The sequence below is a fragment of the Salvelinus alpinus genome, chromosome 19, assembly GCF_045679555.1.
Source record: "Salvelinus alpinus chromosome 19, SLU_Salpinus.1, whole genome shotgun sequence".
In the NCBI taxonomy this organism is placed as follows: Eukaryota; Metazoa; Chordata; class Actinopteri; order Salmoniformes; family Salmonidae; genus Salvelinus; species Salvelinus alpinus.
In genome coordinates, this window is record NC_092104.1 from 44,533,855 (window position 1) to 44,822,212 (window position 288,358).

The 288,358-nt window shown below is 43.1% G+C and overlaps 6 protein-coding genes across 15 annotated transcripts; 4 read left to right on the forward strand and 2 right to left on the reverse strand.

Moving 5' to 3' along the window:
* Nucleotides 1–15,444: 15,444 nt before the first annotated feature.
* LOC139545730 (sodium-dependent serotonin transporter-like) lies at nt 15,445–32,894 on the forward strand. Its single transcript, XM_071353808.1, has 13 exons — nt 15,445–15,705; nt 18,959–19,093; nt 19,426–19,645; nt 20,026–20,164; nt 20,478–20,612; nt 25,459–25,562; nt 27,682–27,809; nt 28,004–28,116; nt 28,265–28,396; nt 28,640–28,739; nt 28,994–29,094; nt 30,427–30,594; nt 30,785–32,894. The coding sequence occupies exons 1-13, from the start codon at nt 15,483–15,485 to the stop codon at nt 30,866–30,868; spliced, it is 1,782 nt and encodes a 593-aa protein (XP_071209909.1). The 5' UTR covers nt 15,445–15,482; the 3' UTR covers nt 30,869–32,894.
* Nucleotides 32,895–49,259: 16,365 nt separating this feature from the next.
* LOC139545699 (ankyrin repeat domain-containing protein 13A-like) lies at nt 49,260–63,090 on the reverse strand. 4 transcript variants are annotated; one of them, XM_071353740.1, is made up of 15 exons: nt 62,531–63,090; nt 60,892–61,027; nt 58,427–58,551; nt 58,281–58,326; nt 58,046–58,189; nt 57,716–57,905; nt 57,530–57,596; nt 57,236–57,317; nt 56,882–56,943; nt 56,604–56,734; nt 56,008–56,165; nt 55,495–55,665; nt 55,093–55,262; nt 54,730–54,803; nt 49,260–54,622 (listed from the first exon to the last, which is right to left on the reverse strand). In XM_071353740.1, the coding sequence occupies exons 1-15, from the start codon at nt 62,627–62,629 to the stop codon at nt 54,418–54,420; spliced, it is 1,860 nt and encodes a 619-aa protein (XP_071209841.1). In that variant the 5' UTR covers nt 62,630–63,090; the 3' UTR covers nt 49,260–54,417. The 4 variants fall into 4 exon arrangements, with proteins under 4 accessions (XP_071209841.1, XP_071209843.1, XP_071209839.1 ...); XM_071353742.1 differs by having other exon boundaries at nt 54,739–54,803; nt 62,531–63,021; XM_071353738.1 differs by lacking the exon at nt 62,531–63,090 and adding an exon at nt 61,306–62,478.
* Nucleotides 63,091–64,562: 1,472 nt separating this feature from the next.
* Nucleotides 64,563–103,737, forward strand: LOC139545700 (ARF GTPase-activating protein GIT2-like). Of its 6 annotated transcripts, XM_071353748.1 has the most exons (21): nt 64,563–65,277; nt 88,855–88,988; nt 89,126–89,232; nt 89,633–89,738; nt 89,843–89,929; nt 90,269–90,399; nt 90,562–90,656; nt 91,050–91,095; nt 92,743–92,794; nt 92,926–92,998; nt 93,243–93,340; nt 93,528–93,639; nt 93,757–93,887; nt 94,024–94,173; nt 96,172–96,444; nt 97,897–97,983; nt 100,235–100,317; nt 100,449–100,634; nt 101,045–101,170; nt 102,064–102,127; nt 102,276–103,737. In XM_071353748.1, the coding sequence occupies exons 1-21, from the start codon at nt 65,226–65,228 to the stop codon at nt 102,486–102,488; spliced, it is 2,406 nt and encodes an 801-aa protein (XP_071209849.1). In that variant the 5' UTR covers nt 64,563–65,225; the 3' UTR covers nt 102,489–103,737. The 6 variants fall into 6 exon arrangements, with proteins under 6 accessions (XP_071209849.1, XP_071209846.1, XP_071209845.1 ...); XM_071353745.1 differs by lacking the exons at nt 96,172–96,444; nt 101,045–101,170 and having other exon boundaries at nt 64,568–65,277; nt 92,746–92,794; XM_071353744.1 differs by lacking the exons at nt 96,172–96,444; nt 101,045–101,170 and having other exon boundaries at nt 64,569–65,277; nt 100,452–100,634.
* Nucleotides 103,738–111,135: 7,398 nt separating this feature from the next.
* On the forward strand, nt 111,136–122,620 carry LOC139545702 (glycolipid transfer protein). Its single transcript, XM_071353750.1, has 5 exons — nt 111,136–111,375; nt 119,977–120,035; nt 120,127–120,260; nt 120,648–120,798; nt 121,105–122,620. The coding sequence occupies exons 1-5, from the start codon at nt 111,273–111,275 to the stop codon at nt 121,285–121,287; spliced, it is 630 nt and encodes a 209-aa protein (XP_071209851.1). The 5' UTR covers nt 111,136–111,272; the 3' UTR covers nt 121,288–122,620.
* A 2,836-nt stretch (nt 122,621–125,456) lies between these two features.
* On the forward strand, nt 125,457–151,308 carry LOC139545703 (transient receptor potential cation channel subfamily V member 4-like). Of its 2 annotated transcripts, none has more exons than XM_071353752.1 (16): nt 125,457–125,875; nt 131,293–131,753; nt 133,636–133,820; nt 135,989–136,141; nt 137,466–137,606; nt 146,219–146,517; nt 146,707–146,886; nt 147,154–147,312; nt 147,477–147,569; nt 147,890–147,963; nt 148,485–148,650; nt 148,750–148,816; nt 148,924–149,234; nt 149,529–149,656; nt 149,757–149,887; nt 150,026–151,308. In XM_071353752.1, the coding sequence occupies exons 2-16, from the start codon at nt 131,335–131,337 to the stop codon at nt 150,142–150,144; spliced, it is 2,625 nt and encodes an 874-aa protein (XP_071209853.1). In that variant the 5' UTR covers nt 125,457–125,875; nt 131,293–131,334; the 3' UTR covers nt 150,145–151,308. The 2 variants fall into 2 exon arrangements, with proteins under 2 accessions (XP_071209853.1, XP_071209852.1); XM_071353751.1 differs by lacking the exon at nt 125,457–125,875 and adding an exon at nt 129,621–129,728.
* A 17,642-nt stretch (nt 151,309–168,950) lies between these two features.
* Nucleotides 168,951–255,396, reverse strand: LOC139545704 (protein FAM222A-like). The gene is made up of 3 exons (XM_071353753.1): nt 254,474–255,396; nt 205,410–205,564; nt 168,951–171,527 (listed from the first exon to the last, which is right to left on the reverse strand). The coding sequence occupies exons 2-3, from the start codon at nt 205,513–205,515 to the stop codon at nt 170,038–170,040; spliced, it is 1,596 nt and encodes a 531-aa protein (XP_071209854.1). The 5' UTR covers nt 205,516–205,564; nt 254,474–255,396; the 3' UTR covers nt 168,951–170,037.
* Nucleotides 255,397–288,358: the final 32,962 nt, after the last annotated feature.

The window sequence follows — 288,358 nt, forward strand, 5'->3', positions numbered from 1 at the left end:
GATAAATCTATATTGCTTTTTATAGACATTGATCTGGGCTCACTGGAAAATAATCCACCATGTTCCTGGGGCCCTATACAAAGCAATACAAATCATAAGAACCATTTTGTGTATTCTAGGCTTGAATAACGCTGTGATTGTCAGGAATCGTTTCAAAAAGCTGTGGACAAATATAGTGGTGTGAATAGAATCTTGGAGAGCCAACAAACCTCAAGTCTAGTCTGTCTAGTGGGGATATCCAAGTCCACATATATCCCATATGCCTTCAGTTTGCAGAGTGGGGGCACAATATCCTTTAAAATTGTTTAGAATGAATGAAATATGTCACAGGGATAGTATTGGTTCATTGGTGAACCAAAGTGATGTCGCTTGATGTGTTTGTATAATAAGGAGTTTCCACTTCTATTTGTTTTAGACACACGGTCAGTAGCCTCTCCTTGTATTATTACTCCATCTTGTGGTGAAATGTTGAACCGTAATTCTGAGGGTGGTAGATGGTGGTAGAGTACTTGGCTAGTATAGTACTTGGCTAGTAGAGGGCTAAGTAGTCTAACTTATCTAGCACCCCTGATGGAGAAATGGATTACTCCAGAGAACACTGCTACTCCAGCTGCTCTCTCTTCATCTGACTACGTGTTCTCTCATAGTCTGAGAGCATCTGGTCGTCACGGTGATTGCACAGGGCTACTGTTTCTGGAGATTTTCTCTTGTCTCCATCACTCACCTGTCCATCTCCTCATTTGAATTATTCCATGCTGTCACTGTCACTTGTTCACTCAAGCTTAACATTGTTGTCGTCTATCGCCTTCTTAATCCTCCTCCCCCTCCTTCATCCTTCTCTGCGCACAACTTTGTTAACCACTTTGAAAAAAAGGTTGATGACATCCGCTCCTCATTTACTCAGCCTATTGAGTCCACTGGTCCCACTCACACAGAACTACCCTACGCCTTGACCTCTTTCTCCCGTCTCTCTCCAGATTAAATCCTGTGACTGGTGATGTCCGGCCGCCCGACAACCTGCACCATCTAACCCATCTCCTCCTCCCTTCTCCAGACCATTTCTGGAGACCTTCTCCCATTTCTCACTTCCCTCATTAACTCATCCCTGACCACTGGCTGCGTCCCCTCTGACTTCAAGATGGCCAGCTGCTCTGCTCCTCAAGAACCCATCACTCGACTCTGACGTCAAAGACTACACACCGGTGTCCCTTCTTTCTTTTCTTTCCAAAACACTTGAGCGTGCGGTCTCTAACCAACTCTCTTGTTATCTCTCTCAGAGCGATCTTTGTGACCCTAACCAGTCTGGCTTCAAGATGAGTCATTCAACCGAGACTGCTCTCCTTTTTTTTCTACACCAAGTCACTTCGCTCCATCATATCCTCACATGGTCTCTCCTAAGATTGCTATGCGCATGACACTCAACCTCTTTTCTCATCCCCCCTTCTGACACCCAGGTGGCAACACGGATCTCTGTGTGTCTGGCAGACATCCCAGCTTGGATGAAGCTCAACCTCGACTAGAAGGAGCTGCTATTCCTCAACTCCATAATGTCCCCTTCCCAGAGTGCAAAGAGCCTTGGCGTGACCCTGGACAACCACCTGTTCTCTGAAAACATCAAAGCAGTGACTTGCTCCTGCAGGTTCATGCTCTACAACAGTGGTTCCTAAACTTTTTATAGTCCCTTACCCCTTCAAACATTCAAACTCCAACTGCATACCCCCTCTAGCACCAGGGTTAGCGCACTCTCAAATATTGTTCTTTGCCATCATTGTAAGCCTGCCGCACACACACTATACGATACATTTATTAAACATAAGAATAAGGGAGTTTTCGTCACAACCCGGCTCGTGGGAAGTGACAAAGAGCTCTTATAGGACCAGGGCACAAATAATAATAATCAATCATTTTGCTCTTTATTTAGGCATCTTACATTTAAAACCTTATTTGTTCATTGAAAATGGTGAATAACTCACCACAGGTTAATGAGAAGGGTGTGCTTGAAAGGATGCACATAACTCTGCATGTTGGGTTGTATTGGAAAGATTCTCAGTCTTAAATCATTTTCCACACACAGTCTGTGCCTGTATTTAGTTTTCATGCTAGTGAGGGCCGAGAATCCACTCTCACATAGGTACGTGGTTGCAAAGGGAATCAGTGTCTTAACAGCGTGATTTGCCAAGGCAGGAAACCAGAAATCTGGCAGTAGCTTCTGATTTAAATAGATTTTCACAGAAGCGCTTGTTGCAGTTTTGATGAGGCTCTCTTGTTCAGATATCGGTAAGTAGACTGGAGGCAGGGCATGAAAGGGATAATGAATCCAGTTGTTTGTGTCATCCGTTTCCGGAAAGTTAATTGCACACCCATCTCACTCAGGTGCTTCACTTTATCACATTTGACATTGTCCGAAAGCTTGAGTTCATTTGCACACAAAAAAATTATACAATGATAGAAAGACCTGTATGTTGTCCTTGTTAATAATGCAGACAGAGAAGAGCTCCAACTTCTTAATCATAGCCTCAATTTTGTCCCGCACATTGAATATAGCTGCGGAGAGTCCCTGTAAGCCTAGATTCAGATCATTCAGGTGAGAAAAAACATCACCCAGATAGGCCAGTCGTGTGAGAAACCCGTCATCATGCAAGTGGTCAGACAAGTGAAAATGATGGCCTCTAAAGAAAATGTTATGCTCATCTCTCAATAAAAAAAAAATTGTCAATAGTTTGCCCCTTGATAACCAGAGCACTTCTGTATGTTGTAAAAGTGTTACATGGTCGCTGCCCATATCATTGTGCAATAATATGTCGAAGATAAATACACAACGCAGAGTATGAAAGGTCAAGAGGAAGAGAGTCAATAGAGTGCTAACGATCAATGTAAATAGTGTTTTTTCTGTAATAGGGGATTAATGCAGAGACATGGGAGGAATTTTTCTATATGTTGAGTGTGAAATAATATACCTGTTATTTGGCCATTGGCCTAGTTTTATTACAAGGAATTCTATTTGGTCAACCACAGGCTAGGGCTGGGTTATAAAACTACATGCTGTTCCTTTGTTCTGTGGAGAGAACCACAGGAGAGAGTCTCAGGAAAGAATCACCGGAGAGCATCACTGAGGACAGGGGAGAATGACCATCTACTTCCAAGCATGATTTGTCCTATTTGAATAAACCTATTTTCCTCCCGCTGATTTGTTTTGGGGTCTGTGTTATTAAAGAATAACATCAACTGCTAACATTTTGTGCCGTGACCCGAATTAATTGGTCTCAACAACAACAAGAAAAACCTATCAACTGTGTGTTGATCCAGAGGAAAGAGAGAAGGCTGCCCGCAACCCACTTTTGGGAGTCAATTCTTAATCTCCTGATTGATGGTATAATTGCTGGGTGAGTCTAGACCAATATCATTTTAAATAAACCAAATCAGGTTAAAATAAGTGCATGCAATGAGTGATACGTATCTGTGATGTATAGGGGTTCGAGTCCTCTATATAAGAATTGAGTCCTTTTGTTAAATCCAGTGATGTATAAACAGAGAGTCCTCTGTTTTGTTTGTTCTCTATAATAGGGGTTCAAGCCCTCTATTAAAAAGGTTAAAGTCCTTTCTTTTTCTTTATTTCTTTTTGTGAAACCTTCTTGTTGCATAGAAGTGAGTTGCTAGTTGAGTAGCAATTTTTACACGTGTTGTTAATGTAAGCCTTCAACAAGCGTTTTGAAGTGAACACAAGTTTTCTGGGTAGCCAGGCCCTACAGAAACAATTTGTGTTCTAGAAGAGGTTAGTCCTCATAAAAGAGGATATATTTTGGGGTTAAATAAATATCTAAACATAGATATATATTATAGAACTTTTGAAGTTAATATAATGCCATTGTTAAGTGAGAAAATCACTCTGGAAAAGGGCGGAACAGCTCCTCCGGATGTGAACATGAAAAATATTTTAAATTCACTGTCTAGTGATATGAAGAACCATTTCAAAGTAGAGAAGTGTAGGCAAGATAAATAAATATTCCATCATTGTTGACAAAGATGGAATATGGAATCTGTCTGATATACAAAAAGCTTGGGGAAAATACAGAGAATGTCTAATTCCTTGACAAAGACACGATGGTCTTTAACTGTATTATCCGAAGTAAGAAAAAGGGATGAGAAATTCTTTCTGGAGAATCATGATAGGACATTGCAGAGAGATAAAAAAAGTTTGAAAGCTCTTGGTGGACAAATCAAAACCTTGAAAGAAGAGATTCAACAATTACAGGCAAGGGTCGTAAAACCAGAATTGGCTCCAACATGTGGAGGACCCTTTGTTTCTTCAATCCACCCTCAGGCTGAGTTGCGTAAGGATGATTGGGTTTCAAGCATCTGGTCAGCACTGCCTGGCTTTGAGTCAACAGATACTGACAGCGGTGATGAACGATGTCTTAGGCCAACCAAAACACTGGCTGTAAAAGGTGGTAAAGACAGTGTGACAGTAATCTCACATAAATCAGCATCTCCAAAACAGTTGGATGAACGGTCGAAAACTTTGAAACATCCCTGAGAAGTGGGTATAAAGACGCGGGACCATTTGAAGCGTTACAAGAAAATCTACAATCTACATCCTTATGATGGGTTACAGCTACTTTGTTTTGAACAACCGTGAACATGGTGTACTTGAAGAAAAGGTTTATAGAGCTGTGGATTGTGAAGAGCAAGATGTGGCCGATGGATGGAGAGCCACACATGTTTTCCTTAAGGGTCTGACCAAAGAAACCACCAATTGGGGAGAGATCACCAAATGTGTTCAAAAACCGAAAGAACCGTTTGTTGAATTTGAAGAAAGGTTTAGAGCAGACGTGGTTAGACACAGTGAGTTACCCGGCATGGAAGATGAAGATACACTCAAGTCCTCCAAAAATGGGGCAATTACTCATCAGCTGATACAATCCATGCATGATGATTTGCGAAAAACTTTTGTTTCCACAATGAATGACTGGGAGAGACAAAACGACGGCGACATCATCGACAGATTGTCCCGGCTGGACAGAGACATCAATCAACATAATAAACCGGCTGTTATCAGAGTTGTGCAGGTTCCCGAGTGAAACCAACATCATTATTCGTTCAGCAGAAGAGGAACCTGGTGTATGTCATTATTGCGGGATTTCTGGTCACTGGCAACAAGAATGTCGTGGGAAAAAACATGATTTTATGAGAAGTGGCCAGAAGTAGCAGGGTCCGCCTAAGGGAAAATGGAATCATGACAACAGCCCCAATGACACAATGCTGATGTAGAATTTAAGAAGCTCTCTCCGGCTCAGCAGCAGAGTTTGATGGATGCTGTGGAGGGAAACTGTCGTGGAAATTCAGTACTGAGAGAGACTTGGTCATTTCTTCAAACAATCATCTTTATTTAATATCGTTTAATTATTGCAATAATGAGACCGTCAGCCCACCGGTCTTGACTGACTGTTAGGCTGAGAGTCTGAATGATGCATCAAGAAGGGATGGCATGGCCAGATGCATTGACTACGGTATTATGTAGTATACGGGCAACACATAACAAAAACACAGGGTTGAGTCCGTTTGAGGTCGTCACAGGTTGACCCATGTCACTACCAGGTACGTTAGATTTGAGAAAAGCAGACGTTCACTTTATGAGTGACACAATGCTTAACTATTGCATACCACTCTCTAATGCGGTAGGGGAAGAAGACAGACAAGTAAAGAGGCGTGGGGAGTAACTCCCAAGGAGGAATATGACGTAGTACCAGGACAGTGGGTGATGGTAAATAAAAGATGTAACAGACACATTAGGGTCAAAATGGGAACGTTCTTATCAAGTTTTGCTCATAACGAGGTCAGCAGTAAAAGTCCAGGAAAATTCACGATGGATACATGTCACTCATTGCAAGGTTGTCCATTTTGATGACAAAGTGGCGCCTGGAGAATAAAGAACTGATTGATTAGCAATCGGGGGCCAATCTCAGGTGAAGAAGCATAGTAAGATGATCAGAACCTGATAAGCTTCTATGTTGTATACCGCAGTCGTCATATTAGGGATATCTAGGTGAAATGTCCAACTTTTTCCTGAAAATCAGGACATTCTTACTTAGGAAAATCTATGTGAAATATCAATTTCTCTTGAAACCAGGGCATGTTACTTTCATTTTTTTGTTTCCTTCATTACAGGTTATGAGAATCTACAGTCTGAAGCTGAAACAATATCCTTCGATTCAAGGACTGTACCTGAAACGATACAAGATCACCGGTGAAGATCATTCCTCACTACCGGCAGGCTGTCGGAACATTTCTAACGGTTATCTATGTGGGACTGATACCAGTGTGGAAGAGCTGATCACTTTTAAAGGACTTGGTGAATGATTACCTTGCCAATAGGACGATTGAAAATTATTGTCTCGTAGATAATATTTTTTTCCCTCCTAATACAGGATGTGGTAGGAATCGTAAGGGACATCATCATTACCCCTGTTAATACTTATTTTCTTTAACTTTGTTTGAAATCTATTTCTTATTGCAACAGCAAGTAGAATATGCCATTTGTGTTTTACAGAAATGCAAGGTGTTTTATTGTGAATGATTTTATGCTTACTGCTAGTGTTTTTTATAATGTCAATTTCTTCATGTTTTTTCATGTTTTCTGAAGTATATTAATCTTTTAAATGGTCTAGGGGAGAATGTAAGAATACGTCGAAGATAAATACACAATGCAGAGTACTAGAGGTCAAGAGGATGAGAGTTAACAGAGTACTAACGATCAATGGAAATAGTGGGTTTTTTTGTAATAGGGGATTAATGCAGAGACATGGGAGGAATTGGTCTATATATTGATTGTGAAATAGTATACTTGTTATTTGACCATTGGCCTGGTTTTATTGCAAGGAATTATAACTGGTCAACCACAGGCTAGGGCTGGGTTATAAAACTACATGCTGTTCCTTTGTTCTGTGGAGAGAACCACAGGAGAGAGTCTCAGGAAAGAATCACCGGAGAGCATCACTGATGAAATGGGAGAATGACCATCTACTTCCAAGCATGATTTGTCCTATTTGAATAAACCTATTTTCCTCCCCCTGGTTTGCTTTGGGTTCTGTGTTATTAAAGAATAACATCAACAACTGCTAATAATTGCATAATGCAGAAAATACACGAGAGTTCAGGGGCCTTGCTTTAACAAAGTTAACCATTTTCACTGTAGTGTCCAAAACGTCTTTCAAGCTGTCAGGCATTCCCTTGGCAGCAAGAGCCTCTCGGTGGATGCTGCAGTGTACCCAAGTAGCGTCGGGAGAAACTTCTTGCACGCGCAACTTCTTACCACTCCACTATAGTCTTCATGTCATGGCTTTTGCACAATCAGTACAGATACCAACACATCTTGACCACCAAAGTCCATTTGATGTCACAAAGCTGTCCAGTACTTAAAAAATATCCTCTCCTGTTGTCCTGGTTTCCAGTGGCTTGCAGAAGAGGATGTCTTCCTTAATTGAACCCCATAAACGTAACGGACATACACCAGGAGCAGTGCCAGGCCCGCCACGTCTGTTGACTCATCCAGCTGTAACGCATAGAATTCACTGGCTTGTATGCGAAGCAGTAATTGTTTCAAAACATCTCCTGCCATGTCACTGCTGCGTCATGAAACGGTGTTGTTTGATGAAGGCAATTGTCTGGATAGTCTTTTGGGCCTTTTCCCCCAGCATTGTCCCAGCCATATCCATGGCAGCAGGAATAATTAAGTCCTCCACAATAGTATGGGGCTTGCCTGTCCTAGCCACTCGGTAGCTCACCATATAAGATGCTCCTAGCCCCTTATTATTAATGGTATCTGTTGCTTTTATACATGTCTTACTACTCGAAAATCGTCTTAATTCTCGCTCAAAAAACTCTGGTGCCTTATTTAATCAAATTGGCATGTTTTGTTTCTAAATGTCTGCGCAAGAATGAAGGAATCATCAAGTTGTGAGAGTACTTTTGCACATTTAACACACTGTGCCTGAGGAAAGGTACTACCCCCAATATAAGTGAACCCCAAATCAATGTAATTCCCATCATATTTGCGCCTCTTCGATGGTCCAACGTCCCTGTCTGTTGTTCGGTGCTTTCCCGGGTAAGGGGGCAGTAGCTCTTCGGCTGCATCAGATTCACAACTGTCGGTGTCCATGCTAGCTGGGCTAACAATAAATGTAGAATTACTGATGCTAGCATTGGATGTGCTCGTGGAAGCAGAACAACTTGTGTCGTCAACAGGTGCAGGTGTAGTACTGCTGGTAGTAGCAGTACTACCAGTAGAGCTGGTATATGTCTCTATGCCTTACTTTTTCTAACCATTAATTAATTTTCGAGCAAACGGAATGAGAAGCAGCTACGTTTGGCTACATACGGCCCATTAGTGGAATTCCTGCGAGAGAGTAACGGTTAATGTGATTGGATGTTAATTATTTGACTAGGCTACCTATATTTGACATTGTGTTGTTATTTTAACACTGTCACGCCCTGACCTTAGAGAGCCGTTTTATTTCTCTATTTGGTTAGGGCAGGGTGTGATGTGGGGTGGGCATTCTATGTTGTGTGTTTCTATGTTTTGGCCGGGTATAGTTCTCAATCAGGGACAGCTGTCTATCGTTGTCTCTGATTGGGAATCATACTTAGGCAGCCTGTTTTGCCACATTAGGTTGTGGGATGTTGTTTTTTGTTACCTCTGTGAAGCCTACGGAACATGACGTTCGTTATTCTTTTGTTATTTTGTTTGGTGTTCTGAGTGAATAAAGAATCATGAACACGTACCACGCTGCACCTTGGTCCACTTCTTCCGACGAGCGTTACAAACACTAGATGGTTTAATTTAATTTTTGGCAGTGAAACGAGGATACTCAGGCGAGAAAAAAAAACTCACCCAAATGTATAGCTCCGTTGGAAAATCTAAATGGGCTGTTTGAAAATGTGAAGAAAAAAAAGAAAAAAATTCAATAGCTTTTTTAAAATGTGAAACACATTTTTATTTGGCGTACCCCTGACGGCATTACGCGTAGCCCAGTTTGGGAATACCTGCTCTACAACATAAGTAGAGTACAACCTTGCCTCACACAGGAAGCGGTCTTCAAAGGTCCTCATCCATGCACCTGTCATCTCCCATCTGGACTACTGCAAATTTCTTTTGGCTCCCCGCTTGTGGCATCAAACCCCTGCATCATGTCCTGAATGTCGCAGGGCGACTGGTGTTCAACCTTCCCAAGTTCTCCCATGTCACCCTGATCATCAGCACACTCCACTGGCTTCCAGTCGAACGTTTGCATCCACTACAAGACCATGGTGCTTGCCTAGGGAGCAGCAAGGCGAACTGCCCCTCCCTATCGTCAGGCTATGCTCAAACCATACACCCCAACCCGAGCACTCCATTCTGCCGCCTCTGGTCTCTTGGCCATTCTACCCACACTGGAGGTCAGCTCCCGCTCAGCCCAGTCAAAGTTCTTCTCGGTCCTGGCCCCCCAATCTTGGAACCAGCTTCCCCCTGATGCTAGGACAGCGGAGTCCCTGCCCATCTTTAGAAAACATCTGAAAGCCTACCTCTCAGTCAAAAGAAATTGATAATTGCCCTTGTCTTTTCCTATTAGAACTAACTTGCTGATAACTTCTTTATTGAGCAAAAAACGTACTAACTACGACTGTGATATGTGGTTGTCTCACCTAGCCATCTTAAGATGAATGTTGTAACCGTAAATCACTCTGGATAAAAGCGTCTGTTAAATGACTATGTAAATGTAATGTAAAACTAACACATTGAAATGAAAAACAATCATTTCACGTTCTGATGAAGGCTGACACCATGCCGAAACGTGTTGACGTTTGTTTGTGATATTTTGCTGCAGATAAGCCTACAGTATAAGGATTGATTCCTAAAACATGATTCATTCTGCATTTACTTAAGATCAACTGCTTTTGTAGGCTACAGCATTGTCTGTACACAAAGGGCAATGTGTTTTTTTCTAAAACAAAATTGGAAACTTTTGATTGGTGAAATCCTGACACTTGCAAGGTTTACATTGTCCATTAGATGGTGATAGTTTCATTAGAAATTATTTCTGCCAAAGGGAACTTTTTTCTAGACCAAAATACTGTAGATGCAAATCCTGAGTGCATGTACTGTAATTAGTGCAAAAGTCATTCTAAAGTAATCACAATTGTTTCCTTCTGCATCATTTTAGGTGCCACCAACATTTTACAGCATTTTCTTCCATTTGGTGGCCTCATATATCATTTACTGACATCATGGTAAGTGAAACTCTATGTTTGGGCTTGTCTAACGATGAGGACAGGTAGTACAGTAGATGTGTTGGGTGTGGACTTGACCAAACCCTTGTTGGTGCAGCCCATTGGAGTGTGAGCAGCTTGGGTTCCCTCTGGCCCCTGGCTGAAGTTGCGGGGCCCAGGGGGGCCAACCTGTCAGCTAGATCAGGTGGTGAAAGGGCAGACAGGTAATCCTGGATGACAGAGGAGGAAGTGGACATTGCTTAGCAGGGCTAGACAACGGCCTCCTACTCCTACACTGTGGGCCCGAACCATCATTTTCTCTCATTGCCCTTCCTTACTCTCTGATGCCAGTCAAAATACCAACGAGCAGACACATGCTTTACAACATGACATGTAGACATGTTCACATACTCGTTTTGAAGAGGGTCATAAAGTGGTCAGCTGAAATAAACCAGAGGAAAAGTGATACAGTCTGAGATTTTGTAACCCTCGTCTCTGGTGAGCATGACACTCTATGCCATCTCCTATGGATGTCGTTATTAGATAACTAGGAAACTGAGAGTGTGAAATAGCAATACTCCTACATTCTCATTTCACAAATCGAATAGTCATTGAAGGGCTCTTGTCCAAGTAGCTACGCTGGAAGTGCCATTTAATACCTCTTCCTAGCCTGTAATATTATTATTATTATAATTCCTCTTCTCAGCCTCGTGCCATTTAATACCCCCACTGAAATGCTATCAGAAATCCTAAAAACATGAATTATTCTGCATTTACTTAAGATCAGCTGCTTTTGTAGGCTACAGCATTGTCTTTGCACTATGGGAAATGTGTTTTTTTCTAAAAACAATTAGCTATTTTTACATAATTTGGAACATTTTGATTAGTGAAATCCTGAGACGTTTTATTTACCTTTTTAAGAAATAACTGTTGTCCATTAGATGGTGATAGTGTCATTAGAAATGATTTCTTCAGGTGCCAAAGTGAGCTTTTTTTCTAGACCAAAATGGAAGCAGATCCTGAGTGCATGTACTGTAATTAATGCAAAAGTAATTCTAAAGTAATCACAATTGTTTCCTTCTGCATCATTTTAGGTGCCACCAACATTTTACAGCAGTTTCTTCCGTTTGGTGGCCTTATATATCATTTACTGACATCATGGTAAGTGAAACTCTATGTTTGGGCTTGTCTAACGATGAGGACAGGTAGTACAGTAGATGTGTTGGGTGTGGACTTGAACAAACCCTTGTTGGTGCAGCCCATTGGAGTGTGAGCAGCTTGGGTTCCCTCTGGCCCCTGGCTGAAGTTGCGGGGCCCAAGGGGGCCAACCTGTCAGCTAGATCAGGTGGTGAAAGGGCAGACAGGTAATGCAGGATGACAGAGTAGGAAGTGGACATTGCTTAGCAAGGCCAGACACCGGCCTCTTATTCCTATGCTATGGACCTTGACCAACATTCTCTCTCATTACCATTCTGCCTTCTGAGGATGTTTGATTCCCCCCGCGCTCCCACTGAAGCTTGGGGTTTTTACTCTCTTGATGTCTGTCAAAATACCAACGAGCAGACACATGCTTTACAACATGACATGTAGACATGTTCACATACTCGTTTTGAAGAGGGTCATAAAGTGGTCAGCTGAAATAAACCCGAGGAAAAGTGATACTGTCTGAGATTTTGTAACCCATCTGTAACCCATCTGCCATCTCCTATGGATGACGTTATTAGATAAATAGGAAACTGAGAGTGTGAAATAGCAATACTCCTACATTCTCATTTCACAAATCGAATTGTCATTGAAGGCCTTCTGTCAAAGTAGATACGGTGGCGGTGCCATTTAATACCTCTTTATAGCCTAGTAATATTATTTTTATTATAATATCTTTTCTCAGTGCCATTTAATACCCCGTCCCCCCCCCCCGTCCCCCCCGTCCCTCCCGTCCCCCGTCCCCCATCCCCCCCCATCTACTGGTGCTGTTGACTACAGCACCAGTAGATGGCTGGAAATCTCCACTCAGAGTGATAACAAGACACAGGTTATTCTTCTGGGTCAGAATGGATGTGTTCACAGGAGAATGTTTCCCAAAACAATCTGCGCTTCAGGTGCAGAGGAGAACAAAATGAGGATGGAGACACAACAGAAGAACAAGACCAGTAAAAACACGTGCAAAACAATGATGAGAAAAAAAACAACAACGGTGCATATCCATATCGCTCGGACTGGGGGCGCGGAGATGTCAGTGACAGCTCCCCTGAGATATGAGTGCAAGGCCGCCATCTTGCACACGTCCATGTGTGATCAGAGTCGACAGTCTCTAATGGACACCAGGGCATGTGCAGGGAGGCCCTGTCAGTCCGATGTTCTTTTGCCCTTTTGTGCCAACGCAGATTGACAGGCTTGTATGTAGAAGATTGCCAGTGCCATATAGTGAGGGATTTGTGGCTGTGGTGGTTCGGGCCTTCAGGGCCCCCCAGTCTTTGCCTGAGCAGACATGGCGTTTCCCCCTGACTGGCTGTTCACCCTATCCTCAGTCTCCTGTCACAGCTTTAGCAGTGGGTTGATGTTTGCAATATAAGGTTTGAGCTATAGGAGCTGTTGAAAAGGTCCTCATCATGAGATTCACTATATATACATTTGTATGTGGACACCCTTCCAAATTAGTGGATTCGGCTATTTCAGCCACACCGTTGTTGCTGACAGGTGTATAAAATTGAGCACACCGCCATGCAATCTCCATAGACAAACATTGGCAGTAGAATGGCCTTACTGAAGAGCCCAGTGGCTTTCAACATGGCACCATCATAGGATTCCATCTTTCCAACAAATCAGTTTGTCAAATTTCTGCCCTGCTAGAGCTGCTCCGGTCAACTGTAAGTGCTGTTATTGTGAAGTGGAAACATCTAGGAGCAACAATGGCTCACAGAAGGCCACACAAGCCACACAAGCTTGTGTAGGCCACACAAGCTCACAGAACGGAACCGCCGAGTGCTGAAGCGTCGAGTGCTGTAAAGCTTGCCGCCATTGCACTCTGGAGAAGTGGAAACGCGTTCTCTGGAGTGATGAATCACGCTTCCCCATCTGGCAGTCCGATGAACGAATCTGGGTTTAACAGATGCCAGGAGAACGCTACCTGCCCCAATGCATAGTGCCAACTGTAAAGTTTGGTGGAGGAGGAATAGTGGTTTATGGCTGTTTTTCATGGTTAGGGCTGGGCCCCTTAGTTCCAGTGAAGGAAAAGCTTACGCTTCAATCACACCGACAGCGTTATTGCATTTTGGTACACTAGAATTACAATCATTTCCGATGAAATGCTGCATTTGCCTTGAAGTAGTGTGTTCAGTGTGGTGCATATGTTGGATTTATCGAACGTATGCGTCAAACTGTATGCGTAGATGGCTTGACAGAAATGGTAGCAGAAGGTGAATGTTGAACTTTTGTTGCATACATCCAGATGATGCTGCATACTATTTTGCGCAATGACGCTGTCGGTGTGTTCGAAGCGTTAATGCTACAGCATACAAAGACATTCTAGACGATTCTATGCTTCCAGCTTTGAGGCAACAGTTTGGGGAAGGCCCTTTCCTGTTTCAGCATGACCATGCCCCCATGCACAAAGTGAGGTCCATACAGAAATGGTTTGTTGAGATCGGTGTGGAAAAACTTGACTGGCCTGCACAGAGCCCTGACCTCAACCCCATCGAACACCTTTGGGATGAATTGTAACGCCGACTGCGAGCCGGGCCTAATCGCCCAACATCAGTACCCAGTTTTTTGGCTGAATTGAAGCAAGTCTCCGCAGCAATGTTCCAACATCTAGTGGAAAGACTTCCCAGAAGAGTGGATGCTGTTATAGCAGCAAATGGGGGACCAACTCTTTTGACACTCACAGTAGGCCTACTGCAAATATCATGTAGCCTTGGGATTATTATTGTATATTCCCCCCTAAAAACGATTTACTAACATTTTCAATTAAATTATTTGTCTTAACAGTATAAAACAAGAGTATAGAATCAGTAGTATGACTCTGCACATTAGAGGAGGAAACTTTAGACAGGCCAGGCAGCAGCAACTACCATTTGGCTTTAAGTGACAAGTTCATGATGGTGTTGAATGTTGCTCGTCCAATCACATTGTCATATCCATTTTCCAAACTAACTTCATTTGGTGCACTCTCCACTCATTGACCTGCAAGATTATGACAGTCTGTGTATTTGGTTATGACTCTGTAGGACTTTTGAAACGGCCAGTGCTAAAAGTGGTGGATTCAATTACAAGGTCATTTAATTAGGTTTCCCTAACGAGTCCAGTTAAGCCACAGAGCTTCTGGTCTGTGCTGTTGTCTCCTCACCAAAAGCATTACCCTGGACTCAGGGAGCCAAGACGCCTCGGGACTTTGTGTACTTAAAGAGTTCAAAATGGTCAAGGTTCACGTGTATTTCATTCACGCGAACACATACGCGCACACACACATACACCAACACACACACACCTTTCTTTAGCCGTCTTTTACCAATCTTTTGACATGGGACTTTGCATTGTCAGGTGTGGATTCAACGCCGACAAGAGCTTTTAAAAGTTGCGTCATACTGTCAAGATTGGGACTTGTAGGCATGATTCTGCATGCTACCATGGTGCCATAAAGTCAAGACCTCTAAAGATGTGGTGGATTATAGCATTTGCATACAGTGAATTTGAGTAGCTTAATTCCTCCTCTCCTCCATTGCAAGTTACCATTTAGATCCACAGACTTCTTTAATACTAAATACTCAAATGAATTCAAACATTTATTCTGACAAGATACATCAAGACACATATAGTAAGTAGCCTAATAATGATATTGGGCTTTAGGGAACCTAAACAATACATAAATTCAACCAAGCCGCTTATCAAATAGTAGACCAAGTAGTATATCTCTTGAAAAGTGTTGTTAAATAATAGTTTCTAAAATGTGCGTTAATAGAGGCCAGGGTTTCTACAATTGTAGCCAAATTTAGGGAACCAAAAACTCGTCGAGGTTGGAGTGGAGCTCATTTTGTTGATATTAATGTGTGCAGAGGGAGTTCTACTCCCATGAGCCTAGTGATTGGCAACTCTATCAAGTAGCAATGTGCAGTCCCTCCTACACCTCCCACTCTGACCTGTCATCGCCCATAATATGAGAATCTTCTGTGCCTCTGAAGCTTGTCAGTTTTTTCAAACTTACCTGCTCAGACGGCAGACTGGCTTTTGATAGTCCGCCAACCATGACCCGCCAAGACACAGCGACCCCAACGGGAAGCCTGAGCGCACAGGGCCCCTCAAACACCGGTTACAACAACAACCCAGTGCCGGTACCTGTGATCACACAGACGAACTCAAGAGACAAATGGAGCAAAAAGATGGATTTTCTTTTATCAGTCATTGGCTTCGCGGTAGACTTAGGAAACGTGTGGAGATTTCCATACATTTGTTACCAAAATGGAGGCGGTAAGAGTATTTGCTTTCTGTTTTAGTTGGCTAATCTATGACCTTACTTACATTCATGTGGTCTTATCTTTCTTAATATTAGATATGGCTGAATATCATTTTTTTATATTATTCTTTAGATAACATATGTTTGGAATGAAGGATTTGATAACGATAGTGGCTCTCATGCGCGCACTTGGGAAGGCTATACCTCCTGCTGTCCATGGTGCTGAAATTAGCTTCACATGCTCGAGAGCCTACAACCCACTCCAATTAACTCACTGAAACACACTGAAGTAAAACATTATAGTTAAGCATAAAAGTAAATAAAGTATTGTACTATGTATAGCATAGGTTTTCCTGTTTATAACCTAGACTATTAGGAAAGTTCATCCGCCAAGATGAGTTCGAAAAGACAGCGTTCTATAATGGACTTGTTTAAAATGTCCCAAAAGACGTCGGACGCGGTACTGAATGAGGCTACAAAGCATAGGCCTGCCTCTAATCTGATCAGTATTATGGGAAATGGAAAGTGGAAAATGTCTAGCCTATCGCGATTATAGGCTATAAACGAATTAAAAAGTCTCTCAATATTGTATTTGGTTGCATGAAAAAAAAAATTGTATTACATCTGTAATTACCGTTGTGTTTGCACCTCGCGTGTAGAAGGCTACCGTTTGCGGTTTGACTAGAGGGAATATTTCACTTGTTGCAGTCATTTTATGCACCTTACAGTGGCACAACTGCTTCTCTAAAAGCAGTTGTGTAGAGTACGTAAATAAAAATACTTTAAAGTACTACTTAAGTCGTTTTTTGAGTATCTGTACTCTACTTTACTATTGATATTTTTGACTACTTTTACCTTTACTTCACTACATTCCTAAAGAAAAGAATATACTTTTCCTCCATATATTTTCCCTGACACCCAAAAGTAGTCATTACATTTTGAGTGCTTAGCAGGACAGGAAAATGGTCCAATTCACACACTTATCAAAAGAACATCCCTGGTCATCCCTACTGCCTCTGATCTGGCGGACTCACTAAACACACATGCATCCTTTGTAAATTATGTCTGAATGTCGCAGTGTGCCCCTGGCTATCAGTACATTTAAAAAAAACAAGAAAATGGTGCCTTTTGGTTTGCTTAATAAAAGGAATATGAAATTATTTATACATTCACTTTTACTTTTGATACTCAAGTATATTTGAGCAAGTACATGTACTTTTGATACTTAAGTATATTTAAAACCAAATACTTTCAGACTTTACACAAGTAGTATTTTACTGGGTGGCTTTCACTTTTACTTGAGTCATTTTCTATTAAGGTATCTTTACTTTTACTCAAATATGACAATTGGGTACTTTTTCCACCACTGTCTAAAAGTAGGCAAGACCATGTATCCATTTGCATGTACCTTCTGTTCTGAAAAAAATATTTGTTTTAAGTTATAAAATGTGTAGGGATATACAGAAAACCCTACACTCTAAAGGGTTCCAAAATGGTTATTTGGCTATCGCCACAGGCGAACCCTTTTTGGTTTCAGGTGGAACCCTTTTTTACCCTCCGTGTAGAACCCTCTGTGGAAAGGGTTCTACCTGGAACCAAAAATGGTTCTTGAAAGGGCTCTCCTATAGGGACAGCCGAAGAACCCTTTTAGGATCTAGATAGCATATGATTTTCTAAGAGTGTACCAATCATTTGGCAGATGATCTGATTAAAAAGCAAAGACTTTTCGAATCTTTGGATGATATGAATGTAATTAATTACAATAAACCTTCGCCAAAACATTGAATACATAAATACACATACATTTGTGCAAAAAGTAGTCATAGTGTATTTAAAGGGACAATCTGCAGTTGCTACATCCATTTTTGGACTTATAAATTAATGTTATGTACCCATTAATTCTTGAAGAATAACTTATAAATGCCCCATGATCGCTTAGTTCAACGGTTGTACCCCATCATAACCCAAAATATAAGCATGTGTTACTCCAATGTTTGTAAACAAAGTACATGTAAAGAAGCACTATTTATCCTCAAAACATGGTTAAAACTATAATTTTGATATCATGAATGGTCAGTCCTTGCATCCATAGCTGTGTATATACATTTTAGAGTGGTTAGATTTCTCCATCCCTATCCCTCAGCTTTTTGCCAAAAGAGAGGCGGGGACTGCACTTTGTTATCGTTTCAACTGCTGATTGCTTCGTTAAAGATAAACACTTAACTTAAAGCATCCAGGTATAATGTTTTATAACCTGTTGAAAACCCCCTTAAAACGATGTCCGCGTCCCCATAAAAATCTGTCAGTTTAAGCGAGAAATATCCGCCGATGTCACACTTCCGCATCTGCAGTGAAAGGTGGCAGATCAGACCATGAGACATGCCGAAAATCAGTCTTCTCACAAAATCGTCTGTAGCGTCCGAACGGTTAGGCCAAACGGTTTAACCTCTCTATGGAAAGATGAGACTCTCACGAGCGCGATGGTGTTCTCCTTTTATGTTTGATCTAGGACGCCCACAGGCCTCGCAAGACTCGTCTGAAGGTCCCCGGTACCAGTTGAAACAATTAGTTGAAGTATATATGGAGACTGTTTCGAGCCAAAAATAAGGGGTTTAATTACATGTAAAAAAAAAATAAAAAAATAAAAAATGGGAATAATTATGTTTCCAGATCTTTCTTCTATCTCTCAGATATAGGACAGCCACTTCAGAACAAACTTCCTTTTGATGTTTTTGTGGGGACTATCTGTTGTTCCATGAAGTGAATCTGTTATTCAATGCGTTTGTATGGGTTAATAGCAGTAAGGCCAAATAAAAAATGTCACCCCCCCAGCTTATTATGAGTTGATAATACTGTATGAGCCTTTTAATGTGTTATAGAAAGGCTTATAAATAATATGTTCTGTCTCTCTATGCATAGCATTTCAACTGTCTTAAACTGGCTGCTATTTAGTCCAGATCATTATGAAATGGTTACAATACATTATAAACGGGTCATACATAACTTACAAGTCTTGCATGCATTATTACTGCATGTCTTACAATGCATTACAACTTCATCATAATGCATGAAATGGATTCTATACGTAACGTGTTACCAGATTTCCTTACATATTAAACTACTACATCTCACATCTTGCACGTCTGACACTTGTGCTGTGACAGTAGCCTGGGGACGAGGTTAGGCCTGCATCTTCATCAACACAATGTGATGTCCATATAGTTATGAGTCAGACATGTGATTTTCCCTCTTTACATCTCTGGACAGGGGCTTTCCTCATCCCCTACATTGTCATGGCCATCTTTGGAGGGGTGCCACTATTTTACATGGAACTGGCCCTGGGACAGTTCCATAGAACTGGCGCCATATCCATATGGAAACACATATGCCCCATCTTCAAAGGTAAGACTAGCATAATTTACAAAACAACCCACCTCACATCTCACTGACCCCACACCAGTGCACGTCTTTACATTACTTGCATACTACACATCTTCTTCTCACGTTCACGTGGCACTTGCTGTTGACAAGTTTATCGATAAGAACAAGGTAACTATGGAATCATTTGGAAAGTGGGTCAATTGAAAGGTAAAGTACTGTACAGTCCTCAGTATATGAAACGTACACTATAGGCCTATAACTACATAGTAATTGGTCATTTCAAAATGGCATCATGTTGCATAGAGGCACGTGTCTCTAATCTCTGATCTCACTGATCCATCTGATGGTTTCAGGCATTGGGTATGCGATCTGTGTCATCGCGCTCTACGTCTCCTTCTACTACAACACCATCATCGCCTGGGCACTTTTCTACTTCTACTCGTCCTTTGCCAGCGTCCTGCCCTGGACCAACTGTGACAACGCCTGGAACACTGAAAACTGCACCAACTACTTCCTGAAAGACAACGTGACCTGGAACAACTACTCCAGGTCACCTGCTGAGGAATTTTACACGTAAGTCCATGTAAGTGGCGGACAGCACAGGGAATACCTTACCGTGACCTTGAATAGCCCCGTCAATTGTTTGACATCATTGGAATCGTTTCATCGCATTCAAATGTTTCAAAATACATTTTCATTGTATTCTCATTTAAACGTTTCAATTAAACACTTGCTCACAAGTGCTGAAACATGCTGTGATTATGTAAAGCTGATAGACAACAAGAAATGGTGCTCTATCAAAACAAAAAGAGTTCAATGGCTGGCTTCATATATAGCCCTAAAAATGGATCTATATCGAGCCACAAGGTACCATTAGTTTTAGCAATGTAGGTAAGCCTACAGGTAAAGGTAAGTAAATGCAAACACAGTACTAATGTATTTTTCCTATACAGGAGGAATGTTCTGGAGATCCACAAGTCCGATGGGCTGCGTAACGTGGGGGGTGTTCGCTGGCAGCTGATGCTCTGCCTTTTTCTCATCTTCACTATCGTTTACTTCAGTCTCTGGAAGGGAGTGAAGACATCAGGGAAGGTAGCATGTCTAAGCCACTCTTCCAGGAAACCGCATCAGTGTGTGGGGATAATTCCCGGATCATTGTTGTACATTGTAGCAAAACGTCTGTGATTAGTACCGTTCCGGGTCATCCGATCCCAAGGCTAATGTACTAGCCACGGAGAAATATTTCAGTGGGTGGTGTTCACAATGGGCTTATCAAGTACCAGGGTCATTACAATGCAATGTCCAGTGTGATTTACTTGTCTATAATCTCCATTTATCTTCCCTTCTCATCTGTCCCCCATCTCTCTCTCGCTCTCTCTCTGCTGCTTTGCCCGTCCCGTGCCAGGTAGTGTGGGTGACGGCCACCTTGCCCTATGTGGTGCTCTTCATCCTGTTGATCCGTGGTGCCACCCTACCAGGTGCATGGAAGGGAGTGGTCTTCTACCTACAGCCAAAATGGGAGAAACTCTTTGAGACCAGTGTGAGTTATAGAGAAGAAACAGAGTACACTTGTCCATTATCATATCAATTCCATATGATCATCTGTTTGGAGCGGGAAACACTCCAATAGGGTGAGGAGTTTCCCAGTGTTGTCTGATCATTTTGGTACCGTTTCAAATGACAATTTGTTTATTACAGTGAGCGGGCTAAATTTGCTATAGGATGTTATAATGTTGTAATTTGGATGTACAGATGCAGTAATTGTTTTGCGTGTGTCACAGCACAGCACAGCATTTTGCACTCTCCTGTGTCAAAATCGGTGAAAGGCAGTGCACAGCAGTGATCAAACACAGTCAATCCTATACAAAATAATGTAATGTCCCTAGTGAGGAAGAGGATGTGGCATTTGTTATTTCAATTTGACCTTTCGCTAAGCCCCTCCCCATAATATTGCGCAACTAATCGCAGTGCTTCAATGGATAACAACTGTTGTAGAGTCCGACACCTCGGACAAGCTCACAATTAAATGGCATGAAAGCCAGTGAGAGATATGGAAAAAACTGAGTTTTCTTTAAAAAAATGAATGTTTAAATGGCTAAATAATTTAACAGTGCACCAGAAGTACTTGCTACTGTGATTCCTGAAATGCAGAGCCTGTTGATGGAGTATTTCTTAGAATGCGAAATTATACTTTTGTTACATTGTTTTCTTGCTCAGCTGGTTAGCTAACTCTGTCTCATTGACCACCAAACGTTGCAAACGCTAGCTAGCCACTTAATATAACTTGTTTTCTGGGAGGTTACTGTATACGGACACGCCGCTGAGTGTGGAGACGAATGGATTCGGTTCAGTCAGTCATCCTGATGAACCCTTCCCAGCTAGTTTATGCTGGCTAGCTGGCAACAACAGCAGTATGGCGCTAGTTAAAACTTGTAAAAGAAAGTTGTGTTTATTTCTAGAAATAACTTGTAGTATTGGTCACCATCTCCAATTTGTTCCATCCCACTTCATTTTATTTAGAGTAGGACAGCAGCCTACGAGAGAAATAACTTGTAAAAATGGTAGTAACCATTTGGATGTCACAATGATACAGTCTACACTGCTCAATGGGGAGAGTTTGTGCTGCAAGCAGGCAACACAACAACACGGGACATAGTGTCAGTCGCTCCCGCTTGCTGCAGTAAAGCGAGGGTAGCTGTTAGATCAGGGGTGGGCAATTCCAGTCATCGAGGGCCGGATTGATGTCACAGTTTTGCCCCATCCAAGCTAACACACCTGACTCCAATAATCACCTCATCATGATCTTCAGTTTAGAATGCAATTTGATTAATCAGCTGTGTTTGCTAGGGATGGAGAAAAAGTGTGACACCAATCAGGCCCTCGAGGACTGGAGTTGCCCACCCCTGTGCTAGATAGTGTAGCCTGTATCAGGCCAGTGTGACAGCTAAATCACATTTATTGTAGTGATTTTCACCGAAAATGTACAACTACGGCATTAACATCTAATGTTACATTTTTGTGCAAAATAAAAAAAAATACTATTACTCCGATAAAAATGGAATGATTCTGAACACTTCCAAGTCCCAACTTTGGCAGAGAAGTTTCAAATTCTCTGAAGTTTCTAGCCTCAAGCATAAACTAGCTAGCTGGTAAGGGCTCAACAGGACGACTGACTGAACTGAATCCGTTTGTCTCCACTCGACTCTCGCTGCGTGACTAACGTCATCAATTTGGGCACCAGGCGTGTCTCTCCCTTGTTTTCTCAGAATGTATGTTAACTAGGTAAGTTAGCAATGTTATGAATACATATTTTGCCGACATCCGGGTATGATTTGAGATCACTAAAGTGGTTATAGTTTTGACTGCATGCTGACTGAATTCATGCCTAGCCACACTATAAACATAATTTTACCAGGTTTCTGTGAAGACAGTCCACCACAACATACCTAAGAGTTTACTGATTAGCAAGGGGTATTATGTGTTTAATTTAATTGGGTATTAGAAACACAGATCATTGTGAAGGGATTGCACCAGTGGTTGAATGGGGAATTGGGCTTCCTGAGAAAATGTTGTCCGAGATTGAATAATGCATCTGGTGTTCTGGTTATGGGGAGGTATTTTTCTGGTGGCTATAAAGCTGTTCAAACAACCTGACCATGACATCAAAAAAGATGTCAGCCTGATGTCATTGCAACCAGTATATTGAGAACAGTCTCTACCATAACCTCTACCATAACATAGAAGGTGTTAAAAGATGCCTGAGCGGAGTCCCCACATCTGTTTTCAGGCTTAAAAGGAAGTTAGGTTGAAAATACTGAATCCCTGAAAACTGTAAACATACACTTTCTGCCAACCTGTGGAAAGTTCCTCTACCATAATGTCCTTTAACTTTGCTTTCTTGCATTCTACTCTCTGATGGTACAGTGCTGTATTGTTGGCTCAGTATAAGTGAGCGCTTTGGTTCAAGGGAATATGGATGAGATGAGATGCATAAATAAGCCACGTGATAATGAGATGCGTAGTTGGTTTAGATTTTTTCCATTAACAAAGCCCCCCCCACCCATTCTCTCTCACACACACATACACTCTCTCTCTTTCGTCCTCCTCTCCCTTTTCAAGTGCATGCTTCTCTTCAGATCTCTCTCAGTACAGCTGTGAAATAGGATTTGTATGAGGCCATCATTTAGCAGAAATGTCATTTGACACAACAGGTCACAGTAATCCATTGGAAAATATGACAATTTTGGCTATTCAATGAACACCCTACATTTTGTGCTTATGCTGCAAGGATAATGCATTATGATGTGCAATGCATTGCAAAATTTGACATCAGCATGAATGACCCCTTTATAATGTCTTATTATCCTGACAAAATAGCCAAATGTGTGTAGACATTATAAAGGCACATGGAAATAACTAGAAAAGTAAATTTCCCAAAGAAAATGTGTGTGCTTGCTAGCTTGTCTTGAAATATGTATGATTGATAGGACAGGATAGTCTGAATATATAAACGTTGGTTTGGTGTCTTTTCAACGGTTCAAGAGTTACTACTACTGCTGGTGGGTTATTTTATGCCAATGTTGGCTAATTTATATTGTTATAATTTATAACGTTTGAAAATGTTAAAGTTGTTTTAATGTTTGCAGTTGAAATGATTTAAGAACAGGAGCATGTATAGTGTCTACCACAGTGTTCTTATGGTTGTCATTGAATCCCTTAAGTGGTATGCTAATGTGTGCTAATTCAAATGATTATGATGTATACATGTTTAAGAGAATTTTAAGTCAGGAGAGCCTGAATGTTAAAGTTGGTGCTGTAGCTTTATTGGCCAAGGAGCAGGACCATTTTGAATGGCAAGGTACCTCTGTATTCCAATGGTTGTCGTTTAAACTCATGTTCATTTATGCACATTTTAAATGGTTATAGTTCAAAAAGTATAAATAGTATCACAAACCTGTATGCAAGCAATGTATGTTGAGTCAGTCTGCACATTTCAGCATTGGTTTGGAATTGATAGCTTAAACGGTTCAAGAGAAGTACCACAGACAAATGTTCCCCATGTAATTCTATGGCCCTTTTATTACCATTGAAATGCATTGGGTGCTCAATTAAATATTGTTGTAGTACAAAAAGTATAGATACTATCAATTTTTTTTAAAGTCAACTAAGTTGGAGCAATCTGTACATTTGAAAGTTGCTTCGCTTTGAGAGTTTATACCAGTGGTTCCAAACCAGGGGTACAAGGACTTGGTCTATCCACAGGGGGTACTTGATAAGACTGACGAGACCATAGGCCTACTGGTAAAATACACATGAGGGGGTACTTCAGGGGTACTCCGGGCAGAGCAAAATTCAGTTGGTGGTACAGTAACCAAACATTTTTGGGAACCACTTGTTTATACGGTTACAGAGTTGCGGTGCTCTAATATGCACATTTAAGTAAATGTAAACTGATTAAAGGATGGAAAATGAAAGAATGCTTGAATCTATGAAATGTTTCCGTCATGCTGGAGTTGGTTTGGAGTTTCTAGATTGAATCGTTAGAAAGCAGTGGCACTGTAAAAATCTGCCATTGACGCTAATGTAAACATTGCCCACTTGAAATTGTTTTAGTTAAAAAAGTATAAATAGTATAGAAAATCTGATTGCAAACAATCTAAGTAGGGTCAGTCTGAACATCTCAACGTTGGTTTGGTGTTGATAGCTTAAACGATGAAATAAAGGGATGTCAGATTTTTTCTTGATTTTTTTTCTTCAAGTCTACGGCCATTGACTTGCATTGAGTTTTATGCAAATATGGTTGCAGTACAAAAACTGTAAATAGTATCAAAAATATTTTCTCAAGCAACCTGAAGATGGTCTGTCTGCACATTCTAAAGTTGGTTTAGTGTTAATAGCTTATGTGGTTTAAGTGCTAGAGTGAGTGGGAAAAAAGTTATGAGTATGTAAGAAATCTAGAGTGGTCTTGCCTTCAGCAAGCACACTAACTAGTAATACATTATTACATGTGCAAACTTTAATTTCAAATGTTACCTGTCACTTATTATATACATTTGTATTAAACAAGAAACACTGTGCACAGATATGATATGATTTGGATGCTTGGAGGGAATCAGCTGTCCAACAGGGATATTTGAACATGAGAAATGAATTAGCATTACATCTAAAGCTCCACAATAGCAGAAGATTGTGAGAGATAGACAGACACACTGGCTGGCTGACAGACAGGAACAGTTAGGCTTCAGTAGCTTGACACAGGTCTTTACACTGTTGAGATATACAGGGATGCTATACAAGTCAAATGACTGAATCTGACATTCTGAGATTGTAGCTAAATCCCTCAGGTTCGGTCATTTGTGTGTAATTCATATCCATGTGTTTTGTAGGTGTGGGTAGATGCTGCGGCTCAGATCTTCTTCTCCTTGGGGCCAGGCTTTGGGGTGCTCCTTGCCCTCTCCAGCTACAACCCGTTCACCAACAACTGTTATCGGTAAGAGCTGATACTAAAACTCCCTTAAATAATAATAAATATACACTGAGTGTACAAAACTTGACATACACTTTCCATGACATAGACTGACCAGGTGAATCCAGGTGAAAGCTATAATCCCTTATTGATGTCACCTGTTAAATCCCCTTCGATCATTGTACTGGAAGGTGACGAGACATGTTAAAGAAGGATTTTTATGCCTTGAGACAATTGAGACATGGATTGTGCATGTGTGCCATTCAATGGGTGAATGGGCAAGACAAAATATTTAAGTGACTTTAAACGGGGTATGGTAGTAGGTGCCGGTTTGAGTGTGAAGAACTGCAACACTGCTGGGTTTTTCGCGCTCAACAGTTTCCCGTGTGTATCAAGAATGGTCCACCACTCAAAGGACATCCAGACAATTTGACACAACTGTGGGAAGCATTGGAGTCAACGTGAGCCAGCATCCCTATGGAACGCTTTCGACACCTTGTAGAGTCCATGCCCCGGCAAATGTGTTCAGAGGGCAAAAGGGGGTGCAACTCAATATTAGGAAGGTGTTCCTAATGTTCTGTACACTCAGTGTATCTGCCTGTATTCACCTATGCCATTTAGTAGATGCTTGTATCCTAAGCTTGCATCCAAATGTATGTGCATACATTTTCATATGGGTCGCCCCAGCGTGAATCAAACCCACAAACCCGCCACCCACTACCAACATAGCCACACACCTCTGAGAGCATATGAAACGGTCAACCACATCAATCACTTCCAAACAAGTAAAAAGGTCAAACTAGAATGACTCAGAGGAGATAAGTGTATCCAGGGTGGAAGAGGAGACTGCTCCTCCTGAATGTCCCATACACCAGTGATGTAGGAGTATAGAGTGTGGCTGGATCCCTACGGTAGCGTTTCCAATCGCTCTCATAAAAGGCCGTCATGCATTGATATCCAGTGACAAAAACATGCGCCTCGGGCAGCCTATAACTATAGCCCTCACTTTTATTCGCATCAGCCCTGTGTCGTCGAGGAGGAGGAAACACCGGCCAATCAAGGAGGATTTATTTATGATGTGTTGAATAGATGAGCTCAAACGGATGTCCCACAGCAACTCTTTAAGACAATGTAATTACAATTATGAGAAGGGAGTGGTGAATCCAGCGTAGTGGGAGATGAAAGGATCACGGGGCTCTCCTGAAGAAATTGAATTGTATGCTCCCTGTGAGACGGCTGTCACGTGCGTGGTTAATGTGATTAGTACAGTAACAGTGGCGCACGTGAGGAAACAGTGGCACTGCTGCTTCTCGGAGAACTTGATGAATCACACAGAATCTGAATGGACTTACTCTTGCTGACAGGGTTATCCTAATGAAACAAAAGTGAATGCCCATTCCCATATATGGGCATTCCCATATATGGTCAAGAAGATGTCTTACAGCCTCCCGGGTGGCGCAGTGGTCTAGAGCACTGCACCGCAGTGCTATGCTGCGCCACCAGAGTCTGGGTTCGCGCCCAGGCTCTGTCGCAGCCGGCCGCGACCGGGAGGTCCGTGGGGCGACGCACAATTGGCTTAGCGTCGTCCGGGTTAGGGAGGGTTTGGCCGGTAGGGATATCCTTGTCTCATCGCGCTCCAGCGACTCCTGTGGCGGGCCGGGCGCAGTGCGTGCTAACCGAGGGGGCGGGTGCACGGTGTTTCCTCCGACACATTGGTGCGGCTGGCTTCCGGGTTGGAGGCGCGCTGTGTTAAGAAGCAGTGCGGCTAGGTTGGGTTGTGCTTCGGAGGACGCATGACTTTCGACCTTCGTCTCTCCCGAGCCCGTACGGGAGTTGTAGCGATGAGACAAGATAGTAATTACTAGCGATTGGATACCACGAAAAATTGGGGAGAAAAGGGGATAAAATTTAAAAAAAAAAAAAAAAAAAAAAGAAAAAAAAAAAAGAAGATGTCTTACAAAGGAAATCCGGTCAAGAACATGTCTTACAAAGGAAATCCATTTAGGGGACAGTTGCTCCATTTACAACATCCCAATGTAACCACTGTTCCCAACCAAACCAGAGAAAGATATATACAAATTAATTACAATACTTGAGATGATCAGACAGGCACCATGTTTGTCTCTATGTTGTGATGCCGTAGTGACGCCATAGTGACCAGCCTGGTGAACTGCCTGACCAGCTTCATGTCTGGTTTTGTGATCTTCACTGTGCTGGGGTACATGGCAGAGAAGAGAAATGTGAATGTGGAGGATGTAGCCCGAGACAAAGGTCAGTGGCCAAAACTCTTCTAGATAAATGTTTTTTCCCCGAATACCTGTTTTAAGTGTATTTGTCTGTTTTATTAAGTAACTGACTGTACATGTTCAACAGGAATGTATTTTTATATCTAGTGCAACAGTAGGAAATTGTAGCCTTTAGATTGTTATCAATATGGGATTTACCCCCGAACACCTCATCCCCAGGTCCAAGCCTACTCTTCATCACCTATCCAGAGGCCATAGCCAACATGACAGGGTCAACATTCTTCGCCATCATCTTCTTCGTGATGATGATCACTCTTGGGCTCGACAGCACGGTATGACAGACCTTGGGTTGAAGTGTCTCATCAGAAGAAGGAGACTTGCCTGTAACTTGATGTATCAGATTATCTCTGAACTAAGTGATGTCCTTAGGTCATGTGTAATCACACTCATTGACGTGGCCCTCTCTCGTCTCTGTCTCAGTTTGGAGGACTGGAGGCTATCATTACTGCTGTGATGGACGAATACCCTGGTTACCTGGCGAACAGACGGGAGCTGTTTGTACTGGGCTTGGTTGTTGTGTGCTTTTTGGGCTCCCTCAGCACCCTTACCAATGTAGGTAACATGTAAATAAGAACGTAGCACTTTGAAGACAAACTTTGCAACAGTTAAAAAAAGGGCACATGAGGGATCTGGAAGCTCCTGATGCAACAGTAGTCGTTATAAGATGGCACAGGATTAATCAAATAATTACGTTTGAATAGAAACAAACGCTAAATTAACAATCTATATTAGTTTGATCAACTTGTCCAGAAGGAACCTTTCACCACATAAGTGACAGGCGTGTGTTTCTCTCAGGGCGGGGCCTATGTGGTGAAACTGCTGGAGGAATTTGGGGTGGGTTCCTCCATCATTGTTGTTGGTTTTCTTGAGGCCATCGCCGTTTCCTGGTTCTATGGTAAGAATGGTGATTTAATGGTGATGTTACATCTCACGCTTCCTATACTCCCAGTAGTCTTGCATGAGACAGAAATCATCATTTATTTTTTATTGTAGTTGTAAAAGCGGAATTAATGCATTATGCATCCTACTGACTCCTGAATTATATTGACAAAAATACTTTTTTTCAGGTTTCACATGACAAGAAACTGTTTTAATAGTTCTTATCATAGTGTTGTTGAATGCTCTCTTTTCAATTTGTATTGCTTCCAGGTATCACGAGATTCAGCAATGACATTAAATCCATGTTAGGCTATTCTCCTGGATTATTCTGGAAGGTGTGCTGGGTGGCCATCAGTCCTGCATTTCTAGCGGTAAGCAGACCCGGAGGGGAAACCAACCAATAAGATTTGAAATGGCGGAATATATTGTCGAATCCACCTAACAGGAAGCTTTGTTATCATACCCTCATTCTAGACAATTAAAACTGATTTAACAGTGTTCGTCATCCACTAGTTCACAAATCTGACGCACATCAGGTGACTCAATCTGATTGCCCTACAGCTCCCTGTCACAGAGTTTCTGTACCGTATACGCTAGGAGTCAGGAAGCAGGTGCAGAAGGTGAGTTTAGTAATGAGAATAAGCAGATGAACAAAACAGGAGAACCGTACTGAACGCGAACAGAACCAATACTGCCTGAAGACTGGGGCTACTGAGGGCTAAACAAAGGGTACGTAACCAAGGTAATGATGACGTCCAGGTGTGCATAACGATGGGGAGCAGGTGCGCGTAATGATAGTTGCCACAGTTTTTTGTAAACCTCTCGTATATCGCAAACTTCAAATCCTCCTCATGGCCCTTTCTGGTAACCTGCCCTGTCCGGATCAATGGACATGGCAAGTTAAATGACATGGGTGGATGGTCAGTGTAGGATCAGATGTGCTAATATTTCATTTGGACTTTGCTAGAGATTGTATGGTAATATTTTGCTTAAAGCCTGCAGGTATAACGCTTTGTCCCTTGTAATAAGCATGTATCATCCTTTATAGTGGCTTAATATACAGTTTGTAAAATGCCATTGTCTCTAAGTTTCAACATTTCAACTAACTCAAAATGGCTGTTATTTAATCAGGCTCATTATGATATGATTATAAGACATTATAAGAGGGTCATGAATGTTCATGACAAGTATTACAATGTATTATAATAACACCATAATGCATTATACGTGCAGACTTTAAGTAAAGTGTTGCCAACCATATTCTTCAGCATGGAACCCTCCTCCACCTTCAATTCTTCAGTCTGGAAGTAAAGGACACCCAGCTCACACTCAGCCTTAATGTCTCATATTTTTTTCTCCTGTTCATATTCTACAATCCTAAATGTCAACTTTATTCGCCTGCATAACGTAATATCCCTGCCTCCACTTTGCATACATCTCCTTTAATCTCTCTTAGCCTTCCGCTGCTGAAAGAGCTGTCATTTTCTTCTTTATTATTCACCCTTTTTTGTTTCTGCTCTCATCTCCCTCGTTGGTCTGTGATAATCTCGTAAAATAAAGATATACATTTTTATGTATTGAAATGGCTTTTCTGCTTTTTTGGGGGGAGGCACACAGGCATCTAATGCCATTGTCACATATGTGAATTCTAATTGAGAAAAATATGAGCATGACTTTTGAGACTTGTCTCTCTCCTTTCACAGTATATAATAGTGAGCTCCCTGCTTAAGCCACCGCCCCTCCAACTCTTTGACTACAAGTACCCAGACTGGAGCATCACGGTGGGCTATGTCATCGGGGCCTCCTCCTTTATGTGGATCCCTATCTATATGGTCTACAAGCTGGTGTGGACCCCTGGATCACTGAAACAGGTCTGATGGACTCATGTACTGTGTTGACTATTGACAAGAAATGGATGTGTAGTGTGTGGTCTGTGTGACTTATTGTCCTAAAAATAAGCACCTAGTTAATATATTTAAATATGTGATGAGTGTATGGCAAATGGTTTAATTAATCATACACACTTGTTGTTATCTGGTCTCTACCTGTTGTTGTTCCCAGCGCCTAGCCGTATGTCTGAGACCTGAGAGGACCATTATGCCAGAGATCCACACAGACTCCCTCAACATGAGTCCTGTTCCATAGAAGCGCCTACGTTGCCAAGAACCCAGCCAGGCACATCATGTTCTACCAATAGGCTCCTGAATGAGAACCAACTCAGCAGATACAGATCGATCTCATGGAGTGTTCAACAAGTCTTTTTTTTTTGTAGCTCAGTAAGTACAATAAACACAAATTGTCTGCAAGGGGGGACTTAATGTAAAGAGAAAACATTTCATATGAATTAATATTCAGTGTGAACGCGTCCTTCAAATACTGTCAGTATACAGTTTATTTTGGACAGAAAAATGTAGGTCTGATCACAAGACAGACTTCTACAGCTATTAAGATAAGGCAGTCACTTCTCACCAATTACTTGTTTATTTATTTAACCTGGCAAGTCAGTTAAGAACAAATACTGATTTACAATGATGGCCTACCAGGGAACAGTGGGTTAACTGCCTTGTTCAGGGGCAGAACAACCGATGTTTACCTTGTCAGCTCGGGGATTTGATCACAACCTAACCACTAGGCTACCTGCCATCCATACTTCTTTCTGCTACATTATTAACAGTCAAAAAACATGACCCAGTCACATTAAATTACCCTTGCATGTTTTCTTTTTAATGATGTACCCTTTTAAGCAACCACAGTGAGAATCAGCTTTGGAAATTGTCTCATTAAAATCCCTAAACATTACATGCAGTGGAGATTTTTTAAGAAAAGTATCTTGTGTGTTGAAGATAAGATCAATAACCAGAAAAACCTTTATTAATAACTGGGTTTCATACAAAGTATAGCAGATAATGTCATTTGTTCTGTGTGATAAGTAAAAAGTTACACTGTGTGGCTGACGAATGGTTGATGTCTTAAAGGTTTTTTGAACAGATTTTAACCGACCATAGTTCCTCACCAACATGCAAGTTAAAAGGATTACCTCAAAGAATGCAGTTAGCGGATGAGACCAAATACGCTGCTAAAAGTCTTTCCTTTTAGGTTATGCTTTATTTCATAGTCCGCTATTTACCTGTAATTTTCTTGGAAATGAAGGTAAAATGGTAATGACATAATTATTGTTACGTAATTGGTATCCTGGGTGTTTACCAATTGTTTTGAACCAGTTGGTACCAATTATTTAGATATACACTAGATGTCTAATTGTGGGCGCTGTGTCGGAGCCACTGTGCCTCCATCTTGGCACTCCACCACCGTTGAGAAAAAAAATATTCTAAATGCATTTCTTAATGTCTACATTCGTTTTTGCAACATTTATTCTATTACCCACCTTAATGCAATCTTTTAAATTATATTATGTGAGCTAAACATAACGTTTAAAAAATTCATACATTTCCCGGAAAGTATCATTTTTAGTTACTGTCCCCACTACAACAAAAAATACATAAATACATGTAATTTTGTCAGTTAAACATTGAATTGAAATACTGTAGAATTCCATTCATTCCTATGGAGGATTGCTCCTACTGGGGAGTGCCAATATGGCTGACTGGTGGCTTCAAAGCCGCTTAATGGCCAATACATAGCGTCAGCAATCCAGGGTTTATATACATTATTGGTTGGTACCCATTTTTAGCAGTTTCTGGTATATTCCCAGTTACATTGGGACTACAAAATAAATTGTTAACTTATTTTCTCCTAAGTGTTTGTTGTTGGGATAAACAACTTCCGGGTGTATTCTGCCTTAAATCTGCCTAAATATTGTAGATACGTCAAAGCATTATAGACTCTGTATTGATATTATGCCTCTCCAGACAAACAAAAAAAAGGTTTTATTTTCTCTATGTGATAAGACTGTTTGAACTGTTAGTCAATCCCAAATCAAAGCCTATCAGGGATTGTAACACGTTTCCATTTACTCTCAACCTTTGTTTCATTTATCTCCAGAGAATAATGTGACGAGTCGTTTTAATTATGCTATATAATATTTGGAATGTTTTGTGATTTCAGTCTTACCTTTCTAAATAAAAAAGGAAGCAGGTCCCTGTATTTGTAGGATGTGACGGCAACTTTCTCGTATACATGTAATGAGAAGTTTAAAAAGATACTAAATATATAAACGTGTATTACATCCTCATGTTTTTGTCCTTCTTGAGCCAACTATTCATTTTTAGAACAACAAAACCATCTTAACGTGCCACATTTCAACAAACCACATTTGCCACCGATTCGATTGCTTGCTGCTGTTCAACTTGACTGAAACAGTAAATGTAAATAAATGCGCAGAGCCGAACGTGTGCCCGAAGTAGGGATGTCCATTACCGATAGCTGTCCCTCTCATGTCATTGTGGTAGCTGTCGCTGTAGACCTCAATGAGAGATTCTAATTAACAGCCTGATTTGCAATATCCAGAAACGATCAAAATGCAAGGTAATAGAACCGCTTCAAATGGTTTTAATGAAATGTTTTATTAAACAGAACCCCCCCAGAACCCATAGTCCCCCGCACACAACCCTGCTAAGCAAGGCTTGATCACGTCAAGGACCTCTGGTATGAGAAGCAGAGAAAATCAATGGGATTAGACAATTGCTCATTTGGGTATTTCTACAGAGGGAAGCTGAGTGACACACATCAAAGCTCCTTTGTGTGGACCGTTGCGGTAGAGTTGTCTCTCAAACAGACCTGCAGAGGAGACACATGAAAGGAGCGCTGGCTCAATGGCTGCTCTTTTATTACCATCAGAAATGAACAGCTCGGCAAACTTCACTGTGCGATGAAGAAACACCAGAGAAACATAAGGGCAACACTGTAACCAGAGGATCTACACAGCGTGACACAATGTCAGACTAAAATCGGACACACAAGGAGTATACTTTGTCTCTTGTCATTTTAAGATCAGGGAAATCACTCTTGAGATCTGAACGAGCAACCAGCCTCTCTAACCTCTAGGCTACCCAATATGTAATCTGTTCAAGTTCCATTTCAAGGCTGTCAATCAATATGAAGCGCATGTACAGAGTAGATGGACCATCTGGTTTTTAGGGAAGAAGAGAGATACAATGTTAACCTGAGATCTAAGTTCATGTTCCAAATATAGAAAAATAACAACATTAAAAACAAAAACAGAGTGATTGCTTGCAAATGGATAATCTAGTCCAGAGCCTGAGTGCCTGCCTTCTCATCATCGGTCAAACCACGAAAGCAACAGTGAACAACACAGAGAGAGAGAGAGAGAGAGAGAGAGAGAGAGAGAGAGAGAGAGAGAGAGAGAGAGAGAGAGAGAGAGAGAGAGAGAGAGAGAGAGAGAGAGAGAGAGCGAGAGAGCGAGAGCAAGCGAGCATAATGTATAATTGCCACAATCACCCAGGTCCTTGCAAAATATAACATCAACTCAGCAACTCGTTTGTCTCTGAACAATATCTTAACCCTGCCACAAAATCACGCAGCATGGCTGCACTGGTGGAGAAGTCTAGTTCCAGAGTGCTTCTTTACTGTTTCCGAGGTTCCTTGTTGCAGTGATGATTTATGGGGCCAGGAAGCCTCCAATTTCATTTCCAGCCCTATGTGGTAGAGACACTCTCCAGAACACATTACGCTTCTGGGGCTCGTCATTAAGAGCAGAAAAGAGTGTTTGTAATGGTACATCTGCTTTACTTGTTGCAACAGATGAAGTGGTAAAATCCAAATAAATCAGTCATTCGCATTATTATGTTAGAGTCTGTAACCCCAAGCATCTTGACCTTTATGACATCACCCCATTGGTTCGTTGACATTAATCAATGTAGGGAATGTAATGATGGGAGCCCACACTTACATGATCTATAATTACTGAATTGTTTTCTTTCTTTAACGGATATTTAGTAGGCTATAGAATTCATAATATAAGAGAAAAGAGACCAACATACTCAAAGAGAAACACAGAATAGGCTAGTCTTGCAAAGTTATCCAGTATAGTACAAATAACTGGCATTTTCTTTACGGCTATTCTATCCGATATGATAACCCTACTGTACACAATTTCCTATTCAGTATCTAATGTAAAATCACAATGAAGCAAAAAATATCTTAACCGCAAGTCACACTCTAGGCCTAATTAAATAAGAATCTGAGTAGAATTACTCGACTAGAGGATACTGAGTGATAGATAGGCTACGCAACTGGAATACTGTGTTTTGAAGCCACCGTGCCTCCATTTTGGCAATCCCCCACAATTGTATAAAATAAGTTTGAAGGTATAGAAATGCATTTCTTAATGTCTACACTTGTTTTTGCAACACTTATTCTAGTACAGACACCTTAATGCATACCTTTACTATGTGAGCTAAACATAAAAAATGTAATAATAATAATAAGAATATAAAAACATTTTTCAAAGTTCTGTCGCTGTCCCCACTACAACAAAAAATACTTAAATACATGTCATTTGGGGTGTAGATTTCAGCATGCGTACGGGTGCACACAGTGTCAGAATGAGCCGAGCACTCGCTCATGTCTGGATCTTGGAATCAGCACACCGCTGAGCCATAGAGTACTGGTTGACTTAACCTAACTACAGTAATGGATGTTACCGTTTCCTCAGGAACCCACAAAGATGAAGTATACAATTGTAATCACTGAATTCTCCTTTGTGTTTGAAAAGAAAGAAGCGAAACAAATGATTTTGTATTCGAATTTTGCATTGTTTAAAGTTGAGAGATATCATTCACGCAAAGTAATGAGACTGGGTGTGTTAGTAGCTATGCCTCCGGTATAATATGGTAAGTTGGCCTCATGTATACAGTAGGCCCTCGAACAAATACATAAAACGGAGTTAACTGTATACAACTTTCTTTACATTATATTTATTTATTCAGAGTATGTATGAATGAAGGTGTTTCTTAAACTGGCAGCATGATATTTTTATTTTAACTAGGCAAGTCAGTTTAGAACAAATTCTTATTTACAATGATGGCCTACCCTGGCCAAACCCTAACCCGGAAGACGCTGGGCCAATTGTGCGCCGCCCTATGGGTCTCCCAATCACGGCCAGTTGTGATACAGCCTGGAATCTGTAATGTCTGTAGTGACGCCTCTAGCACTGAGATGCAGTGCCTTAGACTGCTGCGCCACTTGGGAACCCAAATATAAATGCATTATTACATTGACTGAACTGTGGGCCTACTGAAACCATTATCAATTGTGTTGGTATCTATCAAATACAAATAACACACTATATTTATTGCGTTTGGACATGGTCATTTATTACATTTCTCATTTGTTGAGTTGAAGTGTCTGATATTGCACCATATTTCAAAAGTCTATTTTCTCTGTTATCACAACATACTGTATCTCAAATCCTATAGTTAACTTGAAATTGCCATATCCTGCACGTTTTGTTCCTACATGATTCCTGCAGGAATGTACTTGGTCCTGCAGGAATTGCCATATCCTGCAGGAATATCAAAATCCTGCAGGGTTCGGTCCTGCAGGATTCCTACATGAATTGTCATGTTTGTGCAAGATTTTCAACATTTATGCAGGACAAGTCATACTCTTGCAGGAGCATCAGGGACTTTTCCTGCAGGATTTTGTCAATCCTACAGGATCCGTGCAGGACACCTGAACAATTCCTTCACAAATGGTTGAATTCCTGCAGGATTCCTGTAGGACTTTTTTTTCAGGGCATATGTGGTCCTACAGAATCAACATTTGTGTAAAGTTTTTATGCGGGTTACTGTTGCCCAGGGCTACTCAAGTACTATTTGAGAAGGTCCGGTCACACAAATTCCCTGGTGGTGACGATTGTCATGGCAGTTTGTGTATATAACCCATTGCATCACTGGTGAAGCAGTGCAGCGACGTCATGCTAAGGTACCTCCTGTCCGACTGGATCCAGGGGAATCAACAACCAAGGGATTCAACAATCAAAAATCCATACGCATAGCTTGCTGTATCTGTCTGACATGCTGACCACACCGCCCGCGTTGCGTGAGTGAGCGTTGCGAAAGCCATTTACACATACATGTCATTCAATCAATTTATCCAAACTGCTCACGTGAGTCAACAACCGTATTCAGGCGCTAAAATAGAATTTGGTCAGATTTCAACCTGTGTGTCCTGATCGCGTCTGGTGTGGATGGACAAAATCAACATGCGCACGAGGACGCACACGCATGCCCGGTCTAGTCAGCATGTGATGTGATAAACGGGAATATAAAACATCAGGGACAGGGTCCATCATTTGTATAAACCTTTTATTCATTTGAATTTTTTTGTTTTGTTTAGCCTAATAAAGTTCATACCACTGGATTGTTTGTCTCGGTTAGACCATATTATTTGATATGATTTGATGTATTTTTTTATGTGACGTAATATTCCTGCTGCTGTTAAATGATTGTTCACGTTATTTATCTTTATTTCATAACATTGTTGTATTTATTTGAAGATATTTGCTTAGTTGCCCTGAGATACTGGATGATTAGTTGTGCCTTCAGAAAGTATTTATACCCCTTGACTTATTCCACATTTGTTGTTACAGCCTGAATTCAAAATGGATTTGATTTCCCCCCCGCACCCATCTACACACAATACCCCATGATTACAAAGTGAAAACATGTTTTTAGACATTTTTGCCAATTTAGTGGAAAATAAAGAAAGAAAACTCATTTATATAACTATTCACCTCCCTGCAGGCTGACGGCTCTCGACGCTCATGGCAGGCTGACGGCTCTCGACGCTCATGGCAGGCTGACGGCTCTCGACGCTCATGGCAGGCTGACGGCTCTCGACGCTCATGGCAGGCTGACGGCTCTCGACGCTCATGGCTCTCTGACGGCTCTGGCTGCTCATGGCTCTCTGACGGCTCTAGCTGCTCATGGCTCTCTGACGGCTCTGGCTGCTCATGGCTCTCTGACGGCTCTGGCTGCTCATGGCTCTCTGACGGCTCTGGCTGCTCATGGCTCTCTGACGGCTCTGGCAGATCCTGTCTGGTTGGCGGCTCTGGCAGATCCTGTCTGGTTGGCGGCTCTGGCAGATCCTGTCTGGTTGGCGGCTCTGGCAGATCCTGTCTGGTTGGCGGCTCTGGCAGATCCTGTCTGGTTGGCGGCTCTGGCAGATCCTGTCTGGTTGGCGGCTCTGGCAGATCCTGTCTAGTTGGCGGCTCTGGCAGATCCTGTCTGGCGGGCGGCTCTAGCGGCTCCTGTCTGGCTGACGGCTCTAGCGGCTCCTGTCTGGCGGATGGCTCTGTAGGCTCATGGCAGACGGGCGGCTTTGCAGGCTCATGGCAGACGGGCGGCTTTGCAGGCTCCTGGCAGACGGATGGCTCAGATGGCGCTGGGGAGACGGATGGCTCAGATGGCGCTGGGGAGACGGATGGCTCAGATGGCGCTGGGGAGACGGATGGCTCAGATGGCGCTGGGGAGACGGATGGCTCAGATGGCGCTGGGGAGACGGATGGCTCAGATGGCGCTGGGGAGACGGATGGCTCAGATGGCGCTGGTGAGACGGATGGCTCTGGCCGGATACGGCGCACTGTAGACCTGGTGCGTGGTGCCGGAACTGGAGGCACCGTGCTAATGATAAGCACCTTCCTACTAGTGCGGGGAGCAGGGACAGGGCACACTGGACTCTCAAAGCCCACTCTATACCTGGTGCGAGGTACCGGCACTGGTGACACCGGGCTGAGGGCAAGCACATCAGGATTAGTAGGGGGAGAAGAAACAGTGTGTACAGGGCTCTGGAGACGCACTGGTAGCTTAGTGCGTGGGGCCGGAACTGGAGGCACCGGGCTAGATACACGCACTACAGGGAGAGTGCGTGGAGGAGGAACAGGGCTCAGGATACGCACTGGTAGCCTAGTGCGTAGTGTAGACACTGTAGGTACTAGGCTGGGGCGGGGAGGTGGTGCCGGAAATACCGGACCGTGGAGGCGTACTGGCACTCTTGAGCATTGAGCTTGCCCAACCTTACCTGGTTGAATACTCCCGGTTGCCCGACCAGTGCGGGGAGGTGGAATAACCCGCACCGGGCTATGTAGGCGAACCGGGGAAACCCTGCGTAAGGCAGGTGCCATGTATGCCGGCCCGAGGAGACGCACTGGAGACCAGACGCGTTGAGCCGGCCTCATGACACCTGGCTCAATACTCAATCTAGCCCTACCAGTGCGGGGAGGTGGAATAACCCGCACTGGGCTATGCACTCGTACAGGAGACACCGTGCGCTCTACTGCGTAACACGGCGCCTGCCCGTACTCCCGCTCTCCACGGTAAGCCTGGGAAGTGGGCGCAGGTCTCCTACCTGCCCTTGGCCCACTATCTCCTAGCCCCCCCCCAAGAAATTTTTGGGAATTACTCACGGGCTTTTTTGGCTTCCGTGCCAGACGCGTTCCCTCATAGCTCCGGTTCCTCTCCTCGGTAGCCTCTGCTCTCCTCAGTGCCTCCACCTGTTCCCATGGCTTTTCGGGCTTCCAGCCACGTCTCCTTGCTGCCTCCTCAAACCACCGCTCCTGGGCTTTAGCTGCCTCCCTCTCTTCCTGGGAACGGCGATTTTCTCCTGCCTTAGCCCAGGGACCTTCTCCATTCATTATCTGCTCCCATGTCCAGAAATCCTTGTTTTTCTCCTGTCCCTTACTCCGTTTATTTTTCCCTTGCCGCTTGGTCTTAGCGTGGTGGGTGATTCTGTAACGGGTGACGCTCTCCTCATCCTCGGAAGAGGTGAGGAGAGAAGGATCTTCAGACCAAAACGCAGGCTCAGGGAAATAAGCCATCTTTATTATAAATTACGATGGCACACGAAACGAAACAAAACACTTTCCAAACTACAAAATAAGAAAACGACGTTGACGCAACCTGAACATAAACTTACATAACTAAACATAAACTTACGTACAGGAAAACAGACGACATCGAAACGAAACAAACAAACGCTACAGTCCCATGTGGTACGAACAGACATACGGACACAGGAGACAATCACCCACAAACAAACAGTGAGAATGCCCTACCTAAATATGACTCTTGATTAGAGAAAAACGCAAACCACCTGCCTCTAATCAAGAGCCATACCAGGCAAACCAAAACCAACATAGAAACAGAAAACATAGAATGCCCACCCAACCTCACGTCCTGACCAACTAACACACAAAAACTAACAGAAATAGGTCAGGAACGTGACAGTCAATGCTTTGTAGAACCACCTTGGTGGCGATTACAGCTGGGAGTCATCTTGGGTATGTCTGTATCAGCTTTGCACATCTGGATTAGTGATTTTCTTCCATTCTTCCTTGCTGATTTTCTGTTAAACTCTGTTAAATTAGATGGGGAGCGGCATTGAACAGCAATCAAGAAGCCTTTCCACAGATTTCCAATAAGATTCAAGTCTGAGTTTTGCCTGGGCTACTCAAGGACTTTCACATTGTTATTCTGAAGCCATTCCAGCATTGCTTTAGCGGTATGCTTAGAGTCATTGTCCTGTTGGAATGTAAATCTACACCCCAGTCTGTCGTTTTGTATTCTGAAGCAGGTTCTCATCAAGGATTTGCCTGTATTTGGCTTCATTCATTGTTCCCTCTATCCTTACCAATCTCCCAGTCCCTGCCTCTGAAAACATCCCCATAGCATGATGCTGCCAGCACCATGCTTCACGGTAGGGATGGTGTTAGACGGGTGATGAGCTGTGCCTGTTTTTTTCCAGATATAGCACCTTGCATTCAGGCCAGACTTACATTTTTGACTCATCGGACCCCAGAATCTTTTGCCTTTTGGTCTCAGTCTTTCACATGCCTTTTTGCAAACTCCAGGCGTGATGTCAGGTGCCTTTTTCTCAAGAGTGGCTTTTGTCTGGCCACTCTCCCATAAAGCCAAGATTGTTGAATTACTGTAGAGAGCAATTGGGTTCTTGGTCACCTCCCGGACTATGACGACTCAGATGCAGACACAGGAGGCGGATTGTACAGTTCTCATAATATTTATGAGGGGACAGGCCAGGGCAGGTCGAGGGCAAGCAGATAGCCAGACCCCCTCTCTCTCACAGGAGAGGGGGGTGCTGGGCCAGTTGTATGACATCTCACGCCAATCGTACATTTTATGCAGCAAAGAACCCTCTCCTGCTCTTCAGTACCAACCAAAGGAACGCCTTTGTCCTCCAGGTAACTTTTGCCACCAAAACTATAACGTCCAAAAAGTGAATATTGGAACAATATTTCTAAGATAGGAATGTTAAGAATGGTTAGTGGGGATCTAAAGAATAATCATGTCATATTGCTTTTCATTGTGTGGTGTTATTAAAAAACGTAACCCCATCCATTATGATGTTAATACAATATGCATAATGATGAGCCTATTTTTGTTAAGATAGGAATGTGATTTTAGTTTTCTAACGAGGTCATAGTTTTCATGTCCCTTGCACATTAACTAAGCCACACCCGAATGAGGTCAGAAGAGCGTGTCAGTGTGATGGAACCGCTCTTTTCAACCAGAGTGCTTAAAAGGACTCGTTAAGAATGAACATGTAGACCAAAAGACGTGAGACTGTGGTCCACACGTTGAAATGGTTCGAAACTTTGAACTGAGAACAGCAGACGTGAAGCCGTGGCCACACGTTGAAATGGTTGGAAACTCTGAAACTCAACACGGGGTGAAGAAAAACTCACTAGACCAAAACATTGAGTTTGCAGCTGTGCATGTAAAGGGATCTAGAACTTTGACTAAAGACACAAGGTGGGAAGGAAGAAAATCCCATCTCAGACAATCACAGAGTATCTGATCTATTTGAACACTCCACTACAAGACCAAAACTAAGAAGAAGGACATTGTGACCTCTGGTGGACAACCAGAGCCTTACACCCATCGAGCCATTCCCCATTGAAGGATCGATTGGTTTCAGCAGTGAGACGACAGATAAAGACATCTACACGTAAATACATTGCATTTCTTACCAAAACGGGCAGCGGCTCGTGTGCAAAGTATATGGTTACTGTGAGCGTAGTTACCAAATGTACGAAAAATGTCCCTTTCTCCCTATCTTTCTATTTTCCCCACCCCCTTTACCATCTTTGTGTAATAAGCCGTCATATCTTGTCAGTCCTCTAGGGACTTTTGTCTCATGTACAGTTGAAGTCGGAAGTTTACATACACCTTAGCCAAATACATTTCAACTCAGTTTATCACAATTCCTGACATTTTATCCAAGTAAAAATTCCCTGTCTTAGGTCAGTTAGGATCACCACTTTATTTTAAGAATGTGAAATGTCAGAATAATAGTAGAGAGAGTGATTTATTTCAGCTTTTATTTCTTTCATCACATTCCCAGTGGGTCAGAAGTTTACATACACTCAATTAGTATTTAGTAGCATTGCCATTAAATTGTTTAAATTGAGTCAAACGTTTCGAGAAGCCTTCCACAATCTTCCCACAATAAGTTGGGTGAATTTTGGCCCATTCCTCCTGATAGAGCTGGTGTAACTGAGTCAGGTTTGTAGGCCTCCTTGCTCGCACACGCTTTTTCAGTTCTGCCCACAAATGTTCTATGGGATTGATGCTTCTACTGTGAAGGATGAGGGAATTAAGGCTGATTGAGTCAGGTGTCTGGCAGAGTGCCACGAGGCACGCCCCCATGAGAGGTAGCTGCGTTCCATCGCATTTCTACAGACAAAGGAATTCTCCGGTTGAAATATTATTGAAGATTTATGTTAAAAACATCCTAAAGATTGATTCTATACATCGTTTTACATGTTTCTACGAACTGTAATGGATTTTTTTTACTTTTCGTCTGGCCTGCGCATCATCAATTTGGATTTTGGAACTAATCGCGCAAACAAAAAGGAGGTATTTGGACATAAATTATGGACGTTATCGAACAAAACAAACATTTATTGTGGAACTGGGATTCCTGGGAGTGCATTCTGATGAAGATCATCAAAGGTAAGTGAATATTTATAATGCTATTTCTGACTTCTGTTGACTCCACAACATGGCGGATATCTGTATGGCTTGTTTTGGTCTCTGAGCGCTGTACTCAGATTATAGCATGGTGTGCTTTTTCCGTAAAGTTATTTTGAAATCTGACATAGCGGTTGCATTAAGGAGAAGTTTATCTAAAGTTCCATGTATAATACTTGTATCTTTAATCAATGTTTATTATGAGTATTTCTGTAAATTGATGTGGCCCTCTGCAAAATCACCGGATGTTTTGGAGGCAAAACATTACTGAACATAACGCGCCAATGTAAACTAACTTTATCGAACAAAACATACATGTATTGTGTAACATGAAGTCCCATGAGTGTCATCTGATGAAGATCATCAAAGGTTAGTGATTAATTTGATCTCTATTTCTGCTTTTTGTGACTCCTCTCTTTGGCTGGAAAAAATGGCTGTGTTTTTCTGTGACTAGGTACTGACCTAACATAATCAGATGGTCGTCGTAAAGCCTTTTTGAAATCGGACACTGTGGTGGGATTAACAACAAATTTATCTTCAAAATGGTGTAAAATACTTGTATGTTTTAGGAATTTTAATTATGAGATTTCTGTTTGAATTTGGCGCCCTGCACTTTCACTGGCTGTTGTCAAGTCGATCCCGTTAACGGGATCTCAGCCATAAGAAGTTTTAAAAGGGAAAACAAACATAAGTAATTATTTATTTAGGTTTTTATTTTGACAAAATTCATTAAGTGAATGAAATACTGTGTGTGGGTGTTGAGTGACATGAACATTAGCTTCCTTTACTTAAAGACTCCCATTTCTCAAGGCATGCTGTATGCAAATGACCCAAATTATTGGGTAACACTTTATATACACTGAACAAAAATATAAAATCAACATGCAATAATTTTAAAGATTTGACTGAGTTACAGTTCAAATAAGGAAATCAGTCAATTGAAATATATTCATTAGGCTCTAATCTATGGATTTCACATGACTGGGAATACAGATATGCATCTGTTAGTCACAGATACCTTAAAAAAAAGGTAGGGGCATGGATCAGAAAACCAGTCAGTATCTGGTATGACCACCATTTGCCTCATGCAGCGCGACACACCTTCATCAGGCTGTTGATTGTGGCCCGTGGAATGTTGTACCACTCCTCTTCAATGGCTGTGCAAAGTTGCTGGATATTGGCGGTAACTGGAACATGCTGTCGTACACTTCAATCCAGAGCATCCCAAACATGCTCAATGGGTGACATGTCTGGTGAGTATGCAGCCCATGGAAGAACTGGGACAATTTCAACTTCCAGGAATTGTGTACAGATCCTTGCGACATCGGGCCGTGCATTATCATGCTGAAACATGAGGTGATAATGGCGGATGAATGGCACAACAATGGGCCTCAGGATCTCGTCACGGTATCTTAGTGCATTCCAATTGCCATCAATAAAATGCAATTGTTCGTTGTCCGTACCTTATGCCTGCTCATACCATAACACCACCACCGCCATGTGGCACTCTGTTCACAACGTTGAGATCAGTGAACCGCTCGCACTGTCACGCCTGCTCCCGCTCTTCCCCCCCCGGGACTCGAGGGCGCCAGGCTCCCCAGCATTGCACACTCCTACCACCAGGTGTGCGTAATGCACTCCTGCCTTCCCCCCGTCACGCGCATCAGCGATTATTGGACTCACCTGGACTCAATCACCTGTTTATTACCTCCCCTATATTTGTCAGTTCCCCAGCTCGGTTCCCCGCTGCTGCATTGATTATCATTTGTCATTGTATATCCGTGGGTTCCTAATTAAATATCAACTCTCCGTACCTGCTTCTTGTCTCCGGCGTCAGTTGTTTCACGCCCACACAACACCATACACGCTGTTTGCCATCTGCCCAGTACAGTTGAAACTGGGATTCATCTGTGAAGAGCACATTTCTCCAGCGTGCCAGTGGCCATCGAAGGTAAGCATTTGCCCACTGAAGTCAGTTACAATGCAGAACTGCAGTCAGGTCAAGACTCTGGTGAGGACGACGAGCACGCAAATGATCTTCCCTGAGACGGTTTCTAACAGTTTGTGCAGAAATTCTTTGGTTGTTCAAACCCACAATTTCATCAGCTGTCCGGGTGGCTGGTCTCACACGATCCTGCAGGTGAAGAAGCCAGATGTGGAGGTCCTGGGCTGGCATGGTTATAAGTGGCCTGCCGTTGTGAGGCCTGTTGGACGTACTGCCAAATTATTTTAAACAACGTTGGAGGCGGCTTATGGTAGAAAAATTTACATTCCATTCTCTGGCAACAGCTCTGGTGGACATTCCTACAGTCAGCATGCCTGTTTCATGCTACATCAAAACTTTAGACATCTGTGACATCGTGTTGTGTGACAGAACTGCACATTTTAGAGCTGAAGGTGCACCTGTGTAATGATCATGCTGTTTAATCAGCTTCTTGATATGCCGCACCTATCAGGTGGATGGATTATCTTGGCAAATGAGAAATGCTCACTAACAGGGATGTAAACAAATTTGTGCACAAAATGTGAGAGAAATAAGCTTTTTGTGCATATGGAACATTTCTGGGATCTTTTATTTCCGGTCATGAAACATGGGACCAACACTTTACATGCTGCGTTCCTCATTTTGTTCAGTATAATATAACTCATGAATAATCCATTCTAAATGGTTTACATATTTTATATGCTTATTAACTGCGTATACATGTTTAAAAATGTTAACAGATTATTAATGTTACTTATTCATAGTTTATAGTCTATTCATGTTTATTCATTAAAGTTATTATAAAGAGTTAGGCATTTTTGAGTCCAAAGCGAGTTACTTAAAAATAAAAAATAAAAACAGAATTCAGGTTTGAGACATGGACTGAAGCATCTGTGTAAATGTGAATGAGAGGGCAACAGACAAACAGTAATTTTTGGGGGCATGCCACTCAACAAAGCCTCTTTTCACATGTGCACCACTCATCAATGAGCATCAGATTTACATTCGTTCTTACATTCATTAAAAAACAGGTTAAGGTGGTTGAGTGAACTCATCCCCTTAATCCAAAGTCATGGAAACAGAGTGCTCTGTTGGATCTGGTCCCTTCTATCATGTTAAAGTGGTGGAAAACGGGACCCAGGCCCATATTCATAAAGCTTAGAGTAGAGTAGGAGTTCTGATCATGTCCCAAGCAATTTGGACATGTGCCGAGAGCCCGAGGGAGGGATCAACACATGCCCCCATTGTTGGCTCTCTATTCAAACCACCAGATGGGGATTGAGTCAAATACTAACCTTCCCAGGGCTATATATTTAGAAATCTAAAAGTTGTCTGAACTTTATTCCTCTACATTAGGTCATCTTTATAATTGTATTTAGCATATTTACTATATTCTGGATTAAACCTTTTTAATCCCAGAGTCTGAGTCTCTATAGCGCCAATATAGATGAACTCACTAATGTGGTGTGCAGTTACATCTCCTTCTGTGAAAATACAGCAATCCTAGCAAAATGTTTACTATTTATCCCTTGAAGGGCTTATTGTGTAAAATAAATATTGCTTTCTATGAGGGCTATGTGACTGCTAAAAGGGAATCTAGACTGAAATATGAGAAGATTGAGGATGAACTCAGTAGCAACAATCTGAGGGCTGCCTGGAATGGAATGAGAACTGTGGTTGGGCTACAAGACAAGGGAAACAAGATGATACAGGTTGATGGTTTTAACTCAAAGGACTCTGGCTGATAAAACCATTTAGCTTACCTCAGATTTGACAATCAGACCTTTAGTGGAGGAATTACTGAGATGCGTATGAGGACAATTGCTACTCCCAAAATGGAATTTAGCATCCAGTGTCACAAGCCTATTCAGACAGACCAAAGTTAAAAAGAGCGCAGGACCAGACAACATTGATGGACAGGTACCTACGTCATGTGCCGAACAATTCAGTGGAATTTTTCATCACATTTTCACTCGAGCTGCAGAAGGTGCCTAAACTCTGGAAGCATGTTACTGTTGTTCCTGTGGAAAAAAGCAAATTCCCCAAGTTGCTAAATGACTTTAGTGGCACTGACGTCCTCGGTGATGAAATCATTTTGAGAAGTTAATCAAGAAGGATGTACTGCGTCAGGTTGAGTATACCCTGGACCCCCTGCAGTTTGCATACAGGGCCAAGCGAGGGATGGAGGACCCCACTCTAACCCTACTCAACTTCCTCTACAAGCACCTGGAGGGCCAAACTTCCTCTACAAGCACCTGGAGGGCCAAAAAAAACACACAAGGCTTCTGTTCATGGACTTCTCGTCTCCCTTCAATACTATCCAGCCTCACATACTAGCAGAGAAGCTCCTCTCCCACATCAAGCTGGATGTGAGCATTGTGGGCTGGATAGTAGACTTCCTTACCGACCAGTCCCAACAAGTGTGAGTAAAAGGCGTCATGTCAAAGCAGCTCTGCTCCTCCACCGGTTGGTAAGGTTGTGTCTTCTCTCCTCTCCTGTACATACTTTACACTAATGACTGTCGTAGCGAATATGAAAAGAGGCACATCAAGTTTGCTGATGACTGCCATCGTCGGTCTACTACAGGATGGAGAGTCTGAGCATGGGCCTGTGGTAGATGACTTTGTGTCATGGTGTGAGAACGGCTTCCTCCAACTCAATGTCTACCAAACTAAAGATATTGACTTTATAAGGCTGTCACTGAACCCCACACCCACTGTGGTCATGGGACATGACATTGAGCTGGTCAGTACCTGGGAACAGTGCTGGACAACAAGTTGACGTTTGAGGAGAACACATACCATCTGAGAAAGATGAACTCTTTTAATGTCAGCAAGACAATGATGACACTGTTTTACAGGAGTTTTATTGAATCCGTATTGATGTTCTCAAAGGGGGCCTGGTTTGGCAATCTTAATGTTTGCAACAGAAATAGGTTGTACAGGGTGGTTAAGGTGGCCAGCAAGGTCATCAGAAGGCAACAAGCACAGCTCAGTGACGTTCAGAAAGCAAGTGGTGAAGAGAACTAACAGTATCAGACTGTCCTGGTCACCCCCTCCTTGACCATTTTGCGCTTCTCCCCTCAGGTCATCAAAGACTTCCCAAACTCAATAGCAACATATACAATAACTCTTTTATCCCGCAGGCCATTAACTTTCTGAATCTGCACATGAAATGTCTATCTATTGCTGCACTTCTGCACAATTACTCCTTTTTATCCATCTCATTGTTTCATGTTGTGTTTATATCGGTTGTACGGTTGTCACTGTTTTGAATGTTTTTTAGTGTTGAACCCCGACTGCACAACAAATTTCCCAATTGGGAGAAAAAAGATAATTTGGAATAGTAGAGAAGCATATTAGAGATGGGCCATCTGGTGGCTTGAGAGTTAAAGAATTAATGCATGTGAAAAAGAACCCCAAACACCAAGCTGTGACAGAGCATTAAGGTATCTTACAAAATGGGACCGCTTCTCATTGTTAGACAAGTTAGCACGCACACCTTTATCAGGTAACAGTTGGCTAGAAAATACACTTAAATGGATCATTGAAAAAAAAGGGACTTCTCATAGCTGCCAAAAAGGTAAACAAGGTAAATAGTGCAATTATCCACAGTACTTTTTCACCATTTTGAAGCTACATCAGTGTGTAATCACCTTCTTAGTGTTCAAATGCCTATATATTTTGTTGTTGCCTGTTTTTCCCTTTTTAAGTGTTACAGGAGACATCGAAGTGAGACTGGTTGCATGGTGCTTAAAACATATGACACCATGATGTAGCTGTCGCTTTCAAAGAGATTCACAATTGGTACTCACTCACATGCTGTCAAGATTAGAAAAGGTCAATAATACACAAGGTGACAGCATTACTACAAGCATCTAAAATGAAAATCTACCTCAAACCAGATCCCTCGACTAAAATGTCAAATTGTAATAAAATCAATTTAGAATAGAAATAGTTGAAGACACCAAAACCATTTCCCTGTTGCTCATTTTGTGTCTAATTTCGTTTTTTAAATGTGAAATTTGGAAAGATGACAGGTATCTGATTATGAATAATCGCTCAGTTCATGGAGAGGGCTAATAGAATTTTCGATTCCATTTTCAGAGTTGATTCCTCTTACACAATATGGTGCCCGTGTATAACCACCATAATATTTTTTATAGCATCCAATTGGATTACGGTAAACAGTTCAGATGCTCTAATTGGTCAGTGTGGTACGCACAGAGCAGATGTCAGGATTTGAATGAAGGCGGTGACTATATTTAGCCAAACAAAACATACCACCCATTCGTAGATCTATGTGATAATCTAACCATATATACCAAGGATTATTGATGAAACAATACAAAGGGCATTGCTGTGACCAATTAATCCAGTCCTGTAAAACGGTGAAATCTGAAAATTTACAGCAATTCAGGGGTCATTCACCAGTCAATGATCAGGGCAGATTTGTGTCTGAAAAACGATTGTGTTTTTATGATCAGAAAAAGGAATGGGTTTGCGCCATCTGCTGTTATTCTTAGCAAGAGGCAGGCTAGGAAACAGCTACTTGTAAAAGAATAAGCCATAGTTCACCCAAATTGAAATAAAGTGCATTTATTTAAGAAAGAAAACAATTTGAAACCAACATCAGTTAACAAATGCTTTCTTGAATTCTGTTTAAAAAAATAAGCCTACCTGCTAGCAAATAAAGCAGTACGAAGACTGTTCCCCAGAAATCTAATCAAAGTGAACTCTGGTACTTTAGAGAATGTTCTGCTGTTTGGCAACTTGATCATTAGCCGTTTTGAGCTCAAGCCCCCAGAAAACATACAAAAAGACGCATCAGTAACATGCCCACAGTGCTGTTGGTTATCAGTGTAATTAACTACATTGGTTAATTCATTTTATGTCCAGCAACACCACTGGACGGGAAACATTTTTTTAAGCCCCTTGATCACAGCTTTAAAGATGAGACATTTCAAATGTTCTCTGCTGTCTTTAGTAGGTCTGGCCTAAGTAGCAGTAGAACACTGACCCTCCCAACCAAATCATGTCTGTGGCCCAAGCCCAAATGGAATCAAGACCCTACTATGCACTTGTGGAGATATACAGTATATCACAAAAGTGAGTACACCCCTCACATTTTTGTAAATATTTTAGTATATCTTTTCATGTGACAACACTGAAGAAATTACACTTTGCTACAATGTAAAGTAGTGAGTGTACAGCTTGTATAACAGTGTAAATTTGCTGTCCCCTCAAAATAACTCAACACACAGCCATTAATGTCTAAACCGCTGGCAACAAAAGTGAGTATACCCCTAAGTGAAAATGTCCAAATTGGGCCCAATTAGCCATTTTTCCTCCCCGGTGTCATGTGACTCGTTAGTGTTACAAGGTCTCAGGTGTGAATGGGGAGCAGGTGTGTTAAATTTGGTGTCATCGCTCTCACACTCCCTCATACTGACTGGTCACTGGAAGTTCAACATGGCACCTCATGGCAAAGAACTCTGAGGATCTGAAAAAAAGAATTTTTGCTCTACATAAAGATGACCTGGGCTATAAGAAGATTGCCAAGACCCTGAAACTGAGCTGCAGCACGGTGGCCAAGACCATACAGCGGTTTAACTGGACAGGTTCCACTCAGAACAGGCCTCGTCATGGTCGACCAAAGAAGTTGAGTGCACGTGCTCAGCGTCATATCCAGAGGTTGTCTTTGGGAAATAGACGTATGAGTGCTGCCAGCATTGCTGCAGAGGTTGAAGGGGTGGGGGGGTCAGCCTGTCAGTGCTCAGACCATACGCTGTACACTGCATCAAATTGGTCTGCATGGCTGTCGTCCCAGAAGGAAGCCTCTTCTAAAGATGATGCACAAGAAAGCCCGCAAACAGTTTGCTGAAGACAAGCAGACTAAGGACATGGATTACTAGAACCATGTCCTGTGGTCTGATGAGACCAAGATAAACTTATTTGGTTCAGATGGTGTCAAGCGTGTGTGGCGGTAACCAGGTGAGGAGTATAAAGACAAGTGTGTCTTGCCTACAGTCAAGCATGGTGGTGGGAGTTTCATGGTCTGGGGCTGCATGAGTGCTGCCGGCACTGGGGAGCTACAGTTCATTGAGGGAACCATGAATGCCAACATGTACTGTGACATACTGAAGCAGAGCATGATCCCCTCCCTTCGGAGACTGGGCCGCAGGGCAGTATTCCAACATGATAACGACCCCAAACACACCTCCAAGACGACCACTGCCTTGCTAAAGCTGAGGGTAAAGGTGATGGACTGGCCAAGCATGTCTCCAGACCTAAATCCTATTGAGCATCTGTGGGGCATTCTCAAACGGAAGGTGGAGGAGTGCAAGGTCTCTAACATCCACCAGCTCCGGGATGTCGTCATGGAGGAGTGGAAGAGGACTCCAGTGGCAACCTGTGAAGCTCTGGTGAACTCCATGCCCAAGAGGGTTAAGGCAGTGCTGGAAAATGATGGTGGCCACACAAAATATTGACACTTTGGGCCAAATTTGGACATTTTCACTTAGGGGTGTACTCACTTTTGTTGCCAGCGGTTTAGACATTAATTGCTGTGTGTTGAGTTATTTTGAGGGGACAGCAAATTTCCACTGTTATACAAGCTGTACACTCACTACTTTACATTGTAGCAAAGTGTAATTTCTTCAGTGTTGTCACATGAAAGGTATACTCAAATATTTACAAAAATGTGAGGGGTGTACTCACTTTTGTGATATACTGTAATTGGCAATATGACTTTTTTTTTTTATTCCCCTAGCCCATCAGAGGGCAAGTTAAATGTATTACCATATCGCGTACACCTATCAAATCTTCAGGTCTGCACAAGAGCATACAGTGCCTTTGGAAATTATTCAGACCCCTTGACTTTTCCACATTTTATTACGTTACAGCCTTATTCTAAAATGGATAACATACAAAAAAAATCCTCAGCAATCTACACACAATACTCTATAATGACAAAGCAAACAGGTTTTTAGAAATGAGAAATAGCTTATTTACATAAGTATTCAGACCCTTTGGTATGAGACTCAAAATTGAGCTCAGGTGCATCCTGTTTCCATTGATCATCCTTGAGATGTTTCTACAACTTGATTGGAGTCCACCTGTGTTAAATTAAATTGATTGGACATTATTTGGAAAGTCACACACGTCTATATAAGGTCCCACAGTTGACAGTGTATGTCAGAGCAAAAACCAAACCATGAGGTCGAAGAATTTGTCCGCAGAGCGAGACAGGATTGTGCCGAGGCACAGATCTGGGAAGGGAACCAAAAAATGTCTACAGCATTGAAGGTCACCAAGAACACAGTGACCTCCATCATTCTTAAATGGAAGAATTTTGGAACCACCAAGACTCTCCCTAGAGCAGGCCGCCCGGGCCAAGGTGAGCAATCGGGGGAGAAGGGCCTTGGTCAGGGAGGCAACCAAGAACTCGATGGTCACTGACAGAGCTCTAGAGTTCCTCTGTGGAGATGGGAGAACCATCTATGCAGCACTCCACCAATCAGGCCGTTATGGTAGAGTGACCAGACGGAAGCCACTCCTCAGTCAAAGGCACATGACAGTCTGCTTGCAGTTTGCTAAATGGCACCTAAAGACTCTCAGACCATGAGCAACAAGATTCTCTGGTCTGATGAAACCAAGATTGAACTCTTTGGCCTGAATGCCAAGCGTCACGTCTGGAGGAAATGTGGCACCATACCTACGGTGAAGCATTGTGGTGGCAGCATCATGCTGTGGGGATGTTTTTCAGCAGCAGGGACTGGGAGACTAGTCAGGATCGAGGGAAGATGAACGAAACAAAGCACAGAGAAATCCTTGATGAAAACCTGCTCCAGAGCGCTCAGTACTTCAGACTGGGGCGAAGGTTCACCTTCCAACAGGACAACGACCCTAAGCACACAGCCAAGACAACACAGGAGAAGCTTCGGGGCTAGTCTGAATGTCCTTGAGTGGCCCAGCCAGAACCCGATCAAACATCTCTGGAGAGACCTGAAAATAGCTGTGCAACAATTCTCCTCATCCAACCTGACAAATCTTGAGAGGATCTGCAGAGAAGAATGGGAGAAACTTCCCAAATACAGGTGTGCCAAGCTTGTAGCGTCATACCCAAAAAGACACGAGGCTGTAATCGCTGCCAAAGGTGCTTCAACAAAGTACCGAGTAAAGGGTTCGAATACTTTATTTATAAATAACTGTTTTTGCTTTGTCATTATGTGTTATTGTGTGTAGATTGATGAGTGAAAAAAAACTATTTAATCAATTTTAGAATAAGGCTGTAACTAAAAATGTAGAAAAAGTCAAGGGGTATGAATACTTTCCGAAGGCACTGTAGGTAAGATCCATTTGGGATTGGGAACGTTAGAGGGAATCGCTTCCTTCAGTACAAAATGATGATGCTACATGGAGCAGATCTCACACGTCACTCAGTTCACAGGTCTCTGTAGTTTCAAGATAAAAATTAAAAAAAGACAGCCCTAACAGGAGAACTTAGAACCCTGCTGAGTTTGAAGTCTAATGGACAGATTCTTTGACATTTAAGAAAGGAAAACGTGTTATACAATGGATAGCCTACGATAATCAATGTTTCGACCTTGTTTGTTTGCGAGCACCACTGAACCGTGTGTATGCTCCTTTGTCATCCACAGGTAGGCACAGAGGCTTCTGCTATTGCTTTGTTGAGGTTCTGATGCTTGATGGTGCCCATGGCCAACAAGATCAAACCCTCTTACATAACAAGCCCTTAGCCCAATTGAATAAAACCTGGTTTCTGGGGCAAGTCAAAACCTGTTTGAATGATCATGTAGTTCACTTTCATTTTAACATTGCGTCAATGACAACACAAATCCAAAACATGAATTCTTGCAGCACGAGAAGAAAAAGGGTTGGAAGCACCAGCAAGTCATATTGTTTGAAAAAAATCCATATTGATAACCAGAAAACCATGTTCGATGTGTCTACAATAAACTAACATACTGCACTTTCACTAGTTTCAGAGGAACTGTAGAACAATGGAACCCTGAGATATTCAATTTTTCCAAATGGCTGTGTGACTGGAATGCCATTTCCAGGGTCATCTTAATAAAAAAATAACACATGTTTTAAACTTTTTGCAACAGGAAACTGAAAATGTGCAGGTAGCCCCTCCCGGTTTCATTCTGCTCCCTTCCAGTTGGTGCCTAATGAACATGACCCAGGGCTCTAAAACAACAACCTTCCAGAGCCACAACTAAAGCAGCTACCGGTCCCAAGTTTAACCTGCTCTTCACAACACCCAACAAACACAATCACTTGTTGGAACCCTTACACTCCAATGGAAATCCTTCCCAAAATAATATCAAAGAATACCTGGATACCTCTTCGGGAGAGCGGAGTGGCTTTGGCTCTGTTTTAAAAGGACGGGAGGAATCAAGGATTTGACAGCTTCTACACTTTTAAGACAGAGCCTAAGTGTTATACAGAAATACAAATCTAGCAATACATCTGTTAAATTATTATTTTTTAAACAAAAATAGGTATTAAAGTATTAAATACAGATGGTTGTGTTTGACATATGTTACATGGATGTTTTTCCGGTGTCATGGCAGATTGTAGTGAAGGAGGAGAGTGGGGTGGGGCTGGATTGGGGGTGTGGTGGTGGCCGCTTCTTGATCAATGAAAAGTTAATGCAGTTATGGCAAGGCATGGCCTTAATTATTATTATTTTTCCCTCCTATTTTCCTTTTTTTACTTCTCTGTGAGCGAGAGTTGCAATATCCTCTCCAGCTCCTCCTCTTCCTCCTTCCTCCTCCTCTCCTCCTCGGCCTGGGCCCGGGCCGACAGCTCCATGGCCATGCGGAGGTCAGTGTCGGGGCTGGAGGCCGAGGTGCCCGAGCTCGCCTGACTCGACGTGGTGTCTCCCAAGTCCACCAGCACCCCCTCTGGGATGCTTCTGGAACAACAGAGGGATATGGATATAGTCTGAATATACTTGTATGCGCTAACTGGAAGTCACTTTGGACAAAAGTGAAAAGTGTAGATAATGATATGCATGAATACTTGGTGTACCCGTCACTCTGGCTACTGAGTATGGGGTCTGTGAGGTCACCATTGGCATCCTCCCAGGTCACTTCCTAGAGGACAAAACAAAAAGGTGGAGTTAGCGAGGTGAAACTCCCGGCACGTCGCAAATAAAACTTGCATAAATGTAACGGACAGAGTTCCCGATTCCTTATGTCAGACAATAATATATTTTCCACGCAATACATTCTATCTGGAAGTTTTACAACATTGCAGCTTCCTGAACAGACCGCCCACCGGTCGAACAGATGAACACTAAGGCGGATGGCCGTGAGCGCAAGAGGACCAGATAGGGAGTGAAACAGATGAGTAGGAGGGGTGTGTGTGTGTGGCATCTAGGACCTGTCCCAGGGCTCCACCACCGGACTCCAGCAGACTCTGGTGGATGGCATACTGCAGTAGCTCCTCGTCATGATTTGACACCGGCGTGTGGCGGCTGCCACCCCCTCCTCGGTGGCGGTAGTGTGAGGGCACTTCAAACACCGACGGGCACACCTGGAATAGAGGGGGAACTGGGTGGAGGGAACAGTCATACAGAATGATGTTACTAGTGGTGGCTGTTAATATTGACATTTCGACCAAAAGTGATACGGATAGAAACATTAGTATTGGTTGTTCATCTGTTAGATGCAACTGAAGAAATACATTTGAGAAATGACTAAATGTGCGATTTGTTTTGTTCAGACCCCATGGGGACGAATGCCGGAGTCACCCTGGTCAGCGGCATGGGTGTGCTTTTCCTACCTGCAGCTTCGCTGCAGCCGCCCTCCTCCCTCACCTCCTCCACCTCCTCCGCCTCCTCCTCCTCCTCGGGTGTGGCAGCGGAGGGGGGTGTCTCCAAGGGTTCGCCCGTGCTGCATTTGTTGACACTGCCAAATGAAATGCGGGCGTTGAGCACATGGAATAGGGGAATCTCTGTGTGAGAGGAAACAAAGACGGGTCACTCCACAGATCCCATTATCTATAAGCAAACGTCTCTATGGTGGGCTTTTCATTGTGATACCTTGTATGTGTATGTGCAGTTTTTCCCTCAATCAGGCCCTGTATGTATGAAGCGTCTCAGAGTAGGAGTGCTGATTTGGGGTCCATTTTGCCTTTTAGTTCACAAGGAATAAGGTTATATGGACAGGACTGATCCTTGATCAGCAGACCTCCTCTGAGACGCTTGATACAGTTGTGCTTGAATGAGCTGATTGGCACTAGCATTTTGTGTAAACATTCTCATTTCGTCACGCTGTTCCAGAGGCGTGATTGTACCTATTTTTACAGGGAACCCTGGAGGGAACTTGAGGGTGACAAAATCCCGCAGCCGGGCGAAGTGGGTGCTGGTCCGGGCCATGAGATTGATGATGGGGGTGACCTGCTCCACCAGGGAGAGGGGGTGTTCCTCGCTCATCCACAATGTACCCTTGAACCTGAACACATCAGGGTGGTATTCATTATTGTACACCGTAGCAAAACATTTTGCAACGGAAAATGAAAATAAGAATTTCGTATTGGACAAGTTACGGTAGTCCCTCCTGTTTCAGTCCCGTTTTCTTCTGTTTGGTGCCTAATGAATACGAACCAGAAAACACTCTCATCGTGTTTGAGGGATCAGTTTGAGGAAGCGCAGAATCGCTAATCTTGATCCCATCATGAGTAGTCATTTGTAGATATGGCGATTTGTAGATTATGCACACTGCAAAGTAGTCCCATCTCAATACAACCACCCTTATGCTAAAACCTCAACACCAACACCTTCATATGAACTGAGAGGGAACCTGTTATAAAAACAATCAAGACTTCTGATGACATGAATACTGATCAGAAAGTCTCGCTCTCTCTTGGGTTTTGCAGCATAATTTTCTTACTTCTGGGTTCGGATGGTAAGTTCAATGGGCCGGCCAATGTCTCGGTCTTCAAGGTCAAACGCAGGGTCAAAGTACTCCTCCGGTGTGATGGCGGTGGGGTTGTTGGCTGTCGCGTACTCCAGCGTGAGGTCCTATCCACAATATGACCAGAGTAGAGCATTCTTATTGAAGCCATTATAAACCAAATAGGCAAGTAAGATTCTGTCTATGTAGGTATTACAGAAATTTGATGGGATAATCCCGCAATAACCTCAAATTCAGGTCTGCTGATCTCTTACCCCTTGAGCACTTATCTGCTGCTCCACTGTGCCCAGAAGAGCCTCCAGAACATTCCTCTCACCTAGAAGCCAAAAAAAGAGACAATCCACACAAAGTGTTATTGTGTCTGACAGAGCGCTGGTCTCCAACAAGTCCCCTTCTAAACCGAGACAGGTCTCTCTGGGTTATTATAGCTGTGCAAGAGTCTCCCAGCGTTACACTGCAACTGAAACTCTGCTTATTAAACATTGAGATATGGACCATGTCTCTTAGGTCAGAAGTAGTGCACTACGTAGGGAACAGGGTGCCATTTCAGATACAGACTAACTGGTATGTCCCTCTACCACCTCCTCGAGGGATCAAAGAGTGTATACTTTTTATTCTAGCCTTCTCCTCATCGGTGAGATGCTCTGTCCTCGTCCGGATCACCACGCTTACATTGTTCACAGTGAAAACCTGCAATGAAAAGAAAAACAACTCGTGCAGTATACCGCATACTATTCTTCCGTTTACTGGTACTAAAAGAAAACAACAATTTTTTTAAAAGCTGGCAATCTACTGTAGATCTTGTCAAATTAAAGAAAGGGACTTGCGTAAGGTCAGCAAACATAGACAAGCGACAAAATAATTAAATATCAACACAAGAATGCTTTAATAAATGCACAAACCTTAGCCTCGAAACCATTGACAACTTCCGTTTTATCACTCCTCCAACCCCAAAACCCAGATTTATTTCTGTGAAAAACAATTTAATGTCATGTTACTATAAATCCCTATACAAGTTTACACATCCTTCAACAGACACATTATACTACACAATAGAGAAACAAGATAAAGTACGGTTTGGGTCTTGCCTCTCAAAAGCAATGTCCCTGGTGTCCAGAAAGGTATTGACAACGGGCGTGGTCAGCCGCTTGGCCACTTCCTGTTCTGCAGGTTGCATGGAGTCCAGCGTTACGTCTTCTATCTCCCTGGAGATGTCAAAGCGTTCCGTGTCCACCACCTGTTCATCATGGTTCACCTCCATCAACTCTGTGCAGGCATCTGCCAATGGGCACAAACACACACTATGAAACATAAGCCAACAGAGCAAAAGACGAGATCAAAGATGAGACGGCCTGCTAAAACAGAGGTCAGGAGGACACAGCTGTGTGTAAGCCTCACTCAGGGAAAAAGGGACTCACCATCTCCCCTGAAAATGTAGCTCCGACGACCTCTGATCCAGGTCATGTTCTCGAAGCCTAGCAGAGTGGCGTCCACACGCAGGCTGGCCCCACTCTTCCAGATCCGACACACGTCACTGGGACAAACCCGGGAAACGAGAGGGACTGGGAAAGGATGGGAAAGCAATGTAAACTACAACGTTGCAAACATCCACACATGGCCAATTGTAAAGGGGGATTTTCAAGTAGAACTTACTCCAACTTGTGAACTCCCATTTCATTTCCATGTAGAAATCTGGGGACTGGGGGGGGATTGAAAAGAGGCTTGAGTTTGCAGTTCTTAGTTTTTTGTGATGAGTGAAAAACATTTCAGAGAGGGGAGCAAACAGAGAGAGAGAACACCTCACGGATCTTGCTCAGAAGCTCAGGCACTCCTCCCAGAGCTGTAGAGGCTTTGAGGTAGTCTCGCCGCTGGAGCACTAGCTGCACCATCTCTGGGTCGCCGGTGCTGACTGCCTCCTGCAGCACTACACACAAACACATGCTTACAACAAGATATTTTTAACATATAACATCTTCTGTGATAACAATTCTTACTTTTGTATACATTTGTTATGGCCAGCATCAACTAGTAAGCTGTGTGTGTAGTAACAAGAGGTATTGTGTGAAGCAGTAGAAAGAAATAGTGTCCCACTCCGACTGGAAAAGACACCTATTGATTCAAGCGTACATATTGTGTGAAATTGTTACGGAAACCCCCAAGGTCAATTTGTGGAAGTGACTTTGATCACACAATTTAACAACCAACAAATAGACCTATACCAAGGCGCGTCCGATGAAGCCATAGCCATATAAATAGTTTGCCAAAGTAATGGTATTAACCTGTCTAGCCCCGGGGTTCCGCTAGCGGAACTCCTCCCACATTCCACTGAAAAGGCAGAGCGCGAAATTCAAAAAATATTTTTGAGAAATATTTAACTTTCACACATTAACAAGTCCAATACAGCAAATGAAAGATAAACATCTTGTGAATCCAGTCAACGTGTCCGATTTTTAAAATGTTTTACAGCGAAAACACCACGTATATTTATGTTAGCTCACCACCAAATAGAAAAAAGCACAGACATTTCTTTCACAGCACAGGTAGCTTGCACAAAACCAACCAAAATAACCAAGAAACAACTTCATCAGATGACAGTCTTATAACATGTTATACAATAAATCTATGTTTTGTTTGAAAAATGTGCATATTTGAGGTATAAATCATAGTTTTACATTGCAGCTACCATCACAGCTACCATCACAAATAGCACCGAAGCAGCCAGAGTAATTATAGAGACCAACGTGAAATACCTAAATACTCATCATAAAACATTTATGAAAAATACATGGTGTACAGCAAATGAAAGACAAACATCTTGTGAATCCAGCCAATATTTCAGATTTTAAGTGTTTTACAGCGAAAACACAATATAGCATTATATTAGCTTACTACAATAGCCAACCACACAACAGCATTGATTCAAGGCAACAGTAGCGATAGCGACAAAACCAGCAAAATATATTAATTATTTCACTAACCTTCATAAACTTCATCAGATGACAGTCCTATAACATCATATTACACAATACATATATGGTTTGTTTGAAAATGTGCATATTTAGAGCTGAAATCCGTGGTTATACATTGTGAAAACGTAGCAACTATTTTCCAGAATCTCCGGATATATTTCTGACACTCACCTATTCTGACCAAATAACTAATCATAAACTTTACTAAAAAATACATGTTGTACAGGAAATGATAGATACACTAGTTCTTAATGCAATCGCCGTGTTAGAATTCTAAAAATAACTTTAGTATGACATACAGCTTACGTTATAGCGAGAGAGCGCCCAAAATCTGGGCGGAAACTAATAGTAAACATTTGACAGAAATATGAAATAACATCATAAATGGGTCCTACTTTTGTTGAGCTTCCATCAGAATCTTGCACAAGGGGTCCTTTGTCCAGAACAATCGTTGTTTGGTTTTAGAATGTCCTTTTTCCCTCTCGAATTAGCAACCAAAACTTGCCAAGTGGCGCGAAGCTGTCCATCGTCACCAAACGCAGAGAACGGAACACGCCAAAACTCCCGAAAAAAATTCAATAATCTGATAAAACTATATTGAAAAAACATACTTTACGATGATATTATCACATTTATCAAATAAAATCAAAGCCGGAGATATTAGCCGTCTATAAGGAAAGCTTTTCAGAAGCCAACGCTGATGTCCTTCCCGCGTCTTCCTGAACAAAGGAAATTGGGGTCCTGTCATTCCAAGACCTCTCTTTTGACCATAGATATAGCTAGACTCCCCATTTCACCTCTCACTGCCTATTGACATCTAGTGGAAGGCGTATGAAGTGCATGTATAGTCATACATTTCAAGCAAATTGATAGGGAGGCCCTGGAACAGAGCCTCGATTTCAGATTTTTCACTTTCTGACAGGAAGTTTGCTGCAAAATGAGTTCTGTTTTACTCACAGATATAATTCAAACGGTTTTAGAAACTTGAGTGTTTTCTATCCAATAGTAATAATAATATGCATATTGTACGAGCAGGAATAGAGTACGAGGCCGTTTAAATTGGGCACGATTTCCCCCCAAAGTGAAAATAGCGCCCTCTATCCTCAACAGGTTTTAATAAACATTTACATTTGGATATACGTTATATTTTATTCATTACATAAATAAAAAAGACAATATCAACACGTAAATGTTTATTATAAATATCATGAATTTGGCATACTATTTATATGGCTAATGAAGGCAAAGCACAGAGGTCTGAATTGCAGTATGTCATGGAGGATAGCCGGCCTAACCTGTCCAATTCTTGGCATTCTCTTTGGTAACTTCAGCGCCATGTCTCAGAAGCACTCTCACCGACTCCAGGTGGCCCAGCGACACAGCCAGGTGGAGCGGTGTCCTTCCCCTGGGATCCACAGCCTCGACGTCGTTCTGAGAGAAATAAACAAACAAGCATTGCAATGCCTTCAAAAACAAATAGCCTAGCTACCTAAAGAGAATCTCTCGAGATCGACATCATACACACTGGAAGTTATAGCTACACTGAGGAGATTCAATCATCTGGCCCAGGTTACCCAGGTGGGAGGAGTTTGCACCGGGTGAAAAGTGATTGAATTAGATTTCCCCATGGATATTCAGTCTGAAAGAAATCTGCTTACAAACGAGTATCTACAAGCCAGAATGTTGAATAAAATTATATTTACACTTACTTTACCGGTTGTACATGCTGTTGGTCCTTTTGAAGTTAGGAGGTGGAGATAGGGTATACACAGGAAAGTGTTGTTTACCCAACTTTTTGCAGCACCGGTAGGTTCTGCCGCTTTTATTTTCAATCTCCTGACGCATTGCACAATATGTAAACAATAGCCAAATGTAACCAAACGTATCATCCGAAGCACGTTTCCTCAATCTGGAAGTGTTAGTAAAATTTGCCAGCTGATTGTGCGGGACAACATGCACCCTGTGGTTCGGTTTGGCTCGGCCATATTGTGCAAGTGTTTGTGCGAATTGTGTCAGTATTGAAAATAAAAACCGGAAATACAAATCAATATACAGACCAGCATACTGAAGGTCTGATTAATAACACTTCCCTGTGGATATTTTGTATCCGATTACCTCAGACATAGTGGCAAAATCGGAAGACAACAGGTGAAGTAAGTTGAAATGGAGTTTGTTCAACATTCTGACTTGTAATGAGACTGTTCCGGAATGCTGAGCCTACATGTTAGAGACGAGAGTGTATTTCACTCTCCTATTCTAAAAGAGGCTAAATGCTGCATTGACCGAGCAGCTCAGATTACTGTTCATTTGTGAGGGCGCTCCTCCCTCACCACTTTTGCACTCCACGGGCCATAGACCGGTTCACCGCGGCTCAGGTTAAAAGAACTCCCTCATTTCCTGTTAATAACAAATACTCAACTGACCACAAAAACATTTAGAATGGCGTAAAGCAACCATATCTTTGGGTTATGATTTGCTGATAATTATCCACTCCACATCAATTCTCAGCTAGGTTATTATAGTAGGAAAATACAGTTTCTACGCTCTTAAGGCGTTTATATTCTTCAAGAATCAGTGGCCAGTCTGTGCCAGATGTCGAACAAAGTAGCCAGGTAGTAACGTAAACAAGGCGGCTAGCTATGCTGAATGAAATGTGTACTGTAGTTAATATGATCAATAATGTAACATGGCATTCCATGAACGGTTAAACTGGCAGAGCATACATAGCCTAGGAATTACGCCAATCAAAGTATATGGTTACCCATGTCAGGCCAAGTAGCTAACGTTAGCTATCAAGGTAGCCAAGTTAGTAACGTGCTAGCTAGCTTCAGACATTTTGAAGCAGATAAATCTGTAGTTACGGTAGTTAGCTAAAGGCGGCAAAACAGAAAAGTACCTATAGCCAGCTCATTGTCCATATTTTGACATAGCTACCTTTGTTGAGTCGTTTTCCAATTTCCTGTAATCATTTTCCCAGACTAAGGAATGTAGTGGAAACTTCACCCTGAAATCTTCGTTGCCCGCGGATAACATCTTCCCCTACTAGTTTAAACTTCTCAATTTATCTAGCTTATATTTACAGCCATGGACAGCCTAAAAGCTAAACCTTAAAGTTGAATAAATGTTAATCAATGCACCTCATCTCATATTCCAATAGGATCCATGTCAAATTGTGCTAGCCATAGATAGCCAACTACTACCAAATAAAACTTTTCGAAAAACAAGGAAGTGTCACGTTGAGACTTGTGGTAGGGGTGTTTGAGATAAACTATTTGAGGATAAAGACCAATATATGACTATATTTATGAATACATATTATTACATGTATATATTTCTTAAATAAAGACACGTTTTTAAGTTCAATATTTGCTAAAAAAATAAAAATCCTCGCGAAAATATATATTTTTTCAAGCAAGGACGTGACCATGTTACGCTATGGCCGGGGGAAGCGAGGCTTTACTAATTTGTGCCAAACACAAATACTTTTTCGTACATATAATTTAAGTATTGTAAATATAGAAAGCTACTTCAAGTAGTCCATATTTGCGCAATTAAACTGCAAATCAATGACAACAATTTCTGTGATCCTATTTACCATCGACGTCACATCCCTTAACCACAACAAGCACTTACGAAGGTCATGGCTAGAAGGGATCCAGCTTTTGTCAAATGGACGTCAAGTGTTTTTACTATTAAGGTTCATATAAGGAAATCAGTCAATTTTAATTAATTAATTAGGCCCTAATCTATGGATTCCACATGACTGAGCATGGATGCAGCCATCGGTTGGTCTGGGAAGGCAAAGGCTCACCCACTCGGGAGCCAGGCCCAGCCAATCAGAATGAGTTTTTCACCACAGAAAAGGTCTTTACTACAGACAAATACTTTCATCAGCTGTCTGGGTGGCTGGTCTCAGACTATCCAGGAGGTGAAGAAACTGGATGTGTAGGTCCTTGGCTTGCGTGGTTACAAGTGGTCTTCGGTTGTAAGGCCAGTTGGATGTACTGCCACATTCTCTAAAACAATGTTGGCTTATGGTAGAGAAATTAACATTCAAGTCTCTGGCAACAGCTCGGATGGACAGTCCTGAAGTCAGGATGCCAATTGCATGCTCCCTCAACTTGAGATGTGTGGCATTGTGACAAAACTGCACATTTTAAATTTTTCACAAAAGGTGCATATGTGTAATGATCATGCTGTAATCAGTTTCTTGATATGCCACACCTGTCCAGTGGATGGATTATCTTGGCAAAGGAGAAATACTCACTAACAGGGATGTAAACACATTTGTGCACATTTCTGAGAAATGTTTTTTGTGCATATGGAAGGTTTCTGGGATCTTTTATTTCAGCTCATGAAACATGTGACAAACACTTTGCATGTTGCGTTTATATTTTTTTGTTCAGTATAGCAAACCCCAACTTTTTTCCTAACCTTAACCTAATTATCCTAACCTGCTACATTCATTTTCCTAACCTGCTACATAACGTCAAATCTGAAATGAATTTGACAAAATCTGGATGCCTTCTAGCCATGACCACTGAACAACTAGCTAATAGCAAAGATGGTTGATAAATGAAAATAGTTTACTCCGGCCGTTTACCATTGAACAAAATATAAATGCCGGTGTAGTTAAGGGGTGGCTCTCCCATAGACACCAATGTGATAACAGCTGGGACTGGTCTACTTAGTTCCTTGACTTCCACTGAAACAAATGAGGGAGTAAGATGTCTCGCTTCCTCTTCCGACTACTTGTACCACAGCTAGTACTAGCAGAGAGGGAAGAGGAAGCGAGACACCCCACTCGCTGTTTTTCTTCTCCTGGTTCAATGCAAGTCAATGAACTAAGTAGACTAGACCCAGTTGCTATTACATTGGTGTATATGGACACGCCGAGTTAAGTACCCCGGAATTGACAATTTTTGTCAATGGTTAACGGCCTGAGTGAACTATCTTAATTTGTCCATCGTCTTTGGTACTAGTTTGCGCAAATCTTTGGCACACTCTACCAGTTTACATCTATTTTTTTAAATTAAACGAATGTCAGTAGTTGACTAGTCGTTTAACATTGGGCGACTGCCGATTGATCACAATCTACAAAGTATGTTTTATCTAGTGTTACTGCTGTCCACGGATAATTCGTAACCACTCGGCTACATGGTTTTAACTAGTTACCACAGCCAACAAAATTGGCTATATCGTAAAAATTCATGAAAACAAAAATGTGCTTTTGGGTCTTCAATCGAGGTTAGGGTTGGGTATAAGGTTAGCAGTGTGATTATGTTTTGGTTTAAAATCAGATTTTTAGAGGATATATTTGAGAAATAGACGAGGTTTGACTGTGGCTGGAGTAACTAGTGAAAATCCGGCTACAGACCACTTGCGGCAAGAGTTTCCTTCCTGACAATCGCAGCTGCTTGTTGTGCGCAAGCTAGCTAGCGGTAGCTTGGTTGGGGCAAGAAACTAAGATTGAAGAGGGAACTATTTTGCTCCTCGCCAATCAACTGCTTTTTTAAACAACTGGTCATATGTAATTCGCTTAGATAAATTCTTTCCGGTTATCAAATGAGTATAGAAGCACATCAATTCCCTTGACTTTTTTTGAAGGCCTTTTTTTTCTCTGCAAAGGATGTCTAAACGATTAAGGAATAGTGAGGTTTGCGCGGATTGCAGTGTCCCAGGTAAGTCACTTACTGATCAAAGGTGGGTAGCTAGCCACGCCATACATTATTCAGGCAGAATACTTCTATTAACATGGCTAATATATCTATCTATCAGCTATTACTAGTGAGCGTACTTGCTAGCTAGCAAGTAATAGCTGATAGATCTATTTGTATGGCTTGGCTAGCTTCTAGCTACCCAGCGTTGATCAGTAAAATAGTTGATGTGTTGGTGTTTGAAGCTAGCACTGAGCTCAAACGTAAGCATGCGATTAGGTTAACTAAACTAGCTAGTTATGACAGTTTTACAAGCGGTGTCTTCTCTCTATGAAGCCAACATTATCAACTACAGTGTAAAATGTAATTACTGCTGGGTCATTGGTTATAAAATAAACCATCAAGATATCTCCTGAGTCCTTGCGTGAGTCATACAAGTCTTTGCGTGATGTGATCACGGTGCGGTTATTTCAATGTAGTGGTGTTTTGATTTTGCAGGAATAACCATTTCAAACCATTTCAAATTTGCCACAGTGGTCATGGTTTTAGATTCTACTACCTAGAGGTGCTTCCCTTCAATTGCCTTCTGGTATGAGTTTTGACAAGAGTAGGAGAACAGCTGACCAGGTACACACTGCTTCCACATCTGAACTGTGGATGGGTCCCCTAGTTACAGCCTCACACTGCTGTTCATTTTGGGGAAATGAACCAACTGTCAACCTGCGATTTAAGAATGATGCTGGTGTGCCGTCCAATTTGATGTTGTCACTCCACTAAGAGGCTCTTTATCAGTGGTTAGTAAACGAAATCCACTACAAATACCATACATTGTTTATCTGATAGAATAATGAAAATTTCCTAACAATTTAGAGCTCATCCAAAATGTGTAGAAATCATGTAACTTCCTGCTTAGCTGTGAGATTTAGGCTAAGTGTTATGAGGGTTGTTTTGCATAATGTTTAGACTATTTTGTACAGGAATGACTTGATGTCCAATGAGCACAGGAAGAAAAACAGGATGTTGAGTGAATTGACTGGATGCTGAGGATGCAGTGAGAATTGTGGCTATTGTATTTGACTTAGTATAAAATGTGCCTCAGCTATTTTTGTACTTACATTTACATTTAAGTCATTTAGCAGATGCTCTTATCCAGAGCGACTTACAAATTGGAAAGTTCATACATATTCATCCTGGTCCCCCCGTGGGGAATGAACCCACAACCCTGGCGTTGCAAGCGCCATGCTCTACCAACTGAGCCACACGGGACCGTGACTGCTCTCAGTAGGTTCTTCTATCATAGGGAGTTTTAAATCAGTTTAGGCCTATTGAACAAGCATCTTCACGTTTCCTTTTTGTGAAATATTTGTCTAAAACATTTTATTTATTTATTTTTAAACATGGAGGTTAGATGTAATTTGTCAATGGTTGATGTTCTTAGTTAAAAGAGGAACACTGCTTGGTTAGAATATTGGATATCCTTGTTGGGAAATAGGCCTAACCTAATTATTGTGACAATAAGTAGGCCTAGCTGTATGTAGTCTTGTCTTATAGCCGGCTCTCTCAATTGAACCTGGGTACAAGGTTAAGCTGTATACATTAGCCTAGGGTCATTTTGAAGTAGGCTAGCCCATACCAACCTGTTCCCAATGGAATTCCCCACACTTCAATTCATTCACTTTTTGACAGCACCAATTTTGATTAAAAAAAAGGATAAATATAAATAGTCTGGTTAACTGTTTAACAGTCTTATGGCTTGGGGGTAGAAGCTGTTCAGGGTCTTGTTGGTTCCAGACTTGGTAGAATGGTACCGCTTGCCGTGCAGTAGTATAGAGAACAGTCTATGACTTGGGTAGCTGGCGTCTTTGACAATTTTTTTGAGCTTTCTTCTGACACCACCTGGTATAGAGCTCCTGAGTGGCGCAGCGGTCTAAAGCACTGCATATCAGTGCTAGAGGCATCACTACAGACCCTGGTTCGATTCCAGGCTGTATCACAACCGGCCATGATTGGGAGTCCCATAGGGCGGCGCACAATTGGCCCAGTGTCGTTCGGGTTCGGGTTTGGCCAGGGTAGGCCATTATTGTAAATACGAATTTGTTCTTAACTATCTTGCCTAGTTAAATAAAATAGAGGTCCTGGATGGCAGGGAGCTCAGCCCCAGTGATGTACTGGGCTGTACGCACTACTCTCTGTAGCGCCTTGCGGTCGGATGCCAAATCTTTTCAGCCTCTTGAGGGGAAGTGTGTGTGGACCATGATAATTTCTTAGTGATGTGGACACCGAGGAACTTGAAGCTCTCGATCCGCTCCACTACAGCCCCTTCAATGTGGATGGGGGTGTGCTCGGCCCACCATTTCCTGTAGTCCACGATCAGCTCCTGTCTTTCTGACGTTGAGTGAGAGGTTGTTGTCTTGGCACCATGCTACCAGGTCACTGACCTCCTCCCTGTACAGGCCTACCACTGTTGTGTCATCTGCAAACTTAATGATGGTGTTGGAGTCGTGCCTGGTCATGCAGTCATGAGTGAACAGGAAGTACAGGAGGGGACTGAGCACGCACCCCTGAGGGGCCCCCGTGTTGAGGATCAGCGTGGCGGATGTGTTGTTGCCTACCCTCACCACCTGGGGGTGGCCCGTCAGGAAGTTCAGGATCCAGTTGCAGAGGAGGTGTTCAGTCCCAGGGTTCTGGGCTTAGTGATGAGCTTGAAGGGCATTATGGTTTTGAACGCGGAGCTATGGTCAATGAACAGCATTCTCACGTAGGTGTTCCTCTTGTCCAGGTGGAAGTGGTGCAGTGTGGTGTGCATTAGAGATTGCGTCATATGTGGATCTGTTGGGCCGGTATGTGAATTAGAGTGGGTCTTTGATGGTGTTGATGTGAGCAATGACCAGCCTTTCAAAGCATTACATGGCTACAGATGTGAGTGCTACGGAGTGATAGTCATTTAGACAGGTTACCTTGGAGTTTTTGGACACAGGTACTATGGTGGTCTGCTTGAAACATGTAGGTGTTACAGACTGTGTCAGGGAGAGGTTGAAAATGTCAGTGAAGGGTCTTGCCAGCTGGTCAGCGCATGCTCTGAGTACGCTTCCTAGTAATCTGTCAATCTTAACCTGTTTTAAAGTAGGGCTGAGCGACATGGCCAAAATGTCCTATCACGGTATTTAAAAAGAAGTTGACGGTATGACTGTATTTATGTTTTTGAATAATAAAAGTTATACATTTTCTATGAGTAGTGCGTGACCCTAGGGTGGCAACACATACATTTTATGTGATTTCAATGGGTCTTTCTACATTCTGATTGTTTTATACTGTTCAATTCAACTTCAAACAAAAATAATTGATCCATTTCTGCATTTCCTGCTCTCATTTGAGATCATTTCCATACTGCCATGCACGATATGGGCAAACAATTTAGGCCTTATTTTTAACCAAATATTGCAATTGTGATTTAGAGCCAAACTCTTGGGTGGACTGTAGAATTCATGGAAATAGTTAGAATATAATAGTGGGCACTTAGTGTTGTTTGACATGACAATGAATGGAAATGCCAGGGAGGAGTTATTGTGACAGGGTAGGAATGTTTCCTAGGGGGCCCTATAATCTTTGGTCAAGGTCAATTTAAAACCCAAACCAGTCTGTGCATCAATACCGGTATTCCGCCCTAGTTTAAAGGTCTTACTCACATCAGCTATGGAGAGCGAGATCGCACTGTTGTCTGGAACAGATGGTGCTCTCATACATGGTTGTGTTGCTTGCCTCGAAATGAGCATAGAAGAAATTTAGATTGTCTGGTAAGCTTGCGTCATTGGGCAGCTCTCTGCTGGGTTCCCCTTTTATAATCTATCATAGTTTGCAATCCCTGCCACATCTGACGCACGTCAGAGCCGGTGTGGTAGGATTCGATCTTAGTCGTAGCGGGATTTCTTATAAGCGTCCGGATTAGTGTCCCGCTTCTTGAAAGCGGAAGCTCTAACCTTTAGCTCAGTGAGGATGGTGCCTGTTATCCATGGCTTCTGGTTGGGATATGTACGTACGGTCACTGTGGGGATGACGTCGTTGATGCATTTTAATAATGAAGCCGGTGACTGATGTGGTAAACTCTTCAATGTTATTGGATGAATCCCGGAACATATTCCAGTCTGCGCTTGCGAAACAGTCCAGTAGCTTAGCATCCGCTTCATCGTACCATTTACGTATTGAGCACATCACTGGTACTTCCTGTTTTCAGTTTTTCTTGTAAGCAGGAATCAGATGGATAGCGTTATGGTCAGCTTTGCCAAATGGAGGTCGAGGGAGGGATTTGTATGACTTTCTGTGTGTAAAGTAAAGATGATCTAGAGTTATTTCAACTCTAGTTGCACAGGTGACATGCTGGTAAAAATTAGGTAAGATGGAGTTCAGTTTCCTTGCATTAAAATTAGAGGTCGACTGATTATGATTTTTCAACGCCGATACCGATTATTGGAGGACCAAAAAAGCCGATACGATCAATTGGACGATTTTTTTTTTTTTTATATATATATATTTTTTGTAATAATGACAATTACAACAATACTGAATGAACACTTATTTTAACTTAATATAATACATCAATAAAATCAATTTAGCCTCAAATAAATAATGAAACATGTTCAATTTCGTTTAAACAATGCAAGAAGAAAGTAAAAGTGCAATATGTGCCATGTAAGAAAGCTAACGTTTAAGTTCCTTGCTCAGAACATGAGAACATATGAAAGCTGGTGGTTCCTTTTAACATGAGTCTTCAATATTCCCAGGTAAGACGTTTTAGGTTGTAGTTATTATAGGAATTATCGGACTATTTCTCTCTATACGATTTGTATTTCATATACCTTTGACTATTGGATGTTCTTATAGGCACTTTAGTATTGCCAGTGTAACAGTATAGCTTCCATCCCTCTCCTCGCCGCTACCTGGGCTCAAACCAGGAACACATCGACAACAGCCACCCTCGAAGCAGCGTTACCCATGCAGAGCAAGGGGAACAACTACTCCAAGTCTCAGAGCGAGTGACGTTTGAAACGCTTACGAGCCTGCTGGTGCCCACCATCGCTCAGTCAGACTGCTCTATCAAATCATAGACTTAATTATAACATAATAACACACAGAAATACATACATTAATATGGTAGAATCCGGAAACTATCATCTCGAAAACAAAACATTTATTCTTTCAGTGAAATACGGAACTGTTCCGTATTTTATCTAACGGGTGGCATCCATCAGTCTAAATATTCCTGTTACATTGCACAACCTTCAATGTTATGTCATAATTACGTAAAATTCTGGCAAATTAGTTCGCAATGATCCAGGCGGCCCTAACTGTTGCATATACCCTGACTCTGCGTGCAATGAACGCAAGAGAAGTGACACAATTTCACCTGGTTAATATTGCCTGCTAACCTGGATTTCTTTTAGCTAAACATGCAGGTTAAAAAAAATATATACTTGTGTATTGATTTTAAGAAAGGCATTGATGTTTATGGTTAGGTACACGTTGGAGCAACGACAGTCCTTTTTCGCGAATGCGCAACGCTGGTCACGCTAGATAAACTAATAATATCATCAACCATGTGTAGTTATAACTAGTGATTATGATTGATTGATTGTTTTTTATAAGATAAGTTTAATGCTAGCTAGCAGGGCTCCTCGTGAGGCAGGTGGTTAGAGCGTTGGACTAGTTAACCGTAAGGTTGCAAGATTGAATCCCTGAGCTGACAAGGTAAAAATCTGTCGTTCTGCCCCTGAACAAGGCAGTTAACCCACCGTTCCTAGGCCGACATTGAAAATAAGAATGTGTTCTTAACTGACTTGCCTAGTTAAATAAAGGTGTAAAAATAATAATAATAATACATTTGGCGAAATCGGCGTCCAAAATGACCGGCCATTCCGATTAATCGGGCGACCTCTAATTAAAATCACCGGCCACTAGGAGCGCCGCCTCTGGATGTGCATTTTCTTGTTTGCTTATGGGCCTATATAGCTCGTTGAGTGTGGTCTTAGTGGCAGCATTGGTTTGAGGTGGTAAATGGACGGCTATGAAAAATATAGATAAACTCTCTTGATAAATAGTATGGTTTGCAGCTTATCACGAGGTATTCTAACACAGGCAAGCAAAACCTTTAGTCTTCCTTAACAGCTGGTGCGCAATCTCTAATGTTGTTAACAAAGAGACACACACACCTCCCTCCTTACCCGAAGCTGCCGTTCAGTCTTGACTATGCATAGAAAAAACAGCTAGATGTATAATATCCATGTCTTTGTTCAGCCACAACTCCAAAGTGCTCAGAAAGTGACTTTTTGGACCTGAATGGCAAAAGATGCTCGAAGTTGACCCATTTTGCATACCCTGTTGGTAAGCTATTAAATTATATCAAAGTCAACAGTGTATCTTTTCCAGTGATGAAGACATGGATCTCATGGTGGGGTATGCAAAATGGGTCAACTTTGAACACTTTTATCTCTGGAATGTTTTGGCATTCAGTTCCAAAAAGTCACATTCTGACCATTTCTTCCATGAGCAAAAACATAGAAAATAAATGCTGTAAAAAAGGTTTCTAATGGGTTTTCCCCAATGTATTTACCAACAGATAGGGTTACCACTCACTGCAGTTCATTACATCCATTTCAGCATATTTCTATATCCATTTCTCTGACCATCACAATTAATTTGTCAAGGTTCCTCCCTCCCAACACCAGTTGGCCTGGACTGCCCCTCTGTGGGGCTGTTACCAGTTGTTGACTGGGCTTGACAACACCAATCTCTCACTGGATATGAAGACGAAGAGACAAACAGAACTCCGGCTCCCAAGTGGCGCAGCGGTCTAAGGCACTGCATCGCAGTGCTAGAGGCGTCAATACACACCCTGGTTCGATCCAGGGCTGTATCACAACCGGCTGTGATCGGGAGTCCCATAGAGCCGCACAAAATTGGCCCAGTGTCGTCCGGCTTAGGGGAGAGTTTGGCCGGTGTAGGCCGTCCATTGTAAATAATATTTTGTTCTTAACTGACTTGCCTAGTTAAATAAAAAAAGAACGGTGGACCAGGTGTCAGAGCCTGGTCCTCGGCCCATGTCCCCCTCCCCTAACACACACACACACTTCAGCTGTGGCCAGGGAGACATGACAACCCCACTGCCACTCATTTGCAATTTTTGCTTGTCTGTTTATGAGTTGCAATTTTGTTTGCTAGTTTGTCGGTCAATCTGGCAGCCAACCAACAGTATATGTTGGTAAGTTTGTTAGTGTAACTTGAGCTAGCAACATTCAGCTCAATAGAATGCCACAAACAGTATTTTAAGCTAACACACTGCCACCAATATTGTATTTAGACATTCATTGCAGTACTCGCCAAAATTCTTGACTGAAGGTTCTACATCTCTATATTGAACCACAAGGAAGTGAAAGAGCAAGTCACCCAGGGAAGGTGAACGTCTAATCTCAAAACATACAATGAACAAAAATATAAACACAACTTGCAACAATTTCAAAGATTTTACTGAGTTACAGTTCATATAAGGAAATCAGTCAATTGAAATACACGTATTAGGCCCTAATCTATGGGTTTCACATGATGGGATACAGATATGCATCTGTTAGTTACTGATACCTTTAAAAAAAAAAGTATGGGCGGGGATCAGAACACCAGTCAGTGTCTGGTGTGACCACCATTTGCCTCATGCAGCACGACACATCCCCTTCGCATAGAGTTCATCAGGCTGTTGATTATGGCCTGTGGAAGGTTGTTCCACTTCTTCAATGGCTGTGCGAAGTTGCTGGATATTGGCGGGAACTGGAACAGGCTGTCGTACACATCAATCCAGAGCATCCCAAACATGCTCAATGGGTGATATCTGGTGAATATGCAGGCCATGGAAGAACTGGAACATTTTCAGCTTCCAAGAATTGTGTACCGATCTTTGCGACATGGGGCTGTAGATTATCATGCTGAAACATGAGGTGATGGCGGCGGATGAATGGTACGATAATGGGACTCAGGATCTCGTCATGGTATCTGTGTTCATTCAAATTGCCATCGATAAAATGCAATTGTGTTCATTGTCCATAGCTTATGCCTGCTCATACCATAACCCCACCGCAGCCATGGGGCACTCTGTTCACAACGTTGACATCAGCAAACCGCTCGCCCACACAACGCTATACACGTTGTCTGCCATCTGCCCGGTACGTCTGAAACCGGAATTCATTTGTGAAGAGCACACTTCTCCAGCATGCCAGTGGCCATCAAAGGTGAGAATTTTCCCACTGGAGTCGGTTACAATGCCAAACTGCAGTCAGGTTAAAACCTTGGTGAGTACGACGAGCACCCAGATGAGCTTTCCTGAGACAGTTTGTTTGTGCAGAAATGATTTGGTTGTGCAAACCCACACCTTCCTCGGCTGTCCGGGTGGCTGGTCTCATACGATCCTGCAGGCGAAGAAGCCGGATGCGGAGGTCCAGACTCCTGGGATGGTGTGGTTACACGTGGTCTGCGGTTGTGAGGCCGGTTGTACGTACTGCCAAATTCTCTAAAATGACGTTGGAAGCGGCTTATGGTAGAGAAATTAACATTGAATTCTCCGGCAACAGCTCTGGTGGACATTCCTGCAGTCAGCCCTCAACTTGAGACATATGTGGCATTGTGGTGTTTGACAAAACTGCACATTTTAGAGTGGCCTTTTATTGATCATGCCGTTTAAGCAGCTTCTTGATATGCCACACCTGTCAGGTGGATATACGCATTTTGTGCTTAAGGAACATTTCTGGGATCTGTTATTTCAGCTCCAGAAACATGAGACCAACACTTTACATGTTGCATTCATATTTTTGTTCAGTATTTTTATAAACTGGTTTAGCAGGGAAACCACAGCCTAGCCTATTTAGTTTTGACTCTAGGGCTCAGTTGTAGAGAATACAGAGAGTTCTCTAAATGGAGATGCAGATCAGTTGATCACTTCTCTCCTTGGGCTTATGGGGTCACATGAGGAGAATGCATGCCTGGGGCGTTGAGGCAGTCCTCGTGTTAATTCTGTTGCCCCCTACCTCAAAGGAAGCTTGCTTTCTATTGGTTTCAATTGACAAATAAAGATTAGCATACATTAGCATGTTTTGGATGCCTTTGCGCCACACCTTCAAAGAAATTAAATTAGGGGAACGACTGTTGCTTCAAGTAAGAAGTCAGAGAAATCTAATGACAAGCCTTTTAATACTGACTTTTTTAAATTTTGTAGAGACTGTCTGTCTCAGAAGGCCTATCCCTCTGTCTCTCTGTGTGTTTGCTGTTACTTTACCAGCAGCACGGTATGCACAAGTTCAAACAAGTTTCATTTCTCTCTGCAGTTAGCGATCCTCTTTGAAGCCCTGTGTGATCTACGCTGAATGTCTCTTGCACAGTCCTTTTGTCATTATATCCACTCAGACCCCTGCAATACACCATGAGCCTAGAATGAGACTACCATCCCCATATATTGGTTAGTGGAGTGCACATGCCTGTGAAGTGCATATATTTTGTGGCTGGTTGTACGGAAGTCAGTGAAAGAGGAAATGTCTCTTTTGCTCTCTCAGCTACAAAACATAAGAGGATGAGATGTTGGTGCAGTCTCTTTGACACTGTCCATATATGGAAGTGTGTGGTTTAACTTCGCCTTTGCATTCTGCATGACGTCACTACCTAAATGTAGTGAACTGGGGGTTGCACAGTTTAGAGTTATTTATATACAGTGGGGAGAACAAGTATTTGATACACTGCCGATTTTGCAGGTTTTCCTACTTACAAAGCATGTAGAGGTCTGTCATTTTTATCATAGGTACACTTCAACTGTGAGAGACGGAATCTAAAACAAAAATCCAGAAAATCACATTGTATGATTTTTAAGTAATTAATTTGCATTTTATTGCATGACATAAGTATTTGATACATCAGAAAAGCAGAACTTAATATTTGGTACAGAAACCTTTGTTTGCAATTACAGAGATCATACGTTTCCTGTAGTTCTTGACTAGGTTTGCACACACTGCAGCAGGGATTTTGGCCCACTCCTCCCTACAGATCTTCTCCAGATCCTTCAGGTTTCGGGGCTGTCGCTGGGCAATACAGACGTTCAGCTCCCTCCAAAGATTTTCTATTGGGTTCAGGTCTGGAGACTGGCTAGGCCACTCCAGGACCTTGAGATGCTTCTTACGGAGCCACTCCTTAGTTGCCATGGCTGTGTGCTTCGTGTCGTTGTCATGCTGGAAGACCCAGCCACGACCCATCTTCAATGCTCTTACTGAGGGAAGGAGGTTGTTGGCCAAGATCTCGCGATACATGGCCAAATCCATCCTCCCCTCAATACGGTGCAGTCGTCCTGTCCCCTTTGCAGAAAAGCATCCCCAAAGAATGATGTTTCCACCTCCATGCTTCACGGTTGGGATGGTGTTCTTGGGGTTGTACTCATACTTCTTCTTCCTCCAAACACGGTGAGTGGAGTTAGACCAAAAAGCTCTATTTTTGTCTCATCAGACCACATGACCTTCTCCCATTCCTCCTCTGGATCATCCAGATGGTCATTGGCAAACTTCAGACAGGCCTGGACATGCACTGGCTTAAGCAGGGGGACCTTGCGTGCGCTGCAGGATTTTAATCCATGGCGGCGTAGTGTGTTACTAATGGTTTTCTTTGAGACTGTGGTCCCAGCTCTCTTCAGGTCATTGACCAGGTCCTGCCGTGTAGTTCTGGGCTGATCCCTCACCTTCCTCATGATCATTGATGCCCCACGAGGTGAAATCTTGCATGGAGCCCCAGACCGAGGGTGATTGACCGTCATCTTGAACTTCTTCCATTTTCTAATAATTGCGCCAACAGTTGTTTCCTTCTCACCAAGCTGCTTGCCTATTGTACTGTAGCCCATCCCAGCCTTGTGCAGGTCTACAATTTTATCCCTGATGTCCTTACACAGCTCTCTGGTCTTGGCCATTGTGGAGAGGTTGGAATCTGTTTGATTGAGTGTGTGGACAGGTGTCTTTTATACAGGTAACGAGTTCAAACAGGTGCAGTTAATACAGGTAATGAGTGGAGAACAGGAGGGCTTCTTAAAGAAAAACTAACAGGTCTGTGAGAGCCGGAATTCTTACTGGTTGGTAGGTGATCAAATACTTATGTCATGCAATAAAATGCAAATTAATTATTTAAAAGTCATACAATGTGATTTTCTGGATTTTTGTTTTAGATTCCGTCTCTCACAGTTGAAGTGTACCTATGATAAAAATTACAGACCTCTACATGCTTTGTAAGTAGGAAAACCTGCAAAATCGGCAGTGTATCAAATACTTGTTCTCCCCACTGTATATATATGGCTATAGGCCTATACACTGTGGCCAGTTTATTAGGTGCACCCATCTAGTACTGGGTCAGACCCCCCTTTGCCTCCAGAACAGCCCGAATTCTCTGGGGCATGGAAACGTTACTCAATTGGCATCAAGGGACTTAACGTGTGCCAGGAAAACATTCCACACAGTTACAGCCTCGTTTTGCCCATTCTAACGTTCAATCAAACAGTAACCGGGTGCCTGTATGGCTGCTTTATATAGCAAACCACTGCCACGTGACTCACTGTCTGTAGGAGCAAACCATTTTTGTGAACGGGATGGTATACCTAATACACTCAGTGTCCAGTTTATATGGGAGCTATTTGCTATTTCTTATTACTAGCATTGTAATTACAGTGCATTTGGATAGTATTCAGACCTCTTTCCACATTTTGTTATGTTACACCCTTATTCTAAAATGAATTCAATAAATGTTTTTCCTTATCAATCTACACACACACTACCCAATAATGACAAAGCGAAAACAGTAAAAAAAAATATTAAAAAAGTGCTAATTTATACAAAATTAAAAACAGATGCCTTATTTACATAAGTATTCAGACCCTTTGCTATGAGACTCGAAATTGAGCTCAGGTGTATCTTGTTTCCATTGATGATACTTGATGTTTCTACAACTTGATTGGAGTCCACCTGTGGTAAATTCAATTGATTGGACATGGTTTGGAAAGGCACACACCTGTCTATATAAGGTCCTACAGTTGACAGTGCATGTCAGAGCAAAAAACCAAGCCATGGGGTCGAAGGGATTGTCCGTAGCACTCTAAGACAGGATTGTGTCGAGACACAAATCTGGGGAAGGGTACCAAAACATTTCTGCAGAATTGAAGGTACCCAAGAACACAGTGGCCTCCATAATTCTTAAAATGAAAGAAATTTGGAACCGCCAAGACTCTTCCTAGAGCTGACCAAGGACCCGATGGTCACTTTGACAGAGCTCAAGAGTTTCTCTGTAGAGATGGGAGAACCTTCAAGAAGGATAACCATCTCTGCAGCACACCACCAATTAGGCCTTTATGTTAGAGTGGCCAGATGGAAGCCATTCCTCAGTAAAAGGCACATGACAGCCTGCTTGGAGTATGCCAAAAGGCACCTAAAGGACTCAGATCATGAGAAACAAGATTCTCTGGTCTGATGAAACCAAGATTGAACTCTGGACTAAATGCCAAGCGTCACGTCTGGAGGAAACCTGGCACCATACCTATGGTGAAGCATGGTGGTGGCAGCATCATGCTGTGGGGATGTTTTTCAGCGACAGGGACTGGGAGACTAGTCAGGATTGAGAGAAAGATAAACGGAGCAAAGTATAGAGATCCTTGATGAAAATCTGCTCAGGACCTCAGACTGGGGTGAAGGTTCACCTTCCAACAGGACAATGACCTTAAGCACACAGCCAAGACAATGCGGGAGTGGCTTCGGGGCAAGACTCTGAATATTCTTGAGTGGCCCAGCCAGAGCCCGGACTTGAACCCGATCGAACATCTCTGGAGAGACCTGAAAATAGCTGTGCAGCGACACTCACCATCCAACCTGACAGAGCATGAGAGGATCTGTAGAGAAGAATGGGAGAAACTTCCCAAATACAGGTGTGCCAAGCTTGTAGCGTCATACCCAAGAAGACGCGAGGCTGTAATCGCTGCCAAAGGTGCTTCAACAAAGTCCTGAGCAAAGGCTCTGAATACTTGCATTTGCACAAGATAACTTTTTCTTTGTCATTATGGGGTATTGTGTGTAGATTGATGACAAATTTTTTTTTAATGCATTTTAGAAGAAGGCTGTAATGTAACAAAATGTGGACAAAGTCAAGGGGTCGTAATACTTTCTGAATGCACTGCATATGACAGCTGTGAAAAAAAACTGTCACAATAAGTTAACTGACCAGACTAGATGCCTCACTCTTATCTGCTATCAGAATAGTTTTCCCCGAGGTTGTCTCCAGGTTACATGAGCCTAAATAGGGTTTCCTTAATCAACAAAGGCATCTAAACAGGACCAGTTAGACCTCAGGCGTATAGGTTCCAAAGGTGTGTCTGGGACGGCTGTCCCGTCAATGTAGCCTAACTGGGATGCCACAAGAATGGAGAGGCTGGGGCCAGAGTGAGTTCGCAGCTGAGTGAGACGTGAAGTGGCCTAGATGCCAAAGGCGGCATGCCAGAAATTTGAATAATGAATGTGAGGAGCAGTGGAAAAACCCAGTCATAAGGAAGGTGTAAGAAACCAAGATAAGCTGTGATTGTGTAAAGACATCAGCATGCTTCAGATCAGCTAGCCGAAGACGGCTAGGCGAACCAAACAAGTGTGCTTGGATACTTTCTTAAAAGACCTTTGCTTGAAAAACTATATATATTTTTTCAAGTGGCAATTGCACTGTTTGTTCCTTTTGAGACGCCATAGACAGTATACACTTCCTCAAAATAGTCAGAAATAATCTAAGATAATTCAAGAAATATGTCACTAATTATAATGTTTTTGCTGAGGAGATCTTAGTCACGCAATTTTACTTATCATATTCCGTTAGTTTATCTTGTTAGTCTTTTTAGTAAGGACTCAAAAGCAAAAACCTTCCATTCCCATTGCTACACTTTGTAAATACCCAGTTTCAGAACATCAAACTCTCGGTTGACTGATGTCTGCTAAATGACTTAAATGTAAAATGTAAATGTAATGTTTGGTGCAGTATTTCTCAATGAAAAAACGTGCATGAAAACGAGTCGTCTCTCGTTGAATGACAAAGACTTTACTGAAGAATCCTTACTGCTGACCAATCACTGACGAAGGGGTGTAGACTTCGGATACCGACTCCGGCTTGCCTCAAGAAATGTTTTGTGCCTGAACAACCCGAAAAAACCCTTACCGAAGTAAAAAAAAAACTAATGAGAACGCCACAAAATGTTGTCATGCTATATGCACAAACTTCCGAACTGTTTCGGCTGGGAAGCATGTGGACGCCTTAAGTGTTAGCTTGAAGATGGATTTCAGAAACTTCTCTGGACTTAAAAGGACACTTTGGGATTTTGGCAATGGGGCCCTAATTCTACTTCCCTAGAGTCAGATGAACTTGTGGAGACCATTTCTATGTTTGTGTCCAGTATGAAGTTGGAGGTAGTTTTGCAAGCCAATGCTATTGAGCGTTAGCACAATGACTGGAAGTCTATGGGTGTCTGTTAGCATTCTAACAGATACCCATAGACTTCCAGTCATTGTGCTAGCGCTAGTTAGCAATGGCGCTAGCGCTGGTTAGCACCTTCTTTCAAACTTCACACAGAGACATAAAAATGGTATCCATGAGTTCATCTGACTCTGGGGAAGTAGATAAAGGGCCTTATTACCAATATCCAAATTATTCCTTTAAAGCTTGACTGCTGATGTACTGTAGAATATTGATGATATTAAAAGTGGCAGTTTGGTCATTTCCATGTAAAAGGACCCATGAGCATTAACATGAAGTGCATGTCAAATTTGGTGTCAAATGAAAGATAAGAGTTTATACGTTTTGAGAAGTTAAGGCGCATATACATTTTTCAACCATTTTCCATCCTAAAAATGTGGAGTAAGCAAATACTTTGATTTCTGGTCAAATAGATGGAAAAGGAGTCTTGGTAAACAACTACCAGGACTAAGTCTTTAAAAGTTTTACAAATACATCAAAACACAATGTTGAAGTAAATAGACCCCTGCCTTCTGTGAGTTTTAAGAAACATGAAATTCCGTTACCAAAACCAACATCTTTAAGATATTTTCTAATTTCTCTCCCTCATGAGTGAGAATAATGAAAGTTCACAGAAGTAACAAGTAAAGATAAACACTAACTAATTGATAGGTCTAAGGCAGTGATTCCCAAACTGTTTATAGTCCCGTACCCCTTCAAACATTCAACCTCCAGCTGCGTACCCCCTCTAGCACCAGGGTCAGCGCACTCTCAAATGTTGTTTTTTGCCATCATTGTTAGCATGCCACACACACACACAATATACGATATTTATTAAACATAAAAATGTGTGTGAGGTTTTGTTACAACCAGGCTCGTGGGAAGTGACAAAGAGCTCTTATAGGACCAGGGCACAAATAATAATCAATAATTTTGCTCTTTTTATTTAACCATCTTACATTTAAAACTTTATTTTTTAAATTAAATTGTGAATAACTCACCACAGGTTAATGAGAAGGGTGTGCTTGAAAGGATGCACATAACTCTGCAATGTTGGGTTGTATTGGAGAGAGTCTCCGTCTTAAATCATTTTCCACACACAGTCTGTGCCTGTATTTAGTTTTCATGCTAGTGAGGGCCGAGAATCCACTCTCACATAGGTACGTGGTTGCAAAGGGCATCAGTGTCTTAACAGCGTGATTTGCCAAGGCAGGATACTCTGAGCGCAGCCCAAACCAGAAATCTGGCAGTAGCTTCTGATCTAAATTCAATTTTCACAGAACCGCTTGTTGTAATGTCGATGAGGCTCTCTTGTTCAGATATCGGTAAGTGGACTGGAGGCAGGGCATGAAAAGGATAACGAATCCAGTTGTTTGTGCCATCCGTTTCCGGAAAGTACCTGCGTAATTGCGTACCAAACTCACTCAGGTGCTGCTCTATATGACATTTGACATTGTCTGTAAGCTTGAGTTCCAACTTCTTAATCATAGCCTCAATTTTGGTCCACACATTGAATATAACTGCGGAGAGTCCCTGTAATCCTAGATTCTGATCATTCAGGTGAGAAAAAACATCACCCAGATGGGCCAGTCGTGTGAGAAACTTGTCATCATGCAAGCGGTCAGACAAGTGAAAATGATGGTCAGTAAAGAACTTTAAGCTCGTCTCTCAATTAAAAAAAAAAAACATGTCAATGCTTTGCTCCTTGATAAGCAGCGCACTTCTGTGTGTTGTAAAAGTGTTACATGGTCGCTGCTCATATCATTGCATAATGCAGAAAATACACGAGAGTTCAAGACCTTGCTTTAACAAAGTTAACCATTTTCACTGTAGTTTCCAAAACGTCTTTCAAGCTGTCAGGCATTCTCTTGGCAGCAAGAGCCTCTCGGTGGATGCTGCGGTGTACCCAAGTGGCGTCGGGAGCAACTGCTTGTTACCACTCCACTATGTCTTCCTGTCATGGCTTTTGCGCCATCAGTACAGATACCAACACATCTAGACCACCAAAGTCCATTTGATCTCACAAAGCTGTCCAGTACTTAAAAAATATCCTCTCCTGTTGTCCTGGTTTCCAGTGGTTTGCAGAAGAGGATGTCTTCCTTAATTGACCCCCCCATAAACGTAACGGACATATACCAGGAGCTGTGCCAGGCCCGCCTCGTCTGACTCATCCAGCTGTAACGCATAGAGTTCACTGGCTTGTATGCGAAGCAGTAATTGTTTCAAAACTTCTCCTGCATTGTCACTGATGTGTCGTGAAACAGTGTTGTTTGATGAAGGCATTGTCTGTATTAGAGGTCGACCGACTATGATTTTTCAACGCCAATACCGATTTTTTTTCCCTTCTCAATATATTTGTAATAATGACGATTACAACAATACTGAATGAACACCTTTATTTTAACTGAATATAATACATAATCTATTTAGTCTCAAATAAATAATGAAACATGTTCAATTTGGTTTAAATAATGCAAAAACAAAGTGTTGGAAAAGAAAGTAAAAGTGCAATATGTGCCATGTAAAAAAGCTAACGTTTAAGTTCCTTGCTCAGAACATGAGAACATATGAAAGCTGGTGGTTCCTTTTAACATGAGTCTTCAATATTCCCAGGTAAGAAGTTTTATGTTGTAGTTATTATAGGAATTATAGGACTATTTCTCTCTGTACCATTTTTATTTCATATACCTTTGACTATTGGATGTTCTTATAGGCACTTTAGTATTGCCAGCCTAATCTTGGGAGTTGATAGGCTTGAAGTCAAAAACAGCGCAATGCTTGAAGCACAGCGAAGAGCTGATGGCAAACGCAGTAAAGTGCTGTTTGAATGAATGCTTACGAGCCTGCTGCTGCCTACCACCGCTCAGTCTGGCTGCTCTATCAAATATCAAATCATAGACTTAATTATAATATAATAACACACAGAAATACGAGCATTAGGTCATTGATATGGTCTAATCCGGAAACTATCATTTCGAAAACAAAACGTTTATTCTTTCAGTAAAATATTTTTATCTAACGGGTGGCATCCCTAAGTCTAAATATTACTGTTACATTGCACAACCTACAATGTTATGTCATAATTATGTATAATTCTGGCAAATTCATTACGGTCTTTGTTAGAAAGAAATGTTCTTCACACAGTTCGCAACGAGCCAGGCGGCCGAAACTGCTGCATATACCCTGACTCTGCTTTCACAGAACACAAGAGAAGTGACACAATTTCCCTAGTTAAAATAAATTCATGTTAGCAGGCAATATTAACTAAATAAGCAGGTTTAAAAATATATACTTGTGTATTGATTTTAAGAAAGGCATTGATGTTTATGGTTAGGTACACGTTGGAGCAACGACAGTGCTTTTATCGCGAATGCGCTTGTTAAATCATTACCCGTTTGGCGAAGTAGGCTGTGATTCAATGACAAATTAACAGGCACCACATCGATTATATGCAACGCAGGACAAGCTAGATAAACTAGTAATATCATCAACCATGTGTAGTTAACTAGTGATTATGTTAAGATTGATTGTTTTTTATAAGATAAGTTTAACTTCTACCGAGTCAGAAACCCGGATCCGGGAGCACTCCCCACCCCCCACCAGTAAAAAAGCTGAATAGCATAGCTAGCATAGCGTCACAAGTAAATAGTAGCATCTAAATATCATTCAATCACAAGTCCAAGATACCAGATGAAAGATCCACTTCTTGTGAATCCAGCAATCATTTCTGATTTTTAAAATGTTTTACAGGGAAGACACAATATGTAAATCTATTAGCTAACCACGTTAGCAAAAGACACCATTTTTCTTTGTCCACCATTTTTTCTCTCCACCAGTAGCTATCACCAATTCGGCCAAATAAAGATATTGATAGCCACTAACCAAGAAAAAACCTCATCAGATGACAGTCTGATAACATATTTATTGTATAGGATAGTTTTTGTTAGAAAAATGTGCATATTTCAGGTAGAAATCATAGTTTACAATTGCACCCACCATCACAACTCGACTAGAATAAATACAGAGAGCAACGTGTATTACCAATTTACTCATCATAAAACATTTCATAAAAATAGACAAAGCATAGCAATGGAAAGACACAGATCTTGTGAATTCAGACAATATTTCAGATTTTCTAAGCGTTTTACAGCGAAAACACAATAAATCGTTATATTAGCATACCACATGTGCAAACGTTACCCCAGCATGAATCCAAGGCAAGGGGAGCGATAACGTTATGATCACCAAAATATATTAATTTTTTCACTAACCTTCTCAGAATTCTTCTGATGACAGTCCTGTAACATCATATTACAACATACATATAGAGTTTGTTCGAAAATGTGCATATTTAGCCACAAAAAAACGTGGTTATACAATGAGAATAGTAGCAAAACTGCCCTGAAAATGTCGGGCGCTATATTTGAGAGTGATCTAGTCTAATCGATAGCTAATCATAAACTTGACTAAAAAATACAGGGTTGACAGGAATCGAAAGACAAATTAGTTCTTAATGCAATCGCTGACTTACATTTGTAAAATTATCCTTACTGTGCAATACCGGGTCCGCCAAGCGAAGCTACACATAACAAAATGGCGACATATGCGTTTAAAATTTTTCAACAGAACAGCGATTTATCATCATAAATAGTTCTTACTGTGAGCTGTTCTTCCATCAGTATCTTGGGCAATGTATCCTTTCTTGGGTCTAATCTTCTTTTGGTCGAAAGCTGTCCTCTTGTCCGTCGAAATGCCCACTAACGTTCGACCGGGACCCCGAAACGTGCCCGGCGCTTCAAAGTGCATCACAAAGCAATGCCTCAAAATCGCACTAAACGGTTATAAATTGCTATAAAACGGTTTAAATTAACTACCTTATGATGTTTTAAACACCTATAACGAGTAAAAAATATGACCGGCGATATATAAGTGGCTAAACCAACGCTTGGAAAGAGAGAGAGTCCGACGTCCATCTTGCGTGAGGCGCAGCAGGAAAAGAACGGTACATCCGGTCTTTCGCGTTTTATACTGGCCCTGATTGCGCAATCGACTCCATTCACCTCCTCCAATTGTCACCTCTTACTGACATCTAGAGGAAGGCATGGGCAGTGTTTGTATCCTCATAGGATTTACAGGGACTTTAAAACTGACCTGGGACCAGAGGCCAAAATTTCTGAAATCTCACTCCATATCAGGAAAAGTGCTGTAGAATGAGTTCTGTTTCACTCAGAGACATAATTCAAACGGCTATAGAAACTAGAGAGTGTTTTCTATCCAATAATAACTATAATATGCATATTGTACGAGCAAGAATTGAGTATGAGGCAGTTTAATTTGGAGACGATAAATGCTAACGTTGAAACAGCACCCCCTATATTGAGAAAAGGTTAATGCTAGCTAGCAACTTACCTTGGCTCCTTGCTGCACTCACGTAACAGGTAGTCAGCCTGCCACGCAGTCTCCTCGTGGAGTGCAATGTAATCGGCCATAAACGGTGTCCAAAAATGCCGATTACCGATTGTTATGAAAACTTGAAATCGGCCCAAATTAATCGGTCAATCCGATTAATCGGTTGACCTCTAGTCTGTATAGTTTTTTGGGGCCTTTTACCCCATCATTGTCCCAGCCATATCCTCAGCAGCAGGAAGAATTAAGTCCTCCACAATAGTATAGGGCTTGCCTGTCCTAGCCACTCGGTAGCTCACCATATAAGACGCTTCTAGACCCTACTTATTAATGGTATCTGTTGCTTTTATACAGGTCTAACTACTCGAAAATCGTCTTAATTCTCACCCAAAAAACTCCCGTGGCTTATTTTTCAAATTGGCATGTTTTGTTTCTAAATGTCTGCGCAAGAATGAAGGCTTCATCAAGTTGTGAGAGTACTTTTGCACATAACACACTGTGCCTGAGGAAAGGCACTACTCCAAGTAAACCCCAAATCAATGTGTTCCCATCATATTTGCGCCTCTTCGATGGTCCAACGTCCCTGTCTGTTGTTCGGTGTTTTCCCGGGTAAGGGGGCAGTAGCTCTTCGGCTGCATCAGATTCACAACTGTCAGTGTCCATGCTAGCTGGGCTAACAACAAATGTAGAATTACTGATGCTAGCATTGAATGTGCTCGTGGAAGCAGAAAAACTTGTGTCGTCAACAGGTGCAGGTGTAGTACTGCTGGTAGTAGCAGGACGCGGGCCTTACTTTTTTTTTTTAACCATTTATCAATTTTCGAGCAAACGGAATGAGCAGCAGCTACATACAGACCGTTAGTGGAATTCCTGCGAGAGAGTACCGGTTAATGTGATTGGATGTTAATTATTTGACTAGGCTTTACCTGTATTTAACATTTTTGTTATTTCGCTGAACACTAGATGGTTTAATTTTATTTTTGGCAGTGAAACGAGGCTACTCAGGCGAGAGAGAAAAAACTCACCCAAATGTATAGGCCAGTTGGAAAATATAAATGGACTGTTTGAAAATGGGGGGGATGGGAAATCATAGTAGTCTGCAAACTGCGGTTGCGTTCACAAGTTTGGATAGCACAGTAGAGTACAGTAAATTAAAGCAGAGTACTGTAGAGTTCAGTACAGTACACAGTAGAGCACATTAGAGTTGAGTACACTAATGTATTGAAATCTACTATACTGTACTATACTCTACTCAGGGTTTCCATTAGCCGGTAATAGCCGGCTTTTGTCTGATTTTAACAAATTAAAAAGGATATATAGAAAAGCCGATTTAAATAAATAGGCGCCGGCCAACTGTCTGGGAGAAGAATAAATCCCATTGCGAAATAATGCTTTTTAGCTTATTCATTGATGGAAATACCAGTCGATGGAAATACATTTGACAGGTCATGCTTATCCGTCTTTAGGTAGTTTGCATAATTTTGTGGCATTAAATTGGCGTGCGTGTACAGTATATTAGTTATGTATCTTATTAATCAGAAGCGTACAGCATACAAATAGCCTATACTTAATTGTTTTGAAACCTGAACGTTTTCATACATATTATGAGGAATGCCTATTATGTCTACTCTCTTTCAAAATCTCTTACAGATATTTTCACCTCTGTCACGTGAAACCACTCGCGTGTGCGGTGCCCTTTTGACAGCGGCGTTTTCCCGCTAATTGCATTATAGAACGAACATTCATGTGTAACATACTGCCTTGTGTGCATTGCTGCGCATATAATGTGAAGAAATAATAGTTTATCAACATGTTAAGCTAAACGTTCTGATCTGTTGCATCAAACTTATTTCTTTTAACGGTGTTTTTTAATTTTTTTAATGGTTCTAGGTTGTATGAATTTGGGATCTGTCGTCCCACAACTTTCCCAGAGTGTTTGCAATAGGCAATTTTTTTCACGACAAACTGACCAATAGAATAGCCTAAACTTTTCTACTATAGTAGATTGACGTAGCCTAGTGATTTTGCTTTTTGGTACTCGAGGAAAAGTAAGTGTCGGCAGTTATTCTAACATGTTCAAAGTGCACATCACAATTCAGTAAGAATGGTTGCATCCTAGACTTGCATGTTCTGTTAATATGAATTAGCCTACCATATTCTAAATGGGAAATTATGTAATTCTGAGCACCGTGGGTGGACGCCCTAATTAGTTTACGCCAAAAGTCCTGTAAATGAATATGTGGCGCTGGACATTTGACAGGCAACATTTTCCTAATGGAAACCCTGACTCTACTGTACTGTACTCCACTGAACTCTTACTGTGCTGTACGTTGATGTCCAAACTTGTGAAACATAGATGTCTATGATTGGTTCAGATTTGGTTCGTTCGGACCAACCAAATTTGGTCTTGTTTGGAGGAGAGCTCATTAAAATAATAGCCAGTGTGTAGAATAATATGCAAATGTGGATATTGCATATTTCTACATTTGTGTATCTATTTAAAGTACAGGACATTACTATGCAGGTAATGACATTCCTTTCCATAATTATTAATTTATGTGTCTTACAGATAAGGGACCCACAACGAAATTCCGTTACTGCAATTCCGTTACCTGGTGTAAAACTTTTTCAGAGTCAAGCATGTCAAGTCATAGCCCCATTCTTTCTGCCGACATATTTGAATCTTAATTCAGAGAAGATATTTGAGTTTGTTGTTTACACACACACACAACAACAAAAAAGAGAAGTTGACAGATATTCTGTTGCCAAACTTTGCATCTGCACAGTTGTTCCAGTAAATGTGTGTCACGTTCCTGACCTATTTATGTTAGTTTTTGTGTGTTAGTTGGTCAGGACGTGAGGTTGGGTGGGCATTCTATGTTTTCTGTTTCTGTGTTGGTTTTGGGTTGCCTGGTATGGCTCTTAATTAGAGGCAGGTGTTTGGCGTTCCTCTAATTAAGAGTCATATTTAGGTAGGCGTTGTCACAGTGTTCGTTGTGGGTGATTGTCTCCTATGTCTGTTCGTACCACACGGGACTGGTTTCGGTTTGTTTCATTTCGATGTAGTCTGTTTCCTGTCCGTGAGTTTTACGTTTCAGTTAAGTAAGTTCATGTTCAGGTTTTGTCGTCTACGTCGTTTTCTTGTTTTTGTAGTTTTGAAAGTGTTTTGTTTTGTTTCGTGTTGCCGTCGTATTTATAATAAAGATGGCTTATTTCCCTGAAGCTGCGTTTTGGTCTGAAGATCCTTCTCTCCTCACCTCATCCGAGGATGAGGAGAGCGACAGCCGTTACAATGTGTTTTTGTTAAATGTTCAGTGTAAATTGTTAAAAGTACTCCTTGTGCGTAGAGTTACACTTTGAAATCAATGTTTTTTTTGTTTGGAATATATTTTAAGTGAAATATCTTTTTGTCTTTTTGCAATTCTGTTACTGTGGAATTGCCCAGTTATTAAAATGAGTGACTATTAAGCAATAGGTTATAAGAATAGGTTACACGCACTGTCAGTGTATTTACTCCCACATGTCCGTCGCAGTATATTTACTACGTGGCATTACAAATGAATGAACGAAAGCTAAATAAGGCTTTGCAATTGAGGTGATGAAATATTCAGATGAATGTCTTTGTATTTATTTAGTATACGTATTTGTTTCCTTTATGCTTAGAGCCTCGCTGGGCCTCTGTGAACAGGGGCGTGCTGATCTGCGACGAGTGCTGTAGTGTTCATCGGAGTCTGGGCAGACACAGCTCCCAAGTGCGTCACCTGACTCACACACCATGGGCTCCTACACAGCTACAAGTAAGATCTCCACACACACACACACACACACACTATTCTTTACCTTGGTCAAAGGTATCCCCTTTTCTGCTTTTGTGATAGAATAGGCTGTCTGTATATTTCATTTAATGGATAATATCTCTTTGTCTTTTAATCAGATGGTTCAGACGTTATACAACAACGGTGCAAATTCGATATGGGAGCACTGTCTACTGGACCCGATGATGAGTGGTAAACGCAAGGCCAACCCTCAGGACAAAGTGCAGTGAGTCATGTATTTTTGATGGCTGCCGAGTGAGCCAGGAGTGCAGCCTTGTTCACTAGTGAAGGAAAGGCAATTGGCCCAGTTACACTAGTACATAGGTTCTTAAGCTTTTTCAGCTCGAGACCCAAATGAGAAATTAACTGGCTGAACTGCACTGGCCTGGATACACATCCACCAAAGTACTGGTTTGGTTCAGCATGATAGCATGAAAAGTGTATGGGTTTCAGCAGGAACACACAATGCTGGAGAAACCTGAATTGCTTCAGTTAACTTATGGTCGGGTCAATTCACCTGAACCTAAGAGTGATTGTTGCTTGAAGTTGGAAGTGCTTCAATTGAAATCCTCCTACAATGCTCTGCTGTTCTGTTAACCCCCGTCTGTTTTATGTTATTCCCAAAGCCCAAACAAGACAGAGTTCATAAAGGCCAAATACCAAATGCTGGCTTTTGTCCACCGGATGCCTTGTCGAGATGACGACAGCTTCACAGCCAAGGACTTAAGCAAGGTGAGACATCTGCCACTCTGTGCCCACACAACTCCCTAATGAAGGTGTATCAAGCTTGAATGAGCAATATTTTACCAATAAATGTTGATTTTATTTTTCCTCAGCAACTTCACTCCAGCGTCCGCACTGGTAACTTGGAGACATGTCTGAGGTTACTCTCTCTTGGAGCCCAGGCCAATTTCTTTGACCCAGTAAGAGATCTCATTTCTCCCCCATCCAGCTTCTAAACATATCCTTAACAACATGTTAATACAACAGTGTTACTTCCATAAATACCGCTTTGCCACACAGGTACGAGAGCAACTTAATAGAAAGAGGGAAGGACCGTTCACACTGCTTGTGGAAAAAAACTATGCCAAAAAGGAAACCTTTTCATTGGATTAATTGCAACCTTGTACTACAACAAGTTAAATGTCCGCAAGCAGTGTGAACCGACCCTTACCCTTTCTCGTACCCTATCTATGTATTTTAGTATTCCCCCCCCCAGTTTTAATTGTTCACGTATGGGTGGTGTCTTACCTTCTCTCCAGGAAAAAGGAAATACGCCGCTGCATGTGGCTGCAAAGGCAGGGCAGGTGTCTCAGGCAGAGCTGCTGACCGTCTACGGGGCTGACCCCGGCGCCCCCGACTCCAACGCCAAGACCCCCATCAACTATGCAAGGTACTGCAACATCCAGCCTTTTAAAGGGATAGTTTAACATTTAGGATGTTAACTTATTTTATCAAAGTCATTTTTTTCATGTTTTAGTGGCTGTGTGACCAGGCAGGCTTAATGGGCAAGAAAAGAGGCCTAACTGATTTCTATTGTGTGTCTCTTTCTCAGGCAAGCTGGCTACCATGACCTGGCTGATAGGCTGGTAGAGATCCAGTATGAACTTACTGACAGACTGGCTTTCTATCTCTGTGGGAGAAAGCCTAGTAAGTGAGGAGAGGCTTTCGCCTGCTCAAATTAGACTGCAAGTGTTGCGTGTCCGCTTATCCTAGCGTCCGTCAGCCACAGCTGAAACAAACCCACAGTAATCAGTGAGAAATGCTACACCAGCCACAGAAGCAGCACGTCAGCGAAGCAACTCGTGGGTCGCTAAACATTTCATTTTTCCGCTTCACGTCTAGGCCAGAGACATGCCTCTCTGAAGCACACACAGAAGTGGCATGCGTTTTAGATGTTTGCCTCTACGGTTCTGGTATAGCAGGCAAGAAACAATGCACACGCAACGCTTGCAGCCTAGTTTCAGGGGTTACTCAACTGATCGCATACAGTGTCTCCCATGAGGTTTCTTATCACCACAACCCATCCGTGCTTGCTTTCAGATCATAAAAATGGCCAACACTTCATCGTCCCACAGATGGCCGACAGGTAAGGAAGCATTGTGTGGCTCAATGTATAAAATAGTAGCCTGGTCCCAGGCTTTGTGCTGGAAACACGTATCTCCCTCACTAGCTTTAAGCACCCGCTGTCAGAGCAGCTCACAGATTACTGCACCTGTACATAGCCCATCTATAATTTAGCCCAAACAACTACCTCTTCCCCTACTGTATTTATTTATTTATTTATGCTCCTTTGCACCCCATTATTTATATCTCTACTTTGCACATTCTTCCACTGCAAATCTACCATTCCAGTGTTTTACTTGCTATATTGTTTTTACTTCGCCACCATGGCCTTTTTTTTTGCGTTTACCTCCCTTATCTCACCTCATTTACTCACATTGTATATAGACTTATTTTTCTACTGTATTATTGACTGTATGTTTGTTTTACTCCATGTGCAACTCTGTGTTGTTGTATGTGTCGAACTGCTTTGCTTTATCTTGGCCAGGTCGCAATTGTAAATGAGAACTTGTTCTCAACTTGCCTACCTGGTTAAATAAAGGTATAATGAAAAATAGCCGAACCCTTTCGTCGTTGTCATTGCCAACTGACAATGACCGTAGGAGTTGGCGAGACGGCTTAAACCAATCTGGGACCAGACTAATTAAATAGCACTTTGGGGGGGGCTTGTTCTAGGATAAGTAAAGTGGGTGAAGTTTTAAATGTGTTTTGGGGGGGGCAAAGAAAACGTGAGCTGTTTGACAGTGCAATCCAACTCTAGAGCCTGCTAGGACATATATTTTGTGGCTTTTTGTAACAGGCATGAGATGAAACAGGCTGAAGCAATTGTTACATGTTGTCAAGATCATAATCTTCCCCTTAAATCATTGAGTACATTTACATGCGCACTAATTATTCGATTATGGCCGTAGGCCGAGTATGGCATTAGTCATGTAAACACCTTACTCTGCTTATATTAATTGGTGTAAGGTCATCATTTAAGTAAGCATACGCCAATTAAAACACTAGGTTTTCTGGGAAATTGTTGTAATTATTAGGACATATAAACACCTTAATCTGAGTTCCAGTGGTGTATTTGGTCTGGGAATGTGTTAGCACCAGCAGCGCAAGCCTACCTCCTTTTGCGCGAGGGAAGTGAGTTGGGGAAAAACTGAAAGTATACATATTAGAAATGGTTTTGACGTACATACTTCATATGTCCGAACTCAGAATCAAAATGGCTTCCAAAAAAGAACATGGTCGCTGTGGTAGAACATTTATTTTGATTGACAATTTTCTGCATTTATCAAAGTCCCTTCAGGTAGCCTGATTTCAGATGTGTCCATGTAAACCGGATTATTAGGGAAATTGTTCTTCTTGCAAAGCATGTAAACGTTTTAGTCAAACTATTTTATTAATATGACTAGTGTGAATGTACCCAGTATTGTTATTGCACCATAATATTAATAATACATATCTGAGCTAAATTGCTACAGTTTGGTTGGTCTTATTACAGCATATTATTAACTTATTATAGCATAGTTCTGATATTTGAACTCAAAACATGTTCTCTTTTTTATTGCTGTCTTGATGGATAAGGAACATGTAAGTATTTTACCATAATTAGGTTTGACCATTTCCCCTCCCATTCAACATGAGAGGCTAAGCAGATTTATTTTTCCCCCATGTATAGCAGTTTAGATTTATCAGAACTGGCAAAGGCGGCAAAGAAGAAACTCCAGTCTGTAAGTGTTCACTTTAAGATTTGAATGGATAAGTTGTATGATATTACAATCTAGAGACCTATGTAATCAAAAACGTATTCATACAACTAGTTCTGGGTTGATTTTTCTACAAATCACACATTTCATTTCAGCTCAGTAATCATTTATTTGAGGAGCTGGCGATGGACGTGTTTGACGAAGTGGACCGAAGGGAGACCGATGCTGGTAAGACGGACAGACAGTGATGCGGAGTAATGGTCGGTGCATGTTTTTTAAGCATTCGGTCCACCATGTCCAGTCAAACATCTGGGTGGCGTTCATTTGGCACCAAACGGACTGAAACAGGGAGGGACTACCTAGACTTATCCAATAAGAAACACACATTTTTGTTGTCCGTTGCAAAACGTTTTCCGTTTGCGTTTCCTAATGAATATGGCCCTGATGCAACACTCCTCTATGTTCTGCACAGTATGGCTGGCGACACAGAACCACAGCACCCTGGTGACAGAGACCACAGTGGTGCCTTTCCTTCCTGTGAACCCAGAGTACTCATCCACACGAAACCAGGCAAGTCTGCTGCATAACTCCTTCCCTAGTTAACATTTTGATACTGATTGCTTTAGTTAAATACATTCCCCCTTGCTGGTTTTCTCTCTCCCTTTAAATATGACTGATTCTCGGTTCCCTCAGTGACGTTTCAACAGATGCAGTAGGAGAGGATGCATTTTGCTAGGCTTTTTTATTTTTTCTCCAGGGACGGCAAAAGCTTGCGAGATTTAACGCACATGAATTTGCAACTCTTGTCATCGACATATTAAGCGACTCGAAACGTCGACAGCTGGGGAACTCTACGATACGTCCCAAAGGTAAAGTACTGGAAGATAATGGACCTACTATCTCAGACACACATGGCTTATGGTCATAAATAAAATTGCATGTCTTTATATGAAATGAGAAAGGGGTCATTTGCTTTGTGGTTACAGAAAACGTTGAACTCATCCTAAAAAGCCGGAGTGGTGGCGATGGTCTGGACAACGACCAACCGGACTACGACAGCGTGGCCTCTGACGAGGACACGGATAAGGAGACACTCTCGGGCAAGGACCGGACCAAGGTGACTAATGTGATCTCTTGGCACGCAAACCTAGTAAAGGGTTTGAAGTAGTACTTACTTAACCTGAAAATGAGCACCCGCAGTCTGGACTCAGACAAGTCCTAAAGCCCACCCTCTCTGACTTTTCCCCCTACAGAGTCTGGACTCGGACCTGTCAGACGGGCCTGTCACGGTGCAGGAGTTCCTGGAGGTGAAGAACGCCCTGTCGGCCTCGGAGGCCAAGATCCAGCAGCTGATGAAGGTCAACAGCAACCTGAGCGACGAGCTGCGGCTGATGCAGAAAAAGGTACCGCCCACTGCAGAGATCCACCAATCAGATCACTAACACCGTTCGGTCCGTCTGCCACTCGACCAATGGGACGGAGGGCTGGACTGAGGGGGGCACAGCGGTTGGTCAGCTGAGCTCTGGTCCCTCCCCTCACGGTAACCTCCCTTCACACACTGGTTCGAGTGAGGATCCTAACCGGTAACCACCAGGCTGCTGGGAAGGTTCTCCTGCAAGGCAAGACTGCTCTCCATCTAGCTCCACTATTTGGGCCAGCATGTTTCAGTCCATGTTCAGACAATGGCTTCTATGGCTTGACAAATTCTTCGCATTTTTATTTTTTTTACTTGTGTTCAAGAGATGCATTCTTGCTCCACTCTATTGTGGGAAACTATCTCCCTCCCCCTGGATACAGTGTATCATACACTGAAAGCGGTGTTCTTTCTTATGGTACGACTAACAGGCATGCTCAAGTAAACAGCATGACATCACTCGCACTGTGAATTTCCCTCCTCTAGTCGTTTGTATGGTGACTAACATAGTAAGCATAGCATTGTTGTTATCTTGTGTTCTATCTGTGTGACCCTGCATTGTGATTTCAACAAGCTTATCAATTATACGGGATTTTCTTCTTAACCTTGATGTTCGCTCATCAGAAGACTCCTCCTTGAAGGTGTTCGATAGCACAGCTCTTATTGCTACACAGGCGCAGCATTTGCCTTTGTCATTCGAAAACATTCCAATGGTCCTCTGCTGTGGTTTTAGTAAGACTCTTTACGTCTGATTGTTTCCTAACAAAGCTGTATTTATAAAGCGTCTCAGAGTAGGAGTGCTGATTTAGGATCAGGGCCCCTGTGTCCATTCATAATAATCTTAAATGCTCAGGAGTACTGTCACTTCCAGAGTTCTCCTCCACAGTCGGTCCACACAAAGTGTTACACTATCGTTTGACTCTAAATTGGAGTCTTCTTATCCATATGACCCCTATGATTTATCATACGGAATCCCTAATGATTTTCAAGTCACAATCCGGAGTGTGTGTTTCAGCCCAACAGCAGGCCCACCACTTGATTTGGCAATAGACCAAACTGTCGTTGCCCCAATCAACAGCCTCTGTTCAACCTAAAAGGCATAAATGGTGACAAACGCCTTTTACGAGAACGATTGAGTAACCATAGAAATATAGGGTATGACTCTACAAGGTGGTGAGATGCTCTTGTCGTGGTTTGAACAGCTGTTGTTGCAGACATGTAGGCTCCGGATCGTGCATTTGAACCCCTTCTTTATCCTGGGTCGTGCATCCTTTTAAAGAAAGAAAAAAAATGCTCTCAATAATATTCTATGGAACAGACAGTAGAAGTCAAACTGGCATTCCTCAGTGGTGGACGTGTACAGTATGTGATTTAGCTGTGTGGGCTGGCATTGATTGAACTGATGGCACATTCGATTGTCTTTCTTAGCCGTCAGAGAACTTCCCTGTTGCCCTCTCTGAATAAATAGCACAGACCATAGAGTTGGATAGAGGGCGCCATTGAGGGCTTTCTATCTGACCTATCTATCTATCTAGTTCAGATAGATTAGACAGAGACGAGCTATCTGAACTGTTTGGCTTGCCTGCAACACTTTCTACTTGCTCTTACCCCTTGCTTTTTGAGTGGAGTTTTCGGATGCCTAGCATGAGTAACACCAGCGGGGAAATGCTTAACAAGACGATGTTCTAAAGACATGAGTAGTAGCGTTGGCCTTAGCTTCGTACAGATGGATGCTGACAGTTCCCAACACCTGAAGTAAACATTTAGAGGAAGGGGAAATGGGGATAAATCCTAACATCCGCTTTAGTTACATTTTCACTTAGTCTCCTATTGACATCAATTCATGACAAGTGAAATTCAACTTAAGTGAAAGTCAGGATTCGCCCTGTAGAGAATAAAGCATGCGTTAAAGCTAGAAAAACAAGTCACCTTGCTCGCTGATAAGAAAAGCGTCCTCTTAGTGTATTTGCTGACTCGTCTCTTCCAGCTGCATTCTCTGCAAAGCGAGAACACGTCTCTCAGGCGGCAGGGCCCAACCACCCATATCTATCAGGTCCCCATCAGCAGCGGGTCAGAGTACACTGACCCTTCTTCCTCCAGTCCCTCGGCCATGAAGCGCCGGCAGTCGGCGCGGGCCAGCCGGCCCATGTCCATGTCTATTTATGAGACTGGCTCAGGTCTGAAGCCCCACCTCCCTAAGGGGGACACCCCCTACCCAGAGGAGGGTGTCCCCACCCTGCAACCCTTCCTCCCACCTCATGTAAGTAAAAATCCCGCATCCAGCCTTTGCTATTTCCTCTCCCATTTCCATCTTTTAGGCGTCTTCTCCTCTTCCTCCTCTTTTTTCTCATTGTGTCTGTTTCTGCAGTCCTTTTTTCCCCTCTCTGATTGTTCCCTTTCCTTTCTACTTTTACTAAAATCTGTTGTTCTTTGGTGTACTGGTAGTGTTTGCCTGTAGCTGTTATTTGGAACCTGATGGTGATAATCAGCCAATACAATGCCAAGCACACAGGTCACACAGGTCACACATAGCCACTCTCAACTCGGTGTCTGCTCTGAATGGCTGCAGTCTCATAGGATTCTTCTCAGGGCTGTTGGTTTCCACAATGTTCACCTGGCCCCTGTTCCAATACCTTTAACATGCATCCTTCCTCTCTCTTCCTTGAGATAATCCCTGATCTTTACGTGAATGGACGTGTGCAAACATTTCCACTCTGTTGCTTTCACCAATGTTAATGTGTTTAGATCAGCGATTTCCTCAAAGAAAAGGCCGGGTGCATTTGAAGGTATTCGGAGTACTCTGTTCAAACATTTTCTCAGGTAGACAATAGACAAATGTTATTTCAAGGTTGAATCTGAAATATTTTGAAGTTTTGTCATGTAACTTCAATTAAGAATTAAACATCCCATTCAAATTTGTTCAGTGTTTATTTGATTCTGTCTCTGACTAACAAGATCATTTCTGGTTCTAAATCCAGGTGCATTGTCATTTCTCTTTTAAACATATATGGGAATTTTGTGTTTTTCTAATTGTAACGAATCTCTTAGTTCTGGTACAGTATTTCAAGAGGAGCAATTCGGGATTGGCACATATATTTGTTCTACACGGTCAGAACTCAAAGTGTAAGATTGTTTCACGCCATTGTTTGTTAACAATGTAATTGTAAACAATAGTCTATAGCTTAAAATAAAAATAAAATAAAAAACTTTACCCTGCAATCTCATGGATGGTCTGTCCTTTCATCTGTAGCTCTGTGAATTTGAGGGTTTGCATTTCTCCAGCCCCATTCCCTCAGCTGTTCACCAAAACAGGTGGTGGGTAACGCTTTGTTGCCGTTCGAATCTCGGATTGCACCTTTCAATGTCTATGAAACAAACGTGTACTATGCGATATCAAATGATAAAATATGTTCATTGTCTAGATGTTTATAACGTTCAAGGTATGGGATTTGAGGTACAGTATGCTCAGATCCAACAAGGAATTGAAATGCAGTCATTTAAGTGTAATTCCTTTTCATAATCACAATTTATGGTGTTCTTCATTCTTACTATGGTTTTGTTTTCTTGAATTATATTTTTATTTTAGTGTTCCCAAACCCTGTTATTTCCATGATGTGGTTTAAACAAGACTTTATTCTTGAGAGCACTAACTAGTTTTTATAAAACCCATTGTTTTATTTCTTTAAAACATATCATTTGAACCCCTTTCTAGATGGGAAGGGGTGCTTTTGTGGCCTCTTCATCCCTCCCCTCCTTCCCATCCACCATGTCCTGGTCTCGGGACAAAAGTGCTCTAAGGGTTAAGTACCTCCTCACTTGGTCCGTGCCTCTCGGGACGCAGCAAATCTACTGGGGGAGCCCCTCCCTCCCTCCCTCCATATGCTGCTCCCTACCTGTCCTGCTGCATGAGCCCCCCCCCCCCCCCCCCCATGGGCTGCCTTTTCTTAAGCACCACCACCCACACGCATCTCCACCATCACTGTCCTCATCCTCATGCCTGTTACAATCAGCTAGAAGGTTTTCAATGCATCAAGATCACACACCCATCTCGATGTAAAGGTTTGCCTACTCTCCGTGAGACCAGCTGCCAGGTTAAGCGCTCAGCCTATTGAGATTTTTCTTTCTTACATTTTCCCAAATTCCTCATGCTGTTAATTTTAACCAAAAAAAAGCCTTGGGCTCCTTCCACCTCCATAGCCAACATTTTGCTGTACTTTTTTTAATATATTTTTTTTATTGATGACATCTTTTCTCCATCTCTAATCAGCACACGGCTGTCGCCCAGTGAGCTTCATCCAGCACGCCCTCCCTCCCCTCTAGTAACACCCAAACTCTCCGGTTATCCAGGAGTCTGTTCCTCACTGAGACTGTGGACCTTTCCAGAAGCAAACAACCCCTAGCCCCTACCCCCTAGACACTTGCTGAGATCATGTCGAAGATCTGAGAGGATTTAGAAGATTTAAAGCAATATGATAACAATTCCACCGAACCTATCAGAGGGCAAGGTGGAGCTATCACCATATTGCTCAAACCTATCAAAGCTCCACAAGTGTCTAGGGGGTAGGGGCTAGGGGTTGTTTCTGGACTGGGCCTTTGACTGACATGCGCAGAACTGCAAGCCCAGTGGGAGAGAAATCAACAAAACACCTGTATGAGCTAATCCCACTTTCGGCAGTTTGCTGTAGTTTGTGTGGGTCTTGGCATCTTGTCCTGCAGACAGGAAGAGGATGTTGTTTGAGCGGGTCTATTGGGCTAGGCTGGAAAGGGTATGTAACTGTACGGTATGTGGCCTGTGTCCCTCTTGGTGTTTGTCTCTGCTCCTTTCTTTGAAAACGCACCTCCTCCTACATAGTTTCTCTTCTGTGCAGAAAGAGGGCGGGATCTGCGCGGATGTGACAGTGCGGGGTCAGTGCTGTGCACCCAAAGCTTCCTATCTGATATTAGAGTACAGCTCAAGCGATATTGTGCACCAGTCTTGTGACGCAGCACAAACGCTTACAGGCTGGGTGGAGCACCACACAGTATTGCGTATTGAGTACAGCCAACTTTAGATGGTCAAATACACGTTTGTTAAGCAGTATCTCCATCAGCATCGTCTTAGCCAATGACTTACGTTGAATTTGTGCCACACAATTGTCCATTGTCACAGTGCTTTTTTTTCCCCCCTCTTGACTTTTGACCCGAATTCATCGGAACCTTGATTCCATGTCATGAAAGTTATTATGACTCTTAATGAAAGTCTTGGATCAGAGATCTGGAATGGATCATGGTTCTGATGTAATTCAGTAGCGGTTGTTTCTTTCTGTGTGATAGCTATCCAGCGATTTCTCTCTCCTCAAACATCCCTGACTTCATCTGTCTTGGCATATGGCTTTAAAAAGGGGTGCAGCCAGCGTGGCAGTGTTTGAAGCTTTTCCTGGACTATGCATTTGGCCCTTGATTCATCGCCATGGTTTAATATCGTCCAAAAGTCTCCATCTTTTACACGCAATAGACATTGAACCAGCCTTGCATCTCCACTTGGCATGGTACCAATCAATCAGCCATTCCATTTGTCCAGTGTGGTTTCTGTCACACTAGCTTATAGACATTGAACTTGCAACTTTTTCAAATTGTGTGAGGGTAGAAAAACATGTTTTTAACCCCCGGATAACCTCTTTTTACTAACCCTGGCAATGAAATTGAAAAGGCTTTACTATGATTTTCTGTTGTGCTTCCATGCTTTTGCTTGTTGACTTGTTTAATGCGTTGTCGTTCTCCATGTTGCTTTCCCGTGGTTTTAGTTAGTTTCATTTGTCACTGCCATACAACGATGTAAAACTGTTTCAAAGTCAAATTTTTGTCAGCTACTATTTACGTTTTAGGGATAGATATAATGCAATGGTTTGTGCTACACTGCTAGAAACTATTTTGTATGTTGTGAGTATGATGCAGTGCATTGAAATTGGGATTTTATCTAGAAATCTATATCCTCTTTCTGCTTGCATTATCATTGGCATTTGTCACTGTGACACATTTTTGTTACTCTCGTTTTCTCTCCCTCATGTTAGGCCTCCAAGCTGGACAAGCAGAGCAGCATGCCAGACAGTGACTATGACAACACAACCAATGACCATGAGATGAAGGACTCTGGGTAGGAACACACACTGTGTCACTTTGAAGTTGCCACTGCTTTCTGTGTTGCACATCAGGTGGACAGTTAGGGCTGGATGTAGGGGTGCAGAGGTTGTAGTAACATCCTGGATGATCCTGTCTACCCCCTAGTAGACGTGGGAGGCTGAGGAGCAGTGGCTGGCTGGGGGAGGGCAGCTCCATCCCTGAGCTGGATGACCTGGGGGCAGAACCGGACTCAGCGCTCCCCAGCACTGAGGATGTCATCCGCAAGACGGAGCAGATCACCAAGAACATCCAGGAGCTGCTCCGTGCCGCGCAGGAGAACAAGCACGACAGGTGAGGAAGAAGTGACAGGCCACAAGCTCGAACAATGAAGCCGAATTAAATAAAACTCTGTTGTAACTATCTCTATGGAGATAAAACAAGGCTTTTTCTGTGTTTCTTGAAAAGTTCCAGATAGTCACCCCCCCTTTTGTTTAACCGAATTCATTATAGCAGCGTCGCCTTTTCCCTTTTTTGTATTCAAAGTACTTCCACTTTCTAGATTCTTCTTCAGTTCCCCCACTGTCGCTGTTTATTGCATTTTTACAGTATGTGTTCTTCTCGGTTCAGTTTTTAAAAATATAATCTTCCCTATGATTTCACCTCTTCCACTTTCTGTGTTCTCCCCTCCTCGTGCTGGCATTTCATTCTTTCGGGGGTGGGGGTGACTCTGCCCCCCTCCCCTATCCTATTCCTGTAAGCAGACCTTGTGAGGGTGTGCGCCGGCTCAGGCACAGTCTGGGCTGTTTCAGCACCCTGGTGCCCTGGGCTGAGAAGGCCCCCTCTCCCATGCAGCCCCTCAGCCTGTGCTCCCCTGATCCTGCCTCCCGGTACTCTACTAGCCTCTGTCCCTGCCTCCCAGGCACAGTGTCTTTTCTCTCTCTCTCTCCTGCCCCTGCTGTTTCCCAATTCCGATGATTTCCTCCTTTTGCTATGGTGTGTTGTCTGCTAGGCATTAGAGTGAAAGACTGATCTTAATGAACTCTCACTCACCTACTCTCTTCATTTCTTCTGTTGCAAACATCAGTGCAAACACCACTACCTCAACTAAACTCAGACAACCCATCAAAGAGCTTTGATATTCAAGGTACCCATGTGTGGTATTCCTTGTGTTTAGAGTAGAGCTGGAGCTAGTTGCATCCATAGTAGTCCATCACCAAGCGCATAATGAATACAAGCAGTCTTATCAATTTTAGATCATTTATGTATGCGTTTAGGTTAAGGAATTGTGCACTGTAGTCTAATATCCATATGAGCAATTATTAAAAATATATTTTCTTGTTTTGGTGTAGCTGATAGTTCATCACATGATCAGCTCTAATCCCTCACTCCTATTGTTTAACCGTGAATTATACAGTAGCTTGGTTGCCACTGCCTCTTGCCTACTCCATAGTGCAGAAACAGATTGGCATCCAGGCTACAAGAATTGTGGCAGCTGCTGTCTGACCATGTCAGAATGCAATATTTGGAATAGTAAAATAGATTAACCAAGCATTAACCTGGGACTGCGGTTTGTATTCCAGCATGTAGCTTGGCCAGTTTTGTGTTTTGCCTCCCCTCCTCACCCAGACTAAAAAGTTTTTATTTGTGACTTGTTTTGAATAGTGTTGTTTTGGGATCGCAAAAGGTAACTTTTTAATCCAAGTTTTGGATTTCCTCCATGAAATAATGATGTTAAGAGACTGTCTTATTAACCACTCTCCTGATGCCTTTTCTTTTACAGCTTTATACCATGCTCCGAAAGAATATATGTGGCCGTGACAGAGATGGCCGCTCTCTTTCCCAAGGTAAGCTTACAAATCCTCCATGGTTCCATCACTCACATTTAAAAATGTTTTGCAACGGAAAATAACTTTCTCTTCTGTTTTATTGCCTAATGAACACAACCCAGCTCATAGTCGCATGATGTGTTTAACCTCATCTCACGCTTTCCAGAGACCCCATTCGGAGATGGTGAGAGGCCCCCTGCGCCTGTTGACGTCTAGCTCTTTCCGGCTCCAGGGTGAGTGTCGGAAGGCAGCGCCCCCCGAGGAAGGCCCAGGGCCCGACCTGCAGCTGGTCACCCAGCAGGTTATCCAGTGTGCCTATGACATTGCCAAAGCTGCCAAGCAGCTTGTCACCATCACCACCAAGGAGAACAGCAACTGACCATCATGGCCACCGTCGCAGGGCTTTTAGATACCGTATGGCCCTGTAACGTCTCCATTTTGTTAATGTATTGTTCATCCATTAACTTATGTTTTTTTTTTGCATTGTTTTACTGTGGTATTTGCATGTAATTTATTTAAATACAAAATGTACAAAATGAGAGTATAAATATTGGGACAAAAAGACTGAACAGCTATGGGAAATCATCCGTAGCTCTACTAACTGGAAGGGAGAAGCTGTTTGTCGTGAGCTACTACAGGAATCCACAGTACAGCCAAATACTGACAAGATGATTGGGCATTTCCAGGAGATCCTTTGTTGCTAATATGCAGTTTCCTAACCACACTTCTTAGTTTTGTGGTTCTACATACGTCCAGATACAGTATTTCTCACACCAACGAAGAAGCCATTTTTTTTTTTTTAGCTCCCTAACACCTATACCCTGCTCCTGAGAAATGCCTTTCATCCACTTTGATGCGCCTTCTCAGAACCAGGGGTCTCACACTGGCAGCCCCCAGGCCAAATGCGATCCAGTATAGTATTCCACATGGTTAAGGATGTGGTGAAAGCTATGAATAAGCCGTAAGTGTATAACAAACTTTACTCACCTTGGAGCTACATAACTATGGAATTCTAATGTATCATTTAATATAATTCCAGCAAGCGTAGGGAGGAATGTTGGATCTGATGAACCATCACTCATCTGTGCACATTTTTGTATCCCTGCAATGCCCATGTCTCCCCCGTTCAAGTGTAATTGCTTTCATTTCAAACTGCATCTACTAGAACCATCTATTATTGCATTTCAACACTAGTTCAGGGGGGCAAATGATGCTCTTCACCAGCAATATGTTGTACTTGTATTGAGTTCTAGTGATTTTTTTATTTATAAGCTAAGATGCTAGACACAGTATTGTGCTAGAACAGTGTTAGTACTGTGACAGTGGATAGATTTGCAGCGCAAATAATAATTTGCCCTCTTCCATGTGTGTTTGTGCTCCGTTCTATAATGCTGCTAGCTTTATGACATGTGCAACTAATTGGATTGTAGATATTTCCACAAGTGGCTGGTTGTCGTCAGCATATGGTTCAGAGCTGTGTTATACTTGAAATGTAATCACGGAAATGTCCCTCTGCTTGACTCTTGTTCTAAATGGACTTCATAACAGGTGTCAGTTGTGCAGTAATCATAGCTACAGTTGGGAGGGAAGCCTTATCTTTTTTAAATAAACTTAATTTATAATTGTAACCTCATGCCATGTCGTATTTGGACACGTACTGTGCAACTGTGATGTGTAGAGAAACGTGCAAAGAAAGAAATTATGTTAATGTAAAGAACTATTCCATCAGAAAAACATAAAACCACACCAGGATTACAACACCCTTAAACCAGTTTGCTAAATATGTAACATACCTTACAACCACCACATGCAGCAGCTGATATAAGCATGGTGTAGGAATACTTGACACATCTTAAACCCGTTAAGAATAATTGTGTATAAAAACATGATAGGAGTGTCTTTTGGCCTCACGGTATCCTCATGTCCAGGCTGATCAGGTCTGCTAAAAATCTATGAGCGGAGGAAGGCAAGAGTAAATACAGGGGACAAAACGAATCCAATGCTTCAGCAATTAACACAAAAAAAACATAGCAATGCAAATCGACTGCAATAGGCTTACATCCCACTCCGCATGCATTTGGACAGTGATGCAAGATTTGGCTCTATACTCCAGCATTTTGGATTTAAGATCAAATGTGTCATAAGACAACAGTACACAATGTCACCTTTTATTAAGGTATTTTCATGCATATCTGATTTACTGTTTAGAAATGAGCCATTTTTACCTCCAAATACATATGGAGGGGCATGTATATTTGCCAAATTGATTGTCATCTGTTTAGCTACCAGGTAAAAACGTTGGCTTTGCTTGCCCTAATGGAACTGGACCAGTACCATGTCCTGGTAGCCCTGCTGGGCCATCCTACGAGTCTCCAGCCTCCGCTTTTCCTCCTGCAGCCTTAGAGCATCCCTCTCCTTCACCTGCCCCCTCTGGCGCTGCTCCTCCCACTGCGCCACCTGCAGGGGAGAGAGAACAATGAGCTACATCATTGGGCCTCCCTCCACTCCATCTAACCCGGCCAACTGACCCCGGTCAACACAGGCCATTCCTGTATCCGAGCCGTCTTTTGGCCCTCTTCCTCCTCCCTCTCGGCGTCTGGTCTGCCTCCTCCAGCCCTCCCCCCGCCTCCTCAGAGACTCATTCTGAGCCTGACGGTTTCAGGGAGCAAAGGGAGAGAGCTGGGATTCTCTAGTCTGCTGTCACTACAAAGACAAGCTTGGCACTCCTTGGTGTGTTGCACATGCCCTCCCCTCAAGTCCACTCACCTCCTGCATGAGCCTCTCCCTGGCTCTCCTCTCCTACTCTGCCTCCAACTTCTCCCAAACACGCTGGGACTTCTCCCTGGCAGGACAAGACATTCAATTCACTTTGCAACACAAATGCAGATCTCCACCCCTTAGTCAGACCTAGACTGGCAGCGGGAGTCATAAGTGGTGATACTACTAACCTGTACAGGACAGCAAACAGCCTCCCACCACCTCTCCAACTGGAGCTATTCCTCGATGACATGCTTCTTCCTGGCGGCGTCTGCCACCGCCCTCTCCAGCCTCTGGTCCCCCTGCTCCTACTACAACAGGTCTGGCAGGAGTCTGCAGTACTCCTCCTGGTGGACAACACAGACATTACAAGCAGAGGTCCCTTTGGTGAAGGGGGATGATCCCATTGTGTCAATTCACATGCAGTTAAAAAAAACAAGGGGGACATGAGAGCTCATCCTGGGCTCTCTTTAGTTGGACAGTGCAATAGCCTCAAATTAGGCTTGTGTCACTTGACTCTTCTTTGCAGATTGGGGACAGGTGGAGCTGATTGGGTCATTAAGGTGACAAGTTGTGCCTGGGTTTGGGATCATCTACAATATCAAAGTTCCTGGTGCCCAGTCCTGGCTCTCTCCATAAGCACCATTTTGTTTTGTGATTTGGTTGATTGTTTTTTGATTAGGTGCACCCTTCAACACTTACACACATTTGACCTATATCTCCATTACACCCCTCACATGCCTACTTTCACACGTCACAGGTTAGTTTTCCTTTGTAGTTTTATACTTTATTTAATAAATAGCTGCCAACGTGTGGACTCCCTTGCTTGTTGACTGAGTTTAAATGTATTTGGCTAAGGTGTATGTAAACTTCCAACTTCAACTGTGTGTATATAGATCTATGTGTGTGTGTGTGTGTGTGTGTGTATATATATATGTGTGTATGTATGTGTGCGTATATATATATATATATATATGTACAGTTGAAGTCAGAAGTTTACATACACTTAGGTTGGAGTCATTAAAACTCGTTTTTCAACCACTCCACAAATTTCTTGTTAATTTTGGCAAGTCAGTCAGGACATCTACTTTGTGCATGACTCAAGTAATTTTCCCAACAATTGTTTACAGACATTATTTCACATATAATTCACTGTATCACAATTCCAGTGGGTCAGAAGTTTACATACACTAAGTTGACTGTGCCTTTAAACAGCTTGGAAAATTCCAGAAAATGATGTCATGGCTTTAGAAGCTTCTGATAGGCTAATTGACATCATTTGAGTCAATTGGAGGTGTCCCTGTGGATGTCTTTCAAGGCCTACCTTCAAACTCAGTGCCTGACATCATGGGAAAATCAAAAGAAATCAGCCAATACCTAAGAAAAAACAATTGTAGACCTCCACAAGTCTGGTTCATCCTTGGGAGCAATTTCCAAACGCCTGAAGGTACCACATTCATCTGTACAAACAATGGTACGCAGGTATAAACACCATGGGACCACGCAGCTGTCATACCACTCAGGAAGGAGATGTGTTCTGTCTCCTAGAGATGAACGTACTGTGGTGCGAAAAGTGCAAATCAATCCCAGAACAACAGCAAAGGACCTTGTTAAGATGCTGGAGGAAACGGGTACAAAAGTATCTATATCCACAGTAAAATGAGTCCTATATCGACATTTACCTGAAAGGCCGCTCAGCAAGGAAGAAGCCACTGCTCCAAAACCGCCATAAAAAAGCCAGACTACGGTTTGCAACTGCACATGGGGACAAAGATTGTACTTTATGTAGAAATGTCCTCTGGTCTGATGAAATAAAAATAAAACTGTTTGGCAATAATGATCATCGTTATGTTTGGAGGAAAAAGGGGGAGGCTTGCAACCCGAAGAACACCATCCCAACCGTGAAGCACAGGGGTGGCAGCATCATGTTGTGGGGTGCTTTGCTGCAGGAGGGACTGGTGCACTTCACAAAATAGATGGCATCATGAGGTAGGACAACTATGTGGATATATTGAAGCAACGTCAAGACATCAGTCAGGAAGTTAAAGCTTGGTCGCAAATGGGTCTTCCAAATGGACAATGACCCCAAGCATACTTCCAAAGTTATGGCTTAAGGACAATAAAGTCAAGGTATTGGAGTGGCCATCACAAAGCCTGACCTCAATCCTATCGAAAATTTGTGGGCAGAACTGAAAAAGCGTGTGCGAGCAAGGAGGCCTACAAACCTGACTCAGTTACACCAACTCTGTCAGGAGGAATGGGCCAAAATTCACTCAACTTATTGTGGGAAGCTTGCGGAAGGCTACCCGAAACATTTGACCCAAGTTAAACAATTTAAACGCAATACTACCAAATACTAATTGAGTGTATGTAAACTTCTGACCCACTGGGAATGTGATGAAAGAAATAAAAGCTGAAATAAATCATTCTTTCTGCTATTATTCTGACATTTCAGTCTTAAAATAAAGTGGTGATCCTAACTGACCTAAGACAGGGAATTTCTACTGGGATTAAATGTCAGGAATTGTGAAAAACGGAGTTTAAATGTATTTGGCTAAGGTGTATGCAAACCTCCGACTTCAACTGTGTGTGTGTGTGTGTGTGTATATATATATATATGCCAGAGCCCTGCAAAATGACCTCCAGCAGGCCACAAATGTGCATGTGTCTGCTCAAACGGTCAGAAACAGACTCCATGAGGGTGGTATGAGGGCCCGACGTCCACAGGTGGGGGTTGTGCTTACAGCCCAACACCGTGCAGGACGTTTGGCATTTGCCAGAGAACACCAAGATTGGCAAATTCGCCACTGGCGCCCTGTGCTCTTCACAGATGAAAACAGGTTCACACTGAGCACATGAGCACATGTGACAGAGTCTGGAGACGCCGTGGAGAACGTTCTGCTGCCTGCAACATCCTCCAGCATGACCGGTTTGGCGGTGGGTCAGTCATGGTGTGGGGTGGCATTTCTTTGCGGGGCCGCACAGCCCTCCATGTGCTCGCCAGAGGTAGCCTGACTGCCATTAGGTACCGAGATGAGATCCTCAGACCCCTTGTGAGACCATATGCCGACACATGCACATTTGTGGCCTGCTGGAGGTCATTTTGCAGGGCTCTGGCAGTGCTTCTCCTTGCACAAAGGCGGAGGTAGCGGTCCTGCTGGTGGGTTGTTGCCCTCCTACGGCCTCCTCCACGTCTCCTGATGTACTGGCCTGTCTCCTGGTAGCGCCTCCATGCTCTGGACACTACGCTGACAGACACAGCAAACCTTCTTGCCATAGCTCGCATTGATGTGCCATCCTGGATGAGCTGCACTACCTGAGCCACTTGTGTGGGTTGTAGACTCCGTCTCATGTTACCACTAGAGTGAAAGCACCGCCAGCATTCAAAAGTGACCAAAACATCAGCCAGGAAGCATAGGAATTGAGAAGTGGTCTGTGGTCACCACCAGCAGAACCACTCCTTTATTGGGGGTGTCTTGCTAATTGCCTATCATTTCCACCTTTTGTCTATTCCATTTGCACAACAGCATGTGAAATTTATTGTCAATCAGTGTTGCTTCCTAAGTGGACAGTTTGATTTCACAGAAGTGTGATTGACTTGGAGTTACATTGTGTTGTTTAAGTGTTCCCTTTATTTTTTTGAGCAGTGTATATATATAGAGAGTGAGAGAGATTTTTTTATTTAACTAGGCAAGTCATTTAAGAACAAATTCTTATTTTCAATGACGGCCTAGGAACAGTGGGTTAACTGCCTTGTTCAGGGGCAGAACCACAGATTTTACATTGTCAGCTCCGGAATTCGATCTTGCAACCTTTCGGTTACTAGTCCTTTCGGTTACTCACACACACAGTTGAAGTCGGAAGTTTACATACACTTAGGTTGGAGTCATTAAAACTCGTTTTTCAGCCACTCAACAAATATGGCTGATTTACTTTGATGTCATGCAAAAAGAAATCAGCCAAATTTGTGGAGTGGTTGAAAAACGAGTTTTAATGACTCCAACCTAAGTGTATGTAAACTTCCGACTTCAACTGTACACACATATATATACATACACACACACACATATATATATATATATATCTCAGGCAATGATCAGTTTCAAAAGTATCAACGAAACAGTGGACAGAAAATGCAGTTGCGTTGTTAATTAGCCTGCCTCATCTGGTATGATTGACGAGAACTCCAGTGTGCCTGCTTAATGCTTACAATGTTCTGTTGTTGTCTTTAGTGTATTGCGTGCAGCTCCCAGTGTTGCCGCCAACGTGCCTCCTGTTCCCCCTGCCGCACCATCTGGCTTTCCAGAGAACGAACTCGACTCGGCCAATGTGGGCAGAGAGGGTTGGTAGAGCCATTGATCCAGATTGAAAAACTCACCTATTTAATTAGCTATTTAGAAATAGACAAAACTGCTGGTGTTAAAGACAATCGCAATGGACAAAGCCGTTACTGGCTAGGTAGTTAACGCTTTAGGTTTGCTAATTTAGCTAACGTAGATTCAAAATATCATGACGTGTCATGACGCTAGCAAACCATTATCAAGTCGTAGCAAACGTTAGCTAGCGTAAAATTCGCATCTGTATTTACAGAGATATTTTTGAATAATATTGCTTACCGGTCTACGTTCCTTCTACAAAATATAATTTCATATAAATTAGCTAGCTATGTTAGATTGCAACTGGAGAAAATCCTTGCATTTCTTTCTCTTCCCGTTTCACTTAGTAACCAATTCTCTTCCTAGTTACACTATGGCGCATCACAAGGGTCAAACAGCGCAACGAGAATGGCGTTGTAATTTATTGGCGATTGATGAATGTATGCCAAGCATACACGCAGCACTTCAACCCAAATCCATGATTTTAATTCAGCGTTTTTGCTTTAGACCAGCTGGTGGTATTGAATTTAGCCAAAAACTGAAACTAGTGAATTTGCTGATTGATTGATTGGTGAGGTGATGGGTAGATGGGATCCCTGATTGGGACAAATCAGCGAAAGGAACAGCGCATGCCTTCATATTGGCCAGTGCAACATACTGTATGCTACTGTAGCGACTAACCAAACACCTAGCGACCTCACCATGAGTGTTCAGATCTCTCCGTAACGGCTAAGGTTTGGGTGACAGTTCAATGTATGTGGTTCAATGTGCCCTCTGACTTCGCTACATTGGTGTTAGAAGAGGGATGACCCTTGGTTGCAGACATCGATAATGTCTTCTAAGCGTTCAGTGTGAGAAACGTACATGGGTAGTCTTCGACAGCACATCCCAACGTAGGAGCAAGATCAAGGGACTTGTTAGAGTGAAATGTGGGACGGGACGAGCTTTCTGAAGACAGGGGTTGTGTGTATACACCTATAAGTACAACTCCTAGCGACCATGTCAAGATGTCTTTGCATAGCAGGTAATGTGTTGGACTGACAGTCGCAGTGACCTGGGTAGAGGTAACCCTCAGAATTTTCGGGAGTACATTTCCTGCAGTAATTGTATGCAAATCCGTTCTTGGCCCACTGTCACCAAGTTGTGATTCCACATTGCATAAAGAAGCACACCAGGAGTAGGCTTAAGTGGAGACATAATTGTCTGATGAATTATTTATATATAGCTAAATCTTTAATGGAGAACAGATCATTCTCGGCCTTTGTCATCTGTATCTGCTATATCAAGGAATTAGACCAGAAGTACAAGGTTTTATCTTCCTTTCTCTGCGAAACGTCTAGCAGCGCACAATGAGTTCAATTTGAATATAGTATGCTCATTTTGTTCTAATTGTATTGTTGATTACTAGACAGTTGCAGGAATACCTACATCACTTTCACAAGTCCTTTCCAATGACCACATGAGTGAGCATCATCCATCTTCTGACACCAAAACAGCAAACAACAGGGGCATATTCATTACGCCGATTCTGATGCAAAACGTTTCTTAAACGAAACGAAACTGGGAGGAAACTATCTGAATTTGTCCAATAGAAACTCGTGTTTTAGTTGCAACTGTTTGGCTAATGATTACACCACGGGATATAATCCACTTGGCCGTATAATGATGTATAAAAAGTACCCAGCTCCCTGACCAATTAAGCATTTAAAAAGGCAGCTTTTACAAGTTGCATAGGCTACTATTACATAATGTACTACATGTTGAGACGTTCTGCTGTCAGATAGATACCTATGCAAAATTCCATGTAGTGTTTTAATAACCCTCATTTTTCACTTGATTGGTGCACTGCTTCCCATCTATTTAAATGAGCATTCTGAGTCAGCTTCTGTGCTTTCCAGGCATCTTTCGGACCAGAAAGGGGCGTGCACTGTTGGAGAGGCTCACAAACTCACTTCGGTGGCAGTTCCGGGTTTTACAAATCACTTCACTGGTCGCGGTTATTGTCAGAGATATTGTGTCTAGTGTTAACGATGGCTCTTCTTATGGAGCACCAATTTAAACAGCTTCCAGCCGATAAACAAGTGGAAACTAGATCATTCTTGGAGTCGGTGTCATATCTTCCGCCATTCTTTGGTAAGTAGCTTGCAAACTATGATTTCAGCTTGCTACATGAATTCTAACCACAGTCTGTGCATAGACGACCACCCAAATTGCTCGCTATTTTGTTGCAACAAACAACATATTGTCCGTTAAGCCACACCATTTAATACAGCCCATCATGGATAAAGACAATTTATGATCACACTCTTGTGGCTAGCCATCAACTTGTCATAGGCAAATTGCTTTTCTCTGAATATTTTGTATGCCTGCAAGGGTGGAGTTATCAACATTTGATTGACCTGACAATGCCAGGAGTGAGGAGAAGCATTCATATGTGTAGAAAACGGACTTAAATTAACTTCATAGTCTGATTTGCCTGTGGGATAGTTTGCTTTTGGGATTTCAGAATGTGAGAAGCAATCTGTCAAAAACACCTCTGTCAATCCCAAGCAATTAAATGCCATAAGGGACAATCTTTTTTTGGGATCGTATGTCTCTTTATCAAGCAGTCAACAAACCTTTTGCATTAATAATTTAATTCACTGGCCTCGATTTGAAGTTGTTAAAATTGATTAGCGCGGTGTTGAGTTCCCCTTGGCCATTCACTGACTGTGTAGCCCACCGGGCATCATTGTGTGGCTTCATCCTGTATGCCAAAGATACTCTACTGAATTAGGCAGGTGAAACCCCTGAAAACACCCAAGTCTGGTGTTGAAATTAACATCTTTCCATTTTGTTGTCATTGATCCAACTGACCTAATAATTTCTTAGGCAACTTTCCATTTGACCTTATCAACTCAAGAAACTGGATATGTGTTTGTATGGTTTATTTTGTGTTCTATCTTTTTTTTTAATGCTGTAACGAATTTTGTGTCATGATATAATCAGTCGCAACTCAATTATACATAACTGCTACATTGAGTTGTGACTAGCCTATATAATGTTGGAATTTCAAATCTCTTTGGAGGATATGCCTAGGATAGGATCTTCTCTTTGTTTTTCCACCAACCTTTACCTCAGTTGTATGTTTACACTTGATGTTAGGATTCATCGATAATACAATTGATGACCTCTGCTTTCATCACATAGCCTGGACCTTCCAAAGCAACCGCACAAAAGCATTATGTGGAAGCAATTGAGAGAGAGAAAAGGGTTTTATTTGTATGGGGTGGAAAATGAGAGATGGGCATCTTTGGTGGTAGTCATGAATGAATAACATTCAGGATAGATAGAGGCATGTCTCTCTCTAAATGATAAGGACAAAGGTGGGGCTTCTCTGTAACTAGAGAAGATACCAGTACCACTTGCACAATGGATAGCCTTCTGGGGCTGAGGGCTAACAGTTGTCAGTTGCATTCCACTTTAAGCCGTGTGTGGTCGGAATGTAAGTCGTCCACTGGGCTACCCCAAATGAACAGCCAGGCCCCCTTTTATGTAGTTATGTAAATGGCTTGGGGAAAGACAAGGCTAAGCGAAGAAATGCATTGTGACAAACTGTTAAGTCTTTAAACTGAATGTGCACATGTAGGTTACTATACAGAACTAGCCTATACCTTGCTATGAAGAGAAAAAAAACTGTTTGAAAATGTGGGGCAAAATGTTGGTCCTGTTGGAGGTCTCGCCAAGGTTCAAAGAGACAGATGATGTGAGGATATATTTCCTTTTCCGGTTGCATAGATAGGCCTAGGGCCGATGCATTGGATTAGACCCATTGGATTTGGCACGATACTAGGACCTACTTAAAGTTTTATGAGTCTCTCTGGTGCTTTCAGAAATCTGTCAGGTGCTCTGAGCAGAGTGAATTATTTAGCATTTTGTTGATTTTCAAGTTCAATAAGAGTTTGCTGTCGACCTACCATTTTGTATCAAAAGCATTCAAGTCATGCTCAGTCATAGTCATAGAGCTCAGAATGCTATTCTCTGTTTGTCTCAACCCTGTGTTTTTCTAGTTCTAATGAAAAGGCTTTGTTTTGCCAAAAGTATTTGACAGAGCGTAGGGGTTTATTAGGCTGCATTGTTAATCTTCAAGGGACGTGATCCATTGAGGCCACAGGTAGTCCTGTCTCTCTTTCTCTCTCGCTCTCGTTCCACCTCAAAGCACACCCACCATCTCAAATTGTTCTGAAATGATGCATGTTATTAGAAACAGAAGATTAATTTGTTGAAATATTATTTGATCTAATTGATTGCATCCAAATTGACAATTAAAAATGTATAGGATCCATATAATATTCAAGAAATATTGTAACAAACATCTGAATTGGACCAAACTTAAAAAAATAAAATAAAAAATAGACAAGGAATCCAAAGGAGTGGTCAAAAGCTACCCACGGACCCCTCACGCCCCACACCAATCCCACCCCAACAACAAGTATATAGTATGGAGCTGCCCCTCAAAGTATTCTTTGTTCCTTCATCCTATGTAATGTATTCCCAGTGAATTTGGTGACGTTTATTTTCCGTATTTCAGAGAAATGTCATTGAAGTTGTTAGGTTCGTGTTCCATCCTACACCTTGATATTACCAAGTTCTGACCACAAGTTTGAAGCCCCCCCCTTTCAATGTTAAAGGGATAGTTCACCCAAATTACATTGGTTTTCTTACCCTGTAAGCAGTCTATAGACAAGGTATGACAGCCACCCATGCTTTGGTTTTGTTGGTCACTGTTTAAACTGCTAACTTTTAAGCAATTGTGGCACAAATCCAATGCAAATAAATTGTACCTCTATTAGCATTTTAATTTTTGTTGTATTTTCACCCACCTTTTTCTCCCTAATTTTTGATCTGGTCTCATCGCTGCAACTCCCCAACGGGCTCAGGAGAGGTAGAGGCGGAGTCATGCGTCCTCTGAAGTATGACCCTCCTAACCGCGCTCCTTAACACCCGCCAGCTTAACCCGGAAGCCAAGAGCACCAATGTGTCGGAGGAAACACTGTTCAACTGGTGACCAGGGTCAGCCTGCAGGCACCCGGCCCGCCACAAGGAGTCGCTAGAGTGCGATGAGCCAAGTAAAGCTCTCCTCCCCCGTCAAAACCCTCCGCTAACCCGGACGGCGCTGGGCCAATTGTGCGCCGTCCTATGGGACACCCGAACACGGCTGGTTGTAGCACAGCCCAGGAATGAACCCGGGTCTGTAGTAATGCCTTAGACTGCTGCGCCACTCGGTAGGCCTAAAAATTGAATTGTGTAACTCCATGATGTTACTTTTAGTTGTCAGAACCTGGTAATATTGAATCCAAGATGGCGTAGCAGTCGGACGTGTGTTTTTGTCTTGTCCCGTGTAAATAATCGTTTTCCTCGTTTTTTTCCGTTTATATTTTAATCTCACTTTCCATCTACGGACTGAATATACTCTCCTGCAACCCCCAACACCCAATGTGGTACGGATCTGCTATTTTTATACTTTAGAACCGGAACCCCCATCAGAAGCTAGCCAGCTAACTAACTACTAGCTAGTTATCAGTTAGTCACTGCTAGTGGTCTTTACCGTTAACTCGGACACCAGCCAGCCTCAGCTTGGTCAATACATGCCAGTCTGCACAGCGCGATATCAACCCAGAGAATATCGGACTGCTTTTTCTCTACCAAATCTCCAGATTACTACCGCAAGCTCTGGACCTTTACACCGGATCAGATAGCTAGCTGCAATCTGAGTGGCTACTCCTGGCTAACGTCTCTGTCCCGAAGCAAGCAACAGTTAGCCTTGAGCTAGCCTCGAGCTAGGCCAATCTCCCGGCTAGCCGAAGAGGTCCTCCGGCTAATTCTTGTGCTACAATACATATTTTGCCAATTGGCCTGGACCTTTTTTTGCCGACACAGAGCCCTGCCAATCCATCACAACTGGTCTAAATCAGCTACAAGCTAATTTAGCCACCTTCTGCACAGACACCAGCCCTGTTATTAGCCTGGATATTACTCACCAATTTACCAGTATCGGACTGTCTCTCGACAACAACGCCGGATTCCTGCCGTAATCCCTGAGCCACTACTTCTGATCCTCACAGCTAGCTTGTAGCTAGCGCAGCTAGCGCCACTGCCACGAAGCTAGCACCAGTTAGCAAACACAATTCTACAATTCACAACCTCTCTTTCGCCATCGCCATCCGGCTTGGATTCTCTGTCGACACGACCACGTCTGGTCTGCAGACGTATACCCCACCCGCTGTGCCCTCAACCGGCCTCCGTCTGAGCAGACCCCCTCCGTCTGAGCAGACCACCCCCCGGGCTACTAACTTTAAACGCCGCGTGCTAGCTTAGTGGAGGCCTCCCTGCTCCATCTACGGCTGCCCCCTGGACACTATGATCACTTGGCTACATAGCTGATGCCTGATTGACTGTCCATTAATTCACGGTACTCCATTCTGTTTATTTGTGTTTTATCTGTCGGCTCTGTGCTTTAACTCAGGATCTGTGTGTAGTTAATCCGACCCTCTCTGCCTAGTCGTCGCCATTTTTACCTGTTGTTGCTGTGTTAGACTAGCACCCTGTTATTGCTGCTGTTATCTTACCTGTTGTTTTAGCTAGCTCTCCCAATCAAGACCTGCAATCACTTTATGCCTTATTGTATGTCTCTCTCAAATATCAATATGCCTTGCATACTGTTGTTCAGGCTAGTTATCATTATCATTGTTTTGGTTTGCAATGGACCCCGTAGTTCCACTCTCCGTACCTCTGATACCTCCTTTGTCCCACCCCCCACACATGCGGTGACCTCACCCATTGAGACCAGCATGTCCAGAGATACAACCTCTCTTATCATCACCCAGTGCCTGGGCTTGCCTCCGCTGTACCCGTGCCCCACCATACCCCTGTCTGCACATTATGCCCAGAATCTATTCTACCACGCCCATAAATCTGCTCCTTTTATTCTTTGTCCCCAACGCTCTAGGCGACCAGTTTTGATAGCCTTTAGCCGCACCCTCATCCTACTACTCCTCTGTTCCTCGGGTGATGTGGAGGTAAACCCAGGCCCTGCATGTCCCCAGTCACCCTCATTTGTTGACTTCTGTGATCGAAAAAGCCTTGGCCTCATGCATGTCAACATCAGAAGCCTCCTCCCTAAGTTTGCCTTACTCACCGCTTTAGCACACTCTGCCAACCCTGATGTCCTTGCCGTGTCCGAATCCTGGCTTAGGAAGGCCACCAAAAATTCTGGGATTTCCATACCCAACTATAACACTTTCCGTCAAGATAGAACTGCCAAAGGGGGAGGAGTTGCAATCTACTGCAGAGATAGCCTGCAAAGTTCTGTCATACTTTCCAGGTCTATGCCCAAACAGTTCGAACTTCTAATTTTAAAAATTAATCTCTCCAGAAATAATTCTCTCACTGTTGCCGCCTGCTACCGACCCCCCCTCAGCTCCCAGCTGTGCCCTGGACACCATCTGTGAATTGATCGCTCCCCATCTAGCTTCAGAGTTTGTTCTGTTAGGTGACCTAAACTGGGATATGCTTAACACCCCGGCAGTCCTACAATCCAAGCTTGATGCCCTCAATCTCACACAAATCATCAAGGAACCCACCAGGTACAACCCTAAATCTGTAAACATGGGCACCCTAATAGACATTATCCTGACCAACCTGCCCTCCAAATACACCTCAGCTGTCTTCAATCAAGATCTCAGCGATCACTGCCTCATTGCCTGTATCCGCCACGGGTCCGCGGTCAAACGACCACCCCTCATCACTGTCAAACGCTCCCTAAAACACTTCTGCGAGCAGGCCTTTCTAATCGACCTGGCCCGGGTACCCTGGAAGGATATTGACCTCATCCCGTCAGTTGAGGATGCCTGGTCATTCTTTAAAAGTTACTTCCTCACCATATTAGACAAGCATGCTCCGTTCAAAAAATGCAGAACCAAGAACAGATATAGCCCTTGGTTCACTCCAGACCTGACTGCCCTCGACCAGCACAAAAACATCCTGTGGCGAACTGCAATAGCATCGAAGAGCCCCCGCGATATGCAACTGTTCAGGGAAGTCAGGAACCAATACACGCAGTCAGTCAGGAAAGCAAAGGCCAGATTTTTCAAGCAGAAATTTGCATCCTGTAGCTCTAACTCCAAAAAGTTCTGGGATACTGTAAAGTCCATGGAAAACAAGAGCACCTCCTCCCAGCTGCCCACTGCACTGAGGCTAGGTAACACGGTCACCACTGATAAGCCCGTGATAATCGAAAACTTCAACAAACATTTCTCAATGGCTGGCCATGCCTTCCTCCTGGCGACTCCAACCTTGGCCAACAGCCCCGCCCCCCCCGCTGCTACTCGCCCAAGCCTCCCCAGCTTCTCCTTTACCCATATCCAGATAGCAGATGTTCTGAAAGAGCTGGAAAACCTGGACCCATACAAATCAGCTGGGCTTGACAATCTGGACCCCCTATTTCTGAAACTGTCCGCCGCCATTGTCGCACCCCCTATTACCAGCCTGTTCAACCTCTCCTTCGTATCATCTGAGATCCCCAAGGATTGGAAAGCTGCCGCGATCATCCCCCTCTTCAAAGGGGGAGACACCCTGGACCCAAACTGTTACAGACCTATATCCATCCTGCCCTGCCTATCTAAGGTCTTCGAAAGCCAAGTCAACAAACAGATCACTGACCATCTCGAATCCCACCGTACCTTCTCCGCTGTGCAATCCGGTTTCCGAGCCGGTCACGGGTGCACCTCAGCCACGCTCAAGGTACTAAACGATATCATAACCGCCATCGATAAAAGACATTACTGTGCAGCCGTCTTCATCGACCTGGCCAAGGCTTTCGACTCTGTCAATCACCATATTCTTATCGGCAGACTCAGTAGCCTCGGTTTTTCTAATGACTGCCTTGCCTGGTTCACCAACTACTTTGCAGACAGAGTTCAGTGTGTCAAATCGGAGGGCATGTTGTCCGGTCCTCTGGCAGTCTCTATGGGGGTACCACAGGGTTCAATTCTCGGGCCGACTCTTTTCTCTGTATACATCAATGATGTTGCTCTTGCTGCGGGCGATTCCCTGATCCACCTCTACGCAGACGACACCATTCTATATACTTCCGGCCCTTCCTTGGACACTGTGCTATCTAACCTCCAAACGAGCTTCAATGCCATACAACACTCCTTCCGTGGCCTCCAACTGCTCTTAAACGCTAGTAAAACCAAATGCATGCTTTTCAACCGTTCGCTGCCTGCACCCGCACGCCCGACTAGCATCACCACCCTGGACGGTTCTGACCTAGAATATGTGGACATCTATAAGTACCTAGGTGTCTGGCTAGACTGCAAACTCTCCTTCCAGACTCATATCAAACATCTCCAATCCAAAATCAAATCAAGAATCGGCTTTCTATTCCGCAACAAAGCCTCCTTCACTCACGCCGCCAAACTTACCCTAGTAAAACTGACTATCCTACCGATCCTCGACTTCGGCGATGTCATCTACAAAATAGCTTCCAATACTCTACTCAGCAAACTGGATGCAGTTTATCACAGTGCCATTCGTTTTGTTACTAAAGCACCTTATACGACCCACCACTGCGACCTGTATGCCCTAGTCGGCTGGCCCTCGCTACATGTTCGTCGTCAGACCCACTGGCTCCAGGTCATCTACAAGGCTATGCTAGGTAAAGTGCCGCCTTATCTCAGTTCACTGGTCACGATGGCTACACCCACCCGCAGCACGCGCTCCAGCAGGTGTATCTCACTGATCATCCCTAAAGCCAAAACCTCATTTGGACGCCTTTCCTTCCAGTTCTCTGCTGCCTGCGACTGGAACGAATTGCAAAAATCTCTGAAGTTGGAGACTTTTATCTCCCTCAACAACTTTAAAAATCTGCTATCCGAGCAGCTAACCGATCGCTGCAGCTGTACATAGTCCATCTGTAAACCACCCACCCAATTTACCTACCTCACCCCCCACACTGCTTTTATTTATTTACTTTTCTGCTCTTTTGCACACCAGTATCTCTTCTTGCACATGATCATCTGATGATTTATCACTCCAGTGTTAATCTGCTAAATTGTAATTATTCGATTTATTGCCTACCTCATGCCTTTTGCACACATTGTATATAGATTCTCTTTTTTTTCTACCATGTTATTGACTTGTTTATTGTTTACTCCATGTGTAACTCTGTGTTGTCTGTTCACACTGCTATGCTTTATCTTGGCCAGGTCGCAGTTGCAAATGAGAACTTGTTCTCAACTAGCCTACCTGGTTAAATAAAGGTGAAATAAAAAAATAAAAAATATCAGGATGCAGGATGGGGCATGAGCCTAACAACTTCAATAACTAATTTCTCTGAACAGTAGGGGGAAAAAAACATCACCAAATACATTACATAGGCTGAAGAAACAATACTTTGACCCGCAGCTCCATACTACTCGTTAGACATAGAGATACTGCAGCCTGTTGTTGGGATTGGTGTGGGATGTCCATGGATGGCTTTTTGACAATTTTGGGGGGATTCATGTCTTACTGATAGTTACAAAGAAGTTTCAGCAAAATAGTTTTGCAGTAATGCTAATTGTACCCCTCTCTCCTGTATTATCCTAGCTCTTATCCTAGCTCTTGGGAATGTAGACAAAGCTGACATGTGAATTGTGGAGGATGTTATTTCTCCAGTACGGGCAAACATGGTATTTTTACATCTCTCGACAGACTGCCTTGGCTCTACTGTTTTTGCTCCAATTAAAGCAGACATTGTAGGGAACATCACAGTAAGTAGCCTACAGCAACATTTTTATACGGTCAAATTTGAAACTGGTAACCTGAAACAAACGACTATATTACTGTACTATCCCTGTTTAGACAATCAAAGCAGTTTTTGACAGCAACCCTAGCAGGTTCAAGACCCTCCAAAAAATCCTGGAGGCGGAGAAGGAGCTGCATGGAGCAGACTGGCCCAAAGTGGGAGCCACCCTGGCACTTATGTGGCTAAAGAGGTCAGACAACTTTGTATTTTTGATTCTTTGAGTCGGTACTTAATGCCTACAGCTGTAATGCATTATGATGCAGATATAATGCATTATAAGACTTGTCATGAGCATACGATCTCTGCGTCATCTCATAATGATTCTAATAAGTACCAGCCGTTTTGATTCAGTAGAAACTTCAATAGAGGGATATTAATATCATCCTTATTATAAGACATTATAAAGCCTCATATCTGCTCATAGTAATAAAGGGATGTACCTAGTCGCTTTATTATAAAGCGTTCTACCTGAAATTTCTGTGTTACCCTTGAGTCTGTCTACTTCGATATACTGTATGTTGCTCCACGTTTGTATTGTCTGTCTGATTTGTTTGTTTCCGTGTTCTTCATTGACCAGGGGACTCCGGTTCATCCAGGTCCTGCTGCAGAGTCTGGTGGATGGAGAGAAGGATGAGAACAACCCTGACCTTATCCGTGTAAATTGCACCAAAGCTTATGAGTTGGCCCTGAAGAAGTACCATGGTTGGCTGGTGCAGAAGCTCTTCAAGGTAAGCGTCTCACCATAGCACGATTGCTTTAGATTACTGCTTGATTACACAGCTTCTCCGTTGCCATTTAAACTGCAAGTGTAGCTGATTTTTATTTTATTTTTTATTATTAGTTTTTTTTTTAGAGATGTTTTAAATTTATATATAGTTTTTTTCTTCAAATAAATCGATTGATAGTTAGTTGTGCTAGTAGTGGCTATCGTTCAAGTGATGTCACCTTCACTGAGATCTAAAAGGCAACTTTTGTTTATGATTCTGACGAGTCTGCATTTTGAACTGACTTTACTTGAATGTCTTCCACTGAAGGCAGCCGTGTTCGCAGCTCCCTACAAGGCAGATTTCCTGACGGCGCTGTCCAAGGGGCGGAAGGTCAAGGAAGAGGACTGCCTGGACAAAATCCGACAGTTTCTAGTCAACTTTACTGCCGCTAATGATGCCGTCTATGAGATGTACACCAAGATGAATGCCGAGCTAGAATACACCGTGTGACCACGCAAGCTAACCCCCGATTCCCTCAATGATCTGCCCCCCATTGGGACAATTACAAGCAGTGAGAGTTGCTATGCTTTCCTACAGGTTTGTGTTTGTGTGTGTGTTAGATCCGGTGTTGTGTCACACATCCAGTCTGTGCTCTTTTTAAGATCTCCTTTGAGTGCATTTGCTTGCTCTTAATCAGTATGTTTCTCTGTCAACTGTTTAGTGGCTTATTTTCAATGCCTCAAACTTTCTTACAGGGAATAGCTTTCAATAGGACCCGAGTCTTTACATGGCGATTTGTGTTTGATTGTTATCAGGTTCACTAGGCACAAAATGAAAGAAAACGTACTGAAATGGGGAGGAACTACCTGGACTTATCCAATAAGGAATTATCATTTTTGTTTTCCACTGCAAATCGTTTTAAAACATTTGCCATTTCTTGCCCCAATAGAGCAAAACTGCAGATGCATCTGAACTGTCGAAAGTATAGTCTATGGATAAACATTTCGGTCAACTGTAATTTATTTTCACTGAAATACATATTTTTTAGAATTACTGTAATTATAAATTCATCTTACCCAAGTAACTTAGATATTATTATTTTGTGTATGTACGTTTCATTGAGTTTATTATACACATCTGCATAGCGGGCAGTTCCATAGTACTCTTTTAAAACTACTAACAGTAGAGATGGAGGAAATGATTGTATTAGTAATTGCTATTTGGTAATTGTTTGTAGTCACATGAGTAACCTATGCACTTTGAGAATGTTTTCGAGGATTGTGGTAAATGAATAATCAAAACCAAAAATATATTTAGTTCATAATTATGTATTTTCTTATGATATTTGAATAATAATATACAAATATTTGTATTTTATATTAATGAACCTTTTTAACTCTGCTGGTATGTGATTTATTGATTCTATCTACTTGAAAATGTCATCTATTTCTTATTTGTTTACATGTTAGAATTTTCTGACTTTGATAATGCAACTCCGTATCATTAGGACAGTAAATATAATTATTTATTCTTTGTTAAATTTCCATCCTAAGAGCTGATTCCATTGGTACATCAATGTGATTGTGTGTTATTAAATATATTGTGTTATTGATTAGTGTCTTATATAATCTACTTTTTATTTTACATAATCACATCTTGGAACTCAAAACTAAATCTGTCTTGCGGAAACAGTCTTGTCACAAGATACTAGTATTCATATAGTCAATAAACCTGCAAAAGTAAACACAAGTCAAAGTGATGATTTGTTTTATAAGTTTAAGATTCAAATAAGTGAGACTTTTAAAGTGTTGTGTAAAAATAAAACCATTTGTTACAAAGGAAATATTGTATAACCATTACTTGATGAGTGACATTGAAATCAATCCATGGGAACATTTAATTTTAGTCTGTTTAAAACCTCTTAAGGATATGAGCCTTTTTCAATTTTTGCCTAAAATGACCTACCCAAATATGCCTGTAGCTCGGGACCTGAAGCAAGGATATGCATCGACTTTGAAGTTTGTGGAAGTGTGAAATCTGGTAAAAGATAATACAAAGATACGTTTTTTGGGGGGGGTTTTGAAATGCAAGAGAAAGACCATAATGTAGATTTTGGCCACTAGATGGCAGCAGTGTATGTGCAGAGTGTATGTGCAGAGTGTGTGTGCAGAGTTTTAGACTGATCCAATGAACCATTGCACATCTGTTCAAAATGTTGTATCAAGACTGCCAAAATGTACCCAATTGGTTTATTAATACATTTTCAAGTTAATAATTCTGCACTCTCAAACAATAGCATGGTATTCTTTCACTGTAATAGCTACTGTAAATTGGACAGTGCAATTAGATTAACAAGAATCGAAGCCTTCTGCATATATCAGATAAGTCTATGTCCTAGGATTTTTTTTGTTTGTTACTTATGTCATGCTAATCACATTAGCCTACGTTAGCTTAACTGTCCCGCGGGGGGAGACACCGATCCCGTAGAGGTTAATAAATGTGATTAATTGTGAAATAAAATCATGATGCCGTGTTCAATATGAATAGTAAACCAGGTTTATTTGAAGTGTGCTTTGTAATTGGAGTGGGTGATTCAAGCCACAGACTATTGCCCTCTAATATAGTTAACCTAACTGTGCCTTCTGCTAGTGACACAGGGGAGAGGGTGAACTCACTATCTTTGTCTTCATCCAACAGTGCAAGTTTACTGAATGGCTGCCTCTTGAGTTGGGTCATGTTCATCACCAAACGGAAGAAATGCATGTTTTCCATTCCGGTTCCAAAACGTTTTATTACGGTTGTAGATAGTTAGTCTTGCTCCATCATACTCCATGTCATGTATCTTTGCTTGGTATGCCTCAGTTTCAATTCTGAATGTCTTCCTAATACCATCTCATGTGCCTCAAGATAATCTTTAAATAGTGTAATCTTATAAGATGAAGAAGGTTTAGGTGAGATGTTTCCCTTTCCATGCCCTATGCCTATGCAATAGGAATTTGTGTGGTTGCCTGGACTTCAAAGAATGTAATAAGACACTATGGAATTATAGCAAATTTCAAGCAAACATTAAATACACTGAAAATGTATTGCCTATTTGAACAGTATTTCATTTTCTGGCTATGAAAATCTATTTATCTCTGAAAACATTTGTGTGATGAAAATCATTTAATTGCAGTGCATTAATACTGCAAGATAATTTACATTATATTCAACTAATATTGAAAACTAATTTTCACAAACAATGACCAATTGTTTGTAATTTCATATTGAATCGTGCATTGTTATGACAATGTGTGTGCGTATTTTGTGATATTCAATGGTGCATGGCCACACACTTCAGTTACAGCAGCCTAGGTTTAAAGTATGTTATAAGCGCAACATGTAAAGTGTTGGTTTCATGAGCTGAAATAAAAGATCCCAGATATTTTCCATACGCACAAAAAGCTTATTTCTATCAAATGTTGTGCACAAATTTGTTTACACCCCTGTTAGGGAGCATTTGTCCTTTGCCAAGATAATCCATCCACATGATAGGTGTGGCATATCAAAAAGATGATTGAACAACATGATCATTACACAGGTGCACCTTGTGCTGGACACAAAAAGCCACTCAACACAATACCACAGATGTTTTGAGGGTGCATGCAATTGGCATGCTGACTGTAGGAATGTCCACCAGAGCTGTTGCCAGAGAATTGAATGTTAATTTCTCTACCATAAGCCACCTTCAACGTTGTTTTAGAGAATTTGGCAGTACGTCCAACCGGCCTCACAACTGCAAACCACGTGTAGCCACGTCAGCCCAGGACCTCCGCATCCGGCTTCTTCACCTAAGGGATCTTCTGAGGGGGTGCTGAGGAGTATTTATGTCTGTAATAAAGCCCTTTTGTGGGAGAAAAACATATTCTGATTGGCTGGGACTGGCTCCCCAGTGGGTGGGTGGGCCTCCCATGGCTGCACCCTTGCGCTGTCATGTGAAATCAATAGCTTAGGTCCTATTTTCTATTTATTTAACCCTTATTTTACCAGGTAAGGACTGAGAACACATTCTCATTTAAGCAACAACCTGGGGAATAGTTACAAGGGAGAGGAGGTGGAATGAATGAGCCAATTGTAAACTGGGGATGATTAGTTGACCGTGATGGTATGAGGACCAGATTGGGAATTTAGCCAGGACACCAGGGTTAACACCCCTACTCTTAAAATAAGTGCTATGGGATCTTTAGTGACCACAGATAGTCAGGACACCCGTTTAACATCCCATCCGAAAGACAGCACCCTACACAGGGCATTGCGATATTTTCTTTCGACCAGAGGAAGGGGTGCCTCCTACTGGCCCTCCAACACCACTCCAGCAGTTTCTGGTCTCCAATCCAGAGACCAACCCTGTTTAGCTTCAGAAGCAAGCTAGCATTGGGATGCAGGGCAGTATGCTGCTGGCAAATGAATTTATTTCATTGACTGTTACTCAGTGAAATCTTTGAAGTTGTTGTATGTTGCGTTTATATTTTTGTTCAGTTAGATACATTTATGGGTAAAATAAACAGGTCAAGTTGTTTTATAATCCACTTGGGGTGCGTCTGGGTTACTTTCTGGCGGTTTTCAGACTGAGTTATTACAGTAGCCTATCTGATTTAGACGGCATGTGATTATAGACAATTAAGGGAATTAGGAAAAACTCCACTACAAAGAGTTTTGTAGTTTTACAAACAAAAAAGTCATCCTGTGGGACTGACGTTAAGAGTAGTCACTGTACCGGTAGTCCCCACACAAACACTTTTAATAAAGCGCCCCTTGTTTAGGTGGGCGGTGAGTTGGATGCGTGAACATGGAAAGCAAAGGACTGAGGTATGCTGCTGTAGCAGTGTGTAAATTTAACTGGGAACACTGCCTGGAGAGCTGAATAATGACTGGACTAGGCTACACGCGAAATCAGATCACCAATTTCTTCAAAAATAGTTGAAGAAAGAAGTAACTAGGGTACTAAAGTCGGGAGGAAGTCGATCCAAATGTTGTGTCCACAAACTTTTTAGAACTTTTCCTATCTTTAAGAATGAAAAACTGCGCTGCACAAAAGGTCCATTGATTACAGGACAAGGTAAGCACGAACACGTTTTACCCCATTAATGGTTCCTATTTTCAACAGAGAGTATTTTGTGTTAAACTATGTATTTCATATTTTTAGAACTGCATTTGAAGAACACTTTATGAAGGTATCTAGCATATTGTGCCCATTCTATGTGTGTTATTTCTAAGCTTTCCGTTCTGAAGTTTTTGTGTCTTTTAAAATTGGTTTTGTACACCAGCTTCAAACAGCTGAATATACAATATTTTTGGTTATGGAAAATATGTCAGTGGTTTAGTTGGTAGGCCTACAACGATTCTCTTCACAATGATTGTTTGTTTTGTCACATAAACTGAAATTAGGCGAACTATTAGAATTTTGGCAACCAGGAAATGGCAGAGCAATTTCTGCATAGTGCATCTTTAATTGCTTTTTATTTGAATTTTTCTATTCAGATTTGGGTAAAAAGGCCAAAATATACAATTAAATGCAGAAATCGCTCCGCCATTTCCTAGTTGCTAAAATTATAATAGTTCGCCTAATTTCAGTCATTGTGTAGAGAATCATTGTACCATCTAACCCGCTGTGAAATATATATCCATAACCAAACATATTTGTATATTCAGCTGTTTAAAGCTGGTGTACAAAACTGAAAGTAAAAGACACAAAAAAGAAACTTCAGAATGGGAAGCATAGAAATAGCACACATAGAGCAGATCTAGCGCTTCTTAGACTTGCTTTCAACGGTAATGAAAGATCTACAACTCACTTTTCTATGTGAATTTGCTCAGATTGCCTGAAAAGTTACATATTGTAGCTTTAAGACATTGAGGTTATGGACATATCCTCTGCTGTCAGGCATGCATCCACATGAATGTGAAACCTATTGTAGAGTTGGGGGCTGTGGTCGAAACAATAGTGGAACTTGTTTTGCTAACCCCGATTTTCCCACGACCATATTTGCACCCGGACATTCCCCAGTGGTCTGGATCATATCCACTAAATCCAAGAGGAGGATTAAGGAAGTCACACTGTGTCTCTAAGGGGATAGTTATCCTCAGTCTGACCCAGCTGACATGTCATCATAAATCATTACTACTACCAATATGTTGGAGGAGTGTGTGAATGTGTGGAGACTGATGAAGGGAGGACAGCTCATAGTAGTGGCTGGAATTGAATTAATGGAACGTTATACATTTTGTATTTGACACAGTTCCATTGCATTAATGAGCCTGTCCTCTGATTTAAAGGCCCAGTGCAGTCAAAAACGTGATTTCCCTATGTTTTTTATATATATTTCCATACTATGAGGTTGGAATAATAATATGAATATGTGCAATTTATAATGATCCCCTTTTAGTGTAAGAGCTGTTTGAAAAGTCTGCCTGAAGGTTCAGCCTGTTTTCGTGGGATGGAGTTTTAGCCTTCCATGGTGACATCACCATGCAGTAAATTAGTTAATAGACCAATAAGAAGAGTTACAAACTTCTTTGCCAATAACAGCACATTTTCAGTTTTCCCATCCCCACTCAGACCACTCCCAGACAGTCCTAGCATAATTCTTGCTTGAAGAAGCTGCTAAGAAACCATTTTTGTTATTTTTTTTGACCATTTTAATTGAAAAGGATCACTTTAAGGTACTTATATTGTTACCCTGAAATGCTTTGATATTGAGATTTTAAAAAACGGCTGCATTGAACCATTAAATTGAAGTCAGCTTCCACTGGTGTGAACACAATAGTATTAGCTCCTGGTTCTGGACTCATTCTGTGTTTGAACTCAAACAGAGTAGTCTCAAACACGCCTGGCCGATGACTCATTCATTTGTCACCCCTCTGTTTGGAGAGTTTATCAAAGAAAGCCTCTTCATCCTTTCATCTTTTCACCCTCCACAGTAAAGTCTGATAATCCTATATGTTGGAGTGTGCTAGAGGCACTCTGTTTTCCCTGACTGGATTGCAGTCTCTCTATTTGTGTTGCTCCTCTTGGAGGAAGTTTACATGTCAACCCCATGTGCTGTCAGAGAGAGTGAGAACATTCTACAACCAAGGACATGCTACAGTTTATGATGTTTGTAGCTGATACCAAGGATGTACTGTATAACTCACTGTTAAAGGAATGCCTAGACAAGGTGACTACATCCTGGGGAATCCAGAATGATGACATAGCATTGCTGTCTCTCTCTCTGTGTGTGCGTGTGTGTGTGCAAGTGCATGCGTGTGTATCTCTGTGAAACAAAAAGGTGTTGTTGGATTTGTCATAGTAAAGGCCAGACACAGCCCGCAACTGTATGGTTGATTCTGACAGGAGACCTTAATTTGGGTTTCCAATGATTCCCCAACAGGATACAGCTTGTTTTGTACAAAGCGACACTATATATACAAAAGTATGTGGACACCCCTTCAAATGAGTGGATTCGGCTATTTCAGCCACACCGTTGCTGACAGGTGTATAAAATCGAGCACACCGCCATGCAATCTCCATAGACAAACATTGGCAGTAGAATGCCCATACCGAAGAGCTCAGTGACTTTCAACATGGCACAGGCATAGGATGCCACCTTTCCAACAAGTCAGTTCGTAAAATGTTTGCCCTGCTAGAGCTTCCCCGGTCAACTGTGAGTGCTGTTATTGTGAAGTGGAAACGTCTAGGAGCAACAACGGCTCAGCCGCAAAGTGGTAGGCCACACAAGCTCACAGAACAGGACCGCCGAGTGCTGAAGCGCGTAGCATAAGAATTGTTTGTCCTCGGTTGCAACACTTACTACCGAGTTCCAAACTGCCCCTGGAAGCAACGTCAGCACAAGAACTGGTCTTCTGGAGCTTCATGAAATGGGTTTCCATGGCCAAGCAACTGCACACAAGCCTAAGATCACCATGCACAATGCCAAGTGTTGGCTGGAGTGGTGTAAAGCTCACCGCCATTGGACTCTGGAGCAGTGGAAATGTGTTCTCTGGAGGGATGAATCACGCTTCACCATCTGACAGTCTGACGGACAAATCTGTGTTTGGTGGATGCCAGGAGAACTTTACCTGCCCGAATGCATAGTGCCAACTGTAAAGTTTGGTGGAGGAGGATTAATGGTCTGGAGCTGTTTTTCATGGTTCGGGCTAGGACCCCTAGTTCCTGTGAAGGTAAATCTTAACGCTACAGCATACAATGACATTCTAGGTGATTCTGTGCTTCCAACTTTGTGACAACAGTTTAGGGAAGGCCCTTTCCTGTTTCAACATCACAATGCCCTCATGCACAAAGCAAGGTCCGTACAGAAATGGTTTGTCGAGATCGGTGTGGAAGAGCTTGACTGGCCTGCACAAAGCCCTGACCTCAACCCCATCGAACACCTTTGGGATGAATTGGAACGGCGACTGCGAGCCAGGGATAATCGCTCCAACATCAGTGCCCAACCTCACTAATGCTCTTGTGGCTGAATGGAAGCAGGTCCCCGCAGCATCACCGAATGGAAAGACTTCCCAGAAGAATGGAGGCTGTAATAGCAGCAAAGGGCGGACCAACTCCAAATTAATGCCCATGATTTTGGAATGAGATGTTCGAAGAGCAGGTGTCCACATACCTTTGGTCATGTAGTGTATGTTTAGTAACCAAAAGATCAACCAGAACACACATTTTGCCCATAGTGACAAATAGAGCTTCCAATGGAGTGACTGTGGACTAACCTCTACTTACTCTGACACCCTTCTCTTTCATCAGTTTATCAAGCTCTCCTGCCAGTCAACCAGTCTGTATTAATGCTGTTAATAAATACCACACTTTTTGTTTTCGCTTAAACAGGACCCCCCCCCCCCCCCCCCCCCCATGCCCCAGCGTCACTTCCAGTTTCCCCTGAAGAACTCAGCACCTCAGCGTGACATAAGGGATGAATGAGGTACGGAGGGATTAAGGGACCATCTGAATAGAACCCAGGACCCCAGGAGAACACACAAGGGGTTTGCCCTTTACAATCGCAGGAGTCATAGGTCTTTACCAGCTTTCTGTTTCTGTCATCCCCGAGTAGAAAATGCACCATTAGCAGTGTAGTCATTCAGAATTGATCAGGTGGTGGTTGCATGTTTCCCCACTTGAAAAGGCTTCTGGGTTTCTGGGTCGTGGCCATTAAATAAATGTTTTGCAACACATCGTTTTTTCCCTTATTGAACCAGGTAGTTCCCCCTCTGTTTTAGTCAGTTTAGCATCTGCAAAAGAAAGGGAGATACATACTCCATAGCATTACTATAATGTAGTAATGGGTTACTTGCGTACAGTGCCTTCAGAAAGTATTCACACCGTTTTACTTTTTCCAGATTTTGTTGTATAACCGATCTACACTAATATATCTTGATTATATAAGTATTCACCCCCCCTGAGACAATACATGGTAGAATCACCTTTGGCAGCGATTACAGCTGGGAGTCTTTTTGGGTACGTCTCAAGATATTTGCCCATTTATTCTTTTTTAAATTCTTCAAGCTCTGTCAAGTTGGTCGTTGATCATTGCTAAAAAAAAAAACATTGTCATGTCTTGCCATAGATTTTCAAGCTGATTTAAGTCAAAACCATAACTAGGCCACTCAGAAATATTGCTGTCTCGGTAAGCAAATCCAGTGTAGATTTGGCCTTTTAGGTTATTGTCCTGCTGAAAGGTGAATTCGTCTTCCAGTGTCTGTTGGGAAGAAGAGAAAATACTCAGCCATGGGAAAAGTGTATTTGAAGTCATCCTCTGTTGTGTTCTCTGTCTGGTCAGTAAACTGGTTGGAAATTCAGAGGCATCCCACTCTGTTCTCCTACCCCAAATGGAAAATCTGGGCACCACTACCATGCACTAGTTTCGGGCCAGTAATGGTCAGGCAATGCATTGCTAAATATTTACAGATGACGTTCCCAGGCTGCCAGCGGCTGCAAATGGCTGACTGGTGGACATTCTGTGCCATCAACGCGGCCCACAAGATGAGCAGGATGCCAGAGCTCTGCCCACACACATCTGGGTTGCAGTGCACTACATTTGACCAGGGCCTATAGGGTATTACCCCCATAGTGCACTATAAAGGAAATAGGGTACCATTTCAGCCCTGGCTACTTCAGGATCAAGGCTACATACAGGAGCATCACTTTTAGACATACATTTTCTGTTTCTTGAAATACACAGTCCAATCACCCAAAGGCTCATTTTATTCAAGTGACTGTTTGTCGTGCAATCAGTGATAGTTGTTCAAGGCCCTGTTCATTAAGCACCAGATAGAAGAAAAGAGACTGAAACAGGAACCTTTTTATTTGTTTTCTGTGGCAAAAATATTTCCCGCTTGTGTGCCCAAATGAACACGACCCAGGTCATTCACAGTTGAGTGAGACCAAATACAAGGTCTATGATTGGACTGCTAAGTTTCTCTCCCGTGCCTTTGACCTATGACCCAGATGGAGTTATAACCTGTGTATTTTGCTATGGTGTTTTTTAGGACCGCTCCCCTGCCACTCTACTAAGAAGGTGTCGCATCGCCATGACAGAGACGGACACGGCTCCTTCGGCCGCGAACAAGGCTGCCCTGTCCTCGGGCTCAGGGGAGGGAGGAGGAAGTGGGGAGGGACAGCCTGATGCCGATGGTACCTGTCCTGATCTGTCGGCACTGGCCGACCTGTTTGAGAGTGAGGAGGGCTCCCAGTCACCTCAGGACCCGGCTCCGGACGTCGACCGGCCAGGCCAGCTGCAGCCAGGGGACAGCCGACAAAACCTCCGCATGAAGTTCCATGGTGCCTTTAAGAAGGGCATCTCTAACCCCATGGACCTGCTGGAGTCGACCATCTACGAGTCACCCGTGGCGCCCGGGCCCAAGAAAGCCCCCATGGACTCTCTCTTTGATTATGGTACCTATAGGCACACCAACAACAAGAAGCCACGCAGGAAGAAGCTCCCACGAGGGTGAGGAGGGCCCTCTGTTTTGAAGTAGAAACGTGACTCATTCGTTATGGTGGCTTTCATGAGTCTATGAGCTGAGGCATGCTGATGCATAGATTGTTGAACAACATGTGGAGTTAGAAGCAGCATAGTAGATCACTTCTGGGGTGTAAATGTGACCGACTGGGTTCGAACTCGGTTTCTCCTGCATGCCACAAGACTGTGTTAACCCCCTGAGCTTAAAACCTAGGCATCGGCTTGGAGAGTGAACGCAAGTCTTCAGGTGTCAGGCAAGGTTGTTTATCACACAATTGTGATTCACCTAACTATCTCTGTTACACAGACCACAGCATCGGGTTTGTACTTGGAACCAAAGGTTGTTAGACATGTTTAACACCTCACCATATAATATAAAAGACAAATTCCCGTTAGAGATGGTCTGGGTTATAGATACTCAAAAACTACCTCTATGATTGTGGCTATATATTTCTACCATATAAGAGATTTCCCCTAAAAATGTTGATCAAATTGGCTTGGTTTCTGAGCTGAGAGTTGTATTAATATTCTATTTTACAATACATTGCAGTTTTCATTATTAATCAAAGGCCCGGCTTGGGAAAAAATGGCTCATTGCAAAAATATAGAAACTCCTTCAACTGCCACTGTTTAGTCACAGAGGTGTGCCCCTCTCATGTGGAACTTCATAAACAGAAGGGCTAGTCAGAGGGACATTCAGTCATCTAACAGAGAGTGTGTTGTTGTTTCCGTCCTCACAGCCGTTGAGGTAATATTTAGGCTGGAGCTTGTTCCCGGCTACCCGCTTCACAGTGAGGTCTATTTATTGAGTAGTTCAGTAGTAGAATTTGGACAGCAGTTCACTTTATATGGTTTAACGTTCAACTTTTTTTCTAGGCTACAACTACTGGTAACATTTTACATAGTCCACAGGTATAATGAATTATGATGGAGTTATAATGCATTGTTAGACTTGTCATAAGCATATATGACCCCCATATTATATTTTTATCATCTCATTATGATCCTGACTAAATACCAGCCATTTTGAGTGTATTAAACATTTGCTAAAATATTTAAAAGGCTCATACATGCTCATAACAAGTAATAAAGCATTATTTTACTGTTGGCTTTAAATAAAGCGTTGGCCCAACTGCCATTCTTGAACCCCACTGTTTAGTCCCACCACCTCTAGGCCTATTGACGCCAGAAATCACCATTTAAAAAAATGATCCAGGAATAAGCTGCCATCTTTCATTTCAGATCAGTAATGTAACACAGGGATTTCTGTGTCCCTACCAATGATGTCTATAAACACTTAGAGTATGTGTTATACACTGAGTGTACAAAACATTAGGAACACCTTCCTAATATTGAGTTGCTCCGCCTTTTGCTTTCAGAACAGCCTCAATTCGTCGGGGCATGGACTCTACAGTACAAGGTGTTGAAAGCGTTCCACAGGGATGCTAGCCCATGTTGACAGTTGTGTCAAGTTGGCTGGATGTCCTTTGGGCGGTGGACCATTCTTGATACACACTGGAAACTGTTGAGTGTGGAAAAACCCACTAGTGTTGCAGTTCTTGACACACTCAAACCGGTGCGCCTGGCACCTACTATCATACCCCGTTCAAAGGCACTTAAATATTTTCGCTAGCCTGTTCACCTTCTGAATGGCACACGTACACAATCCACGTCTCAATTGTCTCAAGGCTTAAAAATCCTCCTTTAACCTGTCTCCTCCCCTTTATCTATACTGATTGAAGTGGATTTAACAAGTGACATCATGGCTTTCACCTGTATTCACCTGGTCAGTCTATGTCATGGAAAGACAGGTGTTCCTAATGTACACTCAGTGTATGTGAGTATATGTATGTCAATGGTCCCTACATAGTAAGACTGAGACGTCCTGCAATGAAAGTCTGGACCCTCCGGGCTTGGACCCACCCAAGGTGTTGAAGGTGTTTAACCGCATGCTGCTCTTCGATGGCGTGTCACGGGCCGACCCAGAGGCCCTCTCCGGCCTGCTGGAGTACCTACAGGGTCAAGAAAAGAGGCTCACCGACGAGGAGTTCAAAGGTGAGACAACCCCATTGGTAGTGTGGTGGGTGGAGCGCTGTGGTGCCAAATATCTCTTGTCTCAGCTTTCACAGCCAAACGCAGAAAGGTCGGCGGAAAAGAGAGAAAGTGTGTGTTTGTTGATTTTTATTTTATTTAACTAGGCAAGTCAGTTAAGAACAAATTCTTATTTACAATGACGGCCTAGTAACAGTGGGTTAACTGCCTTGTTCAGGGGCAGAACAACCAATTTTTACCTTGTCAGCTCGGGATTCGATCTAGCAACCTTTCGGTTACTGGCCCAACGCTCTAACCACTAGGCTACCTGCCGCCCCAAGGAGTGGGGCTTAAGGGGTGGGACTAAGATAGCATCAGAACTTTATCTCAAACATGTCACATCTGGCCTCCTGAGTGGCACAGAGGTCTAAGGCACTGCATCGCAGTGCTAGAGGTGTCACTACAGACCCGGGTTCCATCCCAGGCTGTGTCGCAGCCAGCCGCGACTGGGAGACCTATGAGGTGGCCCACAATTGGCCCAGCGTTGTTAGGGGAGGGTTTGGCCGGCCGGGATGTCCTTGTTCCATCGCGCTCTAGCGACTCCTTGTGTTGGGCTGGGTGCATGCACGCTGACTTCGGTCGCCAGTTGTACAGTGTTTCCTCCAACACATTGGTGCGGCTGGCTTCAGGGTTAAGCGAGCAGTGTGTCAAGAAGCAGTGCGGCTTGGCAGGGTCGTGTTTCGGAGGACGCGTGGCTCTCGACCTTCGCCACCTCCCGAGTCCGTACAGAAGTCGCAGCGATGGGACAAGACTGTAACTACCAATTGGATGTCATGGAACAACAAAACATCTCACGTCTGTTACAGTTGCCTTACTAAAGGAGAAGCCTTACTTTTTAGTCCACTTAGCCCTGAGCCTAACACCTTCAGTTAATGTGTCATCCTGGAGTTTTGTCATGACTTTGTGTATTGATAATAGGAATCGATGTCTAAACAGACCTTTTTCTGCCCTTATGGCTTCAACTCTTTGGCATGTCCTGTGACTTGGTTATCTGTCTCTGACTTCTCAGTATTCCACCGTCCTCTTTTCCCTGTTGTTCTTGGCTCCATAGAGCACGTGTCAAACTCATTCCACGGAGCGACGAGTGTCTGTGGCTTTTCACTCCTCCCTTGTACTTGATTGATGAATTAAAGTCACTAATTATTAAATAACTCCTTAACTGGTTGTCTAGGCCTTTAATTGAAAACCACAAAACCTGCAGACACTAGGCCCTCCATTGAATGACTTTGACACCCCTGCCATAGAGTAATGAGAAGGAAACTACTGTGATGTCAGAGATTTTGTCCTGCCAAGGGTTGGTCCAAGGACAGCTTCCTGTTGCCTGTGTGTGTGTGTTTGTGTGTGTGTGTGTGTGTGTGTGTGTGTGTGTGTGCTTTATAACAGAGAGCAGAGAGAAATCACAGCAAACTGTCTCCTTCTGGGAAGAAAATGACTAAAGTGGGCTTGACAGACTACATGAAAAACTCAGACTAAAAGTAAACAATAGAAGCAGACAACTTACTTTACCACCACGTTTAGTTTGGCTGTTGTTTCTCCTGGTTTTGAGGCATTTTCATGTTTAGTGAAATGTCTTGCTTGCTTCCCTTTCCTTTCTTATTTTATCACTAACGATTTATCACCAGTTTTTACTTTTTCAACAAACATAAAAATGTTTGTGTCCCTAACCTCTTTCTCTTCTCTCAACTGGCAACTGTGTTTCGGGTGATTTGTTGGATGTTCCTCTCTAAGCACAGTTCTGTGTATCATAAAGTTCACCTGTACTGCAGCACAGTGAAAAAGCATTTGCTTCAAATTGGAGGGTCCTGCTCCGTCTGGGGAAAGGGGATACCTAGTCAGTTGTACAACGGAATGCATTCAACTGAAATGTGTCTTCCGCATTTAACCCAACCCCTCTGAATCAGAGGTGCAGGGTATATTTCAGAAATGCATTTCATTACATTGTTTATTAGGTGATTGCTTATGAACTTGGCACTTGGTGTCGCCGTGGCTGCAAGACCGTTTGTCACATGAACAATGTACCTTGCTGCCTCAAAGGATATTTTAAAAGTAATTTTTTTATGTCCAGAACTATACATGTACATGCTGTTTCTGAGTACCCCTCCCCCCATCAATTTGGTTTTATTTTCTCCCAGAACCTTCTACAGGGAAGACATGCCTGCCCAAAGCCCTTCTGAACCTGTACAGTGGTCAGAATGACACCATTCCTATGTTGATGGACATCGCAGAGCAGACAGTCAACCTCCATGAGTTCATCAACACGCCCTTCAGAGACGTCTACTACAGAGGTAAACTCTCTTCACATTTTAGCTGCTAAAAACACCAGGGTCCTGTTCAATAGGTACCACAGACTGAAATGCTCACTTTTGGTTTCTGTTATGAACCGTGAACCTTTATAATGATTATTTAAAAAAAATTGTGCGCCCTAATGAACACGACCCAGTACTGTATTAACCAATCATTTGACTAGGATTGAAGAAGATTATTTCAAACGTGGACTGTGTTTTATAATTTGATATTATCACAGATAAAAGTACCTACCTGAAATGTAGGGCCTACTATGCACACGTAGCCCAGTACTACTTCCATGAAGGCAGGCTTAATAGAGACGCCCTTACCTACACCGAGTCCTCCACTGCCCCTTCTGCACAAAGAGACCACACATCCCAGTCTCCGGCCCAACACAGGGCTGCTCTATGGGGCTTCTATTTCCAGAGGAAGGCTGGATGATGTGGCTGTTACACCTCCACGATTGGCCTTTACAGCTTGGAAACAGCAGTGCAGCACACCTATTTCTTCCATCCACTGTCTTAGGTCTAAGCACAATAAACTCCCTGTCTAAAAAAAAAAAACTTCACTCCTCATCACACTGTCAGCCACTTTAAGATTTGCTGTTAGAATGGGATTTCACACTTTTGCCAGGATATCTCACATTCTGTGCGTCTGAAATTACTCCCTATGTAGTGCACTTTTTTCCCCATATGGCTCTGGTCAAAGGTAGTGCACTATATAGGGAATAGGATGCCATTTCAGACACAACCATAGTCCACCTCCACACAGTAATGAAGTAGTAGACAGATGGTGATTGCTGAGGAGCCCATGGCAGCCATATGGTCTACTTACTGTTGGTACAGGTCCCCTTTAATGAACATACAAGCCAGAAGGAATGTGTTTATGTCTGTATGCCTGTATGCCATGACTGTTCACAGATTTGACACTGCAGCAGAACCAAGCCACCTTTGTTGAACATTTAAAAAAAAAAATACATTTATTGATGAGATACAGGGACTTAGTGAATGTGGTATCGCCTTAGTTACAACAATACCGTTGTTGAAATGTGGATAGGAGAGGAAAGCGGTTGACCTTCGACCCAGTCTTGGAATGGAGATTTTTGCGTCTTTGTCCGAGACCTCTAGTCAATGCACCTTTCCTCACTCCTGAAGGTGGAACTCAGCAGACAGTGAGAGACCAAACAATGCAATAAATCCACTGTAGAGTTCAATCCCTCTCAGTCAAGGCTGGAATAGAGAATATATGAATGATCTAAGAATCCCAATTTAACCACTTGTCCCTTTACCCAATGTGTTGACTGACTGTTGTGTGGTCTGACAGGCCAGACGGCGCTCCACATCGCCATTGAGAGGCGCTGTAAGCAGTACGTGGAGCTGCTGGTGGAGAAAGGGGCAGATGTTCACGCCCAGGCCCGCGGACGCTTCTTCCAACCCAGGGACGAGGGGGGCTACTTCTACTTTGGTAAGACACCATAACGTTAGGATCAGATCTGATCCATTCTTCTGTCTACAGAAACCGCAAGATTCAGATTCAATATTTTTAAGTCCTCAGTCATCAGGGGCTTAAAGTGGCAGTACATTAAGTGTAGGAGTATAGTTTAAAACCTCTTGGATTTAAAGTCCCCTGTTTAGGGGACCTGCGTGGTCCTGGTACCGGTTCCGACTGACAGTTTTGCTTATAAATCGTCCCACGGACACAGTAGTATGTTTTTTGTGCCTGTGTGACTTGGGATGTGAAATCAAAAACCATTTGAAGCTTCTCTCCTACCATTTCATTCGCTCTTCCAACTGTCCAACTCCTGGCTGAACCCTACGTCAAAGCCACTGACAAAGCGCAGGCCTGCAATCAACAGGTCACTTCCTGTTGAACGTGGAATGAGGCAGCGCTCTGTAAATTGGTTTGGAAAGGTTGAAAGCGTCTGAAAAAGTGTTTGATTGGAAAAGCTTGGTTATTAGCTAGCTACTGTACCTTTTGATTTTGGATCCCGCGACACGATTGGCATCAGTTGCTGGGACCGCTGCTATCTGTCCAGGGATCCTGACGACCAAGGGTCTGATGATGAGCTGCTTGGCGTAGCAGCTAACCTAGCTGCCACTGTTAGCTGCCTATCAAGCTAGAGGGGTTTCCTTGAGGACTTGAACGCAGCCTACAACGCGATTAGCCATTGTGGCTGGGACCGCGGATTATCCCAGGCTTGTGGTTGTCTAGATCCCTATTTTGTTGCTGTTTCCATCTTCCCTGCGACCTGCCCTGTCTGGAATTGCAGGGAGTAACAGCGTAGCCTACGTTGCTACCATGACAAAGACCAAAGCCGGTGGGAGTACCGTTGAGGACAGTGGTGTCTCTCTATCACAGGTAAAGGATCTTTTAAACAAACAAAAAGAGTTCTACAAGCAGTTGTTACAACAAGAAAATAGCTTCAAGTATTGTGTTCAAATACTAGTGCAGTCAACTAATAAAATAATGGACAACTTGAGCAGAGAAGTCCAGGACCTGAAGAACAGTTTGCAGTTCTCACAGGGTCAGCTAGATGAGTTTAAGAAAACGGCAAGATGGCAAAAGTCTATAAGTCATTGAGAGAGGACATTAGTTCTATATGTGAATCCATGATAACCATTCCAGAGAAATCAGATTATCTCGAGGGACAATCAAAATGGAACAACATTGTTCTAGATGGAATTGCAGAATCTACACATGAGATCTGGACGGAGTTTGAGGACAAAGTGAGGAAAATTATCTCGGAGAAACTGAAGACGGACCACATGAAGATTGAGTTAGAATGGACCCACAGGACTGGAGAACCCAACACCGGCCCAGGTGACAGGCCCAGGTTGATAGTCGTCAAGCTCCTGTATCAGGACTCAGATGTAGACACAGGAAGTGGATAGTACGAGTCTCTGAGTTTATTAAAGTACAAGGGGCAGGCAAAAGGTAAGTCAAGGCATGCAAAGGGTCGTAGTCCAAATCAGAGTCAGGCAGGTACATGATGGCAGACAATCGGTAGGTCAAGGATGGTGCCATGACTTTCACTCCTGGGTGAGGATCAAAGAGAGCCCCCCCCCTCTCTCTTTGATCCTCGGTCGGTTTTATGACTTAACGACCAGTCGTAAATGGTTTCTAACTCTCTCCCCTCTGCCTCTCAGTATCCACGAATGGAATGTCTGAGTGGTATAGAGAAATTCTTGCCCAAAGAACTTCAACATCCAAAAGTGGATAATGAAACAATATTCCTAACATAAAGATTGTGGGAAATGGTCGGTGGGGATCCAAACAATGATGATGTATCATTTGTGATTTTGTGGTATCATTAAAGATGTTGTAACGGAGACATTGTAACTTTAAGATCTTTCACAATGTATATGTCAGAGTTACGTCTAAATGTTGTAAAACTCATATGATTAAATATGAAACTATTTGTGAGAAGATGAAATGTGATTTTATCCTTCTAAATGAGAATTGTTTTTCATGTAAAGTTTTACCCAGTTAGTAACCACGCCCACGTGAGCACAGACATTATGCCAAAAGGATGGAACGCCTCTTATTCCAGAGTGCTTATAAAACGACTCCTAACGAAATTGACATTAGACCAGAAAACGTGGAGTGGTGGCTACACATGGAAATGATTGCATGCAGGTAGCCTAGTGGTTAGAGCATTGGGCCAGTAACCGAAAGGTTGCTGGATCAAATCCCCGAGCTGACAAGGTAAAAATCTGTCGAACTGCCTGAGCAAGGCACTATTCCCCGAGCAACGAAGACATGGATGTTGATTATGGCAGCCCGCCACACCTCCCTGATTCAAAGGGGTTGGGTTAAATGCAGAAGATACATTTCAGTTGTACAACTGACTAGGTATCCACCTTTCCTATACGGACGGTAAGCCAGACGTCACAAATGGTTGAAAACTACTAGACCAGAAAGTGTAGAGCTATGGTTAGATGGTAAAATGGTTAGACTCTACCAGACCAGGAACGGGTAACTCAACAGAGAGAAGATGAAGACTAGACATGCAGCTCTGCATGAAATGTAGTCTAGGAAACTCAACTGAAGTTGAGAAAAGAAGAACATTTCCTTATCAAACAACCATTGGAACGTGTTGTATCCAGTCTAATGAACACTTCCAGCAAAGAAAGCTACTACTAAGGACATGGTGACCTCTGGTGAACAACCAGAGACTTCCTTTTAAACTATTCGTCACATACTGATTGGGTGATTTCAACAGAGAGAGACGACAAAGACATACAAGCATAAATATGTACATTGCATTTCTAAATCCGAATGAGCGGTTGTTTGGGTGCTAAATATCCATATTTACAATGAGCGTATTATTCAACTGTATGTACGATAGTTGAATTCCTTTGTCTCTCCCTCTCCCACTCTTTCTAAGCCGTTATATCGGGTTTGTCTACCAGGGACTTTTCATTGCATTGTTAGTAATCAATGTATAATCAATCCTGTGTGTGTGTGTGTTTATGTAATTCTGTGTGATTATTTAGTTAGTAAATAAATAATTAGGACACTTTGTGTATCGCTGAGTCATCATTTAGACTAGGGTTCGTGCAGATTTAACGGTTTATGCGACGTTCAGAATGAGACTGATATGAGGTAATAATAATAAATGAATGGCTAAGATGATAACGATATATTCTGATATTCTTGAGTTAATTCTGGAAACGGTAACTCATTAAACAAACTTTTTCCGTGGTGCCCCAAGATTGCTTGTGAGTTAATTGTTACATGATGAATGTAATCATCGTAATAATTAAACATAGTTCATTAATTTTATAAAATAATCGTCATCGCATTAATCGTACCAACATCACGACACAGGCAAAGAGTCGTAGTCCAAATCAGAGTCAGGCAGGTACAGGACGGCAGGCAGGGTCAGGACAGGCAGAAAGGTCAGGGGAAGAGTAGGAAAAACTAGAGCACAGGAAACACGGCAACATGCTGGTAGGACTTGACGGGACAAGACGAACTTGCAACAGACAAACAGAAACGCAGGTATAAATGCACAGGGAAAAATGGGAGACACCTGGAGAGGGGTGGAGACAAGCACAAGACAGGTGAAACTGATCAGGGTGTGACATCCTGAGGTTCAAGGACAAGGTTGCGGTTCTGGAAAAAGCCAAGAATTTTAGGGGAACATATATCTATTTTACAGTCATCTAAAGCCTATTCTTTTGGGGTGTTTCGCAATAGGCCAACAAGTGCTAACAGTCAGTATCTAAATAATGTGTATGAAATGCTAGATAGGGTATACGATAACAGAGAGGTCAACTTTCTTGGGGACCTGAATATTGACTGGTTTTCATCAAGCTCTCCGCTCAAGAGGAAGTTTCTCACTGTAACAATGCCTGTAATCTGGTTCCTGTTATTAATCAACATACCAGGGTGTTTACTAACATTACAGGAACAAGATCATTCAGGTCTTGATCACATTTTTACTAATACTGTACAACTCTGAACTAAAGCTGTATCCGTACCCATTGGATGCAGTGATCACAATATAGCGGCTATATCTAGGAGAACCAAGGTTCCAAAAGATGGGCCTAAAATAGTGTATAAGAGATCTTACAATTTTTTTTGCTGTGACTCTTATGTGGATGATGTAAAAAATATTTGTTGGTCTGATTTGATTAGCAAGGAGCATCCAGACGCTGCACATGATGAATTTATGAAATGTCTTTTTCTAATTGATGATAAACATGAACCTGTTAACTGACTGGCAGCTTCATTAAATAGTACCCGCAAAACACCAGTCTCAATGTCAACAGTGAAGAGGCGACTCCGGGATGCTGGTCTTCTAGGCAGAGTTCCTCTATCCAGTGTCTGTGTTCTTTTGCCCATCTTAATCTTTTCTTTTTTTTGGCCAGTCTGAGATATGTCTTTTTCTTTGCAACTCTGCCTAGAAGGCCAGCATCCCGGAGTCGCCTCTTCACTGTTGACGTTGAGACTGGTGTTTTGCGGGTACTATTTAATGAAGCTGCCAGTTGAGGACTTGTGAGGCATCTGTTTCTCAAACTAGACACTCTAATGTACTTGTCCTCTTGCTCAGTTGTGCACCAGGGCCTCCCACTCCCCTTTCTATTCTGGTTAGAGCCAGTTTGCGCTGTTCTGTGAAGGGAGTAGTACACAGCTTTGTGTGAGATCTTCAGTTTCTTGGCAATTTCTCGCCTGGAATAGCCTTCATTACTCAGAACAAGAATAGACTGACGAGTTTCAGAAGAAAGGTCTTTGTTTCTGGCCATTTTCAGCATGTAATTGAACCCACAAATGCTGATGCTCAGATACTCAACTATTCTAAAGAAGGACAGTTTTATTGCTTCTTTAATCAGAACAACAGTTTTCAGCTGTGCTAACATAATCGCAAAAGGGTTTTCTAATGATCAATTAGCCTTTTAAAATGCTAAACTTGGATTAGCTAACACAACGTGCCTTTGGAACACAGGAGTGATGGTTGCTGATAATGGGCCTCTGTACGCTTATGTAGATATTCCCTAAAAAAAATCAGCTGTTTCCAGCCACAGTATTCATTTACAACATTAACAATGTTTACACTGTATTTCTGATCAATTTGAAGATATTTGAATGGACAAAAAAATTTGCTTTTCTTTCAAATACAAGGACATTTCTAAGTGACCCCAAACTTTTGAACGGTTGTGAATGTTTCATTGCTTTTCAACCTCTGCCATTTCGTGGATTCAGAGGAATCTATCTAAGATAACTCAGAGGGTTTCTTTAATGGAAGCTTGTCTAATGTCAAACATGAAGGGTGTGGTGTACCACCGGGAAGTTCTCTAGGCCCTCTACTGTTTTCTATTTTTTACCAATGACATGCCACTGGCATTAAACAAGCCAGTGTGTCCATGTATGCTGATGATTCAACCACATACGTGTCAGCAACCACAGCTAATGAAGTCACTGAAACCCTTAACAAGGGGTTGCAGTCAGTTTTGGAATGGATGGCTTGTAATAAACTGGTCCGGAACATCTCTAAAACTAAGAGCATTGTATTTGTTACAAATAATTTCCTAAGCTCTAGACCTCAGCTGAATCTGATAATGAATGGTGTGGCTGTTGAACAAGTTGAGGAGACTAAATTACTTGGTGTTACCTTCGATTGTAAACTGTCATGGTCAAACATATAGATTCAATGGTTGTAAAGGGTGGCTATTTGAAGAATCTCAAATATAAAATATATTTTGATTTGTTTAACACTTTTTTTTGGTTACTACATGATTCGATATGTGTTATTTCATAGTTTAATTGTCTTCACTATTTTTCTACAATTTAGAAAATAGTAGAAATGAAGAAAACCCTTGAATGAGTAGGTGTTCTAAAGTTTTAAGGTGAAATCTTATAGTTAGTGATTTTATAATTTGATGATACTATATTTAGAAAGCATATAAGTCATTTCAAGCCTTATTCAAACAGTTTTGTTGAATAGGAAATACGTCATATGAAATATTTCATGTTTTCATATTTTTATCATATTTGCACTGTTTACTTGAGCTTGTGTCCTCAAAAGTGACTACACCGCAGCAATTTCAAACTTTTTTACCAGAAAGGTGAGATTTTAGCCTTTATTGGAGTATGCAGCGTTACTAGTTATTGTTTATGGTCCTCATGATAAATAATTACTTTCGGGATCACGTAGTTTACATTTTAGATTACATGTAGTTACATTTAAGAGTTAAGCACATGATGAGACTTCATACATGTCCTATTTATGGTAACATTCTTGCCCTAGCATTGTATTATTGAACTTTGGCAGTATTTTGATACTGTTAAAGTCATATTCTATTCCTCTTGGTTTTTTAATGACATGTCTGTAGTTTTCCATGTCTGTAGTTTTCCATGACAGGTGCCTGAGTTCCCGACATTGTGAGGTCATGTCAGTGTATCTTAAAGCAGTGCACTTGAAAAGTGGTTTCTAGCTACCTCAGTGTGCCTTTATTTTACATGCCCAGAGGTTTGGGCTACAAAGACTGGATCGCTGCGCAGTTGGATAACTTGGAGTACTATACCACTACTAAGGTAGTGTTAAGCATCTTTTGGAAAATTTTCTCAGTTACCATGGTAAGCAGCAGTGGAAAAATTACCCAATTGTGATACTTGAGTAAAAGTATAGATACCTTAATAGAAAGTTACTCAAGTAAAAGTTAGTCACCCATTAAAATACTACTTGAGTAAAAGTCTAAAAGTATTTGGTTATAAATATACTTAAGTATCAAAAGTATAAAGTTGTAAAAAAAAATGTGTAAAGTACAGATACCCCCAAAAACGACTTTAGTACTTTATAGTATTTTTACTTAAGTACCTTACACCACTGATGGTAAGATTAAGTGACATTAGAGCCCACCCTTCCCTTTTTACATGGCAGGTTTGGGCTGGGAAAACGCAGTCAAAACAGTTCGCTAGGCTAATGATAAACTCATATAACCACCCAAAACTAGTCTGAAGTCATATCATCAGAAATGTCATTATTAGTAGGAGGCTTCTCCAAAAAAGAAAAGAAAACAATGATGTCACAAGTTCAACAAGTATTTCCGAACTGTTTAATGAAAGGTGTCTGTGTCTTGCTGCTGAAAAAAACCCAACATACATTCTTCCCTTTAAATGGGCGGGCTGCCTCTGTTTTGCTGACCTCACCGAGGTTGCTGGTCCATTGACAGAGAGCCTCCAAATAAAACGTGCCACTCCATATTGCCCTCTGCTAATTGGAGAGTATCCCTGCAACTCTTATCCCTGAACCAAACATCCCACTACAGGTGTAGGATCTTAATTGATCACCCTGTTGCAGGAGAACTTTCCTGCAATGCAGGAAATGTAAAACTTGTAGTGTATTTGAGGTTTAAAAATGTACACTTTGAAATTTAAGACTTGATTTTCCCTTTACGAAAAATGTATCAACCCCTACAAAAATTGGCATTAATTATAATCCACATAATAATTCACATTTTCTGTTGCTGCAGGATTATTTTCCTGTTGTAGCAAACTGGCACAAATTAAGATCCTCCGGAGTAGACTAGCCTACATCCCATTCACCTCAACAGCCCTTCCAGCCTCAAGTTCAAAAAACTAATACCATTTTCACACTTTCATGTTGACCCGAACTAGACTGTGCTGAAAGATATTTCATTTTGACATTGTCTTTTCTGGCACTGTGTTTGCAACTATGGTGAATGCTTTACCAGGCCAGTGCAGAAACCTACAGCTCTGCTCAGGAATGTGAAAGGGATATAAAGGAGATAGAGGGAGAGAAAGAGAGACATGCAAAAGACAGGAGATTTGAGTAGGCAATTATTTCCCCAAGAAACTCACTACTGCCATTGTTATTGTATTAATGCGTTATGTTCCATCACACGAGGGATTATATCCAGTTGCACTAAGTGCGACTGTCATTCCCAAATCATTCCAAACTCCTGGCGTGTCTGTGGCACAGTGCAAGTCATTCACTCTGGAGCTTTGTGCTAAGGTGACCAGGAAACCTGGCAGAGGGGCGGCAGCTAATGTGATTTAGTGCTTACTCCAACACTCCACGAGCTCCCGTGCAAATCCATGAAGAAGAACATTTCCCATGCGAGATGACAGGGTAATCTGTCACCCGTGGCAACGGCTCGTTTTCAGTAGCTGCTTTTGGCACACTGGTTTCAATGCACAGGCCACTCCCCCAGACAAGTAGTACTAATTGTGCCCTTTTCGTTGCAAGGTTTTAAATCCAATCTTTGATCCACTTATAGGTAGGCTTAGCCTGATGACTCAGACCTAATTCTTCCGCCGCTCTGTTGTTCGCTACATATTTTTGTCTGCCATGTCCATAGGCCCGGTGTAGCGTTTGGCCTGAGTAAGAAGTCTGGGTAGCCAGGCAAAGAAAGCCTTCAAAGACATGTTGAAAGTGGTTTGCTGTTCCATATGAACTTACATCACTTCCCAGAGTGGAAAGAGACTGCCTGAGTGCCAGTTGGGCAGGGTTTGCACGTTTGGGTCTTTTTCTATTGCTTCGGTTGTAAAATGGGATACCCTTGATTGTGCTTGTTGCTGTGTGTATCTGACTGTATCTCTTTGACCAGGCGAGCTGCCTCTGTCGCTGGCAGCGTGCACCAACCAGCCGAACATGGTGCACTACTTGACCGAGAACGCCCATAAGAAGGCTGACCTTCGACGGCAGGACTCGCGCGGCAACACAGTGCTACACGCCCTGGTGCACATCGCCGACAACACCCGGGACAACACCCGTTTCCTCACCAAGATGTACGACCTGCTGCTGACCAAGTGTGCCAAACTCTACCCAGAATGCAGCCTGGAGGACGTTCTCAACAACGACGGCATGTCGCCCCTTATGATGGCAGCAAAGCTGGGAAAAATTGGGGTGAGAACGAACTCATGTATCACGTGTATGAGGAATCATACTCTTAACTGGATAGTTTGTATAACACATGGAAATGCTATCGTGTGGTGCCTTGTTGGATTATATATTATATTATTGACAGAAGATATAATCGCATGCATTGTAAAACAGACAACCAAGGTCAGCTTTTGTTATTATTATTTCTCCCAGGTTTTCCAGCACATAATTCGCAGGGAGATCAAGGACGAGGAAGCGCGTCACCTCTCACGGAAGTTCAAGGACTGGGCGTACGGCCCCGTGTACTCCTCCCTGTACGACCTCTCCTCACTGGACACCTGTGGAGAGGAGGTGTCCGTGCTGGAGATCCTGGTCTACAACAGCCGCATCGAGGTGCGTGAAAGCCCGCTTAGATAAAGCCTTGACTCTAAAGCTCTGGGAGCTAACGCAAGTCTACAGTGTATTTTTTTGTGGCTGAGAGTGTGAGGTGGGATGGGGCAGGCAGAGGCCAAGTGTGGATTTTTGCCTTTTTACCTGTAATAGATTTGTTTACCTGTGATAAAGGGAGAGCCAGCATGGTAGGAAAGATGGAGTGTGATTTCTCTTTCACACCATACTCTCTTCCTATCATTATTGTGAGTTTTCCTGCACTGTCCGTAGAATCGCCATGAGATGCTGGCTGTGGAGCCCATCAACGAGCTGTTGAGGGCCAAGTGGCAGAAGTTTGCTGCCGTCACCTTCTACATCAGTGTTGTCTCCTACCTGGTGACCATGATAATCTTCACCCTGGTGGCCTACTACCGCCCATCCCAGGGAATGGTACGGACATGACCAACAACTCAAATACAAATGCAACAAATATATGCACTTATTCAATGTCGGTTTGGATGAAAGTGTCTGCCAAGTGGCATTATTATGTGTATTGTGCAAACAGTATGGGTGCCATGATCAGCAAAGCTTTAACTCTGTTTGTCCCTGCCCAGCCTCCGTACCCTTACACCACCTCCACAGACTATCTGCGTCTGGGAGGGGAGGTTATCACCTTGGGCTCCGGAGTCTTCTTCTTTCTCACCAACGTAAGTCTGCAGCCTGCAGCCACTACATCTTCTTTCCGGTTGAACCATCCAATCAGAGTTACAGCTTTGAATGTTGACTCTACAATTAACAACTTGTTTTACAAGAGGCCTCAAAATGTGTACACAAACACACACTTTCACTATAAATCTTCGATCTCCCCTGTAAATTGGCCTCTCTCTCTCTCTCTCTTTCTCTTTCTCTTTCTCTCGCTCTCTCTCTCTCTCTTTCTTTCTTCTTGTGTCAAACCCCAAAATTAAAATACAGTATGTTTGTGGGCAGCCATTACCAAAATCTCTCTCTCCCTGTCCCCTCTTTGTAGATTAAGGACCTCTTCCTGAAGAAATGCCCCGGGGTGAACTCTCTATTTGTCGACGGCTCCTTTCAACTGCTCTAGTAAGACTCCAGCTCCCCCTCCTTAACCTTCAGCTCCTTTGTAACACCCTCTGACTTGTACCCGAGGCTAATTTATCATCCTCTCTTAATTGAGTCTTCTATTTAATTCCACATTAAAGCCCCCCCTTTTCCTGGCACGTTTTCTAGTTTACATCTTCTTTAATTAAACTCACGATCCCAACAAAGAGCGGAGGATGTGGAGCGCCGCTCCGAAGGGTGTTTTGTTTGCATCATTAGTGCTGCATCTGCGAGAGCCAACATGGTGTCCGTTAAATCCCAAATGGCATTCCTGTGTACTGGGAATGTTCCCTGTATCTAACACGTAGGAAAGGATAAGGATTATTGCTGTTTCCTGGAATCTGAACACCAGGGCCATTAGGGTACACTGTTGCAAAACATTTTGAATCGGAAAATGAAAACGGGTTTCTTACTGGACAAGTTCAGTTAGTACCTAGGGGTTTCGGTCCGTTTTCTTCAATTTTGTGCCTAATGAACACGGCCCAACTCTCCTATATCTCTAGCTTCATCTACTCTGTGCTGGTGATAGTGACTGCGGCCCTCTACCTGTCGGGTATCGAGGCCTATGTGTCTGTGATGGTGTTTGCACTGGTCCTGGGCTGGATGAACACTTTATACTTCACCAGAGGCCTGAAGCTCACCGGCACCTACAGCATCATGATACAGAAGGTATCAACTCCTTCACTCTTTCATCCATCACATTGAATTTGAAATCAAATTGGACACTAGACACCTGATCACAATTTATCCTTCTTCCTTGGCTCTCAGATTCTCTTCAAAGACCTGTTCCGGTTTCTGCTGGTCTACGTGCTCTTCATGATTGGATACTCGTCAGGTACAGTGTCCCCTACTGCACACTTCTTCTCCGCAGTCTGTCGACCAGTTGAAACAGAGGAGAAACCTACCTTATCATCTCCTCCTGTTTCCCATGTCACCCCCCAGCTCTGGTGTCCCTCCTGGCGGTGTGCCCCGGGCCTGACGAGGTGTGTCCGGAGGAAGGCGGCTGCCCCACCTACCCCCAGTGCCGGGACACGGACACCTTCAGCAACTTCCTGCTGGACCTGTTCAAGCTGACCATCGGAATGGGTGATCTGGACATGGTCAGCAGCGCCCAGTACCCAGCTGTCTTCCTCATCCTGCTGGTCACCTACATCATCCTCACCTTCGTGCTGCTGCTCAACATGTTGATCGCTCTGATGGGAGAGACAGTGAGCCAGGTGTCCAAGGAGAGCAAGAAGATCTGGAAGCTGCAGGTGAGTGAGGAGGACAGCTGATGAACAGCTAGGTCCCCTATGCAGTAAACACTATTCATGAAAGCACAACGCAGCAAATGTTGTCACGGAAAACAAAAATAAACATGTATTATTGGAAGTCCAGGTAGTCCCTCCCTGTTTCAGTCATTTTTCTTACGTTTGGTACCTAGTAAATAGGACCCTGGGAACCCCTGGTGATGGCCTTATGCACAGTGCATCCTCTAGTTCACCGTCACATTAGTATGTTATGAAAAACATTACTGCATGTTGGTTGACGTTATGTTTTAACAACAGTGGGCTACGACAATCCTGGACATCGAGCGCTCCTTCCCTGTGTGTCTGCGGAAGTCCTTCCGGTCCGGGGAGATGGTGACAGTGGGGAAGAACTGGGACGGTACCCCTGACCGTCGCTGGTGCTTCAGGTACACATGCTAATTTCCCTGAACTCTCACCCCTCTCTGCGTCAGAGAAACGTGTCTGATTGGTAAGTCAAATGCAAACCATCTTCTGTGGTCGTTTCAGGGTGGACGAGGTCAACTGGTGCCACTGGAATCAGAACCTGGCCATAATCAACGAAGACCCGGGCAAGAACATAACAGAGACCCAGCAATGCTCTGGTACAGTGCATCAAACCGTCCGTGGCCTGAGGAGAGGTGAGACTCTTTTACGGCGTTCTCTAAAAAAAAATGCACTGATGCATACGTACAGTTCACTAAGGCTAATACACAGTGTATAAGGGCAAGCCAAATCACATCAGCCAACATTTGACTTTCTTTCCCCAACCCATGTAGATCGCTGGTCCACAGTGGTGCCACGGGTTGTGGAGCAGAATAAAGGGCCACGACCACGAGACCTAGTACTGGAGATGGAGCCACTGACCCCCAGACACAGACCCTGTGCAGAGGGCTAAAGCCCAGCTAGGGCTATGGCCCAAGCTCTGGGGGCCTCCAGGAGCCCGGGTCCTTAAGAACACCCTGCAGATCGGAAGTACTCAGACTGACAAAGAAGAGTTGGGCCACAAAGTTTGCCACTTTGCACAAAACTCTGTTGGCATGAGATTAGAACCAAAGATATGTACAAAGTATTATAAGACAATAGAAAGAATTTAGAAATTATAGGAATGTAGTGTATGGTCAAAGGAAACCATTCATTTGTTTATCAAATGCTTTTTTATGAAACTAGTTGTGAATGGTGGTCATACCTCTGATTATAAGTATCCTCTACCGTGGTGGTTTTAACCCAGGAGGAAGGACCCTCGGGAAGCTGTTACCTGACAGAATGCCCTGGCTTCAACTTTCAACATATCCAAATGTGTGTTTTCAAGAGTTGACCATAGATGAGACGTACGTCGATGTGATCTATTGGGAGACTGCTGATGAAAGCATATTGTACCTCTGTATTTAAGAAACCTTGCTCAGGGAGTTCAAGAAGGCCAAAAATATTTATTATATTCTTACACATATCGTTGTTGTTTTTAGTATCTGGAAAAAGGACTGAGAGGAACTGATTAAAGTTCAAACTACCATTTTGGGATGGGATGTTCAAGCACAATATGTACTGTATGTATGTAGCTATGTACTAAATGACAACAACAAAAAAGAACGCTAGCTTTATATGGCCCACTGTTTTTCATTTCCATCAGTCTAGTCCTGTTGATAGTCCGAAGCACAGGGCCCTAATTTTATTATTCATGCTTGGATAGGATTGCTTTTATCATAACTGCAATTTTTACTTGTTTTATGAAGTGTGTATATCATTGCAAAGCATATCGAAAAACAAACACTGAATTTATTTGTTGAGAGGAAGATATATTCTCCCCAACAGTATTTACGTGGATGTGGATTTTCTTAAGCTTTGGGTGTTATACCAAAATGAAAATATGCCTTCAATTATAACTGAAACATATGCTACTGATCCAACATCACCCAGGGAATGGTGTTGGAGATGTAAGCTGTTTTTTCCATCATGTTTTGTTGAGGCATTTTGATTCATAATGGACATTAGCTTCCTATGTGTTTCAAAATGTTTTTATTTTCTTTTATACAATTCCTAATAAATTTTGCGACAACGTTAACTCTTGGTCTTTTTGCCTTTTTCTGAAAAAAAAATCACATTATATACTATTATATTGTATAGGCTACAGCAGGGATCATCAAATAGATTCAGCCACGGGATGATTATTTTATTGAGCCGGTGGCCGTGACATAATTACAAATCATTTGTAGACTACCCAAACAGATATATTATTTGACTAAAATAATCATTTCAAACCTTGCTTACATTTGTATAAAATATATTGTGCGTGGGAATACTTGAACAGTTTTCCAAAATTAAAATCACTTGAAGCTGATTTCCTGGTGTTTTTACAGTCTTTTATGTCCAACAATAAAAAATAAAATAATATTTTTTACTAAATGTAACCAATTTGGCCTGCGGGACCACAAATTGGTGAACTCTGGGCTACGGTAAATAATTTATTTCTGTTCTGAAGCTGCAATCTACTGTAATCCTTATGTTGGCCAGCAGATGGAAGCAGATGTTTAAATTCCTAAATGATATAGTCAGTGCCCTCACGTCGCAAAAGCACCCGTGTTGTATTCATTAGGCACCAAAAGGAAGAAAAAAGACCACCTGACCTGAGCTTGTCCAATAAGAAATCCTCTTTTTCCATTGGAAATGTTTTGCTACGGTGTTTCCCTGATGAATACAACCCTGACCAATTACTTTTTAATCTAAACACATCCTCATTCATCAGTCAAAGCCCCACTACCCCCGAAAGCACCTCCAAGATTTTCCCCTTCATCCAGCAAACCTGCTCCTTTGTCTTCCCCTGCCGTCTAGTTGAACAGTCATGTGTTTCAGATACGTTGTAGGCATAAGTGCTGCACGACCCTCCAACCATGATGCCCGGGACTGTATTCAGAAAGAGTTCCAGAGTGCTGATATATAATCGTATTAATTATGGTCTAAAAGGGAAATCTGTTCCCTATAGCACTTTGTGAATATGGCCCAGAGCTTCACCTCTCACCTTTCCATCACTTCCCCCACCTTCCTTCCTCCCCTCCCTCCCTACATTCCCAGCCTTACTGAAGCACACTGGGAATCTCTTGCCACATCACAGAGGAAAGACTAATCTGCTCTAACTTTAACTACGCCACTAATCCTTCAGGTTTATCTAAGTAGTGTGAGCACCTGACAACTTGGCCTGCCCTCCCCTCTGCAGCCTCTTAGGCTGCGTTTACACACGCAGCCCAATTTCAATATATTTTCCCACTAATTAGTCTTTATGACCAATCTGAATAAGATCTGATGTGAAAAGATCTGATGTGATTGGTCAAAAGACCAATAAGTGGGGAAAAATATACATCAGAAATGGGTAGCCTGAGCTGCAGTTTTGGCAGCACACCTTGTCCAAATATTGTCACCCAGCCAATTAGGCCATTAGAAGTAGAGCCTGATGAGTCTGATGATATTGCTCAATCCACTCATGCTTACTTTTCTCACTCACTGCGGCTTTTCTTTTATTTCCGTGTGCCTACATTATGATATAGGCAGCATCCAACTTGGATCAAGTGTCCTGCCCAGTCACCCTGGTCTCGAGCATCTCGTATTATTCTCTACGTAAATCCGTGACACTCGAATTCGTATGATATGTTTTGTTTGGTATGGTTACGTAAGACAGATGGTTAGTAAAGGCAAAAAAACAAAAGTAGGGTGGTTGGTCGGGGTGGATGGGTGAGCATATAACGTGAACATCTAGCAACCCAAAGGTTGCTAGTTTGATTCTCTTCACGGACAACGTTAGCATTTTAGCTAAATAGCAACTTTTCAACTACTTACTACTTTTTAGCTACTTTGCAACTACTTAGCATGTTAGCTAACCCTTCCTCTAAGCCAGGGGTGTCAAAGTCAAATGGACGGAGGGCCAAATAAAAAATTTAGCTACAAGCCGAGGGCCGGACTGTTCGAATGTTCATTGAAAAAATTTTAAATGACGCATATAGTCTAGTGAACCTAATTGAACCTACTGAAAACCTAACAAATATATTCCAATATGATCAGATAAATAAAGCAATATTTTCTTATGGCTCTGTCAGTAATCTTTAATTTTCAACAGACACAAAAGACAAATTTCCTTTATATAAAAATCCCCATAACATGAACATTAAATGAAAGAAACCGGTATTCAAGGCACCATCAGTAGCCTATATTTTCTATTTTAGCAAAAGTGGGCTAAATTTACTTCAAAGAAAAAAACAATAATAGCAATTTTCTATCATCCACTCAACTGAAATATTTTTAAAATATAATTGGATTGAAATACAATAAAATAAAGTGCAAAAATCTATTAATCAAAAACAACACTTTGTTTAAGGAGAAGTAACATGCAGTGAAAACAAATATTAAACTTTAACTTTTAAACTTGAACTGAGTAAAAACTCTAAATATGTGATTGCACAGTAATGTTCACTTGTTTGAGGTTGAGGGTGATACTTGGTGGTGTCCCATCTTTTCCACAAGTTCATCAATGTTCGGGGTAAGGCTCTGAGCTGAGGAAATCCTCAGAATTGAGTGGAGGTGTTCAGCAGTAAGTCGACTTCTGTGTGATGTTTTGTTCAGGTTCATCAAAGAAAACAGTTGTTCACACAGGTATGTGCTGCCAAACATAGACAACGTTTGAGCAGCCTGGATGCGCAGCTGGGGCATTGTGTCGGGGAGGAAACGGGCGAACTCCGCAGCACCCACTGCCGCATATTTTGCCCTCAGTGCATCATTGCATTGGAGGTCAATCAACTCCATTTGGAGGTTTGGTGGTGAGCTTTCCACGTCAACAGCAAATGGGTTACCGAGCAGTTCCAACCTGCTTTTTTGTGCTTCAAAGTCAGCAAATCGGCGTCGAAAGTCAGCGGCAAGCATACCTATTTTATCAGCCAACTGTGCGCTCGGGAACGCACTGGTAGAGAGCTTCTCTTTCATGGTCTGGCAGCTGGGAAAGTGGCTCAAATTTTCTTTCCGCATCTGCGTCTCCCACAGAGTCAGTTTGGTTTTAAATGCCTTCACTGTACTGTACATATCAGAGATGACATGATCCCGACCCTGCAGCTGCAAGTTCATTGCATTCAGATGACTCGTAATGTCACACAGAAAAGCCATTTCACACAGAAACATTTCGTCTCGGAGTTGTGTTGTGTCTTTCCCTTTGCTGTCCAAGAACAGACAAATCTCCTCACGAAGCTCGAAACATCTTTGAAGCACCTTTCCCTGGCTTAGCCATCGCACCTCTGTGTGATAAGGCAAATCACCATGCTCCGTTTCTAACTCCGTCAGAAATGCCTTGAACTGGCGGTGATTCAAACCTTTGGCTCTGATAAAGTTAACTGTGCGTGTGATGATGCTCATTACATGCTCCATTTTCAAGGCTTTACCGCACAACGCTTCCTGGTGTATGATACAATGATAAGCTGTCAGCTCACCTGTCGCGTTTTCCTCTTGCATCTTTTCCCGTATCTTCGCCACCAGTCCGCTCCTGTGTCCACACATCGCAGGTGCTCCGTCGGTTGTCAAACCCACGAGTTTTTCCCAAGGCAGCTCCATCTCATTTACACAGCAGCCTACTGCTCGGTGCGTCACCGTTGCATTGTGGGAAATGTAGTATTGGTGCGTGTAAAAGATCTGCGGGCTGCCGGCTTGCTGCGGTCTGCGGGCCGGTTCTAATAATAAATCAAGATCATCCCAGGGGCCGTAAAAAACCTTCTCGCGGGCCGGATGTGGCCCGCGGGCCTTGACTCTGACATATATGCTCTAAGCCTAACCTTAATCCTTTTAGCTAACCCTTCCCCTAAATCTAACCTGAACCCTTTAACCTAACTCCTAAACTTAACCCTAACCTTAACCCCTAGCCTAGATAGAATTCGTGACATATCATACATTTTGAAAATTCGTAACATATTGTATGTTTTGCAAATTCATAAAATAAATGTTATTAAACTAGGCAAGTCAGTTAAGATCAAATTCTTATTTACAATGACGGACTACACCAGCCAAATCCTCCCCTAATCTAGACGACGCTGGGCCAATCGTGCGCCGCCCTATGGGACTCCCAATCACGGCCGGTTGTGACACAGCCCAGGATCAAACCCGGTCTGTAGTGACACCTCTAGCACTGAGATGCAGTGCCTTAGACCGCTGCGACACTCAGGATCCCTGAGAATTATAATTCGTAACATATCCTTATTAATTTATACATACCATACAAAATGTAACATATTATACAAAATGGAGTCTGCGGATTTACGTACAGAATAATACAAAATGCTCTTAGACCAGGTTGGCCCAGCCGATTGCTAAGGTTATTGATTACTTTTACAATATTGAATATCAGTCAGATATTTCCACACATTCACTTTTGTTTTGTTTTTTAAAAAGACACTCAATGGTAAATGAAAGATATCGACATTCTGGCTGTACTTTAAACGCATGAACCAACTCAGCTTTAAAACAACATATCCACAGATACTGATCATCATGGATCAGAATGTGGCGGAGAAGGGAACTATAAGTCTTTCATCAACGGAATGAACCACAACTAACATATTTACCACATTCCTCATAACCATTAAAAGATGATAGATGGTAGAGTCCAGAAACCATTGAAACCCACTGGGCACAGACATCTGTTAAATGTCGTTTTGATTTACGTTTGGTTGAGTTGTCAAATAACTAGAATTCAGTGTGAAATAAACCAACATTTCCACTTTGTCATAGGATTTAGGTTAAAGGTTTGGTGAAAAGTGAAAAAAATACAGTTTTCTTTAAGACTTTTTGCAAATCCAATCAGTTTTGCACATTGATTTAGTGCAAACAACTTTGATTCAACCAGTTTTTGCCCAGTGGGAAGATCGATTATAGAGTACAGAAAGGAGAATAAGAGCCATGCTGACACATCTTTATCTCAGAATCACTCATTGCCCCTCAGACATTTTATTCTGCCAAACGTAATTAGGCTTTCCTTTGAAGTAATTCCCTAAAAAGCTTTTCATATGCACCTGTGAAATACCTCACCTGGGTGGGACATTTCTGAATGAATATAACCATTGGGGGAGTTGGGAATAGGGACCAGGGCCTCGTTTTCCAGTTGCAATGTAATTTAAGCATTACGATGATCATACAAGATGCATTGTTATCTATGTGACAACTTTTTAATGCTGGGCATACACTACGTGACTTCTAAAATCTTAACTACTTGGATGCACTCACATTTCCCGATTCCCTTGTCCCAAATCTTTCATTCCTTCCATCCTCAATCCCAGGATGTTCGGTGCTCACATTACAAATTATTCCCTAGTTGCTCCTGCCCTGCATTTCTCAGTTGTCATAGGAAAAAAATGAGGACAGGCAAACAGTGACCTGCTTAATTAGTGTGCACATTATCACAGTACCTTGTAACTTTTTCCACATTTTGTTATGTTACAGACTTATTCTAAAATAGATTCAATATCTTTTTTTTGCAATCTACACACAATACCCAAAACGTATCTTAATTAAGGCTAAGTTCATTGTTAAAATAGTTGAGCAACCTACTGGAGGCCCATGCTATGGGCATCTGTCCTCCGGAGTGTTGAAGTGTGCCCCTGGCTATCCGTAAATAAATAAAAAACTAGAAAATGGTGCTGTCTGATTTGCTTAATATAAGGAATTAGTGATGTGGACACCAAGGAACTTGAAGCTCTGAACCTGGTCCACTATTTTAACAATAAACTTAGCCTTAAGATGCTTTTGAGAAACCGGGCCCTGGACTAGAATTGAGTGTCTATGCCTGCGTTTACACAGCCAGCCCAATTCTGATATTTTTTCCATTAATTGGCCTTTTGAGCAATCACATCAGATCTTTTTCAGAGCTGATCTGATTGTTCAAAAGACCAATAAGTGAAAAACTATCAGAATTGGGTTGCCTGTGTAAACCAAGCCTAAATAGCAGGTTGATGTTATGGTGACAGCAGAGCTACAGCAACCCACTGGAGGCCCATTCTATGGGCATCTGTCCTCCTGATTTCTTGTGAAATTGCCAGGGACTCAATGTGGCGTGCTGGTGGATGAGTTTTGCTAATAAGAGAAGCATTTCTGCTTTACAGATCCCCTCTTTACTGTGTGAGTGAGCGTGCATGAAATCATTGTGCATGAAATCAGTGTGCAGTGAGTCTCCCATATCCACAGGCTCTGGTGAAGGCGGCTGCCTCATCAGCCTGGGAGCTTATCAGAGGGTTTAGGTGGGTGGAGTGGAGTGTAGTGGTGGTGGGGAGGATGGAATGGAAAAAAAACAACCACAGCTCAACTTTCTGGGGTTAAAGGTGACAGTGTCATTAAACATTTAAACGGAGTGCTTGTAGTTTGAGGCCGGGATTCAATCCAAGGTGCGTTATAGAGCAGCGCACTGGACAGCTGACAACGCAATGCGCCTTTTAAAGGCGTTTTCCTCAACATTTGCGGATATGGTATTTCACGGTAAACATTGCACGTCAGCTCAAGCGTACATCATCTATAAAGTCAAATGTAATGCGCTGCTCTCCTGCTCGTGCACAGATAAGGGTCTACCTGTGCTCAAGCAGCTGCCTCTTTGCCCTATCCCACTTGCCACATTTATTGGATTGGTTGAACAGCGCAGAAGAGAACCTCCCCCAATTAAAAAATAAATACAAAATAAATCAAGATCAGTATGTAGAGGGGATCTAGTTTCATGTGTTTCTTTTACGCCTGCTACGTTACCCCTACCCCATTTGTTGGTCTGCCCTGTAGCCTACAGAGCTTACATGTGCCCGGTTGTGTCTTTTCCCAGTCTGCCCTGTACAGAGATTGCACCCGCCCTGTATTGGTTACTGTCGAGTGTGTGTAGCAAGCTACCTCGTTTAAATATTGACAGTACTGCCACATCAGAATAACATTTGATTAACACTTGATTTACATCATCATCAATATTCGGTCTGGTTGGCCGATAGCATATGTGCAGCAACACTTAGTCATTTATTTCCTTATAGAATCATCGTGCCGGAGGTGCTGCAGCTGATTAATTGAAATATATTTCCCAGAAGTTATAGAATTACTGCTGTTTGTTCAGAAGAAATTAAATAATTCAGAATAGCCTACTTACTACTCCATGAGTAGGCCTACACTTTAGCCACAAAGGATCAATAGCTTCTTTAAAAAATTGTCTAGCTGTGGATTGTGTGTAGCATATAGGGGATATATATTTTTACTTATTTATCAGGGAGTGTTGCAAATACAATCGGGAAAACGCAGGTTGGAAAGCAAATGGCTCCTACTGAAAAGAGACGACTAATCTCTCTGCTGTAGATGACCAAAATATTTGCTCAACATCCAAATAGGCCTATTGAGTGCATATTGTTTTACACAGTCAAACAAGAGAGATAGATGTCGGCTTTTGGCAAAAGCACAATCAGCGCATCGGCCATCACCAGCCACTGAGCTGCCCATCATTGGGTGAGTCAGTGCAAGAGAGATTCCCTCCACCATATTTCTTGTACCAGTCTAGGCACATACCCTTTAAATCCAAGTCATATTAGGATAGATTTATAATTGAAACCCACTGTAACCAAACCTATGTCCTGGCCATGGAGTTGTATGGAGTCCTCTAGTGGCCAAAAGACTGCATTAGCATGGCATTTTCTTCTTTAAAAAATAAGAAAATGGTGCCATATGGTTTGTTTAATACAAGGAATTTGAAATGATTTATACTTTTACTTCTACTTTTGACACTTAAGTATATTTTAGCAATTACATTGACTTTTGATACTTAGGTATATTTAAAACCAAATACTTTTAGACTTTCACTCAAGTAGGATTCTACTGGGCGACTTTCACTTTTATTTGGTTTTAAATCATTTAGATTATGGTATCTTTACTTTTATGCAAGTATGACAATTGGGTACTTTTTCCATCACTGCAGTACTACTATATAATACTAATACTTTCTCGCTTCCCCCTTTTCAGTTTAAAGCACTGCAAGGCTTTTCTCCTCATGTGGGGCATCAATGTTAATTATGCAACAGTAACGGTAAACCATGGACATAACAGAAAGAGAAGCAGTAGCGAGTACCAAAGTCACCCAAAGGCTGCCTGCCTGTAAACAGAGAAACATTCTGTCCCTCAGATGTAGTTGCACACTAACAGATGAAAAGACCAAAGCGGATTGCAGAGGGCAGCATATGGTACTACAGTATGTGCTCATAGTGTCGTTCATGGAGCTTCGGCCTCCCACTAATGAACTTACCTTGGTTACCGTAATCAGTTAGGACCTGATGGGAAAGTCCTTTACACAATAGGTTTAGCAAGGAGAGTGAGAGAGAGAGAGAGAGTGCGAGGGAGAGAGTGCGAGAGAGATAAAAAAAAAGAGAGTGAGGACAGATAAGGAGAGAGATTGCAACTCATTCAAACGAGTTCATTGCAGTGAAATCAGATCATTATATCATAGCAAAGCTTCCCGTGAGAGGGAAAAACGACCAGAGTCATGGACATAGAAGTCATCATCCACTTTATTTACTTAATGTCAAACAATATTACAGAACAGAGAGAATAAATTAACCATCTACATCATAATAAAGACATTTCAGTCCTGAGATTGACCCCCCAAAAAAGCAGTTATATTAGATTATCCACTATGGTACCTGGGCTGGAGGAAGGTGGCTGAAGGGGGTTGAAATTAGGGGTGAGGGAGAGGGCATACAGCGGCACAAAAGATTGGATGTGGTAGAGGTGGGGTGGGAAGGGGAGGTGAGGGGGGACGTCGGGGCGATTATGGTGAGATTGTAGAGGTGGGCTGGGATATAGGGGGGTAAGCAATCACAGGTATGCTTGGCTGTAGGCACATTCAAAAGTTGAAAATCCCAAGGCTAAAGAATTTGACAGCTTTTTCATTTTTTTTAAATTCAGAACCATCCGTTTGAAATCCAAGATCAATAAATATTATTACGGTTTCCAAAAAAACTAACAAAAAACTAAAGGTATTCTTTACACATTTTTCATCCTGAGGAGGCAAAATCATAAATACAACACTGCAGGGAGAACAATAAGAGAGATGCTTTATAGATTTCCTATTTCCATATATATTATTTTCTCAAGGTTGTGGCACCCTCATACTTTGGCAGCATTGGAGATCATTGTAGAATCAGTCCTGTTTGTCTACAGGAACATTCTGTGTGCCAAACAAACAATAAATAGATACTAAAACAAACCAAAACCCCCCAGACTTTTAGATTGCACACAGCCATATAGACACTCCATGAAATAGATGAGAGATTTGGGGGTCCTTCTAGAATGAATCTTGTAATAGGGGAGACGGGGGGGCAATTGTAACAGTTTTTGTATTGTACTCTATCGTTCAGAGACCACTTGAACTACGCCAGTAATTTTTATATAAAATTAACTTGCATATGTCTCCTAATAACTCATATCATTTATGTCTGTACATAAGACGGTCGGATCACAATATTGATGTTAATCCTAAAAGTCAGGACGTTATACTTCTCCCCTGCTATTGTAAAAGTAGCTGGGGTCAAATGTATCGCCTAAAAACATTAATGTTGATGAATGATCCTATTATCATAGACAAATGTAATGATTCTGAAAGAAACATTTCTATGTACGTAATCAATAATTACAGTAACACTCATGTTTTTGCATGAGCATTCGCTTCCTCTCAAAACATCTGAATAGAGGGGCATGAACAAATTCTTATTTACAATGACGGCCAAACCCTAAACCAGACGACGCTGGGCCAATTGTGCTCCGCCCTATGGGACTCCCAATCATGGCCAGTTGTGATACAGCCTGGAATCGAACCAGGGTCTGTAGTGATGCTTCTAGCCCTGAGATGCAGTGCCTTAGACCACTGCACCACTCAGCAGCCCAATGGTGATGGAGGTGCCCAGATCATATCTGTCCACAACTTCTTTGGCACTCTACAGGACCCCAAGGCTAGTTACAGATATTATGTTATAATTCATACAATATTAAAGTTAAAATCAATTGTTTTCATCATTTCACTGCTTGGCTCAGGTTCATTTTAACACTGTGTTACAATTGCCCCCAACCCAGCAGCCATGACAAAACCTCATGTGCCCAGCAAGAGACAACAATAGTGACACGACAGTCATGTCAATGTTTAGCCAACATATCGTGATGAAAATGTTGCTAGTTTGAATAACTGTATATTAATGCTCAGGGCAGTTTAGGAAAAATATAGCTGGTGGAAACTACTTTCACCCCTAAAAAACAAATAGTGAGATATTTGGCTGTGCTTTTTCAAGCAGGAAGATAACCTAAATGGGCATGCACTGTGGGCGTTTCATCACTCTAGCTTGTGTCTGTTTTGATACATTCAAGGTGTTCAAATTGCCAACAGTCTCCCTTACATACAGTTATAACATTGAGGAAAATGCAACTTCATAGGCACCTGAAATTGTACCCAGCTGGACTTTGTTGACAGAGAAGGGATTCTAAGCTTTTCCTCAGGGACACGGGCATCCCACTGATTACACTTCTTTGATCTTTAATCTGTGCTATAAATGAACTGTTTTGATTATTTTATTGATGTTGTATTATTTTCAAAAGATAACGACGCTACAGTACATCACCAGTACTTTACATTCAAACATAATGATATTCACACGTCCGTCTGTCAACTGTATCACCTGTGCCTACGAGGAGTCATTGTAAGCACTCTGCTCCAAATCTGTGGGCAATTCAATCCCTAGTATAGATCATGTGCAACATCCATAAGGTTCTTACGTCACCTGTACAAGCCTCCTCAGGAAGACCAGAATTATCAACGGAAACAATGCTTTGCTTTTAACAGGTAGAAGAGCGAAATGGAGAGGACTGTGTTGATGATATGATGTTCCAGTCGGCAGTGGGAAAATGGAGGAGGACAGGAGAGGTCCCGGGGATAAGGGAAGTCAGAGGACATGTCTCAGCCAGCCTTCTAGGTCTGGGCAAAGCAGTGTCTAGTAGGGGGGAGAACCACCCCAACCCGTGTCATCTGTGTGTGCAAGGTACAGTATATAGAGGCAGCGCCAAGGATCTACAGAGAGAGCATCTGCCCTTTTTTTGTTTACTGAGATATCTTAACAGCCAGTCTATCCCTCTTCACCTCTCTCCCCTTTGCCTCATAGTATCTTCCCTTTCCCAGAGTCATGGTGCCGTTGCGATACCTGAGATACAGAGCGCTGGAGGAATACGTCAATAGACATTCTGTGAGGATAACTTTTCTCTATACAGCCATTGGCCACATGAAGATAGCACAAAAGATGTGGAGGTCATTCTCTGTGTAGTGAAGGAGTGGGAGATTGTTATATATCCACTAACCTCTGCGCTTCCAGGAACAAATGGCAAGTGATAAACATGAACATACCATTTGTGCTTCATACAAATGGAAACCTTTCAATACCGCTCACTGAAGACTGACCTTCAATAAAATAGAGACCTAGGCCAGGATTCAAGCAAGCTGCACTGTGACGACATCACACTGCACTTGACTTATGAAGGTAATTTACGCTTGAGCCGACTTCTGCAGTATTGACCAATGAAATTTACCAGTAAAAAAAACAGTATGATATTGGTCTAGTTTGTTGGAATCCTGGCCAGAGACCTTAATTGATAGGCAGAAGAGCTTTGACGCGTGCGACCAGTGTGCATCATAACATCCCCAGAGACACACACTACTGTTTCTCAATGCATAGAGTCACAGGTTGGGTGGCTGAAACCAGAAGCAGCACCAGCCGCAACGTGACAATTATCCTGATTACTAAATGCTTCAAGGGCCTGCTCTGCCTCGCCATCTCGCTCTCTCCCTGAGATCTGTCACAGAGAGCAGAAAGGGCCCCTCAGCCAGCCAGCCAGCCAGGGCCAAGGCACATAGAGTAATCCAACAAAAAAATTCCCCTCCATCATCAAAAACAGCAGGCCATCTTTCAAAGGTGCCTTTGCCGCCTCGGAGCCCAGGGTGGTGTGGAGGAGGAAGGCCATCCGAGATGGAGCTGCAGTGGCTGTGGTTCAGTGTCCACCCACCCCCTCCACACTTCCCCATCTCGTCAGTCCTCCTTACCCTGGGTTTGTTTAAGCACTGGGGAACCCTGTTGGCCCTGGATGAGGGGGAGGGAGGGAGGGCGTAGTGAATGACATGCCATATGCCACTCTGCAGCCGAGAGGCCCTGCACCGATTGAGCCATTGATGGGCGGTCACAAGTCTTATTGAAAATGTAATTCCATTATCCTAATAATGGCTGAGCATCCATTTTCGCAAAGGAGCCTAGAAATCCTAGATAGAGGCCAGTGCAACAGAGGTATATTCCACTAACAGTAACCTCCCTTGGGACAGACGGTTTGGAGGCTGTGTGGGAACTAAAATAAAGCCCCCTATCCCACTCCATGAAGCAACATGATGGTAATAGTATTACTCCATTCTAACAATACAAAATAATCACTTTCATTGATCATGGGAAATGTTCTCTATTTTTATCCATGGAACGATAAATTGAAGAGACTTTCTTTTGGAATGTTTAAAGATTTGGCCCAGTTTAGATTTGGTTCATTAAGAAATGTTAGCGCCCACGACTGAATTCAAACATGAGTTGGTTTCAGGGTGTGGTTTGATGTGGGTGTCTCTCGTGTGTGTTCACAGGTGGGAAGAGTTAGCCAAATCATTTAGCCAATTAGCTGGTGTGGCAAAGTTGGTTTGACTTTTTAAAATTATTTATTTAATTGACATTTGGAGCTATTGACCTTTTAAGATATTGTCCCATGTACATTGTTTCATTTACTGATGGTCCCACTCGGGCTCCCGAGTAGCGCAGCAGTCTAAGGCACTGAATCTCAGTGCTTGAGGTGTCACAAAAGACACACTTGTTCGAATCCAGGCTGTATCACAACTGGCCGTGATTGGGAGTCCCATAGGGCGGCGCACAATTGGCCCAGCGTCGTCCGCGTTTGGCCGGTGTAGGCTGTCATTGTAAATAAGAATTTGTTCTTAACTGACTTGCCTATCTAAATGAAGGTTAAATAAAAAACTAGCCCGATATTGATGTCAAATTTAATGTCAAGTCATGGGCATTAAGATAGGGTCATGTGCAACGCTCCGAATTGACAACTACTTACTGTTGGCATGTGAGCAGAATAATTTTACGCTACCCTTCATTCCGTGACACATTTTTCTCCTATCATCTCGCAAATATTTATGACCAAAATGATCTTATTTACACTTCCGAGTCAATTTTGACACTAGAATAAAGGTTTCTGACTCGTATCGATGCCACATAATCCATTTTCAAAAAGAGAAGTTGCTTTTCAAGGGCAGTTGCTCTTTAACTCTAAACCACAGTATTATCCTCTACCCTCTCATAATGACAACTCTGAAAAAGCAGAGCTACAAATGGACATTAAATAAATCACTTGTCTACAGGACTAGAGTTTGAGAGGATAGTGTCCATAATGGAGTTCAGAGCTTTATATTTGGATATAATATAAGCCTCGATATAGGTCTGTATGGAGTACAGACAGGAAGGAAGAACCAAGCTGAGTACTAAAGTCCTGCACATCCACTGTTAAAACACAACCTCCCAAAAGTGACAGACAGAAGATGACAGGCCAGGCCGGAAGAGATAACCGCCTGGAAGGGTGCTCCGAGACGTTCCTTTTGTGGTGACAACGATCTGACAGACACGACCAAAAGAAGAAAGACAATCCGTCACAATGCCAAGTCCCCAGGGACTTGTGTGGTTAACTTGAGTGTTGAGTGTCTGCCACAGTGACGTCGGAGGCGGTGAGCTCACAGTTCAGACCTGTTCCTAACATATCCTTGTCCAATGATGAAAAAAAAGACTAAATTCTAATGTATCTTGTCATTATCTAAAAAACACTAATAGACCAAATATGTGATGGGAAACAACAGGAATTAATAAGGGATATTAAAATATTTATCAACAGTTTTAGAGATTATTCTTTCCCTAAAGATAGTCCCCCTGCTCTCTGAAAAACAGGGTAAATTGCATTACAATCCTGTGGACAAATGTACCCTACTCCCACTGTCAGTCGGCCTGGCGTTATCCAATACTCCCATTAGATGGGAGACGCAACACCAATAACCTCTCCTTGTGGGAAAATGCTGACACCAAATGCTCCACACACTGCCTGTAGTCTCACTATAGCTCTCCTCCAACATCACGTGACATGGTTTAACGCTTGGGTGCTGAAGCCAAACGGAAAGGGATTTGGAATCTGATACATCTTCTGTAAATCTGTCAAAATATTTCAACAAGACTGAATAAAACGATGGCAGAAACATGTGGTGGGATGTTAAGCTGTTGAAACAACATGAAAATATTTCACTGTGGAATGTTAAGGAGGATACTTACTGTATTAGTGCAAGTCTAGATACTCCTCGGTCTAAGAGCTTTGCTTTGTCAGCCTTCCAAGGATTTCCACAAACACTACTGTATTACCGTATTCATTTAAAGGAGCAATAAGCGTTGCTACATACATTTTTGGACTTATAAATGAATGATATGTACCCATTGGTTCTTGAATACAGTGCCGTGAAAAAGTATTTGACCCTTTCTGATTCTCTATTTTTGAATATTATTTAAATACTGAATGTTATCAGATCTTCAATGAAAACCTAATATTAGATAAAGGGAACCTGAGTTTACAAATAATTAAATTAATAAAATAAGTTTTGTTAACAAAGTTATGCAACACCCAATGCCCCTGTGTGAAAAAGTAATTGCCCCCTTACACTCAATAACTGGTTGTGCCACCTTTAGCTGCAATGACTCCAACCAAACGCTTCCTGTAGTTGTTGATTATTCTCTCACGTCGCTGGGGAGGGATTTTGGCCCACTCTTTCATGCAGAACTGCTTTAACTCAGCGACATTTGTGGGTTTTCAAGCATGAACTGCTCATTTCAAGTCCTGTAACAACATCTCAATTGGGATTAGTTCTGGACTTTGATTAGGCTTTTCCAAACGTCAAATTTGTTGTTTTTTAGCCATTTTCATGTAGACTTGATTGTGTGTTTTGGATCATTGTCTTGCTTCATGACCCAGCTGCACTTCAGCTTCAGCTTACAGACGGATGGCCTGACATTCTCCTGTAGAATTCTCTGATACAGAGCAGAATTCATGGTTTCTTCTTTGGATGACATGGGTCCCATTATGCCTGGTGAAAACCAAACACTGCCTTCCACAGTAAGAATCTTATACCAACGGTCAAGCATGGTGGTGGTAGTGTGATGGTTTGGGAATGTTTTACTGCCTCAAGACCTGGACGACTTGCCATAACAGAAGAAACCATGAATTCTGCTCTGTATCAGAGAATTCTACAGGAGAATGTCAGGCCATCTGTCTGTGAGCTGAAGCTGAAGCGCAGATGGGTCATGCAGCAAGACAATGATCCAAAACACACAATCAAGTCTACATGAAAATGTATAAAAAGCAGCATATGTGAAGTTTTGGAATGGCCTAGTCAATGTCCAGACCTAATCCCAATTGAGATGTTGTGGCAGGACTTGAAACGAGCAGTTCATGCTTGAAAACCCACAAATGTTCCTGAGTTAAAGTAGTTCTGCATGGAAGAGTTGGCCACAGCGACGTGAGAGAATAATCAACAACTACAGGAAGCGTTTGGTTGGAGTCATTGCAGCTAAAGGTGGCACAACCAGTTATTGAGTATAAGGGGGCAATTACTTTTTCACACAGGGGCATTGGGTGTTGCATAACTTGGTTTATTAAATAAATGAAATAAGTGTGTAATTGTTGTGTTATTTGTTCACTCAGGTTCCCTTTATCTAATATTAGGATTTGGGTGAATATCTGATAATATTCAGTATCAAACATACGCAAAAGTAGAGAAAACTATAAAAGGGGGCAAATACTTTTCCCCAGCACTGTATAACTTATAAATGCCCCATGAGCTTAGTTAACTGTCGCACCCCATCAGAACACAAAATATAAGCTTGTTTTACTCCATTTTTGGAAAAACATTGTAAATGTAAACTAACACTGTACAGCCTCATAACATGGTTAAAACTATCATTTGGATATCATGGATGGTCAGTCCTTGCATCCATAGCTCTGTCTTTAAATTTCTCCAGCCCCAATCACCCTGCTTTTTACCGAAATAGAGGTGGGGGAAACGCTTTGGCAATGTTTCAACTGCTGATTGCCTCTTTAAGGCTCATGGTAAAGGGGGTTATCTTGAGGGGGAAATGCAAATCACATTTGCTGATGCGTTGAGGTGCAAAACGATTAAAGTTTCAGTTTGCCGTTAGTCATCTCCTTTTTGTGGCTCTACTAAAGCTAAGGATATAGAGTTGGAATATCTTCAAATCCTGGGATAGAAAAGACTGTCGGTCGATAACTACTTTCTGTCAGTGGTAGGCCTATATGAACAATGGTATGGATGCGGCTATTTGAACACATTGTGTCAAATTTAAAAGAAGATCAATCCATTATATAAAGGTTAGTTTGGTGGAAGAGGTTCCACAGTGATCACAAAAGCATTTATGAAGCCTTTGGGACGTGGTTGTTGATCGTATAAGGTTATTAAAAGGACCCTTGCTTCCTAAATTGTTTCAGTTAAACTTTAACACACATTCCACACACAAACCTCAGATCTATACACACCACGATGAGACTTTCCAAAAATATGATCCTCTCGAGAATCATAGATATTTGGCATGAGTCAATCTTTTTCTCTATCAATTTCTTTGTGTGGAATATATTAAAAATAAATAATGACAGACCTCACAGCCAAAATGTGGCTTCTGAATATATTCTTAAATAAGATTTATTTTACACCTCAAAACAGAAAAGTATGGGGATCGGGCACGTGGTACATTGGGAATGTATTTACAACTGTAGTTTACATTTTTTGGTGTAAGCTCAGAGAAAAATGTTAATACAGTCATAATAATTGCACTTCATAAATATCCACTGTTGCCAGCATTTCCACGTGACAAAGCCTCAGCGCTCTCTCCAGTTAATAAATTCAATTTACCAGTGAAATTTGACTGACCAAGGAAATGCTAATTTAGGACCATAGGACTGCTGCACTGATCAATTATTATAATTTGTAAAAATATTTTCACTCGAGTCCCTCAAGCCAAGGCATTAGACATTTCAGTAATTTAAGTGCAGTACATTCAAGGGAAACTCACAGTCATAATAAATATTTCAATGTTCTGAATCCTAAAGTCAACGGATGACTCGGGCTCAACGCGTCTCAACCATGGGCTGAAACGGACCAGGAAAAAGCAGTGTACCTTGTCTCATCTCACATCACCCGAGAGAACAGGGCATGATTGTTACACATCAAGACTCCCCTTTGGTCCCAGCTCTCACTCCTCCTATATGATAGTGCCCAAAAGTGAAAGGGATATCCCACTTCTACCATACTTATAAAAGGGAGGCATGACAGGATTAGCACTATAACGGAACGAAGTCAAAAGCCTCCCATAGCAAAAAGCTGATTCAGCCTCATTTTCAGATTCCTAAACTGGGGTTTCTTTGTTTTGGGGGGATGGGTGAGTTTAGGGGACACAAATCTAGGGATTAAAAGGAATATATTAAAATAAATATATTAAAAGATGTATAACTAAACCACACACAAGAGGTCATGCTGGAAAACCTCCCAATCATACAGTAACAATCTTCAAAAGTGAGGGGGGGAAAAAATCATATATTTTTTTTTGCAATTTTTTTTTTTTGTAAGTGTTTTCAAAATGTACTGTAGATTCCAGTGTTGTTTAGAGAAGATAGCTCTCTGGCTAGGTTACAGAACCAGAGCAGCGACTATGCCTTATACCAGGACATCAGAAACTGCACGTCAGCTTGAGGAGGAATAACAAGAAACAATAAAAAAGCATTTTGAGACACTTTTCCCCCATAGCAGCCTATGCATATAATATACCTACAAATATAGAAAACAACAAAAATAGGTTCAAGATTTCAAGTTTCTTAAATATATCATATCCAAACTACCCAATTCCAAACTCCAAAGTTAACAAAGTTTTTAAACTCCAAGCAGTGCAATTTATGGGATCAATTATAACAACAATAATTACTAATATTGTCATATATTTTTCATTCAACATTGTGACGTTTGTGTGTACACGTCTGTGTTTGTGTATGTGTGTATGAGTTTTTGAGTGTGTGTATGTATGAAAATGTGTGCGAGTATGATGTATTTCTTTAGGGACTTTAGAAAGCAGCCCTACCCTTTGGCCCTTTGGGGCCTTCTTTGTGACTATAGCACCCCAGTTGCGTTGTATTTGGATGGGGGAACAACAGAGGTGGCTGTATGCACTTTCATATCAAGCTAGAATTCTCACCAAAAAAAGTTGAATCAACTCAAAACAACAACAACAAAACAAGAAAGGAACAAATACAAAATAAAATCACCCCCAAATTCCTGTTGGCAAACCACACTATGGGACATCTGGAGAATCTTCTGTCAGGGCACCCAAAACCACTGAAACCCTTTTTCTCCCTGACTGATAAATAACCACTCTGGGCTGGGAGGGAGAAACCCCCCAGCCGTCACCCAACACAAGATCCACTCTAACACCATCGCTTCCCTCCCTGGCGCCCCCGAGCTGCTTCAAGCAGTGCCAGTCTCAACAGGCCTATACGTCCCCAGGAAATCAAGGTCTTCTTCTCTGTCCCTCAGCTTTTGATCCAGATTTCGCATCATTCATTCATTCGTGTCCCCTGGCTCTCGCCCTCATCCTCCCACGCTCTATCTGTAAACTGGGAGGCGGATGTGCGCGTGCTGGTGGTCCAACAGCCGTGGCACTGACACAGTCTCATAGCCTTTGCCCAGCATCTGCTCTTTGATGCAGGGCGGGTGGACGTCGTTGATCAGGTACTCCAGAGACTGCAGGCTGCTGCTCAGCACCGCTGTGTTGCACAGCTGGCTCTTACTGGGCAAGCTGCAGCACAGGCATCCCCCGCTCCCGCTGTCTATTGCGGGGTGGTGGTGATGATGGTGGTGGTGGTGGGGATGATGGTGGTGGGGGTAGCCCATCTCCCTGTGCCCCCCTGTGGCTGGCCCTCGGGTGGTGGTCCCCAGGAGCTCCTGGTGCGGGTTGTAACAGTCACTGTCGGGGGTGACCAGCACGCTGTTCCAGGGTGGGGCAAAGTACTGGCCCACCGAGAAGTTCCCATGCATCCCCATGCAGTTCAGAGGGGAAGAGCTGACCTTGTCCAGGTACCCCCCACCCCCTCCACTTCCCCCCGTCAGGTGGTAGGGTCTGGAGGAGGAGGAGGATGACACCTGCGCCTGGGCCATGATCCCTGCTCCCCCCGGGGCACCACAGCTTTCAGGGGACTTACTGATGGCCCCTCCTCCCCCGCTGCCCCCACTGTACATGCGAAGCACAGCCTGCTGCTGCTGTTGCTGTTTCTGCCACAGGATGTAGTCCATGCTGTCCGAGTATATCCCGGCCTTCATGGCCTCGCCACTGTGCACCGCCAGCGGCAGCCCTGCCCCTGTGTACACCAGGTTAGGCTGGGGCGCCATGCCGCCCACGTAGCCACCTCCCGAGGAGCAGGAGGATACCCCCATGATACCCCCCGCACCCTGCTTGGAGGGGCTGGGGTTGGTAGAGGGTGCGGTGGAGGAGTTTGCACCCTGGCACACCTGCTGCAGAGCCTGGGCCTGGCAGTGCTGGTTGATTTGATAGATGATGCTCTGGATGGAAGGGAGGTTGGACTGTGGGGGTAGCTGGACCAGGCCTCGTCCCCCTGTCACAGGGATCCCAGAGCCGGCCACAGTGACGTTAGGGGGCACCGAGAGGGAGAGGCCAGGGGCCTCGGGGGGCTTCGAGGGTCCAGTGTGGTACACCATCCGGCAGTGGCCATTGGCTAAAGTACTACTGCTAGGGGGAGGGTACGGGGCGACAGCTATTTGGGCTGGGGAGAGCTTAGTTCGCCTGCCTTCCGAGTTCTTGAGGACGCCCTTAGTGGGGGCGAAGGGGGAAGAGACCTTGACAATGGCCAGGAGGCCTGTGTAGCCGCCGGTATGGAGGTGTGGGTAGGGGCTGTAGCGCTGGCTACCTGTGGTGTCAAAGCCGTTCACAGTCCGGTTAAGGTGCTTGTGCTGGGGGACTCTGATGTTGGTGGGGAAGATCTTGATGGAGAGTGGGCTGCTCTGCGTCTTCTGGGCGAAGGCATCCAGCTCAGCCACGCTGGGGTAGCGGGGAGAATGCATGGGAACCACCATCTCACCTGCAAGATAAATAGACAAGAGACACATGGGAGTGAGCACAAGAGACAGAGCTAAGCATGGGACAATGTAAAGTCGGTACAGGTCACCATACTTATAGGGTAGGACATTCAACAAGCACAACACTTACACAAATGACTGATGATTAGCTGAGAGAAATTGATGATAAAAAGATTGTGGGAACTGTTTTGTTAGACTTCAGTGCGGCTTTTGACATTATTGATCTTAGTCTGCTGATGGAAAAACATGTGTTATGGCTTTAAACACCTTGCTATATTGTGGATAAAGATTTACCTGTCTAACAGAATACAGAGGGTGTTCTTTAATGGAAGCCTCTCCAACATTATCCAGGTAGAATCAGGAATTCCCCAGGGCAGTTGTCTAGGCCCCTTAATTTAAAAAATCTTTACTAATGAAATGCCACTGGCCTTGAATAATGCCAGTGTGTCGAGGTACACGGATGACTCAACACTATACAAGTCAGCTACTACAGCGAGTGAAATCACTGCTACGCTTAAGAAAGAACTGCAGTTTGTTTCAGAATGGGTGGCAAGGAGTAAGTTAGTCCTAAATATTTCCTAAACTAAAAGCATTGTACTTGGGAAAAATCATTCACTAAACCTTAAACCTCAAATAAATCTTGTAATAAATAATGTGGAAATTGAGAAAGTTGAGGTGACTAAACTACTGTAAACTGTCATGGTCAAAACATATTGATACAACAGTAGCTAAGATGGGGAGAACTCTGTCCATAATAAAGCGCTGCTCTACCTTCTTAACAGCACTATCAACAAGGCAGGTCCTACAGGCCCTAGTTTTGTCGCACCTGGACTACTGTTCAGTCGTGTGGTCAGGTGCAACAAAGAGGGACCTTGGAAAATTACAATTGGCCCAGAACAGGTTAGCACGGCTGGCCCTTAAATGTAAAAGGAGAGCTAACATTAATAATATGCATGTAAATCTCTCATGGCACCAAGTGGAGAAGGAATGGACTTCATCACTACTTGTTTTTGTAAGAAGTGTTGACATGCTGAATGCACCGAGGTGTCTGTTTAAACTACTAGCACACAGCTCTGACACCCATGCATACCCTACAAGACATGCCACCAAAGGTCTCTTCACAATCCCCAAGTCAAGAACAGACTATTGGAGGGGCAAAGTACTACATAGAGCCATGGCTACATGGAACTCTACTACACATCAGGTAACTGATGCAAGCAGTAGAATCAGATTTAAAAAACAGAAAAAATACACCTTATGGAACAGCGAGGACTGTAAAGAGATACACACAGGCACAGACACATGATAAGACACGCACTCTACACACACACGTACACATGGATTTTGTATTGTAGATATGTGATAGAGAGTAGTGGCCTGAGGGAACAGACTTAATGTGTTGTGAAGTGTTATGAAATGTAATATCATGTAATATTTTAAATTGTATATAACTGCCTTAATGTTGCTGGACCCCAGGACCCCTCCATCTCATTTTCACCCCCTCCTGTGAAAGTATATCCCTCGACGAATGGATCTTAAAAAAATAAAAAACTAATTCTGTTGAAGGCTGGCACCTTAGGCACTGTTAAATCAGTGCTTTGTGAAATTAATTCAGACTCTCTTTAGCGTCGAATTGGGTTAGCCTTTGATATGAGGAGAGGAGGGAGGAGGGGAAGGGGGTATAGAAGCATATTTAATTGCAGTGGCACAGTTGAGATTTATAAGTAGTATCGCTTACTGGGTTTTACCCTTCCTCAATGATTCGACCCAGGACTACTTGGAGATGGGGCGATGGAAACCCTAACTAAAATCACAATTAACCATCTGTAGGGAATTCTTAACCTGGTTTTAGGGTGAGCTAAATAATGAGAATAGCAAGTCACGTTTAATACAATGTGTTTCAACTCTGCTGTTACAAAACAATAAAGAATGAACATAGTAAAGTGTAACTCCAAAAGGTTTAGTTTTAAAATCTCTGAATTGTAAAGTTTAGATTAAAGTTGGCATATGGCTTATCTAGTTTTTATTTCTCTGTAATTTCAGTATTGGGGTCCACAGAATTCACTAGAACACATAGTAATATGCAGTCATATGTACATATGTATGACTGTAACACCAGCTAGATATCATGCCTAGTGCCAGAATTCCACTATCATAAGCAAGATCCTCTGTCACTCACAACTAAATGGTGGTTGTGGTATGCTACCTAGTACTTGGAGCCATTCCAACCCCCAAATGAAATCCCACAGCGTCTGAGTTCGGTCACACAGACTAGTATTATTGGCCTTTACTCAGGTAGCAACAGCTTAATCGACCCAGACATGAGGTGGCAAATCAGTAAAATGTCCCTTTCTAAAAGCCAACCATTATTTGTCAGTGTTGGGGGGTGGGGTACCGAGATTGGATTTAAATGATATTCAAGCAATTTCATGGCTACTTAAAGTTGACAGGCAAAGGTTTCCCTGTTTTTCCAAACCTTTCTTCATACAACAGCTAAATACATCATAAAATGATCTGCAATAATAATTTGGTCGGGGTAGATGTTGTATCCTTGACATAACACTAAAACAGGCATGACTACCTCTCAACATGCTCTTTTGGAATGTTTGGAAAGGATGTCATTGGAGGGCATTGTGAAAATTCCAGAATTTGAAAATGTTCAAATTCCACATATCTCTGAGCTCACATATTCGATATTGTACTGTTGAGAACATAATCAGAACTCAATTTCACATTTGATCAAGCTAATCTGTCAAGAGATAACCTTGATAGTCTGGCTGTAGCTAGCTACTGGGATTTCAAAGTAGTTTATATTTTTCACTCGTGCTGCACTGTGACAGTCGGTGGTCGGAGCAGATTTATGCTGCAGAATGAGAAGACAAGAGGCTGTTCTCCTTCTAGCTAACTATAATAAATCACTTGAAACGACACTACTGTTTACAGTGATCTTTATTTTAAGGGCCAGCTCAAAGTAGTAAGAGTATTTGTGTACGAGTATATGCTTTTCAAAGCAATTTCACCAGGAGAGATCATGATCATGGATGTTATTGGCTAGCTAAACCACACTTGGGCTAGCTAATGTTTGCTTACTAGCTAGCTAACCTTGAATTCACAGTACAATTAGTAAGAAAGGGTCTAGCTATCTATATATGGTAACATTTGATCAGAAATAGCTTCATTGTTTCCACATTTTGGTTAGCTAGTTAGCTTTCTGTCTGCAATGGCTGCAGCCAGTGTAGCTAGCTAGATAGCATACATATTGTTTCCCAAGAAGTAAACTAAGTTTATTAGCTAGGTAACTAGCTGGCTAACATTCATTATACATGTGTTGTTTCATACAACCAGTCTTACCGCCTAAAACATTTAGCTAGCTAGTTAGCCAGCTAGTCTTAGCTGTTTGAATGGCAGCCTCAGCACATTAATTGGCAATACACTGTCTAGCTATAGCTATCTAGATTATATCTCATTATCTGAAAATGAATAATTATTGACATACATGTTTATTTCCCAGATATACAAGTGTCTTCTCACATCCTGTCAGTTTCATTCGTTTAATTTCTGATCCAGAAAATGACTCATAAAAGCCATGTCTGTAGCTTGTGTTCCTTGCAGTATTAGCCATTGCTCTTTCCTTTCTGCCCTCAAATAACATCATCCATTCATTCTATGGCCAGAAAATGACATCTTCACCAAAAAGTAGAAATGACAACTAAAATGTAGTCATAGGCAAAAATGTTGTTGAGGCTTCTTTAAAAAGGTGCACTATGCAGAAATCGCTCCACCATTTCCTGGTTGCTAAATTTCAAATATTTAGCCTAATTTCGGTTTATGTGACAAAACAAGCAAGTATAGTGTAGAGAATCATTGTACCATCTAAACCGCTGTGAAATGTATTTTCCATAACCAAAAAGATTGCATTTTTAGCTGTTTAAAGCTGGTGTACAAAGACGCAAAAACGAAACTTAAGAACGGGAAGCATATAAATAGCGCACAAAGAACAGATCTACCGCTTCTAAGACTTGCTTTCAGTGAGAATTTACAGATCTATACCTAACATTTCTATGTCAATTTGGTCGGGGTCGCCAAAAAACTTATTAATTATTAAGTGTTATGGTTTTTGTGGAGACCTTTGCCTGTCACCTTTAACTATGTGCAACAAAAAGAGCGGTATCGGGGAAGAACTCAATTTCACAAATTTTACATAAATTTCAATAAATCATCTGCTACCAATGACTCGCAACCCCTTAAAAAAATGACATTTTTATGCAAAAGCGAACAAAAAAAACACCAAGACTAAACAAAATAGAAACGCGCCAGTCAGCGAAGGCCGTGGTGACCTGAGGAGTTGAGGCAAGGGGCTGTATGAGCGTGACTCACTCCATTTCAGTTTAAAGAGACTTTACAGCCAAGCAGTCACCAACTCTTATTCTTCTGCTCCCATTACTGATAGCATGGGAAGTACATTTCTACTATCCAATGGGCCTCCAACTGTGAAAATGATTCAATCTACAAGATCCATATCATAAAGGAAATAAATTGGGAGTTAGAACGTGCATATTATTCGTGTCTGTGAAATTGTGAATGCTCCAACTACAAGACAGGAAAAGACAATTTTATTTAACCCTTATTTAAAAATAGGCAAGTCAGTTAAGAACAAATTGTTATTTTACAATGACGGCCAAACCCGGCCAAACCCTCCCCTAACCAGGGCGACGCTGGGCCAATTGTGCGCCGCCCTATGGGACTCCCGATCACGGCCGGTTGTGATACAGCCCAAGATCGAACCAGGGTTGTAGTGACGCACTGAGATGCAGTGCCTTAGACCGCTGTGCCACTTGGGAGATTGTTGAAGTAAATAAAACATATTGATGCTTCAAGCAAATATATTAGGTCTACACATTACAACCTTTTCAATAGTCAATGACAGTACTATCAGACTCCAGCATCACAATTGGTCCTAAATAAGACAAGAGAGACAATGTAGTATCCCTGTCCTGCAGTCAAATGACCAAATCACCCTCTAGTTGCCTAATGAGGGGAATGTTATTCATATATTTCATAATTAATCAAACAAATTGAAATGCTGAAAATCCAGTTTTCTACGTCAAACGGTTTTGTTATATTTTAGTCTTCTGTGATGTACGTATATAACGTGTAATATTGGGATGCAAACCCGAAATATAATATGTTTCAACTGTATATCTGACATGGTCCAGGTGTTTTTAAACCCATAACCATGTGTGTGAGGTGTATACTTTTGTTTCAAAGTAGATTTGTTTAAGACTATTAAGAAACACTGTGACCCTGATTTAGCCCACTGGAGTAAAAGGTAAACAAGAAATACAATGTTATGTTTATGGCTATAAATGAATCTGATCACATTGTAATGGGTTGTGCTGAAAGGGTCATATATGACTCAAACCAAGGATGCGTGACTGTCCTTAGAAGGACACAGTACATACGTAGGAATGTCCTAATATGGACACCTTGCATGCATGAACATAGAGATCCAGATCAGTGGGCAGCAGGACTGGGGCTGCCTGACTGGGGCACAATTCTCCCAACCTAACCTTCCCTGGTGACAGCGTTGGTTGCACCACGCTTTGATGTTCCCACAGGCAGGGGAAACTGACAGAAGACTTATTCAATGTGCTCCAAAGGAAAAAAATCTCGGCATCCGCCGGTCCACATGCAAATGGGCCGGCTGCATTTTTAAATAAACATATTTGATCATCACATGGTTAAAATGAGGAGCGATATTCTGCTTTGGCATATCAAGGGGCTGTGCCCCTCCTCACCCCCCTGCAACATGCCCATCATTCCCCCTAATTACTGCCACATGAATAAAAAAAACTTTGCAAAACAACCAGAAAATTCATTCAAGGGTGGCTAATTCCCATTCCTTGTCAGTGACTGAGTCCATATTTTCCATGTCTGACTTTACTGTGCTGTCTCTCCTTCTGCTGCGGAGAAAAGTCCCACTACTCCCGATCTCCTCAGTCTCCTTCCATCTCTCCCTGGCTCGCCCGTTGTTTGTCAACAGGCAGAGCCTTTGGGGAGCGACCTGGCATCAAAGGGTTTCACACTTCAGAGGCCACAGGGATTAGAGGCTTGACAGGTCCCACAAAACCCATCTCAGCCCCACAAAGGCTTCTGGTTATTAGAGCCTACTGGCACTGAGGAAGAGGAGGCAAATGAGCGTCTGTGCTCTTTCGGATTCTAGTTGCCTACTATTCTGTTTGTTGCAGAGTTGATTAAATGTGACACGCACGCACAGGCACACACACTTTGACGTGCATGGCCAGGGCATCTTCATCCGTCTTCTCCCAGGAGGAGCTGTGGGTTTGCAGGATAAGGAAGCTAAGGGCATGGAGGAGGTGAAAGGAGAGCGCCTAGCGGTGTTGAGGCCAGCTCTGCAGCGCTGCGGGACTCATTGGCTCCAGCTACAGTAGATCACAGCGTACAGATGTTACTGGCTGATAAACAGCCACCGAGGTGCCCGCTACTGCCTCCGCGGAGCTTCCCTACCTCCTCCTCACAGGGCTAGGGTTTCCTGTACACACACACACACACACACACACGTGTACACACACATGCACCTACGTGCATATGCGCACACAAACACAGTGGCATCAGTGGAGCATGTTGTTATGCTCTGCTCTGTGCGCTCTGCTGAAATGTAGGGCAGGGACGACAACAGGTGCCTGTGCAGGCGACAGCCTGCAATGCCTCCTGGGCTAAATGCTTCACACTTGCTTCATTTCAACACACGACAGCCTTGTACGGATTAATTATTTCCCTTGGGGATGGAATAAGACACTTTTTATTTTCCACAACAAGGCATGAGGTGACGACCAGCACTCTCACATGCACATCTGAAACGGCATCACCGAACAGAGAAAAGCCGGGAAAGACAAGCACGCCTTCATAGCGTAATGTTACAATATCATGATCCAAACCCAGACTTCATAGTGAGGTCATCCTCATACCATACGTTTCAACTGCGTATATACTATAGCAGTGAAGATAAAAGTGGCAGAGCCAGCACCATACAGCTAATGGTGGTGAGAGCTGGGAGCTGGGTTAGGCTCCCACGCCAGGGAGAGGAGATGGCAGGGAGGCAATTAACGGACTGACCTTCGTCCTTAATCACCCAGCGCCTGGCACACAATGCCTGTGTGTCAGAGCAGGCACATCTCGAAATGCCATGGCTCATTAGCGCCTCACACCCGAGTGAGAGAGGCTATGTGTTTGTGTGTATACACTATAGCATGGCAAGACAGAACTGAAGTGAACTGAACAGCAGAGGGCCTTTCTCAACAGAATCGTGAAGCTCTTTAACCCCTAAGGTTTATTAGCATAATTTTAAAAAATCCCCATAAAAATGTCAGTTTAAGCTAGAAATATATGTTTTTTTTTGCATTGGATGAGTCTCAATCCACCAAATCCGCCTATGTCGCACTTCTGCATCTGCGGTGAAAGGTAACAGAGCTAGAGCAGTGTGTCAGACCATGAGACATCCCCAAAATCCCTCTATGGAAAGATGAGACTCTCACAAACACAATAGTGTTCTCCCTTTTACTCTACGACCTCCACAAGTGTCAGTCGGTAGAGCCGACCTGCCAACTTCTGTCTGTAGCCTCCAAACTGTTCGGGCTACACACTAATATTTTCATATTCAGGCCTCACAAGACTCCTCTGAAAGGTCCCCTGGTACTAGTTGAAAACATTCATTGAAGTATACAGTACCAGTCAAAAGTTTGGACACAGCTACTCATTCAAGGGTTTTTAACACACATGGAATCATGTAGTAAACCATTTTTTATTATTAACAAATCAAAATATATTTGAGATTCTTCAAAGTAGCCACTCCTTGCCTTGATGACAGCTTTGCACACTCTTGGCATTCTCTCAACCAGCTTCACCTGGAATGCTTTTCCAACAGTCTTGAAGGAGTTCCCACATATGCTGAGCACTTGTTGGTGGCTTTTCCTTAACTCTGCGGTCCAACTCATCCCAAACCATCTTAATTGGGGCCGTCATTGTAAATAAGAATTTGTTCTTAACTGACTTGCCTAGTTAAATAAAAACAATAAAAACAATTTGGGCTGAGGTTGGGTGATTGAGGAGGCCAGGTCATCTGATGCAGCACTTCATCGCTCTCCTTCTTTGTCAAATAGTCCTTAGACAGGGCTTAGACACTTACGGGTTAAAAGAACAAAGCAGAGGGGGTGGATGTAATTGTTCTCCCCTCTGTCTTTTGAGTGACGTGGAGCTCCCCAAGCACATCGTCCTTGGGGTGCCCTGTGCCATCTTTGTGGGTGGTTTGTGTGCGCGTGTGTTGCTCAATCCTGAACACTCAATTAACACTCCTTTAATTAGCCAGCGGTACTCTGAATTCTGATGAACTCATTTTTCTGTGTATGGGGTTGGAGGAGGGAAGGGTACGAAACAGCAATAAGGAGAGAACTGGGAACGGGATCAGACTCTAAAAAATCCATTGAATTTGGTGCACTTCTTCCAAGTGAGGGGTCAAATTGTGTTGATCAATAGAAGCCGTGGCAGATGGAGTGAGCAGGAGAGCGTAGAGTTAGGCGAGGTGGAGGCAAAGGAGAAAGTGAGGGAGGGAGGGAGGGAGGGAGGGAGGGAGGGAGGGAGGGAAAATCGGAGAGCAGAAAAGGAGAGACAGACAGGGATGAGGAGTCAGAGGTTGTGCAGAGAGAGTGCAGTATGAAATTCAGAGGAGCATAAAACTGCTTTGCATTCTAATTAGTGGCTTAATTGAATATTCACAGGAATAAGCCGGAAAGAACTGCCTGAACTCCTCTCCCTCCTTTCTCCCATTTATTAGAGCTCCAAATGTTCTAAAATCAGGAGCAGGTTGGAGACATTTCTAGTTAGTAGTGAAACCAACGGGTAACACCGACACATCAGATGTGAGCATCTGCTATGTTCTCAATCTTTACTCTCAGCCAGTGTCAGCAATGTGTTGCTTACTTATACACATTCATCCATCCCCTCTTTCCTTCTACAGCAACAAAGCCAAAGAAAATACAATTTAAGTAAAAAAAAAAAAGGGTTGTAAAGACCATGTGGTTGAGCGGTTTGCAATGATGTCTTCACAGAACGATGAGCACATAACACGCATTAGCTTTGACCAAATAAGCAGAGGCTGTGAGGATAACAGGGTTAGGGCAATTCCAACAGGAGTTGATTCGTGGTGAGAGAAAGAGCGAGAGAGGGATGAAAGAAAACACTAGGTCAGCAGCAGTGCAACATCCACCAGGTTCACCGGGAACTTTTTCTCCAGAGAAGAGAAGCTGCTGTTAAATGTGCATGAGCTGTCAGCACTAGCGAAGCCCAGAGAGGGCATTATCCGCTGCAGCCCGGGGCCCCATCACCCACCCCCATGTGTCCTTTTAAAACCACAGGTCCCTATAAATTACAATGCTTTTAGGCCAAGCCATGCTAATCTACTTTTTTCCCCTTCCACCATCCTGCTGCATATTCAATCTATCCTGTCTCCACGGAGCAAGCAAGCGACGCTTTGCCCTTTCCACCTCATTGTTATGGAGCTACTCAAGTTAATAATTCATGTGTAGAACAGCCTTCGAATCCCTCATGCTTGAATCACTTACTTTGGAAAAAGTTTGACTTGTTCAAATGCATTGCCGTTCGGGAATGGAACGATTTGAAAGTGCATTGTTGCGAAGGGACACCCTTGACCCGTGCCTATCGTTTGGCCCTGGGCTAGATAGACCCTGATCCTATGACAGACATCCTCTCCGCCACCCTCTGTTACCAACACCGGACAAAAGCTGGGCTATGAAAGGAGGCGCAGGCGGGGGTGTATGGGGGAGCTGGAGACGGCTTTGCTCGCTGAACAATACCTGCCTTGTGCTAATGGAGGTGTCATCTGCCACAGGGCTGACTAGTTAGCGATTACAGGCTGGCCCTGGATTGCCGTGACAACTGCTGCAATGCACAATGGGCCCTGATAGAGCCAGCTGTTTGGTCCTCTGCAATTAACCCTGCATCCCTGTCGTCTCAGCCAGGGCGCCGCCTCTAATTGACTATTGGGCACACAAAGCAGGGGCTGTTGGACAGCCCCCCCCCACCTCCTCGTCGGAGGTAAAAACAATAGTAATAGTGCTCTGCCGACTCGGCCGTCAGCCAATCAAAAACCTGGCTCCCCCGCAGGAGCGTTCTGAGGAGAGCGATGGAGAGAGAGACACTGCAGAAGAGAGGAGCATGTGTGAGCCAGCGATCAACAGGGAAGAGTTGCCTGGCGGGGGGGGGGGGGGGGGACACGTTGAATATGCCCTCAGCTAGGGAAACTAATCAATTCAAGTCCATGTGGGGGGGAGGGGGGAGGAACCCTGCTGCTTGCTCTGCTCGGCAACAGAAAAAGGGGAAAACATTCCAGGTGCACATCTATCTAGGTTCATCTCAAGGTTGATGATTATTTACTAGGAGACGGCGTAGAGTTTTTTTATTTTTATATATACGATTCAAAGATTAGGCTAGCTATAATTGTGCAGATTTGTATCAAAGCTCATGATGATGATATCTTGAATTATGATGATGATGATGATACATAGGTTCTACAACCCCACCCCCATCTGTGTACTCCCTGTCCCTGATGGTTACCCTGACTGAGTAACAGAGATATAGACATACTTCCTATAAGGCTTTGGAGGGAATTGAGAGTGTTCTACTAATGGCCGGTCGAGGCACTCTGCAATCTCCACCGTGATCTATCACAGCCAGCTACTGAGTCATAAGGGCTGTGTCAAAAATGGATTTAGAAATGAATATGGAAAAAAGCTCAGACATGACTCCCAAATGTAATATTTTATTTCATTAGAGTCTCTCGCCTCGGATTCAATCAATTAATTTCCCGGCAAAAGCTTTAGCCTTCGGACACTGTGAGCACCTTTCCTTTTCTCAGGGTCTCAGTATACTGGAGTATCTTAGGTTAGTCTTGGTTTGATCTGTATAAGCTTAGGTCTGGGAGATAAACTTCACTGTAATACATTAGCTTTAACAAGTAGACAAGACCATTTTCTCCTCATTTTAGCATTTGTTCCCCCCCCCCAAAATCTTGATACAACATCTAATAAGTCTACACACTCCGTACACAGTCTTCACATTTTACTGCCTTGAAATTTAAAGGGAATAAATTCAAAAAAGAATTGTACCGATGTCCACAACCTACTCCCGATTTTCAAAGTGAAACAAAAATGACTAAACATTTTGTAGAGGGCTGCATTCCCGACAGAGATCAATGCGGCGCGGTCTGCATTTTTTCATGCTGAGGACGGGACCGGGCGGTCAGACAGAACTTTGAGATACAAATATATTTTTCCCCCCGCAGATTATTTGGAAACGGCCGTCATTCTGCTTTGTATGCGTCAGCCTACCTGTTATATTAAAAGCACCTCTGTCACATTATTCACACACTCTCAGAACTCGCCGATTCAAGTTCAGTAGCCTACCACTCCTCCCCTAGTTGGGCCTGCGAGATCAAGTGCATCTACAGTACAGTAGGCCTATGTGTGGGCTCAATGAAATAGAGTAGGCTGCCGAACTGCCAATCACGTGGCCAATCACTGTTCAAGGAAATGTACTTAAATATGATTAGGCAATAATTTACTACAGTGTCTGTAAATACAGTGCCTTCAGAAAGTATTCATACCCCTCGACTTTCCCCACATTTTGTTATGTTACAGCCTGAATTTAAAATGGATCAAATTTAGATGAGACACCCCATAATACCAAAGTGGAATTATGTTTTTAGACATCGTTTCTGGAGTCGGGTATTCAACCCATTTGTTATGGCAAGCTTAAATAAGTAAACATTTGCTGAACAAGTCACATAAGTTGTATAGTGATTAACATGATTTCTGGTCCCTCAGTTGAGCAGTGAATTTCAAACACAGATTCAACCACAAAGACCAGGAAGGTTTTCCAATGCCTCGCAAAGAAGAGCACTTATTGGTAGATGGGCATGGTGAAGTTATTAATTACACTTTGGATGGTGTCTCAATACACCCAGTCTCTACAAAGATACAGGCATCATTCCTACCTTGCCAGAGAGGAAGGAAACCGCTCAGGGATTTCACCATGAGGCCAGAGGTGACTTTACAACATTTACAGAGTTTAATGGCTGTGACAGGAGAAACCTGAGGATGAATCATAACATTGCAGTTACTCCACAAAACTAATCTAAATGATAGAATGAAAAGAAGGAAGCCTGTAGAGAATAAAAATATTCCAAAACATGCATTCATGTTTGCAACAAGGTAAAAGTAAAACTGCAAAAAATGTGGCAAAGATACTGACTTTATGTCCTGAATACAAAGCGTTATGTTTGGGGCATATCCAACACAACACAATACTGAGTACCACTCTTTTCAAGCATGGTGGTGGCTGCATCATGTTATGGGTATGGCTAAAATGCTAGCTCGCTAGCCTAACTTCCTTTCATGGGCAACGATAAGGCAGCTAGTTAACATTAGACAATTACATCAAGCTACATATTGAACTACCATCCTCTCAGGCCAGGGGCACAATGTATACATTGTGTCCAAATCCAAATCCCTATCGCCGTTCACGGATAATTTAGGAAAGGGACAATTTTAGCTAGCTAGCAACTATCTAGACACCGGAGGAAAACAACATGAGATGCAACAATTATACTTTTTTCCATCAATTAAGTTTTGCTTTTGATGTGATGTGATTGGTGGGAAGCCAAATCCAAACTGGCTTCCATTGACACTTTTTTTTTTGGTGCGCCAGGACCATTCACAGTTGAACTCACTCAGTTTAGCTCAATGCTGATTGGCTATTCTTTTATACTTTTTTTATCAAGGGAGGTCAAATGCTCGCTGGCTTCCCCTGCATTCAATGCTATGGGCGACAACAATGTTATAGTCTTTTTGACCAGACAGCATCAGATAGATGGCCTACGCATACAGAGAGAGAGGGGCGCTGTTTCACTCGCTCGGATGCTTTCTCCGGAGAGATACAGTCAGCCTCTTGCAAATTGAAGGAAAGTTATGAAACACAGTGATATGAAAGATACATTACATAGCCAATTATTTGGGGAGCCTGGCTTCCCTTGGCATCCATCAATTCGCGCCACTGGTAGAATCTGGTTCAAAATTATTCACAGCTGTAATGGCTGCCAAAGGTGCATCCATCAAGTATTCACTATGGGGAGTGAAGACATATGCAATCAAGACATATTTAATTTTTTTAAGAAAATGTTATTGCATTTTTCTTTCACTTTGAAAATGTGAAGTAGGTTGTGTACATCGGTGGGAAAACAACCCAATTTAATACATCTTCAGCTTTTAAGGCAGCAACATGTGAAGATTGTGCAATGGGTGTGAAGACTTTCACTAGGCACTGTATATAGCGCTAGATCAAAATACACTGAACCAAAATTTAAACCCAACATGTAAAGTGTTGGTTCCATGTTTCATGAGCTGAAATTTAAAAAACAATCACACTCACAAAAAGCTAATTTCTCTCAAATGTTATGCACAAATGTGTTTACATCCCTGTTAGTGAGCATTTCTCATTTGCCAAGATAATCCATCCACCTGACAGGTGTGGTATATCAAGAAGTTGATTAAGCGGCAATATCATTACACAGGTGCACCTTGTGCTGGGGGCAATAAAAGGCCACTTTAAAATGTGCAGTTTTGTCACACAACCCAAGCTGACTGCAGGAGTGTCCACTAGAGCTGTTGCCAGAGAATTTAATGTTCATTTCTCTACCATAAGCTGCTTCCAACATCGTTTAAGAGAATTTGGCAGTACGTCTAACCTGCCTCACAACCGCAGACCACGTGTAATGACACCAGTCATGTGAAATACATAGATTAGGACCTAATTCATTTATTTCAATGAACTGATGTCCTTCTATAAACTGTAACTCAGTCAAATCTTTGTGTTTATATTTTGGTTCAGTATAATTAGCTGGTTTGATGTAGCAACCTGCTTTTTATGGGCTGTAGGAGAAATGACTGAGGATTGATTGTTTCTGAAGAATTCCACTGTACACAGGGCCTAACACACATGCGCACGCTCGCACGCACATACACCATCCCTTTCAGAACATATCCCCCAAACCTCAGCGCTTCAGCTGAACCTCACTTCCTCTAGTAACTAACACCGTGCATCATTTGAAGAAGTCTGGATTTTCTCCTTCCCTCTACCTCCTTTCCTCCTATCTTTCAGTCTCCACCCCTCCCTCTACCCCTGCTCCACGTCTCTTCTCTCTCCCTGAGTAAGTGAGTTCCATTGGGGGTGCTCGCCGAGTGAAATCACCTCGGGCGAACACTTTATTATCTGTAGTCAAAGAGTCACCACAAATACCATTCTACACACACAAGTGTCACTTTCCATTTGTCCGCTCTCGGGCTGCATTAGCCCAGCCAAGCCTGGAGCAGAGCCTCGTCTGAAGCCCAGCCGAGCCTAGAGCAGAGCCTCGTCTCAAGCCCAGCCGAGCCTGGAGCAGAGCCTCGTCTCAAGCCCAGCCGAGCCTAGAGCAGAGCCTCGTCTCAAGCCCAGCCGAGCCTGGAGCAGAGCCTCGTCTCAAGCCCAGCCGAGCCTAGAGCAGAGCCTCGTCTCAAGCCCAGCCGAGCCTAGAGCAGAGCCTCGTCTCAAGCCCAGCCGAGCCTAGAGCAGAGCCTCGTCTCAAGCCCAGCCGAGCCTGGAGCAGAGCCTCGTCTCAAGCCCAGCCGAGCCTAGAGCAGAGCCTCGTCTCAAACGCAGCCGGCAGAGGAAAAGCAACAGCATGGGAAAGCACCACAGCATTCCTGCCCTGCAGAGCCCTGCACACACCACTGCTACAGCTCCACTTGACCTGGCATTCCTCTTATCATTTATAGGATTATTATTAGAAGGAGGACGAATCCTAGTAGCGCTGGTGGCCATGTCATTATGGTGCCTCTGTAGTCATTTTAATATACAGAAAGACCATTTCCATATGTCACGGTCAAAGAACTCCTATGGCTGAATATTCAATGAAGTTGCCGTATCTTGCTAAATATTCATGGATATTTCTTGTTGTTGGTCATCTTGGCTCCATGTAGTTCTGCCCTTGAGTTGTTACTGTCTATTGACGTTTCGTATCATGCCGAGTTTTACATTTCGTGTGGACCCCAAGACGAGTAGCTACTATGTTAGCAGCAGCCAATGTGGATCCTAATAAAGTACTCAAAACTAAAGCTCAGCGTTGTTTGTGCAGTGTGTCGTGTGTCATGGACAGCCTGTATGCACCCTATTCCATTTGGGCCCTAGTCAAGAGTAGTGCACTACATAGGGAGTAGGCTGCCATTTCAGATTGTGCCAAATATTTATGTTTAATCCCTAAGGATAAAAAGGAGGTTGCTGACTATATTAAAACAGCGATTCTAGCCCTCCATCTCCCTGTTTGAGCAGCTAGCTAGACCAACAACAACAGGCAGAGACAGAGAGACACATACAGAGAGAGACAGAGACACAGAGAGAGACACAGAGAGAGACACAGAGAGAGACAGAGAAAGAGAGAGACAGAGAGAGAGACAGAGAGAGAGAGAGAGAGAGAGAGAGAGAGAGAGAGAGAGAGACACACAGAGAGCGAGGCACAGAGACAGAGAGAGAGCGAGAGAGAGAGACACACACACAGAGAGAGAGTAAAGAGACACAAGGAGAGAGAATGAAAGAGAGAGAGAGAGAGAGAGAGAAAGAAGAGAGTGAGAGCTGGCCGAGCCGGTCCCTCTTTGTGCTGGCTGGGGAGGAAGAATGCAGTCTGTCAGCAGCAGCAGCCATGTCGGCTCTATTGTGGGACAGCGGCTTGTGCACCAAACAAACAGAGAATCTGGGGCAACATGTTAACCCCCACACTTCACGCGATACCCGACAAACAAAACAGGCCAAACAAAAAGAGCTATGCTTCGTTGTTTGTTCCCATGAAAGACAAAAAGAGTGTTCCAATCAATCCTGTAGAAAAAAAACAACTGAAAATGGTTCATCTCACACCGCCGGCAAAGCCTGTAGCCCCAATCTCATTTCAAGCCCTGAGCCTCGCCAGTCTTTTTCTTTTCCATTTGCAATAATTTATGGGGCCCAACGGGTGACATAATAAATTAGAAATTGAAAGGAAAATTACTTTATTCACCGGCCTGTCCTTCGATTCGATTGGAGTATGGCTGTGACGAGACTGCCCCTCTCCCTGAGGCAAGCCTGGGCCACCCTCATTGTGCACACAGCATGGTCTAGAATGCAGAGCGTTATCAGCAAATACCCCGAGTCAGCAGCACTAGCTAGCGGCGGGCGGTTATGTGTTGCGACTGGCACACCAGCCGATATTGTCATGTGCGATTAGGCCTGTGCTCAGGAACCTGTGAACTCATTCCTGTGGCATCAAAGTCACCCCAGCCCCCTGCTCTCTCCCTCCCTCTCTCTCTGTCTCTTCCTCCCGCACTATTTATCTCCCTCTCTAGTCCCCGTCCAGCCCTGCCCCCTCCAACACAATGCCCCCCCCATTGCATTATGTTCTGTGTTTGAAGCTGCACTCCAGAGCAGAGGGATAAAGAGCCAACATTCAATATCAACCCAGACTGGTTTCCAATTCCAAAACAGTACTAATGGCCTTTTTAAAATGTATATATATATACGCTAATGATCCCTGAGACATAGGGGTCACCCACAGCCAACGGACCAGCATGCACTGGGGCACTTGTTTCATCTCTTCACACCTCTCCAGATGATAGCCCTGATAAACAGGGACAAAGGGAGGCTCTGTGTTAAGCAGCGCACATGCACACTGTACCCGTCTATATCACCTGTGATGACAACGAGGCACCTCTCCTGTCCTGGCCGCTGTCCTTCAGTAGTATTTGCCACTGTGCTACACTATTCCCTCGGAAGCCTAGAAATGGACCCGAGAGCTGGCGGCAGCACGCGCGCACACACACACCCCCTCCACGTACACAACCAAACCCAGAGTTTGAGTACGGGACCTGAGGACTGGAGATTGTAGGAGCACACAGAGACAGAGGTAAGAGATGAGGCAGAGCTGAACGGAGCAGCAGAGGGTGGGAAAGGGAGAGAGGGAGGGAGATGGGGGGGGAGGCGGCCCTGGGCAGGGCTGTCAGACTGGAGGAAGCGCTGGTTCGCGGGCCTGCACGCAAATGGGAGAAGAGAGGCACCCGCAGGCTGCCTGAGGCAAAAGCCCGGGCCCTTCTGTTCTATCATTTAGGAGACAAGTCCTCCACTGATTCCCAATTAATATTTAACACTGCACAGACAACAAGGCCCCGGCTGTCTGCACTACACCAGCAGCCAGGGAAGAGAGAGAGACAGGGAGAAGGAGAGGAAGCTAGAGGGAGGGAGGGAACGAGCAAGGGAGCGAGAAGGGGAAAGAGAAAGGCCAAAGATTTAGGAGAGCGACAGAGAGAGAAAAAGGGGGAAGAGCCGAAACAGACCGACAGATAGAAAGCAGCAGTAAAGATTACAGCTTTTCAGAAAAGAAACACCCTCCATTGACTCAAATCACTGTCCAATATGGATGGATACTGTGGTCTGGATATATGAGTAAGGAATTTCATTTGGATGTGTGGTTTGAATGGTTCCTTTTAGCCCTCAGGGACCCCCAGAGCAGAGGTGACAGTCAGGGTCAGCAAAAACACTCCATCCATGTTACACATCTGACACAGTTACTGAACACTGCTCTAGGTCTAATAGGTTGGACGGCCGACCCTCTTACAGTTACTGAACACTGCTCTAGGTCTAATAGCTTGGATGGCCGACCCTCTCACACAGTTACTGAACACTGCTCTAGGTCTAATAGCTTGGATGGCCGACCCTCTCACACAGTTACTGAACACTGCTCTAGGTCTAATAGCTTGGATGGCTGACCCTCTGACAGTTACTGAACACTGCTCTAGGTCTAATAGCTTGGATGGCCGACCCTCTGACAGTTACTGAACACTGCTCTAGGTCTAATAGCTTGGATGGCCGACCCTCTGACAGTTACTGAACACTGCTCTAGGTCTAATAGCTTGGATGGCCGACCCTCTGACAGTTACTGAACACTGCTCTAGGTCTAATAGCTTGGATGGCCGACCCTCTGACAGTTACTGAACACTGCTCTAGGTCTAATAGCTTGGATGGCCGACCCTCTGACAGTTACTGAACACTGCTCTAGGTCTAATAGCTTGGATGGCCGACCCTCTCACACAGTTACTGAACACTGCTCTAGGTCTAATAGCTTGGATGGCTGACCCTCTCACACAGTTACTGAACACTGCTCTAGGTCTAATAGCTTGGATGGCCGACCCTCTGACAGTTACTGAACACTGCTCTAGGTCTAATAGCTTGGATGGCCGACCCTCTGACAGTTACTGAACACTGCTCTAGGTCTAATAGCTTGGATGGCTGACCCTCTGACACAGTTTTTATTTATTTCACCTTTATTTAACCAGGTAGGCCAGTTAAGAACAAGTTCTCATTTACAACTGCAACCTGGCCAAGATAGAGCAAAGCAGTGCGACACAAACACAGAGTTACACATGGGATAAAAAAGTGTACACGCGCACGCACGTACACGCATATACAACACAGTTAAGATGGGCCACAATAATTCAAGTTAAAGGTTCTTTAGGAGCCATGCTTTTAGCATTGTGCTGTGGCCAACATTCGCTCAAGTGTTTTCACAGTCCAACCCTCTCCTCTCTCAGTCCAACCCTCTCCTCTCTCTGTCCAACCCTCTCCTCTCTCAGTCCAACCCTCTCCTCTCTCTGTCCAACCCTCTCCTCTCTCTGTCCAACCCTCTCCTCTCTCAGTCCAACCCTCTCCTCTCTCAGTCCAACCCTCTCCTCTCTCAGTCCAACCCTCTCCTCTCTCAGTCCAACCCTCTCCTCTCTCAGTCCAACCCTCTCCTCTCTCAGTCCAACCCTCTCCTCTCTCAGTCCAACCCTCTCCTCTCTCAGTCCAACCCTCTCCTCTCTCAGTCCAACCCTCTCCTCTCTCAGTCCAACCCTCTCCTCTCTCAGTCCAACCCTCTCCTCTCTCAGTCCAACCCTCTCCTCTCTCAGTCCAACCCTCTCCTCTCTCAGTCCAACCCTCTCCTCTCTCAGTCCAACCCTCTCCTCTCTCAGTCCAACCCTCTCCTCTCTCAGTCCAACCCTCTCCTCTCTCAGTCCAACCCTCTCCTCTCTCAGTCCAACCCTCTCCTCTCTCAGTCCAACCCTCTCCTCTCTCTGTCCAACCCTCTCCTCTCTCTGTCCAACCCTCTCCTCTCTCAGTCCAACCCTCTCCTCTCTGTCCAACCCGCTCTTCTCTCAGTCCAACCCTCTCCTCTCTGTCCAACCCTCTCCTCTCTCAGTCCAACCCTCTCCTCTCTCAGTCCAACCCTCTCCTCTCTCAGTCCAACCCTCTCCTCTCTCAGTCCAACCCTCTCCTCTCTCAGTCCAACCCTCTCCTCTCTCAGTCCAACCCTCTCCTCTCTCAGTCCAACCCTCTCCTCTCTCAGTCCAACCCTCTCCTCTCTCAGTCCAACCCTCTCCTCTCTCAGTCCAACCCTCTCCTCTCTCAGTCCAACCCTCTCCTCTCTCAGTCCAACCCTCTCCTCTCTCAGTCCAACCCTCTCCTCTCTCAGTCCAACCCTCTCCTCTCTCAGTCCAACCCTCTCCTCTCTCAGTCCAACCCTCTCCTCTCTCAGTCCAACCCTCTCCTCTCTCAGTCCAACCCTCTCCTCTCTCAGTCCAACCCTCTCCTCTCTGTCCAACCCTCTCCTCTCTCAGTCCAACCCTCTCCTCTCAGTCCAACCCTCTCCTCTCTGTCCAACCCTCTCCTCTCTCTGTCCAACCCTCTCCTCTCTCAGTCCAACCCTCTCCTCTCTCAGTCCAACCCTCTCCTCTCTCAGTCCAACCCTCTCCTCTCTCAGTCCAACCCTCTCCTCTCTCAGTCCAACCCTCTCCTCTCTCAGTCCAACCCTCTCCTCTCTCAATCCAACCCTCTCCTCTCTCAGTCCAACCCTCTCTCCTCTCAGTCCAACCCTCTCCTCTCAGTCCAACCCTCTCCTCTCAGTCCAACCCTCTCCTCTCTCAGTCCAACCCTCTCCTCTCTCAGTCCAACCCTCTCCTCTCTCAGTCCAACCCTCTCCTCTCTCAGTCCAACCCTCTCCTCTCTCAGTCCAACCCTCTCCTCTCTCAGTCCAACCCTCTCCTCTCTCAGTCCAACCCTCTCCTCTCTCAGTCCAACCCTCTCCTCTCTCAGTCCAACCCTCTCCTCTCTCAGTCCAACCCTCTCCTCTCTCAGTCCAACCCTCTCCTCTCTGTCCAACCCTCTCCTCTCTGTCCAACCCTCTCCTCTCTGTCCAACCCTCTCCTCTCTGTCCAACCCTCTCCTCTCTGTCCAACCCTCTCCTCTCTGTCCAACCCTCTCCTCTCTGTCCAACCCTCTCCTCTCTGTCCAACCCTCTCCTCTCTGTCCAACCCTCTCCTCTCTGTCCATCTTCTCAGTCCATCCCTTTGTCATCCTTAACTGGACTGAATGAACAGAGGCCAGGGGAAAACCGTCTCAGTCACCATAGACAGTGCTGGATATGGACAGCAACTGTAAAATGATTCATCCGAGAGATGGTGTCGTTAATAAGAGCATTACAACATTGTTTATGAAGAAAGAGTCCTAATCTTGGCAGTGACAACAGAATCTCACAGCCCCCATGATACCAATGTGCAACACCTCCGCAGCATCCTACGCTCCAGCCCACTGAGTGCTCAGCTCAAGAGATGGCGGGGGCTACCATGTCATTTCCTGTGGGACAGCAGGGGCCGTGGACACTCCTTCCCCTACTAGTAATATGGTGCCACTGTCATGCACCTGCGATGCGCAAATGCCAGCTTGCTGGGAGGGGGTTTGGCTTGGAACGGGAGCCGACAGTATGTTTCTAAACCAAGTCCCACTGTGGCCAAAACTAGAGCGGTGGCCTGCCTCCCAGAGCCTAACCGCACTATGCAGTAACAATACTCCACACCCCCACGCCACCTACTTGCCCCATTAACAGACGGCAGAGGGCAGAGCAAAGAGGCATGGCACTGTGGGATGCGGCCCGCCGGAAATGATCATCTGAGTGCCAGCGCTGAGATGCCCTCCACCATCCTGGCACAACAGAGTGGCAGTGAGCATGAGACAGGCTGCTGATGCTTGTACTGTTTGCTCAGACTGTGCAGGTTCTCAAAACCATGCTCAGACCTGGGTTCAAATAGTCTTTGTTATCTTTCTTTTTTTTAAACACCTTCCTTTAGTGCCAAATTAGGGCGGGTTTGAACTTTTGGGACTATTCCATTGGTTCCAAGCAAGCTCAATCAAGTGTAGGTAAAGTTGTTACCTCATGAAAACAAATTGGTGCATTCTAAATGCACCAATTTTTTATGGTTGGCTGTTGTAGAGATACACTTAGGCATACTGAGAAGAGTGTATATCAGGGAGTGTGGGCAGGGGGTGGAGCATGGAACGCTTGGCTGTCAATCACCTCTCATTTTGAAAAAAATCATTCTGACCTCTCTTTCCGCTAAAGCGGAATAAGTGGAATAATGACGGCGGCAGGCCGGCAATGTGCAGTGAGTCTGTGGAATTCCAAACAGGGGATGGAAGAGAGGCAGTTCAATCAGTGGGGAAAGGTCAAGTGCATGCAGATTCTCCCCGGGTCCACCGCTGCTTCTCTCCCTCTTCTATACCCTCCCTTGCTCTCTCCTCCTCTCTCCATTTCCACTCCAATCCTCTCTCCCTCCAGGCTCACAGGCAATCAGGGAAAAGGTTGTTATTTCTGCTGCCACTCGTGACCACATTTAAATATTCTACAGAAACCCTTTCCCTTTCTCTCCCCACTTAACAGGTCGTGGAGGTACAGTACTCAAATTGGATATGGAAGGGTAATTCTACTGTCATGTCTACCTCTGGCTCAAACACGAGAGAGAGAGCGAGAGAGAGAGAGAGAGCGAGAGACTGGAGTCATTATCTGGAACATAGGCTGTGTCTATATAGTACACTACTTTTTGACCAGGGCCCACAGAATATCAGCATCGAAAAAGAATGACTAGAACTGACATTCCCATTCTTTTATTTCTTGTTCTACTCATTCTCCATGCACCTCCCCGATTGGCTTCCAAGGCCTGCTGGATGATGATGTCAGCATGCCTTCTGGACATTGGGTTTAGAGCCAGGGCCTGCTGTTGGCTGGAGGCATGACAGGGAGACACAGATTGAACCTGAAGTCTGATCCAATCACAGGACAGAGCCCGAGAGGTCTGATCCAATCACGGGGCAGACACAGGAGCGGCTGTGACATGTGCGGTCTAACGAGGGAAGGACCTACGGCGGTCCGACCGGGGAAAAGAAGAACCCACCAACGTACAGAACCCATTCTGACAGGCCTGTCACAAACACACCATATGGATAGCCACGAGCGTCATCGTCACTCCTGCTTATCTTGCCAACATTAAACCCACCATACAAGAAAATAAATGACGTTACAGAGAATAAAATGGCCTGGACACATTCTTACATCCTTGTCAAATTGTAGACTGAAATCATGTAGGTGAAATGCTGTAGAGAGTACAGTACAGTGGCTTCTGTCTGGGACTAGAAAGAGGTGCTATGGAAGGGCTGCTGCGTGCTGCGGTCCCTCCTGCCCAGCCCTCTTAGATCTACTAACTCAAACCTCAGAATCCTTCTCTGTCCACACCTCCCTTTCTAGGGAGAGGCCAGTTCCACAGGGGTAGGGGGCTGAGTGGCATCCTTCTCCCCGAAAAGCCCAGGGCCTTCCCTCGCTCTCCTCTGACTGGGCTTCCCCTCTCTGGGGAAGTGCTTGACGAGAGACCTTGGCTCCACCGCCGTCTCCTCCCCCCTCCATCTAGGGCAGCGTATACATTAGCTGCAGACAGACATGATGGGGGGGGGGGGGGGTGGACGCTACAAATGTCACCTACAAAGGGAGATTTAATAAAAAATGACAGGGCCTGGCGCAGGGAGAGTGCAGCCACATACTCTGGGAATTTGGGGATGCTGAAAGCAAGTGCCTATGATTTATAATTTAAGTAATGCCTCCACACTCCTTTTAATTCCACGGCCAGAAAGATAAAAACATTCACTCAGTTTCTTTCGTCTCTGTGTTTCATAACTTTCCTTCAATTCGCAAGAGGCTAAATGTATCTCACTGGAGAAAGCATCCGAGGGAGAGAAACAGAGCCCCTCTGTCTCTGTATGTGTAGGCCATCTATCTAAAGTGCCGTCTGGTCAAAAAGAGTATTACATTGTTGCTGCCCATAGCATTGAATGCAGGGGAAGCCAGAGACCACTTGGCTTCCCTTGATATTTATTTTTTATAATAATAGCCGATCAGCATTGAGCTAAAGTGAGTGAGCTCAACTGTGAATGGTCCTGGCTCACCAAAAAAAAGTGTCAAGGGAAGCCAGTTTGGATTTGGCTTCACACCAATCCAATCACAAGCCAAACATAATTTACAGAAAAACTTGAATTGTTGTGTCTCTTTGTCATTGTCCTCCGGTGGCTGGCTAGCTAGCTAAAATGGTCCCTTTCCTGAATTAGCCATGGATAGAGGTAGGGATTTAGACTTGTGGTTTTACTTAGTTCTCCGTACGATCAAATGATTATAACGGTGATTCTGATCCAACCATAAATTCATACATTGTTGTGCCCCTGGCCTGAGAAGATGACAGTTCAATATGTATTTAGATGTAGTAGGCTAATGTTAACTAGCTGGCCTAGTGCATCGTTACCGATGAACATAAGTTAGGCTAGCGAGCAAGCATTTTAGCCAGGTAGCCTAGGACAACAAAAACTAAAAGCGTGTACTATATGACAGAGTCATGAAAGAGAGGAGGATGGCATTTCTGGGAAAGTCAACATGTTTTTTTTCTACTCAATCACACACACACACACACACACACACACGAGGTCGACCGATTATGATTTTTCAACGCCGATACCGATATTGATTTTAGAGGACCAAAAAAAGCCGATACCGATTAAAATCGGGCAATTATTTTAAATTTATTTGTAATAATGACAATTACAACAATACTTATTTTAACTTAATATAATACATCAATAAAATCAATTTAGCCTCAAATAAATAATGAAACATGTTCAATTTGGTTTAAATAATGCAAAAACAAAGTGTTGGAGAAGAAAGTAAAAGTGCAATATGTGCTATGTAAGAACGCTAACGTTTAAGTTCCTTGCTCAGAACATGAGAACATATGAAAGCTGGTGGTTCCAAACATGAGTCTTCAATATTCCCAGGTAAGAAGTTTTAGGTTGTAGTTATTATAGGAATTATAGGACTCTCTATACCATTTGTATTTCATTACCCTTTGACTATTGGATGTTCTTATAGGCACTTTAGTATTGCCAGTGTAACAGTATAGCTTCCATCCCCCTCCTCGCCGCTACCTGGGCTCGAACCAGGAACACACCGACAACAGCCACCCTCGAAGCAGCGTTACCCATGCAGAGCAAGGGGAACAACTACTCCAAGTCTCAGAGCGAGTGACGTTTGAAACGCTATTAGCGCGCACCCCGTTAACTAGCTAGCCATTTCACATCGGTTACACCAGCCTAATCTCGGGAGTTGATAGGCTTGAATTCATAAACAGCAGAGCTGCTGGCAAAACGCACGAAAGTGCTGTTTGAATGAATGCTTACGAGCCTGCTGGTGCCCACCATCGCTCAGTCAGACTGCTCTATCAAATCATAGACTTAATTATAACATAATAACTCATAGAAATACGAGCCTTAGGTCATTAATATGGTCGAATCCGGAAACTATCATCTCGAAAACAAAACATTAATTATTTCACTGAAATATGGAACCGTTCCGTATTTTATCTAACGGGTGGCATCCATCAGTCTAAATATTCCTGTTACATTGCACAACCTTCAATGTTATGTCATAATTACGTTAAGTTCTGGCAAATTAGTTCGCAATGAGCCAGGCGGCCCTAACTGTTGTATATACCCTGACTCTGCGTGCAATGAACGCAAGAGAAGTGACACAATTTCACCTGGTTAATATTGCCTGCTAACCTGGATTTCTTTTAGCTAAATATGCAGGTTTAAAAATATATACTTCTGTGCATTGATTTTAAGAAAGGCATTGATGTTTATGGTTAGGTACACGTTGGAGCAACGACAGTCCTTTTTCGCGAATGCACACCGCATCGATTATATGCAACGCAGGACACGCTAGATAAACTAGTAATATCATCAACCATGTGTAGTTATAACTAGTGATTATGATTAATTGATTGTTTTTTTATAATTTAAGTTTAATGCTAGCTAGCAACTTAACTTGGATTCTTACTGCATTCGCGTAACAGGCGGGCTCCTCGTGAGGCAGGTGGTTAGAGCGTTGGACTTGCTAACCGTAAGGTTGCAAGATTGAATCCCTGAGCTGACAAGGTAAAAATCTATCGTTCTGCCCCTGAACAAGGCAGTTAACCCACCGTTCCTAGGCCGTCATTGAAAATAAGAATGTGTTCTTAACTGACTTGCCTAGTTAAATAAAAGGTGTAAAAAAAATATATAAAAAATATTAATAAAAAGAATCGGCTAAATCGGCGTCCAAAATTACCGATTTCCGATTGTTATGAAAACTTGAAATCGACCATAATTAAATCGGCCATTCCGATTACTCGGTCGACCTCTAACACGCACGCGCATGCACACAGACAGAAACCCATTGAACTAAATTGTTTTTGGTACACGATATATACAAAAGTATGTGGACATCCCTTCAAATTAGGTGATTTGGCTATTTCAGCCACACCCATTGCTGACAGGTGTATAAAATCAAGCACACAGCCACCCAATCTCCATAGAAAAGCATTGGCAGTAGAATGGTCTTACTGAAGAGCTCAGTGACTTTCAACATGGCACCATCATAGGATGCCACCTTTCCAACAAGTCAGTTCGTCAAATATCTGCCCTGCTAGAGCTGCCCCAGTAAACTGTAAGTGCTATTATTATGATATGGAAATGTCTAGGATCAACAACGGCTCAGCCACGAAGTGTTAGGCCACACAAGCTCACAGAACGGGACCGCCGAGTGATGAAGCTCGTAGCGTGTACCGATTGTCTGACCTCGGTTGCAACACTCACTACCGAGTTCCAAACTGCCTCTGGAAGCAACGTTGGTACAAGAACTGTTCGTCGGGGGCTTCATGAAATGGGTTTCAATGGCTGAGCAGCCACACACAAGCCAAAGATCACCATGCGCAATGCCAAGTGTAGGCTGGAGTGGTTGAAACACGTTCTCTGGAGTGATGAATCACGCTTCACCAGCTGGCAGTCCGACAGAGGAGTTCGGTTAGGCGGGTGCCAGGAGAACACTACCTGCCACAATTCATAGTGCCAACTGTAAAGTTTAGTGGATATCGAATAATGGTGTGGGGCTAGGTTATCTTAACGCTACAGCATACAATTACATTGTAGACGATTCCGTTTGGGGAAGGCCCTTTCCTGTTTCCCCCATGCACAAAGTTAGGTCCATACAGAAATGGTTTGTCGAGATCGGTGTGGAAGAACTTGACTGGCCGGCACAGAGCCCTGACCTCAACCCCATCAAACACCTTTGGGATGAATTGGAACGCTGACTGCTAGCCAGGCCTAATCGCCCAACATCAGTGCCCGACCTCACTAATGCTCTTGTGGAGGAATGGAAGCAAGTCCCTGCAGCAATGCTCCAACATCTAGTGGAAGCATTCCCAGAAGAGTGGAGGCTGTTATAGCAGCAAAGGGAGACCAACTCCATATTAATGCCCATGATTTTGTAATGAGATGTGCGACGAGTAGGTGTCCACATACATGACTAAAAGTATCTTAGTTGTCACTGTATAGGTGATTTGATGATGAAATATTGAAATTGAAGTGGTGCTGGAATAGTGGAGGCAGCTCCTGTTTTCTTTGCGACTTGCGGTAAATCTCTGTGGTTCTAAATCAATAGTTGTTTAGTAGTCCGAAACGGTCTGAAACATTAACTTGCTTTACCGTGCTGTAGTAGGTCATGTACTGTTGAAGTCGGAAGTTTACATACACCTTAGCCAAATACATTTAAACTCAGTTTCACAATTCCTGACATTTAATCCTAGTAAAAAGTACCTGTCGTATTTCAGTTAGGATCACAGCTTTATTTTAAGAATGTGAAATGTCAAAATAATAGTAAAGAGAATGATTTATTTAAGCTTTTATTTCTTTCATCACATTCCCAGTGGGTCAAACGTTTACATACTGTACACTCAATTAGTAATAGGTAGCATTGCTTTTACATTATTTTACTTGGGTCAAACGTTTCAGGTAGCCTTCCACAAGCTTCCCACAATAAGTTGGGTGACTTTTGGCCCATTCCTCCTGACAGAGCTGGTGTAACTGAGTCAGGTTTGTAGGCCTCCTTGCTCGCACACGCTTTTTCAGTTCAGCCCACACATTTTCTATAGGATTGAGGTCAGGGCTTTGTGATGGCCACTCCAATACCTTGACTTTGTTGTCCTTAAGCCATTTTTCCACAGCTTGGGGTCATTGTCCATTTGGAAGACCCATTTGCGACCAAGCTTTAACTTCCTGACTGATGTCTTGAGATGTTGCTTCAATATATCCACATAATTGTCCTACCTCATGATGCCATCTATTTTGTGAAGTGCACCAGTTCCTCCTGCAGCAAAGCACCCCCACATCATGATGCTGCCACCACCATGCTTCATGGTTGGGATGGTGTTCTTCGGCTTGCTAGCCTCCCACTTTTTCCTTCAAACATAATGATGGTCATTATGGCCAAACAGTTCTATTTTTGTTTCATCAGACCAGAGGACATTTCTACAAAAAGTACAATCTTTGTCCCCATGTGCAGTGGCTTTTTTCTGGCGGTTTTGGAGCAGTGGCTTCTTCCTTGCTGAGCGGCCTTTCAGGTTATGTCGATATAGGACTTGTTTTACTGTGGATATAGATACTTTTGTACCTGTTTCCTCCAACATCTTCACAAGGTCCTTTGCTGTTGTTCTGGGATTGATTTGCACTTTCCGCACCAAAGTACGTTCATCTCTAGGAGACAGAACGCGTCTCCTTCTTGAGCGGTATGACAACTGCGTGGTCCCATGGTGTTTATACTTGCATACTATTGTTTGTACAGATGAACGTGGTACCTTCAGGCGTTTCGAAATTGAAATTGATCCCAAGGATGAACCAGACTTGTGGAGGTCTACAATTCTTTTTCTGAGGTCTTGACTGATTTCTTTAGATTTTCCCACGATGTCAAGCAAAGAGGCACTGAGTTTGAAGGTAGGCCTTGAAATAAATCCACAGGTACACCTCCAAATTACTCAAATGATGTAAATAAGCCTATCAGAAGCTTCTAAAGCCATGACATAATTTTCTGGAATTTTCCAAGCTGTTTAAAGTTAACAAAGTCACAAAGTCAACTAAGTGTATGTAAACTTCTGACCCACTGGAATTGTGATACAGTGAATTATAAGTGAAATAATCTGTCTGTAAACAATTTTTGGAAGAATTACTTAAAAGTAAATAAAGTAGATGTCCTAACCCACTTGCCAAAACTATAGTTTGTTAACAAGAAATGTGTGGAGTGGTTGAAAAACTAGTTTTAATGACTCCAACCTAAGTGTATGTAAACATCGAATTTGAATTTCTTGCCACTGTGTCTTCTTATTGTCTCAGCCTCAGGCCTATATATAACGGTGGCAAAGGATATGAACTTATAAGTTATATTGCAAACAATGCAATTATCAAAACACATAGGTTGTAATATGGCTTTTTTCCCTGGCTTGGCTTCCTCAGTGATACTACCTACACACTGATATTTTTAAGGGCCCCCCCCCCCCTTCCTCCCCGCCTCCCGTTTCTCTCAGGGGAAATTGATTGTCTGGCGAGCCGATCTGAATGCTTCCCGCCAGTTAAGTCTTTTTTTATTGAGGGTATGAGGTATTTTTAATGGGAGTCACATCAATGAACTGTGCAGCCCCTCGGCATTTACATGTAGGGGGGGGGGGGGTTCTAATACCCTCTCACCCCCCCTACCCACCACCGCTTTCCTAAGCACCCACCCACCCTCCTCACTGCTTTTGTGCAAAGGACAGAAGATGCAAATGGGAGAGCAGCTCCCCTCTCCTGTCACTGCCAGGTAATAATCTCCCTCACACTCTCTTTCTCTCTGTGAGCGGTTGGAATCGTTCAGGCAGGCAGAGCAGGCAGCAGCGTTCTACTGAGAGCCCGGGTCAACTTACCCCACAACGCCCCCTCCTCGTCCCTCATCTCTAACTGGGCCAAGGGTGATCGATCGACGATGACCTAGCTTTGCACGAGGGAGGCTCAGTGTGTGCCCACGTTCCCCCGGCCAAAGCCGACATCTGCCCCTCCGAACCCCTTTTGAGCCTGGCTGAACAATCCCCTCTCTCATTGAGGGGCAAGGGCTATAGAGTATAGTACAATTCTGAAATCCAACACACAGTCTCACCTCCGCCGGGACAGAAAGGAGGCCAGTCTTCTCAAATACACTCATTATAAACCTCAATGTGGCCACGGTGGTAATCTTTCCATCAACGGATTTAACAGGTGGAGAGAGAGAGAGAGAGAGAGAGAGAGAGAGAGAGACAGAGAGACAGAGAGACAGAGAGACAGAGAGACAGAGAGACAGAGAGACAGAGAGACAGAGAGACAGAGAGACAGAGAGACAGAGAGACAGAGAGACAGAAGGGGGGACAAGGAGAAACTGTTATTTTTATCTATTGATTCCAAATCCGACTCCCACTGGCTGCTCTTCAATAAGAGGTCCGGGGAGGAAGTGGGCTAATCCTGTCCAAATTGGAAGGAATCGATTAAGATGGCCATTCGAGGCCCGACCTCTTTTGTCCTCGCACTCTTCATTTCTCCCCTCTTAATCACTTTCTCATTCACTCAACTGGACGGGCTTCACTCCACTATAGGTCTGCTCCATCCTCATGGAACCAGGAAACACTAGCGTAGGTCTGAACAACCAGGTCCTCTCTTTACCTCTCCCCTTTGATAATTGACACAAACAAGGGAAGGACATTGTTGAAAGCTAATTGGCCTGTCAGACCCAGGTTAGTATTTAATTTCTTGCCCTACAGCCAATCAGGGGCGTCGACAGCCTTTCAATTGGGAGCTGGGTAGGGCGAGGAAGGGGAGCAGGCACTGCTATCCCCATTAAAGGAGTAACATGTAACCTTTTAGCCATAATATTTGTGTTAAAAAAAAAAAACTTGAGAAAGCTGAGAATCGCTTTACAACCTTATCGTACTTTAAAAAACATCTGTTACAAGTTGTCAACCTTGCAAACAAGAATCAATCATGCAACAGTGAAAGGTGTACACAAGCTGGCCAGACCAATAAAGCTATTTTATTGTGGCATGCGGAAGTCAGAGAAATATGTTTCCTTTACTACTAGTGATACGCTATTGAAAAGTAGGGCTATTAGCAGGTGAAATTGTTACATGTACAATAGTTCCTTTAAGCTTCCCTAAGCTGAGGTAGAAACTGCTAGGTCAGTGTGATCCTTCTCTACTTCCCCTTTAATCGGCTTGTGAGGTACTAGGACTGCCACGCAAACGTAGAACGTTCCCAGAGTATTTAGTGGCCTAAAAGCGTAACAGCCCCTCTCCACCACCGCCCCCCCCACCCCGACACACACAAACAGGACAGTTTTGTTCCACTAAAGGGTTAATCCTGAGGCTTCAGGGAATTTAGGCAGAAATTCACCTTCCAGCGGGAATACGGCAGCTTTCTTTAATCCTTAGCTGGTCCAAACCAGTTTCTAGTTTCTTTCCCCTCCCGTTTTACATAACTTCCCATGGACATACAGTGTTTCATGTGAGGGAAGTTGGAGGCTTGTGTTCTGGCCTCAAACAGAGCAGCTGTGGTGCTTTACAGCCAGCCTACCGGGCCGCAGAGGCAGGGGCCAGACACTGTAAATGTTTACACACCCCGAGGGTCCCCGAGGGTCACCCAGGGCAAGGGAGGCACATTAAACACTAACACTGTTCAAACGCGGCGTTGCCAGGACTGCACAGTCAGCACAGCTAAACAGTCCCTCTCTTCACAATGAGGAACAACACAAGACGGCAACCCCAAAGTCTCACTTTACTGTAAGTGCACGCCACATCAAATACAGTGCCTTGACTTTTTCCACATTTGTTGTGTTACAGAGTGAATTTAAAATGGATTAAATTGAGATTGTGTGTCACTGATCTACACACAATATCCCATAATGTCAACGTGGAGTAAAAATGTGCTTAACAAGTTACATAATAAGTGGCATAGACTCACTCTGCATGCAATAATAGTGGTTAAAATGATTTTTGAATGACTACCCCATCTCTGTACCACACACATACAATTATCTGTAAGGTACACAAAGACCAGGGACGTTATCCAAAGTCTCGCAAAGCAGGGCACCTATTGGTAGATGGGTGAAAATAAAATAAAAAGCAGACACTGACTATCCCTTTGAGCATGGTGAAGTTATTAATTACACTTTGGATGGTGTACCACTACGCCCACTCACTAAAAAGATACAGACGTCCTTCCTAACTCAGCTGCTGGAGAGGAAGGAAACCGCTCAGGGATTTCACCATGAGGCCAATGGTGACTTTAAAACAGTTATAGAGTTTAATGACTGTGATAGGAGAAAACTGAGGATGGATCAACAACATTGAAGTTACTCCACAATACTAATCTAAATGACAAAGTGAAAAGAGGAAAACCTGTACAGAAAACAATTATTCCAAAACATGCATCCTGTTTGCAATAAGGCACTAAAGTAATACTGCAAAAAATGTGGTAAAGAAATTAACTTTTGGTCCTGAATACAAAGCATTGTTTGGTGCAAATCCAACATTTCACTGAGTAGCACTCTTGATATTTTCAATCATGGTGGTGGCTGCATCATGTTATAGGTATGCTTGTCATCGGCATGGACTAAGGAGTTTTTGGGGGATACAAAAAAACCTGGTTCAGTCTGCTTTCCAACAGACACTGGAAACAAATTCATCTTTCAGCAGGAAAATTACAAACATACACTGGAGTTGCTTACTAAGACGACATTCAAATGTTCCTGAGTGGCCTAGTTACAGTTTGCTCCTTGAAAACCTATAGCAAGACTTGAAAATGCCTGTCTAGCGATGATCAAGAACCAACTTGACAGAGCTTGAATTTTTTAAAGACTAAATGGGCAAATATTGTACAATCCAGGTATGCAAAGCTCTTGGAGACTTACCAAAAAACTCTCATAGCTGTAATCATTGCCAAAGAGGTTGAATACGTATCTAATCAAGATGTTTTATTTTTCATAATCGTATAATTTTTCCTTCCAGTATGACATTAGAATATTGTGTGTAGATCATTGACAAAAAAGGACAATTAAATCCATTTTAATCTCACTTTCTAACATACATTTTTTTGTAAAAAGTAGAGCTGACCCGAGTTAGTCGACTGGTCGAGTTGTCAATTTATTCATTGTCTTTTGTTTGGAGTGCTCCTGTCAATCTTGAGTAAGGACACGCACCTGTTTATACATAGAAGTACAGTAGGCCTAGGCTACCTGGCCTGCACGCAAATGTAGGCTTGTAAATGTGCCCATTTGGGGATCTGATACCATTTCTGATTGACTTAACTCACCATCACCGTGGAGCTTCTCAAAGTATTTTTTTATTTGAATCAAACAGCAAGTAAACAAAGTCTGTTTGACCTCCATTGAGAATGACAATAGTTCCTTTGAAAAATATTTCCAGCTTTCTATAACCACTCAGCATGAAAGGAGAAAAAATGTCATGCTCTGATCCGGTGGAAACGTCATAAAATAGGCCTATCTGATTATTTCTTATACCTTGCACAAATAGCCGACAAGCTGTGGCTGTCTGTCTAGAGCTTAATGGCGCAGGAAACTGAGGACCCAGAATATTTTATACAATGTGTCAAGTTTGCTATCACAAGATTTTGGATCAAGTTAATTGTTGATACAATGTTCCAAGTTCCTTGCAGACAGGCTATGCGTAGCCAATGTGATTTATAGGATATTTATCTTTATCGGGATATTTTCTACCTGCGGGCTGCAATGTTTTTACTTGTTGGCTTAACGTAGGCTATTTTTACATATTGGCAATGGCAATAGAAGTTACTCTTAGATTCGTATCATTTTCATTTAGATAGAATTTTGATTAACCACATGACATTGATTTATAGATATTTAGACTTTATTATAAATTAAATGAAACTGTTCCAAAGAAATGTGCATATGAAAATCAGAATTGGCATGCAGATCAGTAGAAATGGTACGATAACATGGCACACCAATTGGAAAAGGTTACAGACTGCTGGTGTAGCCTATTACCAGCAACTTCAGGAGCGTAACGGCAGAATCTGCTAAGGCCAGTAGCAACGGGCAGCGGAGGGGAGGGGGGGGAATTCGGGAACAGGTTTTTTCTTCTATTTAGCCTATATTGATCTCTGGCTCCCTCTTTAGTAATTTGGGTTTCTTAATTTTTCATCGAAGTGCATAAAGCATCAGACAAGCGCAGTAGCCTACATATAGTTGAATTTATTCAAACTGTGTGTCTATATATGTAAAAATACACATTTTAACATTTTGACCAATCGATTGGTTGACAGAACAGACGACTCTTGGTCGACCAAGAATTCATTAGTCGGGGACAGCCCTAGTAAAAAATCAAGGGGTGTGAATACTTTCTAAAGGCACTGTACATTTGGAAACAACAAATAACGTCAACCTAACAAAACCCTTGACCTTTCTTTTTCCCCCCTTGTCGTGGACTTACATTTTCGGCTGAGGGCTTGAGGCGGCTCCAGGGCCTTGCTAGCACACAGGGGGTGCTGGGAGGATGGGATGGGAGGGTTCTGCCTCCTCTGCAGGCAGGCCAGCATGGCGGGGGGGTGGGGAGACAACTACAGCCGGAGGACTGCCAAGGCCAACCTGGGGGAGAAAGAGAACGAGAGAAGGGAATGAAGAAAGAATGTGAGAAAAGCATCAGAACCCAAGAAGCAAAGCTTCACGGGCATGGAAGTCTGTGAAGCTCAGTAGCAGGCTGGGACAAGGACTGGCTCTATGCCGCCTACAACTGCCTGTCTTCTTAGGAACTCTGTGACAATGATAAACATGCACCTGCCCTGTGCTGGTGGCAGAAGTGTTCAAACAGGTTAAGAGGAAGGAGGGTCCAAACTGACGCCTTCAAACATGGCATCTGCTCTAGCGTGACTTCTGTCTATTAGATACACCTCTTTCTAACTAACACATAAAGTCCCTTCAGAAAGTATTCACACCCCTTTACTTTTTCCACATTTTGTTGTGTTACAGCCTGAATTTAAAATGTATTAAAGAGGGTTTTTTGTCACTGGCCTACACAAAAGTAAAAGTATAAAAGTATTTGGCTCTAAATATACTTAAGTATCAAAAGTAAAAGTATAAATCATTTCAAATTCCTTAAAATGTACTGATAGCCAGGGGGAACACTCATTTACAAATTATTATTATTGTGTTTAGTGAGTTCGCCAGAAGTAGGGATGACCACATGTTCTCTTGATAAGTGCATGAATTGGACCATTTTCCTGTCAGCTTAGCATTCAAAACGTAACGAGTACTTTTGGGTGTCAGGGAAAATGTATGGAGTAAAAACTACATTATTTTCTTTAGGAATATAGTGAAGTAAATGTTGTCAAAAAAAGAAATAGTAAAGTAAAGTGCAGATACCCAATAAAGCAGTACTTTGAAGTACTTTGAAGTATTTATACTTAACTTCACTAGGGTAGGGGGCAGCATTCGGAATTTTGGATGAAAAGCATGCCAGAATTAAACTGCCTGCTACTCAGGCCCAGAAGCTAGGATATGCATATAATTGGTAGATTTGGATAGAAAACACTCTAAAGTTTCCAGAACTGTTAAAATAATTTCTGTGAGTATAACGGAACTGATATGGCAAGCGAAAACCCAAGGAAAATCCAACCAGGAAGTACTATTATTTTGAAAGGCTGTTTTTCCATTGAAAGCCTATCCACCATACAAAGACTTAGGACCCAGTTCACGAGCTCTATGGCTTCTTCTACATGTGGCCAGTCTTTAGGCATTGTTTCAGGCTTTTACTCTGAAAAATGAGGGAGATACAGCCCTTTCAATCAGTGGATAGTGGAAATTTCCAGACATCAGCCATGCGCCTGATCGGGAACGCGCCTTTCTTGTTTCTCCTTTCCTATTGACGAAGCTTTTGTCCGGTTGAAATATTATTTATTATTTATGACAAAAACAACCAGAGGGTTGATTTTAAACATCGTTTGGCATGTTTCTACTAACTTTTATTGTACTTTCAAAAAAAAATCACCTGGACTTAGTGCACGCGCCTTGTGCATTCGGATTACTGGACAAAAAGCTCAATTTCGAGTCTCAGAGCAAAGGGTCTGAAACCTTATTTACATAAGTTATGTTTTATTTTTAACAAAATTGCAAAAATTATTTTAAAAAACAGTTTTCGCTTTGTCATTACGCGGTATTGTGTGTAGATTGATCAACATGTTCTTAGAATAAGGCTGTAACGTAACATGTGGAAAAAGGGGAGGGGTCTGAACACTTTCCGAATGCACTGTAAGTATTCAACCCCTTTGTTATGTCAAGCCTAAATAAGTTCAGGAGTAAAAATGTGCTTAACAAGTCACATAATAAGTTGCATAGACTCACTCTGTATGCAATAGTGTTAAACATGATTGTTGAATGACTACCTCATCTCTGTAACAGACACATACAATTATCTGTAAGGTTCCTTATTCGAACAGTGAATTTCAAACACAGATTCAAGCACTAAAGTTATACTAACAAATGTGGCAAAGCAATTAACGTTTTGTCCTGAATACAAAGTGTTATGTTTGGGGCAAATTCAATACAACACATTACTGAGTACCACACTCCATATTTTTTGCTTGTAATCGTTAAGGACTGGGGAGTTTTTCAGGATAAAAAAGAAACGGAATGGAGCTAAGCCCAGGCAAATCCTCAAGAAAAACCTGGTTCAGTCTGCTTTCCACCAGACACTGAGAGATGAATTCCCAGGACAATAACAGCACAATAACCCATTATCAGCAGGACAATAACATAAAACACAAGGCCAAATCTACACTGGAGTTGCTTACCAAGAAGACAGTGAATGTTCCTGAATGACCAAGTTACAGTTTTGACTAAAATCTACTTCAAAATCTATGGCAAGACCTGAAAATGGTTGACTAGCAATGATCAACAAACAATTTGACAGAGCTTGAAGAATTTTGAAAATAATAAATGGGCAAATGTTGCACAATCCAGGTGTGGGAAGCTCTTAGAGACTTACCCAGAAAGACAGCTGTAATCGCTGCCAAAGGTGATTCTAAAGTGTATTGACTCAGGGGTGTGAATACTTATGTAAATTAGATATATTTCTGAATTTCATTTTCAATACATTTGCTAGAATTTCCAAAAACAAGTTTTCACTTTGTCATTATGTGTATTGTGTGTAGATGAGTGAGAATTATTATTATCTTTATTCGATTTTGAATTCAGGCTGTAAAACAACAATGTGGAATAAGTCAAGGGGTATGAATACTTTCTGAAGGCACTGTACAGTACACACACACACACATACGTCTGCGCGTGGTGATTGATAGCATTATCTATGGACAGCAAAAAAATTGTAATGTTGAGAAACAGCAGTCTGTCTGTAGCAACTTAACATGCAACCGCTCTCGGAAACTGTCAGCAAAAGCCTGGGGGACCAAGGTCTGTGTGTGTGTGTGAACAGGCAAATGGGTGGGGAGGGGGATTGCCAACCCTGCATCAGGGCCAGTGAAGGCACTAATCAATCTCCCCGTAGGCTATAAATCTCCAGCTCTATGACCATAAAGACCCAAACGCCTCACAGAATGTAAGTTATTGTGTGTATAAACTCTATCGCCTCATTCGTTGTAGACTAAACACTGAATGTAAAAACAGTAGATCAGAACCTCAAACTATAAGTAAGTCTATAATGTTTAAAGCATGTGTCTGTGTGCACCTATTTCCATACCCCATTTAAAAAGGGACTTAAATATTTTGTCTTGCCAATTCACCCTCTGAATGGAACACACACAATCCATGTTTCAATTGTCTCAAGGCTTAAAAATCCTTCTTAAACCTGTCTGCTCCCCTTAATCTACAATGATTAGAATTGGATTTAAAAACTGGTCGTGATTGGGAGTCCCATAGAGCGGCGCACAATTGGCCCAGTGTCGTCCGGGTTAGGGTATGGCCGGGGTAGGCCGTCATTGTAAATAAGAATTTGTTCTTAACTGACTTGCCTAGTTAAATAAAGGGTAAATAAACAAAATAAGAACAAGTGACAACAATAGGGGATCATAGCTTTCACCTGGTCATTCTATGTCATGGAAAGAGCAAGTGTTCCTAATGTTTTGTGCACTCAGTGTATGTATATATAAATGTTTTTTTGTTTTATACATTTTCAGGATGGAAAAACACTTTCAGTGTAAACTTAAGACTAAAACTCCGATATAAAGTACGTAAAAAAATATAATGGACCTACTTATTTTTATATAACATAATCTTTGAGAATTTACAATCACCAAAAGAAAAGCTAAACAGTCAGGGAGAATTGAAAACTCCAAAAACTTAGTACTATTGATTTAGTTATTATGTTTAAGAAAAATAACACAGCTTTAGCCCATGGCAAAATGCATAGAATTTCAGCAAATTAGCTTTAAAACTGCAACATTTTCTGTCAGCTGCGTGTCAAAATGTGTAGAATTTCAGGAAATTAGCTTTAAACTGCAAAAAAATGTATCTTCACCACCAAGATAGTACCAGTCAAAAGTTTGGACACACCTTCTTATTCAAGGGTTTTTCTTAATGTTTTACTATTTTCTACATTGGAGAATAATAGTAAAGACATCAAAACTATGAAATAACACATATGGAATAATGTAGTAACTAAAAAAGTGTTAACTTCTCTAGGGTAGGGGGCAGAATTCGGAATTTTGGATGAAAAGCATGCCCAAATTAAACTGCCTGCTTCTCGGGCCCAGAAGATATGATATGCATATAACTGGTAGATGTGGATAGTAAACACTCTAAAGTTTCCAAAACTGTTAAAATAGTGTCTGTGAGTATAACAGAACTGATTTGGCAGGCGAAAACCTGAGAAAAATCCATTCGGGAAGTATTTCAGTATCCATTGACTTAGGACTCAACTTGCAGTTCCTATGCCTTCCACTAGATGTCAACAGTCTTTAGAAATTGTTTCAGGCTTGTATTCTGAAAAATGAGGAAGTAAGAGCAGTCTGAATGAGTGGACCCTAAAGTGTCACAGAGCTTTTTCATGCACGAGACCGAGAGAGTGCCTTTCTTGTTTACATTTTATATTGACAACGTTATTGTCCGGTTGAAATATTATCGATTATTTAGGCTAAAAACAACCTGAGGATTGAATATAAACATCGTTTGACATGTTTCTATGAACTTTACGGATACAATTTGGATTTTTTGTCTGCCTGTTTTGACTGCGTTTGAGCCTGTGGATTACTGAAGAAAACGCGCAAACAAAACGGAGGTTTTTGGATATAAAGAGACTTTATCGAACAAAAGGAACATTTATTGAGTAAATGAATGTCTGCTGAGTGCAACCATATGAAAATCATCAAAGGTGAGGGATTAATTTTATCTCTATTTCTGACTTGTGTAACTCTTCTACTTGGCTGGTTACGGTTTGTAAGGATTTGTCCTTTGGGCTATGTTCTCAAATAATCGTAAGGTATGCTTTCGCCGTAAAGCATTTTTTAAATCTGACACCGTGGTTGGATTCACAAGAAGTTAATCTTTAAACCTATGTAAAATATGTTTTGTTTTCTGAATTTTTATAATTAATATTTCTGTATTTGAATTTGGCGCCCAGCAGTTTCACTGGCTGTTGAAGAGGTGGGATGCTAACGTCTCACATACCCAAGAGAGGTTAAACAAATCAAAATATATTTTGTATTTGAGATTCTTCAAAGTAGCCACCCTTTGCCTTGATGACAGCTTGCAGGCGCCCGGCCTGCCAAAAGGAGTCACTAGAGCACGATAAGCCAACAAAATCCCCCCGGCCAAACCCTCCCCTAACCCGGACGGCACTGGGCCAATTGTGCACCGACCCATAGGGCTCCCGGTCACTGCCGGCTGTGACACAGCTTGGGATCGAACCCCAGGCTGTAGTGGCACCTCAGCACTGGGATGCAGTGCTTTAGACCGCTGCGCCACTCTAAAATGTTCTCTAAAATTCAGCCGCTCTGATGGGCCGACCTCGCTGATTGCCACGCACCATGCCACGCCCACCACCTAAGTCCCTTTTTGATGGACAAAAACCCCTGGCGTTCATGTGCTGTATGCATAGTCAAAGAATACCTATTGATTGCAGTATGTGCATGCAAGCACATGCCAGGTGCCCCTGAAAAGCCTACTAGTGTGTGCAGTGCCATTTCCCCTCTCTCTCTCTCACACACACAGCGAGGCAGGCCTGGCCCAAACACACAGGCACTTTGAGCTCATTACTGGCCATTCACAGGCTAAAAGCCTCTCTCTGTGTCCTCTCAGACCATTTATTAAAGGTCCAATGCAGCCGTTTTTATCTCAATTTCAAATCATTTCTGGAAACAATTAAGTTATTAGCGTGCATGCCCCGCCCACCTGAGGATGTATTTTTCAGACATCTATTTCCTGTGTTTGAGCGGTGCAAAATCTACTTGTCACTTACATCTCGCTGGATTGATATAGCTTTCACTTTACTCCTGTGACTCTCTTTTTAGGCTCCAGTCTCTTCGGAGGCGTGGGTTCATATCCCACCGCTGCCACCAAATGTGAACTAGGTAACATAGAGATGTGGTCTTAAGGGTAGATATTCAGGAGGAAGGAAGGTTCTGTAACCCTTTACTTGAATAGTCCATCTGTAGACGTTCTACAGGCTATCAGGAACATTTCAACTAACTATATACTAACTCTAGATCTAACCCTTATCCTAACCCTAAACTTAACCCGTACCCTAATCCTAGCCCTAACTCTAACCCTTATTCTAAACCTTACCTGAACCATACCCTTAGCAAGCAGTTGCTTATCAACAGATCGTCAGATGCTTATGAACAGATAGTATGACCATCTACAGATGGACTATCCAAATAAATTGTGACTGAAGGTCTGGTGCAAAGGTGTCCATATTTATCCACAGTGTTCAATAGTGATAGCTGGCAAAGATATTTACAACACATACGGGTAGACAATAGACTTACTTCTCAAACAAAATAACAAACCGCAATAGCTATTACAGGTTAGGAGTGTACCTGGCTCAAGCAGACTCCCCACTTAAATTCTAAAGAAGAACTGAATTTCTCTCCAAAACGAGCCCATATACTGTATACCCAAAGAAAATACCAAAATGTATGACAACATAACACCAACAATCATCATCAAGTTTGCAGACGACACAACAGTAGTAGGCTTGATTACCAACGATGACGAGACAGCCTACAGGGAGGTGAGGGCTCTGGGAGAGTGGTGCCTGGAAAACAACCTCTCACTCAACGTCAACAAAACAAAGGAGATGATCGTGGACTTCAGGAAACAGCAGTGGGCGCACCCCTCTATCTACATCAACGGGGCCGCAGTGGAGAAGGTGGAAAGCTTCAAGTTCCTTGGTGTACACATCACTGACAAACTGAAATGGGCCACCCACACAGACAGTGTGGTGAAGAAGGTGCAACAGAGCCTCTTCAACCTCAGGAGGCTAAAGAAATGTGGCGTGTCACCTAAAACCCTCACAAACTTTTACAGATGCACAATTGAAAGCATCCGGTTGGGCTGTATCACCGCCTGGTACGGCAACTGCACCGCCCGCAACTGGAAGGCTCTCCAGAGGGTGGTGCGATCTGCCCAACGCATTAGCGGGGGCAAACTACCCACCCTCTAGGACACCTACAGCACCCGATGTCACAGGAAGGCCAAAAAGATCATCAAGGACATTAACCACCCGAGCCACTACCTGTTCACCCCGCTATCATCCAGAAGGCGAGGTCAGTACAGGTGCATCAAAGCTGGGACCGAGAGACTGAAAAACAGCTTCTAGCTCAAGGCCATCAGACTGTTAAACAGACATCACTAGCACATTAGAGGCTGCTGCTTATAGGCACAGACTAGAAATCCCTGGTCACTTTACAGAATGGAACACTAGTCACTTTTATAAGGTTTACATATCTGGCATTACTCATCTCATATTTATATACTGTATTCTATACTATTCTACGGCATTTCATTCACTTAATAATGTTTACATATCTTGCATTACTCATCTCATATGTACATACTGTATTCTATTCTACTTTATCTTAGTCTGGTCCGCTCTGACATCGCTCATCCATATGGATATAGTCTTAATTCATTCCTCCTTAGATTTGTGTGTATATGTTGTGTCATTTATTAGATATTACCTGTTAGATATTACTGCACTGTCGGAGCTAGAAGCACAAAATATATTGTGTCCGAAACAGACATGACCACTTTCACACAGTCAATGACCAAAAGCGCCCTCTTTGGCATCATGGGTGGAATGTTAAGATTTTTCATAATTGAATCATTAATAACGAATTCTGGTGTTTATGTCAAACAGTTTTGTTATATGTCAGTCTCCTGTGATGTATATAAAGTGTAATATTGGGATGCAAACTCAAAATGTAATGAATGTAAACTCTATATCTGACATGGTACAGGTGTCTTCTTTTCTTTTAAGCCCATAACCATGCGTGTGAGGTGTACACTTTTGTTTCAAAGTAGATTTGTTTAACTCTACCAAGAATCACTCTGTGACCCTGATTTAGCCCACTGCAGTAAAATGTTAAATTGGGCACACGTTAAACAACATCATAAATGGTTACATGAATGGAACCAGTGAATGGCGTCCGACAACCTAGTAGCATATAGTGGTGCGCAAAGGCGCGCGTGATCCTAGCGCACAACACAAATGACAGACACACGGAACTCCAACAATTCGGGAAGTATGAACAAAGAAAAGCATTAACAGGCCGAAATAAACAGGTTTTAGCTCGTGGTGTTACGATGATTCTGTGCACCGAAACAAAGTTTCATCCTTGAGTAGGCTTAGAGACAGGTAAATAACCGCATGTGTGTGTGGAACAGAATATATGAACATACCTTTCCATACAAACATTTTCCTACCGAACTGGGCATGAACTATACAGTGTATCTCACTGCTAACAAAGGAGCTAAATAATAATATAGTAATGTGCACTATAATGTTTCTAGACAAAAAAGAGCAAATTGTATAAACGAAATGGAACTCACTCCCCCCATTTACATTACATCCTTGCCTTACCTTTCGTTGTCTGGCAACGTGACATTATTGCTCTGGAGCTCTAAATTTACCGTAAATATCAGTACCGCAGTAGCCACCAGTAAGTCGCAAACTATTCAACAATGCAATAAACTTTTCCAACATGAACTACTGTTGAATAACGCAACCAAACCATATTGGCTACACTCTTCAACAATTCACAAGCGTGTGCAGATAATTAAAATGTTTATTTTCTCATTCTTACACGCATTGGCTAAATGTAGCTTGCATATAAATGTGGCTTGCATGACAATAAACACAGCTAGTTAGCTATGCTAGCTAGCAATGTTAGTATATTAAACATAAACGTTTACCCCTCTCATATGATTATGTAAAAGTACAGTTCCACCATATTAAAGCTATCTTAGAACAAACCAGGCTTAATTTTATCAATGCCATGAAGTCATTATATGAGGTAAACGGAAAATGCCGATTGAAAATGCTGATAATTCCCTTGGTGAGTTGATCAGCTTCTTGCATGGGTGGTGGCTCAGGCTGTTACTGCAATTTCAGGTGAAAACTCCGTCTAAAATATAATAAAAATGTCTATACATTTCATCTGTTTCAAAAACAATGCTCTGCTATTAGTATTTTTACTGTACGAATGTTGGGCTCAACGAGACAATTCTGTTTACACTGCCCAACTGTTGGGCAGGTGTCGTGCGCGACCGACAGAGGTAGCGTTCGAGACGTGGGAAATATACATTACAGTAAAATCTCTCGAGAATAGATATTAATTCTCGTCAATGAGAATGGACCCTCAGATTATAGGAGGATCGTTCCCCTGCACTCAGGGGCGGTCTGCCTAGACAAGCATCCAACCAGGTTGGGAGAGCAACCACAGGAAAGGGCCTTGTACGCTCCAAAAGTGGAAGCCATTGTAAAAGAGTTGTGTGCATGTATGTTTGCGACTGTCTGTCTGTTTGTGTGTGCAGCCCTGGTGATGCCCCCCCCCCCCCTTCCACCAGAGCAGGTCAGGTCTGGGAGCCTGGTGGCGGGCTGACTGGTAGTGGCCGTGCTTGGTGAACAGGGCGGGGCTTGGGCCTAATTGAATAGTGACCCACCGGCTCACTGTGGGATGCCCCATGCAGCGCTTTTAACAAGATGCTGTGTCTCCCCTGTTAATAAACCCAAACAAGTTAATCCAATCGACACACTCAAATCCCTTTATTTTTTCTTTAACAAGGCACTGCCTCTACCCCGCTGATCCCCCAGCTCCCCCTCATGAATAGCGGGAGAATGAAAGGCCCCATTACCATTAGGAATGGCTGGCAGTAAACTCCCCTGCCCTTTAACTTTCCTCCACACACAGCACTATACACGCACGCACACATTCACGCATACACACTCGTCTACGGTGGATAGGGCACACAATAGAAGAGCTACAGACCCCAATTTGGACACACAAACACAAAGGGAGAAGCTCCCATAGATCGCAGACACACACTGCACCAGCACACACAAGTATAAACAACACACACATACAAATCCTGAGAGGGCATTTGCTGACAGGCACGCAAGCTGGGACATTAAATAAGGCATTGTTAACCAACCCTCACAGCTCCACTAACAAGAGACACCGATTCCCCAGAACAATACAGGCCCCTAGACACAGTCTATACTCAACAGTCCTGCACAACCAAATACACCAGCAAAACAAAACTGGCCCAACAAAAGGACATTGTGTGCTAAAGCCTACAGGAACTATTTGGTAGGTGACACATTATTTCTATAACACGTATGGAGAATGGTCCGTGCAGCAGGATCCATTCACTTCACTGTTAGTAATCATGGTCATTCGTAATACAGAATGACAATACTTACAAAGCCTTACCCTCTTTAAGGGTAAGTACGCCGACCAGAAAGCAGCCATTGTCACCGCACAGCCTAAATACCAGGGCCCAGTTTCCCAATAGTGATGGGATTTAGGCTTACGGGTGTTTTACCGATGCATCTTTCCCACAACGGGCCGAAGACGCAACGCGCGTTTCCCAAAACACGCAGAGAGAACCAAGTGCGTCGTTGGAGCATGTGTCGCTACTGAAAGAAAGGCCATGCAGCTCTCGGATCAGCTTTCTCCATTCAAATCTTACCTTGAGATCATAATTGTTTCACAATACTGAAGACGGATCAGCTCCTAGAGAGATATTATCACCTATGGTTGCAAATATTGATGTGGCTTACCCTATAAAAAATGCACTAAATCACCGATTTGGCACATCACTGCTCACATTAGGCTACGCATCATGAAATATACTGAGACAAATTATAGACAGTAGCCTACAAGTAGCAAAATAGAACTGCATTTATTGAACATGACATGTATTTCAATATGATTGAAATAGGCCTATAGCTACAGTATTTATATTTTAATGCAGTCGTCTCAGTTTTCATTTGAAGAATATTTTTTATACGTCGCCTGTTTATCAATTGCAAAGACGTTTTATTTGTAGTCAACTTTGTTCTGAAGTTATCAAAGGTCAAGAGACGGATAAACCATATGATCCTATGTTTAGCGGAGAACTTCTGTGTATAAAGTGTTGCGGAAGGGCAAAAAAAGCATTAACGACGCATTTAGCTGTTCTACGAGTGGTCTGAGGCAGGCGTTAGATTACAAGCGTTTTAAAGTGCAACGTCAATAACAATGGTTTTGGGACACAGCTCGGAGATTTAACAATGCTCCTAAAAAGGTTCCAAGGATTAATTTTGCTTTTGGGAAACCGGACATAGGTAAGTAGCAGCTTAAACTGGGCTGTCAAATAAAATAAAGCAGTACCCTTTTGGTTCCATATTCCAGTCTGCATCAGTCTTTCAGTCATGGTTTTCTGTCAGTCCAAAAGCAGTGAGTAGACTGCCATCTCATATCACCACACGCTTGCATACACTAATGTCAACCATGTCATAGCAATGAGGACTAATTGACTTCTGGGCTGACTGCTGTGTCTCTGTGCAGGGCTAGTTCTATCATTAATGCCTAATAAAAGGCCACCCAAATGAGACAACCGTGAGACTCTGACCAAGCAACAACCCCTTTACTACAGTTCACATATGAAAAATGCATACAGTTAGAACTATATACAGTGGGGAGAACAAGTATTTGATACACTGCCGATTTTGCAGGTTTTCCTACTTACAAAGCATGTAGAGGTCTGTAATTTTTATCATAGGTACACTTCAACTGTGAGAGACGGAATCTAAAACAAAAATCCAGAAAATCACATTGTATGATTTTTAAGTCATTCATTTGCATTTTATTGCATGACATAAGTATTTGATCACCTACCAACCAGTAAGAATTCCGGCTCTCACAGACCTGTTAGTTTTTCTTTAAGAAGCCCTCCTGTTCTCCACTCATTACCTGTATTAACTGCACCTGTTTGAACTCGTTACCTGTATAAAAGACACCTGTCCACACACTCAATCAAACAGACTCCAACCTCTCCACAATGGCCAAGACCAGAGAGCTGTGTAAGGACATCAGGGATAAAATTGTAGACCTGCACAAGGCTGGGATGGGCTACAGGACAATAGGCAAGCAGCTTGGTGAGAAGGCAACAACTGTTGGCGCAATTATTAGAAAATAGAAGAAAATAGAAGAAGTTCAAGATGATGGTCAATCACCCTCGGTCTGGGGCTCCATGCAAGATCTCACCTCGTGGGGCATCAATGATCATGAGGAAGGTGAGGGATCAGCCCAGAACTACACGGCAGGACCTGGTCAATGACCTGAAGAGAGCTGGGACCACAGTCTCAAAGAAAACCATTAGTAACACACTACGCCGTCATGAATTAAAATCCTGCAGCGCACACAAGGTCCCCCTGCTCAAGCAGGCGCATGTCCAGGCCCGTCTGAAGTTTGCCAATGACCATCTGGATGATCCAGAGGAGGAATGGGAGAAGGTCATGTGGTCTGATGAGACAAAAATAGAGCTTTTTGCTCTAAACTCCACTCGCCGTGTTTGGAGGAATAGAAGGATGAGTACAACCCCAAGAACACCATCCCAACCGTGAAGCATGGAGGTGGAAACATCATTCTTTGGGGATGCTTTTCTGCAAAGGGGACAGGACGACTGCACCGTATTGAGGGGAGGATGGATGGGGCCATGTATTGCGAGATCTTAGCCAACAACCTCCTTCCCTCAGTAAGAGCATTGATGATGGGTCGTGGCTGGGTCTTCCAGCATGACAACGACCCGAAACACACAGCCAGGGCAACTAAGGAGTGGCTCCGTAAGAAGTATCTCAAGGTCCTGGAGTGGCCTAGCCAGTCTCCAGACCTGAACCCAATAGAAAATCTTTGGAGGGAGCTGAAAGTCCGTATTGCCCAGCGACAGCCCCGAAACCTGAAGGATCTGGAGAAGGTCTGTATGGAGGAGTGGGCCAAAATCCCTGCTGCAGTGTGTGCAAACCTGGTCAAGAACTACAGGAAACGTATGATCTCTGTAATTGCAAACAAAGGATTCTGTACCAAATATTAAGTTCTGCTTTTCTGATGTATCAAATACTTATGTCATGCAATAAAATGCTAATTAATTACTTAAAAATCATACAATGTGATTTTCGGGATTTTTGTTTTAGATTCCGTCTCTCACAGTTGAAGTGTACCTATGATAAAAATTACAGACCTCTACATGCTTTGTAAGTAGGAAAATCTGCAAAATCGGCAGTGTATCAAATACTTGTTCTCCCCACTGTATACACGTATATACACACACACCTCTTAAAATGAGTGGATTTGGCTATTTCAGCCACACCAGTTGCTGACAGGTGTATAAAATTGAGCACACAGCCATGCAATCTCCGTAGACAAAACATTGGCCGTAGAATGGCCTTACTGAAGAGCTCAGTGACTTTCAACGTGACACTGTCATAGGATGCCACCTTTCCAACAAGTCGGTTCGTAACATTTCTGCCCTGCTAGAGCTGCCCCGGGCAACTGTAAGTGCTGTTATTGTGAAGTGGAAATGTCTAGGAGCAACAACGGCTCAGCCGCGAAGTGATAGTCCACACAAGCTCACAGGACCGTCCTCGGTTGTAACACTCACTACCGAGTTCCAAACTGCTTCTGGAAGCAACGTCAACACAAGAACTGTTTGTGATGAAATGGGTTTCCATGGCCGAGGAGCCGCACATAAGCCTAAGATCACCATGCGCAATGCCAAGAGTCTGCTGGAGTGGTGTTAAGTATGCCACCATTTGACACTGGAGCAGTGGTGTCGCCCTCTCTGGAGTGAGGAATCACGCTTCACCATCTGGCAGTCTGACGGACGAATCTGGGTTTGGCGGATGCCAGGAGAACGCTTCCTGCCCCAATGCAGAGTGCCAATAATGGTCTGGGGCTGTTTTTCATGGTTTGGGCTAGGCCCCTTAGTTCCAGTGAAGGGAAATCTTAACACTACAGCATACAATGACATTCTAGACAATTCTGTGCTTCCAACTTTGTGGCAACAGTTTGGGGAAGGGCCTTTCCTGTTTCAGCATGACAATGCCACCGTGCACAAAGCGAGGTCCATACAGAAATTGTTCGTCGAGATTGGTGTGGAAGAACTTGACTGGCCTGCACAGAGTCCTGACCTCAACCCCATTGAACACCTTTGGGATGAATTGGAACGCCGACTGCGAGCCTGGCCTAATCGCCCAACATCAGTGCCCGACCTCACTAATGCTCTTGTGGCCGAATAGAGGCAAGTCCCTCCAGCAATGTTCCAACATCTAGTGAAAAGCCTTCCAAGAAGAGCAGAGACTGTTATAGCAGCAAAGGGGTGACCAATTCCATATTAATTCCCATGATTTTGGAGCAGGTGTCCACATACTGTTTGTCATGTAGTGTATATTGGTGCTGCTGTCGGGCCTGTAAGAAATAAAAACACAAGTATAGTCTGTCAGAGACGACAGAGGAAACACAGGAGCAAGTAGCACTTAGTCTCAGTGGTCCACTGCAAAGATGTGACTTCCCTGTGACTCCCCCCATGATGCTTCCAGCTCTTGATGTGTCAGTGTACCACTTGGATTGCTCCATCGCCAACACCTCTAACCAACTGAGCACATGTTAAGGCAACCACCCAAGTAGGACTTAATTACTGTTAAAAGCTTACATTAAAATGATGCCTATATGCAAGTTTTTGCTCAGAGGGCTCTTACTTGACATAGTAACGGAACTGAATCTCCTCCCGTCTACCCTTCGCAATGCCTCGTCTCCAAACCCTGGTCCAAAAAAAACCACTGAGAAGTTTCATATCCCAGGATATCACTGAATGTGGGTCACAGATAGATCTATTCATCGATTAACACAACAGTCTATTCTAATACACCCCCCTCCTATATGCTGCTGTGTTTGAATATTCAAAGCGTCGTCTTTAGCCGTTTTGTTCATTGTTTGTTGGTGCCATCGTTTCTCAGCTTGGCTCCGACAGATCAAAGAGAAGCCAACGTCAGTTTATGAAGAAAACAAACAGAGACAAAAAGAAAGACAGAAATGGCAAAGCCTTCACACACAGACACCAACACGCACGCACCACGCACACACGCGTTCGCACACAAAAGGCTTCGGCCTGAAAAGATGTAGGTCTGAAAATATATGTGTGGTGATCAATAAATCAATAGAATATAATTAAAAGGAAACATGATTTATTTCCTTGTTTCCTTCATGTTTAGTTCTGAAAAACACCACTCTGTGCTGGTATTCAGGTGACTCCAGGGTCTGACTGGAGGGCGTCACAGATCAAAATGGAGGTGCGGGGTTATGAGGGCCTCTTCATATATTGACACTGATCGTATTCAATCAAACTGACGGGTGACAGATTCATTTACCTTTGTGCTGTTGAATTTCCACACAGCAAAACACAGTTAGAAACCTAGCAGGTGTTTTCCTCCTCACACTGAGTCATGTTTTTAGACCTGAGACTAGCAACAGTTATTGGGAAAAATGTACCATTTATTGTAAAATGTCACTTTTTCCTTTCTTATAATGCACTCATATATACATGTTCTTAGTATACCAGTTATTTTTTAATACTTTGTGATAAAATAACAAATTAGATGTGCCTCTTTTGCATATACCGTATATTTGCGTACATTAATAAATGAATATAAAAGGGCGGAACAGCGCTGCAACAACCAAAAATGTGCTCTGTCTAGGCTACTGATTCATGAATTATTCATTACTGTTGTGGTCACGTTCTATTGCATAACTCAACAAGTGTGTCAAGAGAAGGATACCCAGTGACTTAAACTAAAAACGCTTGGTTCTAGATGACACCTATCTAAACATACTTTACATTGTTTGTGAGATCGGACATAATATCACACTATAATCCCAGTGTTCATTTTCAGGAAGTTGCTTTCATTTCAGCATATCTGATTTGTAAACATTTCAACTGTATTAAATCATAACTCTTTTTTTCAAAAGTCAATACCCGTCAAAACAAAGCTATTTCTTCTCTTTATTGTGATGTAGGTGTCGAGACGCTATTGTTAAATCCCCGACCAAGCTTTAGTGTTCTTATAGATGCAACGGAAAGCCAATGTATTCAGCTGAGCCCATTTCAGCCATTACCGGAGTGTGTTTGACAGGTCATTACAAACGTTTCCGCGGTCGTTACATTAACGGAGAGAAACGAATGGTACAAGCAAGAGTGGGAAAGAGTCGCCAGAGTAAAATGAAAGCAATCAATCCAGCGAGATTTAAATGACAAGTGCATTTTGCACCCCTCAAACACAGGAAATACTGAGACCCTCAACAACAGTCCTCCCTCTACTCTGTAATGCTGAGTAGAGACACCACCAAGCTGTTACCATGGAACAAGGAGACATTTGATAGAGACAGGTAGACTTGTCTCTCTGACTCACGCAACACTGAGCTCTAAGACAAATCGGAGAGAACGAGTGTGTGGAAAGATGAACCGCAAATGTAGAGTGAGAGCGGCTGTCATCTAAAACAAAGAGGGAGAAAAAGGTGCGATGTTTCCCATGAGGATACTCTCCCATTAGCACAGCCCTTGTAGATACAAAAAGCCATCCCTTCTGGACTATGGGTCTTTTTGCATGGAGTGTGTGCTAAAAGAACCTTTTCCTAATGCCTATATACAGTTGAAGTCGGAAGTTTACATACACCTTAGCCAAATACATTTAAACTCAGTTTTTCACAATTCCTGAAATCTAATCCTAGTAAAAATTCCCTGTCTTAGGTCAGTTAGTATCATCACTTTTTTTATGAATGTGAAATGTCAGAATAATAGTAGAGAGAATGATTTATTTCAGCTTTTATTTCTTTCATCACATTCCCAGTGGGTCAGAAGTTTACATACACTCAATTAGTATTTGGTAGCATTGCCTTAAACAATTTAAACTCGGGTCAAATGTTTCAGGTAGCCTTCCACAAGCTTCCCACAATAATTTGGGTGAATTTTGGCCCATTCCTCCTGACAGAGCTGGTGTAACTGAGTCAGGTTTGTAGGCCTCCTTGCTCGCACACACTTTTTCAGTTCTGCCCACAAATGTTCTATTGGATTGAGGTCAGGGCTTTGTGATGGCCACTCCAATACCTTGACTTTGTTGTCCTTAAGCCATTTTGCCACAACTTTGGAAGTATGCTTGGGGTCATTGTCCATTTGGAAGACCTATTTGCGACCAAGCTTTAACTTTCTGACTGATGTCTTGAGATGTTGCTTCAATATATCCACATAATTGTCCTACCTCATGATGCCATCTATTTTGTTAAGTGCACCAGTTCCTCCTGCAGCAAAGCACCCCCACAACATGATGCTGCCACCACCATGCTTCATGGTTGGGATGGTGTACTTCGGCTTGCAAGCCTCCCCCTTTTTCCTCCAAACATAACAATGGTCATTATGGCCAAACAGTTCTATTTTTGTTTCATCAGACCAGAGGACATTTATCGAAAAAGTACAATCTTTGTCTGCATGTGCAGTTGCAAACCGTAGTCTGGCTTTTTTCTGGCGGTTTTGGAGCAGTGGCTTCTTCCTTGCTGAGTGGCCTTTCAGGTTATGTTGATATAGGACTCGTTTTACTGTGGATATAGATACTTGTGTACCTGTTCCCTCCAGCATCTTCACACGGTTCTTTGCTGATGTTCTGGGATTTGCACTTTTCGCACCAAAGTACGTTCATCTCTAGGAGACAGAACACATCTCCTACCTGTGCGATATGACGGCTGCGTGGTCCCATGGTGTTTATACTTGAGTACTATTGTTTGTACAGATGAACGTGGTACCTTTTAGGCATTTCGAAATTGCTCCCAAGGATGAACCAGACTTGTGGTCTACAATTTTTTTTCTGAGGTCTCTGCTGATTTCTTTTGATTGTCCCATGATGTCAAGCAAAAAGGCACTGAGTTTGAAGGTAGGCCTTGAAATACATCCACAGGTACACCTCCAATTGACTCAAATTATGTCAATTAGCCCATCAGAAGCTTCTAAAGACATAACATAATTTTCTGGAATTTTCCAAGATGTTTAAAGGCACCGTCAACTTAGTGTATGTAAACTTCTGACCCACTGGAATTGTGATACAGTGAATTATAAGTGAAATAATCTGTCTATAAACAATTTTGGGGAAAATTACTTGCGTCATGCACAAAGTAGATGTCCTAACCGACTTGACAAAACTATAGTTTGTTAACAAGAAATGTGTGGAGTGGTTGAAAAACAAGTTTTAATGACTCCAACATAAGTGGATGTAAATTTCTGACTTCAACTGTACCTGGTCTTAGTGTATTTCTAGTTCAGTGATGAGAGAAAAACTGCCTGGGTCATAACGATTTTAAAATGGTGAGCACTTTCCATGACAAAGGGAGTCTGATAAAGAACCTTTTTATCAGTGAATGTGACCAGACATTTAGAGATAACAGCATGGGCTGACTGATTATTAGTCTCTTTTCCTTCTCAATAATTTGGAGAAATTTGGTGCACAGGGGGAAAGAGAGAGAGAGAGAGATAGAGAAGGAACTTGGAAGTTGGATGAAGTCGTCCCCTTCATTGACGTTGCTCGTGAAGTTCAAGCTAGTCCGTGTCCCCGGCACATCAAAAAAGGCCCCTGAGACATCCATCTTCCTGTGGCCACCTCTCCAGCAGATCAGTGGCTGCTGCTCCAGGTTGCATCCCTGTGAGTTACAGCTGTGTGCCCAGGTTTGTCCTTCACTGGAGACAGGTAGTGTTGCCAAGAGCCAGAAATTAGTGAAGATGGAGACCATTATACTATTTTCCTCTCCCAGCAGAAATGGCAAGGGGTGAATTCTATAAATTCTGGCATATGAATTCAATTTTAAACCACTCCAGAGTCTGACACCTTGCTGCAGGGCGAATATAAAGGAAGGGTGAGTGGCGGCATCTGTACCGCGTGACTTCTCTGAACATTGAAGTCCTTGACGTCACACACACGAAATCCCAATAACAACCTATCTCCTTTCTCTCTCCGAAACAAAACCAATTCTCACTCCTTATTCCTGACCTTAGCCATTACAACTGGGACCCTATCCATAATTAAACAGTAATCTAAAAACCCATTTTAGCTAGGTCGGTCGTTGTTCCTGCACCACCATGCCTCCCTCCCTCTCCTCCTTTTTTTCTCCCTTTTTTTTGTTGAAGATCTAGTCGGAGAACCCATTAGCATGAGAAAGCAGCCTGGTAATTGTCTTCACCCCACTGAGTGATCCCTGGGTAGAGGATTAGCTAGAGAGAGCCCTGTTTCAACTCTGCACAGATGCTGCTGCCTCCTGCTCAAAACCACCACCCACTCCACATTAGATAAAGACTGCAGAGGATGATGCCGAGCGACCCGTGACTTCAAACAATATGAAATCAAAACACACAGGAAAGAAGTGCACCGCCCCCATCCTACACAAGTGTTGACCCCCTCAGCTTTTTCTAAATGTCCTATTTTTTTCCAAATCTACTAGCTAATATGCTTTTCTGTTGAAAATGGGGATTAGAGTATAGGCAGCTTAAACTTTTTTTTCTCTCTCGCTCTCTCTCCCTCTGTGGTGATATATGTGGTTTATTTAGAGCTGGATCTGCCTAAATCGGCCCCCGTGGGCCACCCTGTCCGCCTCTAATCCGCCTGGCCTACTCATATGGAGGTGTCACAATTCTGGCTCACTTTCCCGGGGATAAGCACTTCAAACACGGCTGCCTCTTCTCCTGACCTTTCCACGGAGATGATCGATTTAGCCCGATTGGATTGATTCCACAAACAGGCAACCATAGAAAAACAAGGAATTTACCCCTGAGGCACAACTTAAAATCCATAAGCTTCGCTGGCTTTCAATTTTCGTTGGTGGTTTCAACCCAATTTCTCGAATATATATATATATATACACATATTTATATACAATGAGTGTACAAAACATTAAGAACAACTTCCTAATATTGAGTTGCAACCACTTTTGCCCTCAGAACAGCCACAATTCATTAGCGCATGGACTTTAGAAGGCGTCGAAAGCATTCCACAGGGATGCTGGCCCATGTTGACTCCCAATGCTTCCCACAGTTGAGTCAAGTTGGCTGAATGTCCTTAGGGTGGTGGACCATTCTTGATGCACACGGGAAACTGTAGAGTGTGAAAAACCCAGCAGCGTTGCAGTTCTTGACACATTCAAACCGGTGCGCCTGGCACGTAAAACCGTTCAATACATACACAATCCATGTCTCAATTGTCTCAAGACTTTAAAATCCTTAAGTCTTTCTTTAACCTGTCTCCTCCCTTTCATCTACACTGATTGAAGTGGATTATCTTGTATTTTTTATTTAACCTTTATTTAACTAGCCTAGAGATCCCTTTCAGTGGCGGTTTGGTATGGGCATTACGACAGAGTCAAAATCGGCATCAAAAATCGCTGATGAACATCCCGATCCAGGGACCAACAGGCTCTTGAAAAGCCTCTATCCCCAAGCCATAAGCGAACAAGCTACATAGACCATCTGAGTTGACCCAATATTTACATTTTTACACTGCCTCTATGAGCACTCACACGCAACTATACTGAATCTACACACACACACACACACACACTAGCATACAATCTTCCTCTATGCTGCTGCTACTCTATTTATCATATATCCTGATGCCTAGCCCCCTATACACAGAGTATCTACCTCTATCTCTCCAGTATCCCTGCACATTGTATGGTATTAGAGCTGACCCTGTGTATAGCTTCTTACTTTCCCGTGTTCTTATTTCTCCTGCGTTTTTTGTTCTACCTTATGTTATTTTTAGTGCTACGTTGATATTGATTATTGCATTGTTGGGTTTAGAGCTTGCCAGGAAGGCATTTTCACTGTACTTGTGCACGTGACTTTACAACCTTAAACTCATAGGAAACAGGTCAGTGTTTTCAGTCTGACCCAGCAAACATACAACCACAACACAACGTTTGCCTCAATGTTGACGCCAAGCTGTGGCCCTCAATGTATCATTGCTGAGTGTAAATGTACCATTGCTGCCACTCAGCAATGATACAGTACGAGCAGCACTACAGACAGTACAAGCTCTATCGCTCCCAAGCAGAAAAAGCCATTCAATTAGAGTTGTGCAGACTTCCTGCTTTCACGCCTTTCTATGTGCACTTTACGCAGGGACAAGACAAACAATCGGAAGAGAGCGAGAGCCAGAGAGACAGGGAGCTACAGGAGTAGAATACATCACTCTAGAAAAACGTTTCAGAAATCATTACATTTATAGGCCTACCAGACAAAAGCAAGCGTTATTGTTGAGTCTCCCCAATCACGGGTTGTGTTCATTAGAGCACATTGTATCAAAACGTTTCAAAATGTGTGCCTAAGGAAAATGACAAGAAGCATTTGTTATTGGACAAGTTCAGATAGAACCTCCCCATTTCACCCAGTTTCGGACCGTTTTCTTCCATTTCTTGTCTGCTGAACATGACCTCAATGGGTGTTTGGTCTGATTAGACTGGCCAGGGAGCCCTGCCTCTGAGAGACTATTACTCTGTGCTAATCACATTTCATTTGAATAATGAGGCGATAGCACCCCTCCCTCCTGCCCAGTCCCTCTGCATCCTTCACTGGAGTCTCTTATACACTCATTCTAGTTTCATCTATAAAGCTCCTCTCATGCATTTTTTATCAAATCTATTACTTTAGGATTAAATTATAAAAAGACTGTCCTCCTTAAATTTTTAATAGTTTGCATAATTGGTATCAGGGCCCCGAATGCGAGCTATAAAAATCCAGTACAGGACTAAGGTCCGGAATTATCCATACCAAGCCTACAGAGCACGGTCTGTACACAAATGACACATACACAAACTCTGGTATAATGAGTTTACCCATTTCTATACGAGATGGGTAAGAGAAAGGGAGAGCGAGAGAGAGGATGGGGGTAGGAAACTGCAGTGACAGCACAGTGGTGAATAAATTGAAAAAGGCTCCCGTTGAAAATTGTCTATCACTCATGACAAACGATCTGATAGGGTGGAGCGCGGCAGCGGTTTCTCCTGACGACACATTCGTTCCCAATAGAGCTGTGAATAACCAGTCTATCGCCACAATGCTTAGCACCGGACCCGCCGCGCAGTTAATAATGCATACGCTGGTGGGAAATATATTCCTCCGGTTCAGATATGCAGTGGAGCTGCCACGGCACTAATTTGGAGAACAGTGACATGCCCAGATTTCCAAAGCGCGCTTTTGGTTTGAAGGATCTCACTCACACACACACACACACACAGGTGTGGAGAGGGTGCTGTTGGTGGTGTTTAACCCCAGTTTGAACTGACTGAAATTGCCTGGAGGAGCCGCAAAGTGGTTGGTGACTGTGGGGATTGGTGAGCACCTGCTAAGTAGCTACCAGGTGACCTCCTTTCCTGCCCCCGGCTGTCTTCTGTTTCTTTCTGATAACAGTCCCTCTTCCTCCCACAACCCAGCCTAAGGCTGCTCATGCCCCACTAAAGAGACTAAACAAATATACATTTCAATGGATCCTCGTAAATCAGCAGTGAAAAGACAGAGTGGATGACACCAGCAGTTTTGTTAGCCTTAATGCTAACTAACACTAGTTTAACCTGCAAAGCAGTTTGGAGTGTTTCCCCCACACATTTCAGACATCCTTTGAAAGCTTGATCCAGACAGCCTGAGCTGAATAGGCTGTGATGTGAAAGGGATAGATGCTAGAGATACACACACACACACAGTGCCAACAATCCCACTGAGGGCAGCGTTTGTTTGAGGGACAAGGTGACCCTGTCGCTCGGGGGGCCTGTGAACAGACACAATGAAGGTCTCTCATCCTCCACGCACACACGAACGCACACACACACACACACTCCCAGCCGGCTGCGTCGGTCGGGGCCTGCGACGGGACGAGAGAGGGGGGGGGGGTGGCGACAACACCCAAACGCAGCAGTGTTAAACCCCTATTCAGAGACAGAGAGCCCCCCCGAGATGGGCGCCTTTCAGATCTCGCACAGGCGGTGTCAAATCCCCGCTTGCGACGCCCAGGCATGCAGCCGACAGATGGGGTGGCTATTGAGTGGCGGATCACCCTGGCAGAGGCGCCTGGGCTCCCCATCCATCCCCAGTGGAAACAATGGGGCGGCAGGTCAAGAGTGCTGTCTCAATGGGGAGGGGAGGTCATGAGAGGTGGAGGATGCCTCTACACACTACTGTTGAGCTATGCATCGCAACCCCTTTGAAAGTGAAAGAAATTCAAGATTTTGCGGTGGAGGGACAACTAGTGGCTGTGCGATCACATGACCACAGCGCTACATTGCAGACATTGGCAGACTGAAGAGAGGCTGAATCTGGGACAGCAGTGTTTGTGTTGATTCTTATCTACTGCAAACAGGAACACAAAAAGAGGTCCCCTCACTGTGCGCTAACACACATCTGCCAGGTCAGGAGGAACATTGACACATACAGTCTCACAAAGGTAAACCTTCACTCACACACACCTGCACACAAACATTTAACTAGGTATCCAAAGAGCCAGGTTTGCATTAACTGCACTGGAAGTCATGAAAAAAAAAAAAAATCAGGACAGCAAGACTTTCCAGGGGGTTAGTACAAAGCAAACTCATTATTAAGCCTGATCATGTGACAGCATTGTATCAACATTGTAAAGACTCAACATTCTGTTAATCTAACAGCGATATTTCTGCAGAGCAAGTGAACATTTACCCCACATACACATGTACCACATTAGAATTCTGCAAGAATGGAATAGTTCAGACTAGAGTTTTACGTCATGGGTTATATTGTTCTGAACTCTATACATGTCTCATTATTAATGTATTGATTGACAGTGTTTTTCAGAATAGAAGACTATGAATAGCTCCGCGCGCAGACAGAGAGACCACAGAGCATGACAGTGGTGGTTGACCAGAGGGGGAAAGTCAATCCAACCCCATTGACCAGGACTGGGGTGTGGGGGTTTGGTTTAGGGAGCGCGGGAGAGAGCCAGAGAGGTAGGGGTGGGGGGGCGATGGGGTTGGCCTGACCCAGACCTGGGTGTCTCAGTCAGCCCAGCCAGGCCGTCTGGAGCTGAGCCTGTCTGATCAGGTTTCTAATGAGACCACAACCAGGGAGCACCCGACCAAACTGTCCTGGAGGGGAGGGCAGGGGAGACAAGGACACAAGTGCCCTGATAGCGTCTAGTATCTTCATACAAGAGCCACCATATCTCATAGAACAGCAACTCTGGCTGCTGTATATTTATGTTATTTATGTGTATATTTCCACGTCATCCATTCTTAAATGAAGTGGGATTTAGTAGCAGTGCACACAGAGGCTTTCATGACAAATTAAAGTGTCAAGAAGGCTTTTCCTTGAAAAGGGGTAGTAATCTGGACTCAGAACAGACTTACTTCCCACTGTTAGGAAAATTAACACCAATTACATGAAATAGTAACCCACACACACAAAAATAACCCTTAGCAACCACAAGTCAGACATCTTTCTTCTGAGAATAAAAAAGGATTGTGATGTAGACCACATGGGACCAGCTGTGATCTCCACAGAGACGCATGTAGGTTCGGAGAAATGGGCTGTTCTACAAGGTTGCTGTTCTGTTATGCACAGTGACTTGTTACTGTTGCATCTCTCAGCGAGAGGTCCCTACAGCATGGATTTCTGAATATACTGTAGCAATATTGAAACATACTGCTACTACAGAATGTATGAAGTTCCATTCTCCCATAACAAAACAGATAAATAATTCCATATATGCTTAGAATTTTCTATAAATACAGGGAGTTCTATTCAGACTGCCATCTTCCAGATCTGAGTAGAGACCAGGGTTTCTGTTTGGAAAATGTTGTGCCATACATTTGACCAGCGCCATTTTAATTTACCGGGCATTTGATCAATTTACTGGACCCAATGCATTGAGTGCGTGAACTGATTAGGGCATCCACCCACGAGGCTCAGAATGACAGAAATCACTGTTAGATTATGGTAATGCGTATTAACAGAACATGCAAGTCAAGGATGCAACGATGTGTGGTCCTTCTTGCCGAATTCTGATGTGCACTTTGAAGAATAACTGTCCATATTTACTTTTTCTCAGCCAACAAGACGAGTAAACGAACAACCAAATCACTAGTCTATATTAATCGACTATCCCCATAATAGAAATAATAGAATATTGACCTATTCTATTGGTCAAGCTTGTTGAGAAATAAATAGCCTGTTCCAGACAGACTCCAGATAGATCCCAAATTCATACAGCCACTGTGCACAAGTCAGTAGGCTATGCGTGAAGGTTTGTTACGTAAAGCAATTAGCGGGATAACACCATCAAAAAGCGCCACACACACGAGAGAGGCGTCACGTGACGAGATGAAAATATCCGTAACAAATTTTGAAAGAGGGGCGATCTAATATGCAACAACTAGAATGGGTTGCTTATGTGGCCGATGTGAAATGGTTAGCTAGTTAGCGGTGGTGCGCGCTAATAGTGTTTCAATCGGTCACGTCACTCGCTCTGAGACCTAGAAGTAGTTGTTCCCCTTGCTCTGCAAGAGCCGCAGCATTTGTGGCGCGATGGGTACCGATGCTTCGTAACTGTGACTGTGGTTGATGTGTGCAGAGGGTCCCTGGTTCGAGCCCAGGTTGGGGCGAGGAGATGTACGGAAGCTATACTGTTACACTTATGTGGCAAGGATTGTGCCTTTGGCTACTGGACAATGAAAGAAAGTTGATAAAATAATTGCCTCCACGGATATGGTCTGATCACGGATATGGTCTGATTTTGTCTAGGCTACTTTGAAGCAAGGTAAGACAATCCTCATATTATGTCGTAAAACGTTCAGGTTTCGAACAATTGAGTATGTTTTCAAAATGTATACGGCCTCCTGTTCATTGCAAAGGGGTGTGTGACGCACTGATGAAACCTGGTTGCTGCTGTCTGACAGTGTTTTACGCTCAAAGGCGTTGTATCTGTATGCGTGTGATAAATAAGATACATAACGAATATACTGTACACACGGACCAATTTAATTCCACTAAATTATGCAAATTAACCCATAGACGGATAAGCATGACCAGTCAAATATATTTCCAGCAACTGGTATTTCCATCAATGAATAAACTAAAAAGCATTATTTCGCAATGGGATTTTGGATATCGGAATGGGACAATTGGCGGCAATTATATTTGTCTGCTGTTAGAAATACAAAGAAAATGGCCAAAAACAAGATATTACCTTCTAATGGAAACCCTGGTACTGACACACCTACAGGAGAGGTGGAGGGTGTCCTAAATTGTTGACGCATTGGAGTATCAGGATGCTTCTGACTGCACTCAGGCTCAGTAACGGTACATGGGTAAAATCACTGTGTTGTGATAATTGCATTGTTTGCTCTATAACCTGTTAGTTCATATGCCTTGCAACCGTGATATATGCTTAAGGCCAAGACAATAAGAAGACAGTGGCAGAATAAATTCAACCAGACCTTTGTTTCATCACAAAACCGGAGCGCAAACTCTGTCCTGTGAAGTCCACAAAGCATATTGCATGTAACAAACAGTTACATGACCTACAGCATCGTCAAGAAAGTAAATGTTCGGTCTATGACTCTGTCATACAGTACATGCTTTTATTTTTTGTTGTCCTAGGCTACCTGACCAAAATGCTTGCTAGACTAACTTCCTTTCATGGGCAGCGTTAGCTAGTTAACATTAGCCTTCTACATATTGAACTTCCATCTTCTCAGCTAATTTAGGAATAGGACGATTTCAGCTAGCTGGCTAGCCACCGGAGGACAACAACAAGGAGATAAAACAATTCAAGTTGTTTCTATCGATGTGATAGGAGTGAAACCAAATCCAAACTGGCTTCCCTTGACACTGGCTTCCCTTCACAGTTGAGCTCACTCAGTTTTGCTCAACGCTGATTGGCTATAATTTTATACTTTTTTATCATCAAGGGAGGCCAAATGCTCGCTGGCTTCCCTTGGCTATATCGTCCACTAAGGCAGGACTAGTAAAGGCCCAGTGCACTACTTTTGTGTATTTTTTGTGGAAAAATTTAGATTGTATATTAATTCAGATTTTTTCAGGGGGTGCTGCAGCACCCTCAACACCCCTATTGCTTCTTCACTCAGGCTCATCTTTAAAAGATTAATAGGGGATGCTGTCCTTGTGGCAGAAACGTAGTTGGAGGGGTTTCCGTGACAACAGGAAAAGTTTGAAAACAAAGCAGAGAGAGACACCATTGTTACGGTTACCAACTGGCTGCCGACGCCCAGCTCCATTGGTCTTTCAGCTCCAGCTGCCAATCACAGTGTTGGGGCATCAATGGAGAACATTTGAATGATAAAACCATAAGTCATGAACAGACCATTTCCTTGTCATCGGGGGGCTGGGTGGGGAGTGGCTGAATGGGGGCCAAGGGAGGAAAGGAGAGATTTTACCACTACAGAGCCATATGGAATGTTGAGATACCGGATTCGCCCCCCAGTCAAGGTACAATGACGCTTACATCACCAAACGCCTTCCTCTCAATCCCCTGGTACAATTAGCAGCACGACCACATCACCGTAGAACAGGAGTGTTAAACTAATTTTGCCGCGGAGGCCGCATTCGGTCTCCAACAAAGTCCGGAGGATCACACTGAAGGTGTGTTATATTTCATCGCAGTCAAAATTTGTACAGAATAACACCCCCTATCCATAGCTTTTTACATTTGATGCTCCCTGACTGTCTAGCTTTCATTTAGATTTTTAACAGGCTGGACACGGTCAAGAAACTGTATGAATGTAGGTTCATTATCATTTCTACACAGTTTTGAATTGATTTTAATCATTTTAAAGTACACTACATGAACTAAAGTATGTGGACAACTGCACGTCTAACATCTCATTCCAAAATCAGGGCATTGATATGGAGTTGGTCCCCGTTTGCAGCTATAACAGCCTCCACTCTTCTGGGAAGGCTTTCCACTAGATGTTGGAAAATTGCTGCAGGGATTTGCTTCCATTCAGCCACAAGAGCATTAGTGAGGTCGGGCACTGATGTTGGGCGATTAGGCCTGGCTCAGTCGGCTTTCCAATTCATCCCAAAGGTGTTTGATGGGGTTGAGGTCAGGGCTCTGTGCAGGCCAGTCAAGTTCTTCCACACCAACAATTTCTGTATGGACCTCGCTTTGTGCACGGTGGCATTGTCATGCTGAAACAGTTGCCACAAATCTGGAAGCACAGAATTGTCTAGAATGTCATTATATGCTGTTGTGTTAAGATTTCCCTTCACTGGAACTAAGGGAACTAGCCAAAACCATGAAAAACAGCCCCAGACCATTACTGGCACTATGCATTTGGGCAGGTAGCGTTCTCGTGGTATCCGCCAAACCCAGATTCGTCCGTCGGACTGCCACATGGTGAAATGTGATTCATCACTCTAGACAACACATTTCCACTGATACAGAGTCCAATGGTGGTAAGCTTTACACGACTCCAGCCGACGCTTGGCATTGCACATGGTGATCTTAGGCTTGTGTGCGGCTGTTCGGCCATGGAAACCCATTTCATGAAGCTCGTGACGAACAGTTATCGTGCTGATGTTGCTTCCAGAGGCAGTTTTGAACTCGGTAGCAAGTGTTGCAACCGAAGATAGGCGATTTTTACGCGCTACGTGCTTCAGCACTCGGCAGCTGAACCATTGTTGCTGCTAGACGTTTCCACTTCACAATAACAGCACTTATAGTTGACAGGGGGCAGCTTTAGCAGGGCAGAAATTTAACGAACTGATTTGTTGGAAAGGTGGCATCCAATGACGGTGCCACGTTGAAAGTCACTGAGCTTTTCAGTAAGGCCATTCTACTGACAATGTTTGTCTATGGAGATTGCATGGCTGTGTGCTTGATTTTATACACCTGTCAGCAACGGGTGTGGCTGAAATAGCCAAATCCACTCATTTGAAGGGTTGTCCACATACTTTTGTGTATACAGTGCCTTCGGAAAGTATTCAGACCTTTACTTTTTCCACATTTTGTTACTTTACAGTCTTATTCTAAAATGTATTAAACCGTTTTTTTTCATCATCAATCTACACACAATACCCCATAATGACAGCTCTAGGAAGAGTCTTGGTGGTTCCAAACTTCTTCCATTTAAGAATGATGGAGGCCACTGTGTTCTTGGGGCCCTTCAATGCTACAGAAATGTTTTGGTACCCTTCCCCAGATCTGTGTCTCGACACAATCCTGTCTCGGAGCTCTACAGAGAATTCCTTTGACCTCATGGCTTGGTTTTTGCTCTGACGTGCCCTGTCAACTGTGGGACCTTATATAGACAGGTGTGTGCCTTACCAAATCATGTCCAATCAATTGAATTTACCACAGTTGGATGATCAATGGGAACAGGGTGCAACTGAGCTCAATTTAGAGTCTCATAGCAAAGGGTCTGAAAACTTATGTAAATAAGGTATGTTTTTTCTTTTTAATACATTTGCTAAAATTACAAGGTATTTTTTGTAGATTGATGAAATTGTTTCATTTAATCCATTTTAGAATTATTCTGTAACGTAACAAAATGTTGAAAAACTCAAGGGCTCTGAATACTTTCCGAATGCCCTGTATAGTGTATATTGAGTTAGTTTAACCCTCCAAAAAAGTATTTCTAAAACATATACAGTACCATTCAAAAGTTTAGGACACACCTACTCATTCAAGGGTTTTTCTTTATTTTTTACTATTTTCTACAATGTAGAAAAATAATGAGGACATCAAAAAAGTGTAGCAACCAGAAAAGTGTTAAACAAAATCAAAATATTTTATATTTGAGATTCTTCAAAGTAGCCACCCTTTGTCTTGGTGACAGGGTTGCACACTTTTGGCATTCTCTCAACCAGCTTCATGAGGTAGTCATCTGGAATGCATTTCAATTAAAAGGTGTGCCTTGCTAAAAATTCATGTGGAATTTATTTCCTTCTTAATGCGTTTGGGCCAATCAGTTGTGTTATAACAAGGTAGGGGTGGGTATACAGAAGATGGTCTTTTACCAAATAGGGCTAAGTCCATATTATGGCAAGAACTGCTCAAATAAGCAAAGAGAAACAACAGTCCATCATTACTTTAAGACATGATGGTGAGTCACTATGGAACATTTCAAGAACTTTGAAAGTTTCTTCAAGTGCAGTCGCAAAAACCATCAAGCGCCATGATGAAACTGGCTCTCATGAGGACTGCCACAGGAAAGGAAAACCCAGAGTTTCCTCTGCTGCAAAAGATAAATTCATTAGTTACCAGCCTCAGAAATTCAAGTAACAGACACATCTCAACATCAACTGTTCAGAGGAGACTGTGTGAATCAGGCCTTCATGGTCGAATTGCTTCAAAGAAACCACTACTAAAGGACACCAATAAGAAGAGACTTGGTTGGGCCAAGAAACACAAGCAATGGACATTAGACTGGTGGAAATCTTTCCTTTGGTCTGATGAGTCCAAATTTGACCACCCGCGGGCCGGATTGGACCCCCTCGCTGGCCGTATGTTTGACACCACTGCCGTAGATGGAGAACAATATGTAAATGGGACTGGTAGACGAGCCTGAAGTGACACTTCATTGGAGTCATCAAGGCATCCTCTCACTCAGCTCCCGTCAACAGTATCCATCAAACTTTGTTCGAAGCCAGCGCATCGCAGTTTCAGCAGCAGCTGTCTGTCTAGGGGTAGACGACCAGAGGGCTATGCCTGAGGCCTGTTTTAAAATAGTACAAGTCATTCACTACTTCTGTCTCATAACAAAAGCAGGAAGGTGGAAGAGGAAGGTGGATGGCAGTGTCATGACACTATCCTAAAACGGACCACTTCTTAGTCAGTCCATATAGAATTATATGCTACATGTTTCCTTTTCCATGTGCCTTTCCACAAATCCACCAACAGCATGACAGAAGCTAAAAGACAGACAGCATCAGAGAGAGGGGGAGAGGAAAGAGCAAGCGATGCGTTGATGGAAAGAATAGGCAGAAAACAAGCCCAGTGAACAGATGCTGTCCTCCCTTTCCTTCACCACAAGATCATCCCAGGAGGAAGTCCCATGTGCTCGCTCTCCCTCTCCCAGATCCTGGTTTGTGGCTGACAGAGGAGACTGGCACTCTGCTCTCCCCCACCCCACTCAGGCGGCTCTATGGGCCTCCTCCTCCTCTCCCTCTCTCCATGCTGCCAGGAGGTTGGGAGCAAGGGAGGGCAGAGATGGAGAGGGGGGCTACATGAAGGAGAGTCTCCCAGTCGGTTGTTGTCAGGTCTAGGCCACTATCGCTGGGACTTTGTTTACACACACACAATCCAGAGGTTGAGAATTGTTAGTAGGGATGGCGCTTAGAATGAGAACAGAAAGAATTGCAGACAGAGCCAATTCCCAAGGTATTTGACAAAGTCCAAAACAGGAATCACACTCATCATCAGATAAAGAACACATGAAGGTGTGTGGGATTTCTATTTTTTTTTTAGGTGGTTTATATTGACTCAACCAAGTCAACCAAAATGACGGGTTCCAAGATCCATTTCGGGTTGTTTAGCGCAGTACAGGGTGGATGCACTGTATATAATGTATGTAAACGGTTCAAACTCCACTGTTTGTATTCTGTCTCTAAATGTAGTCACTAGCAGCACCATATGAACAAGTACAATTCCGTGTACTTGGTGAAAGGGTGTTCTGATGTTGCCTATGTATGCACCGCCAAACAATAGGGTGGACGTATTACAGCGATAATGTAATAGTGTGACACTGCGTAACGAACAAACCCATCGATATGTCAATACCATGTCAGCCATACTGAATGTACCCATGGGAGTGCAGTCAAATTGTCGTGTTCCCCCTTCTAGTGATTCTACTTACATGGTCAGTGCAGTGGTCATGTAGAGTGAACGTGCTTGACACACTTCCGTGGTCTTCAGAAACTAGAGTAGAGGCATGCTGCCCCTTGCCCGTTCAGCCTCTACAGATGTTGCCTTGCTTGGATACTGGCTGACTGGTGACAGCTGGACAGCTGTTCCTTCCCAGAGACGCAGTCACAGAACCATACCACAAAGGGAGGAGGGGTAGAATGTTTCATGTGTCTGTATGAAGTTCCCCGGACGAGGGAAGCTGTCAAAACATAGCAACGGATGTAGCAACGGTTTCTTGAGTCTGAAATTTCAAGAGAGATGGTACTAAACAGAAACCAGAGTGAGTGAAGCAGCACACAGTTGAGCGAACGCCAGACAGACGTGGATGAGACGCCCACTCTGCTCCTCAAAAAAATAAGCTAATACTTCAAGACGTAATTCTACATTAAAATGCAATACCATCCTGTACAATTTGTATTTGAACCCCAACTATTCTGGTCTGTATTCAGGTTTTCCTGATTGAAGATGTTCACGTTTTAATTTGAACTTCTAATGAATATTTTACCTCTACATAGAAGGGGAAAATGAGGAGAGGGAGGGGTGATTTCAGAAGCAGGGAAGATAATTGGCCAGGCATTAAAATGATGCTGGACTTTGGGGCACACATGAGTGACTGCTGGGACGAAAGCCTGTGTAAATTGCAGTCATGTTCAAATAATATGCCTTCATCCTGCCATTTAAATACAGACCTACCTACCTACCTACCCCAAGTTACCTGCTCAATCAACAGAGCACAAATCTTAGGTTAAAAAGCTTGGATCCGTGCCAGTCATTTCTGCCAAAACCTGCACAGCAGGCAATTCATTATGCCACAAAGGGTCAGCAAGTCCTTCAACTCAATAAAAATGTTAATAAAACTAAGAGCTCACAAAAAGGAACGCTGATCCCCCCCCCCTGGTCTCTGAAGATGTGTGTGTGTGTGTGTGTCAAAATCCAACTGCTCACCGCCAAAGTAGATAATGCATCGCCGTATATGCTACAGCAGGTGGTTTGAACTTATTGGGAAAAGGAACACACAAACACAGATTGAGTCAACCAATAGATCTCCAACCCTCAAACTCAAATCTCCAATTCCATATCCACCCCCATTCATCTAAATACATGTAAATACTATTAGGCAGATTTCACAGGATGGCAGTGGGTTTATAATTATACACGACATCTTTGAGAGATAAAGTGATTACTCTGGATGCCGGTCGGGCTGTGAGGGGGGACAGCAAAATGTTTTTGCTTAGCAACCAGTCATTATCCTCAGGAGTGGATCGAGGTGATCCATCCGTCGAACTCTGGTGGCTCGGCTATCTCCCGTGCCCACCGCCCTCCCCCCCTCCATCTCGCTGCCTTCTCCCCGTCCGAATACAAACAGAGATAAAGAACTCCGCAATCGCTCTTGACACACAAATAGGTTAACACAATAAAGCCGGCTTTGACTGGCTCACTCGAGGGAGGAAAGCAATTCCAGCAGCAGGCAGGAGGTAATAAAACAGGCGCTAGGAGAGAGAAGTGGGTGTGTTTGTCCATATGTGTCCTCATGCCATTGTTTCTATGTTCCTGACTGTACGCGAGTGAAAGCAGGCACAGAGAAGCCAAGGGGCCTCAGATCTTAATATCGCAAGGATTTCTAACAGTGGGTTTAGCCTAGAAACATATACCAACTACCCCCCCACCCCCATCCCACCCTCCTCGCGTGCTCTCTCACAAATCTGTCTATAGTTGAAAAACTCAAACAGGTCAAATTAAATGACTTTTATCAGTGCATGGCTCGGCTTTCCACTCCGTGTCCCCGGTACTAGGACCGGCAATAAAAGATCCAAATCTCCAGAGTTTTATTAAATCGTGTTGCGTTCACGCTGAGCTGGGGAAACAAAAGAGGGGTGGCTTCTCCAATTACCATGCCGAACAGACATTCTTTTCTCCAGTCAGTGGAAATTGTATTACTTTTACAGCAATGCCATCGGAATTGGGTAACGGACTCAATTTTCTTTTGTCACAGACGCTAACGGTCGCTGTGTCACCTCCGTATAAGTAGTATCCATTTGCAACAATCAAGTCATGTAGCCATTGTCACACACTCCCAAAGCCAGGCTTCTGAACACATTACAATCCCTATGGCTTTGAATGATATATCTGAATTGGCTGAGCAAAATTGCAGTATGTAGTTTATTTCTGAATGACTGCATTCTAATTAAACAAAATAGAACTATGAGACATCCATACTGCTGAAGCCAATCTACAGCACAGGCCCTGAGGGCATAGGATGACCTAGGTCATTCACATAGGGCCTCAAACCCCTGTGTAAAACGGCCAATATGTAAAGAGCACTTGGCTCCCATAGCCAGAGCTACCTAATCATTAAGGAAATGAATAAAAAAAATGGCAGACAAAAGTTCAACCCATTTAGGTCATATGGCTATTCGCAATTTTTACAATCATTGGCTCTGTTTATTCGTGCTGACAGCTCCAACAGCCAGGCGATCAACCAATCAGCAGATGAAAAGACATGTAAAGTGCGGGTTTCTGTCAGCGGAGAATGTCCAAAGCATAAAGACAATACGTCCCACAAGGAAGGGCAACTGACCAAAATCAAACAGAGACGGAGATTAGGATGAGATGCAGTTCCTTGTTGCATTAAAGTTTGATCTTCCTCAATAAACGAGGTGAATCAGATAGTTCCCGTTCCAGATTAAAGTACACCAGCATTGGGGGAAGATTGATTTAATCTGACGCTCGCACGAGATTAAAAAAAACAAACATCCCTTGCTGCTTCTGGTATGGAAACAACTGGCGATAAAGAGTTCAGGGGATAATACGCAACGCGGGAAAACACAACAGCAAATCAAACGGCATCCAAGCCTCCGCAACGAATCAAAGCTTCCTTCATGCATAATTGTTGATGAGGCCAAGACACACACACAGGTTTCTGGAGGAATAAATGGCCCTAATATCCAAGGCCTTAACGCAATGCAGAGGTGTAAGGAACCCCTTTTGGCTCAAGCACACCCCCAGAATGAAAACAATTGCTCTATAGCCTTTTTAATGCACTGCTGGGGTGGCTTCAGTGAGCTTTTGAGTTGAGTTATCATTGTGCTGTGTCTCCATGGTCCCCCTCTCTCCCGCTCACAATCCTTGAGATCAATGTCATCACCAGGGTGATTTGAGAGCAGCCAGAACTGTCACACATGACAAATCAATGTTACCATGAGGCAAGGCCAGAGAGGCATCGTTTTTAAAGGAGAACAAATTTGCAGTTGGAGAGCTTGTCAGATTTGTTTTATCCTCTCCCTCTTTGTTGGAAAGTTTTGGCGGCAACACGTCCTTCCTTCACTCCGACTCGATTGGTTATAAACCTAGCAATATTCTGTATTGCCGCCTCAGCAGCTGAGAGTATTTCATTCAGCCTATTGATCCTCGTTGTGCAAACCTGAAACGTACAGGATTCACATAACTATCCTTACTGGGGACAAGGATCTCTCGGAGATTCCATCTTGTATCTGAAATTCATAACTGCATTCTGTATGTTAGGGTTCTATAGGACCCTTTTTGAGAGCTGGTTAGCTTATCACTGAGTAGGAATAGAGTGTCAACTGAGCCTGGTTCCATACTGTTGGATGTGTTAGTTATACTATAGTTTCACTCTTGATCCTGATGAAAAGCCCACTGCTTGCCAATGACTATGGGTTACAGTGGATGAACACTTGTTTGGGCACATCACCAACCTGTCCTCACAGTCCAAGGCAAGGTAATCATGTCTTGAGATTACCTGAAGGCACAGATATAATAAGGCTTAGAGAACAAAACCAGCTCGCCAACACACAGCAGCCAGTGGAGACACTGCAGGGTGGCATAAGCAATCAGGACTCACATATTTTTTTCTCTGCACTCTTAAATCCAAAAAGAGCCAATGTCTTCTGTTTCTCTCACCAGTTTTCTAAAATAAAAATGAGTGGGTCCTAGGCCGTCAAACAGGGCAACAAGAAGGAGACGGCTGATACCAGTAGCCAAAAAGGAGGTGATATTGGGGGTGATTATAGAATTGATAGAAACAGATGTGATAAAAACGTTGGGAACAAATTAAAAATGAAATAGATTTCTGTTGTTAGGACGTGAGATGTTGCCATGACTCATGTACATCATTCTGGTCCAACATCAACCTTATCCTTTAACAACAATCATTTCAGCCTCATTAAAGACCCAAGGAATGTCAAAACCACATGCCTGAAACGTGGTAAACTGTAACATATGATCGATCGTTCCTTAATCTTCACAAGTGGGCTAGACAAACCTCCTCTCTTTTTGCGTCCTTACATTGTTTGAAAATACAGTACGAGCTAGCCACATCGACCGATCCATTTCCTGTTGAAGCCGTCTGGTGCTAAGGCAGCAAGATCAGGGAAGAAATAGTGTCACTGAAGAGACTATAGCGCCACTTGAGACGGACCACACCCAGATTCCATCCTTCCTGACACTACCAACCACATGGGGATATGCACATAGCATATTACCTGTACCTCAAAATAGCAAACAATACAGAGCTGCTTGTAACACAAACCAACGCTCAAGGGAACATCTTTCTTTCATTCATATGTAAATTGTTAACACAAATAATTGTGCACACTGTAGTCGGAGGAAATATATACAGTACACCAACTTCCCTGCATGAGGAACTCTTTGATCAATATCTAATGAGATGCCGTTTGGACGCCCTTGAGAGAGAAGGTTCATGGACCTAACTCCCAAATGCCCATGTGTCACATTACATTTTTTGCCTAAATGTATTTCCTGGAAAGAAAGAAGCAACTTAATATTGTCAGTGGTTGTGGAAGCTGTGCCTCAAGATGAAGATATGAAAAGCAGTGATCCTTCCCTATACAAATTATAGCCTATACAGAATAAATCAAACACCTCTATCTGGAAAACAAATGTGCTATTGCGTTGCTGTAAATATATCACAAATAATTACGTTGGCACAGTAAGCTTATTTTATATTGAAGATAAACCAAAGCAGAGGATTTAAAAAATATCATACAAGGTATGTTTGCAGTGGCACTGCACACACTGTGCTAGTTGGGTTTTGTTGCCTCCGGGTCTGCATTTAGACAATCAAACCATAGTGGGATATAAAAAAGATGAATACATAGAACAGGAAATTAAAGTTTAGCTATTATAAAGATATTCATGAGCAAACCTTACTAATTCCCACATGACTGCAGTTAATAAGCAAGGAGTAGAGTGCATTCACGCCAATGCTATCAATCAAATCCAAATAATATTTCACTGTTGGAAATTGAAATAGTGCTTGGAATTGCTTAGTATAACTTCTGTTTTAATATCTTGCCAAAATGTAATCTGTCCTTCAACCAATATTCTGTGCACATTAAGAAGGATACTTGTTGAAAGTTCAGCCAACGGCATCAGGTTTGTTCTGCTTTTTAGATGGTTTTGGGAAGGCAATTAATCTAAACAAAGATGGACTTTGAAAGATAGGCTAGTCTTATTGCACTTACCCAACGTAGTGTTGAGTTTACCTAGGATGGAACCGTCTTAACCTTTCACTGCAATTGGCTAAATCAGGGTCACACAGAGGGTTTCTGGGTAATCTTAGAACAAATCTACATGGAAACAAAAGTATACACCTCAAACACATGGTTATGGGCTTAAAAAAAAATAGAAGACACCTGTACCATGTCAGATATATAGCTAAAATGTATTAAAAAGTTTGAGTTTGCATCCCAATATTACACTTTATATACATTACAGAAGACTGAAATATGTGTGGCTCAGTTGGTAGAGCATGGCGCTTGCAACGCCAGGGTTGTGGGTTCATTCCCCACGGGGGGACCAGGATGAATATGTATGAACTTTCCAATTTGTAAGTCGCTCTGGATAAGAGCGTCTGCTAAATGACTTAAATGTAAATGTAAATATAACAAAATCATTTGACATAGAAACTCCGGATGTTCTGAGTTTAAAAAATAAATGTTGATTCATGAAAAATATGAATAACATTCCACTCGTGAGACCACTAGAGTGCTTTGATCATTCGACCACAGCTAGAATCTTTAGTTTCTACATGCATTTTTGGACTTAACGTATAAATTAACGATATACAGTGCCTTCAGAAAGTATTCATAGCCCTCGACTACAGCCTGAAAAAAATACAGATTTTTTCCCCCCCCTCACCCATCTACACATAACACCCCATAATAAAATCAAAACATGTTTTTAGAAATGTGTGCAAATTTATTAAAAATGAAATACATAAATATCTCAAATAGGACAAATAGTGAATTGCTTTGCTACATTTTTTGAAGTATTACTTTAGTGCCTTGTTTCAAACATGATGCATGTTTTGGAATATGTCTTTCATTATTTTCACTGTCAATTAGGTTAGTATTGTGGAGCAACTACAACATTTTTGAGGGATCTTACAGATAATTGTATGTGTGGGGTAGAGAAAAAAAATCATGCTAAACACTGACATTATGGGGTATAAATGTAATCAATTTTAAATTCTGTTAGAGTCAAGGAATGTGAATACTTTCTGAAAGCACTGTATGTCAATTCATTCTCGAAGAATAGAAATGCCTCAACCGCTTAGTTTAACTGTTGTACCCCATCAGAACCAAAAATGCTTTACTCTGAAATGTAAACAAAACACTGTACAGCCTCAAAACATGGTTCAAACTATACATTTAATACCATTGATGGCCAGTGCATTAATCCATAGTGCTGTCTGATTTTGAGAGTGGTTACATTTCTCCAGGCCAATCCCTCAGCATTTTAGCCCAACAGGGGCAGGGAGATTTCTTTGTTATGGTTTCAATTAAGGATTAATTGAATTTATAAAAAGTAAAAAAAATTACAATAGAAACCTTGCTTTAGTTATTTTCTTTATGGATTTAGAATCCTGTGAATGAGATTACTACAGTAAAAACAATCAGCTGGGATATTTATTTTTGAATAAAATATGTCAGGATACTTAGTATCAAAATCCCAATTCCTAAGTAAACACTTTAAGGCCACCATGTTTATTTTCAGCCTTCAGAGCCAGTAAGAGTCATGATATTTAGTTTTAAAAAAAGAGCCAAAACAAAATCCAGGAGGTAAATCACTGACCTAGCCTACATATTAGGCTGTCCTTCTAGCACCAGTAGCTAGCCCCATCCTCCCCAGCTACCATCCCCAACCATCATGTTGAGTTAAGGTAAGGATTATGCTGGGGAGACTATTTGTTTTCGGTGAAGAGCAGCCGCAGCGCTAATATGAACACAATTTGCTCAGCGGGTCGTAGACGCCGAGTGGAGGAAGTAAATGAGGCGGCTCTGCCCCCTCAGGTGAAGCCTCGGCCTCATACATCACCCAATGTTTTATTAAATAGTAGCAAACAGGCGCCGTGCTATGCTATAGCAGGTGCCTCACAGGGCTGGTGACTCTAGGAGCCTGGCCCTGGATGTAGAGGGGCCCCATGTTAGATTATCAATGAGCAAGCGAGGGAAGGGAAAAGCTTCACTCTGCTCAACTGAAGGCTTCTCCACTATCCAGCCACTGAAACAATGCAGAGATTGCTTTAAGTATCTAAGGCCTGAAGTGGTCTATGAATAAATGGATTATCCAGGCGTATTAGCTAGCCACAAACTTCAGGATTTCCACATTGGGAAAAAAACGATTTGCTTAAATTAGGGTTTGTGTGTCCATTGTAATGGCTGCAATGGAACCAAACACATGGAAACAACGCATTTGATTCCATTCCATTGATTCAATTCCAAACATTGCAATCAACCTGTCCTCCTATAGCTCCTCCCACCAGCCGCCTCTGGTGTGTGTGCGTGTGCGCCCTAATGGTCCCCATGTTAAATCCTAAACAGATAAAAAAATATAATATAAATTTTTCCTGTCAGCACATGCTGTTTACAACACGTTCTAATTAAGCAGTAAGGCACAAGGGGGTGTGGTATATGGCCAACATACCACAGCTAAGGGCTGTTCATGGCCATATACCGCAAACCCCCAAGGTGCATTATTGCTGTTATAAACTGGTTACCAATGTAATTAGAGCATTAAAAAGGATGAAATAGTATGAATAAATTCATCAAAATAACATTTACGAAAATGTCAATGTGTTGGTAACATATTGTATGAACGGGTCTAACACCCGTGTAAATATATCCTCCAAAACACAGGCATTATTACTTAAATAATGCCAGAGAAGCTGGTGTCGAGGAAATATGGACACGGCTGTTAGACGCGAGACTGTCGCAACAACGGTGGTTTGTAGAAACATTACAGACTGTCTCCTGACAAACATTTTGCAACATTGTTCCAATATTGAAATTCGATCTCCACTGTCCTGCTGAGAATGTACGCGTCAGGACAAGACTGTAATCTTTTCTCAGCTGGTTGAAATTATGAATCGGCATAATTCGGAAAGTATTCAGACCATTTACTCCGCACTTTGAAGCACCTTTGGCAAGGATTACAGCCTCGAGCCTTCTTGAGTATGAAGCTACCAAGCTTGGCACACCTGTATTAGGGGAGTCTCTCACATTCTTCTCTGCCGATCCAGTTAAGCTCTGTCAGGTTGGATGGGGAGTGTTGCTGTACAGCTATTTTCAGGTCTCTCCAGAGATGTTCGATCGGGTTCAAGTCCGGGCTCTGGCTGGGCCACTCAAGGACATTCAGAGACTTGTCCCGAAGCCACTCCTGCATTGTCTTGGCTGTGTGCTTAGGGTCGTTTTCCTGTTGGAAGGTGAACCTTCACCCCAGTCTGAGGTCCTGAGCACTCTGGAGCAGGTTTTCGTCAAGGATCTCTCTGTACTCTGCTCCGTTCCTCTTTCCCTTTATCCTGACTAGTCTCCCAATCCCTGCCACCACCATAATTCACCATCGGAATGGTGCCAGGTTACCTCCAGACGTGACGCTTGGCATTCAGGCCAATGAGTTCAAATCAAATTTGTCACATACACATTTAGAAATACTTGTGTTTCTAGCTCCAACAGTGCAATAATATCTAACAATACACACAACCTAAAATTAAAAGAACGGAATTAAGGAATATATATATATATATATATTAGGATGAGCGATGGAGTGGCATAGACTAAAATACAGTAGAATAGAATACAGTATATACATGAGATGAGTAAAAGCAAAAATATGTAAACATTATTAAAGTGATCAGTGATTAAGTCTATGTATATGGGGCAGCAGCCTCTAAGGTGCAGGGTTACGTAACTGGGTGGAAGCCGCCTAGTGATGGCTATTTAACGGTCTGATGGCCTATAGATAGGAAGCTGTTTTCAGTCTCTCGGTCCCCGCTTTGATGCACCTGTACTGACCTCACCTTCTAGATGATAGCGGGGTGAACAGACAGTGGCTCGGGTGGTTGTTGTCCTTGATTATCCATTTGTCCTTCCTGTGACATCGTGTGCTGTAGGTGTCCTGGAGGTCAGGTAGTTTGCCCCCAGTGACACGTTGGGCAGACCGCACCACCCTCTGGAGAGCCCTACGGTTGTGGGCGGTGCAGTTGCCATACCAGGCGGTGATACAGCCCGACCGGAGGCTCTCTATTGTGAATCTGTAAAAGTTTGAAGGTTTTAGGTGCCAAGTCAAATTTTTTCACCATCCTGAGGTTGAAGAGGCTCTGTTGCGCCTTCACCACACTGTCTGGGTGGACCATTTCAGATCGTCAGTGATGTGTACACCGAGGAACTTGAAGCTTTCCAACTGCTCCACTGCGGTACCGACGATGTGGATAGGGGCGTGCTCCCTCTGCTGTTTCCTGAAGTCCAAGATCAGCTCCTTTGTTTTGTCGACATTGAGTGAGAGGTTATTTTCCGGGCACCACACACCCAGGGCCCTCACCTCCTCTCTCTAGGCTGTCTCGTCATTTTTGGTAATCAGGCCTACTACTGTTGTGTCGTCTGCAAACTTGATGATTGAGTTGGAGGGGTGCGTGGCCACACCATCATGGGTGAACAGGGAGAACAAGAGGGGGCTGAGCATGCACCCTTGTGTGGCCCCTGTGTTGAGGATCTGCAAAGTGGAGGTGTTGTTTCCTACCTTCACCACCTGGGGGTGGCCCGTCAGGAAGTCCAGGACCCAGTTGCACAGGGCGGGGTTCAGACCCAGGGCCCCGAGTTTAATGATGAGCTTGGAGGGTACTATGGTGTTGAATGCTGAGCTATAGTCAATTAACAGCATTCTTACATAGGTATTCCTCTTGTCCAGATGGCATAGAGTAGTGTGCAGAGCGTTGGCAATTGCATCGTCTGTGGACCTATTGGGGCGGTAAGCAAATTGAATTGGGTCTAGGGTGTCAGGTAAGGTAGAGGTGATATGATCCCTAAACTAGCCTCAAAGCACTTCCTGATGACAGAAGTGAGTGCAACGGGGCAAAAATGATTTAGTTCAGTTAACTTTGCTTTCTTGGGGACAAGAACAATGGTGGACATCTTGAAGCAAGTGGGGACAGCAGACTGGGATAGGGAGAGATTGAATATGTACGTAAACAATCCAGCCAGCTGGTCTGCGCATGCTCTGAGGACGCCTTCTGGGCTGGCAGCCTTGCGAGGGTTAACACACTTAAATGTCTTACTCACGTCAGCCACAAAAAAGGAGAGCCCACAGAGAAGGAGTGCCCACAGTCCTTGGTAGCGGGACGCGTCGTGGCACTGTTATCCTCAAAGCGGGCGAAGGTGTTTAGCTTGTCCGGAAGCAAGACGTCGGTGTCCGCGACGTGGCTGGTTTTCTCTTTGTAGTCCGTGATTGTCTGTAGACCCTGCCACATGAGTCTTGTGTGTCTGAGCCGTTGATTTGCGACTCCACTTTGTATCTATACTGACGTTTTGCCTGTTTGATTGCCTTACTGAGGGAACAACTACACTGTTTGTATTCTACCATTTTCCCATTCACCTTGCCATGGTTAAATGCGGTGGTTCGGGCTTTCAGTCCTGCACGAATGCTGGCATCTAGCCACGATTTCTGGTTAGGGTAGATTTTAATAGTCAGTGGGTACATCATCTCCTATACACTTCCTGATAAACTCAGTCACCGTATCTGTGTATTTGTCAATGTTATTCCCAGAGGCTACCCGGAACATATCCCATTCCGCGTGATCAAAACAATATTAAAGCGTGGATTCCGATTGGTCAGACCAGCATTGAATAGTCCTTAGCACGGGTACTTCCTGTTTGAGTTTCTGCTTATAGGAAGGGAGGAGCAAAATGGAGCCGTGATCAGATTTGCCGAAGGGAGGGTGGGGGAGGGCCTTGTAGGCATCCTGGAAGTTGAAGTAGCACTGGTCGAGTGTTTTAGCAGCGCACGTACTACAGTCAATGTGTTGATAGGACTTCAGTAGCGTTTTCCTCAAATTTGCTTTGTTAAAATCCCCCAGCTACAATAAATACGGCCTCGGGATATGTGGTTTCCAGTTTGCATGAAGTCCAGGGGAGTTCTTTGAGGGCCGTTGTGGTATCAGCTTGACGGGGAATATACACGGCTGTGACTATAACCAAAGAGAATTCTCTTGGGAGGTATTCTAGGTCGGCTGAACAAAATGACTTGAGCTTCTATATGTTATCACAATCACACCATGAGTGGTTAATCATGAAACATACACCCCTGCCTTTCTTCTTCCCGGAGAGTTCTTCATTCCTGTCTGCGCGATATAGTGAGAACCCAGCTGGCTGTATGGACAAAGACAGAATATCCTGGGAGAGTCATGTTTCCTTGGAACAGATTATGTTACAATCCCTGATGTCTCACTGGAAGGAAATTCTCACCCTGAGCTCATCTACTTTATTATCCAGAGACTGAACATTAGCAAGTAATTTACTAAGAAGTGGTGGATGGTGTGCGCACCTCCTTAGTCGGACTAGAAAGTCCACTCCGAATACCTCTTTTCCACCGGTGGTGTTTTGACTCAGCCTCTGGAATCAGTTCAATTGCCCGGGGGGTTACGAACAAAGGATCCAATTCAGGAAAGTCATATTCCCGGTCATAATGCTGGTGAGTTACCGCTGCTCTGACATCCAAAAGTTATTTTGCAATAAAACAAAACATTTCCTGGGCTCATAATGTAAGAAATAACACACAAAAACAAAATACTGCAAAGTTGCTTAGGAGCTAGAAGCAGAGCTGCCCTATCTGTCAATCTTGTTTCTCATGGTCTGAGAGTCCTTTAGGTGCCTTTTGACAAACTCCAAGCGGCCTGTCATGTGCTTTTTACTGAGGAGTGGCTTCCGTCTGGCCACTCTACAGTAAAGTCCTGATTTGTGGAGTGCTGCAGAGATGGTTGTCCTTCTGAAAGGTTCTCATCTCCACAAAGTAACTCTGGAGCTCTTTTAGAGTGACCATCGGGTTCTTGGTTACCACCCTGACCAAGGCCCTTCTCCCCCGATTGCGCAGTTTGGCCAGGTGGCCAACTCTAGGAAGATTCTTGGTGGTTCCAACTTCCATTTAAGAATGATGGAGACCACTGTGTTCTTGGGGACCTTCAATGATGCAGAAATTTTTTGGTACACTTCCCCAGATCTGTGCCTCGACACAATCCTGTCTCGGAGCTCTGCGGGCAATTCATTCGACCTCAGGGCTTGGTTTTTGCACTGTCAACTGTGGGACCTTATATAGACAGGTGTGTGCCTTTCCCAATCATGTCCAATCAAGTTGGAAATACATATCAAGGATGCTCAATGGAAACAGGATGCACCTGAGCTCAATTTCGAGTCTCATAGAAAAGAGTGAATACTCATGTAAATAAGGTATGTTTTATTTTTAAATAAAATTAGCAAAAATTTGCCACAACCCCATTTTCGCGTTGTCTTTTATTTATTCATTCATTTTTATTTAACCAGGCAAGTCATTTAAGATTTTGTTCTTACTTACAATGGCGGCCTAGGAACAGTGGGTTAACTGCCTTGTTCATGGGCAGAACGACAGATTTTTACCTTGTCAGCTCGGTGATTTGATCTAGCAACCTTTCAGTTACTGGCCCAACGCTGTAAACACTAGGTTACCTGTTTCATTATGGGGTATTGTATGTAGATTGACAAGAAGGTTTAGGGCTAAGGTCTAGTTTCCTGAATTTCTGCTGACTGATGTGCCCAAAGTAAACTGCTTGTTACTCAGGCCCAGAAGCCAGGATAAGCATATAATTGGTAGCATTGGATAGAAAACAGTTTAACGTTTCTAAAACTGTTAAAATAATGTCTGAGACTATAACAGAATTGATATGGCAGGCGAAAATCCCAAGAAAATCCAACCAGAATTATTTTATTTTTAGCTCCCAGGCTCTTATTATGGAAACCTATTGTTTCTATGTACATCCGCCTCCGAGATTGAAAATCCTATGGATTCCACTAGATGTCAGTCTTTATTCAAGGTTTCAGGATTCTTTTTTGAAAAACGAACAAGTATTGAGTTTTTGTTAGGGGACCACCTGAAGAAAATCAGTCTTTCGGCGTGCGAGGGAGAGGGCGCGCGCTTATGAATTTTCCTTTCCTATTGAACATACTACTTTCCGTATGAAATATTATAGTTTATTTACATTTTAGAGTACCTGAAGATTAAATAGAAATGTCGTTTGACTTGTTTGGACGAAGTTTAGCGGTAGCTTTTTGGGGACTCCTTTGTCTGCATGTTGAACGAGTGGATTACTGAAATCAATGACGCCAACTAAACAGACTTTTTGGGATATAAAGAAGGATTTTATCAAACAAAACAACCATTAATGTTGTAGCTGGAACCCTTGGGATTGCAAACAGAGGAAGATCTTCAAAGGTAAGTAATTTATTTAAATCGCCATTTGTGATTTTGTGAAGCCTGTGCTGGTTGAAAAATATGTTGATGTGGCGCACCGTCCTCAGACAATCGCATGGTATGCTTTCGCCCTAAAGCCTTTTTGGAATCTGACAAGGCAGCTTGATTAACAAGAAGTTAAGCTTTTAAATGATATAAGACACTTGTATGTTCATGAATGTTTAACATTCCGAATATTTATTTGAATTGCGCACCCTCCAATTTCACCGGATGTTGTCGGCAGGTGTCCCGCTAGCGGAACACCTAGCCTTAAGTTTTAATTAATACATTTTAGAATAAGGCTGTAACGTAACAAAATGTGGAAAAAGCCAAGGGGTCTGAAAACTTTTCAAATGACCCATGTACAAAGAAGTGTCAATAGAAAAACAGGTCAAACGAAAGTAAATGCAGCTACTTTGCTGTTATTCTAGCTGCACGGTTTGACATAACTATGTTGGCCGCAGTTGGCTAGATAGTTTGCAAAAATATTCATCCCCCTTGGCATTTTTCCTATTTTGTTGCATTACAAACGAATTTAAATTTGATTTTTATTTGGATTTCATGTAATGGACATACACAAAATAGTCCAAATTGGTGAAATGAAAACAAATCACTTGTTTAAAAAAAATTCCAACTAAAAATAAACTGAAAAGTGGTGCGTGCATATGTATTCACCCCATTTGCTATGAAGCCCCTAAATAAGATCTGGTGCAACCAATTACCTTCAGAAGTCACATAATTAGTTAAATAAAGTCAACCTGTGTGCAATCTAAGTGTCACATGATCTCAGTATATATATATATATATATATATACACCTGTTCTGAAAAGCCCCAGTGTCTGCAACACCACTAAGCAAGGCATGAGCTCTCCAAACAGGTGGGCCAAAGTTGTGGAGAAGTACATATCAGGGTTGGGTTATAAAAAATAAAAAAATGAAACTTTGAACATCCCACAGAGCACCATTACATCCATTATTTAAAAAATTGAAAGAATATGGCACCACAACAAACCTGCCAAGAGTGAGCCGCCCACCAAAACCCACAGACCAGGCAAGGAGGGCATTAATCAGAGAAGCAAGAAAGACACCTAAGATAACCCTGAAGGAGCTGTAAAGCTCCACAGCGAAGATTTGAGTATCTGTCCATAGGACCACTTTAAGCCGTAGACTCCAGAGAGCTGGGCTTTACGGAAGAGTGGCCAGAGTGTGGCCATTGCTTAAAGAAAAAAAATAAGCAAACACGTTGTGTTCGCCAAACGTGCACCCCAAACATATGGAAGAAGGTACTCTGGTCAGATGAGACTAAAATTAAGCTTTTTGGCCATCAAGGAAAACACTATGTCTGGCACAAACCCAACACCTCTCATCACCCCGAGAACACCATCCCCACAGTGAAGCATGGTGGTAGCAGTATCATGCTCTGGGGATGTTTTTCATCGGCAAGGACTGGGAAACTGGTCAGAATTAAAGGAATGATGGATGCGCTAAATACAGGGAAAGTGAGGGAGACTTGAGACTGGGACAGAGGTTCACCTTCCAGCAGGACAATGATCCTAAGCATAATGCTAAAGCAACACTTGAGTGGTTTAAGGGGAAACATTTAACTGTCTTGGAATGGCCCAGTCAAAGCCCAGACCTCAATCCAATTGAAAATCTGTGGTATGACTTAAATATTGCTGTACACCAGCATAACCCATCCAACTTGAAGGAGCTGGAGCAGTTTTGCCTTGAAAAATGGGCAAAAATCCCAGTGGCTAGATGTGCCAAGTTTATAGAGACATACCCCAAGAGACTTGCAGCTGTAATTGCTGCAAAACGTGGCTCTACAAAGTATTGACTTTTGGGAGAGGGGGGGGGGGGTGAATAGTTATGCACGCTCAAGTTCTGTTTTTACTTTCACAAGAAAAAATATTTGGCTTCTTCAAAGTGGTAGGCATGCTGTGTAAATCAAATGATACAAACCCCCCCCAAAAAAAAATTATTCCAGGTTGTAAGAGAACAAAATAGGAAAAAATGCCAAGGGGGTGAACACTTTCGCAAGCAACTGTAAGAGCCTTGCCATTAAGAAAGTACGACTGGCTGCATCCATAGATATAGAACAAAAAATGGGTCCATCTCAAACAACCTAGCTAACTGATAGAATGAATGGCCAGCAGGTTTGGCTAGCATCTATAGATGTATCGGGACTAGGCCTATATTTTTGTTGAGGAATGAAATAGTAGCCTATGAATACATTTATCAAATTGTATTTAATACTTTGGTAACCCTTTGTGGGAAAGCTATTGTATACTCAAAGTTGTGTTAAACGACTTTAGCACGCTGTGCTAATCTAAAGTAGCCTACACGGCCATGCCTCAAAACCTATGACCGCAGCACAGCGGTTCTAAAAAATAAATCGTTTAGCACGCCCTCTCATGAACAATTGCTTTAATCTGAAACATTCGGACGATTTCCCCATTTTAGATTAGAGATAGTCAAACTGCGGATTTAGTCTTGGAAACTGTTCTTTGGCACATGTACTCTGGCATAGTTTATACTTAATAGCTACATCGAATGGGACAGTGGTAGGTCTACCGGTAACACTAGGCATAGGTTACAAGGACCAACTGAAAAAGTTCTGAGGAATTACTCACTGGTGATGCTCTTTCATTTGAGGAAGAGAACATCGGAGAGCTCTGATCAACATCAGTGTATGACATGAACTATTTACAGAAACGCAGCGCCAGTTACACTTATGGGGAAATCATTAATTTCCGGTGAAACTATATTTACCCACGGCTGATTAAAAATTATATGACGCATGGGGGCATACAGAAAGGAATTTCACACCCTAATTCTGAGCCTACTGTGCCAGTGCCTTGCTTGCATAGCCCACTTCCCGGCAATATACTTAATTGCTCCCAATCCTTGAAATACTACACATCAAAGCAGATCCTAAAGCCATTCAGTAACTGACATCGATTTTACAACGCTTCCTTTATTGTAGGTTAGACTATGCATGAAAACAAAGGTTTTCTAGCTATCCTATCCCAGAATCCTATCAACATCTATGCACCGTAGACCGAGCATTTTACATCCTCATTCTATTTTCTTACAACACTATCCATCAATTGTTATACACTGTGATGTCCTTCACTCCATCCATCAATTATGATATGCGGACATGTCGCCAAATGACCCAAACTGCCATTAGGCTGCAACAAAATCCCAAATTTACGCAAGCGATGAATTTATTACTAGGCAGATATGGTTTTGGCAGGTGAAGATTTAGTTAGAAAGGGGAACATATTTACCATAAATTGTTTCGTATTGCAGACTAGAATCCCATGCAGGTTAACTGGCGTTGAGTCTGCTTTCAGAGCGTTGCCGTCCAGAGAGTAATCAAAAACGTTTCATCCCACTCTCCAAAACCACAAAACCACTCGTCGTTGATCAGCAATACAGTTTATTCTGCCCTTTTCAGTAGAGTGAATCAGATTCCAAACCGGAAAACCCAATAGTTAAGATAATTGCCCTTTCTGTCAAGGAACGATATTGTAACTGATACGTTTCGTTTCCTGGACTGGACGACGGTGTATTAAAATCGGCAAATCCAGGAGCGTTGCGTGTCAATCTCTCCAGTTAAACGGTGGTTTCACCTAACGCATAGCATACTCAACCTTTCGCCCTCCGAAACAAAGTAGCCTGTCAAAATTATCCGCTTTCGTGTTCTTTCTTCTCCTCGTTTCCTGGATAATATCTCCAAAAAGCCTTGTCACAAAACAGAATTGTCAATCCAAAATAATTGATATAGTTTAGGCTATAGGCAAAGTGTTTCGCCTATTTAGTCTAATCAATCTGGATTTGTCAAGTAGACAAAATGTTTCAACGTAGTCTATGGCACCGAGTAACCGTACAGATTCCAAAGCTTGGCTTTGAAACAAATGCAGTTGTTGGAAATAAATGAATAGGTGCAATTAAATCCTGGGCGATGAAGCTCTTTTTGTCTTTTACACTTTCTCTGGCGATGTCTGGGCTAGAGCCTATCAGAAACCTCTGTCCTCCCGGTTACAGACTCGGATTTCCAATTGAGGTGACAAAACAAGCTCTAAACATTCCTCTGCGTTGTTCCTCTCTTTCATCTAAATACCAAGCGATATCGATAATGTTAGTCTGTTTCAGGCAGCTCACTGCGCTTCGCGATGCTGTCCTCTCCGTATGCCGAGCTGCCCAAACTGACAATAACCGGAACGATGCAGACTCTCCCAGCTCTTCAGACCGCCCACCAACCAATCATTGCACTGAGGGAATTGAAACGTTTGCACGGGTTAGCCTATCATTGGTAATTGAGGATTGTTACCACGGTGACGCCGTCAGCGTCCAGGCGTCTTTATTGAAACCACGTTGTTTATTCGCGGAAAATCTATCCAATTTAATGAAATTAGTAGACTAGTTGCCTAGAATGCAGAGATTCAGTCTAGGCGTCTAGACTGCACATTGTAAATAAGAAACGTGAATCCGTTTATTATAGCCCCTATAATAAACGGAATACAAGGCTTGACCATTCTCTCTTTATTATAGGCATAATAAAGCCCTCCTAAGGGTCTCCTGATTTACGAAGGAGAAGCCATATACAGTAAATGTAGGCCTATTGTGTGCTTTAAACTCTTATTACAATTAGCCTATATATGTAACAAACTGTCTCATGGTTTTCACAATTTTTCAAACAAATGCCAGAGCCTGCTGCTGTGAACACTAAATAGGCATAGCCTGGCAACATAGGAGAGAGCAACCCAAACCACATATTAAAAACCATCTGTTAACCTTTCCCATTTTTTGAAATACTTTAATTAAGACATCTTATTACATGTAGCATCCACAATAAATATGTAAATTAAATAACGTACTCTGTCCACTTGAATTTGACCCCAACACCTTCTAGTCTATCCATCATTGGAATTCTGCTTGCTAAAATGCATTCCACATTTAGGAAACTATCTTAATGAACACAGGGAGCTACATGGAGTTTGCAGTGAGTGACGTGAGGGCATCTCCACAAGCACTCTGTCCAGCCGGCAGCCTGGCACACACATACAGACCCTGCTGGAACACACAAAAACAGTACAGGCAATCACATCATGGCCTCTCATAATAAGCTGACGCTGGGAAGTGGGTGATGCAGCCCTCAGCTTATGCCAGTGCCGATAAGAGCCTGAAAGTATTACCTCGCTGTGGCAGCCCGTTCTTCCAGAAATCCATCCTGAGCCAGGTCATCAATTCTGCCCTATCTGATTGCTCACCAATCCCCCTTGCACTGGCAGTTCCATGCTATGTTACTGGCTGTCCTGGCCCTTCCCTTGAAAATACTCTGTATGACTTGCACTTTCATGCTAGTCTCAGTGGGCTAAAAAGTAACGTCTCTTTGGAGAATACATACAGTATGTGGTCTTTTATGTGGTCTGACACTGGACACTACTCTCTGGGTATCATCCTCTAGGTAGTTAGTCACTGCTCACTGGGCACAGATGCCAGTTCAACATCTGGTTAAGATTTCTATTTGGTTGAGTTGTCAACTAACGTTAACTGTAAGTGAAATCAACAAAAAAATGCACCATGTCATTGGATTTTGGTTAAAAGTTGGGTGAAAAGAATACAAAATTCCTTTACGTTGATGACTTTTTGCAAATCCAATCAGTTTTCCACGTTGATTCAACATCATAACATGGACTTTTTTGGGGGGGTTGAAATGATGTGGAAAAAAACGTTGATTCAACCAGTTTTTGTCCAGCGGGTGGGCTCTAATTGTTCCTCCCTTCTCGTCACCCTCCAGTTGTCATGCGCTTTCTTTATTGAAGGATCTGGCTGGTTTGTGAGAAACAATCCTATCTCGACGAACAGTGTACATTGAATACAGCCAGTCAATCAACTCAATATCTTATAAATTGAAAAATACTCAAGCAGAGCACTGTTGTGCCCAAGCGAGGCACGCAAGCAAGCTATTTGATTAGCTGATAAGCAGATGACTCAACTGTTAATTCTCAACAAATATTCAAAGCATGTTTACTCAGTTTTATTAGAATACGCCCAATACGCCAAAGAATGGACACAACTGCGATGTGAAAACACTTAGCTGTTCCAATCCCCCAAGGTAACATGAGGACACATACAAATAATTAATTATGTATACAGGAGACAAGCACAATATCACAGTGGATCATTTTCTGTGTGGCTATATTAAATATAGGTTTCAAAATAATATGTCTGAGCTTGTGCATCAGCTGGAAATTATTCCCAATGATATCTGCATCTGTGCCATAAAGGCCTGATGATAGGCCTAGCAGATCCCATTGAACATTTCCCTGCCAAGAGACCTGGAAGTAAATCTTCCCCCATGCAATGCACTGGTAACGGTTGTTTTCTCCCTAAATGATACTGATCCGAAATGGCCTGGGTACAGCTACAGCTATTTTCCTATTTGAGTTTTTTGGGTGGCCATCTGGCTAATATTGGATAGGCCACTACTGTAAATCTAGGGAGGTGGCTATGGTTTCCCATTTTTATCCAGATTAGTCTCATTGAAATATATGAGAGACATTATTTCACAAGAGAGAACTTCTATCTTTGACTCAGCAATTGTATTTCAACTTTGCAATAACATTAGTGAGAGTAGATCTAACCTCCAAAGACATCAAGTCCCAGTTCCTTTTTTTCATGGGGCACCTCATAAATAGTGTTTGTCTAAGCTTTGGCAGGGATTTGCTGTCTGTTACTCAGATACAAGCCTTGCCCTGTTACAATTTGCTCCCCAGGCAAAGTCAACTGGGGTTTAATTGAGCGAAATTCAAGTCTTCTCAAACACCAAAGTAACAGAAAATGTTTTTATGGCAGCAGAGGCATGGAAAAAAGAGATAGCATTGATTTATCTGCCATTGATTTGCGCGGGGATTGCTGCATTGTGGCCCACGGGTGAAACACACACTGTCTGCCAAATGATGGGATGAATCTGAAAAGGTGTCAAGTGGTTAGAGGACACAGGGGTGGATGATGAGGAGGGGAAGGGGGTGGGGTGGGGTGGTGACAGGGAAAGGAGGGTAGACAGGGGTGTGGGCAAAGGCAAAAAGTATCAGATTGAAAAAGATGGTGTGGATGGATCAGACTGGATAAGACTGGATCCCACTGGGCAAAAACTGGTTGAATCAACGTTTTTTCCATGTAATTTCAACAACAAAAAATGTAATGTGATGACGTTTAATCACAGTGGAAAGTTGGAAAGAGAATTTCGTATTTTTTACCTAAATCCTATGACATGGTGTCATTTTTGTTGTTTTCATGTTGAAATCACATTAGTTGACAAGTCAACCAAATGTAAATCAAAACTAGATGATGAAATGACGTCTGTGCCCAGTGGGATGAGGTAGGCTATAGACGACTTGTGAGCTGCAAAAACTGGTTAGGGACAGATTCTGGAAACAGTGATGCTTTTAGGCGTCCAGGCCATGTGTGACATGGCTAGGGGGTGCTCAGGGTAAATCAACTACCGATTCCCTGGAAACCAAGAACACATTACTAAGTACAGATGGAAAGTACTGATGGAAATTACTGTAGTACTGATGAAAAGTACTGAAGTACTGATGGAATGTACACACCATAATATGGCTTTATCCAGGATGCAGGTGTGGTACAGTATTAGTGTACACACATTTACACTGAGTGAACAAACATTAAAGACACCTGCTCTTTCCATGACATAGACTGACCAGGTGAATCCAGGTGAAAGCTATAATCCCTTATAAATGTCACAGCTATATTCCCTTATAAATGTCACTTGTTAAATCCATTTCATTCAGTGTAGATGTAGGGGAGGAGACATGTTAACAAAGGATTTTAAAGTCTTCAGACAGTGCATTGTGTATTTGTGCCATTCAGAGGGTGAATGGGCAAGACAAAATATTTAAGTACCTTTGAAAGGGGTATGGTAGTAGGTGCCAGGCGCACCAGTTTGTATCAAGAACTGCAACACTGCAGGGATTTGTCACTAATAATGTTCACATATTTTTGCTTTACTCATCTCATACTGTATGTATATACTGTATTCTATTGTATTTTAGTTAATGCCACTCCAACATTGCTCATCCTAATATTTATATATTCTTAATACCATTCTTTTACTTTTAGGTTGTGTGTAGTGCGTGTATTGTGTGCATTGTTGTGAATTGTTAGATATTACTGCAATGTTGGAGCTAGAAACACAAGCATTTCGCTACAGCCGCAATAACATCTGCTAAACATGTGTATTTGATTTTTATTTTCACCCTCAACAATTTACCGTGTGTATCAAGAATGGTCCACAACCCAAAGGACATCCAGCCAACTTGACACAACTGTGGGAAGCATTGGGGCGTGGGGGGCGGCAGGTAGCCTAGTGGTCAGAGCGTTGGACTAGTAACCGAAAAGTTGCAAGATCGAAGATCCCCAAGCTGACATGGTAAAAATCTGTCGTTCTGCCCCTGAACAAGGCACTGAAAATAAGAATTTGTTCTTAATTGACTTGCCTAGTTAAATAAAGGTAAAATAAAAAATAATTGGAGTCAATATGGGCCAGCATCCTTGCGGAACGAATTGAGGATATTCTGAGGGCAAAAGGCAAGGGGCAACTCAATATTAGGGAGGTGTTTCGTACACTCAGTGTATATTTTTAATAGATTTGGCTTACTGTAGAATTAGATCACAAAATATGTAAAGTTTCAAGGGTCAATCATCAACAGATTCTCAAATAGAATGACATTTTGTAAGATATTCAACTTCAAATGTCATGCCTAATTATTCATGAAGTTTTTGACTGATATAGTGGGTCAAATTGTCCCAGGGTATTCCAGCTCTCTGTCTTTCAACTCATTCCCATGCATATAAAGGAATACATACGTAGCTGTATGCATGAATTACTTTATTTGAGAGGTAATATTCATGACACAAAGTTGACATGTATTTGTCTGGTATCCAAAGTGATTTTCCTGTGACTTGACTTGTAACCAGCAGCACACCAAAGAGGAGTGGGAAGGTCAGACAGAGTGTGACTCCTCTCGCCTGCGGTGTGAAAGGTCATACGGCCTTTCTACACTTGTAAAACAGGAGCTGGGCTTTCATCTTTGTCACGGCATAACCATATGGATGTCATATTCAGTACTAAAGCACTAAAAACGGTTTCCTGCTTTACACATGAGTACAACGCAACGGGATGCATCAGTTGTATGTGATATGGTTATGTACAGTATATTTACATTTGACATGTAGATGCTCAAACACAACCTTTCCCCTATAGCGCTCTGTCTGTACAAGAGTCAGATTGTTGAACACGTCAACTAAAGAGACATAATGTGCAAACACTGTACATGCATTAGGTAAACTACTTTATGAAACGATTCAGGAAGCTATGTCATCATCTCAAATGTTTAGAGGTTGGAGTGGAGTGGACTTGTCCTGGGTATTTTACACACAGAAGTGTGAAATGTCTTAGGGTCAAAAGTGACAACAGTTGTTTTGGACGGTCTTGCCAACAGCACAACAAACTTTGTTTGTTCTTTGTGAAAGCCGTGGTAGCATCTCTAACCCTCTCCTCTTAGACAAGGCCATTGTTCCCCGATACCTCGATGTGACAGTTAAGAGGGCTGTCCATCACAACCAGCATACTCATACAGAAGCCTGGCAAAACATTGTCACCAATGACTGCTGTTACTCTTGCTGTCTTCCCTAAATAACACACTAATGGTAGGATATGCTAGAACATAGAAGCCCAAAGTAAATGTAATATGAATAGAATAAACAGAATAGAATATTGAGAATTCATTACCAGTTATTATTATTATTAATAGTGAGTTTCTTTATAGGTGTTTTATTCAGTAGCGTTATTGTTGGCGTTTCTAAGTTTTTGTAGTTACACCTGGAGATTCGACTGGAGACACCCTCCTTCCTTCTGTCTCCCCTCCATCTCTGTCAGTCAGGCTCCAGTGGACAGAAGGACCATCATCCTTTGCTTCGCGCAACGCTCGGCTCAGCCCAATTTTGCACCTCCGTTCGCAAGTGATAGAGTACTATCAGTTCTGACAGCCCCCCAGAGCCATTGGGATTTGAGTGCTCCCTCTTTTCACCCACCCCCCTCTCTCTTCTGTTTGTCTGTCTCTAAAAAAGGACAGGGTCTGGAGATGATAGGCGGAACAAAAGCTGTCAGAGAAAGACAGAGAAACAGAGGAGCGAGGGAGAGAGAGATCTGCAGGGGATGTGGAGGACAATGGGCTACTTTGTCCCTGGTTTCATGATTGGCCTGTGTTTAATTTCAACAAGACAGCTAATCGCATTCGAGACAACCTCTCTCTCTCTCTCTCTAGAACACTACAACACACCCTTCTCCATGAAAGTCCAATTAATACTTTCTCCTCAGTCTCCTTCCTCACAAATGGTCCTAGTTCAGAGTGGAACGACTGACTATGAGGGTTAGACTCCCTGCCATACTTCTAAATATCTGCCGAGTAGTGTATTATCCTTTCGGTTGGACGACATCGCTTGCAGGAATTGTCCTCCTAAAGCATCATCACTGGGTGTCAAACATTTTCAGTAGGGAACATTTGATGATGATGATGATGGAGACATTGTTGCATGCTCATTCCAATCTCTGAAATGATGCCCCTAATGTCACTGTTACAGTATATCGATTCTTCAGCCTTTTTCCATGATGCCGAATGAAGCCAGAAGACTCTGACTAGGATGACATCTGTGGTTCCTTTGGTATCCTAGCTGATGCTCAGTGCTACATCTACGGAATGCTCACAAATGAATGCTCACAAACTCCCTGTATATAGCCATGATACTTATACTCGTTATTCACTGTATTTATTCATCATGTCACTATTTATATATTTTTTATTTTACTTTTTTATCTTTAACTCTGCAAAAGGACTTGCAAGTAAGCCTTTCACTGTTAGTCTCCATCTGTTGTCTACGAACCATGTGACAAGCAAAAAGAGATTCGAATATATTTTTTACATCATTGTGTTCATTAAGGTGCACAACAGACACCTTTTATCATTTGGCAAGAAAACGAACATTTCTAATTGGACAGGTTGTGACACCATCCCTGTTTTAGTTGTTTTTCTTCCATTTTGTGTCCAATGAACAGCTCTGGTAGCTGGGAAAAAGCACTATGGAACTTCGTGAAATGAAGTACACAAAGTATGAATGAGGACAGAGAGAGGGGGCTAAAATCAGGGTCCTGGGGGTGGAGAGTGGAAGAGCCAGAGCAGAAAAGAAACATGCAATCACTACACAAGGGGGAACCCAGTTCAAACAAGCAACATGCAATTAGAAAGGGTTACAGGATGGAGGTCTGTACAATTAAATAGTCCATTTCCCATTTCACAGGATATAATTGACTCCCAGAGTGATTGTGTGCTATTCAGCTGATGTTGCTCTAAAAAAAGAGACAAAATTAAGCTTTTTGGATAACGGAGAGCCAGGTGCTCATTTTCATTCCATCATATCCCACCGTCTAGAAACAGCTGTAAACCTCTGTTACATGGTGAGCTTGGTCATGCTAATTAGGACACACCGTATGAATATTTAAAAACATTTTGAAATGGAAAATGAAAGTTCAGGTAGTCCTTCCCTGTTTCAGTCTGCTTTCTTCTGTTTGGTGCCAAATGAACACGACCCTGGAGTTCAAAAGTTAATTGGCCTCTTTTCTCTCTGAAAAGAGGCCAAAAGAGGCCAATCTTTCTCCCTAAAACTGGAACTATGTTGCTCTGTGTAATATCCACATGCTCACCATCTTTACCTTAATTGCCCCTCTCTCCCTTAATTTTCCTGCTCTTCTTTCCAATCTTTTTAAACCTTCAACATTTTCTGCCATTCTTTTATCTATTTTTCTCAGCAATGTATATTCAGTACACATCCTTACATCTTAAGCATTTTTCTTCCCGCTTAATTAAAATCAAAGTTTATTGGTTGCGTACACAGTTTTTTTGTATTTTTTTGTCAGACATGTCAGAATGAGCATTATCAGAATGAGCAATGTCAGAGTCCGGAATATAAATATATATATACACACCTACTCATTCAAGGGTTTTCCTTTATTTTTTAAACTATTTTCTACATTGTAGAATATTAGTGAAGACATCAAAATTATGAAATAACACATATGGAATCATGTAGTAACCAAAAAAGTGTTAAACAAATCAAAATATATTTTATATTTGAGATTCTTCAAAGTAGCCACTCTTTGCCTTGATGACAGCTTTGCACACTCTTGGCATTCTCTCAACCAGCGTCATGAGGTAGTCACCTGGAATGCATTTCAATTAACAGGTGTGCCTTGTTAAAAGTTCATTTGTGGAATTTCTTTATCTCTTAATGAGTTTGAGCCAATCAGTGGTGTTGTGACAAGGTAGGGGTGGTATACAGAAGATAGGTAAAAGACTATTTGGTAAAAGACCAAGTCCATATTATGATAAGAACTGCTCAAATAAACAAAGCAAAACTACAGTCAGTCATTACTATAAGAACTTTGAAAGTTTCTTCAAGTGCAGTTGCAAAAACCATCAAGCGCTATGATGAAACTGGCTCTCATGAGGACCGCCACAGGAAAGGAAGACTCAGAGTTACCTTTTCTGCAGAGGATAAGTTCATTATAGTTACCAGCCTCAGAAATTGCAGCCCAAAATAAATGCTTCACAGAGTTCAAGTAACCGACACATCTCAACATCAACTGTTCAGAGGAGACTGCGTGAATCAGGCCTTCATGGTCGAGTTTCTGTAAAGAAACCACTACTAAAGGACACCAATAAAAAGTAGAGACTTGCTTGGGCCAAGAAACACAAGCAATGGACATTAGACCAGTGGAAATCTGTCCTTTGGTCTGATGAGTCCAAATGTTAGATTTTTGGTTCCAACCGGCGTGTATTTGTGAGACGCAGAGTAGGTGAACGGATCTCCGCATGTGTGGTTCCCACCATGAAGCATGGAGGGAGGTGTGATGGTGTGGGGGTGCTTTGCTGGTGACACTGTCAGTGATTTATTTAGAATTCAAGGCACACTTAACCAGCATGGCTACCACAGCATTCTGCTGCGATACACCATCCAATCTCGTTTGCGCTTATTGTGACTATAATTTGTTTTTCAACTGGACAATGATTCCATATGTGTTATTTCATAGTTTTGATGTTTTCACTATTATTCTACAATGTAGAAAATAGTAAAAATAAAGAAAAACCTTGAATGAGTAGGTGTGTCCAAACTTTTGACTGGTACTGTATGTGAATGGTGTATATAGACAGCAGTGGAGGCTCCTCAGAGGAGTAAGGGGAGACCATCCTCCACAGTGAATTTCATGAAAATAAAATTGTAAAACATTTAAAAAATATATCCTTTTTAATATAAAACTATACTAAATATATTCACTTCACCAAATAATTGATTAAAACACACCATTGTGCAATGAAGGTCTACAGTAGCCTCAATATCACTCTGTAGGGTAGCACCATGGTGTAGCCAGAGGACAGCTAGATTCCATCCTCCTCTGGGTACATTGACTTCAATAAAAAACTAGGAGTCTCATGGTTCTCACTCCCTTCCGTAGACTTACACATTAATTATGACAACTTCCGGAGGACATCCTCCAACCTATCAGAGCTCTTTCAGCATGAACTGACATGTTGCCCACCCAATCAAAGGATCAGAGAATGAATCTAGTACTGAAAGCATAAGCTACAGCTAGCTAGCACTGCAGTGCATAAAATGTGGTGAGTAGATGAGAGAGAGAAAGACAGTAGTTGAACAGTTTTGAACAAATTCATTTCTTCCAATATGAAGTAGAAGCAAGAGAGAGTTCGACTTACTTAGCTAGAAAATGCAGCTAACTAGTTTAACTTACTAGTTTAACACCCTGCTCAAACAGAGGGATGCTATGTTAGCTAGCCGGCTATGACTATCCAACACAACACTGGAACTCTTCCAAGTCAAGGTAAGCTTTTGGTTTGACGGATGTATTTTTTGCCACTGGGACCAGCCGGTGTACGTGCTAAACTGCTTACTGACTGTACACTGTAACGTTACTGTATGATGGTAGTGGGTTTATTAACGCGCTAGTTCTATTAGCTATGTTGACTGTGATGTTACTTTAGCTAATATAATGACAACGATGTAGCCTGTGTGTAATGGTTATGATAAGGTTTGGCTTGGAAAGTTTTTTTTGCCTGGTAACATACAGCTGATGTGCTGTGCATTGAAGTCCACAAGCAAAGGGAAAAGGTGAGAGGAGGAGAGTGCATAGATGAGAGAAGGAATACAATGTGGCTGCTATGAAAGTGAACTGTATTTACGCATGATCAGAGGTGTATTCATTCCGCAAATTCTGTTGAAAAATGTTTCTTAAACAGAAGCAAATGGAACGAAACGGGGATAGCCATACCTGAATTTGTCTAATAGAAACTCTCATTTGCAACTGTTGGTCTAATGATTGCACCCTAGATCAGCTAGATGCAGGCAAGAGTCTGCAAGGCGGTATTGAATGTGTCACTGTCTGTCCATGTGTAACTGTCTATCACCTAAAAAAAATATCTCGACCTGTGTGCACCTACATTGTAAACTTTTCTTCAAAGGGTAGGTTGTAGCAACCTCATGATGGGTATGGAAAAAATTGCAGTACCATGTAGTAGCCTAAACCTATCGCTGTTAAATTGAACTGGGTGAATGGAATATGAATGACAGTCATCCAATATATTGTAATAGAAATAAGGCCATGAATAAAAAATAAAAAATACATTAAACGGCACCAACTGCCACTGATAGACAGTATGGACAGTATATGAAAAGGTGTGTACAGCAGTAGCTATATAGGATGAGCAATGACTTAAATAGTATGTACGTATAACGTGAGTAAAACAGTATGTAAACATTTTTAAAGTGACCAGTGTTCAATGACTCTGTGTACATAGGTTAGCAGTCACTAAGGTGCGGAGTAGAGAAACGGGTGTTAGCCGGCTAGTGACAGTGTCTAAGGTTCAGGGCAGGGTACTGTTTGGAGGCCGGCTAGTGATGACTGTGTAACAGTCTGATGGCCTGGAGATTGAAGCTGTTTATCAGTCTCTCGGTCCCAGATTTGATGCACCTGTACAGTCTCCGCTTTCTAGTTGGTAGCGGGGTGAACAGGCCGTGGCTCGGATGGCTGAGGTCCTTGATGATCTTCTTGGCCTTCCTGTGACACAAGGTGCTGTAGATGTCCTGAAGGGCAGTGTGCTCCCGGTGATGCGTTGGGCTGACCGCAACACCCTCTGGAGAGCCCTGGAGTTTCGGGCAGTGCAGTTTCCATACCAGGCGGTGATACAGCCTGAGAGAATGCGCTCGATGGTGCATCTGTAGAAATTTGTGAGGGTCTTAGGGGCCAAGCCGAATTCCTGCAGAGGAACTTGAAGCTTTTGACCCTCTCCACTCCAGTCCTGTCGATGTGGATGATGGCGTGCTTTCTCTGCTATCTCCTGTGGTCCATGGTCGGCTCCTTTATTTTGTTGAGGGAAAGGTTATTTTCCTGGCACCACTCCGCCAGGGCTCTCACCTTCTCCCTGTAGGCTCTCATTGTTTTTGGTAATCAGGTCTACCGCAGTTGTGTCGTCAGCAAACTTGATGTTTGAGTCTGAGATATGATTGGCCACGCAGTTATGGGTGAACAGGGAGTACAGGAGGGGGTTGAACACGCACCCCTGTGGGGCCCCTGTGCTGAGGATCAGCATGGCGGAGGTGTTGTTGCCGGCCTACACCACCTGCAGTCGGCCCATCAGGAAGTTTAGGACCCAGTTTCACAGGGAGGGATTCAAACTCAGATGGATGTCCAGGTGGGATAGGGCAGTATGAAGTGCATTGGAGATTGCGTCATCTGTGGATCTGTTGGGGCGGTATTGCAAATTGTAGTGGGTCTACGGTGTTCCGTAAGTGGAGGTGATATGATCCATAACTACCCTCTCAGAGCACTTTATGATGACAGAAGTTAGAGCAACGGGGTGATAGTCATTTAGTTAATTTACCTTCGCTTTCTTGTGTACATGAACAATGGTGGACATCTTGACGCAAGTGGGGACAGCAGACTGGCATAGGGAGGGATTGAATATGTCCATACACCCTCCAGCCAGCTGGTCTGCACATGCTCTAAGGATGTGGCTTGGAATACCGTTTGGGCCAGCAGCCTTGTGAGGTTTAACACGCTTTAATGTCTTACTCATTTCTGCCACCGTGATTGGAAGCAGTCCTCGTGAGCGGTGGGGGACCACGTCTGTGTTGTTATCCTCAAAGCAGGTGATGGTGTTTAGATTGTTTGTGAACGAGGCATCGGTGTCCACCACATGGCTGGCTATCCCTTTATGATCTGTGATTGTCTGGAGTCCCTGCCACATGCACCTCGTGTCTGAGCCATTGAATTTCGACTCCACTTTGTCCCTGTACTGTCATTTTGCCTCTTTGATTGCCTTACAGAGGTCATAGCTGGTCTGTGTGTACACATTCATATTCCTAGTCACCTTGCCATGGTTAAGTGTGGTGGTTTGCGCTTTCAGTTTTGTGCAAATGCTGCCATCTATCCACGCTTTTTGGTTTGGATAAGTTCTAATCATCACAGTAGGAACAACATCCTCTATGCACTTCCTGAAGAACCGAGTCACCGAGTCAGTGTATTCTCAGAGGCAACCCAGAACATCTCCCAGTGCAGGTGATCAAAACAGTCTTGAAGAATAGATTCCGATTGGTCAGACCAACGTTGAACAGACCTTACCACGGGTGCTTTCTCTTTACATTTCTGCCTATAGCGGGGAGGAGTAGGATGGAGGTGTGGTCTGATTTGCTGAAGGGAGGACTTGTAGCCATCCTGGAAGGGAGAGTAACAATGGTCAAGCGCTTTCTCGCCACATATAACACAGGAGAAGTGTTGACAGAATTTTGGGAGTGTTTTACTCAGATTTCCTTTATTAAAGTCCCCAGATTAATGTGGCCTCAGAATATGCGGTTTCCAGTTTTCACAAAGTCTAGTGTAGTTCCTTGAGAGCTGTCGGGGTGTCGGCTTGGGGGGGGGAATATACACTGCAGTGAAAATGACCAAATAAAATTAACTCGGGAGGTAATGCGGTCGGCATTTGATGGTGTAGTATTCCAAATCGAGAGAACAAAAGGACTGGAGTTCCTGTACGTTACCACAATAGCACCATGAGTTGTTAATCATGAGACATACCCTTCCACCTCTGTTCTTTTTTCCTGTGCTCATGATGAACTGAGAACCCTGCTTGCAGTATGAACGGGGACAATATTTCTCGGAGAGAGCCATGTATCCGAAAACCGAATATGTTACAGTCCCGTGTCTCTCTGAAAGGAGATCCTCACCCTGAGCTTGTCTACTTTGTTGTCCAGGGACTGAACGTTATATACTCGGAAGCGGTGGATGGTTTGCTCGCCACCTGAGCCTGACTAGGACCCCTCTTCTATGTCTACGTTTTGGTGTAGCACCCAGGATGAATGGGGCAGCCTCAGGGAGTCAGAAACAAAGAATCCAGGTCAGGGAAGTCATATTTCTGGTCTAATTTTTGGTGAGTGACTGCCGATCGAATGTCCAAAAGTTATTTTCGGCTGTAGGTAATAATACAAAAAGCATTCTGAATAAAATATTGTCAGAAAAAATATATATATACTGCAAAGATGGCTAGGAGCTAGAAACAGGGCGACCGTGTCTGTCGGTGCCATCTTGTCTTTTGTCTCTGACCCCAAAATATCACTCTTTTCCTGGTGAATTATTATCCTGTCTTCTGCGAGACCCTGCCAATCTATTAATCTATCTTGCCATTTGACTGTCTTTTTTTCTTCCCCTGGCTCTGTTAAAGGTTGGCTGCCTCCTCTCTCTCTCTCTCTCGCTTTCTCTCTCCATCTGTCAGTCAGTCTTTGTGTGCAAATCCCACTTCTTTCTCTCGCAGACTGCATTATTCAATTTCGACGCCACTTGTTTCACAGCTGGCAGGAGAGGGACGGTATATGCATTCTCCTCTGTGTAGACCATGGTGCTAATCATCCACAACCCCCCCCCCCCCCCCCCCTATTTCTATTTCACATCCATTTCTCTTCCTCACCGTTAGTGCCTGTGATGAGAACAAATCCTCACTTGAACATTTCAACATTGCCCCATATTTACAGTTTTCTTTTTAATCGCTTCGGGACTATTTTCACAACTCTTAGTACAAAACTCCAAAATAGTCACACTTGTAACGTGGCCAGTCTTTCATTCAAAACCCGTCAATGTGCATTCATTTGGATTATAAATATCACTCACCACACAACCATTGATAAAAAATATAAGTTTATTGTGAAATGTAATGAGAACATTGGTTTAAATGAATCACCAAAACACAACATGATATCTTTTCAATTTAGTCATTTTAACTAGTTAATCCAATAGCAAACAATGCAAGATACGTGTGGCAAGCTCATGGGGATGGCGATCGCACACCTTCCTTCTCTATGATGAAAAGAATATCCTCAATAGGGTTGAGGAAAGGAGGCTATGGGTGCAGGTATTAGGTCACAAATCGTGGATGGGCCTGAAACCATGCCTGCTACTCTCTGTTATTAACTATGCATAGTCACTTGAATTACTCTACCTACATGTACATATTACCTCAATTACCTCAACACCGGTGCCCCCTCACGTTGACATTGACTCTGTACCAGTACCCCCTGTATATAGCCCCGCTATTGTTATTTACTGCTGCTCTTGAATTATTTGTTATTCTTATCGCTGACTCTTTTTTTTTCTAGGTATTTTCTTAAAACTGCATTGTTGGTTAAGGGCTTGTAAGTAAGCATTTGATTTGATTTGAACCACCTCTGCATGGGGGAACCTGACATAGTCCTACATAACGACACAGGTTACCCCTTCACCTTGACGGGCCTGCTCAATTTCATTGAGAAGCACAATGAGGTGTGCAGCGTTGTAGGATCCAAGTAATGGCCTACTTCCTACCACACCATCTTCAGAGATAGCTGCACACATGGAGATGTTTCCCCCACGCTGTCCAAGCACTTGGCCGGTCGCCCGTTGGCCTATGAGGTTCCACCCACAGCGCTGAGTTTTGGCCAGGTTGAAGCCTGGTTCATCAACAAAGATATATTTGTGATGGTTCGCAGTAGCATCAAGCACCATCACCCTCTAAAAATACATTTTGGTTATCTTTATACTTTTTACCCTTTTTTTCTCCCCAATTGGTAGTTACAGTCTTGTCCCATCGCTGCAACTCCCGTACGTACTCGGGAGAGGCAAAGGTCGAGTGCCATGCATCTTCCGAAACACGACCCTGCCAAGCCACACAGCTCACTTAACCCTGAAACCAGCCGCACCAATGTGTCGGAGGAAACACCGTACAACTGGTGACCGTGTCAGCGTGCATGCACCCAGCCCAACACAAGGAGTCGCTAGAGCATGACGGGACAAGGACATCCCGGCCGGCACAACCCTCCCGTAACCCGGACGATGCTGGGCCAATTGTGTGCCAGCCTGGGATCGAACTCGGGTCTGTAGTGACACCTCTTGAACTGTGATGCAGTGCCTTAGACCTTTGTGTCACTCGGGAGGCCTGATAGTTAGTGATTTTTACAGTAGTGTCTAGTAACTGAGTGTTTGTATCTGAATTGGTATTGGCTGAAGAGGTAATTGTAGGCCCCTCCCACTAAATTAGATAATGAGCTACACCTGTTTAAATGTTTGTCGTCGAGTACCAGTAGGGGAGAGAGGTAAGCAAGGATAGACCAGTGAAGATGATTATTTTATTCTTGGTCTTAATTTTTTTGTCTTTGTTTTTACCATTTTAACTCTTTGCTATTATGAAGCCTGTTTTTGTATTTGTATATTTATTGGAACTAAATCTCAAAATTGAGAAGAAACTGTTAGAACCAGTTATTTTAGTAAAACCTTTTTTTATGTGAAGGGCATCTGCCGGCCCTCTCACAGCGTCACATATGTGTGAAGACGGATTGAGGTGTAGCAACCTCCTGGGGAAGCTCAGTGTTTCACACCTGGAAATCAATTTGTCGAGACGAGCGTTTCCATGAAAGGCGCTATTATGATTCACTAATACCCCTGGTGCAGGGGTCGTGGGGTCTGCGCCCGCTCCATACCTCCTCTTAATTGGGTTCTTTCGGAAAAGAGTGACTCACCTTACAGAACACAGAAAGGGGTTAGTCACGTTTCCGTTGCGATGCCACAATGTTGCAAGAGAATATGCAAATAGCCTTGACTCAAGGATATATATTTTTTATTCACTTGGACATGGTGATTTACTACATGAAGGTGAATACATCACATTGTATGGAAATCTTTGGTTGCGGCTCACTGAAGCCAGCGGGATTGGATTGGATTGTCACAGGATTGAAATATTTATGAGTGCATCCAAGGGGCAACATGATTCTCCATTTTGATGTATTTTTAAATTGAATGAATCTATAGTGACAGAAGATACTTTTAAATATAGTCAACCTGAGTAGGCCTGTTGGTCTGGTTATCTCTAAGTGGAACATTGTACCAAAATACAAACTGTCTATTAAATGCAGTTCCCATAGAGATGTGGACCCAATTTCATTTGAAATGTCACCAAAGGACCAACATCCTTTTGTCAGTGTCATACACTTGTCCTCTATTCTCTGGGTTCTGACAAATGTGGCCCCTGGGGCCTGTCTCCTTCCCCATGCCATGGGCTTCAGCTTCTCTAGTAACACCTCTGCTCCAACTGCAAATGGAGGCAAACTGTTGCCTGGGCAACACACTTCCCTCCTGGCTTCTGTCATGCAAATTCATCTGAAGAAAGGACACAAAGTCAAGGAAGCCAAAACAGCCACTGTGCACTGTCTTGTGAGAGGGACAGTATTTAAAATTAAAATAAAAATATTACAGCAGGACTCTTGACAATAGAGGCCTTGGGTCTGTATCCCGTTTTTATCCCCCATAGGTGGTCAATTGAGTAAAGAAATCCTTTTTACCACAACTCCATTACTTCCTCTTTTAGACACGCACCCTCACACAGGAACAACGTTTACCTCTTGAAACATTTCCGCAACCTAAAAATGTACTGTACTTTTATCTTAAATTTCAGAATTGAAAAAACAGCCTATAAAGCTCCAAATAATATATATAAAAAGATTCTAACCTATGTCAAATTAAATGTCGGAGTGCCTCTGTGTACCCAGAGGACCGTAACGTGGGCATTTTCTCCTCTCTGGCCTAATGCACTCTCTCACCTAATGGAAGGGAAGTAGAACAGATGGGACACAAATTGCACTTTCATACACCTTGAGGTTCAAGGCAATTTCCCCTCTTCCCCTGTGAAGTTCTCGGATTGCCTCTCCAGCCCTTTGAGCTGTGCACTCTTCAAAGGGGTTTGGTTTGTTCTGTGCCCGAGCATACGTGCACATACACGCCTCCTCCAAAGTACTCGTTCACACCCGACGTTAGTTTTCACAGTCGCTGTACATTTGGTGTGACCACACAACAACGTGTCCATGATTGTATAGTTGGGTGTTGGTGCTAACTGCACCTCGCCACTCTAAAGTGACCAATCCCATACATTTTGGCGTCCCAATAGCACTGCTTTTGTATGACACTCAGGCAGATTATTACAGCTAGGAAAGACCGATGTGTTTTTAAGGGGAACAGCATTGGTGGTATAATTAAATTGAGGAGATTTGTTTCCTTTGATGTCACCACTCGTCGTCTATGGTTCAATGGTCCAGGTGCTGGAGGAGCAGAGTGGAGGGAGCTGCTGAGGTAATGAAAGAACTCCAGCAGCATTGTTTACTGCTCCATTAACAAACAAACATCAGGGCTCATTTGACTAAAAACTGCTGACAGAGAAGGCAGTGATTAATTGCTATGGCAACCGCCACTGGTTAATAAAGTGCTGGATGCTTTAGGGAAGGGAAAATAAAACATTTTTTGAAAGGGGATGGGTTTGTGTGAGTGTGAGTGTGTGCGTGCGTGTGCAGGTGAGTGTTTGGGAGGGTGATTTAAAAACCAAAAATAAAGTGCTCTGTTTTATTTGTGCCCTTTGTCCGATGAAGGGAGGAGTATGCCTGCTCTGCATACCAATCGAAGGGTTAACCGTGCAACGCAATTACAACCAATTGTGGCGGTAGTTAGCAATTAGTGGATTAAATGTAATGAGTATGTTGTTGCCATGACAACGTCGTTTTAAATGATACTTGTCAAAATGAAGAGGACTTGAGAAAAGAGAGACGTTTCAGCTGTTGCAGCCTCCATCCATTAGACGTGGGTTTTGCGTCATGTCCATAATCATCAGTTAGGTGATGAACATGATTTGTTTTCTAGTTGTAAAGGCTATTGCTGTGGGCGGCATGAAATCAGCCATTAGGCGAAGATCCTTCATTGCTAAGATAATTGTATTAAGTACAGCAGATCCTGGTTGCCATCAGAATAGTTTTGATGGCCATGGTCTGTGGTAGGATTACAACATGATATACGTGTGTGTGTGTGTGTGTGTGTGTGTGTATATATACACGGAGTATACAAAACATTAGGAACACCTGATCCTTCCATAACATAGACTAACCAGGTGAATACATGTGAAAGCTATGATCCCTTATTGATGTCACTTGTTAAATCCACTTCAATCAGTGTAGATGAAGGGGAGGAGACAGGTTAAAGAAGGATTTTTAAGCCTTGAAACAATTGAGACATGGATTACGGATGTGGATGTGCCCATTCACCACTTGAATGGCAAAAGACAAAAAAAAAGTAAGTGCCTTTGAACGGGGTATGGTAGTAGGTGCCAGGTGCACCGGTTTGTGTCAAGAACTACAATGCTGCTGGGTTTTTCACGCTCAACAGTTTCCCATGTGTATCAAGAATGGTCCACTACCCAAAGGACATACAGTCAATTTGACACAACTGTGGGAAGCATTGGAGTCAACATGGGCCAGCACATTCCACTGTGGAATGCTTTCGACACCTTATAGAGTCCATGCCCTGATGGATTGAGGCTGTTCTGAGGGCAACTCAATATTAGGAAGGTGTTCCTAATGTTTTGTCCACTCACTGTATATGGTGGAATAATGTATTATTATTCCTAAGCATGTCCTGTGACCTAATTATCAATCATTTATTCCATTCCATTCTGCAAGAGTGTGGCTCTGCATTAGTGTGGCTCTGCATTAGTGTAGCTGTGCATTAGTGTGGCTCTGCAAGAGTGTGGCTCTGCATTAGTGTGGCTCTGCAAGAGTGTGGCTCTGCATTAGTGTGGCTCTGTAAGAGTGTGGCTCTGCAAGAGTGTGGCTCTGCATTAGTGTGGCTCTGCATTAGTGTGGCTCTGCAAGAGTGTGGCTCTGCAAGAGTGTGGCTCTGCATTAGTGTGGCTCTGCATTAGTGTGGCTCTGCAAGAGTGTGGCTCTGCAAGAGTGTGGCTCTGCATTAGTGTGGCTCTGTAAGAGTGTGGCTCTGCAAGAGTGTGGCTCTGCAAGAGTGTGGCTCTGCAAGAGTGTGGCTCTGCATTAGTGTGGCTCTGCATTAGTGTGGCTCTGCAAGAGTGTGGCTCTGCATTAGTGTGGCTCTGCATTAGTGTGGCTCTGCATTAGTGTGGCTCTGCATTAGTGTGGCTCTGCATTAGTGTGGCTCTGCAAGAGTGTGGCTCTGCAAGAGTGTGGCTCTGCAAGAGTGTGGCTCTGCATTAGTGTGGCTCTGCATTAGTGTGGCTCTGCAAGAGTGTGGCTCTGCATTAGTGTGGCTCTGTAAGAGTGTGGCTCTGCATTAGTGTGGCTCTGCAAGAGTGTGGCTCTGCATTAGTGTGGCTCTGCATTAGTGTGGCTCTGCATTAGTGTGGCTCTGCAAGAGTGTGGCTCTGCATTAGTGTGGCTCTGCATTAGTGTGGCTCTGCAAGAGTGTGGCTCTGCATTAGTGTGGCTCTGCATTAGTGTGGCTCTGCATTAGTGTGGCTCTGCATTAGTGTGGCTCTGCATTAGTGTGGCTCTGTAAGAGTGTGGCTCTGCAAGAGTGTGGCTCTGTAAGAGTGTGGCTCTGCAAGAGTGTGGCTCTGCAAGAGTGTGGCTCTGCATTAGTGTGGCTCTGCATTAGTGTGGCTCTGCATTAGTGTGGCTCTGCATTAGTGTGGCTCTGCATTAGTGTGGCTCTGTAAGAGTGTGGCTCTGCAAGAGTGTGGCTCTGCATTAGTGTGGCTCTGCATTAGTGTGGCTCTGCATTAGTGTGGCTCTGCATTAGTGTGGCTCTGTAAGAGTGTGGCTCTGCATTAGTGTGGCTCTGCATTAGTGTGGCTCTGTAAGAGTGTGGCTCTGCAAGAGTGTGGCTCTGCAAGAGTGTGGCTCTGCATTAGTGTGGCTCTGCATTAGTGTGGCTCTGTAAGAGTGTGGCTCTGCAAGAGTGTGGCTCTGCAAGAGTGTGGCTCTGCACGAGTGTGGCTCTGCAAGAGTGTGGCTCTGCAAGAGTGTGGCTCTGCATTAGTGTGGCTCTGTAAGAGTGTGGCTCTGCAAGAGTGTGGCTCTGGAGGGTCAGAGGTAAAAGCAGAGGAAAGGTATTCCGACTTGTTCTTGGCTCAGACCTATTGATCTTTTATTGTTTCTTCTTAGTACTTTTGTAGACGAAAGCAATATGGCTATAGACAAACGATTACATTTTGAAACCTATTGAAGTATATTGTGACGGGGGGAGAGAGAGAGAAATAAAATAAAAAGAGAACACCAAACACCTTTTTGTTTTGCAAATGCAATTTATTCTGGATATGTGACCGTTTTGTCCGTGCCTTTTTCCTGTTTCTTTCTCAAAGTATCTGTGCGACCGGAGCCAGAGTCCAGAGATGATTTATGACAGATTTATGAAGAGAGGCCGAGGGGGGAGAAACAGATTAGGACAAAATCTGGAGAGATAAAGATGAGACGTCTGTCTGCTGCTAAGGGCAACGAGACGAGCCCGAGCCCCCATCTGTATTGGGCTCAAGGAAATGAGCTCAGGGCTCTGACAGACATCAGAAGATCTCAGAGCAGACAACTTGAAAACAGGGATGCAGTCAGCATCTTTTTATTTCGTTTTCTTGGGGTGTGTGTGTGTGTGCGACGACGTAGACACAGACATATAATTGCCATATGTCTCATTTCGGAGCAGACTGGATACAAATTACAATAACAAATGCCCTCTCTTGGGTTCCTTCAGAGCAGTGTTTCCCAACGGCCCTCGAGTAACCTCAACAGTACTACTTGTCAACTAATCATAAAGCACTTGACAAGTTGAATCAGGTTTGTGTGCTGTCGGGAGTACTCAAGGACCGGAGTTGGGAAAAACACTGCTTTAGAACATGTTGCCTATTCCCAAAATGAGCTCGCTAAACAGGTTATAATACAGATGCAGCAAAACCCTAGAAAACACATTAGTAGGAGGATTTTTGAATTGTTTCATTCTTTTAAGTTCTCTTCAAATAAATGAGGACCATCCTCTTCTTCACTGGACGGACCTCCTGTGGTACGGAATCCACACACTGCATAGCTCCTAAAGGTTCTTCTGCGGTGAGATCATCTGATAGCAGCTGCGTAGGAGAGGTTTGATCCACTCAGCTGAGCTCATAAAAGAATAGACAGCATGATTTATCCAGTCTGCTGCTACTCTGGCTGCCAGAGGGAAGCAACAGTAGCAACAAAGGAGATAGCATGAGAGAGCCATGGCACGAATGCCAGGAATCTACATTAAAGCAGTCAAAAAGCCTGTTTTTTGGGGGGGGGAAACGGCCAATACATCCCTGTCTGTGTTTCATCCTGGGGAACGTCGTCTCAACGTTACGTCGTCTGCTTCTAAAAAGAAGCCAGAGGGACTTTGTCATCTGGCCACGTTGAAAAGTTTTGATGTTATCGTACTGAGAGAGAAAAAAACTAAAATTGTGCTGACGAATCACCATTGATCTGCGCTGATTCAGCCTGTTTCCACTGCCTTCAGCTTCAATCTCCCTTTCATTTCTCCCCGTCGCACAGGTAGGATGACTGTCAGCCATAATGCCAGTCAGCATGAGCTGGGCACAGCTGAACTTGGGCAGGGAGCTGGAAGGGCCTATGTGATTACCCATACCCCCCTGCTTGGAGCCACTGCAGCGGCAGAAGTAAAGAGAGGGAAGGGAGAGAGTGGCAAGCTTTTAATACCAGGCACAATAGAGCACCCCGACCACAGACAGGCACCATATTTACACAAAGCGCAGGCTCTCCCTGAGCCTTATGACAGAGCAGGCGGGATGATGGCCCTTATGCCTCACAGCCAGCCAGGGATCCATAATTCATGAGGTGAGGTGGATGGGGGCTGTTAACAGGGGCCATGCTTACCAGGGGGGTGTGGGGGGGGGGCACCGCCTGAGCAGTGTGTCCTGAGCCCTCTGTGTCTAAGTAATTAAATGGGATTAGGTATGCGCTGAACCCATTTTCAGAGAGATTGGCTGGCAATGCCATTATTATTGGAAAGGATCAGAGGGGCTTATAGGCACTGGGAAGAAAGGTAACTGAAGAGAGAGGTTAGAGGAGACGTATTAAAAGAAAAAAAGAAAAATGACTCTCTCGACTGGAAACACTTTTTTCTCTCACTCTTTTTCTCCCCAGGATGGAGGTGAGACACATGGTTCAGTGGACCCTGTCTTTGTGGGGAGGTGGCCATCACATCAAAGGAAGCCCAGGGCTCAGTGGGTCCGCAGTCCGCACCTCTCCTCAGCCCCTAAACGGACGTTTCTCATTTGTGTAACAATGCACCGCGTGAATTCCACCTGATTTGCAAGAGGATGCCTGGAGCTGGTCTCATTTGAATATGCACACATCTGGGTTATCTGGGATCAGGAGACAGACAGAGCTCCCTGCCAGACAGAGACAAAATACACAGGCACAAACAGAAACACATACAGATGAACAGAGCTCCCAGACAGACATAAAGACAGACAGACAGACATGGCACAACCTCTTTCCTCTGCGTCTCTGAACACCTTTAACACCCCTGGCTAACTAACAGTTCTGTGTGCACCTGGACTTAGTGTAAACTCAACGTGCACAGCTAACAAATAGCTCCCCACTCGGTCTGCCATGTAACACCACATTTTGTTCTCCAATCTGAATGGATGACAATTCCAGGCGAGCGTGTCCTACTGAACGATGATTTCCTCCTCCTGTTGAAACAGCTGAAGCTAGTTCTTGTTTGTGCCTCTTCCAGTTGTAGTTTTTTTCCTTCTTTCTTTCCAGAGAGAACCTTTCAGCGACAGCAACCCCGGGAGAGATGCAGAGAGCACGTCCCCCAGGGAGAAAAGCTGCCTCGGGCTTCAGAAAGCCTATTTACAACAAGCTGTGCTTGTTCCTTTCATCAAAATAGAGCGCTGAGCTTTTCTTCTGCCTTGTTTTCTTCCTTTGCACTTTTGATGGAAGGTTGTTATTGTAAAGCACCAAGTCTGACTCCGTTGTGCTCAAGGTTGCGGTGAGAGCCTAGCTTTCCCTTGTCTGAGGAGAGGAAAGGAGGAAAGGAGAGGAGGAAGATTGGAGAGAGAGAGAGAGCGAGAGGATAACACCTTTTCTCTCGCTCCCCCTGTTTAATGGACCGTGGAGTGTTTTTCAAAGAAGGAGAGAAACCTGCTATGTCACTGAATTTCCCCAACCTGTGATCCTCAGCTGTACTCCATCAGGTTCAATTAGAGAGGATCGCTGGTCTCTGGCGGGCCCGTCTGTCATAATCTATCGGGTACGCCGCATTCCAAATATTGAAGGTGAGGACAGAAAATCAATAGACTGAATTGGGGCTGCCAGGCCCAGAGGGAGGTCTCCTTAGCCCTGCTCACCTGTCCAGCCTAAACTCTCTTCTCCTCCAAGGCTCTCGCTCTTCTGCTCTGTTCTTTTGTGGCTATCAAATTGAAAATGGAATTTCAGCAGTTGTTTGTTCTTCCACAGCCGCACCCCTCCAACTTCCCCTTAGAACCTCCCCACCCCCTTACAACCTCCCCACCCCCAACAGACAAATATCCACTGAGTGTACAAAACATTAGGATATTCACTCTTTCCATGAAATAGACTGACCTGGTGAATACAGGTGAAAGCTATGACAGCTTATTGATGTCACTTGTTAAATCCACTTCAATGAGTGTTGATGAAGGGGATGAGACAGGTTAAAGAATGATTTTTAAGCCTTGAGACAACTGAGACATGGATTGTGTATGTGTGCCATTCAGAGGATGAATGGGCGAGATAAAATATTTAAGTGCCTTTTTGATCTGAGTTTTTCACTCTTAAAAGATTTGCGTGTGTATCAACAATCAAACCAAATTGTATTTGTCCCATGTACTGAATACAGCAGGTGTAGACCTTACCGTGAAATACTTACTTACAAGCCCTTAACCAACCAATGCATTTCAAGAAATATAGTTAAGAAAATACTTACGAGATAAACTAAAGTAAAAAATGTTAATAAAATCAGTAACAAGAAAATTACGTAACAATAACGAGGCTATATACAGGGTGTACCGGTACCGAGTTAATGTGCGGGGGTACAGGTTAGTCGAGGTCATTTTGTAAAGTGACTATGCGTAGATAATAAACAGTGAGTAGCAGCAGTGAAAAAACAAAGAGGGGGGGTGGCCATTTTATTAATTGTTCAACAGTTTTATGGCTTGAGGGTAGAAGCTGTTAAGGAGCCTTTTGGTCCTAGACTTGGCTCTCTGGTACCGCTTGCCGTGCAGTAGCAGAGAGAACAGTCTATGACTTGGGTGACTGGAGTCTTTGACAATTTTTTGGGCCTTCATCTGACACCCCCTAGTATATAAGTCCTTGATGTCAGGAAGCTTGGCACCAGTGATGTACTGGGCCGTATGTACTACCCTCTGTAGCGCCTTACATACAGATGCCGAGTAGTTGCCATACCAACCAGTGATGCAACCGGTTAGGATGCTCTCGATGGTGCACCAGTTTTGAGGATCTGGGACCCATGCCAAATATTTTCAGTCTCCTGAGGGGAAAAAGGTGTTGTCGTGCCCTCTTCACAACTGTCTTGGTGTGTTTGGACCATGATAGTTCATTGGGGATGTGGACACCAAGGAACTTGAAACTCTCGACTCGCTCTACTTCAGCCCTGTTGATGTTAATGGGGGCCTATTAGGCCCTCCTTTTCCTATAGTCCACGATCAGCTGCTTTGTCTTGCTCACATTGAGGGAGAGGTTGTTGTCCTGGAACCACACTGCCAGGTCTCTGACCTCCTCCCTATAGGCTGTCTCATCATTGTTGGTGTTCAGGCCTACCACTGTTGTGTCGTCAGCAAACTTAATGATGGCGTTGGAGTCGTGCTTGGCCACGCAGTCGTGGGTGAACAGGGAGTACAGGAGGGGCCTAAGCACGCTCCCCTGAGGGGCCCCCGTGTTGAGGATCAGCGTGGCAGATGTGTTGTTGCCTACCCTTACCAACTGGGGGCGGCCTGTCAGGAAGTCCAGGATCCAGTTGCAGAGGGAGGTGTTTAGTCCCAGGATCCTTAGCATAGTGATGAGCTTTGTGGATACTATGGTGTTGAACGCTGAGCTGTAGTCAGTGAACAGCATTCTAACATAGGTGTTCCTTTTGTCCAGGTGGGGAAGGGCAGTGTGGAATGTGATTGAGATTGCGTCACCAGTGGATCTGTTGGGGCGGTATGCAAATTTAAGTGGGTCTAGGGTTTCCGGCATGATGGTGTTGATGTGAGCCATGACCAGCCTTTCAAAGCACTCATGGATACCGACGTGACTGCTATGGGGCGGTAATCATTTAGGCAAGTTACCTTCACTATCTTGGGCACAGGGACAATGGTGGTCTGCTTGAAACATGTAGGTATTACAGACTCAGTCAGGGAGAGGTTGAAAATGTCAGTGATGACTTTTGCCAGTTGGTCCGCGCATGCTTTGAGTACACATCCTGGTAATCTGTCTGGCCCCACGGATTTGTGAATGTTGACCTGCTTAAAGGTCTTGCTCACATAGGATACGGAGAGCATGATCACACAATCATCCGGAACAGCTGTTGCTCTCCTGTGTGCTTCAGTGTTTTTTGCCTTGAGGCGAGCATAAAAGGAATTTAGCTCGTCTGGAATGCTCGGGTCCACCACCCAAAGGAAATCCAGCCAACTTCACACAACTGTGGGAAACATTGGCGTCAACGTGTGCCAGCATCCCTGTGGAACTCTTTCGACACCTTATAGAGTCCATGCCCTGACGAATTGAGGCTGTTCTGGGGGCAAAAGGGGGGGGGGTGCACTCAATATTAGGAAGGTGTAATTTTTTGGCCTAGAGGGTTTCTCCTCTTCTGTGTGTCCACCATTCCTAGGTTGTCACATTATTCACTGTGATTTCTTTTTCTTTTACAGATATGACAATATTGATGACTATGGCGTGAAAATAACCTCAGAGGTGAAACCCGAGTTGATACATGTTTCTCTACCAACAATATTAGTAAATAAATGCTCTGGCTAAAGAGTAATGCAATAATAATAGCAGTAAGTAACTTTTCAAACAAAGTTAAAAGGAAAGCTCACACAATCTTAATGAAATGTCCAAAGACTAGTGTAAAGATCTACAGATGCAGGTGCTTATTTTGATAACCCTGTTGTTGCGAGAAATTTCCTGCACTGGAGGAAATGCAAACATATAATTTATTTGAGGTTTTAAAAAGGCTTCTAAAGTTTGTAATTTCCATTAACAAATTTCAGACTTGATTTGCCTTAACAAAAGAATATATCAACCCCTTCAAAAATATAATTATAATCCACACAGTATTTCACATTTCCTGTTGCTGCAGGATTATTTTCCTGCCGTGAGAAACTGGTCAAATTCAGATCCCACATCTGTACTAAAGTGTCAACACAAGACTCCCAGGTGAAAGGGCAGATAGGAACTATGGGAGGAATCAAGGTCACATCAAGGACAAGGTGACTCCTTAACAAACCGTTCCGTCTGTGAAGTATTATCATGGCCATTACTTGCTCACGTCAACGGCCACGTTTTTTTACTCCATCGCCATAGTAATTGATTCATTGTTTGTTGGGCCAATCATTCCTGGACGATTACCCCTTGATGATGTGATATCAGTGGGTGTGTGTCAGCAACAGTGTGTGTTTGTTTGCATGTGCTTTGCCTTACCAGGCCACCCCAAGGACACTGTCCAATCCCTCCACCACAGTAGACAAAGCAGCAGTGTTGCAGGGGATATCGATCATCCTCTTCCCATCAAGTGTATGGGGGAGCTCCATGAAGAAGAACGGTCATTTTGTGGATATGGTTTTGAAAGCCCGCATTGTCAACTCTAAAAATGGAAATAAGCGTTTCTTATCTCCAAGTAGACGCTCCCCGTTTCTGTTCAAATTCTTTCCGTTTGGTGCCAATTAACATGGCTCGAGTGTTCCCGACTTTCCCCTCTCCTCTCTTCATGTCTTCAAGTATGCAGAACAAACAATGAAAGAAATATCCCCCGAAGGAGGTGGTCCACCTCAAAATCCATAAAGTCCTCCATCAAAATCAGCTCCCCCGCTTTACGAGGACATTCATCTGCTGGCGTGGCACACTGCTCTGCTCTTCAAAGCACCTTGACAATGCCATTGTCCTTTCCTCAGCTGCTGGGGTTTCTTGTGTGCTTTGTTATGGGAAATGAGAATCTCAATAGTTTATCAAACAGACAGAGAGAGAGTGTGTGTGTGTTTGTGTGTATGTAAAAGACAGAGAGGGGAGAGTGAGAGGGGAACAAACATGGAGATGAAAAGAGAGGGGAAAGAGAGAAAGAGAGAAGAAAGAGTATTGCCTCTGAGCAACAGCCCTGCCAAAAGAAGCCCCCCAAGGAAAAACAAAATATCCCTCTAAAATAAAAGTCTTAACATCACCTTCCAAAAACCCCTGCTACCTCCATCTATTACTCTCAAGTGTTAGATACATGTCTGGAGAGAGATGGAGGAGTCGTCCTTGTGGTTGTGCTTTCTGCACACACACACACACACACACACACACACACACACACACACACACACACACACACACACACACACACACACACACACACACACACACACACACACACACACACACACACACACCTCCTGCACAATCACACACACACCTCCTGCACAATCACACACACACACACACACACACACACACACACACCTCCTGCACACACACACACACACACACACCTCCTGCACAATCACACACACACATACACACACCTCCTGCACAATCACACACACACACACACATACACAAATCTCCTGCACAATCACACACATACACATACAACACCTCCTGCACACACACACACACACACACACACACACACACACACACACACACACACACACACACACACACACACACACACACACACACACACACACACACACACACACACACACACACACACACACACACACACACACACACACACACCTCCTGCACAATCCCACATACAACACCTCCTGCCCAATCACACACTCCTTTGACACACACACCTCCATAGCCGACCAGGTCAGTCGAGTGAAAGCTTGGCCGTCCAGGTTTCACTACCATGCTGATTTAATTGGCAGTCTGTAGACGGGGAGAGTGATGTCAGTCCGAGCTGAAAGACAGACAGAGGAGCAGGAGGGAAATAACAAAGGCCACCACAATCAGATGAATCACAGTTGCACCACTGAGGAGCCAAATTCTTAAAACAAGCGTCATTGATCGTGATAAAAGGCTCCTACGCCAAAGCCCCCCCCCCTCCCCCACCCACTGTCATCATCTTCATATTTATCATTGGCGGTGCTCATTTGCCTCGACCAAAGTGCGCCGTTGAGATAATTTACGGCACATTGGAAGGCCCTGCCCTCTCCTTTAACGGCCCCAGCACCGCCGCAGGGTGGATGGAGAGTGCTGCCGGGAACCTGAGCAGAGCCGAGCCGGTGGCACTGCTCCCTTCCTTTAGTAAATAAATTAAGTGGGTAAATGAGGGCAGCGAGCAGCAGGAGCAGAAACCCCACTCCTGTTAATGATGCCCTTGGCTGCAGCCGAGGTACTCTGGCATACTAACAGGTGGGACCTGGGTTACTAATGGCTTCAGGTGGGCTTGTCAAGCCAAAGCAGTCCCCTCCCCATGTAGGCAACGGTGGCCAGGTGAGATGCCTGCATGGGATCGTGCAAGGCAAGAGAGCCAATCAGAAGTAGGATTGGGGGAGGGCCAATCGACCACTAGTATCACTTAAAGCCCAGGAAGCACCGCCACTCAAGTCGTTTCTTTTAACGTCCTTTTTTTAAAGACGCAATTCATAATCACAGGCGAGAGACGATGCACCGCACATCAAACGAGACGAGCGACTTTGGCTTCTACACAGCCGCCTAATAAAAAAGCAAACAAGCAATAAATAAAAGAGAATTTTATAGAGGGCCGTCTGTCGAGGTGCACAGGGCGTTGCGGAGGTGTCAGGGGAACAGGGGGTGGGGGATGGGGCGACGGGGATGGGGAGAGAAGGCACGGGAGAGCTGGGGGGGAGACATCAGAGAGCACGTTGCCGTGACATTGCCTATTATAAATACAATGTGTCGCTATTTAAATGTGATGGCAGAAGCAGGTCGGCTGCGAGCAGAGCTGGTATGACAGCTCGTAATGAGATCCTTTGATGTGGCAGATGAGGGGGAACTGAGAGAGGGAGAGCGGGAGATTAAGAGAGAGGGCCCTCTGGAGGAAAGAGAGGTGAGAGGAGGCCAGCATGTCCCTCCAACAGGCACAGAGGAGAGGAGAGGAGAGAGGCTAGGAAGCAGCTCCTTAGTGGCCAAGCCAAAGCCAGGATCAAACAGATTGAAGCACTGAGAGAGAACTGCGTCAGACTAAAGGAGAAAGGTGTCCTACATGAGGCCACAGTACAATATGCTCCAGAGACTGGAATCCAAGTCAACATTAAAGCCTGAACGACCATTTAGACACACACACACACTTATACACACATATACAGTACACGACACACGCACAAGTGCTGGCTATTTGTCTAAAGCAGGTGGCTCCTACTGACTGGGTCCCGCCCTTCTGCCACAAACAGACCTCTTCACCTGCTTCTTCAAGCCTGCAGAGCTGCATTTGGACACACACACACACACACGCCTACCCTCTCTCAATTAACACACACAAATCAAGCTAAGCTGGAGTGTCCTCAGGCTTCATCCACCCTACTCTTGCCTATAAGCAGACACACACACACACACACACACACACACACACACACACACACACACACACACACACACACACACACACACACACACACACACACACACACACACACACACACACACACACACACACACACACACACACACACACACACACACACACACACACACACACACACACACACACACACACACACACACACACACAGGCTCCACAAGAAAAAATGCACCATGGGTAGATCTAAAAACCAAACCCGAGGCGTTGCGTGATGTCTTTTCCTCTGAACACAGCGCAACGTGGAAGGGAGGGATGATTTGACAGAAATAGATCATGTGACAATGTGTGTATGCTGAGGCCCCGTGACATCTCCAGGTGAGGGCGAGCTATTGAAGCTTTGACGTAAGCTCAACAGAAGTCATGTTCTCTCTGATTGGAAACCAACTGATTTCATTACCCGGGTGTCCTCACCTCATGATTCTATGGATGGGAGAACAGAGGGCAGGTGTGGCCTTGTGATTTTGGGAAGCATTAACACACACTGTGTTGTCTTGATCTGGGTCAAGCTGAGCTGATCATGCAAATGTCCTTTGTGTTGTTTTTCTCAACTTCTGGCCAAAGTTCTAGAGGCTATTGAAAAGCTGATTGGATTTGTACTGAATGTTACCAATAACTTAAATAAGAATGTACAGTATAAACTACTGCGTCATTTCAAGGAGTGCAATTGACTGAGAAGAAAATGGGAAAAGGTTGATTGGAGTGTAATGGTATACCGTCGTTAATGGGGGTTATGACACTGGATCAGATGCAATATAATTCTCACCCATTGGCAAAATCATATTGCCCACATACATATCAAATCAAATTTTATTTGTCACATACACATGGTTAGCAGATGTTATTGTGAGTGTAGCGAAATGCTTGTGCTTCTAGTTCCGACAGTGCAGTACTGTCTAACAGTAATCTAACAATTCCACAACAACTACCTAATACACACAAATCTAAGTAAAGACATGGAATAAGAATATATACATATACATATGTGGATGAGCGATGACCGAGCGGCATAGGCAAGATGGTATAAAATACAGTATATACATATGAGATGAGTAATGCAAGATATGTAAACATTATTAAAGTGGCATTATTAAAGTGACTAGTGATCCATTTATTAAAGTGGCCAATGATTTCAAGTCTGTATGTAGGCAGCAGCCTCTCTGTGTTTAGGGATGGCTGTTTAACAGTCTGATGGCCATGAGATGGACGCTGTTTTTCAGTCTCTGTCCCAGCGTTGATGCACCTGTACTGACCTCGCTTTCATACAGAACCTACAAACCATAAGCTTTGATGAGATACGGAGTTGGGGAAAGTCATCCGGAACGTCAACGCCTCATCAAGAATACAAAATGGACAGTCATAACACTGTCCCCCTTTCTTCTGTGGTATGGAACAACATTGTAATATTTACTGTCAACGTAGGGTGATCAAGATCAGTTCCAACTGGAGATCCATAAACCTATACGAACCTGGGTCCCATATTTACAAAGATTCGGGTTTGGAGTGCTGATCTAGGATCAGGTCCCCCTTATATATGTAATCTTATTCATTATGATCTACAAGGCAAAACTGATCCTAGATGAGCACTCTACCGCTTTATGAATACAAGCCCTGAACTCAGAGTCCCAGCAACCGCCATATCACCTGGGTGGCGGGTGAGAACTCGTGTGGCACGCCTCATTTCCTCTGTGTCTTCATGCCTGTTGGCAGTCAAATGACACGAGCACACGATCAGCCTCTACACCGGAGACTGCAAGTCATTCACGTGGAGCTGCACATATTGGAAATGACCTCTGCGAGATTAAGTTTGGCATTTGCATAAGAGAGACTTTTAGCATGAGATACTAGCAGCATTTCAATGTAATTTCAATAAAGTGGAAGAGGTAGCCTCCCGAAGAATTGGTTAGTCAGCTGATGGCCAAACCACAAAGCCCAGAGACTACATAACATCTAGAGCCTGGGTTAAGGCTAGCCAAACCAAAACGAGTGTGCTCGCATTGAAAAATGAGAAAAAAGCATCAATAGTACCAGTTGTCCATTTTGAGACACCGTAGACAGTATAGACTTCCTCAAAATAGCCAGAATAAATCTAAGATAACTGAAGAAATCTGTCATACATTGTGACATTTTTGCCGAGGAGATCTTAGTCGCGCAATTGTACATCTAATTAAGATGTTTTTGTGCGGTATTTTTCACCGAAAAATGTGCATGAAATGAGTCGTCTCTCGTTGAATAACAACAAAGACTCTACTGAAGAATCCCTACCGTTGACCAATCACCGACGAAGGGGCGTAAACTTCGGCTTGCCTTCAGACATTTTTTGTGTGTCCCTGAACGCCCCAAAAAAAACTCACCAAAGTTCAAAACGTCACAAAATCTTGTCATAATACAGTGCCTTTGCAAAGTATTCAGACCCCTTGACTTTTTCCATATTTTGCTACGTTACAGCCTTATTCTAAAACAAATCCTAAGCAATCTACACCCAATACCCCATAATGACAAAGCGAAAACAGGTTTTTCGATATTTTTGCAAAAAAAACATACCTTATTTACATAAGTATTCAGACCCTTTGCTATGAGACTGGAAATGTATCTCAGGTGCATCCTGCTTCCATTGATCATCCTTGAGATGTTCCGACAACTTGATTGGAGTCCACCTGTGGTAAATTCAATTGATTGGACATGATTTAGAAAGGCACACACCTATCTATATAATGTACCACAATTGACAGTGCATGTCAGAGCAAAAACCAAGCCATGATGGTCAAAATAATTGTCCATTGAGCTCCGAGACAGGATTGTGTCGAGGTACAGATCTGTAGAATGGTACCAAAACATTAACGCAGCATTCAAGGTCCCCAAGAACACAGTGGCCTCCATCATTCTTAAATGGAACAAGTTTGGAACCACC

Coding starts and splice junctions, on each gene's coding strand:
- LOC139545730 (XM_071353808.1), top strand. CDS start 15,483: ATGACCCGCCAAGACACAGCGACCCCAACGGGAAGCCTGAGCGCACAG. Junction 19,646..20,025: donor CCTGCTGAGGAATTTTACAC/GTAAGTCCATGT, acceptor TTTCCTATACAG/GAGGAATGTTCTGGAGATCC. Junction 25,563..27,681: donor TTCACCAACAACTGTTATCG/GTAAGAGCTGAT, acceptor GTGATGCCGTAG/TGACGCCATAGTGACCAGCC.
- LOC139545699 (XM_071353738.1), bottom strand. CDS start 61,485: ATGATACGTTTGGTTACATTTGGCTATTGTTTACATATTGTGCAATGC. Junction 58,327..58,426: donor TTCTGAGCAAGATCCGTGAG/GTGTTCTCTCTC, acceptor ATCCCCCCCCAG/TCCCCAGATTTCTACATGGA. Junction 56,735..56,881: donor AGCAGATAAGTGCTCAAGGG/GTAAGAGATCAG, acceptor TATTGTGGATAG/GACCTCACGCTGGAGTACGC.
- LOC139545700 (XM_071353748.1), top strand. CDS start 65,226: ATGTCTAAACGATTAAGGAATAGTGAGGTTTGCGCGGATTGCAGTGTC. Junction 97,984..100,234: donor GGGACAAAAGTGCTCTAAGG/GTTAAGTACCTC, acceptor CCCTCATGTTAG/GCCTCCAAGCTGGACAAGCA. Junction 100,635..101,044: donor CAGGAGAACAAGCACGACAG/GTGAGGAAGAAG, acceptor TCCTGTAAGCAG/ACCTTGTGAGGGTGTGCGCC.
- LOC139545702 (XM_071353750.1), top strand. CDS start 111,273: ATGGCTCTTCTTATGGAGCACCAATTTAAACAGCTTCCAGCCGATAAA. Junction 111,376..119,976: donor ATATCTTCCGCCATTCTTTG/GTAAGTAGCTTG, acceptor ATCTCTCGACAG/ACTGCCTTGGCTCTACTGTT. Junction 120,799..121,104: donor TGGTGCAGAAGCTCTTCAAG/GTAAGCGTCTCA, acceptor CTTCCACTGAAG/GCAGCCGTGTTCGCAGCTCC.
- LOC139545703 (XM_071353751.1), top strand. Junction 133,821..135,988: donor CACCGACGAGGAGTTCAAAG/GTGAGACAACCC, acceptor ATTTTCTCCCAG/AACCTTCTACAGGGAAGACA. Junction 147,313..147,476: donor ACCGCCCATCCCAGGGAATG/GTACGGACATGA, acceptor GTCCCTGCCCAG/CCTCCGTACCCTTACACCAC.
- LOC139545704 (XM_071353753.1), bottom strand. CDS start 205,515: ATGCTGGCCTGCCTGCAGAGGAGGCAGAACCCTCCCATCCCATCCTCC. Junction 171,528..205,409: donor TCAAGCCCTCAGCCGAAAAT/GTAAGTCCACGA, acceptor TTTATCTTGCAG/GTGAGATGGTGGTTCCCATG.